Raw genomic sequence first — 288358 nt, forward strand, 5'->3', positions numbered from 1 at the left:
CGCCGCGCCCGCGCCTGGGGGAGGGGCCCTGGCATGCGCCCCCTCCCCCAAAAGCCACTAAGCCCCAAGCCCCCCCAGGAGGGGGCCCGGATGGAGCTATTTATAGAACACCCCCCCCCCATACCGGCGGTTCCCATCCATTTCCAGCAGCAACCCCGGCCTCTCCCCGCGGGGTGGCGGGAGGCGGGATGGGCCAGGGGGTCACCCTGGGGTTCTATGGGCAACCTCCAGGCAGGCGAACGCTCAATGGCAGTATATGAAAATGCAGCCTGTCGTGGGCTTGCTGCTGCTGCTGCTGCTGCTGCTGTGTCTGTGAGTACGTCCTGGTAATTTAGAAATAAATGAGGCTTTAGTAAATAAACCCAGGGTGATGCATTTTCCAGGTGCTGATGATAGACCCCACCCCAGTGCTGAGAGACAGTGACAGGGAGGGAGGAGAATGGGGGGGGGGGAGAGAGAGGGGTCTACAGCTGAGCCACCAGCTGCCCCATAGCCACACATACACACACACACACACACACACACACACACACACACACACACACACACACGGAGGAGCTCACTTTGCTGTTTAAGTGTAAAAATGTGTTTCTAAATAATGATGAGCCTGGCAACTGCTGACTGTGAGTACAGAGAGACTTAGGGTTAAGTCCTGTTCAGCCAGATCCTCACTCCTAATTCTGGACAAGCCTGGCTGAAGCTCAGCCTCCTAAGGGGGTGAGGGCCTTGGCAGACCAATGACTGGGCGATTTCAGGATAGAGGTGCCACAAGTTGGGAGCATAATGCATTCATTCACCCGTATCCTGCAGCCCCAGACTGCTTTTCTGCAGTGCACCTTGCTTGCTTCCACTATCAGCCACTATGCACCAGATGCAGGGGTCCGTCGACAGCCTTCTGTGCTGGTGGCTCTGCAGGCCAGTGTCTGCCTCCATGTGGTCTTCTATCTAAGTGCTGGCTCTGAACATGCCAGCAGCCGGTAGTAGGGAACACCAGGACGGGAGAGGAGCTGCTCCCCTCCCATCCCTGGTCACTGCTCCTGTGTTCTCCCTTCTGCAAGGCCAGAGAGGAAAGGGCCGAGCCTGTGTTCCTCCCTTCCTGCAGCCTGTGTCAGGAGCTGATGCCTCCGTGGCTCCTCAGGCCTGAGGGAGGGAACTATATTCAGTCACTACCTTCCTCGTTCCTGTCTCATACCTCCAAGGTTCTGCTCTGCCTTTCAGTTCTATGCACAACTAATTTCTGCATTAAAAATGATCCCTGTCGAGATCATGGGTAGAGCCGCTGTGACTTGATTCTATCTGATCAGCTACACCCTAAGGTAAGCATTATATCCCAATTGTTGTAGGTTAGACCATGGACTGTTAAGGGTATACCCAAGAAAAGGCCTGTAGGTTGACAATGTAAAGCTTGCTTACTTTCTCCACAACTCTGAAAAAAACAAAACACCTTTGTTGTCTTCCTACTTGGCCATCTGTGGGAATTGTCATCATTCCCCATGCTTGTCACTTCATGGTAGCAATATGGCTGCTGCTCCAGACATCATGGCTTCATTCAAAGGCAGAAGGTAGACATAGTCCTTACATAGTTTTTGTTTGTGGTGCTAAGGATCAAGCAGGCCTCCTCTAAGCTAAGAAAATGCTGTACTACTGAGCTGTAACCCCCACACAAACCCTGTAAGGGTGCCACAGTTTAGATCTTGAATGATACCTCCACCCTCCACAAAGGCCTGTATGTTAAAAGCTAGAATGCTATTAGGAGACAATGAAACTTGTGAGAGGTGGTCTTATCGGAAGTCCTCAAGTCACAGGAAATATGCTCTTGAAGGACATTGCAGGGGCTCTGGCTCCTACCTCTTTTTCTTGTTTCCTGGCCCTTAGGTGAGCAGATGTACTCTTCTACTGTTCACTACCATGTGCTTCCTGCCCCTGGCCACAGCCTTTTCTGAGAATTTCCCCCAGTGGACTTCTCCCTTCAGCTGAGTGTCCTAAACTGTGGCCATAGTCACCCCTAGCTGCAAGAGAGTCTGGTAGATTTCCTATACAGCTGACAAAATGGGATTCCAGGATAGGAAGAGGTCATTCCCAGGCTCCAGCAGCTCCTTGAGAAATTCAGAGCTCTCTCTCTCTCTCTCTCAATCTGTATCAATCTATTTTCTTGGTAGACAGGAATTGGAAGGCTGCTGAGACACAGACCTGCATTCAGACCCTGGCCTTGACCATCTGGCCTCTCCAGCCATCCTTTAATTCCACACTCCTAGCTGAATGCTCTCCTCCTGAACAATACAGAGAATACACATCTTCCAAAGCTCCAGGCTTTTAGGAAATGCAGTCTAACCAGGGGCCTACCTTCCCCATCTCCTGTTTCTCCCTGTTTTATGGCCTGTTTGGTTCAATGGAGACATGAAAGATTTTAGAAAAGCATTTTCTTTCTTCCCTCTTTACAGTGCCTAGTTTTTCCAGCCTGATCTCTTTCTGAGGAAACCAGAGGAGCCAACCTAGGAACCTAGAAAATTAACATCTCGGGCTGGTCCGTCTCCCTTACCGCTCTATCCATGGACATCTGTGCAGTGCTGTTGGGGTTCCCAGTGTGCATTTGTGGGTGCCTTCCTCCCCAGGGCCACAGGCCACTCGGTTGGGAAGACTCCAGCAGCGTCTATCACCCCTACCTGCGCCCTCTCCCAAACAAGGGCAGGCCACTGTGCTCATAGCTAGGAAGGGAAGTGTGTCTTCACCCCTAGGGCTCCTGGACAGGCTGTGGGGATCTCCTCTAAGTGGCCAAAGAAACCTCCCACATTGTCATGGCCATCTTAGCCATACAGAGGCTTCCCTTGTGGTGTGCTTGGCTGTGGGAAGGACACAGCAAGCTCAGCCAGTTCTCCAAATCCCTCAGGAACTCAGGGAGAGGCTCAGGTGTGAGGGGAGGAGCCCCGCCCTGGTGGGCAACCTGTCATCAGAACAATGGGTTGATGGCAATGAGCGGAGGTAAAGGAGGAGTCAGTCCAGCTGGTTATTTGTTCTCCTGTAAACCCTTAATCCTCTCCCTCTACTTCACAGCCAGGGGGTGAGCCAAGCCCCTGGGTGAGCGAAGGAAATTCTGCTGATGCTGTCAGGACCTGGCTAATCTCAGAGGCTCTCGTTTGGTTGCTTTGAGGTGAAGCCAACACTGCATTTTTTAAAAGATCATAAGAATGTGTTCATTGTACAAGCAGGGAGGCGGGGTGGGGGGGAAAGGGTTCATTACATTTCCATCCATACAATGCTCACCATCAAACTCAACCCCTCCATCTCTCTTCCATCCTCCCTCCCCCTTCTTAAAACAGCTTCAACAAGTTTCAGGATTCTACTTCATACGTTCCATGTACAGAACTTTAACCACACTCACCTCATCACCCTCTCCATTTCCCCTGCCCCTTCCCACTGGCACCAGTCTGCCACTGTAGCCTGTCTATGCAAGGCTCTCTTGTAAGTGATTCACAGCTGAAGCTTAAGAGATGTAGCCACTGATTCCTTTCCTCCTTCCTTGAATCTCTCCCTGAGGGCTATGGCTGGATGCCAACAGCAAGATGTAGTGATGCTGTCCCTTCATTATGACAGGACTTCTGCTTTCTGCCCCAGACATCATGGCGGCTCCTGCGATGCATCCTCTGTAACCTCCTGGGAAGACCCTCAGCCTCCTATCTCCTCCCTCCCACATCACTTGCATCTCTCCCTCCATGGGCTAGAACTTTGTGGATTGAGTCACCCATGGCCCCAGGTGGGCAGTTGCATGCTCCTGAGTGTCCTGGAGGGCCTGGCCAGGGGACAGGCTTTGTAAGTGTTATGGTATAACTGCATTGCATACTCAATATTTCCTTTGCTTCAGACCCCCGGGCTAATGGCTGCTGAAGAGAAGAAAGAAGGTAGATGAATAATATGAACCCCAATGGATCCATGGAGCTCGAAATGTGAATCAGCAGACCTATTAGACTGACAAAAGAAAATGGTAAAGGGGAGGAGAACCAGCATGTCCAGGACTGTAAACTGGTAAGACCATTCTAGAAGGCAAGCTGGCAATATGTGACCAACATCACACCTTGTTTCCTGGGACCTTAAATTCAAGTTCCTGGGACTTTTCCTAAGGAGATAACACAGGTGCTCATCGCACCAGGGCATGGTGCTGGGAACCACACTGAGAGGAAATCAGATAGGAGGGCAGATTCTAGAACCTGGATGGACCTGAGGAAGATCGCCACAGAAGACTAACTCAGCTCATTCTACAGAGCAAGATGGCAGAATATTTGGAAGCCATGTGTCTAGTCACAGGGGTGAGGGAAGCTCTCTCTGACATTGTAAAATAAAACAATTGCCCCTCAGGAAACAAAACTCTTGATTATGTAGAACTGCACATAAAGATCTACCTGAATATCTACCTGGAGAAGGCCATTCCAGATGTGGCTGTGGAGAATTTTACCTCTCCCAACCTCTCCGGATTGTGATTTTCTATGAGAGAATAAGCAGAGTGTGAGCATCTTTGCATGCAGAATGAGAGAATGAATGTCAGCCTAGCAAAGAAACAGGAGGGTAGCAAAACCCAGTCTGCCACGTGGGAAGGCACAAGGGCCTCGGCAGAGGCCAGGGATGCCCTCATGCTGGCTGCCTGTAGGACTAGGCCCCAGGAGGATGCGAGCTCACAGGGAAGGGGGCCTGGGGCTCATGCATGACCATTTTGTGGCTGCTGTGCCCTGAGGCCTAAATGCTCTAGAAAACCTTTGGGGCCTCATCTGCCACTTCCTGCAGGGCTTCATGACCTTGCTGGGCTCCTTCTGTTCTGAAATGCTGCCCTCTGGACCTGCACCAGCAACAAGTATAAGGAACCCAGCCTTACTATCAGGCTGGCCTGGGCCGGCCTGGGCTGTTGCTTCCTATCACGACTCTGCTGATCTGGCTGACAGCAAGCAAGGCACAGCTGAAGCGGTTGGATGGTTTCCGGGCAGTGCCTGTGGCTGTCAGAATTATTTGCCGTAGTTCAAGTTCTCTGCCCAAGACCCCTTTTTCCCCAAAGGTACCTTTCCAAGCCTGACTCCTGACTAATAAACCCCAACCCAAACCCATCCTACAGCTGTTCCTCAAATGTGGTGCCAGCTCTCCAATCAGAGCCAAGCTGTTTGGACTTGCAATAAATCGGGGCAATTTCTCCTCTGGGGCTTGGCCCTGGCTGGGAAACTGTTCTCACTCAGCAAAGCCTCTCAGGGCAGACACCAACTAACATGTGCTGGCAACGTTGTGGGCTGGCAGAACTGGCTTTCTTCCTATACCAGGACTCCTCTGACCTAATGCCATTCTAGTCTGCAATGGCTGCCCAGTCGCTCGGTGGACACCCTCCTCTTTTCCCTCTGCCCTGTGCTTCCTTCCATTAAGTGAGGCTCAACTTCCAATCATGCAGCTCAGAGGAGGAAGAGAGCCTGGGAATTAAACACCAGGAAATCACCTTTGGATAGAGCTCAGGGAAGGATGTGGGGACAGGTGGGGACAGGGAGCTGTTTGGAATCAAGTATTTATGTTTCATGAGAGGGCAATTGCTGATGGCCACCAAAAGGCCAACAGTGCCATAAGCCCTTGAACCAGCAGCCTTGGTGGTAGTGGTGGCAGAAACAGAGTTCTAACCCAGGTGTAGTGATTGTAGCCGGAAACATATGCAGAGCTTTCTGCTTCACAAAGCAAGTTTCTATGAACCCTCCCATTACTGCAGTTGGCAGAACTGGTTGTCCATCAAGCACAGGACCCAATGGCTGAATTCACTCATTCACAAACAGCTCCAATTCTTTGTTTTTCTTTGTATTAGCCTAGGTTTTCTGGGAAAATGGAACCAATGGGTTACTTGTATGTAAGGGGAGAGGTGTAGTTTAAAGAATTTACTTAATTGTATAGGACAGCAAGTCTCAAATCTATACAAGCAAGCTGAATTCCCAGCAAGAGACCAAAGGCCAGCTGCTGGCACAATTCTTGCTTGGGAAAATTGGTCTTGACTGTTACTGTTGTCATTGTTTTATTCAGGCCTTCAACCCATTGGAAGAGACCCACCCACATTGTTGAGGGCAAATTGCATGATTCAAAATTGACTTATTTAAATGCTAATATCATTCTCAGAATGCCATCACAGAAACACTCAAATGTTGTTTGACCAAATAACTGGGCAGAATAGCCAAGCCAAGTTGACACACAGAATAAATCACCACTGATTTATTCTAATGAAGAGCTGAAGTTAAATAAGGGCAGCCATTGAGAAAATTAGAAGCAATAATGTATGTTAGAATAATTCTAGCAGATAGGAAAGGAGGTAGACTATAAAGGAGACACAGGAGCCATGCAAGTGATCTGCATGTGTTTCCTTCAGCCATGAGAGGTAATTAAGAGGCTCACCAAAGGCTTTCTGGAGGAGTTGAGGCAGGATCTTGAAGGGTGGATAGTGCTTGAATGGATGCACAGGAGTGCTATGACACTAGGTAGATGGGAAAGCATGAGGAAAAAGAGATTCTAGTTTGCCCAAGGGGCATGGAGGACATTATTGTAATTGTGGACAGGGGAAATAGTGAAGAAAATCACAAGCAATACGGTGGCCTCCAGAGAAGAACCAAGCACCCTATTGTTGCCTAGCAGTGAGAAGGCTTGGGAAAATCAGTCTTGGCTGGTATTGTTCTGCAGTACAGAACTTGAATTTCCCTCATTTCCCAGCCTGTCCAATCATTTCTTCACACAATTACAGCTGATGGCATTTGTTTGCCCAGTACTCACCAAACCCCACTTCTAATCTGGTTTCCAGTCCATTCTCACTTGGATTTCACCTCTGGTTCTAAATGGACCACATGATCAGCCCTAGACCAACCATAGTCTCTCCCTGACAACCCTGGAGCCAACTGTCCCCAATAACCACATACCCATCTCCTACTCTGAATATGAGAGGTGACAGGGACAGAGAGTCTAAGAGTGGAGCCAGCACATTCATGGGTCAAGCAGAGAAGGAAAGAGAGAAGTCCTACTAATCAAAATCTCAGTCCCTTGTACTCAAAGGAGGCTGTGATGTGGTGTGAGCCCCAGACATCAAGCATCTGACACAAATCAACAACCCCGATCCTAGTATCAACAAGCCTGCACTGCGTTCTTGCTGGGCTTCTGTTCCATGTCTACTCACATTGGCAATTACTTCATCCTCTCCTCCTGCATCACATGGGTTCCTGGCTTGTCCCAGCACCATTCACGCTCTTCCTCTCCACTCACAAGAATGAACTGTCCTGTGATACGCAGGGTAATGTATACAGAGCTGATCCTTACCGGGCTCTCTGTCTGGCCAGAGCCAGGAGCAGGCCTGACCGAGTGTGAGCCAGGGCTGTGGTTGTGGTTTAGTGGGTAGGGGAGTGGAGAGGGTTTTAGGTTTGGGGTTTTTTGTTGTTGTAGTTGTTTTGTTTGTTTTTTTGTTTTCCCCAGAGGTTGGCCAAAAATGCTTTTTCAGAAGTTCCATGTGGAACATTCTAAGTTTTTTTTTTGTTTTGTTTTGTTTTTTTTTTTTTTGGTTGTGCGGCCTGAACTCTGGGCCTGGGCACTGTGGCTCTTCAGCTCAAGGCTAGCACTCTACCACTAGAGTCACAGCTCCACTTCCGGCTTTTTCTGCTTATGTGGTGCTGAAGAATCGAACCCAGGGCCTCATGCATGCAAGGCAAGCACTCTACCACTGAGCCACCTTCCCAGCCCCTGTTTTTTGTTTTTTTAAAGAAGTCCATACGGCAATTTTGCTTCTATGGCTGCTCCCAGGAGATCAGCTTTTATTTCAAAAGTAAAACTCCAGCACAAAGAGTAAGAAAACTTGCAATCCTTTTGACTATAGCCATTTGGCAAGAATTTATATTAAAATGCCCTCAGCAACTCTTATGCTATCAGGGAAATGCGTCTCATACTTCTTCACACAGATTCAAGTTCTGGCTAGGCGCTGATGGTTCATGCCTGTAATCCTAGCTACTCAGGAGTCTGAGATTTGAGGACCAAGGTTTGAAGCCAGCCCTGGCAGAAAAGTCCATGAGATGCTTATCTCCAATTAGCCACCAAAAAGCAGGAAATGGAGTTGTGATGCAAGTGGTAGAAAACCAGCCTTGAGTGAGAAAGCCAAGCAAGTATGTGAGACCCATACTGGCCCCTACACACACACACACACACACACACACACACACACACACACACACACACATTCAGTTCCTTCCAGTTTTATAATGATGGGTTTTCTGTGTCTAGAACAGGGCCTGCCACAGAATAGGTTATTAGGAAAACATATTCGAGTAATAGCAAAAGCAGAAAAAATGCCTGTCAGCCACCATGCTACCTTCTTCATCAGTAAAACTCCATAGGGCCTCGGTATTACACGAAGCATGAAATGATTTTCAAATTGCAAATTTTGATGAAATGTTGAGGGAAAATTTAAGGGAAAAAAAAGTACAAATACAAAACGATCTGAAATTTGTCCTTAGTATTTCAATCTGATTCTACACCCAGAAAAACTTTAACACTACATTTTAAAAAGGAAAATAACCTTCACTCTCAAAATGAATCCCAATCTCAAATGAGATGACCTGGGTTTGGCTTGACTGGTTCCTGGTGAGCCCTTGAATACAGTGATTGATTCATCTTCCTTCTCTAAGTCTAATCATCTGACAAGAGATTATTATCACACCCAGGATACATTCCTTCCTTACAGAGGAACTAGGAAAGCTCTTTCTGTTCCTGCTACTCGCCCACACTCACAGTTTCTCAAAGAATGTGAATCCTGCTCCAAGTTAAGAGCTTGTACTCGAACCTCCAGACTTATGCCACTTGTAATCCTTAGGCCACTTTGTGGTGCTTTGTTACACATCCCTGTGACCAGAAAACACTGCATGTCAAATAGTAAGATGCGAAGAAGGAAGCCCTGAGTAGGGAGCGCTTGCTGTCCGACCCTGCCTCTCAGGAAGGCTGTAGAACACAGGAAGCCCAAAAGCCTATGTGGTCCCAGTCAGGCCGGAGCTCCTCAAACTGGAGGTATGCAGAGGTTTGGAACTCAGGGGACTTCATAGAGTGACTCTGTACTTGGCTACTGAGCAAAGCCAGGCAGAGATGAATTCTGATTGCCCTTCTTACTTCCGGCTAGGAAGCCACTAGGGCAGAGAGCCTGTCCCTTGGCTTATGTCCTCAGTCATCTCCAGGCTCAGTGTGGTGAAAAAGCACTGTTCTCATCACAGCAAGTGAACAAAAATCATATCCTTCTTTTTAGTTCCATGCTCTCCTCCCAACATGCTTCCCCTCCCCCCCCCCCCCAGCAGCCTCTTTTCCCATCCTTCTCTATTTTCTGGGAATTCTCCCACAGTCACCCTCCCAGCTGCCCAGGGCCCAGCTGTTCCCAGCTGCAGATGCCCCCCACAGGGTCTGGCAGACACCCAGGGGCTTTAGAAACATTGAGATACTCCATCCCTCCAGGATGTGTCCTTCTTCTTGAATGACTGAGGCAGCTGCAGGGACATAACTGCTATCACCCAGGGATCCTCAACAAGAGAGGTGCGGAATCAAGCACCTATAATCCTAGCTACCCAGGAGTCTGAGATCTGAGGGTGGATGTTCAAAGCCAGCCCTGCAGACAAGTCAGAGAGATTCCTATCTCCAATTAACCAACAAGAAGCTGGAAGCAGGGCTGTGGCTCAAGTGATTTGCACTCAGTGAAAAAGCTGAGGCAGTACAAGGCCCTAAGTTCAAGCCTCCATACTGGCACAAAAAGGGGAAAGACGCTAGGACAGGGGAGAGAAAGCAGGATATCACACGTGATTTCTTTAGTTAGGGTCAAGAAAATTTCAAACCTGGAGCCCAATAGCTCAGGAATAGTGCCCAGGCCCTGAGTTCAAACCCCAGGACCAACACAAGAAGAAAGAAGAAAAGAAAGAAGAAAGTAGAAAGAAGAAGAAGAAGAGGAAGAAGAGAAAAATTTCTAGTCCTCCTATACTATACAATGAATTCAGCTTATATCTCTCATTGGACCAACCTTACCACATGGCTACACTAGCTAGGAAATTTAATCACTGGAAAACTGCTATTATTTCCAGATAAAGTTGGCATCTGAAGGGAAAGAGAGGGTACTGAAGAATCCAGCAGGCACAACAGATCTCATTAAGATAAATTGTTAATGGCCAATGCAGCTTCAGCCCTTGCCAGACTTATGCCTGGAATACCACGGCTCTATAGGTAAATCATTGCTCCCCTGAAGTCTGGGACAACTGTGCTAAAGCTACTTGAGTGAGTGGAGGGTCAAAGGCTGGCTGGAGAGAGTGTGGGACAATTCAGGAACACACACCCCTCTAGTCTTGGCATCCCCCAAAGTCACTGTGGGAAGAAGTGATCCCAGGCCCAGAGAGCCGACTGACAGAGGGGGCCATTGTCCACTGGAGGAGGGGGTGTGGCCAGAGGACAGGCTGGAACCTCACCTACTTGTCCCCATCCACCTCTGAGGAAGCAGATTGTCACTCTGTAGCCATAGCCTGCAGGAGCATCACAGTCCTCTGGGCAGGTGCGTGGATCTCAGCTGACTTTAAGCAGGAGTGAGGGGGGGAAGATGCCCATGCTGCCTTTGGGTGCCACAAGCCTTGTGCTCCCCTGGGACCTGCGTCCTCCAGGCTCCAGGGTGAAAACTTTCCTGAGAGGGCTGAGGCCTCATGGGCTCCAGAATCATACGCTTCTGCCTCTAAAGGGGGAGCAAGAGTGGGGAGCCAGGGACAGGCCAGGACAGGTCCGTACCCACGTGCTGAGTGGACAGACAAGGGCGGGGAGGAGGCTTCCCCATCGGGCTGCCAGCAGCTTCCTGACACACATGTCCCTCCCACCTCCCATTCTCCTCCTCTCTTGCCAGTGTCCCAGATCCCAAAATGACCATAACCTGGGTCTCAGCCCCTGGGTGCTGATGGTAGAGGTTTTCACTGGTCAGTCTCTTTAGACCTCAGGAATAAAGGACATGGCTGTGGCTAACAGATGACCTACATGACCGCCACCACCACAAACCCACCCAGCCTACCAGCTTTCTCCCCAGAGCAGAGTACCGGTGGCTCTGAGCATTTTTCCTGCTATGTAAGTTTACTTGTCATACCCAGCATCCCAAGTCTCCTTCCCCCTCCCCAACTGTAGAGGTCATGTGACTATCCCTCACTCACACAAGAGAAAACAGAGACTTGCCCCAGGCCTGCAGGACGCCATGAAGAGGTGAGGAAACACTTGGCCTCCCTGCGTCTGTGGCCTGGCAGGGTCTGTGACCTCTCTGTGTTGGTGGCTCTGCTGGCCCAGGACAGTACTAGATGTAACCTTGCTGACACAAAGGATGAGAGCTGGTTCACCCAAGGACAAGACTGCGCCTCAAATCCTCCTCTCACTGATGGGGAAACTGAGGAAGAACCCTAATGGCATCACATCAGCAGGCAGGTCCAACACATTAGCTATGCGATTTAGTATGGCCTCTCTGTTCCCGCTGCAGGCTTATACTCTGGCTAAACAATAAAGTATTTGCTAGGCACCAGTGGCGAACACCTATAATCCTAGCTACTCAGGAGGTAGAGATCTAACAATCACGGTTCAAACCCAAGCCTTAAGATTTTTTTTTTTAATTTAATTTTATTTTATTTGAGAACATACTGTACAGAGGGGTTACAATTACATGGGCAGGATAATGCATACATTTCTTACCAAGCATTGCAGCCTCCTCCTTTGTTTACCCTTCACCTCCCTTCCCAGCCTCCCCCCTCCCCCCCACCCAGTCATACCCCCCCTCCCCACCCACACCGACATTGTAAAGCTGGTTTTGACATGACATTTTGTACTTCTCATTGTTGCAACAGGTCCACCTGAATCCTTAAACGACTTGTTTGTCCCCATCTCCTCCACATGTTATACTGACATCAATATGGTGAAAGCGGGGGTTACACTGTGGGGGAGGGACATACTAAGCAACAAAGAAATAATCTTATAAACCAAGCCTTAAGATTTTTATCTCAATCACCAAAAAGCCAAATTGTGGCTCAAGTGGCAAAGTACCAGCTTTGAGCAAAAAAGCTAAGGGTAACCAGGTGCAGGTAGTTCATGCGTGTAATCCTAGCAATTAAGGAAGCTGGGAGCTGAGGATCGCAGGTTCAACGCCAGCTAGGGCAGCAAAGTCTGTGAGCCTCTTATAAGCTGGAAGTAGAGCTGTGGCCCAAGTGGTAGAGCACTAGACTTGAGCAAAAAAGCTCAGGGACAGTGCTCAGGCCCTGAGTTCAAGTCCCAGAACTGGCAAAAAAAAAAAAAAAAGGCATAGCACCGCCCTGAATTCAAGCCTTGAGCAAAAAACTAAGGGAAAGCATCTAGGCCCTGAGTTAAATAAATAGTATTTCTGTCCTGTGGATATGTTTGCATTTCTCCCACTTGAATCCCTCATCTGTGTATTCTGGAAGATAGACAAGCTCTAGGATGTGGCATCATCCAATCACAACCTGCTCCATCTCTGGAGAATGCTTCCCAGAATCCCCAGTGCTTTCATCCCATAGCTGGGGACACAGGCCTTTCCAAACACCCCAAGATGACCCACTGGACACACAGAACCAGGTTGATAGGAGAGTCAGCAAACCACAGCCCACCAGCAAGATCCAACCAGCAGCCTGGTTTTGAACAGCCTCAGTTAAGAATAATTTGATGGAAAAGGAAAGTCAAAAGAACAAAAGCATCTTGTGACTTGTAAGAACTGTATGCGATTCAAATTTCAATGCTTATAAACGAAGTTTTATTAGAACACTGTAGTTGTAAACACCTTTCGAGGGATTGGGACAAACTCAGGCCAGCAAGCCTCAAACCTACAGTCTAGTCCTTCACAAAATAAGGTTCACTCACAACTCAGCTCTAAAAACTCAACCCAAGACCTGGAGTTTCTGACAACTATGGCATGAGGTGGGTTTGTCCCCTTTAAAATGCATGCTGATGAAGTTGCCAAGCTTCTGCATGGCAAAGGACATAGCTAGCACGATCAATAGAAACCCCACGGATCGAGAGAAGATCTTCACTAGCCATACAACAGACAAGGGTCTCATATCTAAAATATACTTGGAACTCAAAAAATTAAATCCCCCAACAACAAATCCTCAAAGAAACAAATGCCCAATAAATAAGTGGGCTAAAGACTTACAGAGAAACTTCTCTGAAAAGGAAATAAGAATGGCCAATAGACATATGAAGAAATGCTCAACTTCCCTAGCCATAAAAGAAATGCAAATCAAAACAACATTGAGATACCACCTCACCCCGGTTAGAATGGCTATAATCAAGAACTCTAATAACAACAGATGCTGGAGAGGATGTGGCCAGAAGGGAACTCTACTGCATTGTTGGTGGGAGTGTAAACTTGTTCAACCACTTTGGAGTAGTATGGAGGTACCTCAAAAGACTCCACATAGAGCTCCCCTATGACCCAGCAATCCCACTTTTGGGAATTTACCCAAATGATCACAAACAAGACCATACTAAAGCTACCAGCACAACAATGTTTATTGCAGCATTATTTACCATAGCTATAATATGGAAGCAACCCAGATGCCCCTCAGTAGATGAATGGATCAAGAAAATGTGGCATATATACACAATGGAATTCTATGCCTCCATCAGAAAGAATGACATTGCCCCATTTTTAGGAAATGGAAAGACTTGAAATAAGTTATATTAAGTGAAGTAAACCAGGCGCAAAGAAAACATAGGTCCTATGGTTTCCCTTATATATCTGAGACAAGCAGAAAAGGTCAGATAAGATGATGTTAAGCGAAATGAAACCCAAGATAAGGACACAAGTGTTTTTTTTTTTTTCTTGCTTGCTATTGTTTCTAACGTATTTATAAGGTGATTTTTTTTGTTTCTTTGTATGGCCCTCCCCCACTGTATAACCTGTTTTCACTGTATTTGATATTGGTATAATCTGGGGAGCAGAAGGGAAAAAACAAATTGTTTAAATAGGGATACAGGTGGACCCCTTGCAACAATGAGATGTACAAGACTCTATGTCGAAAAAACGAACTTTACAATTTAGGCGAGGGAAGGTGCGGGGTGGGGGGTGGCGGGGGCGGGGGCGGGGGGGGGGGGCAGAATGTAGTCGTGGAGATGGGAGGGAAGGTAGGGGGAAAACAAAGGAGGAGGCAACAATGCTTGATAAGAAATGTACTCATTACTTTGCTCATGTGATTATAACCCCTCTGTACGGTATTTTCACAATAAAAAACTTAAAAAAAAAATAAAAAGAAAAACGCATGGTGAAATTCCACAACCATGGTAGCAGAACTGGGAGGTGGGTAAAGAGGTGACTACTGTCTGTCTCCTGGTACTGGATTCTTGCTGTCTTGGGCTTAGTTATCGCAAACCAGTGGGTTTGGCCTCTTTGGCAAGCACTCACTTCCATTTCCCACCAGGAGGCAAAACAGCACAAAACCCTGATCAGAAGCCAAACAGATACCTGCCACCCCTATTCCCACTCCAGAGCTGTGAGCCAAGTTTTCTTCATAAATTACTCAGTCTCGGGTATTCTGTTACAGCCACAGAAAAAGGAGCAAGACATGGAATGTACTCCTGGAAGACTGCCAGACAGCCATCTACCCCACCCTAAGGCTTAGCTACAAACACAGATCATTGCCACACCCTGCCTGGTTCTCAAGAGTGTCAGAAAATAAAGACAAGATTCCATGTTTGAAAGCATGTTTGACCTGGGAAATGCTCTGTAGAAATAAGCCTATTACTTGATCCCTAGGAAAGAGGTTGGTCAAAGGGAGAGAAGCTGGTTGGAGGAGCTTGCTTGACTTCCACAGTGATTCATTAGTAAAACATACCAATGCTGCTAGACTTGGCCTTTCTCAAAGCTTTGGCTTTCTTCTAAGATGTAGGCTTCCTACTTGTAGCATTCTTGGAACTCTACAGAGACATCCCTGTCCCCACATTCACCCTGTTCATTGCCCCTCACAGATGTGCAAAATCTCACCAAGATTCATTTCTATTATTTCCATCCTGGTAAAACAAATATTTCTGAACTAGGCTGACATTAACCCTATTGGTTATTTCAACAGCATGAACAAATTAGTTGATCATTTGTTCAACAAATATTTACTAAGGCCTCACAAAATAGAGTAGGGCACTGGGCCCCAGGAAGATAGATAGTGACTCAAGGGGCAGGCAGGGAGGCTAGAAGAAGATCAAAGTCTAATCTAGTGCGGTCAGCATGATACTAAACCAACACCATCTTTCAAGATGTCTGTCAACATGAAAGGCTACCAGGTGTGGCAGTGCACACCTGTATCCCAGCACTCGAGAGAATGAAGCAGTAAGAACGTGAGTTCTTGGCCAGCCTGACAACAAGACTCTGACTCAAAACAAACAGAAGTATAAAAGGTCAAAGTAATGCCAAAGTTCCAGGGGATGGTTAGGTTTGGGACGGTTTTACTGGAGAAGATGTAGAAGAAATGAGTTTGCAGGAGGAGATAGAGGATAGTTTGACAGTGGATACGGGTGAGAGGCAGCAGGGCCTACATGCCAAGTGTCACGGAGATATATCTGATTGTGTGAAGGGGTGTTTGAGCCGCAGCCCGTAACTCCGGGGCAGAGTCCTACCTCTGACACAACCTCTCTCCTACTTACAGGGGAAGGAAGCCTGCTGTCCTCAGCTCTCAGCACAGAAGCCAGTCTGGAAGCACCAGCAGCAGCGCACTCTCCCACCCCCCTTCCTCTGCCCTGCTGGCAGCACGGATGCCTGACATTCAGCTGATCCTTTAAAAGTGAGGCAAACAAAACTGTGCAGTTTTGGATGTTTACTTCCACCATCTGTGGAGCAATACAAGTTCAAGTTAGAATGGCATCCGCTCTCCATCAGTATTAGGAAACCATTTAAACATCCACAGCCATTTACTGATTATAAACACTCAGAAAAAAAAAAAAAAAGGCAGCAAGTGGCATGTGAACTGTCTTATTTCATGCCCCAGGAAGCAATGGGCTCAGTGGGGATGGTGCTCTCTCCATAAGCAGTTTCGTTATGGTGGGTTGTACTTTTCCTGGAGAATAGCATAAACCATATTGGCCCCAAAATACACTAATGCAAAATAGATGGGAAATAGACAGTGATCATAAATGTAAATCCCCCCAAAATGTTGAATTTACCACTGTTAAAGGTCCATTTGCTTTTAGCTAGTGGATAAAAACTGATGATTTTTTTTAAAAAACTGGCCTTCAAAGTTAGCAGGAGGCACTGTTAAAAAGGTTCCTGCCACCTCTCCGTCCCTCTTCCCACTCCCAGAAGGGCTCAGACAGCAGACCATCCACCAAAGCAGGGATCCTGTCAGTTGGCTAGGACAGCAGACCATCCACCAAGGCAGGGACCCTGTCAGCTGAGTGTGGTAGGAATGGACTCAGGAAATGGAAGGCATGGGAAGAAATGGAACCCACCGCCAGTCCATCGGCAAGCTGTGAGAAGTGTCCTAGGCCAACTTTGTGTCTTGTGAAGGGTCTTGCTGCCTCCTTCAGACTTGTCATCTGCTCATGGGTGGCTGTCCCCCAGGACCTGCTTTCTCTCCAGTCACCCTCAGTACGGTTTTCTGACTAGGAAAGCTTCTAATGGGAGCGTCCAGCCAACTCTGGGTTCCAAGAACCCACAATCTCATAGGTGAACTTCTGTCATGATGACATAAAGTACCTCTGGTCAAGTTTTGCAGAGGGAAGGGTATAGAAAAGGTCTCTCAGCATGGTGCCTGGTGTTAAGCTCCTCCTGAACTTAGCTCCTTTGTCTCCAGTGTGATCCAAGGCCCCACCAGGCAGAATACTCCCCAGTAGTGTCCTCTGATCTCCCCCAGGCTGCCTGCCACCCCCCCCCCCCCCACACACACACCTCTGTCCCTTTTCCTCTGGGTGGGAGACTATCACAGCTCCATCTGTTTTGGAATAAACACTACCTCTAGCTACCAAACTCAGTTTGCCCTCAAGCTTTCCTAGTATAAGGCTCTGAGTTAGAGTTAGCACATTGGAATGTGAGCTTTCTCAAGGCCTCCCCCTAACCATGGCTGAGACTGGCTTTTAAAACAGAGAAAGGCTGGCCATGAGGCAGGTAAGACAAAATTTGGCCTGTGAAATGCAATACTGAGTGCTGGATGCTTGGTGTCATTTGAGGGATATGTTTGAAAGTTTCTGTGACAAAAGAATTCTTAAAGCTCATCCTTTTCCCCCCCTCTCCCCTTCTCTCTCTCTCTCTCTCTCTCTCTCTCTCTCTCTCTCTCTCTCTCTCCTTTCTCTCTCTGTGCCAGTCCTGGGGTTTGAAATCAGGGCCTGGATGCTGTCCTTGAGCCTTTTTGCTCAGGGTTGGTGCTCTACCACTTCTGGCTTTTTGGTGGTTAATTGGAGATAAAGAGTCTTAGGAACCCAGGCTGGCTTCAAACCATGATCCTCAGATCTTAGCCTGAGTAGCTAGGATTATGAGCACAAGCCACTGGCAACCAGCTTTAAGGTCTTTTCTTAAAGAAATATCTGCTACATTTATACCAACTGAGAAGTCACTGATAGATAAGGATAAATTAAAGTCAACCACCTCCAAAGGCATCTTCATTTGAACAGAATCAAAAAGTCTTAGGGCATGGGGCTGGGAAGGTAGCTCAGTGGTAGAGCACTTGCCTTGCATGCTCGAGGCCCTGGGTTCAATTCCTCAGCACCACATAAGGAAAAAGCCGGAAGTGGCGCTGTGGCTCAAGTGGTAGAGTGCTAGCCTTGAGCTGAAGAGCTGAGGGACAGCGCCCAGGCCCAGAGTTCAGGCCCCACGACTGGACCAAAAAAAAGTCTTAGGGCAATGAAATGAATACAACAGAGGCAAGTCAGGCAAGAGCCAAAGTGGAGGCTGGAGAAGAAAGGGAGAGGGAGGCTGGCCTCCACAAGGTTACTATGCCTTGAGTTCCAAAGACTGACATTCTCAATTTTCTTCTTTATCTAGACAAAGAGATTTAATAAATGCCAGGCCAACACACTACTAATAAGGCCTATTTCCGGTGCTATTCTTCTAAAGATCTTTTCCTCTGTTATATTGTTGTTAACTACCATGTACTAATAGCTATAGATGCGCTCACTATGTATCAGGCTCCCTACATCAAATATGTAATTACTTCATTTAGTGTTTATCTCAATCAAGTGAGTCTTTACAGGTGAGTCAAAGGTCACTAGTACAGGTCACTCAGCCACTCAGGGGCAGAGCCAACATCTGCTTACTTCGCAGTCACAATTGGGCCTTGAAGGAAACTTTCTGAAGATTGGATGTGTCTTTCATTATCTTCTGGATTACCTATCAAAGGTACACTAAATCATGAAGTCTTATCCCATATCTAAAAACAGCAATTAGTATTTAGTTACAAAATAACTAAAGCAATGTCAGACTAAAGCAGTGCCACAATCTGTTGATGGCTGAAATGACAGATTCGTCAGGCTAGTGAATTATGCTTGAGATTAGCATTATTGGGGCAGGTGTGGGGTGGGGTTTGGCAAGTTGGTTTAAAGCAAGGGGAGAAAAGTTGAGAAGAAAGGCAGCAGCGGGGTATAGACCACAGGTATGGACTGGGCCCTCTGGGAAGCAGTGATGGGGCAAATGTAAGAGAACAAAAGATTTCTTCTTTTGTGCTGGTACTGGGGCTTGAATTCAGAGCATTCTGCCACTTAAGCCACAGCTCCACGTCCAGCTTTTTGGTGGTAAACTGGAGATAAGTCTCATGGATTTATCTGCCTGGGCTGGCTTCAAACCATGATCTTCAGATCTCAGCCTCCTGAATAGCTAGGATTATAGGTATGAGCCACCAGGGTTTGCCTTTTTTGTGCTGGTACTGGACTTGAAGACAAGGCCTTGTGCTCTTGCTTGGCTTTTTTTTTTTTTCCTCAAAGCTGGTGCCCTACCACTTGAGCCACACTTCTACTTTCACATCCCAATTTTTAGTTATTTATGTGTGCTGGTACTGTGGGGCTTGAACTCAGGGCCTCACATTTCCACTTACTTCCCCTTTTTGCTCAAGGCTGGTAGTCTACCACTTGAGACATACCTTCACTTCCAAAAGGTTTCTTGAAAACACTTGTCCAAGAACACAGGGGAGGAGATGGGGAGCTGTCATACCATAAGTGATGCAGACATTATTTGCCAGCCCAATGGAGCTCACACTTGACTAGCTGTCAGGACACTGGCTGGCTAAGTTGGGCTTGAGAGAACCTGGAAGGAGGCAAGGAATGGGAGGCCGTGGGCTGTGGGCTGTGGGCGTCACTCTAACAGCCAGGGAACAAATCTCTTCCTACAGAAGACTTGGGAAACTCCTTCCTGTCTGTCACCTCAAGCAAAGTTTGGGGCTCTGTACTGGGAGAGACAAACTACTGAACTCCTTCAATGCAACACAATGGGATTTCACACACACAATTCCATAAATATTTAATAATACCCACTGCATCATTCATACAACAAACAGTTGAGTGTATACTGTGTGGCAGGTGCCATGTAGGCGCCTAGGGTCTGTGAGTGAACAGAACGGTTTTGGTGGTACTTATGGTAAGCAAAATGACACAATATTCAAGTTACAGAGTATGCTGGACCTCTGTCTCTCACAGCATGGGCCACAGGCCAGTAGTAGAGGTATCATCTATAGACATGTAGCTTTCTAGAAACACCTGCTCCAGATCTACTCGAATCCAACCTGCATTTAAACAAGGACTCCAGGTGATCTGAACACTTGCTGTTCGTGGCCAGTTTTTTCCCCCCCTCAAAGCTAGGTGTTGAATCCAGGCCTCATGCACACTAGGTTGAACCATGCCCCCAGTCCTTTTGTGTGTTTGTGCTCTGCTTTTGAGATAGGAAGCTGCTGCCCTTACCTCCGCAAGAGCTGAGATTACAAATGAGCACCACCACACCTGGCTCGGACCTTGCATTTTAAGACAGTGTTTACATATGTAATGTTAAGGGAGTGGAGACAGCTACCGGTCAGCCGGGCATCTGGGTTGAGATGGTCCCAGGCCAAGAGCAGCCAGTGCCAAGGCAATGTGTACCAGGCTGGAGGAGAAAAGCATGGAAATCAAAAGGATGAAGGAGGTGGGGGTGGGGGGGAGGGTTCTGATTAGGTGCTGTAGGCCACTGAGGCCCAAACAAGGACTTTGGCTTACACTCTGAGTAGCATGGGGAACAATGCAATAGCTTGGGGCTGGTAAGTGATGAGACGTTTCAGAATGGTTACTTTGGTTGTGGCACTGAGAAATTGTGAAAGGGGCGTGGGTAGAAGCAGGGAGACCCTTTATGGGGAGTGGGAAGGAGCTCTATAATACAAGAAACACAGGCAGTTCAAACGTGGTTAGTCACAGGGAAGGTAGACAATGGCTTGATTCAGAGTAAGAGTTCAGGGTAGATGCAAAATGACGTCTTTATTAGATGGAGGAGGTAAAGGAGTTGAGAATAATTCCCAGACTTGTAGAAATGACAGAGTAGGGACAGGGAGATGATAAGTAGGTTGGGGTTGAGCACAATCTTGGGGCAAAGATCAAGGAATTATCTTTGGCAGGTCTATTGGACATCCAAGGGATGGTTAGGCAGTGAGGTGGGTATGAGTATAGACAGCATTCAGGAAAAACATCAGCTAAAGATACATATTAAGGAGCCAGAGTCAACTAACCTATGTGAGAATGAGGATAAATATACTGAACTGCTGTGCTTGTAATTCTGCTGACTGTACCAAACTCTTTGGTCAGACAGGAGAATCCATGAGGAGGTCACTGTGACATGAACTTTTAATCTCAGTATCTCTTAGGTTATGATCTGCAATTTCAGGTGCATAAAACAGTTAATGCACTTTGAATATTTCTGCAGTTCTCAAATGTCAATGCAAACCCAGGGGGAATGAATAAAAAGCCAACTAGGAAAACCCTGGGGAGGGGGGAATATAAAATCAACTATATAAATTTCCACCGGAGAATAGACAAAATACATTAATGACTCTCCTGGAATTCATTTCAATTTCAATCTAGCACAGCCTAGATTAGTAGAGAGAGTATCATGGCACTAGTCATAGTTAATGCTGTTTTATTCAGGCTTAATTAAACACACCTGTCTTATTCTCTCATTTAATCTCCAATCCTAGAAGGCTGTACCAGTTCCACAACCTTAATGGAATAAGGAGGATGAGAATGAGATCCACAGAGGGTAAATGTGTGAACTCACATGGAGAACAAGTCCCAGGGTAATAATCTACCTCTAGTCAAAGACCGACGACTGCCTGAGCTATTCAAACAGCATAAAAATGGAATCTGAAGAAATTAAACTATTTTATTCTCAAACAAAAGCAAACTGTTTTAGAGAAGATTAAATACTGTTGAGCATCCAACAATGGCTCTTGAAATGTCATTGCTTTCCTTTTTTTGGTAATAATTTAGTCCTAACCATGACTCATGGTTCTCATTTTAGATTTGACTTTTCTTGTTAGCTTCTAGGCAAATTTACTGATGACTGAACCAGAAAAATGGGTAAGTAATTTAGTGTCTGTTATTTGTACTTTGACTTTATCTGTAGTAATGATTAAGTACAATAAGATAATGCACTGCCAGTGATTTATTAAAATTTTATTGCATGTAATAAATTATAAATTTATTTTCAAAGTCTATACCAAAAATATTTCTGGAAAACATTTTTTCCTTTGTTTGGTAAGTTACAGGTGAGCAGGCTGACATTACATCATATTCTCATGGTGAAAATTCCCAGCCACAGTTAAACCCAGCCTTCCATGTTGATACTGCTTGATAAAAACAGAACAGCATAAACGCTTGCAGAGTTTGCTGAAGGCCTCTCCCTGAAGGGGGAAAATTACAGATACATCCTCAGTAGCCTTAAACCCATCATCTGTTGTACACACCTGATGGACCAAATGAAAGTAAGAAGTAAGGCACAAAGAATGCAGTAAGTTAAAGACTATGTAGATTAGAACCAACAGTGTGACAGACAAGGCATGCACTTTTCTACTTTTAACAGCATATTCAACTGGTTCTTACCAAATTATACAGATTATGAAATTTCTGAAATGACCCAAATTCTTGCATATCAAATTCTAGAAATCAGCACATCTTAAGACAGTAGGAAAAACAAACTCAGAGCCTCACACTTGCTAGGCAAATGGTCTACCACTGAGCTATGGAAACATAACTTTTACATGAACCAAATGTGTGTGTGTGTGTGTGTGTGTGTGTGTGTGTGTGTGTGTGTGTGTGTGTGTACTTCAAAATTTTGTCTTAGTAGAATATGAATGAGATTCATCTGTTTTTTGTTTCTGTTGTTTTGTTTCTGTTGTTGGTTATATAGCTGTATGAAAGGCTATAGTAATTAACTCTCAACTCAAGGCTGAGTTCAAATGCTAGTATTAGAGGAAAAAAATAACTCTCAAGATGGGGTACTAATTCACATTGAAATAATAACCAGCAGGAAAAAATTGCAGCTGTATAAACACATAAATTTTACTAAAACCTATGGAAACCATAGGCAGAGTCTAAAATTAAAAGCTCATTCTGTAGGTCAGGCTTCAGTGACAGTTCTTATTGTGGGGTGGTTAAAGACCCAGAACTCCAGCAGAATTACGTGCTGGGTCAAACTATTAGGAAAAAAATTAAGTTATATTTGAACTTACCATTCTGTACATCAAGTGCCTATTGGCTGAACTGAACTGTATTCAATAATTCATATTCTACAACTTAATTCAACCACTACAAAAAGCTAAGTGGAAAGATTTATAGTTGAACACTGGGTTTCAAAGGCTGGTATCACATATCATTTCATGATATAGTGAGAATTCATCAGCAGAAGACTTAAGAACCAAATTGAGAGTTTGATTTAAAATACTTCTCTTTGCCATATGAATAGTAGTAACACATTACATAGCAATCAAAAGAATATTTGTATTATTCAATTTTCTGTTCTAGGCAGACTACTTTGGCCCAGTGAACTCTCAAACTCTAACTACAAAATTCTACATTACAGCCGCATTGAGGCTAACCAATCAGCATTAGCAAGTCTTAGCAAGGAATTTTATGTGCATACTTTTAAATACTCTTATGTGGAAATGACAGTATATGGACAGAAAGAGCTGACTGTGCAAAACTACAATGTCCCTTCAAAATCTGAATTCTGTGACCTTAAGGTCACAATGGAAGCAGCAGAAAGAGAGCAGGAATGTCAAAACTGCTAGAAAGAGGAAGAGTTAATCATAATAAGTGCAGTTGATTTTATGCATCAGGAGTAAGATGTTATAACATATCTATCATTTACAGTGGGTTCATGTAATTTATCTTCAATTAGAATTATTATCTATTCAGCAGCTGAAGCCTAAGAATTGCTGATATGCTGCAGATGAGGAAACATTTGCTAGTCACTCGACTCTGGCCTTTCTGCAGTGAAATAATGATCACACAGTATAGATCTCTCATTCTGTAAAGCAGTTTGGCTTGACATAAACTGAGCTGCACTGTCAGCACTGACATCACACTATCACCCTCCTTTGCTGGACTTTAGGGGTCCATGCACCCCTTCAGCTTTCCTGAGTTTACATTTCAGTGTCAGATTCACACAGAAAATAGCACACACATCTTTGACATCCAAAATTTAGACCTCTAAAACAAGTTACTATAGCTACCTAAGAAATGTTTAGCCAGGCACTGGTGGCTCACGCCCGTAATCCTCCTACCAGGAGGAAGATCAAGCTTTGATACCAGCCTGGGCAGAAATAAACAAGAGGCTCTGATCTCCAAATAACTAGTAAAAAAACAAAAAAGAAGTGGAGTTGTAGTGCAAGTGGTAGACCAACCAGCCTTGACTAGAAAAGCTAAGGGACAGTGCCCAAGCTCTAGGCTCAAGCCTTAGTACCAGCACATAAAGAAAAAAGAAGTGTTCAAATATCTGAACCGCAGAAATATAATGCATTAAAAAAAATCACCTTTTCATGTTTGTAAATGTCTTATCTCAATCTAGTCTTGATTTGAATGGTCATCAAGCCAGTGTCTGAGGCATTCTAACTTATTCATTAAAATGAGTGGAGCCTATCTGCATTCATGTTTACAGTCTCAGGCCATACACAATGTTATCAACATACCAGAAGACCCTTTCCCATACAGAGTTTACACTGCTAAGTCAATAAGGAAAATGCAATCCACAAGTCAACACAGCAATTGCTACTATGATGTTTTTTAAAATATGTTCAAGGAAATGTTAGCAAGTACTTCCTCTAGCCAGATGCTAGGGGCTTATGCCTGTCATCTCAACCACAGAGAAGCTGAGATCTCAATGGAAGAAGCTAGGTGTGGTGGTGCATACCTGATGCATAAAATAGGCAGGCTGGGCTCAATTACACACCGAGGCAAGAAGTAGGCCCTATGCAGTGGAGGGAGGGAGGGAGAAAAGGGAGGGAGGGAGAAAAGGGAGGGAGGGAGAGACAGAGAAAGACAGAGAGAGACAGAGAGAGGGGAGGGGGAGGGGGGGAGAGAGAGAGAGAGAGAACGCAAGCTGGCAGTATATCTCAGTGATATAGTGCCTGCCTTGCAAGTACAATGAACTTCAGTTCAAATCTAAGTACTTCCAAAACAAGGTCTCTTCTTTGAGTATTTTCAATGTGGGTTAGTCTTTACTGAAGGAGTTTCCTTGGAGTATTTGATACACATTAAGTAGGTTAAAGATGCTCCTCAAAATCATTTGTCACACAATATTTGCCCCTGATAACCCCTCAGGCTAAGCAATGCCCCACTCAGAGAGCTGGTTTGGCACCAGCTTTGGCATAGTGGTGTATTCAGAAGTTTCATTAACTCATCAGGCTATTGGATCTCAGTTTATTTCTTAAAATTAACAAAACCTTCCAGGCACTGGTAGCTTATGCCTGTAATCTTCACTACTCATGAGGCCAAGATCTGAGGATCACAGTTTGAAGCCAGCTCAGGCAGGAAAGTCCATGAGACTCTTATCTCAAGTGATGCTGTGGCTCAAGTGGCTCAAGTGTGAGCCTTGAGCACAAAAGCTCAGAGAGTACCCATGCCGAGTTTAAACCCCCGGACTGGCACAAAAAAAAAAAAATCAACAAAAATTATTGCTAAAGCAGTAAGTCTGTGAATTTCAGATTCAAAAATGAGCATTCAGGCAGAGAGTGACGAATACACTTGCTTATCATCCTATACCACATTCACTTCCTCAGCAAAAATAGGTCCCAAAATGCCCATATACCCAATTGAACCAATCCTGAGCAGAAGAGTCAATACAGAAAGGTTGCATAAAACAAAATCAGTTCCTCCATAAAGTTTCACTTACTCAAATAGGACAATGTACCAGTGCCATAGAAAACAAGGTATAATGACAGGTTTAGAATGGTGATCCTGGTTATCACCAAAGCTTCTCCAGACAGCATAGTTCATAATGTTTAATGTAATTATCACCTTTGGAGAATAGTCACAGTTGTTTAATTATAGATATGTTCTAGGATGCACAATTAGTTCATCTGTAGTTTTGAGAACACCATGTCATGTGCTTATACCAATGAGATGACCAACATGTCCCTTGGAGAAGTGAATCTACTATTGGCTGAACCTTGTCATGCAGCACATAACTCTGATGCCAAGTAACTACAGTCATATAGTTACTCAGCAGCAACTACTTCAGTTTACTTCACAGCCGTTTTAACCTCAGCACTGGTGCTGTGGGCTTCTATTATGGAAACTTGCCTTGCCCAATGGAGGATGCTGGGCAGTGTTACTGGCCTCCACCCACCCACTGTCAAGGGCATCCCACCATTGTGATAACCAAACATAGCCCTAGATGTTGCCTGAAATAAGCAAATCTTCCCCTGTGGAGAGCTGTCGCTTTTTGGTCTCAACTGAAGTTTGCAGCATCTCTCTGCTTCTTTAGGCACATGGAGATATCAGAACAAAGATCCAGTAATAAGCAGCATTAGAGATCTCAAGTCTGTGTGATGAGAAACATGAGTGGCTTTAGGAGGTTAGGAAGAAGCCCTCAACATTTCAGAGAGAATGACAGGGAACTTTACAATCTTTCTTAGTCAGAATGACCTATAATATAATGTCTAATTGGCAAATACCCTAGCAATTATAAAAATGCTTGCTGTATATTACAACCTCTTAAGGGTTATAAGGATTGAGGTGATCTAAGAATAAAAACCAGAGCAATTATCAAAGGTCTATAAATTGGCTGAATATTCTCTGTAAGTTCTCAATTCAAACATCTCTAGTCTGGTCTGTTGATGGCCTGCCTGTTCTGCAGCCTCATCATTTCTTTCAAATTAGCAAAGAAAAAAAGAAAAAAACTAGAAAACCAGATCCATCATGTCAGAAAGAAGTACCCTGTTACATATCAAGAAGTACATTATCTAGCTTGAAAGCCACCTCTGCAGTCTCCACATCTTTTGTTTTGTCACAGTTGTCAATTCCAGATACATCGTTCTCCTGAAGTTGCTCTTTTCTTACTGCCTTTAAACATTTGTCAAGTCTCTTTATGAACAGGTCCACATCCTGTGTCTTCATCCCGATGGCTGCTGCAGCATTGAGGTAAGCACAGGGGTAACTATCTGCGTGGGACATAAAGCCATGGAAAGTGTAGCCACTCACAGTTTGCACAGACCCGAGCGGCACAGCCCTGAAAGGGAGAAAAGATTGATCAATATAAGTGTCTGCTGCTGTGAGCAGAATGCTACCCAGAAACAAAAGGTATCTGTGTTTCTAAGCCATATATTTGCTGAAGTCCAGTCAGGGCAGTGGATCAAGCTTAAAAGCCAAGCAACTTAGGAGACATGGATAAGAAGTGTGAAGTGGGAGGCAATCCAGACAAAAAGTTAGCAAGACCTAAACTCAAAAAATAAGCTCCTTATGGTGGTTCACACTGTAATCCCAGCTAGATAGGAGGCATAGGTAGGAGGATCTCAGTCAGGTCAGCCCCGGGCAAAAATATAAGATCCTACCTGAAAAATAACTACGGCAAAAGTCAATAAATAAAAGAAAGAAAGAATAGAAAACAAGAGCAACAACAGGGAAAGAAGGAAGGAAGGGAAGGAGGGAGGGAGGGAGGGAAAAAAAGCATGGAGCATGACTCAAGTGCTAGAGTATCTGCCTAGCAAGTATAAAGCCCTGAGTTCAAACCCTAGTACCACACACCCAAAAATAAAAGAAGTTGGGGGGATGGAGGGAGGATGGAAAGGGATGGGAAGGGGAAACAAAGGAGGAGGCTACAATGCTTGATAAGAAATGTACTCATTATCTTGCCCATGTAATTGTAACCCCTCTGTATGGTATTTTCACAATAAAAATAAATAAATAAAAATTAAAAAAAAGAAGTTGAAAAACAGGCATAAATCATGGCCTATGCAAACAAACCATGAAATTATATAGTACACTGTTAGTTTACATTAACAAGTCCTGTATAATGACAACCATTTACTGATTATCTTCTAGGAAAGAACAAGAAACTCTAGAATCTCAAACACTTTTATTGGTTTTTCAAAGAAGTAACAAGACTGTGCTAAATCGGGAATCTGGTGTCACAGATGTAAGTCAAGTCACTTTGACCCATGTGGTCAGTGCTATGCAGTAGAAGTTTGAAACGTTTTAAAAGGGAAGATAGGAATACTAGGCATGACAGCACAGGCCTGTAATCCCAGCTACAAGGGAAGCAATAGATAGGATGATCACAGTCCACAGCTGGCCCTGGGCAAAAAGCATGAGACTCCAGCCAAAAAAAGAACATACAGCAAAAAAGGACTGAGGGCATGGCTCAGCAGACTGCCTGCATAATTCAAGAGTGAGGGACAGGGAAAGGGGACTGAGTTTAAAATCTAATACTACTAATTAAAGACAAAACAATCCTTTGACGTAAAATTTCTACCCTCTAATAGAATGAAATTCTTCAACAAAAGTATGTAAAATTTTGGATAAAAAACTTTGTTATTTTTCTCTTATCGCATCAAATATATAAGATTCATTGGATGCCATGCATTTATAAAAGGAAACACAGTAAGTACTTCTAAGGCAGTACTTGGTCAAGAATTACATAACCCTTTAGAAAGCAGCATTTTCTTAACCTTTTTACTTAAATTCAGATTGAAGATGATTTGGTTCTGATATCATGAGACACCACTGAAAATCATTTAATAAAGGAAATGAAATTAAAATTAAATGAAAATCTGTATCAAGATAATCTGTCTCCTACAACGAATAATATTCTTTTTTTTTTTTTTTTTTTTTTTGGGTCCCATCGTGGGGCCTGAACTCTGGGCCTGGGTGCTATCCCTCAGCTCTTCAGCTCAAGGCTAGCACTCTACCACTTGAGTCACAGCGCCACTTCCAGGTTTTTTCTTTTTGCTTATGTGGTGTTGAGGAATCAAACCCAGGGCCTCATGCATGCAAGGCAAGCACTCTACCACTGAGCCACCTTCCCAGCCCCCGAATAATATTCTTATCTTTCTGTGACTGTCATAAAACACCCATAAGTGGGTAGATAATAGTCTTATAAGTCCTCTGTCTTGACATCCTTTATCCCACAATGAATTCCTGGTAGACATCAGTATGTACTTAGGGACCCTTGTTGAAGAAAGTGCTTCATTAGTTAACTCTGAAAGGCAAATAAACCAAAGTCTCTTTTAAACATCCTTACCTGGCTCCAGAAACCTGCCTGGTAAAAAGCATTGAGCCAAGCTGAGTGACAGCCTTGTCATGGTGCTCATCTAGTGTCTTTAGTGTCACAGCTAGAAAGGAAAAAAGTGCCCCAATAAGCTTTGGTTCACCAGCACAAACATTACTCAAAGCATGTTAACAACAGAGCTTACTCTTTATCCACTGTTAAGAAGCCCAGTATCAGATTAATGTACTTAATAATTATAGCCATGATTTGTTTTCATATCAGGCAAAACACATACTTGTATACATTAATATGTTCAGAATGAACAGAATTTTCATATCACCTAGAAATGTAATCTCTCCAGTTAAACTGAGCAATGACGTGACCAATATGGTTATTTACTCAAATTCAACCAAACCACATTTTAAGTACATGGGATATGTATATTTTTATGTGTATACATATATCTATATATATCTATGTACATATGTATGTATATATGACTGAATCAGATCAACATCTGCATCTGGAAATGGAAATTACCATTGGGAGACTGAGTGGTAAACTGCAACCTGTATACCACCAATATTTTGGCTATCCTTTACTGAGGACTAACATCCCCTGCTACTGACTTTCCATTTTATAAACATAATCTTCACCTACCTTCTAATAATTCTGTATATGATGGATTATTACTGCTATTTTAGAGATAGCAAAAAGGGGGTTAGAGGCTAAGACATGGCAGAATTAATAATCTTACTACTATCACACTGTACACTAGTAAATAGTGGAATGGCTTTTATTATATAAGAAGCCCATTTCAGCCATGGTGATTCACTTTTCTCAGATATATAGAAAATAGAAAACATATACTTCATATATCTAAATTAAGAGGTAATGATATTGATTTTTAAGCTGTTTAAGGGTGTAAAAAGTTAATGTTCATATTATCATTTTAATAGCTCTTGAATTATATGTCAAAATATACAGTCCTTATACAAAAAAAGTCATATTATAATAAACACGGAGTTCTCTTAACATGTGCAGCTAAAGCAAATAATAATAGTAGTACTACCCTCAGCTCCAAGATAATTACTTAAAGAGTTCTTGCTGGTAACCTAGGCATTTGAGCTAGAAACATGACTTATTTTTTGCATATTCATTCCATTTAATATTGACTCTGAGTCTCTCCATGGATACATTTTTCCTTAGAAAAAACACTAAAATATTTCTAAAGGTTAGCTTTCTCAATTTACAAATCAACACTGGGATGAATTTATAAATAAATATATAAATAGCCAGGTGCCAGTGGCTCATGCCTATAATCCTAGCTACTTGGGAGGCTGAGATGTGAGAACATGGTTCAAAGCTACGTTGGGCAAAAAAGCCAAAAGTGGAGCTGGGCTCAAGTGGTAGAGCACCAGCTTGGACCAAAAAAAGTTCAGGAACAGTTTAAGCCCCAAAATGGGCACACACACAAAAAAACGTATTATGAAAGAGTTCTCTTTTTTCTTTTCTTTCTTTCTTTCTTTTTTTTTTTTGGGGGGGTCCAGTCATGGGGCCTGAACTCTGGGCCTGGGCGCTGTCCCTCAGCTCTTCAGCTCAAGGCTAGCGCTCTACCACTTGAGCCACAGCACCACTTCTGGCTTTTTTCTTTTTGCTTATGTGGTGCTGAGGAATCGAACCCAGGGCCTCTGGCATGCAAGGCATGCGCTCTACCACTGAGCCACCTTCCCAGCCCCAGTTCTCTTTTTTTCTATAAATACCAACAGAAGTTGGTCCTCTTGTCCCTAAAGCAGGATGATAAGTATTGTTTTTCTTTCATTAAGCAAAGAAGGTACCTAATGATATGGGGTTATGGGGTGTCTGCAGCAGTCTTTCACTGTGGGCTTCTGACAACTTCTTCAGCTGGTTGGACAAATAGGAAAACATTTCCTGCAAGAACAAAATGTCATAACCAAATAAACACTGTAAATCCTTTGGAATTTTTCTTTATTTTTTAGACGAAGTCTTATTATATTGAGCATGCTGAGAATTTTTGATCCTCTAGTCCCCATTCCCAAGTAGATGGGATTAGAGGTATGTACCACGATACCAGTCAAGAGTTCTCACTCTAACCCAAGCAGCCATCAATCTTACCTGTGGACATAGTAATGGCACAGCAAATGATTTATCTGCTTATTCCTCTATCTCTGTACAGGCTACTCTTACACAGATGCCAGTGTAGTTTTTCAAAAGCAAAAGCTAGATCCTGCCCATTCTGTCAAGACTTTCTCTTGTTACTTCAAAAAATGCTCTTTAGCTCTAAAGGCCCCCACATGTGACTCAACCAACAAGCCCAGCTCCATGACTTGTGTCATTCCCTCATCTGCCTACTACCCCAGCCTCACTTCCAACCATTTTCTCTATGCTTCTCCCAGCGACTAGAAGAAATCTTATCCCCTGACAGAGTCATAGTTACGGACAGCTTCAGTAAGCCTGTGTATCTTCACTTTTTGAATGCAAAAAGAACCAATTTATTTAATGATCATCAACGACATTGCATAATTGTGGCATTCTAAGGATCGATTTTACAAAAATCCTAAAACTTAAATAAACAGAGAAATATTTAAAGAGGCAACTGTCATCATTTTCAGAAATGGAAAAAAAGCATCATTTAGAAGCATCATTTCTTAATACAAAAGATTTACTGGCTGAGACCAATATTCCAATACTCCTTCAGAAAATGGAACATTAAATAAACAAATGGAATTTTTTAAAACAACAATTTTTCATAGCAATTAGAGCAAATCATTAATAAAGGATAGAATTTACAGTTGCAGGATAAATTCTTTTTTTTTTTTTTTTTTGGTCAGCCGTGGGGCTTGAACTCTGGGCCTGGGTGCTGTCCCTCAGCTCTTCAGCTCAAGGCAAGCACTCTACCACTTGAGCTACAGCGCCACTTCCGGTTTTCTGGTGGTTTATTGGAGATAGGAGTCTCACGGTCTCTCCTGCCCGGGCTGGCTTTGAACCGCGATCCTCAGATCTCAGCCTCCTGAGTAGCTAGGATTACAGGCATGAGCCACCAGCGCCCGGCTTAAATTCTTATAATAAAGTATCTAGTTTGCTACCTTAAATGCTTATTACTTTCTTTTAAAAGTAGCCATATATCTCATTTAGATAATAAATGTTGTTTTTCTTCATCTATACTAGCCTTAATGTCCTAAGTGGCATCTGTCTATCTAATGCTCCCTTATATTCAAATTCATCAAGCTCTCATTAGCAGAAATAAGTCTGATAACCTGGAAGCAGGCAATCAATGTCTTTTATAGACACTTAGTGTTCATATCTAATAACAAAACCATCCCTACCCTTCATTTACCCTTAAGCATCTCTTAAGCATATATTGTTGAAGTTTTATGCATTTCAGTGATGAAGACCAATTTAAAATAATTTTCTTCCAGTTTGGCTGAAACATTAAACAGAAATGTGGCCAGAAACCCGTGAGTACTTAATTTGTACTTGAGTTAGCTATTCTGAAAAAAAAGAGGAAATGTTTCCTTAGCAACAACCCTAAAGGGTGCTTTTAAAGTTAGTGATGCACGCATAGCTATTAGAAAACTGAATCTGTCCAATGTTCAGTTTCTAATACTTTAATAAGCTAGTTTTAACTAGCTCTCTGAATCACTTGCTAATGCCACCAGAATTCCGGATGTTGTTTTGCTTGTTTTTTGAGACAGAGTCTCTACATAGCCCAGGCTGCCCTTGAACTACAGATCCTCCTGCCTCAGCCTTGTGAATAACAGAGTTACAATCATAAACTACCGCAACCAACTGGAATTCAGTAACTGCAGCTCGTATTAGAACAGAAGTCTTTATGAAGAGAATAGTAAGATAACTAAATCTCACATACCTCTAGTTGGGTATAATTAGGTACAAGAAAAATGTTTGAGTCAAGCTCATATTTAATAGTAAATATATATAGTATCTCTTACTCTGTGTAAAGGGTTATGTTATGTAAACCAATAAGCAATGAAGCTTTAAGTATCTCAAAGTACAATACACTAAATTCTATAATATTCCATTTATTAATGTTCTAAATATCCTCCTATTAATATCACTACACTTTAGAAATATCTTTTAGGAGATTGTACTGCATTATATACTAATACTTAGCTAAGCAACTTTTTTACCTGATATATTAAAGGTATTACAGAACTTGCACTATTTTTTGCTACAGTTAAAATCTATAACTGACATTTATTATAAAATACTTCTGTGAAGAAAGAAATTTATAAGCAACCCAAGCAAATGTATATAGAAAGATCTTACTTAAATGAAATATTATTGATTTTCTATGTCCTTTGTGCTGTATTTAACTTAATTTTTAAAAATTTCACTAGAGATAAACTGAACTATATACCCGAATGCTAATGTCAGCTATATTTTTAAGAAAATACAAAACTTTACACCATAGTTCAAGATGTTAATGGAAAAGAAGTTGAATTATATCAAGCATTATCTTTCATATGGCCTTTTGTAAGCTGTTAGCAGTCAAGAAACTCAACATCTAGACTCTCTCTCCAGAATCTGAAAATGTGCATAATTTTAAAAGAAAAGGGTCTTAACATGTGGTCCTGAGTTCAAGTCCCAGTACTGCCTAAAAAAAATTAACAAATGAAAAAAGGTAGAGTTTCTACTGAGTATGCAGAAAAATTGTAAGTTGAAGTATGTAAGTCAGGGAGTTTCTGGAGATCTATTTTGACATGTTAACATTTATAAAGACATCAGAAATTACATCTTTTTTTAAAAAGTCATCAGTTTCTTATTACAGGTTAAGATGAAAATAATACTCCATATATTATTATAATATGTCCTGTGAGGTGGGTAATAAAGCAAAGGCAACCATAAAAAGCAAGCTGTTTCAATGATAGCCTGAATGGATGGATGAATGACACTGAAGGTACATATGCATACACAGAAGCCCACATTTGAGGAAAACAGAACCAAATGTCCCTGACTATGGCCAGTACCAAGGATCCATGTACATTCAGCAGGCCTTGACTAGAGGTAAAAGCACTACACTCAAGCTGTTGAGGCCTCGTCTCCCGGCCTGATAGTCAACATTTTCAGGGGATTCAATGACTCTAGTTTTAGAGCTATAAATCTTCTAGTGTCTCCAAACTTAGCTGTGTTATAGGACACTGAAGTTACAAGTCTGGTGTACTTTAAGAACTTCATTTGTCCTCTAAGCTTCGGTTCACAAATTCTAGCTGCTGGAGCAGCCATTCGGCTGTGATTCCTCTTGTGCACTTGTCCAATTCAGCAGATATTTGCAACAATAAATGATTACCTGCCGCCTTGTTCAGGAAAGCACTCTTCTAAAAAGAAAGCTGAGCAGAATAATGGTCTTCTCCAGCTACAAAACAGAAGTGAGGCTCAACTTCTACGACTGTTCTTTTTGCATAGGGAAACGCAAAGGAACAACCTCTTGTATTTTAACCTCCTTTCTTAAAGGACTCTTCCGTTAAACCCCTGGTCATTTCTCCTCCCTATGAAGCAGATGGGCTGATCAGGAAGGGGCTAAGGGCAAAGAGGCTCAATTCACACACAAAGTTCTACTCTCTCTGATCCTTTCACCCTTCCAAAAGGAAGGCTTCAGAAGGAATGGCTTCAAGCTGAGTCCTTGTCTGCCTCTACTGAGAAACAGATAAAGCCTTTTCTGAAAAGATAGAGCTAGATGAAATAACCTCTAAAAATATCATTGTGGTGAATAAGGGCACAGAATCAAAAGGAATCTAAGTTTTTTTCCTTTAACACTCTTTTTTTAGTATACATAGCACCAAATATAAAAAGCAGCTCTCGGTGATGGTATATAAATAGCTCTGGCTGGAGCAAAATAGCTTTGCCTCAGCTTCTCCAGAGCTGAACCAATAAACTATCACTATTAAATTTTCACAGTTCAAAAGCAAGTCCATCTAAACAAAAAAGGCTTCTGCAACAAATCCAATAAAAAAACAATATTTATGCTACAGATATGCAATTATGGTTTATGGAGGACATCCACATCTTTCAACAGAAGATCTATTGAATGAAGTTGTTAGAAACAAAGATGAATTTACTTACAATGATGGAATTCTCAAAGTATCACTTTAATATTTTTGAAATTTATTCCCATAGATGGTCTCAGATCTAAGTAACTTCTCTATGTACAATTTTGAGTAAAACCAATTAGCACTTTGAGAGCCTCCGGGGTTTTAAATATCTCTACTAGGGAGGGTAGGTCACAAGAGCAAAAATTTTCTATGGCTCCTGGATCATCCTGATGGCAGTAAGACACAAGCACACAGGCTTCAGCCTCACACAGACCTGGGTTAAAGCAATTCTGGTACCAGATGCAAAATGATCTTGCTGAGTACTACATGAAGGAATGAATATCACGAACCTGGCACAGATCCTGGCATACAGCAGACACTCAGAAAAATGTCAGTCCCCACCCACTGACTTTGATGTTCCCTCCAAGAATTTTCGGGATGAAAATAAACAAACAAAACACCCAGGGCTGGGGATGTAGCTAAGTAGTAAAACATATGTGCACTTTCACAGGGACTTGGGTTCAATCCCTAGCACAAATGTAGACAACACACACAGGACTTCAATTGACATGTACTAATCTACTGCAGCCATGATGTAATTATCTTGCTCCTATTTACCCCTCCCCTTCTACAACCAGCCAAATAAAAGGAAAAGAACAAAGTTCTGGATGTTACAGAGGTACCTTTTGACATGGTGATGGATCCATCTAACTCATGAACACCAGTGAATATAAAATTTCTCTCATGTGTTTCCTCAATGATAATAAAGTACCTATGAAAAGCTCAGCTGTGTTGCCTGCTGGTCCATTCACTGGTTAAGCTACATATTCCTGCAGGAGACTCTCAAAGAGAATGGGTTTTCATTCAAGCAAAATAAATATATACATTTATGTACATTTGGAATCACCTACAAGCAACTGAAAAGTTTAAAGGCAAACACTGAATACCAAAAAACAAAATAATGAAGATAGAGAAGCACACTGGCTTATGCCTGGAATCCTAGCTACTTGGCTGAGCTCAGGAAGACTGCAGTTCAAGGCCAGCCTAGGCAGAAAAGTTTGCAAGATGCCTTCTCAACCCATAGCTGGGTATAGTGGCGCATGCCTATCACCCCAACTTTGTGGGGAGCTAAGACTGAGAAGACTGTAATTCTAAGCCAGTCGGGGGCAGAAAAATCTGAGAGACTCCACCATGGTGATGCTGGAGGTAATATTGCATGCCTTTCATCCCAGCTATGACATGAAACCTAAAATAGGCAAATGGTGGTCTGGGTGCATGTCTAGAAGTAAGCAAGAACTTAACCAGCCCAATAACAGCACTGAAGGCATAGCTCACTGGTAGAGAAACACTTGGCTCCTAGTCCACCCCCCCCCCCCCCCGCAAAAAAAAAAACCAAAAGATAGCACTAGTATCAACAATTCCAAAATCTTTTTTTTTTTTTTTGCCAGTCCTGGGGCTTGAACTAAGGGTCTGGGCACTGTCCTTAAGAATCTTTTGCTCAAAGATAGCACTCTACCACCTGAGCCACAGCACCACTTCCAGCCTTTTCTATGTATTTGGTACTAAGGAATCGAGCCCAGAACTTCATGTATGCCAGGTAAGCACACTATCAACTAAGCCACATTCTCAGCCTCAATTCCAAAATCTTAACGTAAGAAAATTAGGCAGGAAGTATTCTCAAAAGCACAATAACTGCTCTTTAATTAACATTTTTAACTCATTTGTTTCTACAAATCCTCAACTATATCTATGTATATATCTTAGGTCTTCAAAAGAACATTAAATTCATGATGGAAGCCAGTGGCTCATACCTATAATCCCAGCTTCTCAGGAGGCTGAGACCTGATGATAGTGATTAGAATTCTGCAAACTTACATCTCCAATTAACTAGCAAAATGACAGACTAGAGACATGACTCAAATGTGTCAGCCATGACCAAGAAAGCCAAGCCAGAGCACAGGTCCTGAGTTTAAGTCCCAGTACTATTCTTTCTTATTTCCACAGAACTTTTCACCTTCATGCAAATGTTACAATTTATGGATTATGTTGTTTCTTTACTGCTGGTATCCCCAGTATGTGAAGTAACCATGCCTACCCCCAGTAACCAAGCATACCCCCCCCCCATACACACATACACACACAATATGTGTTCAATGAATACCTAGAAAATTAAATATGCATGTCATTACACTCAACTTCTATACTCAACTTCACTGACTTTCAGTTTAAAGAAAAACAAACTGGTTCTTACTTTAGGCCATTCTATGTTAAGTAGGCTTGTCATTCTTCAGGGCCAAGACAGACTGATAGAGATATGAGGGTTTATGAAACTGAAGAGACCATTGACTTGGAAGAAAAATTTCCAACTTGGAAGATAGCTGATTTTTTTTGTGCTGGTCCAGGAGCTTGAACTAAGGGCCTGGGTGTTGTCCCTGAACTTCTTTTTGCTCAAGGCTAAGCATTTTACACTTGAGTCACAACTCCATTTCTGGCTTTTTGGTAGGTTATTGGAAATAAGACTTTCATAACGGGCACTGGTGGCTCAAATCTGTAATCCCAGCTACTTAAGAGGCTGAGATCTGAGGACAGTTCTAAGCCTGCTGGGCAGAAAAGTCCATGCAATGTTTATCTTCAATAAACTACTCAGAAAAAGCCAGAAGTGGTGCTGAGGCTCAATTGGTAGAGCGCTAGCCTTGAGTACAAAGAAGCTCAGGGACTGGCAAAAAAAAAAAAAAAAAAAAAAAAGACTTTTATAAACTTTCCTGCTCAGGCTGGCCTCAAACCATGATCTTAAGATGTCAGCCTCCTAAAAAGCTAGGATTGTAAGTGTGAGCTACCTACCAGTGCCCAGCAAAAATATCTAATTTCTAAACTGCTGCCAACATGCTTTACAAAGGCCAGAAAGCAGCTTCTATTTTAATAAATATTTTACAGTCTTAAGTAAGGAAATAAGGAAATAAAATCTGCAGATTCAAGGAAGACAACTAGCTATAGGAAAGCTAAGATCCACTGGCACCTGAAGTACCAAACTTTCAGGTAAACACGACAGGTTTTCTGTGTATAGAAATCATCATCTCATGCCTCTGAACATATACAGTGTCAACAAAGATCTGTCTTCTCTTGGCTAAAACATCTATGACTATGATGATTACTTCTAGAAATTTCTAAAAATAATTTTAACCTTATTGTATAAACCTCTGTTGCCAGGTTGACTGAGATATAATTTACATATAGTAAAATTTCAAATGTCCACTTCTATGAATTTTAACAAACTTAACAGCCATGAAACCATTTCCACTGTTGAGATATAAAACAGCTCACCACCCCCAAAAGGCCCCCTCCTCCACACCTAGTCTCTCTTTTCCTATCCCTATTTTCTGTCTTTTCCAGGACTGCAGCATATAGGTAAAGCCATGTAATATGGAGTCTTTCAGTTGGGCTCATTTCATTTATCATAATGCATGTGAGAGTCATTATTTTGTTGCATATGTCAGTGGTTTGTTCCTCTTTATTGCTGAGTATGGATATACCAGTTTGTTTATCTACTCATCAGATGATGGGTTTTTGGGTTATTTCCAGGTTTAGGCAATTATGAGCAGAATCATTATAAACATTCATATATATAGATTTTTATAGACTTAAGCTTTCATTCTCAAGCAAAACAGCTAGAAGTAGGATGGCTGCTTTATATGGTAAGTATATGTTTAACTTTGTAAGAAACTGCCAGAGAGTATTCCAGAATGGCTGCACCACTTTATATTCCTATCAGTAGTATCAGTGAGTTCAACCTGAAAGAGACCTAGCTAGTAGCACTGTCAGGGTACTTTTAAAGTTTTGTTTCTTTTTAAACATTAGCACTTCCAATAGGTATGTAGTGGTATCTCATTGTTTTAATTTGCATATCCCTAATGACTACTGAACATCATTTTCTCTATCATACAAACCTTAAGGAATATCCTCCCAATAAAAATAAACTGGTTCCCCATAGAAATATTTAACAGGGGGAAGAGGACTGAGGCACAAAAAATTTTAATTTCTATTATGTATTCATCATAAAGTTGTTAGAGGATCTATACGATAATATATTTGAAAATATTTCAAAATATGTAAAGTAGATCTTAGGGATTGCTAATAAGTACCATAACATTATATACCTATCAAAACTGCATCAGGAGCCCTGGCTCATCCAGATAGTGGTGAGTAAAACACCAATCTAACTTTCCCTGCCAACACTGTCTCCATCTACTATTCTGGAATTACTCTGATTTAAACTAGTTTTCATGTGTTAGAGATGAAGTCCAGTTTGTTTAGGGCTTTTTGTTATTGGTTTGTTTATTTTTGTTTTTTTGGGTTTGTTTTTGGTTTTGTTTTTTTTGCCAGTCCTGAGGCTTGAACTCTGGGCTGGGGCAAAATCCTTGAGCTTCTCTTTTTGCTCAAGGCTAGCACTCTGCCACTTGAGCCACAGAAGCACTCCCAGCTTTTTTCTGTGTTATGTGGTACTGAGGAATCAAACCCAGGGCTTCATATATGTGACACAAACACTCTACCACTAAACTACATTTCCATCCTGAGTTTGTCGTGTTGCTCTGGCTGGCCTCAAACTGCTGGGCTCAAGCAATCCTAATGTTCCAGCATCCCAAGAGGCAGGACTACAAGCACATATCAGCATGCCCTTTCTCCTCATAGCCAATATAATCAATGCGTTCAGCATTCTAACAATAACAAGGAAGAAAAATTATTTTAGTAGGATCATCTAATCAACTTCTACCTAGTTATTCCTCCTGTGATGGGCATCTCACAACTTAATTTTTGTTGTTATTGTTTTGTTTGTTCGTTTTGGCTAGGCAGGTGCTCTGCCACTTAAGCCACAGCAACAACCCTTTCTTGATTCAATTATTTTTCAGATAAGATCTTGCATTTGTACTGCAGGCCAGCTTTGGACCTCAATCCTCCACTTACCCCTCCCATACATTTAGGATTCTGTTTTTTTAGATGGGGTTCTTACTAAATTTTTGTCCACAATCCTTCTGATCTGTTCCTCTCAAAATGATAGGATTATCAACATAAGACACCACACCTGGCCCAAAATAAACCTTTAGCCTTCCAAAAACTAAACAGAAAATCTATCTATTCTCTTTAAGAACCTCTATCTTTATATGATAATTTTAATGAATAAGAATACCTGGCCTGGGTGCTGATGGCTCATGCCTGTAATCCTAGCTACTCAGGAGGCTGAGATCTAAGGAATGGTTCAACCACCATCCCAGGCAGAAAAGCCCTCGAGACTGTTATCTCTAATAAACAACTCAGGAAAAGCCACAAGTGGCACTGTAGCCAAGTGGTAGACCACTAGCTTTAAGCACAAAGAGGCTCAGAGATAGCACCCAGGTCCTGAGTTCAAGCCAAGACTCGTTTAAAAAACAAAAAAAGAATTTCTGATGCAGGAGATTCTCAAAGAAATCAATCAACCAGTCAATCAACAGTCCTCAGATATTCTTCAGAATATCTGAAAAGACAAAATGACTAAATGAAAACCAGATTTGGGTAAATCCCCTAGGACCACATAAGGATGGACATTTGAAGCACTGTGCTAGTCAAGAGCATTATTATTTTACACCTAAAGGAGAACTTACCTTTCTTTCCTTTAACAGCTTCTTATAGCCATTTGATCCAAGTGATAACAGAGTAATAAGGACATCTAAAGAAGGAGAAGCTGAAGCTCTTCCTGAAATAAAGATGGACACGTTACATTAAGAGGATGGGTGGGGGAGACTTTTTAGACATTAAATTTTGGGTGTGTGTGCTGGTCCTGGGGCTTAAACTTAGAGCCCATATGCTGTCCTTGAGTGGTAAACCCTTAAGCCACAGCTCCACTTCCAGCTATCTCTTTTTTGTGGTTATTTGGAGATAAGAGTCTCAAGGACTTCCCAGCCCATGTCCGCTTCAAACAACAATCTAAGATCTCAACCTCCTGAGTAGCTAAAATTGCAGGCATGAGCCACCAGGACCTGGCAACGTTAAGGTTTTTTTTTCTGTTGTTTTTAATAAAAGCCTATGTATGAATAGATTTTTGTTTGTTAGCTACTTTTTCTGAGGAACACTTTATTTATTTACCTGGATACATCTTGCTGATTTCCTGAATGAAGGACTCATTAAAGCCAGCAATTATAGCGCCACCTACTGGAACCATAAAATTTTTGTCCAAACTCTGAACGAAAGCATCTATTCTACCAACCCGAGCTCCCTAGAATCAAATGACATGTAATATTTCATATTAGTTGCCAGGGTAGAAAACAACTGCTATTAACAAATAAGCATCACAATAAAAAAGATAAATACTTTAGGTGAAGGCTATGTTAGTTAGTCTGAACTGTTTCACAACACACATTTTTCAAAACATCCTAACATGTACTATAGATACAACAGCTTAATTTACCAGTAAAACAATGTATAGAAGCTGAGCACTGGTGGCACATGCCTGTAATTTTAGCTACTCAGGAGGCTGAGATCTAGAGGATGGAGGTTCCATACTAACACTGGGCAGAAAAGTATGACAGACTCCAGCTGTAGCTATCAAAAAGCTGGACTGGAGGTGTGGCTCAAGTGGCAGAATACCAGCAATGAGCAACAAATCTGAGTGAACTCAAGACCCTGAGTATCAGCCTACTATCAGCAAAAACTAAAAAAAAAAAAAAAAAAAACAGATTAAAGATTGTTATTTTCTTTGTATGTATGCATTGTTTTTCAGTATTAAACCATGCTTTGAAATGATGTTCCTTATAAGCAGAACTGTGTAGTACACAATGCTTTCACACATTAACTGTTAGTCCTCACAACAACCTTGTAAAGTGGGCAGGTTTTCATTGTCAGTTCAACTGGCAATTTTACTGAAACAGAGGTTCCTACTTTATATCTGGACTAAGAAAGAATGGATTCCCCAGGCCTCTGTGACCTTTTATTTGAAAATACATGTCCACAGTGACTCCTCCAAGTATTAAGCAGTGAGTTCAAGAGTGGCTACTATAGAGCTGGGAAGGTGGCTCAGTGGTAGAGTGCATGCCTTGCATGCGCTGAGGCCCTAGGTTCGATTCCTCAGCACCACATAAGCAAAAAGAAAAAAGCTGGAAGTGGCACTGTGGCTCAAGTGGTAGGAGCGCTAGCCTTGAGCTGAAGAGCTGAGGGACAGCACCCAGGCCCAGAGTTCAGGCCCCATGACCGGACCAAAAAAAAAAGAGTGGCTACTATAGACCATACGCCAACTAAGTTACCAAATAGATACTTAAGTGCTATCATTTGATGGTTGGACAACCTATTGTCTTTTCTTTTTTTCAGTTTTATTTTTGCAGGGCTGGTGGCAGATCCTAAGGTCTCCTGCATGTTAGGCAGAGACTCTACCTTGAGCGACTCCCAGACCCTCAACCTACTACATATATGACACCGTGAACAAGCTCTCCCACCACTACATATATGACACTGTGAACAAGCCCTCCCACCACTACACACATGACACTGTGAACAAGCTCTCCCATGACTGCATATATGACACTGTGAACAAGCCCTCCCACCACTGCTCAGATAACAAAAGCAAAATCTTATTTTTAACATCAACTAATGGAAGTTTTATTTGTGTACTCTTGGCAATTCCAAAGCAATGTTTCAACATAACTCATACTCCTTAATGCAACTATCTTCGATGATCTCATTCCACTGCAAATGAACTTCAAATGAAGATCTTATATTCTGGCAAAAAAATCCTGAACACTTACCTACTGGAAATGTAAAACTAAATTCTGGTCTCCAGCCAATGTAGTCTATGACCTTCTATCTAATGTGCTTCAATTTTCTCCTCTTAAAAATAGAGATACTATCTAAATTTCAACTAAGATAGGTTTTTGCTTTATCTATAGCCACAGATTTTCAATCTGTATTCACAATCTACATTCCTATTAATATTATAACCACATTTGACCTTCATTTTCACATTCTCTTTCTACCTCAGGGGGAATGGAAGGTGCAGAGAGCTGGCCTAATCTGAGAGACCAGATCCAGGCAACAAGTAGAGCAGCAGCAAAAGCAGGGAAGGAGAGAAGACTACACAGAGGCTATCACGTGGCTATTTAAAGCTTAACTTACCTTTGCTACTCTTACTTCCTAATAAACTACTATCAGAAAATTCCACCCTATCTCAGGAAAACAGAAAGAAGCATAGGTGACTAATAGACTAGGTAAGTAACTAAAAAAAAAAAATGTACCAAGTAGAAGCAATGAAAATTAGTAGCATCTGGGGTTGCCTTTACTATAAAAAGCTTCCCGAGAGAAACATAAACTAAAAACATGAACTTTAAGTACAACAGACTGTGATAGGACCCTTTAATAACTAAAACTGGACACAAAAAGCAGCCGGGAAGGTGGCTCAGTGGTAGAGCGCTTGCCTTGCATGCTTGAGGCCCTAGGTTCAATTCCTCAGCACCACATAAACAAAAAAGAAAAAAGCCGGAAGTGGCGCTGTGACTCAAGTGGTAAAGCACTAGCCTTGAGCTGAAGAGGGACAGCGCCCAAGCCCAGAGTTCAGGCACCATGACCGGACCGCCCCCCCCCCCAAAAAAAAAAAAAACAAAAACAAAAAAACAACCAAAAAACCACAAAAAGCAGCACACTCTGGCAAGGAACAAGCAGGCCAGAATCTCTTGTGTACATTAACAAAGGTTACCACTAAGGAGGAAGAAAGAATAGGAGGAACTGAGGTGGAATAGGAAACAGGCCATTGTCTTCATATGAGGTAGAGTTGCCATTTTACTCGCAGAGCACACATGTGAGCACTTACCACACACCACCACACTGTGTCCTAGGTTGTAGAGATAGCAGCAGTGAACAAAGCACATAAATGTCCATATAATTATTATTTCCAGGAACCTGTGCCTGGTACATGCCTGCAATCCTAGCAACCTGGGAGGCTGAGGCAGGAAGATAACAAATTTGAAGCCAGACTGGACATAGTAAGACTTTGTTTCAAAATAAAAATTAAGGGCCAGTGATGTAGCTCAGTGGTAAACATTTGGCTAGCACGCAAGAGGTTCTGGATTTGCTCCCTAGTAACACACACACACACACACACACACACACACACACACACACACACTGCGGGAATGTACTGCTTATTGTGTGTCAGGCACTGTTCTAAACATTTTACATTTAACAGTCACAGTAACTACATGAGGTAGATGCCACTACAACACCTGTTTTACAGATGACAAATTAGACACAATGAAATTAAAGTGACATGCCCAAGATCAGCTAAGATTAAAACCCAGGCAATTAAAGGGCCTGACTGAAGTTAACCAAGCAATCCATAACACAGCAGGGACTACAATCTAGATGAAGAAGCCATGCTGTTTGGGTTTTTTTTAACTGTATTTTTTTGTCTTTTCTTTTTTGGTACTGGGGATCGAACCCAGGACGTTGCACTTGCTAGGCAAGCGCTTTGCCACTGAGCTACATCCCAGCCCAGAAGCCATGCTTAAAAGATAAAAAGTATTACTCCTCTGGCACTTCCTCTATTTCTATCTATTCAGGCCAAAACCTTTATTGTCCCTGAATTCTCATACCCTACAGCACAATCTTAATAAAAAAACAAAAACAAAACCTAAGCTCTCAGAAAGTATATGATCTCAGTATTTCTTTTTTTTAAATTTTTTTTTATTGTGAGAATACCGTACAGAGGAGTTACAATTACATGGGCAAGATAACAAGTACATTTCTTTTATTTTTATTTTTTTTTATTGTGAAAATGCTGTACAGAAGGGTTACAATTACATGGGCAAGATAATGAGTACATTTCTTATCAAGCATTGTAGCCTCCTCCTTTGTTTCCCCTTCCCATCTCTTCCCATCCTCCCCCTACCCCCACCCAATCCTCCCGCTCCCCCCCCCCCCCACCCCAAACTCAGTATTTCTTACAACCTCCACAGCTGTTGCTCTGGCCCCAGAAAGCCAACATACCTCATATGGACTGTGACAACAGCCACGCGTGCAGCATCAAATAAAATCCCAAATCCTATCACACCTCAAATTTCCACCACCACAGTTCCCTCGTTTCTCACAGCCCAGCCACACAGGCCTCTTACTAGTTCTCACACGCTAGAGCATACTCCTGTCCTGGTGTCTGGACACGTGTTTACCCTGGAGTTGGTTTCTCTCACTTTTTCACTTCATTCAGGACTCTGGCAGATTGATCACTACTCCATGTAATCTGGTTATCTTTCCCTCTCCCTCAAACACAAGAGAACTGAGCCAGGCCTGCCATACTTAGTATTGACCATGTGCTTCCAAAGCTACAGTACTCCTGGATGGATTCACAGCTGTGTCCCCAGCTCATGCCTGAGTGCCTGTACACAGTGAGAATCCAGTAACTACTTGTAAAACAAACTCACAGTCAGGTCTGTAAATAGTAATGTCTATCTTGCTCAAAGTCTTCAAAAGTAAAGTTGCTGCTACCCACACTTTTGAAGTTTCGTATAAAAATACACAGGTGGGTTTTTTTTGTTTGTTTTTTAATAATACTACCATGTCTCTCTCTATTAATCTGTCTCAACATCCTCTGAATCTCCAAAATTAGTCAGAAGTCAACTTTTCCAGTCTGAATATACATACCAGAATACCCTATCTACTCAGATTCAGTCAGCTGGGACATCCTCTAAAAAACTGCAAAAATTCTTAACTGGGCACCTATGGCTCATGCCTGTAATCCTAGTTACTCAAGAGGCAGAGATCTGAGGATTGTGGTTGGAAGCCAGCCCAGGCAGAAATGTCCTTGAGATTCTTATCTCCAATTAACCACCAAAAAGTTGGAAGTGGAGCTATGGCTCAAGTGATAAGAGTGCTAGCCTTGAAAAAAAAAATCATCAGGAACAGCACTTGGGTCCTAGGACTGGCACACACAAAAAAATGTTTTAGTTACAGTTCTTTCTACACTGACTAACTGGTTATTGCAACACTTTTACCTCAAGAAAAAAGACTTGCAGTTTTAGTACTTTGTTCATAAATGAGAGATACAGATTCTGGAGTTACACTGAACTAGATGGCCTCTTGGGTAGTTATGGTTCCCAGGCAAGTCACTTGACCCCACTGAGTTTGATTCTTCATATATAGATGGGAACAGGAAGTAGAACTGTGGCTCAAGTTGTAGAGCCCTAGCCTTTAGCTAAAAAGCTCAGGGACCCGGGCTTGGAAGGTGGCTCAGTGGTAGAGCGCTTGCCTTGCATGCATGAGGCTCTGGGTTCGATTCCTCATCACCACATAAGCAGGAAAAAAAAAAGCCAGAAGTGGAGCTGTGGCTCAAGTGGTAGAGCGCTAGCCTTGAGCTGAAGAGCTGAGGGACAGTAACCAGGCCCAGAGTTCAGGCTCACGACCGAGCCCCCCTCAAAAAAATAAAAACAAACAAACAAACAAAAAAAACAAGCTGTATGTAGTTGTTCACACCTATAATACCAAGCCTACTGGAGGTAAAGGTAGGGTGATTATGGTGTATGAGCTGGTTTCTAGCCCCAAAGGCTAAAAAGTCCTTATCTGAAAGCCAGGAGTAGAGAGAGCACTTGCCTAGCAAGTACAAGACCCTGAGTTCAAATGTCAGTGTTGCCAAAAGGAGAAAAACCAGTGGTATCATCATTTAACCTATTACTAGGTTAGAAAGAATAATAGTAACTATTGCTATTAAGACTGTAAAACATTGGGGCTGGGATGGTGGCTCAGTGGTAGAGTGCTTGCCTTGCATGCATGAGGCCCTGGGTTCGATTCCCCAGCACCACATAAGCAAAAAGAAAAAAGCTGGAAGTGGCGCTGTGAGCACTAGCCTTGAGCTGAAGAGCTGAGGGACAGCACCCAGCCCCAGAGTTCAAGCCCAATGACCAGACCCCCCCCCCAAAAAAAAGACTGTAAAACATTGCTGATCATAATCATTTCAATTTAAGACTTCATAATGTAGAAGACTCTGTCTTAAAACTAATGAACATGGTAAAACAGGAAACGAGGAAAGAAAATGCAAGCAAGTAGGAGGAAAGTACAGTCCCCGGAGGTGTGGTTCAAGTGCTAGAACAACTGATTAGCAAGTCTAAGTTCAAACTACAGTACCATGAAAAAAGAGAGGAGTGTGATTTTTAGATAAGGGGTCCGCGAAAGTCTAGGTGACTTAAAGCAAACAAGATAAGAAGCCAAGTATACACTCAAAGAGCAATCCAGGTAGTGAGGGACAGACAGGCTGAGCAGGTATGCACAGGAAACATGGTGAAGGGCAGCTAGAGCAGGGCAGCTGAGTGGGCAGGCAAGCCGCAGAGGCCTGCACACAAAGCCACAGCTCTGTCATTCTGATTGGGTTGGTAAATGTGGGCATACTTTCAAAGTTAAAACTAAAACGGATGTCTATGTCTAGCTGCTAATAATATTAAAAACACAGAAGAGCCACCTACTCCATAGCTATATGCTAGAATGTTGACAAACTAGGTACTTTTCAGTCTAGGATAATAAGGTAAAATGATTGCTTAAATACAGAATATAATGATCCTATAATTCAATGTATTAGAAAATTAAAAACATAAATGTAATATTTCTATGTTGATTATGGGCTGCCAAAGTCATTGTCTAATTACCACCACACTACCAAGGAATAATGACTTACTTAGAAAATAATACAAGTTTTTAATGCTCCCTTAAAAGATAATGCTAAGAAAACTGCCTTAACTAGATTAGTTTGTGAGAAAATAACAATCCTGAACTATGGTAAAATCTCCACTTTCTGACACAGCTTTAGACTGTCTTACCTGCTGAATGAGATGCATGCACTTGGAAGACTGCACTCCATAAGCATTGTTGACTATATGTGGAATGCCATAATTAGCACAAATCACAGCCAGTTCTTCTAATCTATAAACATAAATATTCAATAGAAAGACATACTCACACTGTGTTTTATAAATTATGTGGAGACTCTTTTTTTAATTTAATAGTCAATCTTAATGTATTCCAAAGGGAAGAAAATAATGAACTGAAATTTTTTCTGTAGTAACTCAGCATACCTCAGCAGCTTGGAGAGGTGCAACAATCACTTTAAGACAACCATAAACACTGCTTACATTAATAGTACAGATAAATGAGGAAAAGTATATTTATAAAAATGTACCTTTCTTGGGGCCAGGGGGAGGGGGGGGAGTGGCTCAGTGGTAGAGTGCTTGCCTTGCATGCTTGAGGCCCTGGGTTCGATTCCTCAGCACCACATAAGCAGAAAAAAAAAAGCCGGAAGTGGCACTGTGGCTCAAGTGGTAGAGTGCTGGCCTTAGGCTGAAGAACTGAGGGACAGCGCCCAGGCCCAGAGTTCAGGCCCCATGACCAGACATACACACACACAAAAAAAATGTACCTTTCTTTACCTTCCTCATGTAATTGTAACCCCTCTGTACGGTATTTTCACAATAAAAAAAAGTACCTTTCTTACATGCAAAGCAAGATTGGTGGGAGGGCAATATTGGAGGTGGAACTTAGGGCCCTGTACTTGCTAGACAACTACTCATTTGAGCCACATCTCCAGCCCAAGAAGATGATGTAAAAGGACCTTTCATAAAGCAGCATGCTCTCTAATGCTTTTGGTTATTTACCATATTGTAGCTAGTAGCTGCACAATAATTAAAAACATGCAGAAATCTTAAGTAACCTCATATGATTCATGCATATAATCCTAGTTACTCAAGAGGTAGAGATCTGGAGGATGTCAGTTCAAGGCCAGCCTTCAGCAAGTCCCCATCTCCAATTAACTAGCAAAAGTAAGGGCTGGAGGAGTGGCTCAAGTGATAAAACACCAACTAAACAAGTGCAAGGGCCTGAGTTCAAACCTCAGTTCAGTACCAAAAAAAAAAAAACTTTTCTTTCACAAAATAAAAGAAATTGGAAGTACAGCATTTTAATATAAGTTCTTTCAAAATAATATATTTTAAATGTACATGATGGTCTTATAACCAAGTCATATTACATTTTAGCAGACGTAAACTAATGTTTTAAAACTACAAATAGGAATAAGATTATTATATTCATCGGAGTTTTCAATTTTCTTCTGGTGAAAGTGTATGAATTAAATACTCATTTTATTTTCATAAACCTCACAAATTATTATGGAATTCCTTTTGCTACTGAATCAGATGATGCCTTTCTATCAGATGACGGAAAACATACATGTACTTTCTTCATAGGATAAAAGATTTCCTCAATATATGTGATCTAGTAAAAACATTCCTTAGCAAAGAACTTCCTTGAAATAAGGCACCATAATAATATGAAGGTTCTGTTTTAAAAAGGAAAAAATATCACATATACTTTCAAATCATCTGTGCTAATCTGAAGTGCTAATAATTAGAAGGTGTAAAAGGCATAAAATGGAAGGAATTTCAAGAGAATCACACCACACTTCATTAGAAGCTAATTTTAGGTGTTTATCACTGGGAAGAAATACCACCCTACATTGAGCATTTCTTTCAAGTAGATTTCCTTTACTCCCCATTCAAATAATAAAGACAAAATACATATTATACTCATTAAAATTAAGACTACAAAGGAGTTTCACTTAATGTAAAGAAATAAAAGCATAGTTTTAAAATTCAATAAAATCAGAAATTCAAACATCCTGCTAACTCTTAACTGTGCATCACCATTTTTGATAATGTGATTTATTTCTATCACATTAAAATCTCCAAAGACAAAAGATGTTTATTTAATATTCCAATGTGAGGGGCTGGAAAGGTGGCTCAGTGCTTGCCTCGCATGCATGAGGCCCTGGGTTCGATCCTTCAGCACCATATAAACAGAAAAGGCTAGAAGTAGCAGGGTGGTTCAAATGGTAGAGCACTAGCCTTAAGCTGAAGAGGTGAGGGACAGTGCCCAGGCTTAGGGTTCAAACCCCACAACCAAAAAAACAAAAAAAATTTCAACGTAAATTTAAAAAGACTGGTAAGTAATGAATAAATCACTCAAGCATACGTGACATGATCTTAAAACAGAGTTCACAGGTTCATGAATATAGCAAGGTAAGTTTTCAAGAGATGGCTTTTAAATTCTCTCTTAAAATCTGCCTATCAGATAATAAAAACTAACATGCATTCATTTCTTTTTTTGGTCGGTCGTGGGGTCTGAACTCTGGGCCTGGGTGCTATCTCTCAGCTCTTCAGCTCAAGCTCTACCACTTGAGCCACAGTGCCACTTCCGGCTTTTTCTGCTTATGTGGTACTGAGGAATCGAAGCCAGGGCCTCATGCATGCAAGGCAAGCACTCTACCACTGAGCCACCTTCCCAGCCCACATGCCTTCATTTCTACCAAATAATAAAATTCATTGAGAACCAAAGCACACTTTGATGTAATAAGAAAAGCCCAAAATCGGTGTCTTACAAATTATTTGCACTTCTATTCAAGATGTTAAAAGTAAAACAAAAACAGAGCTACTGTCAGAAACAGAAACCTGTATTAATAGACTTAATTAATAGAGTCTTTTAGGAAGAAAAATGTGTGACTACAATTTATTTAGAAAAATTTACTTAGAAAAGTAAATTTTTTTCCCTGCTCTTGCTTTTATTTTCTTAAATATTTATATGATTAAAAAATGCAGAAAACCACTGTATACACCTACTACACATAAGTTAATCTTCCAAGTTAATCCTAAAATTTTCCATTTAGAATCTGTTAATACTGATAATTCCTAAATATGAAGATTTTAAGATCAAAGCAGTGGAAATAGAAAAGGAAAAAAACCCCACCAAATCCAGGATATGGCTTGAAAAGAAACTTCTATTAAACAACAAGAGATGCTAAGAGACTAGAGACAGGCTCAAGAGCAAGCAGACCGACAGACTGCATCTACTGGAGAGAGTTCTCCATCTCCCATACTAGTTTTACCTTCTATATCAGATATTTCTTGCCAAAGTCAACATATTTTCTTAGGACAGTCAGTTCACTATTTACTATTGAAGCTAGTTAAGCAAAGTTGAGAATTATTATGCAGCATTTTATTTTAAAAACTGAAGAAGATCAAAAGGTCAATATTCATAAATCATTTACCTATCAGGCACCCTGGGAGCAAAACAGGATGTAGTGGAATGAATACACAAAATGTAATCAGGCCCCAGTTCCTGGACTTTAGCCTCTACCGCTTTCAGGTCGGTGCGTAGCTCATCACCTTCCAAAAGATTTTCTATTACCACAGGCTCAAAACCTAAGCAAGCCAACCAGAAATCTACATGTTAGTATGAACTGGAGTACAGGAAGCTCCTAGAGCTCTAGCAAACAGTATTAGTCCACACAGAACTCTATTTGTTTTGACCACTAATAAAAACCTGGCTACATACCGACATTAGTCAAAAGCCAGTCAAAATAATGTGAAAAACCACTAGATAATTAAGACTACAAAACTTTTCTAATGCAATAAGATGACAAAAAATACAAGTTCTGGAAAGTAAGAAAAACAAATGTTAAATGGATGTCTACAGACATAAAAACATAGACATCAGTATCAGAAAAATCAGTAGTTCCATTCATTTTGTCCCAGAAAAGTAAATCTGTTCATTCTCTGACAATATTTCAACTTTACTTTAGAGTTCACTTTATTTCAAAGGTGGACATAAAAATAATATAATCCAGTATGAATACCTTAATGAAAACTGTAATTTCAGTAGCCAGAGGATGAGGCTCACAAAGCCTTCTATAATTTAAATGCATATAAATATAAAAAGTTTCTTAAATATTCAGTTGCAGTAGCACCTTGACTAGCATATAATTAAAAGTCCCCCATAAATAATAATTATGTAAACTTTTAATGGTAAAGTATCCAGGTATCCATAAATTTAAAAGTTATATAAGGCAAAATATACTCTAAATTTTGTCATGAATAGTTTAGCACAACTTCTATGAAAGGGCATATGGAAGAGATCTAGATCAGCTACTCACTCACTCACACACCCATCTTTCCATAAAGAATGTGAGCTTTCCCACAGAGGCATACCAAATATTACATGTACCACTTCTCTTCCTTTACCTGCAGTGATCATGGATTTAAAACAAGATTTCTGGTCTATCCGTGGCCAAATGATGTACTTTGCCTTTGGTCTTTTGTGTCGCAATGTTAAGAAACACAGTGTTAGACTCATACCAGTTGCCATAGGAACTACAAAGCAATTGGCCACTGTATGAACACCTGTAAATAAAAGAAGTAAAACAGAATTAGGTATCCCACCAAAGAACCAGTATCCATCTTTTTTGTATTTTGTTTTTGTTTGTTTTGGGGGCTTGCTTGAGCCTAGTGCCTGGGTACTTTTCCTCAGCGTTTTTTTTTTTTTTTTTTTCACAAGAATGGTGCTTTAGCTACCTCTTGAGCCACACTGCCACTTCCAGCTTTTTTGATGACTAATTGGAGATAAAGAAGTCTCATAGACTTTCTTATCCAGACTGACTTAAAAACTGATCCTCAAGGGCTGGGAAGGTGGCTCAGTGGTAGACAGCTTACCTTGTATGCATGAGGCCCTGGGTTGGATTCCTCAGCACCACATAAGCAGAAAAAGCCAGAAGTGGTGCTGTGGTTCAAGTGGTAGAGCACTAGCCTTGAGCTGAAGAGCTGAGGGACAGCGCCCAGGTCCAGAGTTCAAGCCCCACAACCAACAACAAAAACAACTGGCCCTCAGATCTCAGCCTTCTGAGTAGCTAGGATTACAGGTATAAACCAGTGCCACAGGCTCTTGAAGAAATGATGCATCTCTTTTGTCAAATAGTAACAGTAATGTTTTTTCTGTATTTGCTCTCTGGAAGCTCATCCTCTGGGATTATGATTCTGACTTTCTTACCCTTAAGCAATTTCTATATGTGTGACCTTGCAAAGGTCACAAATATTCTTTCTTGGGAAAAGGCATTAATTAAAAATAAATAGGCAAAGCGTGTTGTCTAGCTACCAAATGTAATATGATTAAGATGGTATATACCAGCCAACTTTATGATATCCAAGACCAAAGAATTGGTAATTTTGTTCAAAAGACTAGAACCTGCAGCTTTTGGTTGCACAGCGGAAATATCACCAGATCGTCCAATTCCATGAATGAACCTAAATAAAAAAAATAGGCCAAAAGTTAGACAAATGCATTCAATATTCTAAGTAAGCCAATATATAAATATATAAGCACAATAAGCCAAAAAACAAGGCAGGCATGGTGACTCATATCTGCAATTCCAGCTACCTAAGAGGCAAAGGGAGAAGGACCACAGTTTGGGGCCAATTTGGGTAAGAAAGTTTGCAAGACCCTATCTCAACAAACTAGCCAGGCAAGGGTTCATGTCAATAATTCCAGATATGCAGAGGTACAGGTAGGAGGATCATGGACCAAGATCAGACTAGGCAAAAAGAGTGATACCCTATCTGAAAAAGAACTAAAAGCAAAAAGGGCTGGATGTGGGCTGGGAAGGTGGCTCAGTGGTAGAGCGCTTGCCTTGCATGCATGAGGCCCTGGGTTCAATTCCTCAGCACCACATAAGCAAAAAGAAAAAAGCCGGAAGTGGCGCTGTGGCTCAAGTAGTAGAGTGCTAGCCTTGAGCTGAAGAGCTGAGGGACAGTGCACAGGCCCAGAATTCAGGCCCCACAACTGGACCCAAAAAAAATAAATAAATAAACAAAAAGGGCTGGATGTATGGCCTGAATGGAAGAATGCTAATTAACTAACTGGAAGGCCCTAAGTTCAAAATCTCAGTACTGCCAAAAACAAATACCAGAGCCAATATTTGGTTATATTTCAAGAACTAATATGTGGAAAAATTTATTTAAATTGAAATAACTTCATCAACTGTGTTACAGTACCTAGTCTCTAAAGATGTCCAACATTAATAACATTAATTCCTTTTCTCCCTAGACCCATACCAAGAGACATGGTCTCACTCCATCTGGGTTGGCCATAGTTACTTGCGTGACCAGGAAGAGCTTACAGGAGTGACTATCTGGAACCAGTAGGCTAAGTCAGAAGCCCCGAGAGCTTTGGGCTTCACAAAGCACTTGTTCTTGGGGATTGCTCCATTATATGCCATGTTAGGAAGAGACTAACTCACAGAAGAAGGCATCTAAGCACCCAGACATATGAGGGGATCCCTTGAACCCTAAAGTGACTAAACTCTCAGCCAACATCTGACAACTGCACCAGAGACCCAAAACAACACTCACCCCTCTACGCCCGGTTAGCACAGAGAAATGTAAGAAATACTAACATTTTAAGCCATTAAACTGTTATGCAAGAATCGAAAACCAGAATATAGGCAACATTAGATTCCTTTTCTTTCCTTTGCCCCTAACCATATTATCAGTAGATTCAGTTTCAATGATATAACTGATGTTTCAAAATTTGTCCTAATCTTAAAGGTTAGATGCTTCCTGAAGAATACCATACAAATCCACGCACTCTAAATTAGGTGGTATTACACAATACCTAATGATACTTTTAAGATGGGTACCAGTAGCTCACACCTATAACCCTTGCTCCTCAGAAGTATGAGATCTGCAGGATCATAGTTTAAGAGGCCAGGTCAGGCTGAAAAGTCCATTGAGACTCTATCTCCAAAATAACCAGAAATAACCAGGTTGGAAGTGTGCCTCAAATAGTACAGTACCAGATACGTGAGCAAGCCAAACAAGTGTAAGGCCCTGAGTTCCAACTGCAATACAGCAAACAAACAAAAAAAAAGGTATTTTAGAATACTTAACATAAAAAAAAATCCTTGCTACCTGAAATAATTTATAATTTATAGCCAAATAGATCAGAAATTGTGTATGAGAGTATCACAGAACACTGCTGATATACCTCATTACCATCAAAACTCACATGTACAAAGCATTATTATCAGCTATGTTACAGCCCATTGTTAGAGAGTCTTTATAGTTGGTTTTCACTTCAGTGTTATTTTCACTTTAACAGTTTTGATTAAAATAAAAGTCTGTTATGATTTAAAATCATGGAAGATACGAGTTTTTGAGTTTCCACACATCTCAAAGAAAGGCTAGAAGACATAGAAATAAATGATCAGATTCACAATCAAAAATAGTAATTAAATGTTTAACAGAATTTATAGAAAACTTTTTGAAATAAGGAAAAAGTGACTTGAAAATTTAATATTGCAGCCAGGCACCAGTGGCTCACACCTATAATCCTAGCTACTCAAGAGGCTGAGATATGAGGATTGCAGTTCAAAGCCAGCCTGGGCAGGAAAGTCCATGACACTCTTATTTCCAATTAACCACTAAAAAAATGGGCTCAAGTGGTAGAGTGCTTGCCTTAAGCTGAGGAGCTGAGGGACAACGCCCAGGCCCAGAGTTCAAGCCTCATGTCTCTCAAAATTATAATAATAATATTGCAAAAAAAAGAGATTCTTATCAAATGGGACTCAACTCACATACTGATTGAGCAATGTTTTTAAAGTTCTAACTATAAACAAAACTGTGATGTTAAAAAAGAAATATGGAAACCTGTAAACAACTTTAATGTATATCAAACTCTTTTAAAAAATATATTTTTCTTTAAGTAACTGTACAAAGGGGTTACCATTCAACTTGTTTTCACTACTGGGATTTGAACTCAGGGCCTTGTGCTTGCTTGGCTTCCTTGCCTGGCTAGACCCGCTTCTCCAGCATATGTCAAGTTCTTATAAGATAAAAAAGGGGCTGGGAAGGTGGTTCAGTGGTAGAGCACTTGCCTTGCATGCCTGAGGCCCTGGGTTCGATTCCTCAGCACCACATAAGCAAAAAAAGAAAAAAGTCGGAAGTGGCGCTGTGGCTCAAGTGGTAGAGTGCTAGCCTTGAGCTGAAGAGCTTAGGGATGGTGCCCAGGCCCAGAGTTCAGGCCCCACGACTGGACCCCCCCCCCCCAAAAAAGAAAAAAAGTTCATTAGGTTAAAAGAATTTGGAACCTGTGCTGATGGCCATCTACAAAGGGTAACAATAACATACCAAATCTGGAGGTCTACTGTCTGGAGAAGAAGTTGTCCAGAGAAATTGTTTCCATCTTCCTGTGGAAACTGTATTTCCACATCCATTTGAATAGGGAAGAAGGGGCTGGTCCATGGACAACTTTATAATTTAGTGAGATGGATACCTCCACCACCCCTCTCCCCCACCCCGCAAAGACTCAAAAGTAAATGTTTTCAAATTTACTTCTTTTTAAAAAATAACATACCTGTAATGACGACGAGCAACTAATCCAGATGCCACTCTCCCTTCTCGTTCTCCCACACCACAATTGCCCAAGAAATTGTTGCTGTCCATGATAGCAAGTTCATGCAAAAAGAGTTCAAGTGTACTTTCATCCCAACCATCCTCTGGACATTTGCCCTAAAAAGAAAAGAGGAGAGAGGTGGAAGGAGGGAGGAGGGGAGGAAAGGAGGGTGGCAGGCAGGCAGGCAGGCAGGCCCGGGAGGGAGGTAGGCAGGGAGGAAGGGATGGAGGCAGGGAGGGAGGGATAGAGGCAGGGAGGCAGGCAAGGAGGAAATAGAGGAGGTGGAAGGCCGTATACTCAAGAAAAACAGGCTCCTCAAATCTTGCACCAATGTTACTTTACAACTCTGCTCAACAAGCAGGCTCAGACCCAAGTTGAGCCCTTGGAGGAAGCGCCAAGTGTCAGGGCCTGGCTCTGACCAGTGGTTAGCCTACCTGGACGAGGACGGCTCTCCCGGGCTCAAGCCCCGGGGTCCCCTCCACGAAGACCTCAACCCCGGTGTCCTAACCCGAGGCTGCCAAGCTCCAGAGCAAGGAAGACGCAGGGGCGCCAGCAGGCCTGGGGGTGCTCCCCCCGCCCCCCCCACCGGGGTCAGAGGGCTGCGGGCCGCACTGACCCCTGACCCTGTGACCCCTGACCTGGGAGCAGCTCTTTCTGGAAACTAGCTGGAGATCCAGCTGGAACTTTCCTTCCCGAGCGCCCCGGGGAGCGAGGCGAGGGGGCGCCCCACCGCACCCGCACCCTTCCCGGAGCGCACTCCTCCGGGGTACCTTCTCCAGGAGCAGCCGGACCAGGTGCTCGTGCGAGCGGCGGGCCTCGCAGCCCTGCCGCACGTACGCGGGCGACACCAGCCGCTCGCCCGCCGCGAAGCTGTCCCGGTTCATGACGGCGGCGGCGCCCGGCGCCCCGGGCGGGAGGACCGGAGACCCTCCCCTCACACCTCACACCGGACAGGCGGAAGCAGCAGGCCACTTGTCGCCCGGGAGGTACGGCAGGACCCGAGGGCCAAAAATCATACACAATCGCGGCTTTCCTGTGCACATGCGCAGAACACTGAACAGGCGCCCCCTGGGAAGCCGCTGGAACTTTGGAGCCTGCGCGAAAGCGTCCGCGCCTCGGGCTGGCCCTTGGGAGGGAGGGGAAGGCCTTAGAGAAGTTAGCCCCGCCTAGCTGCTTGGGATGGGCCTGGAACTTCCAGAAGGGATTTGTTACGTTGGTACTAGGGGAAAGAAGATTAAGGTGCCATTTGCCTGGGCTTCTCAAGAAAGAAAATTTCCTGATTCAGATTCCAGAACCCGCTCTTCATTATCACCTTCATCCATTTCAGCCTGGCAACTCTACGAGGTGATGATAGTGTCTCATTCCTTTCCTCCTTTGCTCTACAGAATTCTCAGCCATTACCTGACATGACTGGCATTTGTTCACACACACACACATTCACATGTCAGTGAATGTAAACTCTGTACCTGCGAAGCCTTGGATTTTGAAGTGGTATTCCAGAAACATCTGAAACACTGTTCTGAGTATAGTGGTAGTTAAAAAATATACAATTACATATCGAATTATTTTGATCATCCGACAACCTAGCTGTAAGTGATGGAGACAGTAAAAAGGTAGCACCCCGGTCTTCCGTTTCCTTTTAGTTTTCACCTCCGGTGAGTAACTCAGGGCATTGCTCTTACCCAGGTATGTACTAGAGGCCACTGGCACTGTTTCATATTTGGTTACAAGAGCTGTTACAATGCTTGTTACAATGCTAATTTTTTGGCTAGTTTTAAAATACAGTCTTTAAATATATAATCCTACAGTTAATGATATTTACTTCCCAGTTTACATTTTACCTCTACCTATATTCTTTAGGTTCTTTACACTCACTATATCTGTATAGTGTACATAAAATATAATGGTGGCCAAGTGCTGGTGGCTCATGCCTTTAATCCTAGCTGTTCAGGAGGCTAAAATCTGAAGATTACAATTTGAAGCCAGCCCAAGCAGACAAATCCCAGATACCCTTATCTTCAATTAAGTAGCAAAATGTCAGACATGGAGGTGTGACTCAAGTGGTAAAGCATCCACCTTGAGTGGAAAGTTAGGCAAGAGCATGGGCCCTGAGTCCAAGCCCCAGCGCGTGTGCGTGTACACACACACACACACACACACACACACACACATGCATATAATAGGAAAGGAAGAAAAGGCTAAAAGTAATAAACTAAGACATAATCTCAAAAAAAAAAAAAAGAAGAAAAGTGGCTGGGAAGGTGGCTCAGTGGTAGAGTGCTTGCCTTGCATTCATGAGGCCCTGGGTTCAATTCCCCAGCACCACATAAGCAGATAAAGGCCAGAAGTGGCACTGTGGCTCAAGTGGTAAAGTGCTCGCCTTGAGCTGAAGAGCTGAGGGACAGCGCCCAGGCCCAGAGTTCAAGCCCCACGACTGACAAGAAAAAAAAAAAGAAGAAGAAGAAAAGAAATACAAAAGAAATAGAAGAAAAAGAATTACTACAGATAAGACAAAAACTCAGGGAAATTGAAATTTTCTCAATCCATATGGGCACCTATAACGACATACCATAAACTGAGTGGCTTATAAACAGCAGATGTCTTATTTCTAATCAGTTTGGAGACTGAGAAGTCTAAAATCCAGGTACTTCTGTTGCGGGCTTGCCAGATGGCCATCTTTTCTCTTCTGTCTTGGCCCTCACTTGTGGAGAGGGTGATCAATGTTTCTGAGGTCTGCCCTCATGACCTCCTCCCCTCCCAAGGAACCTTCCTCCCGTACCATCACCTCAAGGATTAGGATCTCAGTGTGTGGATTTTAGGGAAACTCTGCTGAGCATGTAGCACATGTAGTACAGTTAAGAATTTACAAGTAGCAGAGTTAAGAATTTACAAGTAGGGCTGGGAAGGTGGCTCAGTGGTAGAGTGCTTGCCTTGCATGCATGAGGCCCTGGGTTCGATTCCTCAGCACCACATAAGCAAAAAGAAAAAAGCCAGAAGTGACGCTGTGGCTCAACTGGTAGAGCGCAAGCCTTGAGCTGAAGAGCTGTGGGACAGTGCCCAGGCCCAGAGTTCAAGCCCACTACCAGACCCCCCCCCCAAAAAAAAGAATTTACAAGTATTTCCGAATGAATAAATTATAAGACTCGGTTACAGTGGTTTCTTATCATTTGGTAGTTGCTGAATTAACACAGATGTGGAGTAAGGAAAGCAAGCAGGGACCTGGGAACAGGCAACATCACATATTACAAAGGTGCTTTACCTTGAGATGTTTTCCAGTGGCAGATATAGATGAGCAAATAAGGACCACACTCTTCACCATTCCATTCACGCGTGATTTAAAATGTTTGGAGTAGAATAAATAACAGGTCTCTTAAGAGGCAGACCTCACTAATGAGGTCTCTTAACCTCATTAAAGAAGTCTGGTAAGCAATTTGAAGCAAAGTAGCCTCCACACCAAAGCCAAGCTTCAAAGAGCAATAGAAAAAGAGAATAAGAGAGTAGAAGAATCCGTTATTAGCTGGGCACTGTTGACTCATGCTTGCAATTCTGGTTACTCAAAAGGCTGAAATCCTGAAAGTCACGGTTCAGAACCAACCAAGGCAGAAAAGTCCACAATATTCCATCTCAAAAAATAACTATCAAAAAGCCAGCCTGAAGAGGTGAATGGATTCAAATGATAGAATGCCAGCTGAGCAAGTAAGCTGAGTTCAAGCAAGACCCTGAGTTCAAGTCCCAGTAACACTGCCACCCCCCAAAAATATAACTAAGTTGTAAGAGAATTCAGAAAGCAAGGTCCTGCCTTTGTCTTCTCTATCTCTGATGGAAATAGAGACATTAAAGTGGATGGAGTCATAGCAGAAGACCACTGAAGACTTTTCCTGGGATGAGTGGAGCAATTCTGTCTCCAGAGAGAAGAGACTTACATTTCCCAGGAAAAGCAAGCACAAGAGAAAGGCTGCAGGAGGATCTGTGCAGCCTGTGAACAGGCTTGGCGTTTGATGACATGGGAAACATGACTGATTACCCAGTATGATGGCAGGTGGTAAGGAAGGGATGGGGAACAGAGGTAGTAGCCAAGAAATACAGAGCATGTCTCTGCCATAGGCAGATGGAGAGTTCAGTGAAAGTCTGAGCAAATTACCTGGTCGCTTCAAGATTCAGCTACTCTTTTGAGCAAGGGATGATAATGAGGAAAATAATGTTCCACTCACAGTAGTAGTAAATCCATCCCTTGATCCTAGGTGTACAGTGTGGCGTGGCTGCCTCTTTCTTCTTACTGAAGGCTTGAAAACAACTAGGTAGATTCTCCAAAGACCTTCCCAATGAGCATTCTAGAAGAAAATTGAGTTTCGCCAATCAGATTGTATAATCAGCCCTCCATATCAGCAGGTTCCATATCTGAAATCCACCCAACTGTGATCATAAATAATTCAGAAAAATTGCATCTGTACTGAACATGTACATTGTGTCTTGTCATTATTCCCTAAACAATATAGAGTTTACATAGAGTTTATATTGTATTAGATTTATAAGTAAACTAGCCATAACTTAAAGTATGAGTGTGCAGGCTATATGCATACTAAGCTATTCTATATAAATGAGTCCAAGGATTTCGGTATATACAGGAGCCCTGGAGCCAATCCCTCATGGATACCAAGAGACAAATGTATGCACCTAAGATTTGGAAAGCAATCCAGTGGAGACCATCTTCCCCAGCCATTCAATCATTTGCTGCCAACTGGCCAACAAGGTAGAAAGAAGCCGTTTAGTATCTGTTCCCTCGCCTTCTGGGTCCATGTGGGCACTATGGCTTCCTAATGGCAAGAAACAGTCTCAACAGTGGGTTCTTGAAATCAGCCGCTAGCAATAGCCTCCAAGGTGCTAGATACCCTGATGAGTCAGGTCAACGGTATTCTAGGAGCCATTTCTAGAAACCCAGACTACAGCCCACACTCAAGATCCTCCAGTGCTTGTTTTTGATACTTTATCCCTTTCAAGTCACAATTAATGATACCTACAAGTATTTTGGTTTCCTGTACTCAATCGCAAGTCTTCAATTAGGTGTTAGCAACTATTTTCACTCACCATGATAACTTTGTACCACATTTCATAAAAGGAAAAGTTTTCCTTCATTGCTTCCTTCTTTTCTTCCTTCCTTCCTTCCTTCCTTCCTTCCTTCTTGCCTTCCTTCCTGCCTTCATCCTTCCCTCCCTTCCTCCCTTCATTCTTTCCTTCTTTCCTTCCTTTCTTCCTTTAGTAAAAGCCTCATTTATTTCTCTTGCTCATCTTACTTTTTTGAGTTTCATCCACAACAATATGAACTAGTCACTCCATCCTATGTCACTGGACGATAAATGTGATGCCCTCAGTTTCCCAATTTCCATGCAATTACACAGGTCCTTGAGATCCACTTGTGAAAAGCACTTCATTCAGTGTCTCACACACACAAACCAGAGTTTTGGCTGAGTGTTGGTGGCTCATGACTATAATCTTAGTGTTAGCCCAATGAGCTCCCTTCCCATAGCTTAGTCCACTCCTTCCCCTCCCCACAGTTTAGCATGCTCCCTTCCTAGGCAACACTAGGCCCATGTAGTAAATGCAGTAATCAACTTCCAAACCCCTTTACCTTGGGATGGCACTTCTCTGGGGCAGCTACCACCATAGAAGGCAACAGGAGCCCCTTAGAGTGACCTTCAGGTCGGGGCAATTGCAGGGCCTCTTCTCTACTACTATTTAGACAGCAGCCATAAATCCTAGTCTGCCATGATGAAATCCCTGGCCCTCACATCTACACCAGGGTCTCTTCCTCCTAGCCCCTTTTAGCCCCTCCTAAAACTCCTAGGTTATATAGGTCACCTCAGACAATAGCTGGTGGTGCTTCTCACTTTTCTCTTGTGAGAAGGGGTCTTGCCAGCCCCTTTCTAGGCTTTCTTTGTTCTCTGTACATAGATGTCTACATGGTTCTCTGGCAAAGTCTAATTTACTCTAACACCTAGCTATTCAGAAAGCAGAGATCTGAGGATTGTGGTTTAAAGCCAACCCAAGCAGGAAAGTTCCATGAAATTCCTATCTCCAATAAACTACCAAAAAGCTAGAAGTGGAGCTGTGGCTCAGGTGGTAGAAGGTCTGTGTCCCTCTCTGGCAATAAACAGTCTTTGTTTATTGATATGGAGTTTGGCCTGTTCCTTCCTTTCTTTGTCATTTTCCCAACTCTAGTCTTGAGCAAAAGAAGCTCAAGGACAGTGCCTAGGCTCTGAGTTCAAGTCCAGGATACTAGCTCTCATTTAATTGGAGCAGGAAATGAAAGTGCCAGGTTCTTGAGTTCAAGAGATGGCTGTTCTGGCTTTATAGCTTCCTAGTTCTGTGATCTTAAGCAAGTGACTTCCTTTCTCTGCAACTTTACTTTCTTGTTCTGTAAAAAGGAGTCAATAAGAACACTTTAAATTGGATTAACATATAGAAAGTAACTGGCATCAATAAGTAGTAGCTATTGATTTTTTGCTGGCTGTTAAAGGAATACAAAAATGAGCAATGCCCTTGAGCAATAGCTGGTGTCATAGAGGACCCAAACACCACATAACTATCACTGAATACGAATGAGAATAACTCCTCATGTGACTAAATCTTTCATTCAATTTACATATCAAGTTTCAGAAGGAGATCAGTTTTCAAAGTAGACTTGGTTATTCAAAGATAGGGAGAAAGAAAGGTCCAGGAAGATGGTAATGAAAGAGCAACTGTGTGTGATTTAAAAAAAAACAAAACAAAAAACCAACAAACCTGATAGCTTTCTCAAGCACCTTGAAGGCCAAATTTCAAAAGCAGCCACAAATGCTTCCTGCTTCCACACCCTTAGGCCACTGTGTCCCACCTTGACTCTGAACTTGACCATACCACTTTCTGTGACCAATGGGATGGAAGGTAGCAAATGTAATTCAGATAGAGTTGTACAAAGGGCTTACTCTTTGGGGGCAAACCCTAAGATTGTTCTTGGCACCTTTCTGCCACCACAGAAAGAAGCCTGCTCTAGCCAGTGGATGATGGGAACAGGTGACCCAGTCTTCTGCAGTGCCCTAGTCAATCGCCCTAACGGCCAGCGACAGCAATCCTGACCCCTGTAGAGGTGCACTGGTGAGCCCAGTTAAGAACAATAAAATGGTCCGGTTGAGGCTGACTCAATTGTGATCAAAAAACAAATACTGATTGTTTTAAGCCACTGCATTTTTGAATGACTTGTGAAAGAGTCCAAAACTTGCTGCTAACCAGGAGCTATTGAAAGGTTGGGGCAGGTGAGCAACATGTGCAAGTCTGAAATGCTATCCAGATGGGTATGTTCTCAGGAAATTGGAGGCACATCATAAATATTAGGTTAATCAAAATAATTATTAGCATAAATTTGCTCCAAAATAAACAAGTTGACAAGTGATTATTGAGAGTAGAAGGGAATAATTCGTGGATCTTTTACAGCCTGGCCCCTGAGGATAGTGTGTGTAGACCCGAATAATCTCATCATTGGAAGATTATGGAAACGTGGAAACGGGATCCCAACAGCATCCTCGGGTATTTCTTTGGTATTAGAACAGTTTGCAAAGCTCCTTCCCATCCAAAATACAAACTGTATCACACTGAGCACTTGCCTCATCTTTCCTATCCTGACCAGATTGACTTCTCTATGTGCTTTAGAGTCCCTTCTCCCTGTTCCATACCACAATTTTAGTTTAACAAAAGTGCCACCTTGGGGCTGACAATGCTCGATAGGAAATGTACTCATTACCTTACTCATGTAACTGTAACCCTCTGTCCAGTACCTTGACAATAAAAAATGTAGATTAAAAAAGTGCCACCTTTATCCTTTGATACATTGTCAAAAAAGTCTGTGAGTTGCATGTGTGTATATGCATGTGTACATGTGTATGTGCATGTGTGTGTGTTCTTAGGAATGTTGATTGGGAAAACAATAGATAAAATTACTTTCCCCGTGCAGTTTTGAGCCAAATAAGAAGAGCCATGCGGCTGGGAAGGTGGCTCAGTGGTAGAGCACTTGCCTTGCATGCATGAGGCCCTGGGTTCAATTCCTCAGCACCACATAAGCAAAAAGAAAAGAGTGGCCCTGTGGCTCAAGTGGTAGAGTGCTAGCCTTGAGCTGAAGAGCTGAGGGACAGTGCCCAGGCCCAGAGTTCAGGCCCCACGACCGGACCCCCCCCCCCCAAAAAAAAAGAAGAAGAAGAGCCATGCGACGCTTGACTCATACTTATAATCCTAACAATTCAGGAGGCTGAGGTCTGAAAATTGTGGTTCAAAGCCTGCCCAGGCAGAAACATCCAAGAGACTCTTATCTCCAATTAACCAGGGGAAAAAAGCCAGAAGTAGAGCTGTGGTTCCAGTGGTGGAATACTAGTCTTGAGCACAAAAGCTTAGGGATAGCACCTAGCCATTAGTTCAGCCATAGGACCAGGAAAGGAAGAAAGAAAGAAACAAAGAAAGAAAAAAGAAAGAGAAAAAAAAGAAAGAGAAAGCAAGCAAGCACGGGAGGGAGGGAAGGGAAGAGGAAGGGCAGGAAGGAAGGAAGGAAGAAAGGAAGAAGGGAGGGAGGAAAGGAGGGAGAAAGATAAAGTAGAGAGAAAGAGAAAGAGGAGGGAGGGAAGGTTGGAAGGAGGGATGGAAGAAAGGAATGAAGGAAAAGAGAGAGAAGAAAGAAAGATTTAAAATAACATACATGAGCGCATATAGTGTTATATTCATGTATACACAAACAAATTGACTAAAGGATGGTAATCACTACAGAACCATCTAACAAAATCAATACAAGGAAGCTGAACCACTTTTTCTTTTTTTTTTCTTTTTTTTTTTTGCCGGGCAGGGTGGGGAGGGAACAGAAGGGGGGGACACAAAAATGGAGGGAAGAAGGAAGAGCAAATGTACTCACTATATTCAATGTACATTATGTAAAAACTGAATTTTGTAATTTGAGAGTATGGATAGGATGGGGGGAAATGGGTGAGAAAGGGTGACATTCATGAAGATCCACTGTGCTTAGAACTTGACTCGTGGAATTCAAACCCCTTTATACAACTACTTAATAAAATAATTTTTTAAACACAGAAATTAGACAGGGACAGGTCTACTGGCTTACACCTATTATCCCAGCTACATATGAGTTAGAGATCATAGGATTACAGCTTAAGGCAAATTTGGGCAAGAATACATCTTTTAACAAACAAACTAGATGAAGGGAGTCATACCTATAATCCCAGGCAGAGGTAGGAGGCTAGAGGTCTGATTATCTCCCTGGGAAAAGTATTACTGTTAGATTATTTGGACTTGGCCAGAAAACCACACAGACATCCAGACACAGAGAAAAAGGGAAGTTTATTGCCTGGAAAGTGGCCAGCAAGACCCCTTCTCACAAGGGAGAAGTGAGAAGTACTGACTATTGTCTGAAGTGACCTATATAACCTAGGGGGCTTAGGAGGAGCTAGAAGGGGTTAGGAAGCAGAGACCCTGGTGTGGATATGAGGGCCAGGGATTTCATCATGGCAGACTAGGATTTATGGCTGTTGTCCAAATAGTAGATAAGGGTCCTGCAGCTGCCCAGACCTGAAGGTCACTCTAAGGGGCTCTTGTTGCCTTCTATGGTGGTAGCTGCCCCAGAGAAGTGCCATCCCAAGGTAAAGTGGGTGGGAGTCTGATTATTTTCTGCCTTTACAAAATGGGCTTAGTGTTGCCTAGGAAGGGAGCATGCTAAGCTGTGGAGAGGGGAAGGAGTGGACTAAGCTATGGGAAGGGAGCTCATTGGGCTTACAATGACTATCTGAAAAACAGATTGAAGCATGAAGGGCTGAGGTGTAGTTCAAGTGGTAGCACAGTGCAAGGCCCTAAGTTTAAACCCCAGTACTATCAAAGGAAGTGGAAAGAAGAAAATGCTGAAATAAGGATACAGGATGACCCATTATAATAATGAGATGTACAAGACACTATGTTGAAAAGGAGCTTTACAACTTTGGCGAGGGGGGAGTTGGGGAGGTGGGGAAGGGAGGGATGGTAGGAGAAAAACAAAGGAGGGTGTAATAATGCTTAATAGGAAATGGGCTCATTATCTTGCTCATGTAACTGTAACCTCTCTGTACAGTATCTTTACAATAAAACATATATATTAAGAACAACAACAACAAAAAAGAAAGTGGGAAGAAGGAAGGAAATAAGGAGGGTGAGAGGGAAGACCATACTTGTTACTCCAGCAAGTACTCAGGAGGCTTAGGCAAGAGTTCAAGGCCATCCTAGGCTACATATAGGTAACGTCTCCAAATAAAAACATCAACAAAGCAAAGGATGCCTTGGACCGAAGTCAAGAGACCATCTTTATCCCTGATAAAATCTGTTAGGAATACTGTCAGGTGGACTTCCAATGCAGTACCAAAAACAGCCAGACTTTTCCATGATCAGTTCTGGTCCTGGACAAGCTCTCTTCTTTCTGGCTCTCTTCTTTCTTGCTCTCTTCTTTCTTTCCCCTTCTCCACCGAAGAGCAGTTGCCTTCCCCCAAAGAGATAGGAGAAGGGCCTAGATGCAAGAGGGAGAAACAGGACATAAAAAAGGAAAACAATGAGCAGAGCCTGTGGCTCAGTGGTTCCCATTCTTAGCACATTCCAGGCCTAGTTTCAATCCCTAGCACCATCAACCACCAGAATGGAGAAGTTGGGAGTGATGTGGGTGGCAGTGACGGGAGAGATGAGTTCTATAAAATATGATCATCAGAGATGCTTAGAAGCTTAAGAGCCAAATTGTTTAGAAATATTCGTTAATGATGGCAGATTATCGATATGACCTTCTGGTAAAATGGGTGAAAAAAATGCTGCAGATTGTAATCTGTGACTTTTTAAAGTGAGATTCGCATTTAGGTTCAAAGTTCATGATAACCTTTATGGCTTGAGGTCCCCATCAAAGCCTGTGTTTAAATCTAATCCCCATTGTGAGGCATTAAGTGGTGGGACTATTAACTGATGATTAGGTCGGGAGTATTCTGCCCTCACCAATGGATTAATCTATTCGAGGATTAATGGATTACTGGGTTAATGGGTTATCTACAGAGCAGGTCTGTTAGAAAACCAATTTGGTTCTCTCTCATTTTATCCCTCGGCCCATGCACTACCTTATGCCTTCTGTTGGCCTTGCAGCCAGTCCCTGCTACAAGTAGTTTCTCAGCCTTGCACTCCCAGCCACTCAAAATATATGCCAAAATAAACCACTTTTCTTTATAAAGTATTCAGTCTCTGATAGTCTGTTCTAGTAACAAAAAAAAGGGATTACAACACCAGCAAAAACAAGTTTGAAAGTTGAATGTGTGTGAACAATAATAATAATAATTTAAGAAAATGCTTGCCACACTGAACCTCCTCCTCTCACTCTTCTGTGAGTAAAAATAAAACTTCTGTCACGTTTCAGTGGTTAGACAAATATTTCTCCTGTGATACTGGTTAGATATAGTTGAAAACCACACACTCAGCAAACTTCTCCATTAAATGAATGCTTTTAGGACTATTAGGATTATTGTCAGACCAGTAAAAATTTACACAATTTTGTAACTAGAACCTTAACGGAAATCAGTAATTGATATCTTGAGAGATAACTTGGACGGGCCAGGCGTGAAGCTCCATGTGCGGGGAGGTTGCTTCAAGGCTATTAAAATACTATTAAAAATGATTGTGTAAAATTATAGCCACGGAATAGATCAGTTATTACTAAGGATGGGCTGGAATGGGCTGAGCCTGCCTAGGAAGGGGCCACTGTGGTTGGAACAGTGCTGTAGTTTAGCTATGGTAGCTGCCTTAATTTATACATGTATGATAAAGTTGCATGTGAGCACATGGAACATAAATATGCACACATATACATACACAGAGTGCATGGAAACTGCTGACACCTGAATAAGCTCTGAGGATCATTGCAATGGCCCTGGTCAAGTTTGGTTTGTTTTTTTGTTTCATTTTGTTTTTGTGTGCTGGTCCTGGATCTCGATTCCAGGGCCTGGGAACTGTTCCTCAGCTTTTTTTGCTCAAGGCTAGTGATCTACCACTTGTGCTACAACTTCATTTCTGACTTTTTAGAAGTTTATTGGAGATAAGAGTCTCATGGACTTTCCTACCAGGCTGGCTTTGAACTGTGATCCTCAGATCTCAGCCTCCCAAGTAGCTAGGATTACAGGTGTGAGCCAGGAGCCTGGCTAAGTTCTAGTTTTGATATTGTACTATAGTAGTGTGAATTTGCATGGATGAAACTGGACAGCATATGTAGGAACTCTCTGTACAATTATTGGAGCTGTGGGACGAGGGGGGCAGGGGAGGGGGTGAAGCAAATCTTCGGTTATCTCCTGCATATCTACAACTGTTTCAAAATCAAAAGTTGAAAAGTGAAGTAGCTGGACAGAAATGCTGACCAGAGTGTAGATTTCACATACAGCTAGAAATGTCGCTCAGAACCAGTGAGATAGTATCTAGGCAGCTACCTGCCCTGAGCAGGCCTATGAGACCACTTGTCAAGGAAGGATGTTCCAGGTAGTGAAGATTTTTATTTGCATAACACTTACCAGAAAGGGTTCTCGCTGAAATGTCAGCCAAGCTGGTGTGTGTGGGGATTCACTTGCTGTTAAAGATTAGATATAATTCAATGCTCACTATTCAAACTCCTCTTCTTTCAATTAGGTTCACATTTGAATTTGATTTGTTTTCTCTCTCAGGATCTACCTAGCCATGTAGGAATCTGGGACTGATTGCCAATGGGACATCTTCCAGATAGAAGTTGTAATGGATTTAATGTGTTTGGGGAGAAACTGAGTCACAGGAATGTGCCTCCAGGTTGTGGACAGGTTCCAGTGTGTTTCTGGGAATGAGACTCTGCAGATTGTTGACATTCCCAGGTAAAAATGAAGACAAAACCATGTCCCTTAACATGGACATCTTAGCTCGCAGTGCTTAGGAATCCACAGAAGGTATGTGTTTAAAATGAAGATGACAGAGCCTAGGTCTCTTGGCTCATGCCTGTAATTCTAACTATTCAGGAAGCTGACATTTGAGAATCACAGTTCAAAACCATCCTGGCAGAATAGCCCATGAGATTCTACTCTCCAATTAACCAGGAAAAATCTGGAAGTAGAGCTGTGGCTTAAGTGTTGGAGAGCCAGCATTAAGCAAATAAAAAGCTAACGGCCAGAAACCCAGGCCTGAGTTCAAGCCCTAGTACTGGCACAAATAAAATAAATAATAAATCCAGATGGCCTGATCGATTCCCAGAATCTCAGAATCCATTGGCTGAGGATGGGTATGGAAGTCTGCCATGGAACACGCACCCCAGGGGATTTTGATGACATCTCTCTCCCTCTGAGAACCAGTCTTTGAAAAACACAGGCTTACATCCTCAACAAGAAGACCAGCTCGCTCTCTTTCAAGTATTTAGCCAATTTCCTTCTGAAAGAGTGCAATTTGGCTCAACAGTGAGCTGCTGGAGAGATGGGTTGAGGCAATGCTTCAAAGACATGCTGAGCCAACTAAAGCAAGTTAAAGCTCTGTGACATTGCTTCCAAAGCTGCAGACTAACAGCAATGGTTGGTCATGCTGGTAGCAGTGTCACCTTTGAATACGAAGAACATTGGGTGTTTTGATTTATGTCAGCAGGGATAAAATGCTAGGGAGGAAAGTATTCTCCTAACTAGCTTCTGCCTTGAAAGCAGCAATGCAGAATAATAATGCCTTGGACTCATGTGTCAGCTTTCCAACCACCAGCTTACCCCAAGAGAGACATCTAAGTCATCTGCCCTTAGGCAAATGGCACATTTCTTGAAATTTCTTGAATGTATATTTGAAAAGTACATTCTAAATTTCTAATGGCTTAGAAATGATTCCTTCTAAAATTAGAAGAAATCCCGTTGAAGTACAAGTGAACCTAGATGAAGGCAAAAAGCTAGTTGGCAGATGATAAAGACATCAAAGAAAAACCCACACTGATAGTGTGTGTGTGTGTGTGTGTATGTGTGTGTGTGTGTGTGTGTGTGTGTGTAGTATTATTGTTGTTTGTGCCCCTACTTGGGCCCGAACTCAGGGCCTCATGGCCTCATGCTTTCACTTGGCTTTTCCACTCATAGCTGGTTCTCTACTACTTGATCCATACCTCCACCTCTGGTGGCTGGTTGTTGGACATAAGAGTTTCAAAGATTTGCTGGGAAGGTGGCTCAGTGGTAGAGCGCTTGCCTTGTAAGCCTAAGGCCCTAGGTTTGATTCCTCAGCACCACATAAGCAAAAAGAAAAAAGCCAGAAGTGATGCTGTGGCTCAAGTGGTAGAGCACTAGCCTTGAGCTGAAAAGCTGAGGGACAGCGCCCAGGCCCAGAGTTCAGGCCCCACGACCGGACCCCCCCAAAAAAAAAAGAGTTTCAAAGATTTGTCTTCTTTGTCTGACTTCAAAACTTGATCTTTAGTTCTCAGCCTCCTGAGTTGTTTGGATTATAGGTGTGAACTACTAGTGGCTAGTGAAGATTTATGGGCTACTATGTATTTAGCTACATGAAGACATTGTGTAATATCTAGATCAAGGGAAGCAATTCCATCTACTCAAGTACATTGTCCTTGGATGGAAGACATATCAGATACTAAACTGACCAGAGTACATCCTACAACTGATCATAGTCAAAAAGCCTGCAACAATTTTACTTGAACTCATAAAAGTCATGAGGCCTAGGTTTTCACAAGCACTGTCCCAAACATTCTTTGAAGAATATCTTTGTTCTTATGCAGTTGGAGACACTAGTCCATTTTTAGAATTTGGATTTGGGGTTTTCTTGGGCTCTCAAGAACTGTGGTTCATTGTTTTTCAGTATTTGACATCTGCTACATTATGTGTAAAAGATACTCAGTAGTGTCAAAAGAATGAAAGGTCTCTCCTAGAATGCACTAAGCAACCAGAATCCAGAATGGAGTGGAAAGAGGAAAGGGAAAACATATCTCCAGGTCCCTGCCTTCTTTTTGCTTTGAATTCTAGGTACCTAAGAATTTGTTTCAATCCAAAGAGTTAACCAAGCTAAAGGAGGTGATGCACAACCTTTGCCAAAATGGTAGATCTTCCAACAAATAAGACAAAAGTGCACAAGCCACTGTAACTAGATATTCAGATCAAATGAAATTTAATAACATACTGCAGTACAGTCATAAACTTTGTGTTACCTCTGATCTCTACAAGATGTGAATCTTAGCAGCCAGTAGGTGGCGACCCCATTTAATATCTATACAAAATGCTTATCAATTGCAACCCCTTCCAAATTGAGGGAATAAATATGTCTCAGGAATGTCAAAATAGTTGTTTACATTGAGGAATTACATCCCAATAGCTTTTATGAATGAATTTTATCAGGAGAGGGGTGAATTATGACTTTTCCTTAATCTCTCCCACTTATAAATGTGATCTTCTTTGGAATAAGTCATGGTTAGTGCAACTAAGCATCCCAGGATGAGTTTATCTTGATTGTCAAGATAACAACTAAATCCAATGCCCAATGTCCTTCCAAGAGCAGAAAAGGAGAAGGTACTATGAAGACAAAGCTAGAGTCTAGTTAAAGCAATCCAGTCACAGGCCAAAGGATGCCTGGAACTCCCCTGGAGTTTCAAGGGTGAAGTGCTGATGTGTTACAATACTAAGAAACCAATTCAAGTAATGGATTTGAAAACTGAGTCAAAATCAAGGCAAATTGTTTAATAAGATCACAAAGTTTCAAATTCAACCCAAATGGTCTACCTACAAAGCCTTATATTTTCTATGCCTATGTCATTTAAATATGAATGTTCATATTATTTGTGAGAGAAAAGTATACCAAAGACTTAGACTTCGATTTCCTCAGAGATAATATACCTTGTCTATTTTCTGAGATCACACTGCTCCCATATATCATTCAGGAACAATAAGGTATTCAATTGTCCATGACAATTTTTCTAAGTGCAATATTAGAAGCAGAGCAGAGATTACACAGAGATAAATGCCCATTACAGTCTTCCCTGAATAAGCCCTTCTTGTCTTATTTATTATGACCTTGTATAGGCTATTGTTCAAGTACAGTCAGCAAACAACACTTATTGTGCATCTAGCAGGTGCCAGGCATTCTATTAGGTGCTGAGTGGACAAAGAAGAATAGACATAGTTCTTGCAGTTTAGTTGAAACAATCAAAGTTGACGGAGAGAGACAAATAAGAATCAGATATGGTGGAGGTGATCGAGGAGAAAGTACAGGGGTGGTAGCTGGCAGATGGGAGGGGTTGCTCACCTGAGGTTCAGTAGGAGGGGATAAGAGTGGGATCTTGAAAGTTCAGTTGGCCAGCTTAGGAGCTGGGGTGCCCTGTAAGGTATACAGATGGTGGGAATATAGAGGTCTGGGGACCAGCCAGAGAGCAAGGATGCTTGAATATGAGAACTGCATTCTGGGAAGGCTAGAGAGGCAAACATGGCTAGTACCATGAAGGGACTTGGTAGGGGAGGTTCAGTTTTCATCCTTATAGCAAAAGAGTACTCTCTGTGTGTGTGTGTGTGTGTGTGTGTGTGTGTGTGTGTGTGTGTGTGTGTGTGTGTGCAAGTGCGCGCATGCGCTTTTCTTGGGGCTTGAACTCTTACCTGTCCCTTACCTTTTGTGGTTGTTGTTGTTGTTCAAGGCTGATACTCTACCATTTGAGCTACAGCTCTACCTCTGGCTTTTTGGTGGTTAATTAAAGATGACTCCAGATGGACTTTGTGCCAAGACCTTCAGATCTCAGCCTCCTGAAATAGCTAGGTGTGTGCCTGCACAGAGTTCCTGGGTGATAGATTTCCTCTGCTTTGGGGGAAAGTGGAGCTGCTGGTGTGTGATTCTGAATGGGGTCAGAATGGTAAAGGGCTTGTCAGGGAAGGCCCAGGATTCCATCCCCAGCACTGAACGAGAATGGGGTGGGGTGCTCAGGGAAACCAGATAAGAAGTTTTCACAGTCATCCATTCAGACATTCTGAAAGAGGCATCAGCAACTCAATGACCAGGAGGAGAAGGCCTGCAGAGAGCATTAAGGGGATAGATAGTTCTTAGGATGGATATAGGAAAGCAGGGGACAGAAAAATAGTACTCAATAATTATTCCCACTCATCTCGAACTCCTGAAAGATTAGGTAGTCTCTTTATTCATCTCTGTACCAGCCCAGCTACTTGTATAAAATAAGTCTTCAATTTATTAGTGGTTGAATCGAATTTCCCAGGTTTCTATCAGCAACTGAGGTCCCAGTACTTTCTACCATGCTCCTGGAGTACCCTTCACTCTCAAGTATATAAAGCTGCTAAGGGATAATTTACAGCTCTCAGAAGGGCTTCCTGTTTTTGTTCGTCTGCCCATTTAGTGGCTTCTTACTGGATTAATGGCCTAGTACATGAATCACAGGGACTATTGGCACAGAACTGAGTGCTGACAGGGGGTTTCGGCTCTCTCCTGTCTCCATGGCTGCCTTGAGCTCCAGGCTAGGGTCAGCCATGACCCGGGGCCCCCATCCATCCCACCTGCCCCACCCCCAGCTCTCTCCCAGGCATCCATAAAATGCATATTTATATCCAATCTGCAGAAAGGTCGCTGCTCATTTCTCTCTCACTACAACCCCTAAAGAAATCCCGACAGCTCTACTGATTGAGGCCTTTTTAAATCATTTTTTGACTGAGTGGTTCAGCAAATGAAGCATTGTGCTCATGGAGAGCTGGGTACCCATGAACAGTAGCAGACCTGTTTCCTGAAGCCCAGAAGTGCCATGTGCCTTGACAGGCAGGCTTGCACACTGAGCAGGGAGCACAGGAGTTTTGTCTACCAAGCTACAGTTGGTCCAAAGACATTGATGACCTGAGGACAGGGCAGAGAAAGCGTCATGGAGAAGTGAATTGAACTGAGTCTAAATATAGTTAGGGTATAGCTGACAATTTGGAATGGGTGCTACTGGCATTTGGGTTGGATGATTTCACTCATCCAGTGGGTCATTCATGGCACAATGCTTAGTATCCCTGAACTCTGTCCGTCAATCACCAGTAGATCCAAACTACCATGTGCAAATGCTCCCTGGAGGACTGGACTTCCCTAGGTGTGAATGGCTGTTGGACAGCTGAGCAAAATATGAGGAGAGGTATGCAAATGAAGGTGTCAAGGCTCATGGAAGACCATTGATAGACACCACATGGATCTGGATGCTTTCCAAAAGCTAAAACCGAGGCTGAGCCTTGAGTGCTTCTCACAGCTTCCAAGGACTCCAAAAGATGGTGTTACACTCTTGTGTCAGGTCTAGTTAAGAAGTCAGAGGATGGGATGGGAGCTTTGAGCTGATTTGGAACATGAGCTTCACCACATAGCAATCATTTCTTTGGACAATATATTCTTGTTCTCTCAGCCAGATTTACCTTCAGAATGAAAACCATGCTGCTGCTGAAAATTGATGGGATATGTATAGCCAAGTTCATGGTGGTATCCAAAGAGTTGTTACGAGTATTTATATTGTTAGTTGAGGATTTTACACCATAATGAGAACATGAGAAAAAATGGGCAGAAGACTATTTGTAGAGCAAAGAACCCATCCAAATCTAAGTTGATCTTGATTGGCCATACAAATGTAAGTTGATCTTTATCAAACTATACTGGTGAATACCCACTATGTCCTCAATATCTTATGTAATTTACCGATGCCCTCTGAGTGAAGCTTTCTCCACTCTGCAGATATGTGAGACTCAGAGACTCAGATTAAATTAGTTGCCTGATACAGATAAAGGCTAACCACTCTTTGGCCAGGCACCAATGACTCATGCCTATAATCTTAGATACTCAGGAGCCTGAGGTCTGAAGATTATGGTTCAAAGCCAGCCCAGGCAGGAATATCTGTGAGATTCTTTTTTATTTTGGGGGGGGTGGTCCAGTCCTGGAGCCTGAACTCTGGGCCTGGGCCTGGGCCCTGTCCCTCAGCTCTTCAGCTCAAGGCTAGCACACTACCACTTGAGCCACAGCACCACTTCCGGTTTTTTTCTTTTTGCTTATGTGGTGCTGAGGAATTGAACCAAGGGCCTCATGCATGTAAGGCAAGTACTCTACCACTGAGCCACCTTCCCAGCCCATCTGTGAGATTCTTATCTCCAATTAAGCACTCAGAAAACCAGAAGTGGTGATGTGGCTCAAGTGGTAGAGTGCTAGCCTTGAGCTGAAGAGCTGAGGAACAGCACTCAGGCCCAGAGTTCAAGCCTCGTTCAAGCCCCATGACCGACTTCAAAAAAAGAAATTATATTCAAGGCTCTATGCTTTTATGCACTAACTGACTTAAGGCAGGTAGAGAAGGAATCCAAAGGCATAACTCCTCTGAACATCTATAGTACTATTTATAAAAACGAGTACCAGGAAATGGAAACATCTTTTAAATAGAGGGCAAAGCAGAGGGAATGGAGGAAGGGTAAGCAAATGAAGTCATTATATCCAATATACAGCATATAAACAAAGTGAACTATGTAACTTGCAGGTAGGGAGGAGAGGGGGAAAATACTAAAGAAGCATTATACTTATAACCTGAATTGTAACCCTTCTGAGCAACGCCTTAATAATAATAATAATAAATGTTTGAGTCTCTGGCAATCTCCATTCTCTAAACCAATATATGTATTCTCCATTGTATTGTACTTTAAGCAAATCCAGTTACATGTTAAAAATCAGCTGGGGAAAATATTTCCTCTTTTTTGTTTCTTAATATCATGTTGATACAAAATATACTTTATATTTTGGTGGTTATATCCAATCATTTAGCCATCAACATAATCAAAGAAAGTCATTCTTCTCCCTAAAAGATTCCCTTAGGTCTGTTATATTTGCTACCCTGTGCATCTGGAAACTCTGCCAAAGGCCCTGTGATAAGTGTTTGGTTCCCAGGCAGGGCACTGGAAGATGGTGGAACCTTAAAGAGGTGAGGGCTAGTGAAACGTTGTAGATCATCAGGGATGTCCTCTGAAGGGACTGTAGAGACTGGTTAGTTCCTCTTTTTTCTCTCCCCCTCTTTAAATCTCATACCCAAAGTGAACTGCTTTGCTCCATTCTGAGCTCTGCTGCATTACCAAGGGTCCAGAGCAACAAAGCCAGTTGATCATGGACAGAAACCTCCAAAACCATGATCCAAAAGAACCCTTTTTCTCTTTTCTTTTTTTTTTTTTAGGTCCGGTCGTGGGGCCTGAACTCTGGGCCTGGGCGCTGTCCCTCAGCTCTGCAGCTCAAGGCTAGCGCTCTACCACTTGAGCCACAGTGCCACTTCCAGCTTTTTTCTTTCTGCTTATGTGGTGCTGAGGAATCGAACGCAGGGCCTCAGGCATGCAAGGCAAGCACTCTACCACTGAGCCACCTTCCCAGCCCCCTTTTTTTTCTTTATAAGTTGATTTGCTTCAGTTATTTCTGATAGCAACAGAAAGCTGAAAAGACATTGCTTAATCAGACCCCCTCTCCTGGTTCCAAACAACTATTAATCTTGTCACAATAGCTTTATACATTACAGAATTTTATATTAATATACTTGTATAGTATGAAGTATAGCATGAGATACATGCATCTGTATTGAGAGTTCATCTCCTTTTATTGCTGTGTTTTCAATGATATGAATGTACTATATTTTGTTTATCCATTCAATAGTAAACAGACATTTGGGTTATTTCTAGTTGAGACTATCACAAATAGTTCTACAAACATTTATATAGATGTTTATGTTTGGATATAATCTTTCATTTCTTTTGGGCAAATATTTGGAGGTTGAATTTCTACATTGGATGGTTATGGTTTGGATATGAGCCAAGAGGTTTGTGTGTTAGGAAGTTTTCCCTAGCTGGTAGTGCTATTTTTGGAGGTTTTGGGAACTTTAAGAGGAATTCGATCCTTGGGTGTATGTATCTTGTTCCTGGCCCCTTCTGATTTCACTCTGCTTCCTGTCTGGTATGAGAAGAACAGCTCTCCACCACTGTGACCTTCCATTGCCATGATGCCCAGGTGCATGGGGTCAAGCGATTATGGACTGGACTCTCTAAAAACCATGAGTTGAAGGATGTCCTTTCTTAGGGTTGGGATGTGGCTTAAGTGATGCTGGGCCAGCCTAACAAACAAAAGGGGCTGAGTTAAAAACCTCAATAACACTCCCTAAAAAAAAGGAAAAAAGCCACTAAAAATTTTGTGCCAGGTTACTAGTGGCTCATATCTGTAATCCTAGCTACTCAGCAGGCTGAGATCTGAGGATCATGGTTTGAAACTAGCCCAGACAGGAAAGTCTATAAGACTCTTCAAAATATTACCAAAAAAAGCCAGAAGTGGAGCTAATGGTAGAGGGCTAGCCTTCAGCAAAGGAAGCACCCAGGGGAAGCATCCAGGCCCTGAGTTCAAGCCCCAGGACTAGCAAAAAAGAAAAAAAAAAAAGTCCTTCCTCTCTTAAGTTATTTATGTCAAGAGGGGAAGATTGTAGTTAAAAAAAAAAAAAACACCTCAATGTATATTCTACAAAATTAAGAAAAGTGAGGGAAGGGGTAAATTGGGAGGGATGAATGAAAAAAGGGTAACATTGATGGAGATGTTTTATATTCATAAACTGCTTAATTGACTTGCAACTCCCTTTTACAACAACTTAAATATAATAAAAACATATTAAACATAAAAGTAACTTACTCACAAATAAAGAAGTGTAACTAACACACTAGCTTAACCAAGGAAGCATAGTATAGTTGTCTAATTACTGTACCATATCTCCAGCAACACTTAGTACTGTCAGTCTGTTTGACCAACCAATCTAGTATGTTATTACAGCTCATTGTGACTTTCAATGGGATTTTTGATGTCTAAAGAAATTGAGTGCTTTTTCATATACTTGTGAAATTTTCAATCAGGTATTTTATCAAATGAAGTTACAATATGTGTTTAATGGAAATGTAATTTGTAAACAGGGCAAGAGTATCTACGATATTTATCCTTTCCTAGGTACATGAGTACTGAACAAATTAAACAATAAGCCCTCAAATGGTATACAATATTAATGTGGCAATTCTATAATTACATTTTAGATATCTCAACTTGCAGGGTGCATCATTTGCTGAAGCACCTATTTTTAATTGGATAAATTTATGTTCTGAAATGGAATGAAATGAAATTGAGGAGGCCTGTAATTATGGGAAATCATAAACAGAGACAACTTTTTGATGAGTTTTTGCTTATGAAATGTTTCTTGAAGAAAGGTGCTCTAATGAAGGCCAAAAAAAGAGAGACAGCATCAGAAAAAAAAAAAAGTTTAGGCTCAAATGTAACTAGTTCAGCCTAAAACATTTGGGTTCAACCTAAATATGGTCTAAATGTTAGTTTCCTCTGAGGCCTTTCTTCTTAGTTTGTAGACTCCTCTTATTCCTTCTTTTTCCCACCCTCATGGCCTTTGTTCCGCATCAGAGCATCTGTGTATGCAGACTTCCCCTTTGAAAGCACTAGTCAGAGCTGGGCACCGGTGGCTCGTACCTGTAATCCTAGCTGCTCAGGAATTTAAGATCTGAAGATTGTGGTTTAAAGCCAGACCAGGTAGGAACGTTTTTGAGATTCTTATCTCCAGTTAACCAGCAAAAAGCTAGAAGTGGAAGTGTGGCTCAAGTGGTAGAGTGTCAGCTTTGAGCTTAAATCAGGGACAGTGTCCAGTCCCTGAGTTAAAAGCTCTGTACTGGCACCAAAAGAAAAAAAAAAGCACCAATCAGTTTAGAACAGGGGCCATGAAAATGGTCTCATTTCAAGTTGTGCATTTCTTGAAAGGTCTTACGTCCAACCCGAGTCACATTCTGAACCTGGCAATAGAACTTCACCATGTGCATTTGGAGGGCTCTATCCAGTCCCTAATAACCTTTCATTCAGCATGCCAGTTCCTGGCAGTCAGGAGGTCAAGCAGGGCAGGAAGTAAATACCCTCTGCTCTAGAATTCATGGTGCCCATACATGTTTCCATCATTGATTTATTAGACCCCAGTCTACTTGCTGAGACCCATTAAAATCTTCCTTATTTTCACAGTGTGGTATTTCAAAACTAATTTTATTTCTAAAATTAATTTATGCTCAATGCAGAAAGAAATCAAACACTAATGATATATATTTTTAAAAAATGAAACATTTGCTCCAAAACACACCTCCCAGTGAGTACTCTTATTGTTACTTCTCTGAATGTACATCAATCCAAATATTTGTTCTATGCAAATACTTGTATTATTTTACTCTAAACAATACAAATCACATGAGTCTCCTTGCAGTTCTTTTCTATGTATGTTTAAGGAGTACAACATGATGTTTTGTTACACATATCTATAGTGAAATGCTTGCTACAGTCTAGTAAATGCATATGTCCATCTCCTAACACAGCCTTCACTTTCCTATTTAACATATTATGGAGGTTTTTTTCCTTTATAAATAGGTTGACTTAGTGTGTTTGATGGTGCTGTGACAAACTACCTGAGGCTGGGTAATTTATAATGATAAGAAGTTGATTTCTCTCACTGTTTTCTCTCTCCAGTTTATTTCTCCCCCGCATTTTCTTGGCTCTAGTGAGGGTCTTAAGGCAAATGGCATTTCAATGTCTTAAGGGGCATATGGAGAAGAAGAGTTCAGAGGAAGTACCAGGCTAGCTTGTATCAATTCATTCTCTCAGTAACAAAGCCAGACCTACAAATTCAGAGCTGACCCATTCCCCTGAAACAGCATTCTACCATTCATGAAGGTAAAGCTCCCTAACTTACTTTCCACTGGAACCCAGAAGTGACTATTTTACTACACTGCCACCCTGTGAAAGAATCTTCCAGCACCAGAGCCCTTGGGGACAAGCCATGCCCAAGCTGTTGCACAGGTATATTATCATGCTATACAGTTCAAGCTAGCCACCCTCATACCCACCCTAAGGCTAGTTTTTACTTAGACTTGTTGAAACATGGAAAAAAATTTTAAGCCAAAAATATGTAACTACCACTCAATTTCTAAATCTCTGCTTCATACGTAGATTGCCAACTGGTGTTGCGCTCTAAGTTAAGGGCCTTTAAAGGCTGGCCTTTTCCATGTAGAGCTGTCTGTCCCTGTGTTTTTGACTTTCCTCCACACTAAAATGAAGAACCTTGGTCTTTCTGATCACAATTCTCTTCTCTCACTTATTAGGGAGGAGCATCTCTCTTTCACAAGTTCTCAAACAGAAACAGAGAAGCAACTCTGCATAGCCTCCAACAGAGATGGACTGTCTAGTAAGAATTTGCAAACATTTCAAATTCCCCTTTGTTGTTTGAAATACGCTGCTCATCTTCCGGGAATTAGGCCTAGAGGATGGAAAGAGACAGATGTTTGTCTGGTCTGTTCATTGTATCCTCAAAGAAAGGGGGAAAAAAATGGAAGGCAAAAAAGGGGCCGTAATCCAGCAACATAAGATCCTTTTAAATAAAAGCTGAGTGTTCCTAATAGAAATTGTATCATAATTTAGTTCCTACTGATACGTATTTTAAGTAGTTTCTAAGTTTCCTATATGACATCTCAATGAACTGTGTTGTGTGCGTTGTATTTTTCTTTGCCTTACATTTCATCAGAGAATGTGAATTTAAAGTCAACGTAAATACTTTTAGTTTGATCTCCAGGAATATTGCACCACTTCAATTATCTTGGGTGTATAATACACGTAGGAGAAAAATAGGTGCCTCACTTGATAAGTGTATGCTTAACCTGTGAAATAACTTTCCAGAGCAGCTGTACCATTTTATATCCCAGCAACAATGCTTGAGAGTTCTGGTTTCTTCACCTATTGACCAACACTTGTTTATTATCGGCCTTTTAGATCATAACCATTCTAGATTAACATTTCTCTGATGCCTAATGCTATTGAACATTGTTCCATGTGCTTATTGCCCATCTGCTTATTTTCTTTCAGGAAAGGTCTATTCCAGAAGAAGTCACCGTGGTCTCATTGGAAGGGCACCCAGGGCACCGCTGCCTACAGTCTCTGTCTCTTCTCTCACTGGCTTCTTCCGCTGTGACAAGCTATTTCACCCTCTGATCACCACCTTGCCCTGAATGTGGGGAACTTCTTTCTCATTCCTTTTCCCTCCACATAAGTGGAGGCAAATGTTCCATAAAAATTCTTTGTTCCTGAATATTCTGGATAAAGAGTTTAACAACTGAGAAAAATTAGCCCTGCCAGGTGAGAGTCTGGGGCAAAAATAATCATTTGCAGAGAGCCCAACTGTAGCTAAACTACATCATTGAACAACAGGTCACATTTGTGACCTGACCATGAACCACAAGCTTAGCATTCCTTAAACTATCCTTATCTTCGAGAACTCACTAGAAAGACCACAGAGTTCTGTGAAAGCTTTTACAGCCATAGTACCCAGGAAAGAGCATAGAGCATAGAGCAAAACCAGCTAAAGGAAGAGAAGTATGGTTAGATACTGAGAAAGTTCGAATATGAAGCTGCTTTATCCTCAGTGCACCTCTCCCTCCCTGTCTCCAGGGGTCACGGTTTACCCAGAGCAAGGCTAGCTGAGGCAGCTTACCTGAGCTTGCATGGCCTGAGTTTTTATTGGGACTTCATTAGAGAGGCCTGCTTGGTGCATGATTGCCCACAGAGTAGAATTCGGTCTCCATGTGGCCAGTAGCCCCTGCCCTACCCTAAACTGCATGAATGACTTTCAGGTGTGGCTGAGGGCAAAGGCCTTTGTTTAGCTAAGGCCAGATTCTCTACCACACAGCATGTGTGCCAACACACACAGGCTTTTCAAGTTCCCATTCGAAGTGACATGTGTTGCTTTCTCTCGTATTTCATTGACTAAAGCAAGTCCCAGGCCAAACCTCACTTCAAAGGGCATGAGAAGGTACGTTCTTCCCATAGCTGATGAGAAATCCAGTCTAGCATAAGATTCTTTCATAATAATTATATGTATTGATCCATTTATTCTCTAAGTGCTCTGTCATTATGTCCGTTTAGTATATATAGACAGCAGCCATGGACTGGGTAAGGAACAAGTTGAAAGTCATACAGCTTGTACAGGCAGCATTGAGATGCCTAGATTTAAGCCTAGTATCTGGATATAGATAGATCCATGGTAAATGATTTTTCCTTTCCCCTCCTCACCCAAACCCCAGTACTGGGGCTTAAACTCAGGTCCTCACACTCTTACTTGGCTTTCTTTTTTGCTTCCACTTCCAGCTTCTTGCTGGTTATTTGGAGATAAGCATCTTGTAGCATGCTCTGCCTGGGCTCAGTCTCCTGAGTAGCTAGGATTACAGGTGTGACATACCAGCACCTGGCTAGCCTATGCTCTTTAAGACAAATAAAGAAGAAATACCCTACAGCTTCTTCAAACATTTACATAGTACATGACAAATACTTGTGAGGGCTGGGGATGAGGCTGTCATGCGCTAGGAATGAATGGTAAGAAAGACACCAGGTACTCACCCTACTGATGCTAAAGTTTTCTTACTTTGTTGGATGAGGGGATTTACTCAGGATGGATTAACTAGACCCCACCCCAACCCCTACCCAAACACAGTCACCTCCAATGCATTTCTGTCATCCTCTGGAGTCCTGTCACCTAAATTATCCTCAGCCAGGACCAAACTACATCCACCCACCTCTCAAGACTTTGCAGAGATAGAGAAAGAAGAAGAAAATGAAAAGGAAGAGGAATAAATGAATGGTTCGAGAGGAACCTATAGGAGATGAGCACTGGTGGGTCATATCCCTAGTCCTAGCTACTCAGGAGGCTGCCATCTGAGGATCAAGGTTTGAAGCCAGCCTGGGAGGAAGGTCTGTGAAACTCCAATTAACTAGCAAAGAGCTGGTAATAGAGCTGTGGCTCCAGTAGTAGAGTGCCAGCTTTGAGAAGAAAAAGCTAAGAGATAGTGTCCTAGGCTCTGAGTTCAAGCCCTGGTGTCAGCACACAATTTTTTTTTTTTAAGGAACTAATAGGATAAATCATTTCTCATTCTCCTTCCCTAGGAGTGGATAACAAAAAACAAAACCATGTTGTTTACTGGTTGACTAAAAAGTAACATATTAACATGTATCCTCTCTCTACTAGGGATTGACCTGGGAATGAAGCCACTGTAGAGGAAAGCAGGCAAGACCGGAGACGTACCAACCAGTCCTGTGACAATATCTGAGCTGCTGGATACAGCCATGCCTGAAGTCAATAAGACCTACACCTTTCAGTGTGTGAGCCAATCAATTATGCTTTTTTAATGCTTTTTTTATTGTAAAAATACTGTACAGATGTCAGGAGCCCTAACGGGAGTCTCTCTGCATGATAAGCTTGACTATCTCGCTGGAACATCTCGAGGCTGTTTACAGAATCTGGTCCTTTCATCCTGCCCCAAACAAACAGCAGGTAGCTGCTAAGGACCACCTTTTCACACTGCCCTAAGCAAACATCCTACAGCTGCTATGGCCAATGAAAAAGCTTCCTTATTCTAAGCATATAAATACCCCTGTGTGAAAAATAAAAATCGGCAGCTTGATCAGAATCCTTGTCTTGCTGTCATTCTTCGTGTCTCTTGTCCCTTCATTCCTTCTCGCTTAGGTTCATTGCCCTCGTTGAAGTCCTGCGGGTCGGGACATACAGAGGGGTTACAGTTACATGAGCAAGGTCATGAGTACATTTCCTATCAAGCATTGTTACCTCCTCCTTTGTTTTTCCCCTACCCTCCCTTCCCTCTCACCTCCTCAACTACACTCTCTCCCTCACTCCCACCCCCACCTAAATTGTAAAGTTCATTTTTCAAAATAGTGTCTGTACATCTCTCAATTATCTTTTTATGTTTAACCAGTTACGTGGAGTTTCTGCTATTGACTCTAAGAGTCCTATTCACAAATTCTTCCACTTTTGAATGTTCCAAAGCCAAAGAAGCCACCATGCTCCCTACACAGGAAAGAAAAAGAGATTTGTATTTAAGAAATGGGACGCACTCCCAAGGAAGGCAAAAGAAGCTCATGAAGGATGAGACCAATTCCCCAGTCCCCGGTTCTGAAAATTATCACCCCTCCTACCCAGACTCACAACGTGAGGCATACACAGCCTCAGGCGGAGAACTTGGCCACCAGAACGCATGGAGAGACGCCAGCATACTAAGTCTCTTATCTCTCCACTAAAAAGATTTAGCACCAGAAAGCTGCAATGAAGTCTTGTCTTCCTAAAATTCATTACAGCCATAAAAAGCACCACCATATTTTCATGAGCTATTAAAACAAACAGTTAAAAATAAAGCCCATTTGGTATCCAATATCCTTCCCATGATCGTATTTTTTCCATGTATTTGTGAAGCAATACAATTTGGCTAACTGCAATCCATCGCCCGGTAACGGATTCCGATTTCCACATTCACTTTTGCATCCTGAAATAATAAACTACAATCTCTCTGGCCATATAATTTATAAATCACATAGAGTTGTATCATCACATGAAATGCATTCCCTGTTTCTTCTGCTTTCCTCAACTGGTCTTTCATTTAAATGGTCCTTGGTGAAATCTCCACAAAAGCTGAGTGCCCTGAGGATAAAACAATATAAAGGAAGGACATCAGCTTTTGTTGACACCTTTTCCTGTCCACTTCTCATGTGCTATTTTAGTTCAATGAACAGTGATGCTCATGTTCAAAGCAAAGTGTCATCATCCCATTTTTCTGATGGGTAGGATTCAGTGAGAGTATCTATGGCAGACACTGCTGGATGCTTGTTTGCAGCCATTTGCCTTTTTCTTTGTTGGCTGAACATGCTTTTCAGTGTAGTAGTTTTCAAATCCTGGATACTCTTTGTCTCAGACTTTTTTTTTTCCCAACCTAACCAGTGGAGCTGGGGGAGAGACTAAAGGGAGTTTCCTGAAAGTTCTCTCCCTGATTAAACAACTAAATAAGACATAAGCATACAGTCACAACCCTTTCCAATACCCTAGTTGGTTTTGATGAGGTCTTGTAATGATTTCCATCTGGATATAAGCCTGGAGGTGAAACACAGGGATCCAAAGTACTGCAGACAGTTGCACAAAAGAAGATATGTGTGTGTGTGTGTGTGTGTGTGTGTGAGAGAGAGAGAGAGAGACAGAGAGACAGAGAGACAGAGAGAGACAGAGACAGAGACAGAGACAGAGACAGAGACAGAGAGAAATCACACCTACATGACAAGACAGGAAGCCAGAGGGATTCAGAACTAAAGTTTTCTCTTTTTATGACTCACCCTCTCAGCAACTCACAGCAGAGAGCTACTTTCATCTCTTGCTAGGGTCCTGGCACCTAACAAGTCCCCTAACCCCCACCTCTTAAAAGGTCCACCACCTTTCACCACTACCACATTGGGATCAAGCTTCCAGCACATGACCCACACAATAACCTTAACCTTTAAAAGGCTTGTCTTCCTGCAAGATAAGGGAAATATCTATCAAAGCTAAATATTCACCTACCCCACGAGCTAACAGTTTCACTCATAGCTATAATGCAAAAGAAATAATGTTTTGCATCTACTGAAGACATGCACAAAAATGATCTTAATAACTGCAAGACAGAAACAACTCAAAAATCTATCAATGTGTATTCCTGGAGTACAAATTTCTCTGTAGATAATGCCCAAAGTACAACAGTAAATCTGTGTATGCAAAGACAATCATTGCAGAATATAGAAAGGAGAGTGGAGAGTGGGCAAAATCATGCCAGGATTTTCATATATTGGAATAGGACACACTATAAAGGAACAAATTACTAGTACTCATGACAACAGAGAGGAATTCTGGAAACATAATCACTGAGCACAAGGCATCATAAATACAAGCGTACACACTGTTCTCTTCATGTAAATCATACTATTTGATTCCTTCCAATGAGTTTAAAATAGAGAAATTGAATCCAGTGTTGATGGAAGTCATTAGTGACACCAGGGATGGGAGTGACTACTGACAAGTAAGGGACATTAAGGAATCTTCTAGAGTGATAGAAATGCTCTATCTTTTGACCCAAATTGGGGCTACATGGTTTTATATACAGGTGAAAAACAACCATTTACCAGCAAGCTTAAAATACACATGCTTTCGATGTAGAAGTCACCCCTTAATTTATGACTCAAAGCCCCTGATGGCAAGCATGAGGTCCTGGGTTTAAACCTCAGTACCACCTCCCTCCAAAAATGTTTTTGGAAGGAAATTCATAAAACATTAACAGTAATAGGACTTGGGAGGTTTATTAATACTACTTTTTGGAGGTACTGGGGGTCTTGTACTTGTTAGGAGAGCTCCACCACTTGAGCCACACACCTAATCCTTTTTATTTTTATTTTTTGTCCTGTCTAGTTTTTGGTACTGGGATTGAACCCTGGACCTTATTTATCCTTGCTGGACAAGCACTTTCCCACTGAACTACATCCCAGCCTCTTTTTGCTCTTTGAGTTTGTTTTTCAGATAGGGTCTTGTGCTTTTGCCAGGGCCCGCCTTGCTTCTTGCTCCAGATTTATAAACATATACCACCATGCCTGGCATCATTATATTATTATTTTTACACAGAGGGATTTTGCTATCTATATCATCCATTCTAGCCTCAAACTCCTCAGTTCAAGCGATCACCCCTTTCCCCTTCTCAGCCTCCTGAGTAGCTAGGACTATAGGCACATACCACTGTACTTGACTTGGGAGATATTTTTGAAATGTCTTCTTTCAGGTTTCCTACGATGACGCATAAGTGTCTTTGAATCCAATTTTTTTATTTTTTATTTAAGTCGCTGTACAAAGGAGTTGCAGTGTATGAACACAATATATCTTGATCAATTTTAAGAGACAACTTATTTCAAGGAGATGAAGGCACTCTACCCTCCATGAAGCTCACAAAAACAAAAGCAAAAGCAATTTTACTACAAGAGTAAAACACCAGAAGGCTGGCAATGTGGTTCTACAGAGGGCAGGTCCTCTCTCTACTTGCCAGGGCACTCCATTTGAAAGCAGCCCCACCTTTCAGAAAGTGAGAGGGAGGCTGGTAAACTCCAGTGCCCACCTCAGCATCCTTTCCCACAGCACAGCGTATTGTGCTGCTTTCCTGCCAGATCTTCTGGTGTTAGGGTAGAAGAGCATTTTGGTGGGGGGGCGGGAGTAGGCTGTGCCTCTCAGTCCTGGCTGAACCTCTGAGATTCACCTGGGGAGTTTTTATACCTCATTCCTAGAGGTTACAATTCTGTTGCCTCAGGAGAGGCCCAAACCTGCGTATTTTTAAATACTTCCCAGTGAATGCTCCTAAGCAGGAGGGAAAGGAAGGCCTTCCGGGGGTACTGTGGGCAAGTCATCTAGTCCAGGTGCTCAGAAGAGTTCTCAGACTCAGGGAGGGTTTACCTCTAGCCTAAAAACAGCATTTTTCCCATTGCTGTGCTGAAACCCTCCTGAATTAAAATTTAAAAAATGGAGTCGAGTGCCAGTGGTTCACCTCTATAATCCGACCTACTCAGGAGGCTGAAATCTGTGGATCATGCTGTGAAACTAGCCTGGGCAGGGAAGTTGGTGAGACTCTTATTTACAATTAATCACCAAAAGCTTCAAGTAGAGCTGTGACTCAAGTGGTAGAGCTCCCAGCCTTGAGGGGAAAAACTAAGGAACAGTGCCCAGGGCCCAAATTCAAGCCCCAGTACTGGCATGCACACAGGTATGCACGCACGCGCGCGCGCACACACACACACACACACACACACACACACACACAGGATTTTTAACAATTATATGTTTACAGTTTATAAAATGTCCTTGTGAGACAATTTTGTCTGATGATTGCACTAATGAAGGTAATGAATGTAAACTGCCCACAGGTGTAACTGCCTGTGTAAAGACAGGAACCATTACAGTCATGTATGGCATAATGACATTTTGGTCACAGGGACTGTATGTATAACAATGGTCCTATAAGATTGTACTAACTACTTTACTTAAGTAACTGTAACCCTTCTGTACTTCACCTTGACAATGTTTTTTTTTTTAAAAGATTGCAATGGCATTAAAAAAATCTCTGTTGCCTAAGGATACGGGAAGTAATCATAAATTCATACACAATCCATTACTTGCATTTGTGATATGCTCTGCACAGCAACCTGGCTGCCAGTCTTGTAGCGTACAATATGTAATGCTAGATAATGAAAACTAATAACCCTGTTGCTATTTCACGTATTTAAGTATACAATGATATATATGTATATATGTAATTGGGGCATTACTGGAGCTTAAACTCAATGACTCCCTTTTGCTATGCAGGTGCTTTGCTACTTGAGTCATGACTCCAGACCCACTTTTCTTGGGCTAGTACTGATTCTTGAATTCAGGATCTTGCACTTCTGTTCAGCTTTTCCACTAACACCTGGCTCACCATCACTTGAGCCAGGCCACTACCTATGTTCTTTCGCTGATTAAGTAGAGTTAAGAATCTGGTGGATATATCCACCCAGGCTGGTTTCAAACCAATGCTCTCAGATCTCAGTCTCCTAAGGAGCTAGCATTACAGGCACGAGCCACCAGCACCCAGCATATCCCCATCCTTAGTGGACATGAGACTGCATTTGTATTTTCCTCAGGAGACAATTAGAAGGGAAGAGTTCAGAATTTCCTAAGACCAGATGATTGCTAATTTAAATCCAAATTCTCCTTCCTCCAACTGCGACATCCCAGTATCATGAAGTCGCCTAGGTCTTTGAGTCACCAATGATGTCGTGGTGACAGGAGATTCACTCTAGAAAGCCTTCTCTGCCTCTTTGTACACTGCAACCCAGGAACCCCCTAAGTGACAGGAGTTGTCTGTGCATGCAGCTGTATTATCCAATAGCACTGCCTAAAATAAGAGTGGACACGTAAGTGCATGTTGAATGAGACAATGAGTGACCATCTACTAGAGGCTTACATTATCCCCACTTTACAGAGTAGTAATAAGACCTCAGCAGGGAATATGATGCATCTGATATCCCAATACTTGTGGGAGACGGAACTAGAAACAAAGAGAATTCATGATGGCTGGCTCTATATTCCTACTGTCTAGCCTACACCACCAGCTGTAGTTTTTAAAGACCAAGCTATGAGGTCAACAGCTTTTGAGAGAATTTATGTGGCACCTCCTCTCTTGAATATATACAGATTATATGATAGGAATATTGAATAGGAGTTGGCAAGTGATTTGCTATCATAGTATTTTATTGGAAACAATTTATTTTACCAAGATTTACTTCCAAAATCCTTTGTCTGACTAATGACAACCTTTTGAAATGATTTTTTAAGAGAAAAACTATTTTGCGCCCTGAAAAGTTCATATAACATAGTGTGTGACAGATCACTGTTGTCATATATTTAGATCCACAATTACTAGACATAAATAAAAGATAACTGGAAGAGAAGATATCATACATGCTTTTAATCAGGAAAGAGAAAGACTCTCTCTAATCAATGTCTTGCAAAACCATTAACTGAAGTCCTAAAGTGAAGCTCAAATAATTGAAAAATGAAAGTGATTCATCCACTTGTGACAGGGAGATTGTGGTTTGATAGAAGAGTTGAGTGAACAGAGGAGTGAAGGATCTGCACAACATTTGGTTATTGGCTAAACAGCAGTTGTAGACACATGGAAGGAAGAACTGAGAGCAGAAGTCAAAATTGTCTCTTTTATTGTCAGAATTTTGATGCTTAACTGTAATTCATCCTCCATTTTCATCTATCCCTCCACTAGTTTAAAATACAAGAAACTACCCAGTATTTTATCTTTTTTTTTACATCCAAAAAGGTACCTCCATTTAGTTTAACATCAAATGTCCAATTAATTGACTTGTGGGATTGAAACAATTAATAAAGATTAATAACCCTGTTTCACGCCTGTAATCCTAGCTGTTCAGGAGGCTGAGATCTGAGGATCATGGGTTAAAGCCATCCTTGGAGACAAATTCACATGACTCTTTTTTTTGTGTGTGCAGTCCTGGTGCTTGAACTCGGGGCCTGGGTGCTGCCCCTGAGCTGCTTTTGCTCAAGGCTAGCACTCTACCACTTGGGCCATAGTGCCGCTTCCAGATTTTTCTGTGTATGTGGTGCTGAGGAACCGAACCCAAGACTTCAGGCGTGTGAGGCAAGCACTCTATCACTGAGCCACTCTTATCTCCAATTAACCAGCAAAAAGCCAAAAGCCGAGGTACAGCTCAAGTGATAGAGCATCAGCCAGAGCAAAAAAGTGTTGAGTGAGAGCTAGAGGCCTTGAGTTCAAGCCCCAGTTCCAGCACACACACACACACACACACACACACACACACACACACACACACACATACACACTGATTAAACAAGCACCATACTCAACATACCATGTGAGACTTAGAGAGTAAGGATGTAAAAAAAAAAAAAAAAAAAAAGCTTCCCATTTCTTCAAACTCTCCATGAAAAAAACATACTCCAGCAATTATCTGTGAGAGTGTTGAACATACAAAGTGCTATAAGATTATATTGACATGCATAGTTTAAAAAAAAGAACTTAGAGCATTTTGTTAGCAAGGACACAGTTGGTAGGAGTTTATAAAATTATTTATCCTTTTGCTCACCTCCTTTTTTTTTTTTTAAACTTTCTATTTAATGAATGTGCATTATTTTGTGGTTAGGGGAGTTTTATTTGAAAATATACTAAGAAAGTTGCTGAATTGATGATTCTCAATAGTTACGTATAAGAAAGGATTAAAAATGAAAATGTATGAAGCAACTTAGGTTAAAAAAAAAGAAGTGAGAGACTAAAAATACAGACTATGGCCAGACCACATAAAAAAATAGAACTCTAACCCATAACCAATAGCTACCAGTCCATTATCTCAAGCAAACAGCCTACAAAGCCAAACAATAACCCTTATAGGAGAATAGCCAGGACTTGATTAAAAACTGACAGCTTCCCTAAGTTTTTGTCCTGGCTTCCAACTCACCACCAATCAGAGAAAGCCCACTATGTTCTCTAAACCAATCACACAGGACATCCTGTTTCTAGTTTGCCTCTTCCCACTGCATCCCCAGGCAACAGCCTCCACTCAGGGTACAGCTGCTGTTTCTCTTCCTTCACCATAAGGCTTCTCCTCCTGAACTACCTTGGAGTCTCTGACAACCCTGAGTGACAATGACTGAGCTGCTGTGAGTATGCAGCCTTTGCTTATGCTTTGCTTGGTCTTGTTTCCATGGAAGAGAGAGATATAAGCTCAGGGATGGGCTTACCATATAAGATGCAAATGACAAGGTCATCTACATTTGTGGGAAATGAGAATGACAGCAACTCTCCACAACCTACTACCCACAGGGATTGGTTGGCTTCTGATTAGTCCCCAGAAAGGCAGAAGTTGGATCATGTGTCTGTGCTCCTAGCTATTCAGGATATCTGAGGATCAAGGTTCGAAGCCAGCCTAAGCCAGCAAATCCAAGAGACGCGTTAGTGCAATTAACCAATAAAAAGCTGAAAGTGATGTCAAGCAGTAGAGTGCTAGACCTGAGAGAAAACAGTTAAGTGACAGCACCAAGGCCTTGAGTTTAATTCCCAGTACTGGTACAAGGAAAGGGAAAGAGAAGGAAGGAAGGAAAGAAAGGAAAGGAAGGAAAGAAGGAACGAAGGAAGGAAAGAAGGAAGGAAGGAAGGAGGGAGGGAGGGAAGGAGGGAAGGAAAGAAAAGAAGCAAGAAAGGAAGGAAAGGGAGAGAGGAAGGGAAGGAAAGAAAAGAAGCAAGAAAGGAAGGAAAGGGAGAGCGGAAGGGATAACTTATTTTACTTCTTTCTTAGTTCCTTCTTCATACTTTCTTCTAACATGCTTTGCTCTCAATCCCTTAACCTAAAAAGAAAAATCTAGAGCCACTACCTGCCTTTGTTTTGGATTAATCTTTGGAGCTCACTCAGAATTAGGAATGTATAAGAACCAGATAATATCATAAACTCCAAGAAGGAAAGGAACACTGCTACTCAGTTCCTCACCCTGGGTCCAGTGAGTTAATTGAAATGAACACATGACTGCACCCAACTCACGAGCAGGTCACAGTACCTTCAAGAAGATAACTCATGACTGGGTCATATTCAAAATCCTGTCTTCCTTCTCTGAGTCTCTGAGCCAACATATAGGGAGACAGCCTATAGCACAACCCACCAAATATGGCCTGATGGATTCGCCATGCAGAAGTGAAAGACCCGGTCATCACTCCCTAATTTGTCCTGTGATGCTTTGCGCTTAGTTAGATACAGCTGCATTTCTCAACTCCATCTTTCTCCCGTGCTCACTGGGTAGTAAACATGAATTGCTATTAATAATAATTTTCCACTGCACGTCCAGAACAATCCATCCCGAGAAAATTGGAACTTCTTCTTTACTGAGGTCCAGTCCCATCAATTTGATGCTCATTTTATAGAAAAGCCATTGAGCAAAATTAATGTACCTAAACAAATAGAGTTTGTCCTTGTAACTGATTCAGAGGATGACAGGAAACAAAAGGGCTGCCTTAATGGCCTCCTTGGGGAAATTTATTTTCAGAACATTGAGTTATTTGCTTCTACCCTACCAGATTAGATTAAAATCTTTTTTTAAAGAGAAAGAAAGAAAAATGAAACTTAGTTGTCTGTTTTTATATAAATCATTTTGGGGATCTAGCTTCATTTACATTCGCTTACTATCCCAGTCAAATTGTGCTATGATCTCAGGGTTATTTGACTTCTTGCCATTTTCAGCTCTTTCTGTTTTCTGCACCTCGCCGCCATATGGTTTATGCTCAGCCGCTTAACACGAAGAAAATTGAGTCACAGTATATCAGAAGTCAGGGACCTTGAGCATTTACAACAAATGTGCCATAACTTACTCCTGTACACACATTTGAATGTGTCCTTCAAAAATACATGTGTTAGAAACTTCATATTTAAATTCATATTTGGAGGTTGAGCCTTTATGAGGTAGTAAGGATTAGATGATTTCGTCTAGTGGGGTCATCTAGTGGGACCCTTATATTGGTATTAGTGATTTTATAAGAAGAGTAAGAGCAGGGTGCTCCTGTAATCCTAGCTACTCAGAAGGCTGAGATCTGAGGACCATGGCTCAAAGACAGCCTGGGAAGGAAAGTAACCACCAAAAAATTGGAAGTGGAGGTGTGGCTCATGTGGTAGAGTGCCAAAGGAGCAACTAAGATTTCTTAGGGAATAAATTCTGCCTTAAGACTGCAATGTGTACTCCTGTCTGAGTTTCCTGGCCTATGAAGTTTGAACTTGACCTACCCACAATTGTATAAGCCAATATCTTAAAATAAATTGCACATATCTTTTTCTTTGTCCGTCCTGGGGCTTGAACTCTGGGCCTAGGTGCTGACCCTGAGCTCTTCAGCTCAAGGTGAGAACCCTACCACTTAAGCCACAGTGCCACTTCCAATTTTCTGGTTGTTTATTGAAGATAAGAGTCTCATGGACTTTCCTGCCTGGGCTGGCTTTGACTGATGGTCCTCAGATCTCAGCCTCCTGAGTAGTTAGTATTACAGGCGTGAGCCATCGGCGCCCAGCTAAATTGTGCATATCTTGGTCTGTGTTCTTGGAGAACCTTAACTGACTCAGTTCAAGTGTGGGTATACATTTACGTCCTAAGATGAAGAGAAAGCCAGGGGACTGGCTTATGCTAATAAAGGCCAATGTCCAGAGCCCAGAGGGATGTTTAGTTTCTCTCTGAAAGTCTGTAAATTGAGTCTGCTAAAACAAACCAGTAATAGCTGACTAAGGGAAGAAAAGGCACAAATTAAAGTGCAAATATACACGGGAGGCATATAAGATAGCAAACTCAAAAGAGCAAGAATGGAAGTAGAGATATGACTCAAGTGGTATAGCATCAGCCTTGAGTGAAAAGGTTAAGGAACAGTAATCAAATATTGCCCCATTCAAGACACACACACACACACACACACACACACACACACACACACACACACACACACAGAGAGAGAGAGAGGGAGGAGAGAGAGAGAGAGAGAGGAGGGAAGGAGGGTGGAAGGGTGGGAGGGAGGGAGGGAGAGAGTGCCACATGCTGGAAGCTTAAATGCCTCTTTTCATAGGTGATAGGGAAGTAGAAGTAGAGGAGAGTCTATAGACACTTTTTTTTGTAGCCCTGTAGCTAGACTTAAATTCATGCCCTAACCTCTTAAGGGCTGGGATTAAAGGAAAGCACCACCATGCCCAGAATCTATAGGCATTTTTGGAAGTGATGTTTTTTTTTTTAAGGAAAGTGATATCTGGACTTTGGTAGTGATGTTGGAGAGGAAGAAAAGTGACTGACTCAAGAACGGTTCCATTGAATCATTGGGAACATTCTAGACACGTTGACAAATAGTTAATGGTTTACCATGTCATTTGAAAATTTCCCATCAAGCAGAAATGATTGTGACTGTACTTCTGATGTTCTCTTGTATCTAACTCATTGCCCAACAATACCAACTCTGAGATTACAAGTTGAAAATAGTACCAGCAGAGTCCAAAAGTACAATTAGGGACAAGAAACCACTGTGAAATCACTGTCAAGAGTCTCCTCAAAGCCATAAGTGACAATTTCCAATAGCCAGAGTTTACTAGGAATAATGAAGTTTTCCTTTATTCTAAGGACAGCTTGAGAAAGCCCAAGCAGAAAGGGAGCCTCCTGATGAGAGTTGTAAAGGTCATTTCAGTGTAACCTGGGAATCTGCGGGTAGCCCATACAGGTATGGAGACATGGGTAAATTTAAGCATTCTACTCTTTAACCAACCCTCTTGTGGATATGATTGTCATACAGCCAGTAAGGAAGGGGCTAGGCTCATGAAGTTCAAAGCATTTTCAAGACATCTTAAATGAAGAAGCCAGGCGCTGGTGGTTCATGCCTGTAATCATATGTTCTACGGAGGCAGAGATCTAACAATTGAGGTTCAATGGGCAGAAAAGTCCATGAGACTATCCAATTAACCACTACAAAGGTGGAAGTCGGTCTGTGGCTCAAGTTATATAGCACTGGTCTTGAGTTCAAGCCACCACCCAAGAGTTAATGGAACACATTCAGCATGAGATAGTTTAAATTTTGAATGTGGATTTTCAACCAAGAGTTTTTGTTGTCAGAAATTTGGAATCATGGTCTTTTTCTGCATGCAGTGGCATCAGTTTGATCACCTGCATGAAGCCATTGTCTTTATATCCTCTTTGTTGTGAAGTCTTAGGCTTGTTTTGCAGTTAGGGAACCTCTGCTACCTTGAGGCTTGGTGGGGGACATCTCATCTGAGAATAAGATGCCATCTTCCTGCCTTCACCTCCTGAGTGCTGGAATTACAGAAGTGTGCTACCACAGCCAAGTGGAATGGACTCTTGGGAGCTGGCTCTTCGATTCCTCCATTTTTTGCCTCAGTGACTTTCCTCTTTGCTGAATTACTTTGAATCTTGCACTACAGTAATAAGTCATAGGTTTGAATAGACTATACGCTGAGCATGGTGAGCCTTCCTGTTGGTTCATCAATATTGTGGGTAGTCTCAAAACTTCCAACACAGGTTGTCTTGTTAATATTTGAGGAGTGAATATCAATATTACCAAAGGAAAATTGTAGGGTAATAGTTTCCCCATAGTATTTCTTTATGAAACTCTTTTGATACACTTTTACTTGCTGATTTATGTGTTTATAAAACTTTTGGCAAGCATACACTTACTCCCCCAACAGGCAAAAGGGATCTGCTAGGGTGGTAAGCATCTGAAGCGGGGATGGTCTGGCAGGAAGTCTCCACCTTTAACTTGTGAGCCTATGATAATTCTGGATGACTAATGCCAGGACTGAACGGCAATACAAGAGAACACCCATCTTGAATCTACCAATGGTTCTTTCTTCAGACATGTGTGCAAACAAATGTTGAATTAGAAACAGATATCGACAGGAACTGGTGGTTCACACCTAGAACCCTTACTACTCAGAAGACTAAGATCCAGAAAAGCTAGAAGCAGTCTGGGTAGAAAAGTCTTTCATCTCCAAGTAAGCAGCAAAATGTCAGGTTGGAGGCAAAGTTCAAGTGGTAGAGCACCAGTCATAAACAAGCAGAACAAGAAAACTGAGCAAATGTGCAGTTTAGTTCAAATCCTGGTATAGGCAAAAAAGAAAACATAAAGAAATAAGAGAAAAGGAAAGGAAAAGAGAAATAAATAAAAGAAAAAAAGTATAGATGTTGGAAAAGCCTTCTACAGTAACAACAGTATTTCTTGTATTTTCTTGTTAAAGGAGAATTCTTTGAGGTGTAATGATAAAGTTGGATACAGTATATTGAGGCCTGTGTTGGAGTGTTCAGAATTCATATGCATTGTAGGATGAGGTTGTAGGATTAATGACAACTTCAGTCAAGGGCTTCTAAACCTGACCTCTATTTAAAAATGTGCTTCTATGTACTTCTAAAGTATCAAGAATTACTGAAGGTAGGAACTTAGAATTCAAAATTGTGACACTGACAGTATATGTATATGTGTGTGTATATATGTATCTACTGACAGTATATGTATTTGTGAATGTATATGTATTCATTTCTGTGCCAAGAATCAAATTCAGGGCCTTACATGTGGTAAGTGGTAAAGCACAAGTGCTTTACTACATCCCTACCTGTGAGGTATTGTAAATGTTTATGTGAACTATAAGAAGTCTGCTTGGATTGATTAGTTTGATAATGAAGTTTGGCATTGCCCATTAACTTATAAATACTCACACCCTGAATAAGACAAATTTGCTATTCCAAGTTTTGACAAAAATATACACTGGAAGCTCATGATAGAAACATTTTTGAAAATAAAAAACATGATTATCAGCAAAAGGTCTATAAAAATGTTAATATTTCTATTTTCTCAGCTCCAAGTTAAAAATAAGGTGCTTTGAAAAAGAAGAGCTGTGGTATAATTCTTAATAGTTTGGTAAGTCTTTTGTTGTTATTGTTTTTGATATGTCATTTTAAAGCCATTTTAGTAAACACCCTAGAAAACAAGAAAGCAAATGAGTCAAACAAGAGAAGGCCCCAAACGAGGTGTCTGAACATAAAAAATAATTTTCGATGCTAAAGCACTGTGAATTTTTTTAGCATGTATTTTGGAAGAAGATAAAAGATTTGAGAATTGTTGCCTTTACTAAATGTTTCCATTATCCATCTATTTATTTGGATAGATTTTCTCAGTATTTGTCTATAAAAAAACAAAACTGTGAATAGAATTGATGTTGAATTCTGTCTCATCTTGATATAAGTGATATTTTTCTACTAACTCACGAACTGAGAAAACAGGGCACTATTCATTTTACTAAGAGATGCATTTGTAATAAAACATGTCTTAGGACATTATGTTGTACTAACCCCTTATGGATAAAAATCATAAATGTTGAATAAAATATAAAAACAGTTACTTGAAGACACCAGGAAACAATCAAAATCAGGCCGGCAGAAATGGGAGGGATGATTACTCTGCAAAGGATGTAAAAATGTGAGTGAAATTTCTGTATACACATTTTGCCTCTGGCACTTCCTAGTCTGCACTGTGGAAGGTAGCTGGAACCCAATCAGAAAGCTACTCTCACTTGCTTAAGGTATCAGAAGATAGAGCCCAGGTATCTCATCGCAGCTGAAAAATCAGAAGAGAAGTCCTGAAAAGGACAAATTCAGGAATGTAAAGAGCCTCCTGATGTGCATTTACCCTCTACCTAAATCCTTGCTTGACTTCTGAGCTGCTGCTACATGGAGGAAATGGCAGAGTCCAGGAAAAGCAGCAGTTGGAAATTGTTGGAAATTTGAGGTGTGATTTGACTCTCTCTACTCAAGTAAACTACCTGTTAGAACAAATCAAAGCTCAGGAGAAAATGATAAGAGAATTTAGTGGCTCTAGAATATGACACCATGATATTCAGGATACAATAGAAAACTCATAGAAAAGCCAAATAAGTTTAATACATAGTCAAGAGAAAAAGCAATAGATAGAAACTGACTCAAATATAACTGAGATGTGAGACATTTATAGTCATTATACATATATTCAGGGAGTGAAGGAGGAAGTATATCAACATAACAAATTAACAGATGGCAGTTTTAAGCATAGAAACAGCAATTTAAAAAATATAACTTTATTGTTATTATTGAGGTATTGTAGAGAGAGGTTACAATTTCATAAATCAGGTAATGAGTACACTTCTTTTTTAGACAATGTCACCCCTTCTGTTACTTTCTCCCAGTTTCCCTTCTAGAGCTAAAAAGTACATGCTTTGAAATGAAAAGTTCACTGAGTGAATTTAAGAGCAGGTTGGAAGTAATCAAGAGATCAATGACCATAAAGTAGACTAGGACAAATTACAGAATCTGAAGAACAGAAACTAAAAATAATTGAGAAAGTATATAGGTAGGTATAGACCTAATGACCATAGGAATAACATATAAGAATCTAGTAAGCCAGGCACTGGTGGCTCACATGTGTAATCCTAACTACTCTGAAGTTTGAGATTGAGGATCACAATTTGAAGCCAGCATCAGCAGAAAAGTCCATGAGACTCATCTCCAATTAATCATCAGAAAACTGGACATGGAGCTGTGGCTCAAAGTGGTAGGGTGCTAACCTTGAGCGAAAAAGCTCAGAGACAGTTGTCAAGTCCTGAGTTCAAGTCTTACAACCAACAACAATGAAAAAAGAGAATCTAGCATACATATAATAGGAATTCCAAAAAGAATGGGAGAGAAAAAAACATTTGAGAGAAATATTAAAATAGTCCCTCAATTTTTTGGGAAAAAAATCTACAGATCAAGAAGCTCAAGGAAAAACCCATGGAAGTAGAAACCAGAAATATTTGCTTAACATTAAAGAATACAGAAAAGAAGCAGAGAAAAAAGGATTTTAAGTACATGGAAGAAAAATTGCAAACTCGAATCACATCATTACATTAAATGTAAATGGTCTAACAATTCCAGTTAAAAGCTAGAGATTATCATGTTGGACTCTCCCCCCCTCCCACCTTTCCTCTTCCCACTCATCTGCCCCTCCCGCCTCTACTCAGGGGAAAAAAAAAACATGTTTCAGCTTCCTGGTATTCATTTTGTTAAACTATAAGTTTGTTCAAAGAAGTTGGGGCTGGGAAGGTGGCTCAGTGGTAGAGAGCTTGCCTTGCATGCCTGAAGCCCTGGGTTCGATTCCTCAGCACCACATAAGCAAAAAGAAAAAAGCCAGAAGTGGCGCTGTGGCTCAAGTGGTAGAGCGCTAGCCTTGAGCTGAAGAGCTGATGGACAGCGCCCAGGCCTAGAATTCAGGCCCCACAACCGGACCTCCCCCCCCCCAAAAAGAAGTTATAGCACTGGAATCCTCTCATGTACATATCATACATTATAAATGATTTTATAAATTAGTACATAAATACATTTAGAGCTATGGATATACACAAATATCAATATATCTATATATAAATCATTACATATAAAGACACAAATTGGTTTCAAAGGGTGAAAAACAACTTGTCTAAAACAAACAGCAAGCCAAAGAAGAGTAAAATGATTAAGTACTAGACAAAATAAACTCCAAGACAAGGGTATTAAAAAAGCCAAGGAATAGCAGTTAATACATTTTAAGAAGGTAAAATTATAAGGAATTATAAGACCATTAAGGACATAAAAAACTCTGTTTATGTACCTATTGACACAACTTTGAAATACATGAAGCAAAGAATCATTAAAGAATAGATAAATCCACACTAACAAGTACAATTATAATAGTCTTATCTTCGTAATAAATTGCACAAAAAATCCATAAGGATACAGATAATCCAAATAACATAGTAATACTTAACTGGATTGATGTTTATAGAATGAATTACTAGGTATCAACACATAACTGAAAATACATGTTCTTTCAAAGTGCACATGAAATACCGAGTTATATAACATGCTGGGCTATCAAATAAGGCTTAATACATTTTATAAGAAGTATCTTTGTATGCAACAAAAAAAGCAGAAGTAGGCTAGAAAGGTGGCTCAGTTGTAGAGGGTTTGCCTCACATGCATGAGGCCCTGGGTTCGATTCCTAAAAGCCGGAAGTGGCGCTGTGGCTCAAGTGGTAGAGCGCTAGCCTTGAGCTGAAGAGCTGAAGGATACAGCCCAGGCCCAGAGTTCAGGCCCCACAACTGACAAAAAAAATTTTTTTAATTAAAAAAAAAGCAGAAGTAACATTCACTAGAAGTTTCTAAATATTTGGAAATTAACAAGACATTAAAAAACAAGGGTCACAAGAATCATAACAGAAATTAAAATTTCTTTTCAGGTGAGTGAAAATGAAAGCACAATTTATCAAAAACAGAAGGCAGCTAAAGCAGTGCAGAGAGGGCAACTCATAGCTTTACATGTATTTATAAATACATAAATATAGAAAGGTCCTCAATCTTCTCCAAGCTATCAAAAAAAGAAAAAGAACTCAAACCCCAAATAATGAAGAGCAAAAAAGCAGTGAATTAAGGAACAGGAAATGGATGCAAAAGGTGGCTCAGTAAAAAGATTTTAAACAGTAATAAAACCTCTAGGTAGGTGAGTTAGGAAAAAAAGGAAATACAAACTACCACTCTTAATAATGTCTGAAGCAGGACACTGGTGGCTCATGGCTGAGATCTGAGGATCACAGTTCAAAGCTAGCCCAAGGAGGAAAAACTGTGAGACTCATCTCCTCCAGAAAACTGGAAGTGTCGCTGTGGCTCAAAGTGGTAGAGCTCTAGCCTTGAGCAAAAGAGCTCAGAGACAATGCCCTGAGTTCAAATTAGAAGACTTAGGTCGAGGCACCAATGAGGAACCCTGAGAAAAGCGTCCACCCTAGCAGGGCTTCTACCTGCTCAGGGAGCAGATGGCTGCCCCGCCCCTTGTGACTCCGCCCCGCCCAACCCGGAGCCCCGCCCAACCCAAAGCCCCGCCCCTGGGTCTCCATTTCCCCCTCCCCCCGGCGTCTGAACTCTTATGCGCATGCGCGAGTCCAGCACCAGGTCGACCGAGGGGCGGGGCACAGCCGGCCGCGGGTGTGGCAAGCGCGCGGGGCGGGCGACTGGCCGGCCTGTGAGCGTGGTGAGGTGGCGTCCGGGCGGCCCGGCTGCTCCTCTTCCTCCGAGATGCGGAGTCCGGAACGGTCTACCTGGCCGCTCTGATCCGGCCTGAGCGCGGGCGGCGTAGGGGGGAGTCTCCATGGCGGAGTTCTGCGAGCCGGGCCGGCGGACGTCGGCGGGCGGCCGGGAGGAGGAGGACGACGAGGAACGGGAGCCGCTGCTGCCGCGCATCGCCTGGGCCGGGCCGCGGAGGGGCGCCCCGGGGAGCGCCGTGCGGCTGCTGGAGGCCGCGGGGGACGAGGGCGCGGCCGCCCTCCGCGATGGGGACTCGCCGGCCCCGCCCGGGGACGCGTCCAGCCGCCTGTCCCGGGACTTGGGGGCGTCGGGGAACTCGACCTCCGACTGGGAGCGGAGCCGCCTCGCGTCCTCAGGTGCGATCGGCCGCCCGCCTCGCGCGTGCGCGTGCGCGGCTCGGCGGCGCGCTCCGACTGAGCGCTCGCCTGGCGGGAAAGGAGTCCCCTCCCCGGGCGTGCCCCCCCCCCGGGGGGGACCCCAACACTGCCCTGGGCCTGCGGGCTCCTTTCCAGCAGCTCCAGGCTGCTCCCCCTGAAGGCGGCGATTGTCACTGAACTCCGATCTTTTGGCATGCCTCCCTTCTTCCCCCCCTCCGAAAGAGTCCAAACTGAATCAAACACGGGGGAGGGGGACGGGGGCTTAAAACAGCACCGGGACATAAGTAGTCTGCTCAAGTTTGGACTTGAGTTCTGAATGAGGAGCTCTGCAATTATATAGTTGCCCACTAAGGAATTTGCTAGATGGATGACAGCAGGAAAAAAAAAAATATATATATATATACACACACATATATTTATATATATTTACAGGACGAAGTCTCCATTTGCCCCCGGGACACATTTCAAAGCCCTTTTCTACTAAATGTTATTGTGACGTTTGCCTCCAGGGACCGAGGCCGTCGCAGTCTTGCTGGTGTCACTCTTGTGTCTTCTTTCTTGAGCTGCTTCTGTATGCTTTTTTTTTAAAGAGAAAAACAAAACTTTCCCTCTAAAGTGGACTGATTGATTGCCTGTGCAAGAGAAACTTACTGGAACGTCGTTGAAAGTTGGTGGAATGTAGGCACGGTAGTGGCAAGTTTGATAAACAGTGCTAGGCGTTGGGGAGTGAAGTTAGGTTCATTTGGTGCAAACTGAGTAGACAGATTTCTGGGAGTCCCAGCTAGAGATGAGATCAGCTAGTTTGTAAAAATGTTGACGATCACCTATTTCTTGTTATTAGAATGGATTCAGTGATGTCGTCCTTGGACTGACTGGCTCATGTGGTAGAGCAACAGCTGTGAGCAAAGAGATGGCGTGTGGACGCTGTTCGTGAAGGGTGGCTACATGTGACAGTTAAGAAAAAAATCGCAGAAAAGGGTAGATTTTATTAATATTTATCCTGGAGTGGTTAATTAGCTCTTTCCCTTCTCCCCATCACTCCCTCTCTCACATGGTCCTGATACTAGTATGCTGATACAGTGGGTCATTTTAGTTCTAAGCAAACTTCTAGTCAAACGTAAATACTGTAATGCAGAGACCTCCTCCCCCACTTCCCAAGCAGTCTGTAGAGAAGGTGTGTAGTGTGACTATCTGTGCCCATTAGGTGAGCAAATGGATGCCATACACTGCTACACTTCAGAAAGCAAACCAACTTGGAACCCGGGTACCAAAAGGCCATATTCAATTCACTTCATTGGCGTTTTGGACATAGATTATTACATAGAAGCTAGTCTTAGGAAACAAAGATCCATATGGCTGTCTTGCTGTTTTCTACCCCAAAGTGACCCTGTGTGACTAGATTTTTAATAGAGTTTAAATTGCATTTATTGTTTGAAAGTGAGATTTTTTTATTGATAGGCAAATAATATTAAGGCCAGAAGATAAAATGAGGATAGAGTATACTGTAGTTATAATGCAAATGGTTTATTAGAGTTCTTACCTTCTTTATGATAATATTTGTTAGTTTATAAAGATTTTTTTTACATTTCTTTGATTTTTCCTAACTGCAGGGTATGCTAGTTGCCTTTGATCCTAATTTTTGTTGTAAGAATTGAAAATTAACAAAACTGTAATGAATGAAACTCACTGTAATGACTTCATAGAACTTAAGGGTAAGTGGTTTGCCCAGAGTCAATACCCAGGAAGTGGTAAAGCCAGAACTGAGCCTTGCTCTTCTTTTTCCATATCTTGATCTTTTTCTTTTTTGTTGTACGTCTTTGTTATGACTGTTATTTCTTGGCTGTTGTGGAAGCTTTATTTTTAAAAGGATTTTAAAATTAAATATAAAAACTGCTTGGAACATTTAAAATAGATACCTGAAAATTTTACGAGTAAAACTTTTAGTAGATTTTTAAATGTAGTTTTTAAAAATTTCTTTTTTGTCCTTTGTCGTCCAATTTTCATGAAGCCACCTTTAATTCTAAGATATCTTTGAGATTGGATTCATTTATGATGCCTGTTTTGTTTATATAAACAGGCACTTTACGTTCTTTAGCCAGTAGAAGAATGTTATCCTTATTTATTTTACAATAATTTTATTGTTATTAAGGTGTTATACAGAGGAGTTACTATTCTATAAGTCCGGTAATGAGTACATTTCTTCCTTTGATCAGTGTTACCTCTTTCACTTTTCCCATTTTCCCCTCCCATCCCTGCTCACAAGTTACATAGGTCATTTTCAACAGTGTATGCTGCATACCATGATTTCATTTGTTCACCCTTCTTCCTGTTATCCTTATTTTTAATAAGTCAGTTGGCAGATTCTAGAAATAGAGTAAACCATAGCATTAGTTGTTAGGTCTATGTCAAAGATGAAAGGTTGAAGCATTTCTTTTACTAGTTATTTTGATCAGTGAGTCAGTAATAACGATGATAATAGCTATTGCTTAGCAGCCGGGTGTCTGGGCATAGTTCTGTGCATGTCACAATATTCATAACTAACCTGATGAAATTGGTACTGTTTCATTCTCCTTTAAGAAAGCAAGGAGATGGGCTGGGAAGGTGGCTCAGTGGTAGAGCACTTGCTTTGCATGCATGAGGCCCTGGGTTCGATTCCTCAGCACCACATAAGAAAAAAGCTGGAAGTGGTGCTGTGGCTCAAGTGGTAGAGCGCTAGCCTGAGCTGAAGAGCTGAGGGACAGCACCCAGGCCCAGAGTTCAGGCCCCGCAATCAGACCCCCACCCCCCAAAAAAAGAAAGCAAAGAGACTAAAGGGGTTTCTCCAAGGTCCCAGTTCCTTGAACAAATAGGAGTACCTAACAGAGAACAGTAAGAATTCACAAAGATCAATCACAGTCAAAAAGAAGGTGTATTTATAAGTCACAATCATGATAGATGTACAAACAAGATTATTTAAAAAATAAGGAGCAAAGGTGAACAGGAGAAGTAATGAACTGAGTAAGGTGGAGACTGGAATATTAGTAGACAAAAGTGCACATCAGACTTGATATAGGCAGCTCACAATTTTAAGATTACTGAGTAGAACTAGGCGTGGTGACACATGCAATCCCAGTACTCAGAAGGCTGCGAGGCAGAGCCAGGCACTGTGACACGTATGTGTTATCTCAACACTCAGGAAGCTGAGAGGCTGAAGACTTGTGAGTTCTAGGCAGCCTGAGCTGAGCAAGGACCAAGCCAGCCTGGACAACATACTGAGGTTTAATCTCAAAAAATAAAACAATACAAGATTACTGAATAACTAACAGGAGAGGAAACAATTACTGTGCTCATGAAATTAAAACAAATTATTTGAACCAAAATAGAACCGAGAAAGGATAACCTGTCACACATTCTCTTAGAGAAGTGACTATGTGCTGAACATTAACTTTGTAATAAAAGTGATTGATTCCTTAGGGCTAGGGCTTACAACTTCCCTGAAGCATATTTCAGTAGAGTAAATTCTAATCGCTGATGTTAGCAGTATTGCTTAATGTAGGTTCAAGACCTTGCCAGTCTGATTTAATTTAGAGGAAGGTTTAGAAGAATAGATAATTTTCTCTTGATAATCCACTATAACTGAGCTTCTGAAAGTAAGCAACTAGTTGTTGATCATTCCTGAAACAGTGCTTATAATACAGCTTTGTTTTCCCATTTATTAAATAAACCCATCATTAAATAATTGAGTAACTGCCAGTAGAAATTAAGACTTGGAAGAAGCAGTGGGGGCCTGTGGTTGCCAGCCCTATAGTTTAAAACAAACAATTTCACATCTAGGTAGGAAAGACACATAAGTATAGGAGCATTGGGGTTGAGGCTAGCCCCAATTTTAAGGGCAAGCCATGATCTGAAAAATAACTAATTCTAAAAGAGGACTTCAGGTGTGGCTCAAATGGGACCTGAATTCAAATGCTCCTACCACTTCTAAAAAGTAAACAGTGCTAGCAGACTGTTGTATGTGTGCTCTGAAGGCAAAGCTGAGCCCAAGGATGTCTAGAGCACTGTGCCGTAAATGTAGAAGCTGGGGAGGTTTAGCAGGGAAGTGGCCTGAAGGCCACCTGAAAGCTGAATAGCATCAGTGCCCCTCAGGCAAGGATCAGTTCACTCCACTTGTCCACTTACTCTTTTTTCTAGAAAATATTCTAATTAGTAGGTGAGATGCAGTTTTATTCTTAAGGGAGGAAGGATTCATTTACTTTCTTGAAAATGAAAACTTGGTAAGTTTCCATGTATACCTATACTCATTTAAATATAAAAGGTAATACAGTGGCTCTTACCTGTTCAATTTCTGCTTTCCAGAGAAGTAGGAAGAACACTTAATGTGTGGTCCAGGGAGTAGTTTGTTGATTCTTTTCTTTCTTCTCTCCTTTTTTTTAGGACAGAATTCTGGTATGTTGCCTGGGCTGGCCTTGCACTTAAGATCTTCCTGTCTCTGCCTTCCAGGTGCTGGGATCACAGGCATAGCACCACTCCTGGCAGTTTACAAACATCAGAAACGAAACAAAAAGAACTCTGCCCGCCTGGAACTTAGATCATTCTGTTGTAGAATTGTAACTGTGAATGAGTAAGAATTAGCTTGAAATGGCAAGGGAAGATTCAGAGCTTGGCCAGCTTATGAAAAGTAGGGAACCTGAATATGCTGGAACTTGGCTAGAATGGCATTATCTCTTGTCAAAGGTGACTCAAAGGAAATGTACCAAGGGAAAATTGAGGTTCTCCTTAGAAAAGAATTTTGAGGATTTTCTGACACCGACAAATCAAAACACTATAATTTATTCCTTAAAAGTGAGACCATAATACCAATAGGAAAAAACATTAAAGCAGGCTAGAGGAGAGTAGCTCAGAGGCACAGTGCTTGTTTAGCATGTGCAAGTCTCTGGGTTCGACTCCCAGTACTGCAAAAACAAAATGTAACTCACTATATCCTCAGCTATTAAAAACCAGATGACAGCTACAAGCCATCAGACCATCCATAGCACATCTCACCCAGTGTAATATCTGGGGGTCCTCCCACCAAGTTAAACTCATCACCCAAGTACATTCTTACAAACAGAATGCAGAACTATAGTATGTAATAGTAATGGATTGTATAAGGAAATACCCACTAAAAACCCATTGCTTTGATTTTAGAATAGTTAATATGTAATTTTTCTTTTTTTGTGTACCAGAACTGGGGCTTAAACTACTCAGGGCCTCACCATCTGGCTTGGGATTTTCGCCCAAGGCAGACATTCTACCACTTGAGTTATAGCTCCACTTCCTAGCCTTTTTTTTTTCTAACAGTAATGAGATAATTGGATAATTTTTAAGTACCTTTGTAGACTGATATGGTGAACCAGACCATCTTCAAGTAAAAGAATACAAATTTTCCTATGGGGAGGATACTGTGTCACCACAGGGCTGAGGACATCCAGTATTATTTGACAGCAGTGCTCTCTTATTGGTCTGGTTTGGGTTGAAGCAGATTTACTAAGTTTTCAGAGAATGGTTATTGAAAGCAACAGAGAGCAGAGCTATATTATCCTTGAAAATAGCCTATAAAGCCAATTCAGTAATGTTAAATAGAAACAAACATAAAGGCCTACATGTAGTAGAAATCCAGTTCAGAGTAGGAGAGACCATGAGTGTTCTAAGAGCTTAGATGTTGTAATAGAAACCAGGGTTGTAAAGGTGGCTCAGTGGTAGAGTGCTTGCCTTGCATGTATGAGGCCCTGGGTTCGATTCCTCAGCACCACATAAGCTGAAAAAGCCAGAAAGTGGTGCTATGGTTCAAGTGGTAGAGTGCTACTCAGCTGAAGAGCTGAGGGACAGCACCCAGGCCTACAGTTCAGGCCCCACAATGGACCAAAAAACAAAACAAAAACCCCGGTGCTCACAGGACTCCCAATAACTAAAGCAGCCTTAGAGAGCTGTCTCTTATGGTTTGACATCAAGACTGAGGGTGCTCTGTTCTCCTAATAGGTTACGTGGCTCTACTGGGACTTTGATCTACTGAGGCATGAAGTAGACAGATAACTAGGATGCTGAAAGTCCCCCCAACCCACTTCTCTAGGACAGGAGGTGGAGAGTGGAGGACATATGGGAAACAGGAATGGTCTTTATGTGTGTAGAGGGTTGTCACTGAACAGGATATATAGATTTTGGTTTGCTCTACATGGCATGTCCAGGATAGAGGGTGAAACTGCAGGAGACTTACTTCATTCTGGAGAAGAAAGATTGTGTTTGTTTTTAAGCACACAAGAAGGAACATTAAAAAGATGTAGGGATCACTCTAAAAATATTTGCGCACTAGTCCAACGACTACTTGCTAGTAATATATTACAGAAAGTGCACTAGTACTGGGAACAAGGTTGAAATAACTTCAAATTTAAGCCGGGCGCTGGTGGCTTACACCTGTAATCCTAGCTACTGAGGATAACAATTCTAAGCCAGCTCAGGCAGTAAAGTCTGTGAGAATGTTGTCTCTAATAAACTACTCATACTCAGAAAAAGCCACAAGTGGTATGTGGCTCAAATGGTAGAACACTAGCCTTGAGTAAAAAGAGGTTCAAGCCCCAGGGCTGGCAAAAATAAAAACAAAAGCAAAACAAAAAAACCCTTCAAATTTGTTCTGTTGTTGAGAGCCTAAGAGCCTAGAGGGGTGTACAGCCCTATAATCCCAGCACTCAGGAGGATGGTGAGTTTAGGGCCAGCCTGGGCAATTAGTGAAACCCTGCTTACAATCCCTGAGCTGGAAGAATCATGGGACTGATTTGACTAATGACAGTGGTTACTGGTACTTACGTTTATTCAGATACTTTGTTAAATGCCCACTCTTCCAAGTCAACAGGAAAAAGTTTCATCCTTCTTGAGAGTTTTAAGGGATAATTTTCACTGAGCATATCAATTGAAGTAACTAAAATACTTGGATTATTTACTCTAAATATACCTAATAGCTTTTTTTTTCAGCACCAGCTTTCAAAACTAAGTATATACAAGTTTTATTTTTAGCCAGGCACCAGTGGCTCATATCTGTTGTTCAGGAGGCTGAGATCTAAGGATCGAGGTTTGAAGCCAGCCATTAGATAAATAAATCCAAGAGACTCTTTATTTCCAGCGAACCAGCAATAACCAGGAAGTGGAGGCATGACTCAAGGGGTAGAGCACCACCTTCAGTGAAAAAGCTAAAAAAGAATGTGAGACACTCAGTTCAAGTCCCAGCACCCCTTCCAAAAGTGTTTCTGTCTGATTAAGGAAAGTTGATTATGTTTTGGGTTTTCATAGTCATGCACCTTAAGTCTTGAAATACCTTCCAAATGCAAATGTAAGTAGCTTTTGGTTGGTCTCCCTACCTTTTTAATGCTTATACTTCATTCAGCAAGTGTTTATTGAGTGCTTATTTTATTCCGGGACTTGTGTAAGTTCCAGGAAGACAGCCGTGAAAGAAATCCTTGTCTATTTATCCTTCTGAAATTACCTAAGTTACACAGTACATTAGGAGATAAGGGCTAAGTAGAAAAATCAAATGGTGGCTGGCTAGTGCCAATTGGGTAAGATTTTTAGTGGATATCAAGACTTGGACTTTGAGTGATGTGGGAAAGCCTTGGGCTGTGTGGTACAAAGGCATATCGTGATATGTCATGTGTTTTAAGGGATTACCACAGCTCCCTTATTGAGTATAGAGAGGCATGGGTGAAAGGGAAACCTATAGAAAGGGGGATAGAGTCTCAAAATACTTTTAAATATCTTTCATTAAGGAGAGCCCCCACAACCTGATGGTGGTTTGAAAGGATGGTGTGTAGTGTGATGCTACTGATGAGTCTTAGATCTGGAGTTTAAGCAACTGTAAAAATTTGAGGTTCCAGCAGCAGGATTAAGGCCTTCAGGTGGGTGGTAAGGGTGAGAAATTGACTTGGGGTGGTAACATTTGAGTGTCTACTAACATCCAAGTGCAGATGTTGAATGCAGTAGGTGGAGCTCAGGGTAGAAGTCCAGGCTTGAGAAAAAGTCTGGGTGAAATTAGGGAGGAAGAGTATGAATTGGACCACAGTCAAATAATGGGTCAGTGTTGGGATCCTGGCACTGGTGGTAATTTTTTCTATTTTTCAGCTAGATCATCTGCTGAAAGAGAGTAGGAGAGGAAGTATAGAGAATTTAGAGAGAGAGAAATTGGTTTATGTTTGGCTCCCTGTGGAGTTCAGCTGCCCCCACAAGCCATAGAATGGATGGTTTGTTTAACCAGAATTGGGGTTTTCCCAGGTGATCCTGGAGAAGTGGGGAGGGACTTCACCCTGATAGGACTCAATTTAAGCTGGCAGGGGTAACATGAAGAGATGGAGTTCCAGGGCACCTTGGAGGTTCTTGGGGGGTGGATAAGCTTGGGACTGTTTGCCACAGGTGCTCCTCTGGTCACAGGAGGTGCTTCATATTGCAAGTCTGAACAGACTACAGATGCTGGTAGTCAGAGGCAAGACTGGAGTTAGAGCTGAAGTAGAATGGAGGACAGAATCTTTGGAGAAGAGTTGTCAAAGGACTGTTTTCAAAGAAATGAGGTGTTAGATATTTTCTTCAAGTAATTGTGAAGTTTCTTTCCCATGTCATTATTTGGGACTTGATGGAGAGTGGGATTGGGTCAGTCAAGAAAATCAAAGCAGCCCATATAATCCTTGATTATCTTTTTCCATACTTAAATGCCTGAAAGCCAATAATCTAATCCATACATACCGGTCTTCATCGTGTATCAAGAGCTGATCTTAATGCAGTTACTTCTCCTATTTCAGAGATGAATTCATTCTTGGACGATCCAGAATTTGCTGACATTGTACTGAGAGCAGAGCAAGCAATTGAAATTGGAGTTTTTCCAGAAAGGATCAGTCAAGGGTCAAGTGGAAGTTACTTTGTGAAGGATCCTAAGAGGGTGAGAATTTCCTAGACCTACGATATATTGCACAATTTTGGAAAACACCATTTTAAATGTAAAATCATTATGAGTGTCCCAAGGTATCTTCCTATTAAATCTACACCTTCTCTTCCAAAATAAAGAGCAGAGTTTTTTTTTTCTGTTTTGTTTTTGTTTTTTTCTAAAGCACTACATTAGAGGAATAGAGCCAACCATTTTAATATGTAGTTTGCTGTTCTGATATAATTATATTTGGTTTTAAACACTTAAGTAATACCTGTATTTACTTCTATATTTGTTAAGCATAAATTCATAAATCCTAACCACATAGGAGTACAGTGAAAATTTGATGAACATTAAAAACCTGCCTAATGTCATTTCCAAATGCTTAATATTTTTTTCAAAGATATATTTTTCCCTAGGAATATTCTCCCTCCCATTATGCCAACGGTGGGAGGCTAGGCTACTGTTTGCAGACACTGGAATGCAATAAAAGAGAAGGAAAATACAAAAGAAGGAAAATACAATTCTGGAGGAGAAAAGAGAAGTTGATGTAGCACTTTCTTCATTTAAACTAAAAATTTTTAAAACTTGATCCTTTCTTTTCTAAAAGCTTTCTCCATGATGTATAAGCAGTTCTTTTTACATCCAAATTTTTTTGAGCAAAGACTGAAATTTATTTTAAAAGTGATTTTAAAACCTACTACTTGTTTGAGGTGTATATATTTGCAGATGCCTGGGTGCACATCCCAGATTCTCAGCAGGCTGAGGCAGGAAGATCACTTGAGCTCATAAGTTGGAGACTTACCTGAGCAACGTAGTGAAGCACCATCTCAACTTTAAGAAAGGAGGGAGGGTCAGTGAAATGCCTTTAAAAAAATGTAGTAATCTAAGACAAGAAAACTATACTTAACTCTGGTTAGAGTTAAAAGGTATGGGGTCACAGGTTAAATGGCCTGAGTCTTGCCCTCACTCTATAACTTTGTCAGCAATTTGAAAAACCAATGATCAAAAAGGTTGGTTTTTTAAATTTTTTATTTGTTTTTGTTTTTTTGCCAGTCTTGGGGCTTGAACTCAGGGCCTGAGCACTGTCCCTGAGCTTCTTTTTTGCTCAAGGCTAGCATTCTATCACTTGAGCCACAACACCACTTCTGGCTTTTTCTGTGTATGTGGTACTGAGAAATTGAACCTAGGACTTCATGCATGCTAGGCAAGTACTCTAGCACTAAGCCATATTCCCAGCCCCCAGAATGGTTCTTAAAGCTGGGCACCAGTGGCTCATGCCTATAGGAAGGAGGCTGATATCTAAGGATTGAGGTTCAAAGCTAGATTGGGCAGGAAAGTCTGTGAGATTGTCATCTTTAATTGAATACCAAAAAAAAAAAAAAAAAAAAACAGAAATGGAGCTGTTGCTCAAGCAGTAAAGCATTAGCTTTGAACAAAAATCAGTGACAGCACCCAAGCCCCAGGACTGGCATTACAAAAAAAAGAAAAAAAAGATGCTTGATTTTCAATTGCTACTTAACATTAAATGTGACATGTGACTGGAAGTAAATACAAGACTTGAGGATTGTGTTGAAATGTGGAGGAGGAAGGCAATAGAAAATTATGAGAATGTATTTTGTGGCTTATTATTATTATTATATATATATATAAGCCTAATAAGATCTCTACTCTTTAAGATTTTTTTTACCTTTCATTATCTTTAAATAGTTGTACAGAGGTGTTTGTTTCAGTTGAACTTGTCAATTTTTGTACAACATATCTTGATTTTTTAAATTATATTTTTACTTAAGTAGTTGTACAAAGGAGTTACTATTCAACAAATGACTTTATAAATACAGTGCATCTTGATCTAAGTCACCCTATTAAAGACTTAGTTGTACAGGGGGGTTTCCTTCGGGCACTTCCATACATGTATACAGTACCACTCCAACCTCATCGCATCTATCACTCTTCTTATCCTCTCCTTAAAACAATTTACATAAGTTTCATTGTTTACCTGCCTCCCCAATATTGGGGCTTGAACTCAGGGTCTCACTAGCTTTTTTTGTGCGCAGCTGGCACTCTACCACTTGAGACATGCTTCTACTTCTGGCTTTTGCTGGTTGGCTGGAACTAAGAATCTCTACTCCCATCTTCCCAGGGTGGCCTTGAATTGTGATTCTCAGATCTCAACCTCCTGATGTTCTATTTCTGTACATGCATATATACCACAACCTCATTTACCCTCTCCTCACCCTCCCCACTGATAGCCATCCTCAGAAAAGCCTGTTTTATTTTCCTGTCATTCATTAAGATTTCCATTCTTCTCCTCTATAGAAAATTATTGGTGTGTTTAAGCCCAAATCAGAAGAACCTTATGGACAACTGAATCCAAAATGGACCAAGTATGTTCATAAGATCTGCTGCCCTTGCTGCTTCGGCAGAGGCTGCCTGCTTCCTAACCAGGGTTACCTTTCAGAAGCTGGTGCCTCCCTGGTAGATGAAAAGCTTCACCTGGGCATTGTCCCTAAAACAAAGGTAACAGAATATTTGTTTTCAATCTAGCACCTATAGCTACTCTGTGGATACTTGAATAACATTGACTTTGATAGAGCTTGAAGTTGTCTCTTTTGGTTACCCAACTATCATGATCAACTAGTTCCTTGTTCCTGTCTCCTATTTTTTTTTTTTGCTCAGTCAGGGGCTTGAACTCTAGGCCTAGGCTCTGTCTCTTAGTTCTTCAGCTCAAGGTGAGCACTTTACCACTTGAGCCACAGCGCCACTTCCTGTTTTCTGATGGTTTATTGGAAATAAGAATTTCAAGGACTTTCCTGCCCAGGCTGGCTTAGAACTATGATCCTCAGATCTCAGCTTCCTGAGTAGCTAGGATTACAGGTACTACTGGTGCCCGGCTCTGTCTCCTAATCTTGTGAGGTTCTATGTGGGTAACAAAAGAGGAGCAAGGACTAATATTTAGACGTCAGAAAAGTAGTGCATGGTGATACACACCTGTAGCCATCCCAACAGAAAGTGGAAGTGGGAGGATCCTGACTGTTGAGACAAGCCTAGACTATGAAGCAAGACTCTGTTAAAAACAAACAAAATTAAGAAACAAAAAATAGCAGAAAAGCCGTTGGACCTCCATGTAGAGATAACTAATGTGCCTACAGTAGTGCTATTGTTTTCTTGTATATATTTTTACCTGAAGCCTTCCTCAAAAGGTTCATTCTTAATTCTACATGACAAGGCTTTTCTTTGGTTTGGTTTGCTTTTCCCTACTGAAAAATTTTAGGCTGCTTTTATACCTCTTTCAAAAGAAATAATGTCCTTTCAACATGACCTTTCTGTTTTAAATTCTCGGGTACTTTTATCTGTGTTAAACTTTGCTTATTTATAACATGAGCGGAATTTGGTGGTACTATATACATATATTATATATATATATGTATATATATACATATATATATATAATGCAAGTTGTAATCACTTTTTTCTAAACTGTTTCTAGGTGGTTTGGCTTGTTAGTGAGACCTTTAACTACAGCGCAATTGACCGGGCAAAATCAAGAGGCAAAAAGTATGCCTTAGAGAAAGTGCCAAAAGTAGGTAGAAAGTTCCATCGGATTGGACTCCCTCCTAAGGTAAGTGTCTTTGGTAAACTTCACTCAGAGGTAGCCAGGAAGTCTTTAGTTCTGGGGAACAGGCCTTATATCCTACTGTTGGCTGTGGGAATAACAGAAAAGGGTTACTTTTCCAAAGTTGGTGCCTCTCTGAGCATCTTACAAGAAACAAGCAGTTTCAGTACAATCTGAGAGCACTGAAATTCAGGGAACTCTCAGAGGTTAGACGAGGGGTACCTGGGCAAAGGTCAGTAGTAAAGCTCTTGTCTAACATGCCAAGGCCTTGGATTCAATCCTGGCCACTGCGGAAAGGGGCAGGAAAAAGAAGGTAGATGGAGGCTGAGTTAGTGTAAGTTGGAAAGATGTTGGTTGCTCTATTTATGAAATGATGTCTAAAAGTCTTGTCTAGAATCAGACCTAGGTTCCAGTGTCTTAGTTCCAGACTCTTAGTTCTGAGACCTCAGGTTGTGCCACATACTACATGGTAAATCTTGTTTATTCTTTACACTTCTAGAAAACCAGAAGGATTACTAGTGGCAATCTAAGCAAGGGTGGATGGGGCTAATGGGAAAAGATTAGAGAATTGTTTAATCTGACTTATGGTGGTTTTGTTGCTACAGAAGTACCTATACAAGAGAATTTGAACTTGACTGTGTTTTATTTATTTTGTTTTTAAAAATTGTACTCTAAGAAGTTTTTTTTTTTTCTCTTGAAAGTGGGAGAGGTTTTGGGACAGTGCTAGGGTTTGAATTTAAGGCTTTGTGCTTGCTAAGTAGATGCCCTCTGCTTGCCCATGTTCTCATCCCTTTTTTTTTTTTTTGGTTGGTCGTGGGGCTTGAACTCTAGGCTTGGGCGCTGTCCCTGCACTCTTCAGCTCAAGGTGAGTGCTGTACTGCTTGAGCTACAGCGCCACTTCCGGTTTTCTAGTGGTTTATTGAAGATAAGAGTCTCACTCACTTTCCTGTCAGTGCTGGCTTTGTACCACGATCCTCAGATGTCAGCCTCTTGAGTAGCTAGGATTACAGGCGTGAGCCACCAGTGCCCAGCTTCATCCCATTTTTCTTAGGTTATTTTTCAGATAATCTTGAGGCCTTTTTCCCAGGCTGGCCTCAGTTTGCAATTTTCCTACTGATACCTCCCACTTAGCTGAGATTATAGAAGTATTACCACATCTGGTTTGCTCTGTTGAAATGAAGTTGCCTTCATCATTTTATTTTTATTTTTATTTTTTTGCCCCAGTTAGGTTCCATCCAGGATCCCTACTTTCAGTGTAGCTAAGATTACAAGCTTAAACCACTGCATCTGACGTAGGGAGGAAGTTTTGGAAATTTTTCTAAGACCTGTTTTTCCTTAGATAGGCTGAAATAAGTGTGGCTGGAGGAAGCTATTCTGTACTTGCAGCTGCTAGTACTTAACTATAAATGCCTTGAAGGAAACTTTTTTTTTTTTTTTTGTCAGTCAGTGGGGCTTGAACTCTGGGCTTGGGCACTATCCCTCAGCTCTTCAGCTCAAGGCAAGTACTCTGCCACTTGAGCCACAGTGCCACTTCTGGTTTTCTAATGGTTTATTGGAGATAAGAGTTTCACAGAGTTTCCTGCCCAGGCTGGCTTTGAACTGCGATCCTCAGATCTCAGCCTCCTGAGTAGCTATGATTACAGGTATGAGCCATCAGCACCCGGCTTGGAAACTTTTAATTGTTAAAGATCTCATGGCAACAAGAACGTTAAAAGTTAGCATAACCTAGCAAATACAAAGCTCTTGAGTTTGAATCCCAGGACCACAAAAAAAAAAAAAATTGGGGCCTACAAGGAATAGATTTTCTTTGTGATAATTTGTTTGTTGCACACAGTAGATTACTCTTTACCTGTGTGTCATGTGCTTTGAGATTCCTATTTCTTCATCAATAATTTAATGTTAACTTGTAATTTTAATAATAAAATGCCTTTCAGATGGACATATATTCAAGGAAAGGACTTTTTGTAAGGTCTCCATAAAAGTTATGATAGGGGTGAGGAGTGAGGAAGGTGGGAGAGGGAAGAGGTAGGAGAAAAGGAGGGGGTAATGATGCTTGACAGGAAATGTACTCATTACCTTACTCATATAACTGTAACTTCTCTGTACAGCATCTTTACAATAAAATAAAATTTAAAAAAAGTTATGATCAACTGCTTAGTTCTTAAAAAAAAACCTATGATAGCTCTTTTAAAAGTTACTTAGTCTTTTTTTGTGTGTGTGTGTATATGCCTGGACTGGGGCTTGAACTCATGGCCTGGGTGCTATCCCTTAGCTTTTTTGTGCAAGTCTGGCTCTTTACCACTTGAGCCATAGCTCCACTTCCCATTCTGTTTTTTTTTTTTAATAAAATTGATGCTGCAAAAGAAGCATGAAATGTTGCTTCAGGAAGATTTAAAAAAAGCCAGGACAGTTATATAGCTATACAATTTGGCCTTCACAATTCATTTTAACAAATATTTTTGAAAGCAGCATTCTTGCCAAGAGTGTCACCTTGAGGTCACATGCTTCTCTTCTTTAATTATGCTAAAGTACTGCAGTGCTCCTTCAGAATCTGGAGAGCATTTTATATTTGCTATGTGTTCTTGTGATTATTTTAAAATTAGTGTATAAAAATAGTTTTGTTGGTAAATGTGGCTTATCTGTATTAGTGTTAATTTACTGTGTTGATGTAAAATATTATGTCAGTACTGCTGAGAAAGTTTTAAATATTTTAACCCCTTTGTTCTTATACTTTCTTTTCTAACTGTAGTTCTTAAAATTATAGATTGGTTCCTTTCAGTTATTTGTTGAAGGTTACAAGGAGGCTGAATATTGGCTTAGGAAGTTTGAAGCTGATCCTTTGCCTGAGAATATTAGAAAACAATTTCAGTCACAATTTGAAAGATTAGTTATTTTGGATTACATCATCAGAAATACAGGTATTGAAGTTCTCTCATTTGTTCATCCACTCTTATTAGCTTTCAAACTGAATTCTTGTTATTGAAATCAAAGTCATACAATGTTGATACACAAGTCGTCTTCTTCTCCCTGTCTTGGAAAACATCTGTGGTACTGATTCTTTAAGGCTGAATTAATCCTATACTGGGAGCTTGTGTCATCACAGCAGGCCCTGCCCAAGCCAGACAGATCAGTTCTGTCCCCTGAGGGTAGGGGACCCCAGAAGCAAATATTGGAAATGAAATGTTGAAGCTGGGTGCTGCTAACTCATGCCTGTAATCCTAGCTACTCGGGAGGCTAAGATCTGAGTGTCACAGTTCAAAGCCGGCCCTAGGAGAGACATCAGTATGACTCTTATCTCTAATCAACCAGCAAAAAAAAAGATGTGAAGGCATAGCTCAAGTGATAGAGGTCCAGCTCTAAGCAAAAGCCCACTATTGCACAAAAGAAAAATGAAATGAAATGTTGAAACTTGATTGGGTAAATTGTTTAATCTTTTTTGGGGCATTATGTATCTGAAAGTGTTATTTATAAGACATTAGACTTCGTTTGCTCTGTGCTATAAGTAACAGTGATGTAGACAGTCCAGAGCTTAGTTTATTAGACTCTCCAGAAGCATTGCATGGGAACTTTTAAAACCACATCTTTTCAGACCAGACTTAGGTTCAAGAGGTTCAGGAGCCTCCAGACAGTTCCAATGTACTCTAAAGCTTGAGAAGCTGCCAACTAAAATTTCCTTATTATTCATATTAGCTTTGGTTAACATGGTTAACCAAATATTAACATGGTTAATATTAAAAATTAAAATTTAGGTTAATATTATGATTGGTATATAGTTTGGAGTGCTCTGTGCTGACATTAGGTTAACCTGTTTGGCCGTTGGCCTGGCAAGATGAGCAGTTGGTAACCTGCTGTCACAGTTACACCCCTACAGGGAGCCAATGAGGATTAAATGAATTAACACATGTGAAGCACTTAGAGTATCTGCCCAGAGAGAACAATAAATGCTAGCTAAAATTGGCACTTTTAAAATATGTCATAAATCAGAATCAATATAGGAAACCCAAGTACAGAAAATAATGATTCTTAAAAATAAGGAGGTAAGTGAAATATGCTGATAGCTCACACCTGTATTTCTAGAGAATTCCTAGCTGCACAGAAGACTGAGAACTGAGAATTCTGGCTCAAAGCCAGCCCAAGCTGGAAAGTTCAATTAACCACCAAAACTAGAAGTGTAGTTATGGCACAAAGGGTAGAATGCCAGCCTTTAGCAAAAAAAAAAAAAAAAAGCTCAGGGACAGTGCCCATCCTCCTAGTAAAAGCTCCAGACTGGCACCAAAAATAAAAAGTAATAATAAAGATGACTAGATGTTTCCCTTTGATAGCATACTATAGTATCAAGAAATATAATTCATAAATTTTTTTTGTCTCTTTTAAAAGACAGGGGAAATGACAACTGGTTAGTCAGATATGAAAAGGAAAAATGTGGAAAGGAAATCGATGGGCAGGTAAGGAAATTCTCATTAACCAAGTAAAACTGAATATTGAATTTGTATAAAAGATTTTTTTTTTGTATAAAAGATTTCTGGGGGATGGGGGTTTAGCCCAGCGGAAGGGCGCCCGCCTGGCGTGCCCAAGGCCGTGGGTTCGGCTCTCAGCCCTAGTTTAAAAAAAAAAAAAAAAAGATTTCTGTAGGTGAAGTTTTTCTTCATCATGCCTTCCTCCATGTAGATGTTGGTCTTACTCTCATTGTCTTCCTCAGTGTCCTTCTTTTTTTTTTCTCAGTATCCTTCCTGCTGTTACCTTTTTATACTGTATGTCTACCTTCTATTTCACTGTCTCTGGCAGCTTTCTTCTTGTTTTTTTTTTTTTGCCAGTCGTAGGGCCTGAACTCTGGGCCTGGGTACTGTCCCTCAGCTCTTCAGCTCAAGGCTAGTGCTCTACGACACTTGAGCCACAGCGCCACTTCTGGCTTTTTTTGCTTATATGGTACTGAGGAATCGAACCCAGGGCCTCATGCATGCAAGGCAAGCACTCTACCACTGAGCCACCTTCCCAGCCCTCTTCTTAGTTTTTATTAGGCAGTTCTCTCAGAGTTTGGCAAACTGAGGTACCACCATCTTTATCTTGCTTTTATATGAAAAAGTCTCCTGGCACTTTGGGTGACATATTTGTATTTTATTAATTCAGCTCCTTCTGAGTATTTTCAGTATTAGGTAAATCAACATTACCTAATACAGTGAAACATGTTTGTTTCCCTTGTGAGTTAGATCTACTACACAATCAAAAAACAACAAAAAAGTACTTCTATTCCTTTTAAGAAACTGGTTTAAATAGTCTGAGGAGACCATGAACACTATCAGAATTTTAGATTTTAAATTCATTGTTATCAACTTTGAATAACCCAGATCAAATTTTAAGTACATATATTTTTGAGTGGTTTAAATTTTTTTAAACAGTCCATAGATTGGAGAAAAAAAATTTAAGCCAGGTACAGTGGCTCACACCTATAATTTTAGCTACTCAGGAGGCTAAGATCTGAGGATCGAGGTTTGAAGCCAGCCTAGGCAGAAAACTCTGTGAGACTATTATCTCCAAGTTAACCATCAGATAGCCAGAAGTAAAGCTGTGACTCAAGTGGTAGAGTGCCAGCCTTGGGGAAAAAGCTAAGGATAACACTCAGGACCTGAGTTTCAAGCCTCCAGTACTAGCACATATACACACACAAACACATAAAAACACACACACACACACACACAAAACAAAACAAAAACAACAACAACCAAGGAAATCTTAAGATTCCTTCCATTATACCTTAATATATTTAAGTCTTCAGGGAGTTTTATTTAGAACCTCTGGTGTTTGACCTAATTGTTTGTATGGTATTCTAAGAAAGAGTACATCTCAATAACTTAGTTTATCAAGTGATCTTAAAAATTAATAATGGGGAAGGGATGGGAAGGGGAACAAAAGGAGGAGGCTACAATGCTTAATAAGAAATGTACTCATTATCTTGCCCATGTAATTGTAACCCCTCTGTACAGTATTTTCACAATTAAAAAAAAGTAATAATGATAGGAAAACATAAATGGTGAGTATAGTAATAAATAAGATAATACTTTTTAAAATCTTAATATTTTCAAGCTCTCTACAGAGGAGGAAATGAAAACATTACTGAGCAAAAGTCAATTTTATTTATTTATTTTTTCGGTTGTTCATGGGGTTTGAACACAGTGCCAGAGTACTGTCCCTGAGTTGTTTTGCTCAAAGCTAGTGCTCTACCACTTTGAGCCACAGCACCACTTTCAGATTAATTGTGATGAATTGGCAATAAGAGTCTCACGAAGTTTCCTGCCAGGGCTAGCTTTGAACTATGATCCTTAAATCTCAGCCTCCTGAGTAGCTAGGATTACAGGTGTGAGTCACTAGCACTCAGTCATAAGTCAAATTTTTCTTTACAGAGTTTGTTAAGTTCTGTTTGTTAAAATGGCCTCTTCCCTTCCTGTGTAAAAACTTTAATTTTCGTGGGCTTTGGAGAGAGAATGTCCTTAAACCTCAATTATTACCAAAAATAATTTGTTCTTGAAGGTATTTATCTAGGTTCTTTTATCAACAGTTAGTTTTCTTCTCTTTAGGAAGCAAATTGGATCGATGATAAAGAACTGCTTATTAAAATAGCTGCAATTGATAATGGCCTTGCATTTCCTTTTAAGCATCCTGATGAATGGAGGGCATGTGAGTATTTAGAACTTTCTGTAATTCTGTAATTACCCCTATTCCCAAATGGAAAGGCAACAGAAGTTACAGACACCAAAATAGAGGAGAGCTAATTGAGCACCATCTATCATTCAGTATTGCTCAATTCTAGGCATGTGGACATAAGGAATCACTGTGTATTGTTTGCTTAATTTTGAATTATTGTGTTTGGTTTGATTTTTGCCTTTCTATCAGCCTTGCCCAATGCACGTGGTAGCTGAAGGGTTTTGAGGGTTTTATTTGGTTTGTTTCTTGGTGTGGCACTGGGGAATGAACTTGGCCTACACACTCTCCCTTAGCTTTTTTGCTCAAGGCCAGCTCTCTACCACTTGAACCATACCTTCACTTCTAGCTTTTTGTGGGGAAAGGTGTGGTTAATTGAAGATAAGAGTCTAATAGACTTTCATGCCTAGGTTTGGCTTCCAACTGCAGCCCTCAGATCTCAGGCTCCTGAGTAATTAGGATTACAGATATGAGCCACCGGAGCCAGCTTTATAGCTTCGTAATTTTTAAAGTATATGTGATGTAAGAATTATCTATGTTAATATTTTGTGGAGCTGAATGCTCATGTTTAAGGTTATATTCACTTACAAAGCAGTGTTTTGCAGTGGCTAATGATAGGTATGAAATTGGCTCAAGTTAGAGAAAATACACAGCAAGCCCTAAGAAGTTAACTTAATAAAGGAAAAGGGTTATTTTTGTTTACAATGTCAGAGATTTCCATTTATGTTACCTGATGTTGTTGGTTTGGACTTATGGCAGCACAGTATGGCATGGTAGGAATGCATGGGAAGCTGATCAGCTAGTACAACTAGGAAGTGAAAGAAAAAGACAGTAAAGTACCAAGGCCCAGTGTCCCCTTCAAGTGCATGCCCCCATTGATAGAACTTCCTTCCAGTAGGTCTCACCTTCTAAAAGCCCTGGGGAAGCTAAGTCTTTAATGCATATCTCTGTGGGAGTAGAAGTCATTGAAGAGCCACACTATAATACTGAATTCTAGGCACATAATTTCCTCTGAGCATTACTCTGGCTATACCACAAAATGATACCATTCTCTTGTTCTACTTTTCATATCCATACTTTCTCCTTTTCTTTATAGTTCCTTACCTCCCCCCACCCCCACCTCAGCACTAGGGACTAAACTTGGGGCCTCATGTTTGAAAGTTGGGTGTTCTACCACTTGAACATGCCCTAAGCTACTCTGATTTTCTCTCAGATAGGAGTAATTTAGGAGTGTTTTATTTGATTTTAAAATTTCTAAGTTAAGCACAGGTAAATCATGCCTATAATTCTAGCTACTTAGGAGGTTGAGATGTGAGAATGATGATTGGAAGCCAACCTGGACAGGAAAGCCCATGAGATTTATTTCTTATTAACACCCCCCAAACACACAAAAGGAAGTGTGGCTCAGGAATAATGCCTAGGCCTTGAATTCCAGGCCCACTATTGCCTTCCCCATCCCCCCAAAAATCTAAATTAGTTTGATGTATTTTTAAACTATACTTGTTGGCATTAAGTGTCCATTATTCCTATTTCCCAGTATTATTGCACTGTAGTCTGTGAATATGGCCTGTGTACATTGTTTTATGTAGTTTGTTAGAAATTTTTTGTGGTTTTATATATAGCAAATTTGTAGACCTATATTTGGAAAAAATGTATTGGACATAAGAATTTTTTGTGAAAATACTGTACAGAGGGGTTACAATTACATGGGCAAGATAATGAGTAAAGGCACAAGAATTTCTATCTACTTGCCAACTAAAGTTTGTTCTTTGTTAGCCTTATCTTCAACTTGTTCTTTGACCACTTGTTCTATTTATTTTGAGAGGGAATTAAGGATCACTGATATATATATATATATTTTTTTTCTTTTGGATAATATTGGTGGGCTTGAACTCAGAGCTTGCCAGGCTGGCACTGAGCCACACTGCTAGCCCTATTTTTCGCTGGTTATTTTTACAACAGGGTGTCACATCCCACTCTAAGCTTTAATCCACCTACTTTAGAACTCCACTGGTACACACCACCACATCCAAAAAGTCTAAGGACTTTTCTGCCTGGGCTGGACTTACCTGTACTCTGATCCTCCCAATCTCTTTTATGTAGTGGAGGATGACAGGTGTGTCTCTGTTCCCAGCTATGGATTGAGAATGGGTCTTGAGAACTGTGCTACCCAGGCTGGCCTTCAACTATGATCTTCTATGATACTCTTTGTACTCTTGTTCACAGCTTCCCTAATAGTGATTGATTTTTGTCAGTTGCTTCTTGCTTTTTTGGGGGGCAGAGGAGAGGGTGGTGCATGTTATTTTCATGTATAGATCTAACATTTTTACCTGCCTGGTAGTTTTTGTTTTTAATCTGTACACCTTATCTCTCTGGATATTTCTTGCTTTTCTTATTTGTCTGTTATACTATTGCAATACCTCTTTGCCTTTTGTTTCCTGATACTATTCTATACTTTTATTTTTAACCCCGTCTTTTTTATTTTTATTTTTATTTGCCAGTCTTGGGGTTTGACTTGGGACCTGGGCATTGTCCCTGAGTTTCTTTAGCTCAAGGCTAGCACTCTTATCACTTGAGCCACAGTGCTACTTCTGGCCTTTTCTGTGTATGTGGTACTGAGGAATCCAACCCAGGGCTTCATGCATGTTAGGCAAGCACTCTATCACTAAGCCACATTCCCAGTCCCATCATTTTCTTTTCTTTCTTTTTGCTTTCTTTTTCTTTTTCTCTTTTTTGGTTGGTCATGGAGCTTAAACTCTGGGCCTGGGCACTGTCCCTCAGCTCTCCAGCTCAAGGAGAGCGCTCTACTACTGAGCCGCAGTGCCACTTCTGGTTTTCTGGTAGCTAATTGGAGATAAGAATAGACTTTGTTGCTTGGGCTGGCTTTGAACCTTGATCCTCAGAGCTCAGCCTCCTGAGTAGCTGGACTCGTGCCTGTAATCATTTTCTTTTAAACAACATTTAGCTGAATTTTTTAAAGCCAAATCTGAGGCTTTTAAAAGGTGTCTTTATAGTTTAAAGTCTCAATAAAGTATAGAAATGTTTGAACTTATTCTGCTATTTTAGTTTATTCCATTTACTGTGAATTCTAAATGTGTTCTTTTTTTTCTTCCTGTCTTTGTGGAAGTGATGAGACATCTTGCTTCCGCTTTACATTTTCCTAAAATCATTTGGAGCTTGTATGCAAATTGCATTTAAAAAATGCTAAATCCAAGGTGCCCATAAGATAACTGGGAAATTTTACCAAACATACAGTTGGAAATTAAGGATCTGGAGCTTAAAGAGAATCTGGTATTTACATGGTTGTCTTGGAAGCAGAAGCCATGGTGCTGTTCTCTATCACCCAGGAAACTCAAGGAGAATAAACACGGTAGCCTAGTATCATGCCAGGAACACAAGTACTCAGTAAACATACCATGAATGCTTAATGAAGGAAAGAAAGAATGCAGGGAACAATGACATTGAAAGAGGGAAGGAAAAAGCAACAGAAGAGAGGAGCAGCTTATAGGACAGAAGGTGAACTTTGGAGAGAGTTGTTGCCAAGCCACAGTGGAGGGAATTATACAAGAAATAAAAGACACTGCTCACTGCAGTGAGGTTGAATAGTGTGGGGAGTACAAATGGGCCATGGGAGGCTCTGGGGAGCTCAGGGAAAAAGATGGATGGGGGAAGTAGAAGTTGAAGGGCTAGGGATTCAAAGTGGAGGTGAACAAGGAATAACAACTTTCCTTTATGAAATTGTTCAAGGAAGGCAGAAAGGAAATGAGCAGGGCTGGGGATTGTATGGCCTGCAGGCTGTTATGTAAGGCCCTCAAAATCATTTGGAACATGACAGAACAGACACACATGCTTCTTGTAGACTCTACATGCCCAAGTCCCTGTATTGATAATTTGGGATGACCTACAATGATGTTCTAAATATCTAGTAGTCCTGGGCAGAAATAAGGTTTCTCAACTCTTCAAGAAGATGTGAGCCAGGGGCTGGGAAGGTGGCTCAGTGGTAGAGCTCTTGCCTTGCATGCCTGAGGCCCTGGGTTCGATTCCTCAGCACCACATAAGCAAAAAGAAAAAAAGCCGGAACTGACACTGTGGCTCAGGTGGTAGAGCGCTAGCCTTGAGCTGAAGAGCTGAGGGATAGTGCCTAGGCCCAGAGTTCAGGCCCCATGACCGGACCCAAAAAAAACAAAAACAAAAACAAAAAAAGATGTGAGCCAGAAGAAAAGCTTTGTTTTAGGGTGTATGGTGTAGCTCCCACTGCATGCAAAGGTATAAATAGAAGAGAAATGACAAGGAATTATTCCTAGGACACATTTCTTCCTCAGTGCTTTCTGATGATAGAATTCACTCAAATGGGATTCTGGAATCTGCCTATGTACCATCTCTAGAAGATTTCACTATTGTACAACCCTTTCTCATCTCAGTGAATTTTTATGGCTTCTCTGTGGGGAGAACAAGAATTAGCTCAGCCATGAAGTTTTCTTTTTTTTTTTTCCACCCTTTGGTTTTAAGATTTGAACCCAGGGCCTCACACATGCTAGAAAAGTACTTTACCTCTAGGCTACATCCTTAGTCCACAGCTATGATTTTTTTTTTTTATTGGTTGTAAGGCTTGAACTCAGGCCCTGGGTGCTGTCCCTGAGCTCCTTTGCTCAAGGCTAGCACTCTATCACTTTGAGCCACAGTTCCACTTCTAGTTTTGGAGTGAGTAATTGGAGATAAGAGTTTCACAGGGACTTTTCTGCCCTAGTTGGCTTCAAACTGTGATCCTTAGATCTCAGCCTCTAGAGTACCTAGGATTATAGGCGTGAGCCACTGGGACCCAGCAGCCATGATCTGTTATCTCTTACAGCCTACTTAGTTTGTAATAATTAAAAATTCTAGAACATCTTCATTTCCTGAGGATGTGTTGCTGTGGAGGCAGGGAGCCCAGCATTCAGCCTGGGACTTGAAGAAGTGACCAACCTCTAAACTCAAAACCAAAGAAACTAAAATAAAGTTTTCGAGAAAGGACTATTTGACATGGATTTATTGTTAAATCATTATCCTTTACTAGCCAAAACTCAGAAACAACCAGTTTCTGTGCTTCACCAATCTGAATTAGGTATCTGAACTTGGAATCTGAGTTGTAAAGGATAGTTGTCTTCAGATAACTTCTCTCTCCTTTTAGGGGGACCGCCCAAGAACTTATAGGAAAAAAAAAAACAACAACAGGATGAATGTGAGTCTGAAGATACCATTTTCTGCCTTTGATTAACAGAATGAGTTTTGGTTTATTTGTTCTTTTTTATTAGATCCATTTTATTGGGCTTGGCTTCCTCAAGCCAAAGTTCCTTTTTCTGAAGAAATAAGAAACTTGATTCTACCATATATTTCTGACATGAACTTTGTGCAAGATTTGTGTGAAGATCTTTATGAACTTTTTAAGGTAAATATCTCACTTGGGAGGGTCATTTGTTTATTATTTTGTGGTGCAAAGGATTAAACTGAGGGCTTTGTGCTTACTAGGCAAGTGCTTGGCCCCTAAGCTACACCAACTCCCAACATTAAATTTTGAATGAGCCTAAAGTATGGTAGATCAGACTACCACCTGCTTACATGCAAACAATAGGCATTTCTCACACTTCTGGAGGCTAGCAGTCCAGGATCTCTGCCTTCTTTGTATAAAGGCATTAATCCCATTATGAGAGGTCTATCTTCTTGACATTACTTCCTAAAGACCTCATGTTTAAATACCATAACATTGACAATGAGATTTCAACACATGAATTTCGGGTGCTCAAGTATTTAGTTCTTAAAAGGCACCAGGCCAACCTAAAACTTACAATCCCACAGCACTATTTTTAACCTTTTTTTGGGGGGATGGGTGAGGGGCTTGGTCATGAGGCTTGAACTCAGGTCCTGGGTACTCTTTTGTTCAGGAGCTAGCACTCTACCACTTTAAGCCATAGCACCACTTCCAGTTTTCTGGAGGTTAATTGGAGATGAGTCTCATGAGGACTTTCCTGCCTGTATTGGCTTTGAACTTCCATCCTCAGATCTCAGCTTCCTGAGTAGGTAGGATTACAGGCCTGAGCCACCAGTGCCCTGCTTGTTTTTATCATTTTAGTTTGATGAAATTATGCTAACAAATGTCAACTTCATTGCCCAAATGTAAAAGGTACTTGTCTGTCTTATAGCAACATTATTTTAATTTAATCCTGATAGCCTACTCTTCTGCATTCAGAGAAAAAGAAAATAAAAATAAAGCACTTTATACTGTCTGCATACTACTTTTTAAAGTGTTTGTAAAGGGTAGGTTTCATTAGGTAACCCATGAAGAGAACACCACACTGTATTCAGGCAGGAAAAGTTTATATACCGAACTGCTGCTCCCAACCTGCAAGGTGGAGAGGCATGGCTGAAAGGATACCCACTCCCTGGCCAGTACTTATCTAGGCCAGGGACAGGAAGAGGTGTGGCTAGGTAGGGGGAAAGTGTGGCCACTGGATCTGGATGTGACCTCCGGGTCTGGGGCTTTCCTGTGGTCAGATGGGAGGGATAACAGAGGAGGCCCAGGATGTGACCTAGCAGGAGGGGGAGGTGACTGCTTCCAGGTGTGCCAGTTACCTAGGTACTACAGATACTGGGCGGAAACTTAGCCAGGAGGTAGGGAAGGTGTCTGCACTGGGTCTGTGTGGCCTCGGACACACCTTACAATGTTTAGTTGTGATTATCAGAAAAAATGAAATCATTTTTTTTTTTTTTTTTTGTGGCCCAGGGGCTTGAACTCAGAGCCTGGGCACTATCTCTCTCGGCTTCTTTCGCTTAAGGCTAGCACTCTACCACTTGCTACAGTGCCACTTCCAGCTTATTCTGTTCATGTAGTACTGAGGAATGGAACCCAAGGCTTCATGCATGCTAGGCAAGCACTCTGCTACCAAGCCACATTCCCAGCCCTCTAACATGAAATCATTAAGAACAGCTTTATAGCTTACTAAGAGTATTCTTTCAAATGAGACTACATCAAAATTGAGGGGTTGTTTTTGAATTTTTATAAAATTACCCTTTAAATTACAGTATATGTTTGGTGACCTAACATGATTTAATTCTAAAAAGCCCAAACTCATCAACTAGAAAATCATCTTAAGTCCTTCCTGGTGCCGTAGGCATGGCTCAGTAGAAGAAGTCCCTGATTTCAAACACCATTACAACCATTCCCTACCTCTAGAAATTTTCCTTTCTAAAGCAAATTTCTAATGGTTTTACTGGCTATGTGAAAATTAACTTGATTTTAAATTCTTTATTTGTTTCAAATATATTTATTTGGGCACTATATTAACCTTTCTTCCTTTTCCATAATAGACTGACAGAGGATTTGACAAAGCCACATTTGAAAGCCAAATGTCTGTGATGCGGGGCCAGGTAGGTCTGTTTTTGATGATGTTGTTTATATACTAAAGTCTCATGAGACAGCATCAACTTTCCACTGTGTTAGGTGGAAGACGTGACACTGCCATTGTGCTGATCTGGAGTGGTTCTGATTATTAGAAATGAAGTTGAGTTAAATATTACTTTGCCTCCTCTTTTTGACCTTATTATATAACTAGTTGTTTCCTCCCTCAGCATACTGGAGATGGAACTGGAGGTAGAGTGCTAGGTAAGAAGCCTTATCACCCAGCCATATACCTAGTGTCTTTTCCCCCATTGTGATGACTATTTTACTACCTTTTTCTTCCCCAAATCCACTTCCTTGGACACTTCAAATTCTGCTGTCAGTAGATTTTCTTTTCAGAACATGTTTGGTTTGCTAGAGCACTTAGTAAATAACCATGTCACCAGGGTTGAGCACCAAATTGAATATGGTGGAACTATGTAATTATAACTTGGTCCTCTTACCTTCCTCACCTCCTCTAATTAGAAATACAATGAATTTAAGTGGAGTACTGTGGACTTCCAGGCCAAGCTGACTCATGGATGACATCTGCTTTTTCAACTGTATTCCAAAAGGAAAGCTTGAAATAAAAATAGGTTACATTGGCTTTCAGTCACTTACAAATTAATGTTGCTGATTGCTGCCTAATAATAAGGCAGCTATTAGTTGCTGTTTGTTGCAATACCTGTGGCAAGAAGATACTGATTTGTTGTATTTTATAATTTCAACAAGCAAATGTAATTCATTGTAATTCAGATATTCATTAATCACATATATTTATGTACAACTAGTAGGATACAGCTATAGATTCCACATGGAAGGAACTAGAGAAGTTCAAGAATTTAGCGTTAAAAAGGGGTTGTAGCTGGAGGGCTGGGAAGGTGGTTTAGTGGTAGAGTGCTTGCCTAGCATTCGTGAAGCTCTGGGTTTGACTCCTCAGTACCACATACACAGAAAGATCCAGAAGTGGTGCTGTGGCTCAAGTGGTAGAGCACTAGCCTTGAGCAAAAGAAGCTCATGAACAGTGCCCAGACCCTGAGTTTAAGCAAAAAAAAAAAAAAAGAGTTGTAGATGGAGACATGGCTCAAATTGTAGAGCACAGGCCCTGAGTTCTAATCCCAGGACTACCAGAAATAAAAGAAGGGTTGCAAAAAAATATTTAGAGAGGAAACCATGTCCTGGTTTTTTTTTTCTGTGTGTTACCTGAAATTATTTATTTTGGATATGAGGGAGGTAAAAATCTGTATCTCAGCAAAGAGATCCCTAATCCAAGAGATGAAGAACTCCTAAAGAAAGGGAAACTGACAGTAGTGTAGATTAGCTTCTCAGGTGAGGAGGCCCAAGCCAGGGATCCCAGCTAGGAACCTGTTTGGGGACTGGAAGTGGTTAAATGGTCAGCGGTTATAATTATGCTGCATTATTGCCTTCCCAAAATGAGTTGAGCTAAGTCCCAGTTTGACCTTTTTGCTTCAGAACTTTCCTTGCCCCTAAAGGTCCATCATAGTTTGTTGTTCTTTGCGGGTATTAGTGGATTCCTGGAACTTCATGTAGCCCAAATCCTGCATGTGCTGTGTTTTTCCCTAAAAAGAAATACCTATGACAAAATTTGATTAACAGTAATAGAACACTTAACAATAAACATGCTAAAAATAATCTTAAAATTACAAATTGCTTATGCCTGCGTTTTTCCATTTGCACTATTTTCAGACTAATGTTACTGTAGGAAACTAGAACTGTGAGTATGGGCATAAGTCTCTGGGAATTCTTATATTATTTTATTTATTTATTTTGTTGGTTGTGGGGCTTGAATTCTGGGCCTGGGTCCTGTCCCTCAGCTCTTCAGCTCAAGGCTAGTGTTCTACCACTTGAGCCATAGCACCACTTCCAGCTTTTTCTATTTATGTGGTGCTAAGAAATCCAACCTAGGACTTCATGCATGTGAGGCAAGCACTCTACCACTGAGCCATCTTCCCAGCCCCTGGAATCTTATTTTATTTTATCTTATTTTTTTTTTTTTTCCCTCAGCTCTTCAGCTCAAGGCTAGCGCTCTACCACTTGAGCCACAGCGCCACTTCTGGCTTTTTTCTTTTTGCTTATGTGGTGCTGAGGAATCGAACCAAGGGCCTCATGCATGCAAAGCAAACGCTTTACCACTGAGCCACCTTCCCAGCCCCTGGAATCTTATTTTAAATAAATGCTATAGATATTTTGTGAATTAAAGTTCGTGCATGAGGAATTAAAGTTAAATTAAAACCACCTGCATGAAGGCTGGGAATGTGGCTTAGTGGTAGAGTGTTTGCCTAGCATCCATGAAGCCCTGGGTTTGATTCCTTAGTACATGAACAGAAAAGGCCAGATGTGGCACTGTGGCTCAAGTGTATAGCTCAGGAACAGAACCCAGGCCCTGAGTTTAAGGCCCAGGACTGGCCAAAAAAACCCCACAACAACAACAACAACAAAAAACTACCTGTGTGAGAAGGTGGGAGGCCCTCCACTCTTAGGTTAGATGCAGAAGTGCAGGTGGGTTTCTTTTGTGCATTTATTTGTAACTGTCTCATTTACAGAGGAGTTAGATATTATGAAAATGCATATAATAAAATAAAAAATGACAAGATCAAGATCTGGGGAGAAAGAAAGAAAATTATAGTGTCTTAGCTATAGCTTTTAAGTTAACATTGTTTTATCTTGTTTTCAATTTTTAATTTGATTTTGAGCATCCTGATAACTAAAATGAAAAATGCACCCTGACCATATATATTTGATTGCATAATTCTCTGGTTTTAGCTGGACTTTTTTTTAAAGCTGGCCTTAAAAGAGACTATCATTATTCTAAAGTACATTAGCACTTAGGAAACAAAGGTTTAACAAGAAAAACAGGAAAAGTGTATTTTGGGTTTTTTTTTGTTTTTTGGTCGTGGGGCCTGAACTCTGGGTCTGGGCACTGTCCCTGAGCTCTTCAACTCAAGGCTAGTGCTCTACCACTTGAGCCACGAGCCACAGCGCCACTTGTAGCTTTTTCTGCTTATGTGGTGATGAGGAATCAAACCCAGGGCCACATGTATGTTAGACAAGTACTCTACCACTGAATTACCTTCCCAGCCCAAGAAGTGTATTGTTTGTCTATATCCAGACAACTGAATCATTTCAGCCAGTTTCTGTGTGTGTTTGTGTGTGTGTGTGTGTGTGTGTGTGTGTGCGTGCGCGTGCACGTGCATGCACATATGCCAGCCCTTGGCTTGAACTCAGGGCCTGGGCATTGTTCTACAGCTCTACTTCTGGTTTTTAATTATTAGTCTTTCTTCTTTTTTTTTTTTGCTGGTCATGGAGCCTGAACTCTGGCCTGGGTGCTGTCCTTCAGCTCTTCAGCTCAAGGCTAGCACTCTACCACTGGAGCCACAGCTCCACTTCCGGCTTTTTCTGTTTATGTGGCGCTGAGGAATCCAACCCAGGGCTTCATGCATGCGAGGCAAGCATTCTACCACTGAGCCACCTTCCCAGCCCTACTTCTGGTTTTTTTAATGGTTAATTGGAAATAAGAGTTTCACAGACTTTCTTGCCCTTGCTGACTTTGAACAATGATCCTCAGATCTCAGCCTCCTGAGAAGCTAGTGTTTACAGATGTGAGCCGCTGGCATCCCACAGAACTTGGTTTTTTTTAATCAGCATATTGAGTAGAAATAGTATAAACTGAATACAAAGGAGAATATGTGGTTTTATGTATTCAGTACAATAATTCAGCCAACTGAAAGTTGAGGTTGAGGCTTAGTAAACTAAAGAAATACAGTGTATATAGAAGTCCATGGTTTTAAGTCATCTATCGGCTTTTGCCATAACTAAGGCATTCCTGTCAAGCTATCTAGTGTGGCATCTGTGGAGAATTTTGTTATTTCATCTTGCCTGCACTGTTTGTTTCATCTTGTTTTATTTTTTGGTTGGTTGTGGGGCTTGAACTGTGGGCCTGGGCACTGTCCCTGAGCTCTAGCGTTCTACCACTTGAGCCACTTCCAGTATTCATTCTGGTGATTAGAGATAAGAGTGTCATGGACTTTCCTGCCCCAGCTAGCTTTGAACCGTGATCAGGATTACAGGCATGAGCTGCCTGGCTTCATCCTGTTTTTTAAAATAATACTTTTCTAGATTAAGCATATGCTAAGAAATTTGTATATCCATTTGTAAATTTGTAAATCAATATGAGGGTTGTTGGGAGAAGAGGTGTAATTGTTGTTGGGGGAAGGGGTCAAATTACTGCATTATGGGTACTTGCTCCTGTGACTGTTGTTTCTAGCTGAGTTTGTTTTTTTTTTTCAGAGCTCACGTGGGTTTTCAGCTTCTTTTCTCACCAGTACAGTGCCTGCTCACTCCACCAATGTTTCTTTCTTTTTTTTTTTTTTTTGGGTCCAGTCGTGGGGCCTGAACTCTGGGCTTGAGCGCTGTCCCTTAGCTCTTCAGCTCAAGGCTAGCGCTCTACCACTTGAGCCACAGCGCCACTTCCGGCTTTTTTCTTTTTGCTTATGTGGTGCTGAGGAATCGAACCCAGGGCCTCAGGCATGCAAGGCAAGCACTCTACCACTGAGCCAACTACCCAGCCCCCACCAATGTTTCTTTACATGAATGCTAGATTATTGGGTGCCTTCAAAGTCCAGGGAAATGTTTACAATCAGGCTAAATTGTTATTTTATAACTATTTGAAATTGATAGTCTAATAGACGGATTCACTTTCTTGTACCTTTCTGTCTTTGGAATTCTGTGTAAACAACCATGTATTGTTTTTGTTGTTTTATTGTCAGTCATGAGGTTTGAACTCTGGACCTGGGCACTCTCTCTCTCAGCTCTTCAGCTTAAGGCTAGTGCTCTACCACTTGAACCACAGTGCCACTTCTGGTTTTCTTGCAGCAGTTGGGGGAGACTACCAGGGGGGCAGGTGATTGGAGATGAGTGTCTTTCCTGCCCAGACTTTCCTACCCAGGCTGGCTTTGAACTGTTTTCCTTAGATCTCAGCCTCCTGAGTAGCTAGCACTACAGGTGTGAGCCACCAGTACCTGGCAATGTATTAGTTTTTAGACTCAGGAAAATATTATAAACTGTTATTCAGATATATTTAGACTAACAACTTTAGAATCAAATTATTTTAACTGAAGGAGGAAACTAACCAGAACATTTCATTCCTTAGCCATACTGGTCCATATTTTATGTTCATAGTATAAAAAAATTAAATGTCATTTTTTTTCTTGTTACTCAGATGTAGTCATCCCAAAGAATTTTTAGGAAAACTTATCATAAACCATAAACAATATCTAATTACTGTTGCTTGAAATGGCTTGATAATGTTGAATGTTTGAAATCTAGGATATAATTTATCAAATTTCTGCTATTCAGAGTATTATAACTCTTACCTGTTACTCTGGCTTTATGTGAAAACTTTTGCTGCTTAGCACTATTAATCTGTCAGAACCAATAAAATCCACAGCATGTATATACTAGATCATTTTCAAATACTTAACTGAGATATTCATATGTTTAAAATGTATAATAAAGAGAATTTTTCCCACTATGCAAGAAAAAAGATAAATGAATTATAAACTCTGTCTGAACAGAGTAGAATGTGTTTCATAACCTTACTTGTATGCTCAAAAGCAGAAATTTAAAGTGTCTTTGAATGTGAAATATAATGTACTATCTTAGTTTTGTTTTTCTAATTTAAGAATAAGCTTTCTGGGGCTGGGATGTGGCTTAGTTATAGAGTGCTTGCCTAGCATGCATGAAGCCCTGTGTTTGATTCCTTAGTACCACGTAAACAAAAAAATTGGAGATGGTGCTGTGGCTCAAATTGTGGAGTTATAGCCTTGAGCAAAAGAAGCTCAGGGACAGTGTCCATGCCCTGAGTTCAAGCCCCAGGACTGGCAAAAGAGAGAGAGACAGAGAGACAAAGAAATAAAAGAATAAGCTCTAGCTGGGTGCCAGTGGCTCATGCCCTGTAATTCAAAGGTTGAGTTCTGATCATCTGATTCAAAGGCATCCTGGGAGATGATCTGTGAGGCATTTGTCTTCATCTAGCCAGCAAATGTTGGCCTGGTTCAAATGACAAGAGATCAGAGTATGAAGCCCCGAGTTAAAGCATTGGTTCTGCCATAAAAAGAATCACTGAATTTGTTTGTCAATGTCACATCTCTAGCACTTAGAAATAAGCAGAGGCTGTAGTAGGTATGTAATACTTTTGATTGTTAAATGAGGAGCCTGGGCAAATATTTAAGTTCTACATCAAATGAAACGCGTAGAATCTTTCACTTTCCATTTAGTCTCTAAATTCATTGCTTTTGATCATAGGTGCATTCTAGTATATTTTATAGTTATCAATTATTTTATTCCATTTGTGCATGTACATACTCATATATAGTACATATTTATACTACTTACTCCCTACCACAACCTCTATTGTGTATAAATGAATAAAGTAAAAACTTTATTAATAAATGGTTAAAATATCATTGAAGTGAGGGTTTTGTTTTGTTTTCTTTAAATTGAGGAAAATTTCTCTTCTCCTCAGATCTTAAATCTTACTCAGGCGTTGCGAGATGGGAAGAGTCCTGTCCAGCTTGTCCAGATGCCTTGTGTGATCGTGGAACGCAGCCAAGGTGGAGGTCAAGGTCGGATTGTCCACCTGAGCAGCTCCTTCACACAGACTGTCCATTGCAGGAAGCCCTTTTTTTCCTCCTGGTAGTGGATGTAAGAGGACAACTGTAGGCATCATTGTGATGTAAAAGCATCACAGTAATGTAAACCTGCTGGTAAAACCACCAGTTGCCAGAAACCTCAAAAAAGTCCAAATCTTTCAAAGGTTATATATTTTTAATATAATCAAGTTTACAGTTTTTGTCCAAATATTAAATTTCTATTTCAGGGAAGAAGTGACATGTAATTGTATTTTTATAGAAAATTTGTATCATATGTTGTTGTTTGTTTGAAAGGTAATTCCATGGTTTATACATGTGAGCCTGACTGTAATTATTCTAGAATTCCAAGGAGAAAAACATATCTGTTGACCTTGAATACTTTTTAAACATGGAGAAGAACATTCATGTGAGCTGGTTGAATGTGGAAAATAATGTGTCCTGCAGGATGGTGAGAAGAGCCAAACCTGAGCCTTCTAGGAAAACATAGAAGCCAGTAGCTAAACAGAACAAAGGAATGCTGCCTTCATCCTAATGCTGCTATTTTAGAACTGGAATTAGTGTCCTTGACATAGTTATATAGAGGCTTATTTTGGATAAATGATAGACCATTTTCTTCTTTTGAATTTTAGAATGCTTTTAGTGAATTAGTAAGGAGAAGAAAAAGATATTCCCCTTCTTTAGAAACAACAACATTCAACAGAGTCTTGAGGGGAGTAATATAAATTAAGGTAGCAGATCTCCAATATTTGAGATTTTGAAATATCCTTAAAATTTCTTTTTTTTTTTTGTGACTGTATCTTCAATAAGATCAAGTCATTGATCGATTAGTATTTCAGAGTGTTGTTCAGTTTAGTACTTCAGTTAGTATAAACTTCACTGAAAAGTAAACTATACCCAAAAGTATATGTTGAGTTTCATTCTGGGGTTAATAGGTCATGAATTGTTTCAAAATAATACTACTTGAAATTATAGGTGATGCTATAATTAGACTCAGTTTTAGATTATTATTTCCAATTAAAGGAGAACCTGACAGCAGTAGCCACCGAATCATTTGTATTTTATATTGAAACCTTTTAGTATAATTTGAATATGAGTTTGCCTTGCATTCTGGGAATTGGGACTAACACTGTTTAATACCCAGTGATTGAAATGGATAGGAGCTTGGAAAGAAGAAAAGCTTTGATCTCTTCTTCAGACTTAGATCCACCTAACTGGGCCATGGGTAGTCTTGGCCTTTTGTGTTTTAAGCTTAGTGTCAGATGATTCATTATTTTAATGAGTTACTTTTGTATGAAAGTATCGGCAGGGTGGGTAAGTTATGTGTGGGAATGAGCTGGCATTTCTTCCTCCTGGGCAGGTGACCCAGGACACTGCCATCCAGAGGGGAGTCAGGAGTAACTACTTATACTTCCTCTCACTGTTCATTAGCTCTATTTTGAGATAATGGACAATGGTCTGGAAAATCAAAACTCAAACTACTATCCTTAGGTAAATACTAGTAATTAAACTGTGCCTTTTGAAGATCTATTCGAAAAGATGAGTTGCTATGATGTGGGTCTGACTTTCATTTTAAAAAATTTCAGTATTTTGAGAATTACAATAACTTTTTATAATAGAAAACCTAGTAAATTGCCATTTTCTATGCTAAAATTAAAATTGTGTGAAAATATTTTTAAATGTCTGACCATATTAGAATGGTACTGTTGACATTTTTTAAGATAAGATTATAAGTCAGAGTACATTAGGTATGTTTTGTAAATTTCTATGAACTTAATTCTTATTTAAATATTGTGGCTTCTTCAATGAGTATATTTATATTGTCAAACATGGTAGACAAAAAGGTAATAAAAATCATTGTTTTGAGGCTAGATTTCTTCTGCATATGTGTACTTAACATTTAAAATACTTGTTTATTAAGTGTATAAATGATGGCAGACCACGTTTTCTCATGTCAATAGAATAGTTTAACTCTTTGTAATTCCAAAAGGTATATTTAACTAGTACTTTTTCAATTGGAGACATTTTAATTTTATTTAATTACATGCTGCCTTAAACACCCCAAATTTGCCAGCAATGGACATCTTTGGAGAAATGGATTTTTAGATTTGAAAAAGATTGATTTACAATATGTGTGTGAGTGTGTGTGTTACTAGAGATTGCAGGCAGAGCCTTGTACCTGCTAGGTAGGAGCTCCATCACTAAACCACACATACCTCAACCCAATTAAAAAACATTTTAACTAACTGGCTCACGCCTATAATCCTAGCTACTTAGGAAGCTGAGATCTGAGGATTGCAGTTCAAAGTCAGCCTAGGCAGGAAAATCTGTGAGATTCTTAACTCCAATTAACCACCAGAAAACTGCAAGTGGTGCTATGGCTTTCCTTGAACTGAAGAACTCAGGGACAGCACCCAGGCCCAGAGTTCAAACCCCACAACTGACAAAAAATAAAAATACAAAAAAAAACTTATTAAAGAAAAACAATGGTGACGTGTTACTTGGTTTAATTATATCGTAAATCCCTTTACAGCTATGTAAAGACAAAGGCCGCTCATAGGGGTTACTGTCTGCCTGCTGTTACCAGGTTGCTTAGTAGCTCTGCAGAGTTGAGGCAGAGATTCACAGTGCTCTTCTGCCCTGAGCCTCACTTACAGTTAGCATGGGGCCACATGGCTGGTTTCTTGCAAAACAGACCTAGAGACAAGTGATACATGGCATTTCCAAGACTGGCAGTAAAACTCTTGGCTATGATTGACCGCACTCTTGTCCTTATGTAGCTATAAACAGACATATGGTGGAAGCAGCCAGGGTCCAGGAGTCACTGCTGGAAGAGAGCCACCAGAAGACCTTCTGACCACATGGTGATATGACCTCAGCAAGAAAGACAGGCTAGCCAGCCGCTGGTGGCTCACTGGTGGGACCTATAATCCCAACTACTCAGGAGGCTGAGATGTGATGATCCACGGTTCAAAGTCAGCCCAGGCAGGAAAAGCCAGGAGACTCTTCTTTCCAATTAACCACCAGAAAACTGGAAGTGGCACTGTGACTTAAAATGGTAGCACAAAAGAAATCAGGGACAGTGCCCACGTCTTGAGTTCAAGCCCCACAAACAACAAGAAGAAAGAAATGCTTATGGGCAGGAGGCCTTGCTCCTGTTTAGCAAGGCACCAGTAGCTTACACCTATTCTGGAGGCTGAGATCTGAGGATTGTACTTTGAAGCCATCCTGGGCAGGAAAGTCTGTGTGAGACTTATCCAATTAATCACATGAAAAGCCAGAAGTAGAGCTATGGTTTAAGTGGTAGAGCACTAGCCTTGAGCAAAAGGAAGGAGCTCAGGGGACAGCACCCAGGCCAACTTCAAGCCCTAGGACAAGCAAAATAACAACAAAGCTACCTGTATTCAGTCATTAAAATTTTGAATGTAGTTGTTACCAAAGAGTAGATATACTGTCTTGAGAATTACAATGAAAATAGAAACTATAATGAAAATTTTAAAATTAAAAAGAAATCCACAGCCGAAGAGGCAGAGGGGTGGAGTTGTGGGTAGTTCTTAATCTAATTAAATCCACAGAGGAAAGAAAGTATTACAGAATAAAACTATTCACCAAAAACGGTGACCCATTATCTGAATCTAGAACTTGAATACTGGGTTAAAAGCATTAGCTGCCCTGAGAAGCACTCACTTTAGGGGAGTGAGTGAGCAGAGAGAAGGTGGGAGCCTGTAATTTGCCACCATGAGCTCAGCCAGAAGGAGGGAGGCATGGAGATCCACTATCACAATTGGGAGAGGCAACTGGCGGGTAGTAGTGGGGTCCTGTAGGAAGTATGAGGGTGCCGGGGTAGGCTTTTGTTCACATTGTGTTCTGAGAAATGGCCAGTGAGAAGACCTAGATCTGTAATGACAAGGTTGGAAACAGTACCTGGGCAAGGGAAGGCCAAAATATAAGGAGACATCAAAGGAGACAGATGTGCAAGTTAGTGACAGTCAAGTGGCCTAACACTAGTGTCTTGGAAGGAGGGAGCTCTAGAACCACAAAGTTAGAGAACCTGTGGCCTACCCTTCTTACCTATAAGAAATCTGGAGCTGGCACTAATGACATGCTTGTCTGCTTTGGAGGCTGAGACCTAGAGTATCATGGATTGAAGCCAGCCTAGGCAAGAAAAGTCCACGAAACTCTAACCAGCAAAGTACCAAACTGGAAGTGTGGCTCAAGTAGGAGAGTGCTAGCCCTGGTACTTGTGTACACACACACACACACACACACACACACACACACACACACACACACACACACAGAGAACTTGGGAAAATGGCAGGCTAATCCACACACACACACACACACACACACAGAACTTGGGAAAATGGCAGGCTAATCCATCTCAGTTAAACATTACATTTTATAGTCTCTGAAAAGATGGCAACAATATAATGGGGTGGGGGAAAAGAGGGGTTGTTCTAGGGCCTGAACTCAGGACTTCGGCACTGAGCTTTTTTTTTCTTTCTTAAGACTAGCACAGCTCCATGTCTGGCTTTTTGGTGATTAGTTGGAGATAAGAGTCTCACAGACTTGCCCAGATTGGCTTCAAAACAATGATCCTCAGAGCTCAGCCTCCTGAGTAGCTAGATTAGCCTCAGTCTAATTTTTAAAATATACTGAAGGAACTTAAGAAGTGGTAGAGCTGGGTGCCAGTGGCTCATGTCTGTAATCCTAGCTACTCAGAAGGCTGAGATCTGAGGGTCACAGTTTAAAGCCAGCCCTGGCAGGAAAGTTCATGAAACTCCAATTAATTAATCTCCAATTAACCACCAGAAAACCAGAAGTGGCGCTGTGGCTCAAGTGGTAGAGCACTGGCCTTGAGCTGAAGAGCACAGGGACAGTGCTCAAGCCCAGAGTTCAAGCCCCACAACTGACCAAAAAAAAAAAAAAAGTGGTAGAAGCTAAGAAAGAACAGTATTAGTCTCTAAATGAGATGGGCAAGCAACAGAAAGAAATAAAATAGCTGCCAGAGCTCAGGAAATACTAGAGTTAAAAACATGTTTCAGAAGTAACACAAGAGCAAATAATATACCACAAAAATCTGACAGCAAAAACATCACACCCAGCGTTGAAAAACAAAAGGTTTCCATTATTAGTGTTTTATTGCAGCTATAATAAATTGTCACAAACTTAGTGGCCTGAAGCAACACAAATTTACTCACTTGTAACTCCACAGCTTAGAAATCTTGACAGGTCTCAGTGAGTTACAGTCTGTCAGCAAGGTTGTGCTCTTTTCTGGAAGGCTCCTGGGAGAATCCATTTCCTTGCCCTATAGCCCTTTCCTCCTCCTACCTACCCGAACCACTTACTTTTAAAGATCCAGTGATTACATTGGGCCCACACAGATATTCTAGGATAATGTTCCTCTTCTTCCTCCTCCTCCTCCTCCTTCCTTTGAGATCAGTCTAAAGGACTTCCCTGACCAAGCTAGCTGTTTGGGAATCCCAGATGTCTCCTGGAAAAGAAGAAGCAGGGAGAATGGAGCGGTGATAAAGAGGAATATACTAGCAAAGCACAAGCAATGGCTTAGACTTGATGTGGGCAGGCTGGATAAGGCCAGCAGCCTAAAAGATACTGTTTGCTGTCACTTCAGAAGTTTGTTCAGAGGAGGAAGTGGGGTTGGTTTTGTGAAAAAGGCGATATTAGTCTTTTTGGTGGTGTATTCACTTTGCACCCAAGCATTTGGGAGTGCGAATTATTTTTACACAAATATGTATTTCTACACTTGGTGTCATCCTTGGAGCACAGTAACAAATTTGGAATCATGAAACAGCATATACTTTTCTCTTCCTTCATACATGGTATTTCATCTGGAAGAGACAGAAGGCCCTTGAGGTCCCTGGGAGGGACCTCAAAGGTAGTGTTCTGGCTCCCACATCCAGCTGATGCAATGCTGGCCCTGGTGGTCATTGTCTGATGTTTCTGGAAATCTTGTGCCTTTTTTGAAGATCTGGAAATTGAAAGTAGATGATTTCAAAAGCAGTTGCTAATCTCTATAAAGCAAGAGATGTGTTTATTTTTCCTTTGACTCCAGCCCTGCTGCAGAGTGGTTTAAGTTTTACAATTCCCTCCTGACAATCAAGAGCCATCTGAGAAGGGAAGCCTGGGCCCCAGGGTAAGACCTGTACTAACATACTAGCTGATTCCTGGCTTGGAAACCGGTCTAACCAAGGGTGGGACTTGGATACCATCCCTGAGAACAACACACTCTTTATATCTGTGTGGTTTGGGGAACTTTCCAGAAAGCTATTCTGCCCTTCAAGTATTACTTTAAATTGCAATAGTTCAAGGGAATTGGGAATTGTGTTTCAACTACAGTTCTGATTTGGGCTAGGGTGGCTACTGCCCTGTCCTCAGTCTGGGCAGTGCTTCCAGTGTTGTTTCTTTTGCCAGGTGCTGGATTCAAGAGTTTCCCATAGCTGGACACTGGTAGCCCACACCTGCAATCCTAGCTATCAAGAGGCTAAGATCTGGAGGAGTGAAGCTGGGCCCGGCAATAAAGTCCTAGAGCCTCATCTCCAAAATAACTAGCAAAAAGCCAGAAGTGGAGGTATGATTCAAGAGATAGATCAGCAGCCATTCAGGCACAAGACCCTGAGTTCAAATCCCAGTACTGCCTAGCCCTGGATCCCTGGTATCCCAAGTCAGTGTGTCATCTGTTTTTTTCCAAGGTTCTGAATGTCACACTAGTGAACCCCTTCAACTCTTGCTGTTACCCAAAAAGGGTCATTACCTCCACAGTACACAGGAGGAGGCTCAGAGATGCATCCTGCTTGCCTAAAGATAATTTGTACTAGGAGGGAGAGTACAAAAGGCAGGGGGCAGGCAGTATCTCTGACTCAGTCCCCTGTCCCGCCTGGTGCTTGATGACATCTGGTTACCCCCAGGTTCCTAGTCGTGAGGAAATTGGAGGAAAGATTTCTTCCTGCCCCCCCCCTCCTTTTTTTGGTCAGTCATAGGGCTTGAATTCTGTGCCTGGGCACTGTTCCTTAGCTCTTCAGCTCAAGGTGAGTGCTCTACCACTTGAGCCACAACACCACTTCCAGTTTTCTGGTAGCTAATTGGAGATCAGAGTCTCTTGGACTTTCCTACCTGGCCTCCCTTTGAACCGTGATCCTCATATCTCCTCCTCCTGAGTAGCTAGGATTATAGGTGTGAGCCACAGGTGTCTGGCTACAAGATGTCTTAAAAGTACTTTGCAGCTAGACACTGGTGACTCATGCCTGTAATCCTAGTCACTCAGGAGTCTGAGACCTAGAGATCTCAGTTCAAAGCCAGCTGGGGTAGGGAAGTCTGTGAGAGACTGATAAGTCTCTCAAAAAAACCAGAAGTGGATCAATGGCTCAAGTGGTAGAGCACTGGCCTGGAGCAAAAAATGTTCAGGGATAGCTTCCTGGCTCTGAGTTCAAGTTCTAGAACTGGCAAAAAAAAAAAGAAAAGGTACTTTGCAAATCTCTGTTGAAATGAAATTAATAGTTTACAAGCTCTAACCACCTGTTTGTCAATACTAAAAAATAGAAACATAGTTACTTGCAATGAAATACCTATTTCATGTATAAATAATCGAGCATGACCATATGATTAAGTTACAGTGACATCGTTAGAAGCAGGGACATTTTGTGTGTGTGTGTGTGTGTGTGTGTGTGTGTGTGTGTGTGCGAGCGGTAGGCCTTGAACTCAGGGCTTCATACCCTTGGCTTTTTCTTTCATAATTGGCACTCTATAACTTGAACCACATTACCAATTCCAGCTTTTTGTTGGTTAATTGGAGATAAGAGTATGTCAAGGATTTGTCTACCCGGACTGGCTTTGAACCTGGATCCTCAGATCTCAGGCCTTCTGAGTAGCTAGGATTACAGGCATGAGCCACCAGTACTCAACTAGGAACATTCATATAATGAGCCCTTGGAGTTTAGAATGCCAAGAGGAAGTTTTTGTTCATGATTGGAAACCAGGGCTACTATGCTAGAGTTTTCAGGAAAGAGCACCATTGGGGAAATAGTTTCTCTATCCCCTCTACCTCCAGCTCCCACAGCCTCAGGTATGGCTCTCCAGGCAGAAATGAAGTTGGAGATGCACTCAGCAGAGGGACTGCTTTCTTGTGTCTCTGCTGTTATTACAAGGAGATCTAGGTTCCTGCTGTCCCTTCAGCTTGGACCTCCACAGTGACACACATGGCCCAACCATGCCAATGATCCAGAAAGAAGCTACTGCGCCATATGTATCACCTTTGTGTGCATTCTCCCCCTGCTCCCACCATTTTTGCCAGCATCAGCGCTTGAACCCACAAGCATCATACTCAACTTGGTTTTCTTGTTCATGGCTGGTGTTCTACCACTTGACCCATGCATCTAGCCTTGCTTTTTGTTAGTTATTTTTGAGATGGAGTCTCATAGACTTTTCTGCCTGGACTGATTTCAAACTGCCACCCTCCAGATCTCAGCTTCCTGAGTAGCTGAGATCACAGGCTTGAGCCACTCATGTCTGGCATCCTAAACATGTAGTGTGAGTGTGTGTGTGTGTGTGTTTGTGTGTGTGTGTTTGGAGTGGCCAATGTCAGTGTCCTCAGCCTCAGAATACAGAGTTGGGGAGCAGAGAGCACCAGGGGAAGGTTCTCGGTCTCTTTTCTTTCTCCTTTCTTCTTCTCTCCTTCCCTCCCTTCTGTACTGGGGCTTGAACTGAGGGCCTCTTCCTCTCCTGCTCACGGATAGCACTCTTCCACTTGCGTTACAGCTTTACTTCCAGTTTTTTGCTGGTTAACTGGAAATAAGAATCTCATTGATTTTTCTACCGAGCTGGCTGGGAACTGCAACCCTCAGATCTCAGCCTCCTAAGTAGCTAGGATTACAGGCATTTGCCACAAGTGCCTGGCAGTGTTTTCTTGTTGCTGGTCAGTCCTGACAACATTTCCCCTTAAAAAAAAGAAGTGGCCTGTATACTTAGGTCCATAATCTACCTGGATTATAGCAGAAGATCAAGGCTGCTAATCTGGGCTGAAAATGTGCATCAAGCCACGTCGATGGATACGCCTCCTGCCCCCAACGTTGTGACTGCAGCTATAGAACATTAGTCAGCATTTCTGGCTGTGACAGGACCAACCCCATCTCAAACTGGTTTAAAGAGAGGAAGGAATTTGTGACTCAAGTAACAAAAACTTCAGGCATAGCTGGATCTAGGACTTCATATGGTATTTTCACACATTCCTGTCTCTTCTGTTTTCTTTTTATTGACTGCATGGAAAGTCATGTCCTTAAGTGGCCGGAAAAAGTGCCACTGGCCCCTTGCTTACCCCAGTGAAGAGTGCCTCTATGGTACATTGTGTCCTACACCCCTCCACTCCCCTTCTTGATCACATCCTTCACTGTGGAACTTTGCCATGTTTGGCCATTTGACTTTGCCCAAAAGAGTATGGGGGAAGCAACGCCAGGCCTAAGCCTTAAAAAGTTTATCCTGGAGGTGGGAATATGGCTTAGTGGTAGAGTGCTTGGCTAGCATGCATGAAGTCCTGGGTTTGATTCTTTTGTGCCATTTAAACAAAAAAAGCCAGAAGTTTCACTGTGGCTCAAGTGGTAGCCTTGGGCAAAAGAAGCTCAGGGACAGTGCCCAGGCCCTGAATTTAAGCCCCAAGACTAGTTAAAAAAAAGTTTTCCCTGACCAGACACCATTGGTTCACACCTGTAATCCTAGCTATTCAGGAGACTGAGAACTGAGAATCATGATTCAAGACAGCCCAGACAGAAAAAGTCCATGAAACTTGTTTGTGACAGAGTACCAGCCTTGGGCTAAAAAGCAAAAAGCTAAGCTACAGTCTCAAGGCCCTGAGTTCAAGCCTTGGTACAGCCCTCTCCTCCTCCCCCCCCCCCCCAACCCACTCCCACCACAATAAAGAAAATCCGAAACACTAAAGTCATGAAAGAAAACCCTCATAACTTAGAATCTGGACCCCCTCAGCAAATATCAGTCTTTTGGGGGGGGGGCAAAGTCTTTTTTTTTTACCTTCAGTTATCACATATGTCATAATGACATTTGGGTCACACACATAATAGTGGTCCCATGAAATTATGTCACCTGGCTGGGTGACATTGACTCATGCCTGTAATCCTAGCTACTCAGGAGGCTGAGATCTGAGGATCATGGTTCAAAGCCAGCCCAGGCAGGAAAGTCTAGGACAATCACCTCCAATTAACCACCAGAAAACCAGAAGTGGTACTGTGGCTCAAGTGTTAAGACTAGCCTTTGGCTGAAGAGCTGAAGGACAGTGCCCAGGCCCAGAGTTCAAGCCCCATGACTGACCAAAAAAAAAAAAAAAAAGTTCCCTGCTGTCATTGTAGCCTTCTCAATTTGTGTCTATAATGCTCACCAACAAAATCACCCTGTGATACATTGCTTTGAACATGTCCTTGTTGGGTGACACATGATAGTGTAAACATAAGGTTGATAATTATCTCCACTTACTCCTTCAGGAAAAGAGGGAATGTTTTTGAGACCTTCATAGTTCCCTCATTCTGAGGTACTTTCTCACTTGTGTTATCTGGATCAACCTTTGTTGTGCTCTTTTGTTGTCTATGTGTGTGCATACGTGCATGTGTGCATGCATGCATGTGTGTGTGTGTGTGTGTGTGTGTGTGTGTGTGTGTGATTACTGTGGGTATATCTTGATCTTGGATAGATAGAAGACATCTACCCTCTTTATTTTAAGTGCTTTTTGGATTTTTATATAAGCTTCAGAATAATATTATCTCTGCCATAAGTCTATATGCACTAAAGCTGGGCAGAGTCAGCCTCATTCTCATGTTGAGGCTTCCAAATAATGAACACAATATTTTTTGTTTACTTAGATCTTCCTTGACTCCCCACCAACATTTAGTAGTTTTCTATGCATGAGTCCTCTACATAGTCTGCTAGATTTCTACATACTTCATTTCTTTGACCAGTTCTAAATGGTATTCTACTTTTAATTTTGTTCTTGTCATCAGTAGTGCATGATAATAAAACTGATTTTTGTACATTTATGTCTTGTAAATGAAACCTTGTCAAACGGTTCAAACTGGAACCGCCCTTCTTCTCTCCCTCCCTTTCTCCTTCTCTTTAGGACCTACAGTCTGACCATGTTCCCCCCCCCCCCCCCCCAAAGATTGACTTAACTCTTGGATACACATACACATGCACATTTATATAAATATACTTTTTAAATGTTAGTCCTGGGACTTTAACTCAGGACCTGGGTGTTGTCCCTGAGCTTTTTTGCTCAAGGCTAGCTTCTACCACTTTGAGCCACAGCTCCACTTCTGGTTTTCTGGTAGTTAATTGAAAGGAAGAGGGGCATGGACTTTCTTTCCCCGGCTGCCTTTGAACAGGGATCCTCAGATCTCAGCCTCCTGAGTAGCTAGGATGTCAGGCGTGAGCCATCAGCACCGGACTTTGGCTATGTTTGTATAAAAGAGGGCTGCTTACAGGTGCTTAGGGTAAAATGGATACAGGTGAGCTCTTAGCACAGGTCCAACAAACATCCTGTCCCTAGAGACTACTTAGGAAAAAAAACCAAACCCAAACACCTTCCAGGTGGGCGGGGACTAGTTTTCGGGGCGTGGCCTCCATCGCGGCGGCCCCCTCCCTAGATCCTCCCAGACGCGAGGAGGCGCTGTGCGACGCAGCGGGTCACAGCGGCGCGCTTTTTCCGCCTCCTCGGTTCCGGCAGAGGCTTTCGGGACGGCGGCGGAAAGATGGCGGCCTCCAGGGGTGGCCTGGAAGCTGGGGCAGCTGACGGGAGCACGGGGTGCTCGGGCAGCTCAGGCGTGGAGGTGGTGTTTCCTTCGGGTCCTGCCGCCCCTGCCCCGCTATGCCCTCACGGTGGGTCGGAGTCTGGCTCAGCCTGGCTGGCTGGGGCCCGGGCCTGGGTTGGCCTGGATGTGCTGGTGGCTCTCAGGTCTTTTCTCTGGCAGAAAAGCCATCTTTTCCTCTGCTCCCCGCTCAGGGGGGCTCAGAAAACGCCCCCTTTTCTAAAGTTGGGCTCTCAGCCTATTGAGAAACCCTCATAGGAGTCCTTCCTTCCTTTGCTTTGACTCCAGGGCTGTTCCATCTGTTTGGGGACTGGGCCTTGGTAGGCCAAAGGAATGGACGCTGTGGAGTAATCCCCATGGAAGATAAAAGACTTTTTGCCTGGAGACCAACTTAAGTTTTTTCTTTAACTTGCAGTAAAGGCCCAGGTAACCGCTTGTACCCGCTCCAGAGATGGCAGCGCTCCCTGTTCTCTGGGGAGATACGTTTTTAGAAAATGATTTCTAAGTAGTCAGTGCCTGAGTGTTGTGACTGAGAAGGAGGGGGGTGGGGAGAGACAGAGAGAGAGAAGAGAAAACATCAGACGTGACTCAGTTGACTAGAATTGCCAGCCAATGAACTGTGAGGTACCAAGTTCGAGTCCCAGTCTCGGAACAGCAACAAAAGTAGAGAGGTAGATTTCATTATGATCAGTTGTGTACAAAACCTAAACAAATTTTAGTTAGGCAGTGAAAATTAAGAACTAGCTATAAATGGCTAGCGTTTGACATTTTTTTCCCCTGTTCTGGAACTAGGACCCACTCTTCTGTTTGTAAAGGTGAACCAAGGGAAGGAAGAAACACGGAGGTTTTATGCCTGCTCAGCCTGTAGAGATAGAAGAGACTGTAGTTTTTTCCAGTGGGAAGATGAAAAGGTATGACAATTTTTTAAAAAAGACTTCAGAAACTTTTCAACTTTTCAGAATTTCCAGACCACTTAAAAGACATGCAATGTGAACATTATATGAAGAGAAATGAAGGTACCATGTGCTTGGATTTGGGAGACTGGAGTTAATACTTTGAGCTTACTCTGATGCTTTATGTCTCAAAGACTTAGTTCCCCTGTGATGTTAATATTGAGTAGTGGATTCTCTGTGTCTTCGCTCTAACTTCTGTCATAGGAACACAATATAGGCAGGTAGTTCAAACAGCAAACCTTTATTAATCACAGTTCTGGAGCTTGGGAAGTCCAGGTAAATCCATTGCCTGGCTTGTGGCTTTCTTACTGGTTTGCAGATGGCTGTCTTCTCACTGTGCATCTTCAGGGGGAGAAAGAGAGGACAGGGAGAAAAGAGGAAGGAAGAGTATCATTCTTTCAAGGATAGTAATTCCATTTATAAGGGTTCCACTCTTCTAACTTGCTTAGGCTTCAAAAATAGGAATTTTGGGGGGATACTTTCTGTGTTTGATTTTTTTTTTTTTTTTTTTTTTGGTCACTGTGACAAATGTAGCTTTTTATTATGGCAGATAGGAAGCAGAGAAGAAGGATGTGATGGTGGAAATCAGAACCTTTAAAGATTTTCCCAATGACCTACTTTCTCCAGCCAAGCCTCACTTCCTGAAGTGTCTCCATCTAAAATAAATGTGATACCTCTTTTTTGAGATCAGTAGCAAATATGATAGTTCATCAAATGAGTTTTGTTTGCCTAGAATGCTTGAGGCTTTGGGTTTGATCCTTAATCCCACAGAGAGAAAGAAAAGAGAAAGAAGAGAAAAGGAAAGGAAGAAGGGAGGTAAAGGAAACAGGGAATGAGAGGAAAGGGGAGAGAAGAGAAAAGGATTGTGGTAATACACATCTATAATCCCAATACTTTGGAAATCAAGACAGGAGTTTGAGGCCAGCTTTGAGCATCTGGTGAACCCTCTCCCCCACCTTTTTTTTTTTTTTTTTGCCAGTCCTAGGTCTTGAACTCAGGGCCTGGGCACTGTCCCTGAGCTTCTTTTTGTTCAAGGCTAGCACTCTACCACTTGAGCCACAGTGCCAGTTCTGACCTTTCCTGTTTATGTGGTGCTGAGGAATTGAGCCCAGGGCTTCATGCATGCTAGCAAGCACTCTACCACTAAGCCATACTCCCAGCCCTGTGAAACCCTTTCTCAAAACAAGCTGATAGGGCTGGGAAGGTGGCTTAGTGGTAGAGCACTTGGCTTGCATGCCTGAGGCCCTGGGTTTGATTCCTCAGCACCACATAAGCAAAAAGAAAAAAGCTGGAAGTGGCGCTGTGGCTCAAGTGGTAGAGCGCTAGCCTTGAGCTAAAGAGCTGAGGGACAGTGCCCAGGCCCAGAGTTCAGGCCCATGACCGGACCCCAAAAACAACAACAACAACAACAAAAAAACGAGCTAATAACTGAATAAAAATATGTTTTCTACTTTCTTCCAGTTGTCAGAAGCTAGACTTGCTGCCCGAGAAGCTTATAACCAAAGCTGTCAGCCACCACTCTCCCGGATACAGTGTGTGGAAAGGTACTGAAGTGGTGCTTTTTTTTTTTTTTTTCAGTGTTAGGTATAATGTTTTTTTCTCCCTGTTCTTTTAAATTTATTTCTATTACACACTCACACACACAATCATAAAACTTGTCATTTATGTATTCGTTATTTTCTAAGTAGGGTCTCTTTATGCATGAGCTAGCCTGAACTGTGTTTCTTTTACTTGTTTCCCTTATCCCTGGAGATGACAGGCACATATTACTGTTCGTAACCATTGCACTTCCCTTGTAGCTGGGATATTAGGTGTGTGCCTCTGCACACAGCTGTTGATTGAGATGGATTCACATGGACTTTTATGCCTAGGCTGGTCTCAAATAGATCTGTTGATCTCTGCCTTTCAAGGAGCAAGGATCATAGGCTTAAGCCACTGTGCTGGGTCAGACATTTAATTTTGATGAAGTTATCAAATTCCTTTTTTTGTTGCTTTTGGGATAACGTAGCTAGGAGTCCATTGCCAAATCCAATGTCATTAAGATTTATTAATGTTTCTTTTTTGAAATTAAAAAAATGTTGAAGCTGTAAAAAGCTGAAAGTATCTGTTCTTGAAAATTGACATTGACATTGACATTATTCTAATGTTTTATTGGGTAGATTGGAATAGCTTTATAGATTTTTGTCGGTCATGGGCCTGGGTTCTGTCTCTGAGCTCTTCAGCTTGAGTCTAATGCTCTTCTACTTGAGCCATAGTGCCACTTCCAGTTTTCTGGTGGTTTATTGGAGATCAGAGTGTCATGGACTTTCCTGCTTGGGCTTGCTTTGAACCATGATCCTCAGATCTCAACCTCCTGAGTAGCTAGAATTACAGACATGAGCCACCAGCACCCAGCTAGATTCAATTCTTCAGCAAGCCCCAAGTGTCTGTATCACAGGCATGGTGCTTTACATGCTGGAGGACAGCCCTGAAAAGCCCCAGGTCTGGGTTGCTGTGACAGACAGGTGCACTTTCACAGCTGGTGGATTCAGGATCCTGAGACATCATCCTGCTAAGTGCCAAGGAGTGCTTTGATCTGTGTAAAGAATCTTTTCTGGGTTGCTTAGATTTTAGAGCCCATTGATGGGTGAGGCTTTCCTTAAGGCACTGTGTTTGCTCTTTAACTCCCTTTACCAGTGCTGTTTACTTCCTGTATGGGAATCCATTCAACAAGGAAAGTGTAAACTGAGCACTACTGTGAGGTGGGCACCATGTTGCATGGGTCACATGAGATGATATTTAATCCCACCAGGGTGTGACTTACTTAGATGAGAAAATATGAGGCTTGCTGAAGTTAGGTACCTCAAAGTTCATACTGCAAGGATAACTGAGCTGTAACTCAAACTTTCACTTGATGAATTCTTTTCTTTTTTTTGGGGGGGGGCAGTTATGGGGCCAGAACTCCAGGCCTGGGTGCTGTCCCTCAGCTCTTCAGCTCAAGGCTAGCGCTCTACCACTTGAGCCACAGCCACTTCTGGCTTTTTCTGCTTTTCTACCACTTGAGCCACAGCCACTTCTGACTTTTTCTGCTTATGTGGTGCTGAGGAATGGAACCCAGGGCTTTATACATGCAAGGCTAGCATTCTACCACTGAGCCACCTTCCCTTGACTGATTCTTAATGCAAACTTTTTTAAACATCTAGGCAGATAGTAACTAGTAAATGATGTCTAATGTTTTAATATGAGATGAAAGGTAAGGAGTTATATAGACATACATCATGGTGATGTTATAAGTTAAGAAAACAGAAATAGAATCTTGAAGGTGCAGGAAGTAGAAGAACATTGCCTATGGTTTCTCCCATGACCCACCCTCTTGCTCTTTATTTTTTGGTGCCAGCTCTGGAGCTTGAACTTAAAAAGCCTAGGCACTTTTCCTGAGCTAATTTTTGCTCAAGGCTAGAGTTCTACCATTTGACTCACACAACTCCATTTCAAGCTTTTTGGTGGTTAATTGGAGATAAGAGACTTATAGACTTGGCTGCTTGTGGTTGGTTTTGAACTGTGATCCTAGATCTCAGCCTCCTGAGTAGCTAGGATTACAGGTATGAGCCACCAGCACTCTTGCTTTTTTTTTTTTTCCTTTTCTTTTGGTAGTATTTGTTTTAGAATTACAGTTGTAATGTATAATGACATTTTTACTTACTTTCTAGTTCTTCATTAAACTACCTAAAGATATTGATGATTCAGTTAAACACTCCCAAAAAAGTGCAAATGACGTTATTTCTCTGCATGATTAGTCTAGAACTAACCACGATTCACTGTTCTTAACTTTGTACTGCCAGAATACAATGTAACATTTTTTTTTCCATGAATAAGGATGGAACTCAGAGCCTCATGAATGTGAGGCAAGTGTTGTACAAACTGAGCTGTGTTTCCGGTACTGATGAGGAATATTTGAGGGTTGGGAATGTGGCTTAGTGGTAGAGTGCTTGCCTTAGCATGCTTGAAGCCCTGGGTTTGATTCCTTATTACCATATAAACAGAAAAAGCCAGAAGTGATGCTGTGGCTCAAGTGGTAGAGTGCTAGCCTTGAGCAAAAAGAAGCTCAGGGACAGTGCCCAAGCCCTGAGTTTAAGACCCAGGACTAGCAAAAAAAAAGAATATTTTAGATACATATTTCATGGTCAAACAAAACACTGGCTAAAATAAAAATTACTAATGGGTTTCCAAAAAGTTGTTTTGGGGGAGCTATAAATTCATGTATCTAGAGCTGATCCTTGAGTATTTTTTTTTTGTTGTTGTTGTCAGTTGTGGGGCCTGAACTCTGGGCCTGGGTGCTGTCCCTGAGCTCTTCAGCTCAAGGCTAGTGTTCTACCACTTGAGCCACAGCACCACTTCTGGCTTTTTCTGCTTATGTGGTCCTGAGGAATTGAACCCAGGGTCTCATACATGCAAGGCAAGCACTCTACCACTGAGCACCTTCCCAACCTCGAGAGCATGTTTTAATAAAATTGTTTTCAACATCTTAAACCATTAGTGACCTGTAACCTTGGGTCTTGTTGCCTGAAGCCTTCAACCAACATCCATCAGGTATTTGTTGAGGGTTCAGAAAGAACTTAAAATTCTAGAGGAGGAGTTCAGATGATAGAAAGATTACTCAGTGCGAAGAAGAATGTATTAGATGTGAACAGTATTCATAGGAAAGGTAAGTACTAACTTGTGCATTAGCTGATCCATACGGTTTGAGACTGTAGCACTCAGATTTTAGAAGACAGATAGGTAGAAGATGGAGTTTTTTCAGTGTAATGTCATTGATTTCACTATATCACTTTCTAATCAATGTTCTTGTGCTTTCTTAAATCCTTTGTATGCGTTAAGGTTTCAAACCTGTTACCCTCTAAAACTTTTCAGTAGTATCTTAAATCTTACTGAAATTTTGGCTTTAAAAAAAATTCAATTTGGGGGGATAGAAGGGAAAAAAATGCAGAGAAAGCAAGGGAAGGGGTGACATTGTCCAAAGAGAAATATACTCATTATCTGACTTATGTAGCTATAACCCCTCTGTACATTACCTTTATAATAATAATAAAATTTTGAAAACAAAAAATATAATTTTATTGTTATAATTAAGGTATTGTTCAGAGGGGTTACCATTTCATAAGTCAGGGAATGGAGTGCATTTATTGTGTTGGACAGTGTTGCCCCTTCTTTTGCCCCCCACTCCCCTTTTCCTTCTCTTGTCCCTGACCACAAGTTACACAGTTCATTTTCCACATAGTGTATACTGTATAGCACAATTGCATTTGTTAGTCAAAGCTAAACAAATTATTCTCATACTACGCCTTCACCTTGTGACTAGTGACTCATTCCTGTGTGTGGATGGATCTCGAGTTGATGTACTCAGAGTTCACAGTTGTCTTCTCATGTATTTTAATTATATAAACTCATTTATAAGATAGCTTTTTAGAGAACTGTATTTGTGCTAAATGTGGAGCATTTCCCTATAATCCCAGCAGTTGGAGGATGAAGCAAGATTGTGGTCAGACTGTGCTGTGTAGTGTAATCCTGCCTTAAAGAAAAGTAAGACATGGTGACTCACTCCTGTAATCCCAGCTACTTGAGAAGCATAGACGGGAAGATGGTGGTTGGCAACCATACCACCCAGAAAGTTAGCAGGACCCTACTCACTAAGCTAGAGGTGGTGGGGTACGCTTGTGGTCCCAGCTATACAGGAGGACAAAGTATGAGGAAGAGTCCGAGATTGCCCAAAATGGAGGACTCTACCTGAGATAACTAAAGAAAAAAGGGGGGAGGGCGCTTCACTCAGATGGCAGGGCACTTGAGGCTTAGTTAAAGAAAAGAATCACAGACTTTCCTACCCAGGCTGGCTTTGAACTGTAATTCTCAGATCTCAGCCTCATGGGTAGCTAGGATTATAGGTGTTAGCCACCATTACCCAGCTTAGTATTCAGTACTTCACTAAACCATAATCGAATCCTTTCTTTGTCTTTATCTGTCTTTAAATGAGAAACGATGGGCTAGTATGTTTCTGCCTGTCTTTGCTTCTCATAACCACGTTTTAGTGGATTATTTCTTTTCAGAGTTAACTTTTCTGCCTCAGCATGTTGTTCATTGCTTTTCCAATTGTCTTTTCAGGGTTTGGCTCTCTGGCTCATTGCTGTCAGTATGAGAGACAACTGTGCTTGTACTGGCTCCCACCTTCTCCCTTTCCTTCACCTTAAATTCACCAAAAATTTGGGTCTATCACACAGTGTAAGTCACACTGTGATAATTATCTCCTCTGCCCTGTCTCTGGGCCCTTTCCTGTGTTGCTAAGCAATTTCTTCTTGTCTTCATCTCTTTTCCCTTTTCTATCAAGTCATGGATGAAGCTGTTAGAGCACTTACCACAGATGGGGGAGCATTGACACTATTGGCACACTGTTAACTTCTTGCTGTTGGTTGCAGCATTCCTGTTGCTGCTATGGGGGCTTTGAAGAGAGGCTGAGCTTAGGTGAAACACCCCTTAGTAGTCACTCCATTCAGTGTACAGTTAGTTCCACTGAAACTCAGCCATCAAGCCAGGAGTCCTTTGCCCACTCATTGAATGCTTGGTTTAGACATTTCTCAGCCTCAGTTGTCCTCAGTGGCCTAACTGCTTTCTCTTGTGTGCTCTTTCTGCAATTTTTATAGCTGGTATCACTACTACACAATCAGCTTTTAAGACATACTGACCACAGGAAGTAGGGCTGTGGCTCAAGTGGTAGAGTGCTAGCTAGCCTTGAGCACAAAGAAGCTCAGGGACAGCGCCCAGGCTCTGAGTTCAAGCCCTAGGACTGGCAAAAACAAAAATCATACTGACTGCAGTTATTTTTTTCTCCATTTATCTCTAGTCAAATGAAAAAAAGAAAAGCTGTCATTTGAAACAAACAAACAAGTGGAATTTCCAGTATAATCTGTTTCTCTTTTTCATTTATATATTTATTTTTGTGCTGGTTCTGTGGCTTGTACTTAGAACCTGGGTGCTGTCCCTTAGCTTTTTTACTCAAACCACTTTACCACCTCTAGCTTTGTATGTGTGTGTGGAATGTGTGCCTATGTGTGCCTGCGTGCGTGCGTGTATGTGTGTAGCTGGAGATAAGATTCTTATAAACTTTCCTGCCTGGGCTGACTTTGAATCACAGTCCTTAGATCTCAGCTTCCTGAGTAGCTAGAATTTCATTTTGTGACATGGAATCTCAATGGGAAGCCCAGACTGGACTTGCGCTGCCAATCAGTGTAGTCTTTGTTAAGGCTTTGAATGTTGTCTGTCTGTGTTGGGGTAAGCTTCTGTCAGCCCTCATCAGTATTGCTAAGAGCAGGGGAGCTCAGTGGGAACATCTTTCCTTTTAGGATTTATTTTTTTCTTGCAAAGTATGCCACAAGACCTTGAAGAACAATCTTAATTTCCCATTTTAAAATGACTGTCAGCTGAATCAAACTGTTTAACACATCAGAGTTAGAACACATGCATTTGTCAATAAATTCAAACATTCTAGTAGTTGCCAGTACTTCTTAGTTGCTTGGGTAGTACATTACATTCCCATTTTTAAATGGATATTGATCTTCATTCACGACTGAGTTGGAGCATCTCAGTTCTTAGGAAATTGCTGATTCTTCCCCACTTTGTGGACACACAACCAGACATCAATTCTAGCCTGTGTTCTGCAGATTTCTCTTACTTTTGCTTCTTTTTGCAATACTCTTCTGGAAGTCAGAATACTCTTTGCTAAAGTTAGAAAAACATTGTCTCTAAAACAACCAATTTAAAATCTGTGTTTCCTGTGTCTACAAGGCTGCTGAGGTTTGTTCAACTGCCCTTGCCTCAGAGGAAGTTCTGCAGAAGATGTCAGCAGTTGCTGCTCCCTGATGACTGGGGAGAGCATGGCAAGCATGAGCTACTGGGTGAAGTCTCCATGGCCCAACTCCAAAGGCCCAGTCAGCTTCTTCACCCACTGGAAAACAAGAAGACCAATGCGCAGTATCTGTTTGCAGACAGGACCTGTCACTTCCTGGTACACCTCCTTTCTACCCTTGGATTCAGAAGAGTACTGTGTGTTGGAACACCAAGGTATTTTGCTTTTTAGATTTTGGACTACCACAGTTTAAACCCAAGGAAAATTTTCTTAAGTAGTTATTGACTTGTGTGGGTACAGTGCTGAGACCTCTGGAGTCTCCAGAGCAAGCGGGAAGCATGGGTCCTCTCCTGGAGCCTCTGCTCCAGAGCTTGCTTTCTGTCATAGGAGATACCTTCTGAGTTGATACTTTGTTTGTTTGTTTCTTTTTTTTTTTTGACAGTAGTGGAATTTGAACTCAGGGCCTTACACTTTGTAAATAAGTGATCTAACAATTGAGCCATGCCCTTAGTACTTTGCTTTAGTTATTTTTTCAGTTAGAGTCTTGCAGTTGTGTGTATGGGTGTGAGTGTGTGTGTGTGTATATATATACATGTGTGCATGCACCAGTACTAGGTCTTGAACTCAGGCTCTGAGCTTTTTTTGCTCAAGGCTGGTACTTTACCACATTTCTACTTCTGGCCTTTTCCTGGTTAATTGGCTTAGAGCTATGATCCTCAGATCTCAGCCTCCTGAATAGCTATGAGTAAAGCTATGTAGGAATACTAGGAATACAGTTACCAGCACCCAACTTGGTCTTGCATTTTGTTTAGTCTTGCCTAGACTGAAATCACCCTACCTGTGCTTTACACTTAGCTACAATTACATGCCTGTACAACCATGTCTGGCTTTTCGGTTGACATGGGATCTCACTAACTTTTGTGTAGACTGGTAAGTCTCCTGTGTCAGGAAACTGTCCACAATAAAGGGGAGAAGAGAAAGGGGAGCAATTGGAATCTGGTGGAGGGGTGAATTTGTTTAAAGTACACTGTACACATATTTGGAAATATCACAATGAAAACTCTCCTACTACAAATGTATGTTAACTCAAAAAAAAGGAAAGAAAAGGGGTTGGAGGTGTGGCTCCTTTGGTAGAGTACCAGCCAATGAACAAAAGCATCAGGTATCAAGTTCAAGTCCCAGTCTTGGACCTAGGAAGAAAGAAAAGAAAAAAAGCCAGCTGGGTAGCAGTGGGTCATACTAGTCCAGGAGGCTGAAATCTGAGAACTGGTTCTAAGCCAGTCTGAGCAGTTACATCCAATTAACCGGGAAAGCCAGAAGTGGAGCTATGAGTGCCAGCCTTGATTGAAAAAGCCAAATGAGACTCACAGTCCTGAGTTCAAACCCCAGTACTGGTGCCAGAAAGAAAAGAAAAAAGAAAAGCCAAAAAATAAATTTGAAAACTGAAACTCCAGTTATATCTTCTAGTTCTTTTCAACATTTGGTTGAGGTACCAGAAACATCTTAAGAACATGGATGGCTTTTGTTGCCTGTTTGCTTATGGTCTGTGACATTGGTGACTTTTTACTGTTTGTTTCACTGATTGCAATAGGTTGCATGAGCTGATCAGGTTGACAGCAGCAGATGACAAGAAGTATGACATTAAAAGCCTTTTATTGGATATTGACTCTCGGTAGGTTTACAAAATATCTTATTGTCCTTATCGTGTACTGTTTCTTTTTATGTGTATTTTCTTGTTAATTACTTACAGTGGCTGTCACAAGTCCGTTGTTGACATTTAGAAGTAGGCATTGGTGGCAAGCCCTTTTTCAGTCCTGTACACTGAGCATGCAGTCTGTATTTTAGATGGAGAGGTGGTTGATTTGTTTGCCAATGACCACATTTAGTTGTCTGTGACTTAGAATGCTGAGGCATGTTCCCATTGAATCAAGATTTTCTCAAGAATTGCCTCATGCTGAATCTGATTTCTGGAACCTTGTTTCCTCCTCTGATACTGCAGTTTTCTTTTTCTTTTTCTTTTCCTGCCTGTCCAGGGGCTTGTCCCTGAGTTTCTTTTGCTCAAGGCTAACACTCCTACCACTTGAACCACAGTGCCATTTCTGGCTTTTTCTGTGTATGTGGTACTGAGGAATGGAACCCAAGGCTTCATGCATGCTAGCAAGCACTCTACCACTAAGCCAAATTCCCAGCCCGATACTGCACTTGAGAAGACATTTTAAAAATAAGTTTTATGCATGGCGCCAGTGTCTCAGACTGTAATCCTAGCTACTCAGGAGACTTGAGATCTAAGGCTCATGATTTGAAGCTGGCCCAAGCAGGAAAGTCTGTGAGACTTTTTTTTTGTCAGTCATGGGGCTTGAACTCTGGGGTTGGGCACTGTTCTTCACCTCTTCAGCTCAAGGCTAGAGCTCTACCACTTGGGCCACAGTGCCCCTTCCAGTTTTCTGATGGTTAATCGGAGAAAAGAGTTTCAAGGCTTTTCCTGCTTGGGGTGGCTTTGAACCGCAATCCTCAGATCTCAGCCTCCCGAGTAGCTAGAATTACAGGTTTGAGCCACTGGCGCCCAGCTCTGTGAGACTCTTCTCTCCAGTTAACCACTAAAAAGCTATTAGTGGAGCTATGGCTCAAAGTGGCAGGGGGCTAACCTTGGGCAGAACAAGCTCAGGGATAGTGCATAGGCCCTGAGTTTAAGTGCCAGGACTGGTGCACACAAACACACACACAAAAGTAAATAAATAAAATAAGAGGAAATTTTAGCAGATGATGTGTGTACTGCCTCCCTGGACCTAGCAGGAGTGAAGAGGATGCTAATGAGGGATGGACAGGGCCCAGAAGGAGGGTGGGGATGAGCAGACACATGAGCTTGTATTATGTGGGGTTAGCTGGCATCTGAGTGGTTGGACAGACAGACGGGACAGAGAGAAACACAGCTTCCATCTCCCTGGGATGGTACTACACTTTCAATCTTATACCTTCGATGTAGCACAGATGGCATATCTGCTCCTCCGCTCCATAAGTCTAGAGAGTGGAAATACTCTTCCTAATTTCTATAATTGCTTCAATTCCAGGAGCTCTTGGTGACTGTATAAGGCAGTATATGGTTTATAGGTTCTTTTGCATGTTCTTCAGTGTACTAAAGTATCACATTAAGGAGGATAGCTAGCCAGGCACCAGTGGCTCACATATGTAATCCAAATCCTCAGGAATCTGAGACCTGGAAGTTTGTGGTTTGAAAAAAGAAAAGCTAGCTGGGCGCCGGTGGCTCAAGCCTGAAATCCTAGCTACTTCAGGAGGCTGAGATCTGAGGATCGCGGTTCAAAGCCAGCCTGGACAGGAAAGACTGTGAGACTCCTATCTCCAATAAACTACTAGAAAACCGGAAGTGGCGCTATAGCTCAAGTGGTAGAGTGCTTGCCTTGAGCTGAAGAGCTGAGGGACAGCGCCCAGGCCCAGAGTTCAAGTCCCAGGACCGACAATAAAAAAGAGAAAAGCTGGGCTGGAGGCATAACTTACATGGGAGAGCACCAGCCATGAGCAAGTAAGCTGAATGAGAGCTGGAGTTCCTGAGTTCAAGGCCCAAGGTTAACACAAAGAAGAAAGATAAATATAGCTTTTGTGGTTTATTTTTCTTTCAATTTTTCAAGTCAACTTTATGTGATTATGACTAAACAACTACCTTTCTCAATGGGCACCTCCATTCTCTTTCCTTGTCTGTTAACTATTCATTCCCCGTTACCAGGTTTGGATTTCTCACAGACATCACAATTAAATTGGGGAAACTCAGTATAAAGGGACTTTCACTTTGATTTCTTGTTACCCTGTGAAAAGTCTCCATGGCTCAGAGCTTGCTCCTTCCATGGCTTCCTGGAGATGTACAGGACATGTCCTTTTCAGGGGTAGGATGTGTAGCTAACATTTGCTAAGATGAACTTCTGTGGGCTTTCATTTTAGCACAAAAGATGTGAAATTCTATTTGGTAACTATCATCCAAATAAAGTTATATCAAAAACTGAGTTTCTTAGGTCTCTTATGAACTAATTTTATTCAGCGCTTGATTACATTTCCTGTGGAGAGAGCTTGTTTCATACTTGGTAACTGACTCTCATCTAAGAGAATGAATGGCCAAATTAAATGACTGTCCTTGTGAGCAGTTTTCCAGTGCACGCTTTTCTGATTGGTTTTGTTTGCCTTATTCAATGGAGAGAATAATTCCTTATGGCTAGTTTCATTTTAATGGGCAATATTGAGTTATATTATTTAATAATTTTAAATATGAAATAATTATGCTACCTTGTTTGTATTTGGTGGAAACTTAGGACTGAAATTCTCCTCCCCTCCTTTTTTCTTATTGCTGTCTCTACACACTGCTTCCAGAATGTTTTGGACAGGTATGCTGTGCTAGCTTTTGTGTATATCAAATTTTCTTCCTTTTTTTTCTTTTTTCTTTTTTCATTTTCAAAGATCACTCTTGTGTCTTATGAAGCAAGGTAACAATGGAGATTCAGTGAAAAGGGTATTATGTTTTCCTTTGCCCTTTCTCATCAAGCCTTGCAAGAGAGAATACCCTCAAAGTTAGCACATCACAGCTGTACTGGTGTGGATAGTTTTTTAAAAATAAGTTATTCAGCTAGATGCCAAAGGCTCATGCCTCTAATCTTAGCTGCTTGGGAAGCTGAGAGTTTAAGAGTCATGGTTTGAAGCCAGCTCAGGCAGAAAAGTTTGTGAGATCCTTTGTCCAAAATAATCAGCAAAAAGCTGGGCTGGAAACAAGTAATAAAAGTGCCGACCTAAGGAACGCAAGCTTCTGAGTTCAAATCCAGTGCCCCTCTTTCCCCAAACCAGTTATTTCAAAGTTAGTTAAGTCAAGACGCTGTCTCAAAAAAAAAAAAAAGTTCAATAGGAAGAAGACATATTTGTTTACTAATGGTAATTGACATTTCTTCATAGCTTTTGGAAAGTTCAGTAAGCTAAAATGTATACTTCAAATATTTTTAAGGTTTCCAAGCCTTTTATTTCTTAAGTGTCAATGAGTCTTTTATGAAATGAACAGATAAACTTAACAGTATCTAAAACAATCAAAGGATAAGGTACTGAGAATGTTGAACCACTGTTCTTCCATCTCTACACAACAAGAAGTATCTGAGATTATGTTTCGGTGAAGAGAAACAAAAGTCTTTAATATTTTTTAAAGCCATTATATTTGTGGCTGATATTAAAATAATGGCAGTTAACATCTTAGTGTATGCTGTGTGGCTGGTGTCGAGAGACACTTTCCACACATAACTCCTTTATTCTAAGAAGGCTTGTGAGGTAGAAATTGGTGTTTTCCCCTCTTTGTAGATGAAGAAATGGAGATTAGAAGGGCTAAATAATTTCCTTACTAAGGCAGCACAGTGCTGGAGTTTGGAAGCCGACCACGTGGCTTGTGAGCCTGTGCTGCTCAGCATTGTGGTGGGCAGGGCTGCGGTGGGCAAACACCATGGATGGCCACTCAGTTCCTGACAGCCAGGAGCAGCTGGGAACATCAGACCAAGCAAAGGGGAGCCACCAGGACTCACTCTATGAAGCCATAGAGGGAGGGGCATGACTCTAGGTTCTTCCATCTTTCCAAACAGGATGCTATAGCTCGGTGTGAATAATTTATAATAAGGGAGACAAAATTCAATTCCTGTTGGGGTAATATGTTTCTGCTCTGTACAAAAAAGTCAGAAGTCAGCAACAGACATTTAAAGACCAATCTACATAATTGGGACAGTTAAATAGTACAGACATAACTGAGAAATATAGAAAAGTTAGGCATGTGAGCGATTGCCTAAGTGCAAATTTAAGCCATAATATAGCACTTTTGCCTAGTAAATTAGTAGAAATTTATAAAATGTTAATAGCTAAAGCTGGCCTCACATTCATATTGATGATGTTTTCTAATAGTCTACTAAAAGAGTAAGTTAGTTCATTCTGTAAACAAATACCCTTTTCCTGGCACAAATTCAGGAACTATAAAATGCCCTTATTTCTTCCTCTTAGATTGAGAAGCATATTTTGTTAAACTAATACATTAAAGAGTATTCTTTTTAAGCTGGGCACTGGTGGCTCATGTGTGTAATCCTAGCTACACAGGAGACTGAGATCTGAGGATCATGGTTCAAAGCCAGCCAGGGCAGAAAAGTCCCCGTGATACTCTTTATCTCCAATTAACCACTTAAAAAACCAGAAGTAGAGCTGTGGCTCAAAGTGGTAGAGTCCTAACCTTGAGCAAAAGATCTTAGAAACAGTACCCAGGCCGTGAATTCAAGCCCATGACCAACAACAACAAATGACTCTTATTTGTTAACCAGGGAACAAAATACTTAATAGCTAGTAAGTAGAAATGTTGATTTTTGTATCTAAATATAAGAATTCTGTGGTTTTGCCAATGGTTTACTAAACTAAGGAAAATAATTGAAGTTCATTGTTTCAATTTCCTGAAACTTTTAGAAAATATTTCTTATTTCAAAAAACTGAAGAGGGCCAGTGCCGATAGCTCACACCTGTAATCCTAGCTACTCAGGAGGCTGAGATCTGAGGATCACGGTTCAAAGCCAGCCTGGGTAGCAAAGTCTGTGAGACTCTTAATCTCCAATTAACCACCAGAAAACCAGAAGTGGCACTGTGTCTCAAGTGGTAGAGCGCTTGTTTTGAGCTGAAAAGTTGAGGGACAGCGCCCAGGCCCAGATTTCAAGCCCCATGACCACCACCACCACGACTAACAAAAAACAAGAAAACTTGAAGGATACTGAATTTTTTTTAATGAAAATGCTTTTATAATTCATATTTTAGTATATAATTGTTTATGGATGTGACTGTCAAGTAATTCTAGAAATGAATTATTTTACAGGTATTCACAGTTTTATATGGAAGATAGCTTTTGCCACTATAACATGTTTAACCATCATTTCTTTGATGGCAAGGTAAGAATTATAACTATTCATTCTTCTTATTGTAAACTTACAACTTCAAGAGTACCTCTTTTGTTATTTTCTACCATTTGTTGGCATATTTAATTTTGTTCATTTACTGGAGGCTTATTGAGCAGCCAGAAGTGATTCTGTCATTCTCTTTTCATTGCAGTTAGGATAGAGACCCACTCTGTTAGCAAGCTCCATGGACTAGGTGTAGTCTGACTTCTGTTATTCCTGCTGCTCTTCTCCCTTTTGTCTGCTTTGCTGTTTGTGCTCAGGATCTGTGGCCTGCTACTGGTGGAAGCTCCTGGCAGAAAGGCTCTGGGGCTTGAGAACTGAGTAGAGGAGCATGATGGAAAGTAGATGAAAACAGTGGCACTGGGATAGGGGCTTTGGGGAAAAGAGAGGCTAGAAGTAGATTCTGGACTATTGCCTCTGGAGCAGGGGGACTGTGATGAGTATACTGAGAGGGAAACCCAGGCTGAGTGTTCCAGGGGCCTGGCTTGCACTTTGTCCTACCAAATGGAAGGCAGGCAGGTTTGACAGTGATGTGTGAGAGCGGTGAGTTCTGGGCTGGTGAGACATGGATTTGTGAAACGATGGGCCTCCTGTTTGTTTTGCCACTGCTAGCTGCTACAGTAGGTAATTAGGGTTTGCTCTGTTTTTGCTTGTTCTTTGTGTTGGTCCTGGGGCTTGAACCTAGGACTTAGGTTTGCTTAAGACTAGTACTCTACCACAGCTTCACTTCTGGATTTTTGGTGGTTAATTGATTGGAGATAAGAGTCTCATAGACTTTCCTGCTGGGGCTGGTTTCAAACTGCAATCTTCAGATCTCAGGCTTCTGAGTAGCCAGGATTATAGGTGAGAGCCACTGATGCCTGGTCTTTGTTTTTAATGTACTATGATTTTGTTTTTGTTTTTGTTTTTTTGCCAGTCCTGGGGCTTGAACTTAGTGTCTGGGCACTTCCCTGAGCTTCTTCCGCTTAAGACTAGCACTCTACCAGTTGAGCCACAGAGCCACTTCCGTCTTTTTATGTATATGTGGTACTGAGGAATCGAACCTAGGGTTTCATGCATGCTAGGTAAGCACTCTCCCAATAAGCTACATAAGCCTTATGATTTTGCTTTTTATTTTATCAATAAAGACAAAATAAAGGTAACATTACATTTAAATACCTATTAGCTAAAAATTTTATATATTTTTAAAAACCAGTGTGCAGTGGTTTTGTAGGAAATTTGATGTGGGTTCCTCTCCAGAGTTAATAGGATACTTGACAAGAAAGTTTCTGACATAATGGTGAGATAACTGCCAAGACTGAACACCCCCTTGGTGTGCCTGAAGAAAAACAGCAGTCCAGGCAGATTTCCCTGACTTACCCGTGGCCCTTCTGTAACCCAGCTACAGAAGCTTGTAGTGATCTTGCCACCCATCTGCCCTTTCTTGGTCCATTGCTGGAATCAGGTTCTCCAGTGGGGTTATACTTTTTCTAGTTGACTTCTCAGCATCTCCTGCCTACCTGGTGTCCATGGAGCTGTACAGGTGCTTTGGAGAATTCCAGCTTCTGCCTCTGGAGCTCAACACTGAGAGGGAGCTGGGGGTGGGGGGGTAGGGAGGGAGGGAGCCAAGGGGGTGGGACACGGTGTCTCCTGGATTATAAGTAGAAGTTCCCCACACAGGGTTTCTTGTAACCTCTTCAGCAGTCATGAAGGGAATAAAAATGTTATAAGCCTGGTGATAAAGGGTTCAAGTATTTGCTAAGGGTAGCTAACTTGGATGGCAAGCACTGTTTCAGTGAGAGGTTCGATGTCAAGTCAGGTTACTGCTGGCATTGGTGTCCTCCACCAGCTTGTGTTTCCCATAGGTGACATTGCTAGGGCCCTGGGCACCTCCTGATGCCACCATGCCAGTAAGTCCTAGCTGGAAAAATAGACTTCATGTGTTCTCTTTGTGTCTAAGCATTTTTAGCTAGTCTGTTATCCTTCCCCCCCCCACCCCCCCCACTCCCTGTTAAACTCTGAGGAACTCCAAGCCTTTCCAGATCAACCATGTGCACTCATAGTCTTTGTCCTGGGAAGCAGAGTGAGGAGGACGAGGCAGAGGTGAACACTGAGTGAACTCGGTATGCATGCCCTGTCACACAAGTTCAGTGGAAGTTAGTGAGGACTGTCCAGGGGAAATGATGGGAGGTTGTTCTTTCCCCTTTCATCAGTTGGGTCTCCAAAATTGATTTAGTACCTAGAATAAAATATATTTTATTATAAAGTACACATAAGCTTATTAAAATTTAAAGTTTTATTAAACTTTAAAATCGAGTACATTTTCTATGTTGTAGGTGTTGATTTGCTTTTATAGTTGAAAACTTAAAGACTGCTTCCCAGTCAGTGGATGGGAGATCCTGTGCAAGGTATCTCCTGTGAACCTTGCTCAAAAGAAAAGCGATACATAGGTGATACTAACTTCACAATCACTAAAACTGCAGTTTACTAAACATGTATCAGCCTTTTGGCAAAGCGTGCTAGTAGCCTGATTTCATGGTCTGGAAAAACTTTACTATTTGTGAACTTTTATTTTCTTACTATGCATGTTCAATTATGTCTGACATTTACCTCATACTTAAAAACATGTATATCAAGGTAATCCAGCCCTCAGGAGGGTCAAGAGTTTGAGACTAACAATGTGGGGAGTTTTAGGAAGGCCTGAGTTATATAGTAAAACCTCCATCTCAACATAAAAACAAAAGAAAAGCATGGGCATATTTATCTAGTGATTTGTGGTTGTTACTGAACTGAATTTATGGTGATTGGACAAGCCAGTTAGGAAACAGTATATCTTATTTTCCCCTTTGTGTCTCCAAGGTTTAGAATTGCCCTTACTCAGGGTCATGGAGTTGAATAACAGTTAAGGTTGTTTGCATGGATAACTAGTGGCTTTCTTTTAGATGACTAAATTTGGTTTTAACTTAACCATGTGAAATGTGTAGTTTTCTGAGAGTGATCGTATTTGAATTTGCAGTTTGAAAAGGCTGCTCATCATGGACCCCAAAGATAAAAAACTCTGACAAGAGTGACTAAGAGGATCTGGGACGTCAGCATAGGACTGGGGATAGGATGACTTGGTGAAGAGTGAGAACAAATCTGATGCATTTTCCCCCAGCTAGGACAAAGTGCCTGTCTCCTCCCAAGTTAGAGTTTTTGTTTGTTCCAGGCTGCCCTTGATGTGTGCAGAGCATTCTTACAGGAAGATGAAGGTGATGGAGTCATTATGGTCACAGACCCTCCTTTTGGTGGCTTAGTTGAGCCTCTGGCTATCACATTCAAGAAGTTAATTGCTATATGGAAGGAAGGTCAAAGCCAAGGTGTGTATTTTTTTTACTTCCTACAAGATAAGTGTTTATATGGTAACCTACTGATCTATTGTCTGTCACATCTTAGCCAGGCTCAGAAACTCCACACTGGAGAATATACATGTATCAGGTTCTTCTCTTTAAAAACAGGCTTGTTGCAGGATGGGCAAACTTCACTGTCATTGAACACTTTGTATGGTCATAGGTTTGTAGAACGGCTTGTAGGTGACACACGTTTTTGGTGGGAATTATGGAACAATATGAAGAACAGCAGAAAAATATTATTTGTTCAACAAATCTTGACTGAGTGGGTACCATATGCCAGGTATTGCTTATGTACTAGGAATAGATAGATGAATTAATGACACAGTCACCTCTCTCTGCCCTCTAGACCTTATATTCTCTGCTCCTAGTGTTTTACCCAGAATTCCAAGAGGTCACCTAGCTCTAGGCCCAGAGTTTGGAACTCTGCCAAGGTTTAGGTGGAGGTCCTACATTCAGGAGGCTCCTAGTGATTAAACCACATGGATTCTCAGCCCTAAACTTCCAGCTTGTGAGTTGATAAATTCCAAGAGTGTCCAGAGTTATGTGAACAAGCGTCTCTATTAATTGTGCTATCTAGGTTGTATGCTTTGGGGACAGGGTGCAGGCAAATCCTAAAAGAAAATATTACTCTCGTTAGGCATTTCATTTATTTGCTGTTCTCAAGAACACTAATCAGAGCAGATTAAGTCAGTGTTTTGTTTTACATATACAGTATTTCCATTGACCTTTGGAAAGGGCAGGTTGAAGTGACACTGTAATAAACCTCTTTTTGTATGAAAGATAGATGAACAACTGAACTCTATACTGGAAATGTCTACAGAAGTTTTTCAGGTAAAGCTGTTTCATGTTTTTAATATCAAATCTTCCTTTTCCTTTTCTTTTTTTGTGTGTGATGCATTAGATAACAGCCACAAAGAATTGCCTATTTTCTGGATTTTCCCCTATTTTTTTGAGTCCCGAATTTGTCAGTTTTTTCCAAGCTTTGCCATGCTGGATTATCAGGTATAGTAATATTCTGTTTTCTGACATTGTTGAAGAATGGACATTAAATGAACATTAAATTATTCTGATAAGTCTATCCTTTGATTTTAGTAAACTAAAATACTTTGAGTGTATTAAACACTAAAACTGTCCCATACATAGTTTAGTTCCATGGTATTTAACTGTAATCTTTTAAAAAATGTTTTTATTGTTATTATAAAGGTGATAGACAGGTTATAGCTGTATAAGTCAGATAAAGAGTACTTCTTTTGGGTAAGAGTCATTTCTTTTTGGACAGTGTCACCTCTTCCCTCACTCTCTCCCAGTTTTCCTTCCCATCCCCACCCACAAGTTGTATGGTTCATTTTCCACATAGTGTCTAGTGAGTTCCAATGCTGCATTTTTCACCCTTTGTCCCTCCATTTCCGTCTCTCTCCTCCATCCATACTCTCCTTTTTCTCCCAAAGACAGATAAGGCAAAAATAAACAAAAACAGAAACAATAGCAAAGAAAGAACTTCTTGTTTCATTTTCTGGAGTTTATGTTGATAAATATTATTATTATTTTATTTTTTTGTCAGTTGTGGGGCTTAAACTCTGGGCCTGGGTGCTGTTTCTCAGCTCTTCAGCTCAAGGTTAGTGTTCTACCATTTGAGCCACAGTGCCACTTCTGGTTTTCTGGTAGTTTATTGGAGATAAGAGTCTCATGGACTTTCCTTCCTCGGCTGGCTTTGAACTGTGATCCTCAGATCTCAGCTTCTTGAGTATTTAGGTTTACAGGTGTGAGCCACCAGCACCTGGCTCCATTGGAGAATTGACAGCTCCTAGTTAAGGTTTTCAGCCTTAGAGTTGTAAATGCCTTTAGTAGTTGTTGACAGATAGCACCTGATTCTCATCTGTTTCCTCTTAAAGGCATATGCCATTATGAAAATGATTTCCAAGTTCTGAAAGCAATAGTGCTGCCAGACTGAGGGGAGATGCAACCTGTGATTCCACCCAGAAAAGCAGATAGTACAATTTCCAAGTATTTACTTCCACACACTTTTTTCTCTCCCTGTCTATATAGTACATTTTAAGGTAGCTATATAATCTTTATGCTTTTAATAACTTCAAATTATTTCATTAACAGGCTATGTTATTAATTCCCTTTTTGACTCTATAATGCTTTTACTTTAAAGTACTATAAATGATACTGCCATAAACATTTTTTATGCGTATAATTTCCCCATATTTTACATAATTAGATTGCCAAAGCTGAGATTACTTCTCAAATTTAAAGGACATTTTTGTAGGTATTGAGCCATATTAACAGGTTTCTTTCCAAAAATGTGTTGCTTAAATCATTTTAACCTTGACTCTGTGTGTGTGTGTGGGTGGGTGGGTGGGTGGGTGGGTGGGTGGGGAGGTGTTAACTGGGGAATGAACTCAAGGCCTCACTCCTTGCTGGCTTTTTTTGCTCAAGGCTGGTGCTTTATTACTCCTCCATTTCTTTTTTTTTTTTTTTGGGTCCAGTTGTGGGGCCTGAACTCTGGGCCTGAGCGCTGTCTCTCAGCTCTTCAGCTCAAGGCCAGCACTCTACCACTTGAGCCACAGTACCACTTCTGGCCTTTTTTTCCTGCTTATTTGGTGCTGAGGAATCGAACCCAGGGTTTCATGCATTCAGGGCAAGTGCTCTACCACTGAGCCACCTTCCCAGCCCTACTCCTCCATTTCTGACTTAAAAAAAATAATTGGAGATAAGAGTTTCTTAGATGTGTTTGTCTAAGTAGCTAGGATTACAGGCATGATTCACTGGCCCCAGACTTAACCTTGATTTCTTGAGCCCCAGTTCCAGCAAACTGTACATTAAATACCCTCATACTCTCTAGGGTTTCCGGATTTTTGTTTCTTGTCTGAGGGATACATCGAGAATTGATATTTGCAATGCAGTGATAGCTGACATATCCTAGAAGTTTTAACTAAGTGTCCAGCAGTACTTGTAGCCTTTGGTAGTGAATAATTTTCTACTCTAATGCCAGTAGATAGCCAGTGCCCCATATATGTCACAGAGTAATTGTATGAAAGAGAATGTGAGCTCTAGAGTTAAAAGAATTTTGGTTCAACTGTTTGTCCTTTCTGAAGCTTATCTTGCCAGTTTAACAACAATAACGATGACATGTCTGTCTCATGAGACAGAGCATGAGAAGACTACCCCAGTCCTTCACACACAGCAAGTGCAGAGCAAAGGCAATTGATGTCAGCATTATCATCAGATAGTCTTGTGATGCCCACAGAACTTTTCCTTGGGCCCTTTCGTACAATATCTAAGAAAAGAATATCCTTTTTTTTGGTTGTTGTTGTTTTGTTTTGTTTTTAAAGGATAGCCCAAGTCCACATTGAGAGAAGTGTTCTCTTGATGGGCAAAGGAAGGGAGATTTTTGTACAATGGATGAAAGAGGTTAAAGTGTAGGGAGGCCACCTCCATACTGCCTTGCAGTCCATGATATTAAAGAACTTGAAAATATTCTAGTTCTAGTTTTAGGGACTGGTTTCTGGCTCTACCCTATTGAGAGTAATTGTAAAACTCAATATATTGATGAAAGTAGCTTATACCTATCTATAATCCTAGCTACTCAGGAGGCTGAGATCTAAGGATCACGGTTCTAAGCCAGCCCAGGCTGGAAAGTCAGTGAGACTCTTATCTCCAGTAAACTACTCAGAGAAAGCTGGAAGTGGTTCTGTGGCTCAACTGGTAGTCCCCTAGCCTTGAGCAAAAGAAGCACAGGGACAATACCAAGGCCCAGAGTTCAAGCCCCAGGACTGGCAAAAAAGGGGGTGGGGAATCTGAGTAGGTCATGTATATCCAACAGAGTGAAAAAGTAGAGACAAAGCCAACCTTTGAAAGAAAATGAGGCCAGCCATGGTGGCACATTTCTATAATCCTAGCACTTGGAAATTGGAGGCCAAAGGATTCTGAGATTACCAATAGCTACATATATAGTGAGTTCCAGGCCAGTCTAGACTACATAGCAAGACTTTACCTGAACTAAAACAGCAAAAAATCCAAAACAAAATAAAAAATTAGAAAAGAAAAATGAGAATAAAATCTATAAAATCCACCTTAAGTTTTTCAGGATTCCTACTGAAGGTGAGAATAGGTCTGCTTATTATGTGCTTATGTTAGACACTGATTTCCTCATGTCTCATTCATCTAATTTTATTTATTGTACTTCCCCTTGAGGATTTTTCTGGCTTTAATTTTTTTTTCTTCTATTAAAAAAAAGTCTCTGGATCTGTTACTTTATGCCTCTTTTGAGCCTTTGCTTTCTTTCTTTTTCTTTTTTTTTCCTTTTGTTAATTTGACTTCATTTTTCTGGTACTTTCCTTCCTCCTCCCCTCTGCCCCCTTTTAACCTTTTTTATTAAGTGAAAGATGTGCAAGTCTCCCCTCTTCCTTCACAGACCTTGATTAATCCCCCCAACTCTATCACCAGAGGTGGTTCTAAACCTCCAAGCCAGAAGGCAAGGATGAAATCCCCAAGTCACTAAATTTATTTCTTAGAAATACTTTTTCGGAAAGAGAAAAGCAGAGATGCTGTAAATCTTTATAAAATATAAATGATGTAGACTCTTCAGTAGCTGATAAAACACTTGATAAGCAGAGAATAAAGTAGTTATCAAAGACCTAGAAAAGCATGAGTTTTATTGAGGGCAGATTAGAAAGGAAAGATGTAATAATGAAAAGAAATTCTCATTTAGAGTCTGAAGAAGTTTGAGTTCTCACACTGTCTTTTAGAAGCTAGTTAATCTTGAGGAAAGGCACTTGATCTTTTCAGGTCTCTGTTTCTTTACCTAGAAAATAAAATGATTGAAGCTAGGCTTGGTGATGCACACCTGTAATCCCACTACTTAGGAGTTGAGAGCAGCCTGTGCTACATAAGTTCTAGATAAGCAGGGCTACACAAGAAGACCCTGGTTCAAAAAATTAAAACAAGCCAGGTAGGTGCTGGTGGCGGATGCCTGCCTGCAATACTAGCTACTCAGAAGGCTGAGATCTAAGGACAGAGGTTCAAAGCCAGCCCTCGCTGAAAAGTCCCTGTGATACTCCTACCTCCATTTAACCACTCCCCCCACCTCCAAACAAAACAAAACAAAACAAACATGGAAGTGTTGCTATGGCTCTAAGCTGTAGAGGGCTAGTCTTGAGAAAAAGCTTGGGGACAGCTCCCAGTCCCTGAGTTCAAGCCCCATAACTGACAAAAAACAAAACAGAGAGAGAGAGAAAGTGCAATTAAAAGATTGAACCAGACATGGAATGGCACAGGGAAGCATAAGTTGGAAGATCTCAGGACAGGTTGGCCAGAAGCCCTACCTTGAAAATAGCCTATAGAAAAAGGGTATGGAGGCCTGGCTCACTTGGTAGGCCCTGAGTTCAAACCCTAGTAACACACAAAAAAAGTGTCTACTCATTTTGTATTAAACATTTTTTTGTGTGTGGAGTGATAAGGAGTACGAGATGTCGCTGAGAATTTCAGATCAGGTTACATGGCGAGTGGGGGTGAGGCAGGTGGTTAGGGGCATTAGTAAAAGATTGAGGGTTGGTTGGCAGAGCTGGAGAAGTGTGCTGGGATCTTTGTGAAATTAAGCTAGAGTTAAATAGGACCCTGGAGGAGCTGTGGAAGCCCTGGTACTCTTGTCTTATTTTATCTTTGCATCCTGGCCTGATGCCTGGAACATAGTAGGTACAAAACAAGTGCTGTTGTCTTGAAAGTCTTGGTTCTCAATATAACTAGCTTCAGTCTCATGGTACAGAAGAGACATTTGCGTATGGATCAAATTAAAAGTTAGAAATTGCAGAGATTTTTGTGCTTTCCCTCATTTCTATACAGTACTTCATCACATTAATCAGTTCTGTGGGAGAAATTTTCTATTTGAGAATGCCTCTCATCATCATTGTGAGCGAAATGTCAGGGATAATGATGGGAAAATGGTGTATCAGCTCTACCACTAGTGATAGGCAATTTGCAAAATTGTGTTTGCTTTACCGCACTTCCACAGGAGGTTTATTTGTGTGGATGAAGCTATGAAATATGGATGTATGTTAGAGGTACATTAATTTACTCTAGCAGCATGCATTTTACATACCATATGTTTATAGTTAATTAGCACAACAAACCCGCGTTTAAAAATAATAATAATCCCAATTAGGTTATGCAAAATCAAGCAATCAGCCACCTTTCTGACACATACATCCTCTGACTCCTTGGGTAGCCATAAAGAAATTGTTCTTTTTTTGCCCCCTCTTCCATCTGTTATCTGCTATATTACATAGGATATTCCACGTACTTGAAGTCTTTTTACAATATTATTTTACAACATTTGAAAAGCTCACTGAGATTCTCTTGGGGAAGAGCTTTTTCTTATGATCCTTGTCAGTTTCTGTTGAAAATATCTTTGTTGAACTTAATAAGGTACCATATATTTATTCACCCACACAAAGGAGTGCATTAGGGAGAAATTATGAATTTAAATCATTTTAAAAGAAAACTCTTCAAGGAACTATTTTAAGGTGATTTTGAAGTAAAATCTATTTTTGTCTCTTAGCTTCTAATAGGTAACTTATATTCATAGGACTTTGAGAGCTGGAAAGAAACATAGCCGTAACCTGGGCTGACTTCCCAAAATAATAATCCTCCCACTAAATTCACGACAAGCAGTCATCCAGCTGCACTCGAACGCTTTCACTGAGCAGAGTCCTACAGCCTTACAAGGCAACTCAATTTATTTAATAGCTCTAATCGTTAGAAATTTTTCTCATATTGAGATAAAATATGCTCCCCATTAACTTCTAACCATTGGTCCTAGTTCTGTTCTCTGAGGCAATAAAGGGCAAGTCTTAATTTCTGTTCCATGTGACACCCCTTCCATTATAAAATAGCTGTCCGTTCCTCCCTGCCTTCTCCTTTCTGAATAAACACCCCCAATTTGTTAAACTATAAATCCTATTCATTGCCATTATTTCCAGTAGAAATGAGCTAGTTTTACCAATGTCTGTCTGAAGATGCATTGGCTGAATGCAGGGCTGCAATTGAGATCTTCCTTGGGACTTCCTTGGTAGATACTGCCTATCTCAGAGGCAACCTGGGTCTGCACTCACTTCAGCATAGTCAGCTAGACTAGATGAAGCCTGTTGGCAGCCAGCCAGAAACCTCTGGGTGGGAGGTTCACGCTGCTTTGGGCATCTTCCTTCTGTACTTACTTTCTTCCTGCTGTTCAAGCAGGAAGCAGTGAAGCTTCCTGTAGGTGTTGGCATTAAGGTAGACAGGGCCTCTGAAGTATGGAGGAATCTGCCATTAGAGGCCTCTCTTCTCATCAGTTTCACATTTTTTGTAATTTGTTTATTGAATACCTGACTTGCAGAACAGTTTGCTTTTAAGTTCCTAATTCAGTTCCTTGTTCAGAATTGGGACAATTCATTATACCTTGCTTGAAAATTGGGATCCACTTATATTGAACTCATAAAACTCTCATGGTAATCTTGAGGATAGTCTGAGGCAGAGCTTCTCAAACTTGAGTGTGCCAAGAGGCTTGTTAACACAGACTGCTGGCCTCACTCCCAAGGTTTCTTACTTATTAGGTCCTCATGGGGGCACAGATTTGCACTTCTAACAAGATCCTCAGTGACACTGATGTCACCAACCTACTTTGAGAATTCCTGATGTACAGAAAGATGGACTTAGTGCCAGGCACCAGTGGCTCACTCCTGTAATCCTAGCTACTCAGGAGGCTGAGATCTGAGGACCGTGGTTCAAAGCCAGCGTGGACAGGAAAGTCTGTGAGACTCTTATCTCCAGTTAACCACCAGAAAAACAGGAAGTGGCGCTGTGGCTCAAAGTGATAGAGCACTAGCCTTAAGCTGAAGAGCTCAGGGATAGTGCCTACGCCCAAAGTTCAAGACCCATGCCCATCAAAAAAAAAAAAAAAAAAAAAGAAAGATGGATTTAGTGATCTGGTAAATACATAGCAGACCTAAAACCAAATTGAGAATGTGTATGAATAATTGGTTAGAGGAAAAGATAGAATCCACAAGGTAATTGGCTGTGGCCTAGTGTGATAGTACATGCTTGTAATCCCAGCACCTAGGAGGCAGAGGCAAGAAGATTGTGAGTTTGAGGCCTGACTCCTTCTCAAAATCAGAAAAATCATACTTGTTAGCATCAGTTGCTTTTCAAGATAATCTGATGACATGAGAAGTTGACTTAGGTATATTGAGGAAAGAGGTCAATGATTTAAATAGCTGTAGGGAGAGCAAGCATGGATATGGACCCCAGTATCCATCTCCATCTTTCTGCCTTTGACAGGCCCTGGACTAAGTGTTTTACTTCACTAAGCTCTTTTAACCTTCATAGCAACTTTAAGGTCAGAATTAGTAACCTCTTTAACAGACAGAAGGTAACCTTGGCTAAGGTCAGGTAACAGCAGTGGCAAAGCCAGTGTTGGACCCAGAATCCTGTTCTTTGTCCAAGTGTGAGGACAGCTGAGGCTGCACCTGCGCCTGGTGAGCTGAACAGACATGCAGCAACCTCACATCCCAGAGTGGAAGGTTTCAACCATGCTCACACATGTCTTCAAAGACATTAGTTCTTAATATGTCTTTCTTATAATGTCCCTTAATAGTATATAACATATATGTGCACACAACACATCTTTTTATGTTCTCAAATTCCTCTGTCAAAGGGCCTCTCCGAAATGTCCATAAATGTATGCTTGCATTTAAGAATTTATTACCTAAAAAAAAAAAAAAATTACTACTGGGTACCGGTTGCTCACACCTGCAGTCCTAGCTATTCAAGAGGCTGAGATCTGAGGATCACCATTCAAAGCCAGGAAAGCCCATGAAACTCTTATCTCCAATTAACCAGGTAAAAGCCAAAAGTGGAACTGTGGCTCAAGGGGTAGAGCACTAGCCTTGAGCAAAGAAAGCCTAAGGACAATGCCCAAGACCCTAGCTTCAAGCCCTAGGACTGGCACCAAATTACTTTAGTCTGTCCTATGTGTTTTGGCATCAGCTTATTTCTTTATTGGTTCGAGAAGCTGAGTGAATGTTGACTCATTTGAGTAAATTTTCCCTTTACTTTCTAGGTAGATTATGATAATCATGCACTTTATAAACATGGAAAGACAGGTCGGAAACAGTCGCCTGTGCGTATTTTTACCAACATTCCACTCCATAAGGTAATCCTTCCCACGGAAGAAGGTTACAGGTAAGATCACTGTAGAACTTTGAATTTCCAAGGCTGCTGAAAAGGCAGTTTTGGGCATCTCACTGCAAAGTGCCTTCACTAGTGAATCCTTTACTTCTTTTGCTTTTAAATGTGCTCCACAGGGTCATATTGAATTGAATTCTGATTGCCTCCAGTTTTGAGAGCAAGTGCTATGTACACTTGTGTGTATTGTGTGAGTCTCAGTGAACATGTGCGGTGATTTTCCTGTTTTGTTCCTTGTCAGATTTTGCCCTCTGTGTCAGCGGTACGTTTCTCTTGAGAATCAACACTGTGAACACTGTAATTCTTGCACATCCAAGGTATAGTTTTCTTCTGCAGTGCAGTCTTAATCAAATATGTTTACTAGCTCTATTACTTTTCTAAATGTTATTTGGTTAATATTCCAGTTTGTATGAATGTGTATTTTCTATTAGGTGTATTTTAATACGGTAGTACTTTATTTCTAACTATATGTGTAACATTGCCCTCCTGCTTACTTGAATTTACTTTCATATGGTAATGAATGACTGCTAAAAATTGGAGGGTTTCATGTAAAGCCTTAAGGGATGCTACACAGATCTGTCTGTTGAGGGCAAATGTATGACATTTGTTTCACATGTTGTGAAATTAACAACGGCCTCAGGAAGTAGGTGGTTACTCCCCACTTTTTTACAGCAAAGAAAGGACTCCAAGGGACATACTTCATATTTACGTATTTAGCTATTGTATTTTTCTTAATAGCCTTAAAAAAAAACACAACCAGCTTTAGATTCACAGCAAGATTACGCTAGGTTAATTGTCCAATAATCCCTGCTTCCTCCCCAGCCAGTCTCCCCCACTGTCAACACTACCCATTAGATTCAACATTTGTTACAGTAGATGCACTTGCCTGGGCATGTCATCAACACCGAGTGCACATTTCAGGTGCACTCTTGGGGCTGTACCCCAGCCCTCCAAGTGTGTTTGGGTTTGGATGAATGGGTAATGACCTGAATTTGACATTGTAGTGTCACACCAAGTGACTTCATGTTCTCTCTAAAGCCTTGTTTCCCGCCTTACTGATGGCTGGTACCACTGCTATATTCATAGTCTTTCCCACACTGTCACAGTTTGCAGTCCTACAGGATGAATGACACCTCTGTAGAGGGCCTTCTTCCACTGAATCATAGTTTTGTGTGTGTATGCGTACACACACATGCATGCACGTCCATGTGTCAGTCCTAGGGCTTGAACTCAGGGCCTGAGCACTGTCCCTGGGCTTTTTTGTTGCTCAAGGCTAGTGCTGTACTACTTGAACCACAGCTCCACTTTGATCTTTTGGAGATAATGATCTCATGGATATTCCCACTCAGGTTGGCTTTTAACTGAGATCCTCAGATCTCAGCCTCCCGAGTAACTAGGATGACAGTTGTGAGCCACCAGTGCCTACCTTGAGTAATCAGTTTTTAACATTTCTCTATCTTTCCATGGCTTCTTGTGAAAGGAATCCTATTGTCTGGATAAGTCAGTTTATTTAACTCTTCTTTTACTGAAGAGCATTTGGTTTTGCCACTTAGTAATAAATCTATTTTTAGAAGGACCATAGGATGACTCTAAAGTTTTCTTTGTTTATTTTAACTAACTCCAGTCAGAAAGAAGATAGTAAGATAGTAAGCACAAACTCTTCTCCAAAGAAATGCTGTATTTATGTAAATATTAGTAAGCATATTTTTCATAATAACATCATTTTATTTCTGACTATACTATGGTAGCATGCATCTAAGTATATTTTCAATTAGTTTAGAAATCATCTGTATTTTGCATATGGAGTTTAAAATTGAAGAATGAGATGCACATGTAGGTAGTGCAGAGAAATGACTAGCACACATACCAGAGCAGCAAAGGGAAGGAGGGCTGGTGGGGTCTACCCCTGACCTGAATGGTTAATCAATATTTTCTAATGATCCTTATCAAGTTGGACATATGTGTCTTATGCATTTGTAGGTATGTTTCATCAGAGTTTTAAAATCCTCAAATAGAAACATAAAACCTATCTTTCTAAATTACATAAAGCTATCAAATAGGAATTTCATGAAGGATTGTGTAGTATAGACCTATAAAATTACTAATCATTATTTCTCTTGAAATTTCATGTGAGTCCCTCTTTGGGAAGATTGGTTGCTTGAACTGGAGTGGATTTTGAAGATCATTTGGATAAATCTCCTAGTTACATAGTTAAGGAAATTGAGGCCCATCAAGGAGGCATTTGAGTTAAGTAGAGAAATGCATAAATTAAAATCAAAGTATTTAATTGTGAAGCCCAGAAAAGGGAGAAATAGAGATGAATAATTTACACCAATTTTAGTAAGACATTTTAATTTTTAATTGTAGAACTTGGTTGTTAATAACAAATTACATGGAGTTTGAAATTGTTTTTGCAGGATGGCAGGAAGTGGAAGCATTGCTTTCTCTGCAGGAAGTGTGTAAAGCCTTGTAAGTATGGGGTGTGGGGTGTGAGGAGGGCCTGGCGAAGCGATTTGGGTTTTTGTTCTCCCTCCATAGGATTTTTATAAAAGGCAAATAATGATGAGACCTTGCATTAACTTACTTGCTTAGTCAGAGCCAGTGGCTCATACCTGTTATCCTACCTACTCAGGTGTGACAGCCTGGGCAGCCGGATCTGTGTGGTTCAAGTAAGAGAGCGCAAGCCTTAAGTGAAAAAGCTAACAGGCAAGATTGAAAGGCCCAGAGTTCAAGCCCTGGGACTAGTATTTAAGAAAGCAAAGCAAAGAATTAAAAAAAAAAAGACAGAGAAGTGATTTATTGTGGGATTCTAACCTCTTCACTTTGGGTCTCTTTAGCCAAGCTAAAACTATCTCTGCAAATCAACTACAATATTTGAAGAAAACATTATCTCTACATCTTACTTAGAAGTTAATGAAGTGAAGAAATATATTCATGGAAGTTCCTCTAAAGCTTACTTTTTATTTTACAGCCTGGATCCACTGTAGCATTTGCGGTCACTGTGCTGTCGCAGATCATTCCTGTGCGGGCCCCAGAGCTGGCTGCTTCATTTGTGGCAACTCAGATCATAAACGCAGCACTTGTCCTAATACCTGCCTCTCCAGGGGAGCTAACAAGTCAGTTGGATTCTTTTTTTTTTTCTCACTAAAAATGTCCTTATGTACTTCATACAGAGCAGTCTGCCCAACTCTGCAGCATTCAGAGGAGGCAGAAGCCCTGTGTATTAGTTGTCTGGACCGGGAAGGATGGATGAGTGGAAGAGCTTGCTTCACAGAGTCATAGGTTTAGACAGCAAAATAACCAAAGTGTAAGGTTAAAGTGATTAACTTTACATGTTCTGTGGTCCATGTGACATTAGAGCTTTGGGATAAGAGGTTAGGTTTTCCTGAGGAGCAAGACAGTGAAGTGAGACTTGGACCACCTGAGAGTTGATGGCCAGAAGGGTGGAGAACGCATTTCAGATTGACTGCAGTGTGTGTTACACAGCAGACAAGTGGTGTTACTTCTTTACAAATCTTATCAGATTTCTAGAAAATACTTAGAATATATTTAGATAAGCTTAATACTTTTTTTTTTTTTTTTTGCCAGGCCTGGGGCTTGAACTCAGGGCCTGGGCACTGTCCCGAGCTTCTTTAGCTTGAGGCTAGCACTCTACCCTTTGAGTCACAGCACCACTTCTGGCATTTTCTGTTTATGTGCTACTTAGGAATCGAATCTGGGGCTTCATGCATGCTAGGCAAGCACTCTACCACAAAACCACATTCCCAGCCCTTAATGCTTAAATATTAAAAAAAAATTTTTTCACTCTTTCCTGCCAATCTCAAACTTTTATTGTCTTTTATTTTTCATGATTAGTTTAACTTCTTCCACCAATGTTTGGTATTGATTATAACTCACATTAAATTCCAACAATGATAATGTCATATTTAGAAAAACGATTGCTGTTTCTCAACTAGGGTCATTTGAATGATTATACTGTTCCTTGAACATAGCCTGTGCACAGTGGCACACACCTGTAATCCCAGCCTCGCAGGAGGCATAGGCTTGTGTCTGAAGCCAACCCTCGAAAGAAAACAAGAGACTCTTGCCTGAAAAATAACTAAAGCAAAAAGGGCTGGGTGTGGTTCAAACAGTAGAGGACCTTCCCAGCAAGTTCATGGACCTGAGTTCAAACCCTTGTACCGCCAACATAAAAACACCTTAACATCCCATAGTTAAATCAGCCAGGTTTAACATTAGAAGAAAATTGAGATTATGAATAATGTTTTGGACTATCATATGCCTTGTGATGAAAAACATTACTAATAGAGGTATTTAATGTTTTAATAACTTTATGCTTATAATTCTTTTAAAAATTAAATGAAATTGGGAGCAATGAAAAACTTTTTTCTACTAAAGTCTAGACACTTATTCTGCCTATTATTTAAATAAACTAATTCATATATTTACCTTTTTTTTTGGTTGCTTATAGGGCTTGAACTCAGCCTGAGCACTGTCTCTGTGCTCTTTTACTCAAGGCTTAGTACTGTACCACTTTGAGCCACAGCTTCACTTCCAGTTTTCAGGTGGTTAATTGGAGATAATAGGCTCATAGACTTTCCTGCCTGGCTGGCTTTGAACTGTGATCCTCAGATCTCAGCCTCCCGAGTAGCTAGGATTACAGATGAGTGCCCAGATATTTACTTTGTTTTGTTCATTTTCAAAAGTAGTCCAAGGTAAAAGTAGAACTATTAAAAAATAAATAGGTTGCACCCAGAATCTTCCAAACTTGTTACCTTAGAAATCCTCAGGACTTGACCACCCTGTTGCATGTACTGGATCGGGAACATTGTGTCACTTGCAGTGTAATTTTGAGTGAAAACAAGTAGGCGCCATGCTCAGCCTTTAATTGTAGGCTCTTCATTGCTTCTTAAACAGCTGTGATAGTAACATTGTTTTCATGGGTGAGATTATATATCATCCCTCAGTATTAGACTTGATCAATTTTCATTCTAAGAACAAATCCCTTGAGATGTGGTCTACCTGATAACTCTTACCTGGTATTACTTGTTTCTGAGAGGACTTCTAAACTCCTGTTTACAGTTACCACTCTCAAAACATTTTCATAATGAAATTGATAAGCCAAGATTTCCTTCTTTATAATAATAAAAAGAATTTAAATTTCATAGCCTTTGTAGCATACATGGCATGAAGGGTCCTTTCAACTTATGCTTTGTACAGCTTTGTCTGCTATTTTTGCTTAGTGTTAATTTTTCTTCAGCTGTGAGCTGGAATGCTAGCTCCATCTCGTGGTGAACACTCCTTCTAGCAGTTATGTAAATCCTATAATTTAGAGGACAAAGACTAGGTCAATGTAATTTTAAGACAAAATGAAACAATTGATTTATACTGAATCAGAGTTCAAAGACTTATCTCTAGAAGGTTTTGTTTATTCACATTATAAAAGAATAGTTTAAAATATTTTCCTTCTACATTTACTGTATCCCCAAATGAATCAGTTTTATTTTTAGACCTGCTTATGAGTGGATGAACTGAATTGGAATTTAAAGTTTGTATACTGGGACCCATGGCTTCATTGACTTTACTATTACAGATTATACTTCATTGAATTTGCTAAATTATTGCCAATCAGGACTTATCCTACTTTAATAGTAGGGGAAAGAAGAGATTTATATCACATGCACAAAGCAGTAAGACAATGAGTTTTATTTTGCTTTGTTTCGGTTGAGTCTAAACCTAATCTCAGTTAACAAAAACTGAAGAATGCCTTATAATCATCAGACAAAACATGAACATTGTTGACATGCCAAATGGTACCTTAATACCATGTTAAGATCTCTTAACTGTATTTTTGTAGCATGTTGATTCTATTTTTTAATTAAAAAATTATTATAAAGTTGATGTACAGAGGGGCTACAGGAGTACAGTTATTTACCTTTATGTAAAGGGTACATTACTTTTTGGACAACATCATCTCTTCCTCGCTGTCTCTGTTGGTTCTAATTTTATTTTGTCACTTGAACCACAGCTCCACTTCTGGCTTTTTCAGTACTTAATTGAAGAAAAGAGTCTCATGGAGGAAGTGGTGCTGTGGCTCAAGCAGTAGAGCACTCGCCTTGAGCTGAAGAGCACAGGGACAGCACCCAAGCCCAGAGTTCAAGCCCCACAGCCGACCAAAAAAAAAAAGTCTCATGGATTTTCCTCTGTCTGGGCTGGCTTTAAACTGCAATCCATGGGGCTGGGAAGGTGGCTTAGTGGTAGAGTGCTTGCCTTGCATGCGTGAGGCCCTGGTTCGATTCCTCAGCACCACGTAAACAAAAGGCCAGAAGTAGCAATGTGGCTCAAGTGGTAGAGTGCTAGCCTTGAGCTGAAGAGCTCAGGGACAGCGCCCAGGCCTAGAGTTCAAGCCCCATGACTGACAAAAAAAAAAAAAAAAAATTAAACTGCAATCCTCAGATCTCAGCTTCCTTGATAGTATTATTATAGGCATTAGTCATTGGCATCCAGCTAAAAATTTTATTTTAAACTTAGTATGCATTGTAGTATATGAGGGAGTTTCACTGTAATATATCCATGCATTCTCACTGTGCAGACTGAGTAAATTCATTGCTTCCACCATATTCCTATTCCTTCCTCCCTCTTTCCCATGGTATCCTAGTTCATGATGCCAAAAAAGTATAGAAAAATGTGAAGTCAAGTTAAAATTCTACACGGTGGTCATGTGAAACTCTCATTGATAGAAGTACTTACTGATCGATTCCTGTGTGGCTAGCTTCTTCCGTATCTGATTAATGTGTGGTGGAGTGATCACTGTGAAGATGATTAAGAGCACACAGGTCCTAGAATTAGGCTGTTCCTGCCACTTCCTCCCTATGTGCTCATAGGACATCAGAGCCCCTGTCTCTTATAAAAAATGACACGGGGGTGGGCTGCCTTGCTCAGTTTCCCAGCTCCTTGGAGTCAAAGGTTATACACATTCACTTTTGTATCTCCAGTACTAATACATACAGTATTGAATGAGCCAATAGTGGGGCCCAAGTCTCACCCACTCAGGGATTCCATATTGTAAATGAAGCCCTTTTTTGAGGTTTTTGTCCTGGGAATCCAGCTCATGGTTACTTACAAGATGGGGCTCATTTCCAGGTGTGTTAGTGCTATTATATTAGTACCAGCTCCTGCCTGTTCTTTGGTACTTGCTAGTATAATGGCATCTTTCTGCTATAATGGAGGAGTAAACGAATGGCCAATAATCTTTCCCAGCCCAAACTACCTGAGAACATGAGAAACAGAGAATATGTTCAGATATGGTGTTGTTAGAAGGAAAATTCCAGCCTGTTCAGTTTGAACTTAGTCTTCACGAAGTTGAGGACATCAGCGGTGACCAACGAGCCCCTTGTCAGGATTTTCAGGCCTATGTAGAGAAGAAGTTAGTGCCAGGCAGAAAAAAGGGCCCTCAAGCATGGCCAGATTTTTGTTGTGTATTTTGTATCCCTGTAAACTGTATCATGTGTGAACCTCCCTGTCCTCAAAAATACAATTTGAGGGGCTGGGTCGAGCAGTGTAAGGGGGTACCCTAATCCCCAAAGCTGCAAGTAGCCTCACTGACATGGTTGCCTTCCCTGTGGTGCAGTTGTTCTCAATAGCTTGCTCTAACTCTGTAGTAACCATGTTTTAAAGAAATGTGTTTTCTCAAACATTTTGCTTGATCAGGCCTCTGGCTATTGTTACGGTTTAGGATACTGGAGATTTATGCTTACAATACAGTAAATTCTTTCCCTTCTTCTATTTTCTTATTTGGCTAGCTGGTTAATTGAACTTCCACATAATTACATAATTCACTGTGTTCATTTTACAAAATAATTTAGCACCTTGTTTTTCAGGGCTGTCAGAAAGCAGAAGCAAAGAAAAAGTAATAAGATGAAAATGGAGGCCACTAAAGGACAGTCCATGAATCAAACGTCTGTTATCAGGAGAAAGAAGAGGAGGGAAAGAGTCCATCAATATCTTTGCTCTTAAATGTCCAGTGACTCGAGAATAAGAAAGATTTATAGTCCAACCTTTGATGCCATTTTCTGCAAGTGCCACGCTGGCGTTAAATTCAGTCGCTTTCAAAGGTATGTACCTTCCTGAGCTCTGTAACAGGCAGGTGGCATTTGCTGTTCCCAGTCCCCTCCTCTGCCTCCTGGGAGACCTGGGGAGTTTTCCATCGTTCGGCTGATTTCCTGGCACTCTCTACATGCTTTCTCCCTCTTTAAGTCTCTCCCAGTCTTAATTATTTTGGCCTCTGTCTTAAAAAAAAGAAAAAAAAAGGCATTCGAAGTTCTTTGCAGACAATGTCAGAAGAAAATGGAAGTAAAAACCTGTGACCTTTTATGTTAAGATGTGAATATTTTTTGTGTGTGTGTTAAATACTTGGCAATGGTTTAAACTCCTCTCAAAGTAAAGATGGATATACAAATTTTTTAGGTTGTATCTAAAGATGATGGGGAAGAATTTTTACAAAGCACTGTAGGCTATAAAGATTATGACTGTAATTATATTACTATTAAATATTTATTTTTCTTGTACCTTTTGCCCTTGTCCTTTGATGAATCACTTAGATGTTGGGTGAATGAGATATTCAGAATCAAGACTGGCTCTGTCACTGCATTTCTTCTGTGCCCTAGGTTTTATCTTGTTTTTGGTTTTTGTTTGTTTGTTTTTCTGAGATAAGTAACTGGGGCTGGCCACAAACTCATGATCTTCCTGTCTCAGACTCCTGAGTGCTGGGATTACTGGTGTGAACCACCACTCCTGGCTCAGTTCATCTCTTTGTGGAAGTAGTTGGTAGCAGAATGCAGGAGAGTGATCAAACTTCTCATTCTTGTCCTGAAACATATTTCCTAGTCTTGGCCAAGTCACTCTTACATGTAAGTCCCAGTGTTTTCATTGATGACAATGGATCGTAATGTCTGTCTATTAGGATTAGGCTATAACTGTGAGGTTTGCTTTGTGGTTATGTGAGCCATGTGCCTGGCTGATAGTTCTCTCCTATTGGAGGCAAGAGTTCTGTTCAGATGATCGCTACTGAGGCCTATGGCAATCATCTTGTGTTCCAGTGCTGCAGCTCTGGAGAGAGTCATTTGATCTCCCAGAACAAACAATTCTTCGCTCCATTTCTCTGCCAGGTATCTGAACATTATTTCCTTAAAATGGAATCATTTTGAATGACTTGAAATTTGCAAAGTGACTTTTCTCTTGTTCCCAAATAACTGCTGTGGAGCTGATTTGGAGGCCTCCATGTGGGATTTAGCTTGAGCTCTGACAGCACAAGACCATCTGGCACTTACATTTCAGGTAACCATGGCTGTTAGCATGGCCCACACCAACAGGGTAGTGGTGTACACAGGCTACATCAAAGATGAGTTAAGTTCTGGGATTTAATAAGCATTAGAAAATGCTTCTCCTGTCTCCCTGGTTTATTTTGTGTTGCCATTGTTTTTCCTTTTTTTTTGCTTTGCCTGTTGGATGAACCCAGAGTCTTGTGCCTGCTGGATAAATGCTCTACCACTGATATACATCTCCAGCTCTATCTTTCCCATTTGTCCTGGGGACTGCTGTGATGATAGGAGAGACAGAGTGGAGATGACAGGATGAAATATGAACTCTAAATCATTTTGAGTTTCCTTCTCTGATGCCAGCCTGGGTAGGGACATTGCCTGATTTTATGGTGTCCACTATATCATAGTAAAATCTGTTGTATTTGCCACTGAAACTCACCCACCTGTGGGACCACGACTGCCAGATAATTGGGTCCTGATGGCCAGTACTTATTCTCGTCTTCATATTCCTTAATTGTAAGGTTACATCAGTTGTAAAATACACCATTGAAGCCTTGCACAATGGCATGCACCTGCAATCCCCATTACTCTGGAGGCTGAGATGAGAGGCTGCAGCAGGAGGATTGCTTGAGCCCAGTTGTTAAGGACCATCTCATTCAATAGAAATGTGACCCTGTCTTTTTTTTTTTTTAAAGCACTACTGATTTTTTTTCATAGCATCCCTATAGAAAACAAATGTTTTATTGTACATAATTTTTATTAGGGCTGGGAGGTAGCTCAGTGGCAAAGTGCTTGCCTAGCAAGTGCAACATCCTGGGTTTGATCCTTACTACCAAAAAAGAAAAAAGAAAAAAGAAAGCAGTTAACTATCCTCCTCCCACCTCCCACCCCCAAAAAATCTTAGTTATAGTAAAAATTAATATACCAGGGCTGGAAATGTGGCTTAGTGGTAGAGTGCTTGCCTAACATGCATGAAGCCCTGGGTTCGATTCTTCAGTACCACATAAACAGAAAAAGACAGAAGTGGCACTGTGGCTCAAGTGGTAGAGTGCTAGCCTTGAGCAAAAGAAGCTCAGGGACAGTGCCCAGGCCCTGAGTTCAAGCCCCAGCACTGGCAAAAGAAAAAGAAAAAGCCAAATCTTTGAGTTTGTGTCTATTCTTTTCAAATATTTAGTATGAGGGGGGCGGGGGAAGGGGTGAACTACTTTTGAAATACAAAACCACAGTCTTAAAAGGGTTGGTGGTGTGCTGCCCCCTCTTGTATTATTTTCTTGGTGCTCTCTTCAGTGGAGTGGTGCATCTTTGGTCGTCACAGATGCTTTATACATGTAACTTCTGCCCTATTAGAATGGCAGTGCACTTATTTTAGTTCTGTATAGGATAGAAGCTCATTGACAGCAGAGGTTGGTTGCTGTCATTGAGTTTGCCATTGGAGTTTCGAGAACAGTGCCTTGTTATACAGTGATACCTGAGATTCCTCCATTGCATGTGGCTTTGGTGACTGGGGAACAGTGGCCAGAATAACATGTTCTCCTGGTATCCCATGCTCACAAGTACCCACTCATTGAATGGAAGCACCATTCAGCAGACCACTTTTTGCCTCAGAGCTCTGACTATATAGAAGATGCTAACACCCTTAGTGCTACTTGGGTAAGGAAAGCTTCCGCCAAAGGAAAATCCAATTTCACTTATTTAATGTGATTTTAATTGGGGAACATTAGGACATGGGATAAATTACTGGAGGGTTAACTAAAAAGGTCATTGCAATAAAGTAACGATAAGATCACTGCTGTTTGGTTTGGGGCATTTTAGTATAAATGTTAACTCAGCAAGATTGGGGAAAATAACACCAGAAGTCAGCAAGAAGATCTCAGAGCTATAAGAGGTGAATTTTATTCCATGAACAATCTCTAGACTGTGAAAGTGTTTATATAGTCTAGACTAACAGAGGGATGGTAATGGGTGAGTGCTAAGAAACTAAACCTGTAATGTAGTTGTAATCCCAGTTGTTAGGGAGGATTATGAGTTTGAGACCAATCTGGACTACACAGTGAGACTAAGTAGATGGGCCAGCTTCATCACCAAATGGGAAGCCAGGAATGGGAGACAACTGGAGGAAGTCAGCTGCTGACTAATTACTTTTTAGTTACTGCTGGAGCCAGATAAAGCAAAAATATCCCTAGAAAAATCGGCTTCAACTTCTGCATCCATCCAATCAGTCACATGCTAAAATCCCCCTTCCTCCCCCAAAGGAATAGTACCTTTTTGTGACCTACAAGTTTTCACAAATATGTTGTGAACATCAACTTTATAAAAAGTTTTATTCTTCAGGGTGGATATGCCACATCTTTTAAAAGAGAAAGCACATTTATTTATTTGTTTATTGCCAGTCCTGGGGCTTGAACTCAGGGCCTGGGCACTTTCCCTGAGCTTCCTTTGCTCAAGGCCAGCACTCTACCACTTGACCCACAGTGCCACTTCTGGCTTTTTATGTTTATGTGGTACTGAGGAATCGAACCTAGGGCTTCATGCATGCTAGGCAAGCACTCTACCACTAAGCCACATTCCCAGCCCCCAAAATGGTTCTTAAAGTTGGGCACAGGTAGGTGGCTCATGCCTATAATACTAACTACTTAGGAAGGAGGCTGATATCCAGGTCAAGAGGCTGACCTGGAAATCCAAGTCTTTGCTCAGGCCCTCGCTTAAGCCTGCCTTTCCCACTGTTGGCCATCATGGACAGATATTCATGCCACCTTGACTTCAACTGTCCTTACCAAACTCCTTTGCTTTGGTCTACTTTGGTCTCCTCATTCCCAACTACCTTAAACCTAGCCTCTGAGTTGGCTCTGAGTCTGTACCCAAATATTCCAGACTTGGAGTCTCAACGATTCCTTTCCTTCACCAGTACCCCTAGGAATGTTTTTAGAATCAACCCTCCTATCATCTTTTTACTGACAGTCCTTTCCTTTCTAACTCATCACCCTTGACATGAGAATTAAAGCCCTAAATAGCCAGAGAACTTGTGTGGAACTGTACACTCTCCTCCCCACCCTCTCAATCTTAGGCAGCTACTCATACTATAGTGTGAAAACACACCACAGGTATGAGCTAGCCTAGTGACTTATTTTGTCCCTTTTTCCCCTCCCGTCTGGTATCATTAAAAAGCATGGCTAGCGAGGTGCCAGCTGTAATATCAGATACTCTGCTGGAGATCTTAAGATAATGGTTTGAAACCAGTCTAGGCAGGAAAATCCATGAGACTCTTTTTTTTTGGGGGGGGGGGGCGGTCTGGTTGTGGGGCCTGAACTCTGGGCCTGGGTGCTGTCCCTCAGCTCTTCAGCTCAAAGCTAGCGCTCTACCACTTGAGCCACAGCGCCACTTCCAGCTTTTTTTCCTTTTGCTTATGTGGTGCTGAGGAACTGAACCCAGGGCCTCACGCATGCAAGGCAAGCGCTCTACCACTGAGCCACCTTCCCAGCCCATCCATGAGACGCATCTCCAGTTAACCACCAGAAAGGCCAGAAGTGGAGCTGTGGCTCAAGTGGTAGAATGCTAGCCTTGACCAAAAAAACTAAAGGAGACAAGCCCCAGTACCGACACACACACACATACATACACACACACACTACCACCACCACCACCACCACCAACAAACAAATGCTGCTTCCCTGAGCCTTTCTTTTCTGCTTGATTCTCTGCCACAAAATCAGAAATGAGCATGTTTGATAAAGCAATATTCCCACAAGGAGGAAAACAAACCATGGGTGAAGGTAAAAGCCTCCTTTTGAGGGCAGAGAGAAAAAGGAAAAGCTGGCAATACCATAGCAAAATCTTGTCCTATGATTGCTTTGATCATGTTCAGTAACAGCCCTTGCCCTGCTCCCTAACACTTGCAGCCAGACTGCAGTTTCCTGCCCACATCTTGCCTGCCACATCTGTGCCGTTTCCTGTCTTGTACTGCCCCTCTAACATTAATGTTGCACACTCTCACCCTTGATAGCACTGTGTTAACTGATAGCTCCATGAAGTCATTTTCCTGAGTTGTATGGAGCTAACTATTCAGGCTAACGTCATGGAAAATGGTACGTTTATAACAAGGCCACGTGTGGTGATGAGCAGTTGTTAGTTAGCCCAGCACTCAGGAGACTGAGGCAGAAACATCGAGAGTTCCAGGCTAGGCAAGGCTACAAACTGAGACTGTCACAAGGTAGCCTGAGAAAAGATGGAATGTGTTCTCTGTAAAGAAGCATCAGGTCGCCGGACGCTGGTGGCTCACACCTGTAATCCAGGAGGCTGGATTACAGATCTCAGGAGGCTGAGATCTGAGGATCGCGGTTCAAAGCCAGCCCTGGCAGGAGAGACCGTGAGACTCCTATCTCCAATAAACCACCAGAAAACCGGAAGTGGCGCTGTAGCTCAAGTGGTAGAGCGCTTGCCTTAAGCTGAAGAGCTGAGGGACAGCGCCCAGGCCCAGAGTTCAAGCCCCATGGCCGACCAAAAAAAAAAAAAAAAAAAGAAGCATCAGGTCGATTCTGGTTTACAGGTCATCTGGGAGGCTGGAAGCCTTGGTTGTACAAACCACATCCTTTCACACAGCCATAGGATTGTGGCTGTGAGGCACACGTTTGAAGGATGAGGAGTCCAAGAATGTCAGGGAGCTTGGAAGCAACCCGTCTCACCCTCTAGCTTTGACTTAAGAACTGGAATTATTTGAATACTGAGTCCCATCCGGTGTTAATTTTCTCTTAAGCTGGGTTTTCAAAAAGTTCCATGCAACCAGGGCTGTTGACGGCTGAAAGTTTACACTGTTTCTGAAGCCCTCACCTTTGACGGTCTCCTTCCCACAGCAGTGAAAATTCCAGAGAAACGATAAAGACCTGCAAGTGCAGCCACAAGCACGCACAGACTTATACCTTCCCTAAAGACTGGTGGGCTGCCCTGCCCACCCTGGTCCCTCCATCCGCTAGGTCTAGGCTTTGCCCCGCCCACTCAGACCCCGACCCCGCCCCGCAGGCCCCAGGCCCCGCCCATCCACATCAGCGCGCGCCACGCCCACATGGCCGCCACGCCCTCCCAGACCTAGCTTTGCCCACGCGCTGTCCATTGCTCTCGCGAGGACACGGGGCGCAGGCGCCGGAAGTTCCCGGAGCGCGCGGTGAGGTGCGGCGCGGCGGGGCGGGGCCGGGCCGAGGAGGGTGGGGCTGGGCACGGCCTCCCCGAACGCGTCGCCTGCCGAGCGGAGCTCCTCACCCCCGGCCCCGCCGCGGCCAGGGCTTTCCGTGGAAGGCCCGTGGCCTGGAACTCCGCCCGCCTCCGGCAGTGTCTCTGCAGGGCCGCCCCCATGTTGCGATTCCCGACCTGCTTCCCGTCCTTCCGGGTGGTGGGCGAGAAGCAGCTCCCGCAGGAGATCATCTTCTTGGTCTGGTCGCCCAAGCGGGACCTCATTGCGTTGGCCAACACCGCGGGCGAGGTAAGTGAGCCTCGCGGCGGGGCCCGGCGCCGCCCGCCCGCCGCGGGGCCTCGGCCGCCCGGGCCTGGGTCTCCCCGCGTGCAGGCCCGGCGGACCTCCCACCGCGGCCTCTCGGGGCGGCCGGCCACTTCAAGTGAGGATTGCGAAGGCCCACATCTGCAGAGGCCCACATCTCCGGGACCCGCTGGAACACGGTGCAGCAGGCAGGCATCCTGGCAGGGCTGTGGGCCGGATCCGAGGCCGCAAAAACAAAGATGAGTTCTTGCCCAGCCTTGCAGTGAATGTGCAGGGCCAAAGCTGCTCAGGGGTAGGCCTGAGGATTTCTGTGCGGTTATCCACGTCTCTTTACCTAGGTTTAAGTTAGCCAGCCCCCATTAGTACAATGACATTTCCCTAGAAAGAAAGAGAGGATGTTTCTCTTGATTCCTGAGATCATTTCTGTGGACGTTGTCAATTAGCATTGTTAATTTTACATGAGAAATGTGGAGATGCTTCAAGTTGGAGCTGATAGTATTCAACTTTCCGCCCAGAGGTATGACTACCTCACAGATATCTTAAGGAAACCTTCATCAGTGTGCAGGTTTTCTGTTTAAGCCTTCGGGGAAGTTTTCCCAATAGTGACCAGGTAAAGTCTTGCTCTGGGAGCAAAGTGGGGAAAAGAAGGTTGATAAGGAAAGCTTAGCAGCCTGCAATACTTCATCACCATGTTGATCCAGCCACTAAGGTTTTGACGTCTACTTTCTCTGGGCCCTATAGGAATCTTCCCTTTTCCATCTCCCAGGATGCTTTGGAAATTTGTCATGGCTCTTAAGAGTAGTGTCAGTGGTAGTACAGCCATGGCAGTAAGAGGGAAGGTAGACAGTATAGGCATCAGTATAACCATGTTGAGTGTGAGTGAACACTGTTGCTTTTATTTCTCTAAGCAAGGAGGGAATTGACCTTGAGTAACTATGCAAAAGATAACTTTGGGAGTTAGAGGAAGACAAAGATGTGAGAAAGCTGACAAGGCAGGTATCCAATCCCAGCAGAATTACTGGTTTCTTAATTGCTCTATGAAGCTAATGATTCCATAATTTTAGAGAAATCAGCAAGTGTACACATTTATTCATTCCATTTGGCAGTGTTGGTGCAGGCACCATTGGGTTTAACCAGGATTATTTTGCTCATGTGCAAAGGAGTTCATGTTATGTGCAAGGAGTGGAGTAACAGGAATGACCTTTTTAATATTTTCATTTATTATAATTGCATAATGGTTCATGTGCTTTGATGTTCTTCTGTACAATGCTAAGAATTGGAGAAAATACTGAAAGGAAATTCTTTTGAATTCTTTTTTTGAAATTTAATGAAATTTTTATCTTGACAATACTAAAATATTTTAGGTTGGATTATAAATTTACTACATGAGCATATTCCATATTAGATCTAGAAAATGTAATCACTGAAAAGATATCGTTTACAGTAGTAAACACTTTTTAATAATCATACCAAACTTCTGACTAAATCACGCAATGTAAAAATGAAGGTATGGGGCTGGGAGGGTGGCTCAGTGGTAGAGTGCTTGCCTCACATGCATGAGTCCCTGGGTTCACTTCCTCAGTATCACATAAGCAGAAAAAGCCAGAAGTGGAGCTGTGGCTCAAGTGGTAGAGGGACAGCGCCCAGGCCCAGAGTTCAGGCCCCATGACAGACCCAAAAAAATAAAATTAAATTAAAAAATGAAGGTATAAATTATGTCCCTCCCCAAAATACATAGACAAACAAAAAGAACACAGAAAAGATATACACTTACAAATAAATAATGCAAAATTATCTCTTCAAGATATTTTTAAATAAAAAGGAATTGTACATAATATTAGGAAATCTGCATTTTTATATGAAGAATATTGAGTCTATTTTTCTAAGTCAAAGAATGATGAACTTTTGATTCTCACCTGATCAAGGTGGAGAATTGAAGGTACGTGTGGAGTAAAGAACAAATCAGTGCTGGATTTAATGGATTATATATCCTGGTTAGGTGGTATCAGATAGGAGCTGAAAGAGAAGCACTGGATGGAAAGTGGGAATGGAAGTTTGAAATAGATTTTAATAGCATTGTAGTGATCAGACCAAGGGTGTGATTTTAGCTGTGGCTGAGGTAAGGTACAAACTGTGATCATTGAAGACATAATTGAGAACTGTCACTTTGATGACAGTTGAGTTGAGAAGTATGAGTGTGCCAAGAGTCCACGTCTTCAAGGAGGAGGGGAATGACCTAGGATTCTGTAGATACTAGAATCAAGAGAGGGTAGGAAGTGATCACAGTTGTATTTAATCAGTTATGGGATTTTTGGAGAAGAGAAGTCATCCAGAAATGCCAGGGGACATTAAAGAGGACATCTGCCTTTCTCAGTAGTAATAGTGCAGGGGACTGCAGTTTGCAACATGGCCTTCTCCTGAAAATATTACAGGGAAGTAGTGTGAGAAGCACCTTTCAGAGGAAAAAATAAAGAATTGGGGCATTATGATGATTAACTGACTGTGATTAGAAGAAGGGTTTCAGAAGTAATGAGTGGTAGAGATGCTTCATCAGTGGGTCATGCCCAGGAGGCAGCAGTTCCTGTGAGTCCTGGGTTCCTTCTGGTGACTGATATCACCAGGGATGTAGGATGCTTTGCACTGTGAAGTAAGACACAGGGTGATAAGGCTGTTTTTAGGATCTAAGTTGGGTAAGTAGGGTGAGAAGTCTTTTCAGGAGCTTTTGCACTTCTGAGACTTTTTTCTTCCTTAACTGGTTGCATAGAGGCTGGAAGTCAGGGCCGTTTTAGTTTTGGAGCATTAAGAGCCTAGGGCATCATCTTGACCTTCCAGTTTGGGCATTTACTACTGTAAAATGGAATGGAAGTTTGTGACTTGTGTAAGATCCTAGGAACTCAGGTTAAATTAAATGCTAAGATGTCTCATTGCAAATGATTTGCACTTACTTGACTATCTTTTTTTTCTCTCTCTTTGCCTTGTCAATAAATTGCATGAGCCTGGGACTTAACCAAAAAAGAATTATTTATTTTGGGGGGGCAGTCCTGGGGCTTGAACTCTGGGTCTGGGCGCTGTCCTTCAGCCCTTCAGTCCTTCAACTCAAGGCGAGTGCTCTACCACTTGAGCCTCAGCACTACTTCTGGTTTTCTGGTGTTTAATTGGAGATAAGAGTGTCACGGATGTTCTTGCCTGGGCTGGCTTTGAACCGTGATCCTCAGATCTCAGCCTCCTGAGTAGCTAGGATCACAGGCATGAGACTGGCACCCAGCCAATAAAAAGGTTTCTTTTGGCTTAATGATTTCCTTTGCTTGGAAACACGAAGCCCTCCTTTCACTGAGCTTTCCTGGCTCCTTTCTCTCCTTCCATTTCTTTCATCTTGGGGAGGTGAGTATGGTCCAGCTTGTGCAGAAAGGAAAGCTGTTACCAGGTAGAGGTGGCCTAAGACTCAAGGATCACTTAGGCAAAATGAAAAATAGAGCCTCTTACTGTAACCCCTTTGTACATCATTTTAATTTAAAAAATAAAAATAGGCCTTATGCCCTCAGGACCCAGAGTCCGAAAGGAATACACTTTTTTGGGGGCCAGTCATGAGGCTTGAAGTCAGGGCCTGGGTGCTGTCCCTGAGGGCTTTCACTCAAGGCTAGTGTTCTACCACTTTGAGCCACAGTGCCACTTCTGGCTTTTTCTGTTTATGTGGTGCTGAGGAATTGAATCCAGGGCTTCATGTATGCTAGGTGAACACTCTGCCACTAAGCCACATTCCCATCCTTATTATTTTAGTACTAGGGCTTGAACTCGGCATTGTGCTCTCAGCTTTTTTTTGTTTTTGGTCATGGATGGTGTTCTACCACTTGAGCCATGCCTTCAATTCAAACTCTTCGCACAGCTATGCTTTTAATATTGTATGTGTTCTGTCTTTATTGTCTCCTTCCTTTCTGAAAGGTAAGTCTCTTGTCCAAAGAAAAGATAGGAAAATATTTAGAATATGGAGTAAAAGTAGACCTTTTCATTTCACCTATTTCTTTGAAAATACCCATGTTCATTCCTCTTCTGCTAGGTAAATATTATATCTAAGAGATTATTTAAGTAGTCAGAGATCTAGGTTTATTTTATTCTGAAGATGTATTTTTAATATTCTGCCATTGTTATCTGTTTTATCCTAGGTTTTGCTTCATAGACTTGCAAGTTTTCATCGAGTTTGGAGTTTTCCACCAAATGAAAATACAGGAAAGGAAGTGACCTCTCTGGCTTGGAGACCAGATGGCAAACGTAATAAAAATAATAATATAAAAAAGATTTTCATTTTCATAAAGAGTATGCTGAATATAAAGTCTGTTTTCAGAAAGAAGTAATTATTCTTAGTAAAAACTAGAATTACGAATGACAGTTTGGAATTTTAAAAAATAATTTTATTATTATATTGCTGTACATAGGGGTTACCATTTCATTTCAGATAATTAGTACACTTCTTTTATTGGACTGTGTCAGTCTTTCCTTTGGATTTTTTTTTTTTTTTTTTGTCCAGTCGTGGGGCCTGAACTCTGAGCCTGGGTGCTGTCCCTCAGCTCTTCAGCTCAAGACTAGCGCCCTACCACTTGAGCCACAGCACCACTTCCTGATTTTTCTGCTTATGTGGTGCTGAGGAATCAAACCCAGGGCCTCATGCATGCAAGGCAAGCGCTCTACCACTGAGCCACCTTCCCAGCTCTAAATTTGTATGTTTATAATTAAAGAGACATTTAATTATCAAGATTCCCAAAAAAACCCAAAAAAACAAAGATTATCAGTATATATTCTGGTTGTAAACAAGTGTCACATAATCCAATATTGGGCAAAATTAGATTTCTTTTTTTTTTTTTTTTTTTTGGAGGGGGGGTGGTCCGGTCGTGAGGCCTGAACTCTGGGCCTGGGTGCTGTCCCTCAACTCTTCAGCTCAAGGCTAGCACTCTACCACTTGAGCCACGGTGCCACTTCCGGCTTTTTTTCTTTTTTGCTTATGTGGTGCTGAGGAATCGAACCTAGGGCCTCATGCATGCAAGGCAAGTGCTCTACCACCTTCCCAGCCCTGTCCGTTGGAATTTTTTTTAATGGTTTAACATTTTTATAGCTCGAATTCTGTCTGTTGGAGATACCTCTTTGGAAAAATCTGGCTTCTTGGCAATGATAACTGCAGTAAACTCTAACTTTGTTCTTTCTATACTCCTGTCCTCTACCCTTTAGTCAAACACCAGCTGCCGTTTGCCAGTCTAATCAGTGCCATCATGGCCTTTTACCTAGAAAATATTTTAGTGGTAATTGTACAGGCTGGTAAGCATTCTTATGAATATGTGTGAATAAGTGTGAGTATGATATGCATAATGTAAATAAGTAGGTCACACATGAGGACCCTCTGCTCTGACTCAAGTTCTTTCATTTCTGTGTGGTCTTTTGCCTCTTGCTACCTCTTCTATCGTGGCTGGTAGGGCTATGATGACTGAACTTCTCTGCCAGGTGTTTCACGGTGACAGTCCTTTTCTGAGCTGTGGTACACATACAGTCAGCACTGTAAACTACTAAATCCTAGTGTCAGCTTTGTCTGCATCATTAGTACTCTAAGAAAAAAGCGAATTGCTTTTGTAAAGTGAGTATATATTCTCCATTGCTTAATTTTTTTCTAGGTAAATGTAAGGACTTAAAATTCTTTGAAAGCTTATCACTGAAAAGTAACAACTGCTTTTATTTTGGTGAACACTTTTCCACGTTGCTTGATAAGATACGTGCAAATAGAGATCTATGTGTGCACTTTTATTAAGTCAGTGAGCTGTAACCCCTCTGTACATCACCTTTATAATAACAATACAATTTTTTTTAAGTTAGTGATGCTTCCTATTTTCCTACATAATTTTTTTCTTTTTGGCTCAATAGAGATAGATTTATCACATTAATGTTAAATGACTGCATAGCAGTTCACTACTTTCATATATTATAATTTACCAAATATGACTAAATATGGTGGTTTTAGATAATTGTCAGTTTTGGGCTTTTATAATCAATGTTGTATAAACATTCTGAGTACTTGGAATAACTGTATAATACTCCTTAGATTAATTACTAGAAGTAAAATTTCCAAAAATGCTTTCAAAATAGTATAGTCATTCTGTACTCCTTTTACTCAGAATATGAGTAGAAGGTGTATAAAGCTAGAGGGCTTTTGAAACTTTTTTCTTTCTTCCTATGTTTGTGGATTGAACTCAGGTCTTTCTGCATGGTAGACATGTTCTCTACTGATAAATCTATAGCCTTAAAAACCTATGTCTCATATTTTTTGACAGCATATTTTTTGTTAGGTAATGATTATTTTAAAATTATTTTCCCCTCTTAAGAAAGGAGCTAGAGTCCCACATCCAGCAAAGTTGATTATAGTTGTATGCAATGAAACTCATTTCTCCTATATTGAAATCCTTAAGTTGAGGGTATGTTAAAAAGATATTTGTGCTGGGCTCTGATGGCTCACACCTGAAATCCTACCTGCTCAGGAGGCTGAGATTTAAGGATCTGAAGCCAGCCTGGGCATAAAAGTCCATGAAACCCTTATCTCCAATAAACTACTCATAATAAGACAGAAATGGAGCCAGGTGCTGGTGGCTCACGCCTCTAATCCTAGCTACTCAGGAGGCTGAGATCTGAGGATCGCGGTTCAAAGCCAGCCCGGGCAGGAGAGACTGTGAGACTCTTATCTCCAATAAACCACCAGAAAACCGGAAGTGGCGCTGTAGTTCAAGTGGTAGAGCGCTCGCCTTGAGCTGAAGAGCTGAGGGACAGCGCCCAGGCCCAGAGTTCAAGCCCCACGACCGACAAACAAACAAAAAAAAGACAGAAATGGCTCTCTGGCTCAAGTGATATAGCACTAGCCTTGAGTATATACTCAGGGATAACACACAGCACCTGAGTTAAAGCCCCAGGACTGGCAAAAACAAGAATACATTCGTGACTGAAGTAGAGAAAAACTACTAAGTATTTCATCCCCAGTCAGATGAAGAGGATGCATGAGTGTTTGCTAGTCTGATTTTTCCACTGTGGGATAGAAACAATAAAAACCTTCCAAAAACCTTCCAGTTTTTGTTGTTGTTGTTTAAACTAATGTTTATGGAACCAGTTTGATGATACAGTAAATTGTTTGAGTCCTGGACTGTATTTTCTACTTGACAACAGAGCTCCAATCTAGAGACTTTGATATTTAAGATATTTGATACATGAGAAAATAGTAGACTGCTTATATAGTTCTGAGCACTTAAAAATAAGCTTATGTGATAACATAACTGTTTGCAGAGATCTCTTTAGTTTATGAAATAGGAAGGATCTTTTTTTTTTAACTGTGAAAATACTGTACAGAGGTTACAATTACATGGGCAAGATAATGAGTACATTTCTTATCAAGCATTGTTGCCTCCTCCTTTGTTTCCCCTAGGAAGGATCTTTAGGTCAAGTAATTTCTATGACTGTTTTTCTCAAATAGTACACTAATTTATTCTGATTATCTGCTTATCTTGTTTTAGTTTTGGCCTTTGCTCTTGCTGACACCAAGAAAATTATTTTGTGTGATGTGGAAAAACCTGAAAGCTTGCACTCTTTTTCTGTGGAGGCTCCAGTTTCCTGTATGCATTGGATGGAAGTGACTGTGGAAAGCAGGTAGAGAGACCAGAGATACTCACTCATGAAATTGTTAGGACCTTGTTTGTGGGTGGGTGTGACAGGTCAAAGCTAACTTTGATTTGTGATTCTCCTGCCTCTGCTGGAATTTCTATTTATTAGGATGGAAATGAGTGTCTTAAATATTATGAGCATGTATACATTGTGTTTAAATTTTGTTCAGTTTATCAAGATAAAATTTGTTTTTAAATATGATTTTACTTTGTTATATAGAGGGGTTACCATTTCACAGTTCAGGTAATGCATACATTTCTCTTTTGGACAATGCCATTCCTTTACTTCCTTCTCCCCTCCGTTTTCCCTTCCTGAAGATAAAATATTTTCTTCATTTTCTTTTTTCTGAAAACATTGTTAGTACAGTAATGATGCCTGAAAGATTAAGATTTTTCTCCTCTTTGGAATTATTTTTATTAGTTGATTTCATTGATGTATACATTAAATAAAATTACTAGTTGGGTGTGGTGGTAATCTCACCTCTTAGGAGATTGGTGCAGGAGAGTTGTCAGTCCTAGGCCATGTAATGAGTGAGTGAGCGTGTAAGACTGTCTCAAGAGCAGACAAAAGCAACAACAAATTTACTGACTGGGAAATTGAGGCCCCCTCTCCTGTTCTGTCAAGTTATTTTGTGAAGAGTTTGGTCTTCTGTGTCTTAGTAAATATTCTTAGAGTACGGAAAGCACTAAGTTGAGCATTCTGTTCTGATGCTGCATGGGTTATTTTTCTTGTATCCAGGATCCTGGTCTTTTCCTTGTCTAATGAAAACCCTTTGCCTTACTCTGTGTAGCCAAGTAAAGCTTACAGTAAAGGTAGACTGAGGGGCTAGTGAATCTGTGGGAGGATTAAAAAATTTACTTTTCTGCAGGGAGCCTGTGGCTCATGCCTGTAATCCTAGGTATTCAAGAGGCTGAGATCTGAGCATCACCGCTCAAAGCCAGCCTGAGCAGGAAAGCCCATGAGACTCTTATCTCCAATTCACTACCACAAAACCGGAATTGGCACTGTGGCTCAAGTGGTAGAGCACTCGCCTTGAGCTGAAGAGCTGAGGAACAGCACCCAGGCTAGAGTTCAAGACCCAGAGTTCAAGCCCCGCTACCACCCCCCCCCCCAATACTTTTTTTCCCCTCACCTTCTCCTTATTGATTAAATTTTACTAACTTAATATCAAATAAATTTGTAAGTTCTGAATGTTAACTGACAACTTGATGAAGGACCTGAAAGAAATAGGTAACAAGGAGGTAGCCTGGCATTTGAAATATACATGAACCCACAGTGATTAATCCATCATCAGGTAATCAGTGAATCTTCTAGAAAGTGAGAGAAGCAGACCATATGTGTACTTCCTATCCCGGCTCACTTACTTGCTAACTGTGTTCTCAATACTTGGTACTCATGGTTTAGAATTGTTTCCTGTTAAGTCTAGAAATTCAGGACAGCTACTTTGTGTAAAAGTTCCCATTCTTTCATTTGCTAGCTTATCTGTTTCCAGTCTTATTTGAGAATGACAAGGGGAAATAAACCTATTTATAAGCCAAGTGCAGTAGCACATGCCTATAATCCCACATGCTGTTATCCCAGCTACTGAGACTGTTGCAAAAGTTTATGATATAGTCTCTTGTACCTGCTGTCTTGTCAGATGGCAAATGTATGTAAGCCATAGAACCAGTAATTAAATGATAAATTAATTGCACTGTTCTCTAAAGTTACTTTTAGTAGTAAAATTTCTCAGATTTGAGTTAAAAAATCATCTATTTTCAGTATCCCAATACTGAGTATATATGAAAGGTGGATTTTTTTGTGTGTTTTTGTTTTTGTTTTTATCTGTTATAAGAGCTTGAACTCAGGGCCTAGGCGCTGTTCCTAAGCTTTCATGCTGAAGGCTAGTGCTCTGTTACTTTGAGGCACAGCTCCACTTCCTGTTTCCTGGTGGTTAATGGGAGATAAGAGTCGCACAGACTTTCCTGCCCAGGCTGGCTTTGAACCATGGTCCTCAGACCTCAGCCTCTTGTTGCAGCTAGGATTACAGGCACCTGGCTGAAGGTATTTTATGCTAAGAAAACGGTTTTTTTTTTTTTTTTTTGGGGGGGGGGGGGGGAAGGGTCTGGTCGTGGGGCCTGAACTCTGGGCCTGGGTGCTGTCCCTTGGCTCTTCAGCTCAAGGCGAATGCTCTACCACTTGAGCCACAGCACCACTTCTGGCTTTTTTTTTTTTCTGCTTATGTGGTGCTGAGGAATCGAACCCAGGGCCTCATGTGTGCAAGGCAAGCGCTCTACCACTGAGCCACCTTCCCAGCCCAAGAAAACTGTTGAATAACAGTAGGTCCATTTGTTTTTACAAACAAAAGCAATTTCTGTTTTTATCATTTCTTATTTGTGATTATTAGACAGGTAAACTATTTGTGCCATATCTTTACTTTTTGTTGTTGTTGTTGGTTGTGGAGCTTCAACTCTGGGCCTGGGCTCTCTGTTCCTGAGCTCTTTAGCTCAAGGATAGCCCTCTACTACTTGAGCCACAGCACCACTTCTGGTTTTCTGGTGGTTTATTGGAGATAAGAGTCTCACTGACTTTTCTGCCCAGGCTGGCTTTGTTTTTTGTTTTTTGGGTTTCTTTTGGGGTCCGGTCGTGGGGCCTGAACTCAGAGCCTGGGCGTTGTCCCTCAGCTCTTCAGCTCAAGGCTAGCGCTCTACCACTTGAGCCACAGTGCCACTTCTGGCTTTTTTCTTTTTGCTTATGTGGTGCTGAGGAATTGAAGCCAGGGCCTCATGCATGCAAGGCAAGCGTTCTACCACTGAGCCACCTTCCCCCGGACTGGCTTTGAATGGTGATCCTCATATGTCAGCCTCCTGAGTAGCTAGGATTAATAGGCATGAGCCATGAGCCAGGGTGTCTGGCATATGTTTACTTCTTAATGTTATGGAATGAGTCTTTAAAAAATAGATATTTTTAATAGAAAGAGAAGTAACTTATTACTGTTTGTGTAATGCCTGGTTCCCCTTTCTTTTAGTGTTCTAACATCCTTCTATAATGCTGAAGATGAGTCAAACCTTCTCTTACCTAAGCTGCCCACATTACCAAAAAAGTAAGTATCAGAGTTGTATTTCTTTGGACTTAATCTTGCAAGTTAATCTGCTTTAAATACTGGTACATACTTCTCTCATGAGTATCATTTTCCCTTTGTCTCTCTTTTTTCTCAGTTATAGCAGCACCTCAAAAATATTTAGGTAAGATATACTTTTTTGTTGTTTTCAAATAAAATAATGTTTTTTTTTTTAGTTGAAAGAACATGGTTGAAAGATGATCCAATTTATTTTTATATTGTAGTGAGGAGAATTCTGATGAAATTATTAAACTCTTGGGAGATGTCAGGTAAATCTAATTTAAATAAGTCTGATTTCTTTAAGTCACTTTTCATATTGGAGGAACATTTCCAAAGTTTCAGGAGCAAATCTTTTGTTATGTTATCTCATTGTAGACACTCAGTGTCTTCAAATAATAGATGTCACCGTCTTGCTGTTTTTACTGTGTGCTCGTTCTTTGTTTCATGTGTTAGCAGTAATGCAGTGTACTTGGTTTTAATAAGTAAAAGGGGATAGTACTAGACTTTTTAAAATTTCAATTTTAATTATCCAAGTTCTTCATTGTGTCATATCCATGATAAAACTGTTTTGTTATTGGCTGTATGTGAATACAATTATTAGTATGTTATGTTACTATAAATGCTTAATGTTAGCTATAAGAAATATATATTGTTCTTCGGAAACAAAAGAAATGGCCTGCTGTGATTGAATATTGAGAGTTGCTGTGTTTGCTTAGTGTATCAGTTTTCCCTGAAGAGGAATTTTAGCACTCAGATTAGATGAAAGCAGTAACAATTGATATTTTGGCTAAAAAAACCACAGTCATCTAAAAGAGAGAAGAGGAACCAGCAGGAGGGAGAAAGGACAAAGAGATGGTGAGGGAAGGTGAATATATATGTATGACAACACCATCATGAAGCCCTCCAGAAACTTAGGAAGGAACAGATAGGGAGGGAGGATAGTTAAGAAAGAGTAATAGAGATTAGGAGTAAATTTGATCAAAGTATATTATATTCATGTTGTAAATATCACAGTGTAACACTTTTTACTATAAGTTCATGCTAATTATTTTTTAAAGATAGTGTAGAAATAAAATCAACAAGTATAAAAATACCCACAATCATCTGTGTTGTTCACTGGTTCTCTGCTTGTTACATTTTTTTATTAGATTAAATATTCTTGTCCTTGGAGGAAGCTCTGGATATATTGAGCTTTATGCTTATGGGATGTTCAAAATTGCTCGAGTCACAGGGGTGAGTTTTTCTTTTAGGTTTCCTGTATTATTTCTCTTAAAATATAGTGGCTAGTTTACTTATGGAATAAGAATAACATAGTAAGTTTTTTTATTTTTTCAGTTTCAATTTGTTTTTAAATAATTAGAGGATTTTTTTTTTTTTGTCGGTCGTGGGGCTTGAACTCTTGGCCTGGGCGCTGTCCCTCAGCTCTTCAGCTCAAGGCGAGCGCTCTACCACTTGAGCTACAGCGCCACTTCCGCTCTTCTGGTGGTTTATTGGAGATAGGAGTCTCACGGTCTCTCCTGCCCGGGCTGGCTTTGAACCGCGATTCTCAGATCTCAGCCTCCTGAGTAGCTAGGATTACAGGCATGAGCCACCAGCGCCCAGCTATAGAGGATTTTTTTAAGCTAAATTAATGATGATATTACTATAGAGATGAGAAACTTTTGGTGGAATTAGTCAAGCTTTTTCCTTTAATGGAAAGATTGATCTGATCCACTTGACTGTGATTTAACTGGAGCCTAATGAAAGCTATTGGAAGCCACTCTTTGTTGAGTACTGAGTCTCCTACTTCTGCTAAATCAGTCTTCTCCGTAGCCTTTTTCATCTCGCTCTCACAATTCCCCAAGGTGTAGACAATATCATAACCTTCAGGGAATTTGTTTGTTCATCAGCCTTTGATGTGCAACTGTTGATGGGATTGGGATCAGAAATTTTGATGTTTATAGGTCTTTATGACTAGGAGGAGCCCTTTACCTGCTTTACCTACCTTTACCTGCTACATGAGTATCGTTGAAACCAGAAGTGTGTATCACAGCTTTCTAAAATTGTGTATAAATTGTTGCTTCCGGTATTACAAACAGATGCACCCTAGCAGTGATACCACATGTATGAGGGTGTGTGATTATTTTGCAGATCGCTGGCACTTGTCTTGCATTGTGTCTATCAAGTGATTTGAAGTCATTATCAGTGGTCACAGAGGTTTCCACTGGTGGCGCTTCAGAGGTTTCATACTTTCAGGTATGTACTGGAATTTCATAATTGTAGAGATTAAGAATATGCTTTAGTTTTTCTGTTGTTTTTTAGGGGTGGTTGGTGCTGAGGGTTGACAGGACGTACTAGCATGCTGTCCACCATGAGCTGGGTCCCCACCCCTGTGGGTTTGTATCCATGTCTCACTGTATTCTAATGGGCAGCAAAATAAAACATCTTCTTGGAGTTTCTAAATTGTACATATTGAATGCTGTTGTAGTACTATTATTTTCCACATAAAAACAATGTTTTGATGATCATGGCCCTACACATTGGTTCCTATAACAGAATTTCTTGGTTTTGAGCATTTTCTTGGGACTCAGTTATTAGTAATAATAAGGGCTGATATTCACCATTTATTATATGCCAAGTCCTTAGTGCCTTAAACACAACATATGGATAGGCACTGTTATTATACCTGAAGAAAGTACTGGGCACATACAAAAGCGGCAGAATCTGCTTGATGTCACATAATTGGAAAGTGATGCTAGGCAGTCTGCCTTCAGGTTCTGTGCCTTTTTTCTCCTTCTAATAAGAGTAAGGCTTGTTCTGTAATCCAGACTGGCCTAGAACTTCAGGTTCTCCTGTTTTAGCCTCCCAAGTGTTGGGATTACAGGTGTGCACCATTAGGCTCTGCTCTTAACACATGCTTTTTGTGTAAAACATTTAAGTATTGGTGAGGACTCTTTTATTGTGTGTAGCATACATAACAAGATTAGGAAACTGTTTGGGCTCCTGTTATTTAGATTGTGCCTTTGCTTTGCCAAGAAAACTTCCCCAGTGTTTCCTCTGAAAATCCTATATGTTTATCCTAAGTATGAGTGAATTTTCAAACAAAGTAGAACAAAAGGATAGAAGATGTGAGGACTGCTTAGTGTCTTCAATAGCATGCTGTTCAGTGTTCCAGAGCACTCTAGACATAGAATTCACAACAATGGTAGTACACATTTGTGTCTTAAGGCTGAGAAACTGTGATCGCCAGGCTGTATTTGTGCTATAATAGAGCAACTCTTTTTTTTTTTTTTCTGTGAAATTTGTAAAAGTTTTTTTTTTTTTTTTGTCCTGGGGCTTGAACTCAGAGTTTGGGCACTGTCCCTGAGCTTCTTTTGCTCAAGGCTGACACTCTACTACTTAAGCTGCAGTGCCACTTCTGGCTTTTTCTGTTTATGTGGTACTGAGGAATCAAATCTAGGGCTTCATGCATGCTAGGCAAGCACTCTACCACTAAGCCACATTCCCAGCTATTAATAGATTTTTTTTTTAAATGACAACTTCTGTGTGATATAACTGGTAAGGGGTATTTTCTTTGTTTTTACCAGTAGTATTTTAATGCCTTTTGATGCCTTCCCTTGGTTCTGATGCCTCCAACTTGGTTATGTTTAAAAGGGGGCAGAATTCTGATTTGGTCTTCCTGATAGTTAGATCTTTGCTCCTCTTTAAGTTAGAGGATGCACACGTGTGCGCGTGCACGTGTGTGTGTGTGTGCGCGTGCACGTGTGTGTGTGTGTGTGTGTGTGTGTGTGTGTGTGTGTGTGTGTGTGTGTGTGTTTTACAGGAACAATTTATCTTTAAAAAAGTAAGTACATCTGATTATGACTCAACTTATTCTTGTTTTTCAGCTTGAAACCAATCTGCTCTACTCCTTCTTACCTGAAGTAACTCGGATGGCCAGGAAGTTTACTCACATTTCAGCTCTGTTGCAGGTATTTATTCATCACTTGCTTTCTAGAAGTATTTATTTACTATAACCTTTGTAATTTTAGTTTTTAAAACTAAAGGCAGTTGGATATCTATTCTGCTAATCTTAAAATATTTATTAAAGCAAGAAAAAGTAATTTAATTAATCTACTCATCCAATCCTGTTTATCACCTCCAAATGAAAGGGAAAAAATAGTCAATCTTTTTAAATGTTTCTATTAATAAAATGTTACTTATACTTTATTGCAAATAAAATAGTCTTTTTATGATTTTAGCTTTTGCTCATAAGATACCCCAAATTAGTACATAATTTTGTAGGTTAGCAGTTTGGACTAAACTCAGCCAGAAAGTTGTGATCTGTACCTGGTGTGGCTCACATCACCCAGCCTGATCATGCAAGCTGATATGTGTCCCTGGATGAAGTGGCTTTGTCTCTGCCCTGCATCCCTCATCTTCTAGCCAGCTAGTCCTGGGTTGTTTCTAGGGTAGTGGCAGCAAAGGTTTCAAGAGTACACATTGAGGGCTTGGAATGTGTCTCAGTGGTAGAATGCTTGCCTCGCATGCATGAAGCCCTGGGTTCGATTCCTCAGTACCATGTACACAAAAAAAGCTAGAACTGGAGCAGGGCTTAAATGGCAGAGTGATAGCCTTGAACAAAAGAAGCTCAGGGACAGTGCCCAGGCCAAGTTCAAGCCCAGGACTGACAAAAAATTAAATAAATAAGAGTGTAAGTTGAACTGTGGTTGGTGGGATACTTCTATAATCCAGCAATAGGGAGGCTCAAGCAAGAGTATTATAATATCAACTTGAGCTATAGCAAGTGTGAAGCCAGCCTGGGCTATATAACAAGATCCTGTCTCCCTCTCCCTCCCCTCAAAAAAAAGTGCAAGTCAAGATGTATAAACATCTTGAAGGCCCTGCTGAGGCAGGGCAGCCAGGTGCAAGGTGAGGAGAATAAGTCAGGATGGAAGAACTGTAAAGAATTGAGGCCATTTTTTTTTTTTTTTTTTTTTTGCCAGTCATGGTGCCTGAACTCTGGGCCTGGGCACTGTCCCTCAGCTCTTCAGCTCAAGGCTAGTGCTCTACCACTTGAGCCACAGCACCACTTCCGGCTTTTTTCTTTTTGCTTATGTGGTGCTGAGGAATCAAACCCAGGGCCTCAGGCATGCAAGGCAAGCACTCTACCACTGAGCCACCTTCTCAGTCCAGTTGAGGCCATTTTTATCATTATTGTTCTACCACAGCCATTAATTTCCTTGACGGCAAACGTTGCTAGGGGTCGGAATCTTGGTCCTCTGACAGTTTAATAGTTGAACAAACCAACATTTTGACAGTGTATTAAAACACAGCTTAAATAATAAAATGTAAAAGATGTTTGCTTTACTAGGTACAGAAATGTTCTTTTGATTGCAGTCAAGTCAAATTCAACTCCCATCCTGCCATGGTGGGGGCTGGCCCAGGTGACTGCCACAGCAAGCTTGTAGCCCATGGGCCCCAGATCCCTTGCTTTGGGGCCTGGGGATAAATTTGGCTGCAGACATTGTAAAAAAAAAAAAATGTTCTTTTGAAATGAAGGAAGGGGTAACACTGTGCAAAAAGAAATGTACTCATTACCTTTCTTATGTAACTGTAACCCCTCTGTGTATCACCTTTACAATAAAATTTAAGTATAAAAAAAGTTCCTTTGTAAAGTTCTAAGAATCATTGATTCTTTGGTAAAAAATAGTTGTTACCAAACAGTTAGACCCTGGTGGCTTACACCTGTAATCCTAGCTACTTAAGAGGCTGAGATCTTCGGATCATGGTTCAAGCCCAACTCAGGCAGTAAAGTCTATGAGACTCTTAGCTCCAATTAACCACCAGAAAATAGGAGGTAGCACTGTGGTTCAAGGTGGTAGGGAGCTAGCCTTGAGCAAAAGAGCTCAGGGACAGTCCCCAGACCACAAGTTCAAGCCCCACAATTGGAAAAAAAAGAAGTTACCAAAGGTTAGCTATGGTCTTCTTTTTTCCTTTGGCTTAACTAAGTTAATTAGGGTGATTGAAAGTAAGTTCTGAATTTCTTTGTGACCTTAAGAAGCACATATTAGGTAGAATGTGGGTTTAAAATATTTTCTTCTTTTTGCTAATAGTATATAAATTTGTCACTGACATGTATGTGTGAAGCATGGGAAGAAATACTGATGCAGATGGATTCTCGTCTCACTAAGTTTGTGCAGGTACTGTAACTGACATTTCCCGTGGAAAGAGTTTAAAAGTCTATTTGCTTCATATGCTATATGAGAAAAGTCAGTTTAATTTGTGAAAAGTTAAGACCATAGTTTCTTCAGACAGCTTGGCCTAACGACTATTTTCACCGAAAATATTTGCAAAAAGGACTCTATATTAGGTTTTGTTACTGTAACAAAGTACCTGAACTTGGGTAATGTATACAGAAAAGAGGTTTATGTAACTTCCAGTTTTGTAGACTAGAAGTCCAAGATTGTGTGGCTGTGTTATTTTCTTCCTCTGGGAGATGGCATCTTGGCAGAGGGATCACTTTGTGACCCAGGAACCAGAAAGTGGAGAAGGGTGGTCTTGCTCTTTTAGAACAACTCACTCTGCAGGATCTAACCAGGTTCCTATGAGAACTACATTTTCTTCACATAGCAGCACCCCCAGTGACCTAACCACCTCCCAGTATGCCTTACCTCTTAAGGATTCCACTACCTCAGCAGCATCATAATACATGAACCGTTGGGGGACAAACCATATCAGATCCATAGCTGACTCTTCCACCATTGGAACAACTTAATGCAGTGGGTGGGCTTTGGGAATGAGGAAGTTATTGAAATAGCTGACTGGTTGTCTATTTTATCTAGGAAAAGAACACAACCACATCAGTACAGGATGAATTTATGCACTTGCTGTTGTGGGGGAAGGCAAGGTAATAAACTCCTCCTTTTCCTCCCCTCTCCCCCGATTGGTTGTGGGGCTTGAACTCAGGACCTATGTGCTGTCCATAAGATCTTTTCGCTCTACCACTTTGAGCCACATCCCTGCTTCCAGTTTTTTGAGTCGTTAACTGGAAATAAGACTCTCACAGGAACTTCTCTGTTTGGGCTGTCTTTTTTTTTCTGTCCTGGAGCCTGAACTCTGGGCATAAGCTCTTTCCCTGAGCTTTTCAGCTCAAGGCTAGCACTCTACCACTTGAGCCACAGCACCACTTCAGGCTTTTTGCTTATGTAGTGCTGAGGAATCGAACCCAGGGCCTCATGCATGCAAGGCAAGCACTCTACCACTGAGCTACCTTCTCAGCCCTGTCTGGGCTGTCTTTAAATCACAATCCTTAGATATCAGCCTCCTGAGTAGCTAGCTAGGATTACAGGCATGAGCCACTGATGCCCTGCTTCACCCCTCTCCCCCCTTTTTAAATCAATTTATTTTAGAAGTAAATAAAAATGAATAATTCATTTGTCCAAATGAAATAGAAAATTCTGGTATATAAGAGTATTAGAAGTATACATCTCTATACCCTTTTGGGTTAATGTGATCATTTTGTACAGAAGTTTTAGTTTTTATGTAGCCAAACTAAACTTTTTCTTTTTGGTATCTTAGAACTTTCCCCATCTTAAGAACATGAAAAGGTTAATCTGTATTTACTTCTGGAGTTATTTTTTATGGTTTTCATTTATTCCCTCCCGTGTTTCAGATGTGATTTCCATGGTGCTTTGTGGAAACCTCTGCCATCTTTTTCCTAAATGCTTAGATTGGTACAATATGGCTTAGTGAGCATTGCCCTTTGCCTTACTAAGCCAAGTCCTTTTTAATATGCAGTGTGTCCTCATGTGTACTGAAGTGTGTTTGGGTTATGTTTTTGTTTCTTTCTGTATACAAAAGAAAGTTGTATTTTTTTAAGAAAGTTGTATTTTTGTTGGGGGTAGTTTTATTTTGTTCCAAATTCTTGTGTTTTTTTTTTTTTTTGAAATCTATGATTTTAAGCAATGTGTACAGATTGTGGATGGAGAAATGACTAAAACATCCTTTTTCATTGTAGTGCTGAACTTCAGACCCTTTTGATGAACCAGCTAACTGTAAAGGTGCTGTTAAAATATTTGTGTTCTTAAGTAGCTGTGAATGCAGTCTTAACTTTTTTTCTTTTCTTTTTTCTTTTGGAATGGCATATATTCTCCTAGTTGAGTGTTAATATATTTTCTTCTCTTAATTAGGGCTTAAAAAAGCTTGGCCAGTCTATAGAGTCATCATATTCCAGTATTCAGAAGTTGGTTATAAGTCATTTGCAGAGGTATGAAGATGATGGGCATTGCTGTGGTCTTTCTGAAAACTTACCTTTATTGTCTGGCATTTTCTTCTGGAATCTTTCCTATCTGAAATTTTTTTTTTTTTTTTGTCAGTTGTGGGGCTTGAACTTTGGGCCTGGGCGCTGTCCCTTAACTCTTCAGCTCAGGGCGAGCGCTCTACCTCTTGAGCTACAGTGCCACTTCTCTGAAATTTTTTTTTTTTTTGGGGTCCAGTCGTGGGGGCCTGAACTCTGGGCCTGGGCGCTGTCCCTCAGCTCTTCAGCTGAAGGCTAGCGCTCTACCACTTGAGCCACAGCGCCACTTCTGGCTTTTTTTTCTTTTTGCTTATGTGGTGCTGAGGAATCGAACCCAGGGCCTCGAGCATGCAAGGCAAGCGCTCTACCACTGAGCCATCTTCCCAGCCCCTCTGAAATTTTTTTAATAATAATTTTTTTTTAGATTAAGTGATTATATAGATTTCACAAATTTCATAGTACTGTAGGATAGCGATACCTAAAGTCACAAACACTTTAACCTTCGCAAGGCAAATTGTCTTTATCTTGGTCTATAAAGTTTGTGAATTCTATGGGCTTTGACAATATTTCTTCTGCTTTGGGTGATAATATATTTCTTTCCTTTTGCTTAGTGTTAGCTGTTCCCTCTTTCCCTCTCATTCCCTCCCTCCCTTGAGTTCTTTAGTTCATTTTCATCAATGTCCAGTGTAGCTGATGGGCCCCTCTGTTGTATTTTTCACCTGCTTCCCTCTGATTCCGTGCCCTCCTCCTAGCTTCCCTCAGATGTGTGCACATATGTACCATACATGAGGTCAAGAACATGGAATCATTTAGAAATTATATGGCAGATTAAGTAGATGTCCTTGGTTTCTTGAGTCCTGTTTACTTTGTCGTATCTCCTTGCATTTTGGATTTAACATCCTCATATCAGGAAGAACATGTGCTATTTGTCTCTCTGCTCTTGTCTTACCTCACTCAAACTGATTCGTTTTAGTTCCATCCGTTTCTCTGCAAATACCATTATTTTATCCTTTCTAATGGCTGCATAAGCTATTTATTGTGAATAGTGCCTAGCTGAAATTTTTGCATTGGCATTTGAAGGGGAATCTTGGCACACCCAAGTGTAAAGATTAATTCTGCGTCATGAAATAATTTTTCACTATCTTTTCACCAAGCAAGTCTCCCATCTGGATCCCCTCCCCACACACTAAACTATAAGGTATATTTTGAAATAGGGCGTATATTCCTTTTTTTGTTCCACAGAGAAAATTGAGTATGTTGTATATTTTATCTTGTAAAACATATTGTGTATTTTTCATTCAACACCCTAGAATTTTGTTCTGAGTCTCATTTTACCAGGATGAAACTGAATTAGTTATATGGCTGGCCCAAAGTTAGTACATGGCAGAGCCACGATTCCTTTTAGTGTTCCAGGTCTCATGTTGTTCCTATCCATGGCTGCTTGAGTGACAGTTTTACAAGCGGATGCTGAATGTTCAGTTTAAATTTGGATACAGCCCGTTATGTAGTGCCTTCTGCACTGGTCTTTGTATACTTTGTTCCACAAATGTCTGGTTTTTTTACTCTTCTTTTTCCTTTTCTTGCAATGCTCTGGGTCAAAACCAGGGTCTTATATATGCTGGGCAAGCACTCTTCTAGTGAGCTATATCCCCATCCCTGTAGAATGTGTATTCCTCAGTAAATTCAATGGAATACCTCTCACAGACGCTCCTGGTCCCTTCTTTTTGATCTTAGAACCAAGATTTTTTTTTTTGGGTCCAGTCATGGGGGCTGAACTCTCGGCCTGGGCGCTGTCCCTCAGCTCTTCAGCTCAAAGCTAGCGCTCTACCACTTGAGCCATAGCGCCACTTCCGGCTTTTTTCTTTTTGCTTATGTGGTGCTGGGGAATCGAACCCAGGGCCTCAGGCATGCAAGGCAAGCACTCTACCATTGAGCCACCTTCCCAGCCCCAGAACCAAGATGTTTTATAGCATTGCCTATTGCTCTTATAATTATGAGACCTTCTGCTTTCCACACTTGACATCTCCCACTCAGGGATTTTGGGGCCTCCTTCTTGCTTTATGAACACCCGCCCTGCTCTTGAATCTTCAGCTCTCAGCTCAGTTCACTCCCTCAGAGCAGTTTTCACCAGTCCCCATATTAACTCAGATTACACTTATACACTTGTCTTATGCATTCCCCTCTAGGCATTTATGGCCATTGGGAAGATTACACTGTATGATTGTGTGGTTGTGACCTGTCTCCCCCGTTACGCTATAATTTCCGTGCTCACAAGGACCTGATTCTTGTCACCTTTCTGTCCCTAGCATCTAGCACAATGTCTGACAGAAAGTTGGATCTCAAAAACTATTTGTTTAGTATTGGGTAGATATGGGTAAACAAGATTGCCTACTGGCTGTCTTTAAAGTGCCAAGATTGGGGCTAAGGGATAGCTTAGTGTTGAGTACTTGCTAGCTTATACAAGGCCCTAGCTTCATCCCTAGCATTGCCCCTCCCTCCAAATAGTGCCAGGACTGTGAAATATAATTTGATCATATAAAATTTAATATTATTGTCATGTATATTCATTTCAGTAGATGATAGCCAGATGATTGTGTTTACAGAACTAGAGATACAATTTTTTAATGGAAAGAAAAATAGTTACCTTAAGTTTTTATTTCTGAAAAATTAGAACTGTTAGGAAAGGTAGTTACTGCCTACCACCCTAAGTAATGATACTATGTCTCCTGTTGTGCTAGTGGCTCAGAGTCTTTATTGTATCATTTGAGTGAACTGAAAGGAATGGCTTCATGGAAGCAAAAATACAAACCCCTTGGACTGGATGCTACGGGAATTGAAGGTAGTGATTTAATTTCTCAACAGAATATGTTAGATATAGTTTACTTATTTAACAAGGACTATTTATTTATATATTTTTTATTTCCTTTTAGATGCTATTACTGCTGTGGGTTCTTTTATACTCAAGGCAAATGAACTTCTTCAGTAAGTAATGGGTTACCTAGAATCATTGATTGTGAATATTTATATTTGAAATTAATAAGAACCTTACACACATACCTGTAATCCCAGTGATTGGGATGCTAAGGCAAAAGGATTGTAAGTTTATTTAGTCATACAAAGAGTTTCAAGTCTAGCAAACTTAACTTTGATTCAGTTTTTAATCTATTTATAGTTGGCTAGTATGTCCAGTACAGTAAGATACAGTTTAGGAATACGTTTTAATTGCTCTCTCTGTTGAGCTGTTTCTCAGATTTTTTTTTTTTTTTTTGGGTGCCAGTCTCAGAACTTGAACCCAAGGCCTGAGTGCTGTCCCTGAGCTTTTTTCACAAGGCTAGCATTCTACCATTTGCTCCATTTCTGGCTTTTGGTGGTTAGTTGGAGTTTATGAATCTCCTGGATTTTCCTGCCTGGGCTGTCTTTGAAGTGCAGGCCTCAGATCTCAGCCACCTGAGTATCTAGGATGAGGCGTGAACCGCCAGCACCAAGCTTCTCAGACTCTTGTTATTCCTGGCTGTTTGCTCTTTGAGCTGTCTGCACTTGGCCTCTCCTGGGGAGCTTTGTCACTCACCAGTATTCAGCACTTCTGAAACTAGTTTTAATATGTTTTTTACTCCTTATTTTCCCAAGTTTATAATACATATGCTTCCTCCTTTTCACTGTCATTATAATTGGGCTCTAGAAAGTGAAAGCTCCAGCACTTGCTCAGAAGACAAAGTGAGAGGAGAAATGACATTGCTCTTCCTGTGTTTTGGAATATTTTTGGAATTTATCACATTTGCTGAGAGCAAATATGAAATACTAAGTTTTCTAGGATTACCGCTCACTATGAATAGAAAGTATTTAACTTCTTGATCCTCTACGAAGGGTTACAGATGGAGGAACAGGAGCAGTGAGGAGGGCTTTAGTATGGTCTGGTTGTGTTAGGTAGGGGTGAAGGTATTAGAGAGAACACAGAGAAACTTTGTTTTTCACTGGTGCTGCAAGAGAATTTTAGTTACCTTGCTTGGTATCATATGAGTGCAGCAGTCTTTGATTTCCTAGTAGGGTGAATGGTAGTGATCCACCTCTCAGTGATATTATGAAGCATAAAAAAATACTCGTACTGCTGGGAACATAGCTCACTGGCACACTGTGGTCTAGTATGCACAGGCCCTCGGTTCAGGTCTTAGGACCACAAGGAAAATCAGTACAGGTATTATTTGCTTACTGAAATTATGACATTTAAGTAATCTTAAAGAGATTGTAAAAATTGAACTCAACTCTGTATTCAGAAAGTTCACCAAAATGAAGATGAGTTTGATTTATAATACTTAACTTTTTTTCATTTGTGTCAAATCCAAGAGAATTCTATTTTTGAGACCTCATTTATTTGTTGGACTAAAAAATCAGCTTTATAAAATGATGTCCAGTGGTATCAGACATTGTGACATAACATAAGTTTATAGTAGTAACTTCCTCTTGAAGTCAGTGTTTTTTTTTTTTTACTGACTAGTAATTTTTTAACAAAAAATAATGTGGGAAAATTTTTTCCTCACTTACTTGCAGAGTTAGGAAAATAATTCATATGTCACAGAATGCTGGGAAAGATTCAGTTTTTTGGAAAGACAGTTACAACCAGATAATATCATTTATTTGCTTAATTTTTTGAAAGAATCAAGATGTGTTTTGTTTTTGTTGCCTTAATTTTAGGAATGTAATAATGTTTGATTTGTAAAATCTGCTCTTCTAAGACAAAGTAGAACAGTAAGGTTTATTTTACTCTGTGACAGTTGAACAGTACTACATGAACTGCACATGACCTTTTTTTTCTGATTTGTTTATCTTTTTAGAGTTATAGACAGTAGTATGAAAAATTTCAAGGCATTTTTCCGGTGGCTTTATGTGGGTAAGTTAACTTTAACATTGCTGTTTTAACACTTTTGAAAACTGGAAATACATCTTAGATTTGAATTAGTCTGTTAAAATTTCAAATACTTATAAAATAGTATAATGAGCCTCCTTGTTTCCTTCTTTCACCTAGCTTCAACTGTTGTCCATCTATGGCAGTCCTATTTCACCTACCCCAGGCTTCCCCCATAGAAGTATTAAAGCTCATTTGTAACACCTGTGTCCCTTCCACTCACTAGTACAGTGATCCGCCCCCATCTTGGGAGTTAAGTTCCAGAGACCCCCGTGATAGGTGAAAATCCCATGCTCTATTGTGGTTCACTTATTACTCTGGAAAGTAACTACATGATAGGTGAGGGATCACTATTTCTGGTTTGTTTTGTTTTGTTTTTTAACCTGGGATGCAATGAAGCTACAATACAGCGAGGGACAACTGTATTTCCTTAGGTTAAAATTGAATGTTTGAGCCCTTGCTATATATTGGGCACGGGTGTAAGATTTTCAAAAAGCCCTTCAGTAGCTTGTGTTACATTTTACACTCTGTTCTTCATTCTCTGGAGCTGTGTGGTCCATGGTGGTAACCACTAACTAGCCTGTGGCTGTTGAATTGATTGAAATCATCTAAAATTACATATTCAGTTATGTAGTCAGGCTGGCCTCTTTGAAGTTCCTAGGAGTCACAGATGATCAGTGGCAGCACAGAACTGGGACCTTGCTATTACATTCTCATGGGCAGTGGTGCCCTTGCTAAGTGGTACACAGACTACTTTAGGACTTGCTTTGTAATGCCACTATGTCTTTGCCATCGGGTAGGCAGTAATTAACAAATACCTGTTGACTTCACATGAGATGGTTTGATCACCACTCTGAGGTACTTGCATCTTTTTTAGGCCCATTTATACTGCTATTTTTTTTAGGGGGGGTGGGGGGGTCCTATCGTGGGGCCTGTACTCTGGGCCTGGGTGCTGTCCCTCAGCTCTTCAGCTCAAGGCTAGCACTCTACCACTTGAGCCACAGCGCCACTTCCGGCTTTTTCTTTTTGCTTATGTGGTACTGAGGAATCGAACCCAGGGCCTCAAGCATGCAAGGGAAGCACTCTACCACTGAGCCACCTTCCCAGCCCTATACTGCTATTTTTGTGAGGTATATTCTTTTTTTTTTTTTTTTTTTTTTGGGTCCGGTCGTGGAGTCTGAACTCTGGGCCTGGGCACTGTCCCTCAGCTCTTCAGCTCAAGGCTAGCGCTCTACCACTTGAGCCACAGCGCCACTTCCGGCTTTTTTCTTTTTGCTTATGTGGTGCTGAGGAATCGAACCCAGGGCCTCATGCATGCAAGGCAAGCACTCTACCACTGAGCCATATTCCCAGCCCATGACGTATATTCTTTAAATAATGAAACACACATTTCTCTCCAGCATATGCAACATTTAGATGTATGTCTCATATTTGTTAAAATTTAGAGTGAAATACAAGATAAATTCCTTTTGATATGCTAATACCGCTAAGTGTCCAGATGTTCAGTTCTAATATTACAAAAGCAGACTTTATGCTTGTCACTCTACTATAGTTACTTTTGTTTAAAACCTGAATGTGATCTTAAGTTACTTGAATTCTTGGTTGGGTATTTTTGTTTGTTTCCTTTTTTTCAACAGTATGATAGTTGGAATAGAGAACTGGAGTTTTTTCAGGCTAGCTTGTTGCAGGTCTGAGTTTTAATTAAATAAATTGCAATATTAAAAGTAGGACTTTAGAAATCCTTTTTTCTGATGGGATTAGTGGTTTAGTTTTACTTATAATTATTGCGTGCTCTAACTAAGCATCAGCAGTAGAAGAGCAGTGTGTAACTGCTCAGGTCTTATCTCCAAAATGTGACACTGTTGTCACCCTGGCTTTGTCACTGATACGAGGTTATAACTTTGTTGTCTTTTTTTTTGTAAAATGTAATTTTCATGAAGGCATTTTTACTGCTCTGTCCCCAGCAGCATAATCAATAAGGTTTTGTTTGGGGTGAAGATCAACAATCCTGAATATATTTCAGATCATGATTGTCAGATTTTAGTTCTTCTTTAGAGAGTTTAATTGTTCAAAGAGAAAGTTTTTTGTAGTAAAAAGAAACTGTTCAAATGGAAATTTTAGTTCAGTAAAACTCATTTGGTCTTTGAGGTATATCTGTAATAAAAAATTACATTTCTAGTTTCCTTTAAAGATAATTTTTAATTTTGTATTTCCAGCTATGTTGAGAATGACTGAAGACCATGTGCTTCCTGAGCTGAATAAGGTATGCACAGAAGTACGTATGGCCAGCCCTGCATGTCAGCAGGTTCCATCTCAGTAGATTCAACCAACCACCGATGAAAAAATATTCTGAAAATAATACATCTGTTCCAAACATATGTACTTGTTTTTCTCTTTACTATTTCTTACACAATACAACAATAGTTATTTACATTGTATTAGGTGTTACAAGCACTCTAAAGGGATTTAAAGTGTACAGGAGGATGTGTTTTCTTATATAAAGATCTTGAGCACCTGTGGATTGTGTTATCCGTGGGGGGTCTTAGACCCAATCTCTCAGATAACAGGGGACACCTGTGTAATTTCCTTATGTATTGTCCTGATTGAGCTCAGCCTTGCTCATGGTTTTGTTACTCTTACAGAGTTAGATAACAGGACATTAGGCTTTTTATCTAAAGAAATTTGAGTGTTTGCATAATATTTTCATCTTGCAGAATACTGTTATGGATATTTGAATTTACAATTTTCATGTTTGAATGAGGTTTTATAATTCTTTTTTTTTTTTTTGTCGGTCGTGGGGCTTGAACTCTGGGCCTGGGCGCTGTCCCTCAGCTCTTCAGCTCAAGGCGAGCGCTCTACCACTTGAGCTACAGCGCCACTTCCGTGGTTTTATAATTCTTAAACATAGCATCCTTATACTCTTTAACTGCCTTGTCTTTTTTTTAAAATTGTGAAAATATTGTTCAGAGGGGTTACAATTACATGGGCAAGATAATGAGTACATTTCTTATCAAGCATTGTAGCCTCCTCCTTTAGTTCCCCTTCCCATCCCATCCTCTGCCCGCCCTCCCACCCAACCCTCCTCCCCACCCACCAAAGTTGTAAAGTTAGTTTTCGACATATGACTTGTACATCTCATTGTTGCAATGGGTCCACCTGTATCCCTATTTAAATGATTTGTTTTTTCCCTTCCCCTCCACAAATTATAACAACATCAAATACAGTGAAAGCAGAGGTTATACTGTGGGGGAGGGACATACAAAGCAACAAAGAAATAATCTTATAAATGTGTTAGAAACAATCGCATGAAAGAAAAAAACATTTGAATACATATCTTAGGGTTCATTTTCCTAACATCACCTTATCTGACCTTTTCTGCTTGACTCAGACATATACAAGTTATTGCAAATAAGGGAAACCATGGGATCTATGTTTCTTTGGGCCTGGTTTACTTCACTTAGTATAATTTTTTCCAAGTCTTTCCATTTCCTAACAAATGGGGCAATGTCATTCTTTCTGATGGAGGCATAGAATTCCATTGTGTATATATACCACATTTTCTTGATCCACTCATCTACTGAGGGCCATCTGGGGTGGTTCCATATCTTATGCCTTAAGTCTTAAATGCATTTTTATTTTCCTTGAAATATAAGTACTTAAATGTTGTACCTAAGTTGAAGCCTGGAAATGAGCAGTTTCTTTCTGTGAGGATGTGGAAAGAAGCATTCCCTGAAGAGCGAGCTCAGAGAACGGCCAGCCTCCTCCTTGCTCCCCACAGCCCACTCACCTGCACCCAGGCCCAAACCGTGGGTTCAGGCAAATTATTGGGAAGCTTACTTTTTACCTTGATTTGTTTTCAATTTTTGCCCCTTTTTGTTAATAGATGACTCAGAAAGATATCACATTTGTTGCTGAATTTCTTACTGAACATTTCAATGAGGTAAGAAATCGCTATTTTTACAATTTAGCCACTTTGAAAATAATCACAGCAAACATAGTTCATGGTAAGAAGTAATTAGCAATTAAAAAAGACTAATTTTAAAAAGACTAAGCATAAAGTCTATAAGTAGACTTCTGTTTGTATGTATCTTACAGTCTACAAAGACTAAATGCAATGGATAGCTGTTTTATAAAATATATATATTGAGTTTGTTAAATTTAAGATTATTTTCTTAACATTTTGAGCTTTTAGAAATAAACTATGTTTGTTCTTTCTAGGCTCCCGACCTTTATAATCGAAAAGGAAAATACTTTAATGTTGAAAAAGTTGGTCAGGTATGGGCTTTCTATTGAACTTGGTTTGATTTTTAAGAACGAATTTTAAGACTTTGTACTGTTAATTCATATTATCTAAAGTTTATGGAAAATAATATAATGCCAGTATAACTGGCATTGTTGTGTATTTTCTCAGCTGTCTTTGATGTCCAGCTTAATAGAAGACAACTAATTTTAATGTCTACCTATGTGTTTATTCTGTTTTAATATGCTAATTTGCTTAATGTATATAAGGAAAATCTAACTTCAAGCAGGTGTGTGTCCTTGGAAAGGAGAAAGTACTGAACTAGTTTTGTCCTTTAACTGAGGATATTCTTTAATATTACACAAAATCCTTCCAAGTGTTGGTCTCTTGGAAGTTTTTTTTTGGGTCCAGTAGTGGGGCCTGAACTCTGGGTCTGGGCGCTGTCCATGAGCTCTTCAGCTCAAGGCTAATGCTCTACCACTTGAGCCACAGCACCACTTCCGGCTTTTTTTTTTCTGCTTATGTGGTGCTGAGGAATCGAACCCAGGGCCTCATGCATGCAAGGCAAGCGCTCTACCACTGAGCCACCTTCCCAGCCCCTCTTGGAAGTTTTAATGTGGAATCTAAAATTGGGTTAGTAGACACTTCATACTCAGTTTCATTAAAAATCTCTCCATCTTCCTTGCACTTTGAAAGGGACTTTTACTCATGCTTGTTTTCATAGCATCATAACTTGGTCTTTTTAGAAATATTGGTTCTCTGGGTTATACAGATCTTTTTAAGTACTGATGCCTTGCATTATACATTATCTAAATATCGGGTGACTTCAGTCTACTCTAATCAGAGTCTTTAGTTACTGTGAAGCTGTCAGGCTCTCAGTAGCAGATGCAGGTGCCAACATTTTGCTTAGGAGTTGCTTTTTTTTTTTTTTTTTGAGACAGGGTCTTGGTATATGGGCCTTAAACTTGTGATATTCCTGCCTCTTCCTCTTCTAAGTGCTAGAATGACAGGCCTTTACAACCATGTTTAGCTGAAATGTTATTTGCAATAAATATTTCAGGTTGTTTTGTTCAAAGTCACTTTATTTTCAAGAAAATACCTGCCAAAAGTAAGAGTTTGAGGGGGTAGAGGGATGGATGATTATGCATGTTCAAAGGGGTAACATTGACCAAGACATATTTGTCCATAAGCCGAACAATGGCAACTCCTTTGTGCATCTACTTAATAAAATAAATAAAAATTTTAAAATTAGAAAATACCTCACAAACATCTAAGTATGAAGAATCAGTTTGTCCCCTAGTCTTTTGTTTCCAAGTAAAAATGGAATGTCATTTTTTTACAAAATGTCTGCCTTTACAGCTGAAACAAGACAGTTTCTGTCTTTCTTCAAGACAACTTTGTATGCTTTGATGTGTTGTAAAATCACCCCTGTGTGCCTCCCAACTCTGTCTCAAAAAAGTTAAAAGATCTGCCCTCAAGAGTTGAGAATTAACAATTTAATAGCTCTATCAGGATAAATGAAACTGAATATGTGACGAAGAACACAAGACTACCAGTAGAATTTGGCCCACTAGGTGAGGGGTGCAGGTACTGGCTGTTCTTTCTTCCACACCTTCAGTGCAAATGCTGACACCGTGAAAGGGCAAGTGACACCTTGGCACTAAAGCTGGCATTAACCTTGTAGTCAATGGAAGCATGCTGGGCACTCTCAGGGATGGGCTACACTGTGAGAACTGCCATTGAAGAGCATACTGTCAGTTGGTACTTGTAAAACTAAAATATAGCCCTGATAGGTAAGGGTAAAATATATCTTGAAAATGAACCACAAAATGTAAACTCTGGTTTCTACACTTACTGTAATCTGACCAGTTAAGTCATTTGCATTTTGTCTAGAATTTGTCACCTCATTTAGAAGAATAATGTACCTTCAGAGAATCTGGCAGTACAACAAGATAACTTACTAATTAGAATAGCGTTAAATACAGGTTAGAGCCTGACTCATTGCTTAACTGAAAAAATTTTAACTGTATTTTTAGTATTTGAAAGATGAAGATGATGACCTTGTGTCACCCCCTAACACGGAAGGAAACCAGTGGTATGACTTCCTCCAAAACAGCACCCATCTTAAAGGTACTTTATGAACCAAGGAGATTTTGGCCATGTTTATACGTATTTGAGATTAAAGAGTAGCCTCAACATTTGTCTAATTTCCTCAGGTTTACTTGACATGTCCATTTTATTTGATTAGAGAACAGCATTTTAACAAGTAGAGTATGATGTCACCATGAAATTAACTGTGCTGTGGCACATTAACTATGCTGACACCGAAATTATTTTTTCCCTCCTGACACCAGCCAGTTATGATACCAGCTGAAGGTCCTGTAATGCAATTCATTGCAGTTATGAGCACCCACAGTGAGCATTAGCCTTAGAGGAAGGAAGGCTCAGTCCGCTAGACTCTTCACATCACATCAGTCCCAAGAGCTAGGTTCCCTTACCCACACCTCTGTGGGACCTGACTATGGAGCATGTGTCCACAACTTTCCCCCTTAAGTTGGCATAGCTTTCAGAATGGTGTACAATGCTCAGGAACACATTCAGCTTTCCTTTCCAGACTTGTTTGTTATAAAAATTTAACTTGGGCATAGCCTAGTGGAAAACGTCATTCAGGGTTTGGTATGGAGGGAGAGGCCACAGCTTTTAGATCCTCCCAGCACTCAACATGTTCATCAACCAGGGAGCCATCCAAACCTCCCCAGTGTCTTTTTTAAGAAGGGTTATGGTGGGCTGGGAAGTTGGCTCAGTGGTAGAGCGCTTGCCTTGCATGCATGAGGCCCTGGGTTCAATTCCTCAGCACCACATAAGCAGAAAAAGCCAGAAGTGGCTCTGTGGCTCAAGTGGTAGGGCGCTAGCCTTGAGCTGAAGAGCTGAGGGACAGTGCCCAGGCCCAGAGTTCAGGCCCTATGACCACCAAAAAAAAAAAAAAAAGAAGGGTTATGGTTACATAAGGCAGGTAAAGATTACATTTCTTTTTTGACAATGTCACCCTTTCCCTTACTCTCTCCCAGTTTGTCTTGGGTTTTTGATGGAGGCTTCATTATAATGATTAAGTCACTGGGGTAGAATTCAACCCAAGCCCCTATTCCTTTCCTGCAGTCTGGCAGTTGGAGCTGAAAGTTATAAGCTTCTGGTTAAGGCATAGTCTTTTCAAACCCCACCCAACCCTGAGGCTTTGCAGGAACCTGCCAGAGTGACCACATTAAAATTGGCCATCACATTTACTACTCAGGAAATCTCCTGGGTTTCAGGAGCTGAGTTTTGGGAACTGGGGACAAAGGCAACATGTTTTTCTGTAATTACCCAATGTGTCACCTCTTGAACCTTAAAGTGCTGAAATGATGAAGATTTTTTTTACCTAACACAGTTGGGAAGGGAAGTGCTGAGTGTGGGAGAGACAGTCTCAGAGCCATTTGAGCTGGTGGGCCTGAGTCACAGCTTGATTCACAGCTCTCTTCATCCCAGGCAGTTCCAGAGGCCCAGTAGGCCTCTTTGTATTTTTACTTTTAAGTTGGAGAATACGATGAATTCTTATGGCTATTGTAATAATGTATAAAAAGAACATTTTAAAATAAAAAGCATACTGAATACAACAGCAGAAAAGAAACAAAGCTAGCAGTGCAGAGTAGCCTGGACTGCTGCTGCTGTCACATTGTGGCAGAGTTGAGAAGAAAGAACAGGTTTCAGTACACAGCTTACGGTTTCCAAGCCTTCCATTTTTCTAATAGCCAATAGTGTTTTACTGTTGGGCTTTGGTGTAGGACTAAGCTTGAGTAGGACCAAGCAAATGTAGTTGTATTAAGTGGGCTGGATTGAAGAGAGATTCTGGTCATTGTTTTTTAACAAAGTAAAAAGTATAATGAGAATTCCACCATGAAAAACTATGGGCTGCCTCTGACACTGGATTATTTTCTCCTAATCATTGGTTTGCTATGGTTTTTGTTTTGTTTCTGTTTTTGTCTGAAACCAGAAAGCCCTTTGCTGTTTCCTTATTATCCTCGAAAATCATTGCATTTTGTGAAAAGGCGGATGGAGACCATTATTGATCAGTGTTTGCAAATGCCAGCAGTAAGTTGGAAAGAAATGCATGTCTTTGTGTGGGAACAAGAGTATAGTATGTCTCATCTATGTAAATGAACATAGATATTAGGATAAATTGTAAAAATGCTGATATTCAACTGGTTTTGATTGTCAAAATTGGCAGTTTCTTATGGCTTGGTTATATCCATAGTTAATTCCTTATATAAATTTATTTTACTTTATGTATTTTTAAAATTATTATAAGGTGGGCACTTAGGGCTCATGCCTGTAATCCTTGCTACTCAGGAGACTGAGATCTGAGGATCGAGTTCAAAGCCAGCCAGGGCAGGAAAGGCCATGAGACTTATCTCCAATAAACCACTTAGAAAACCAGAAGTGGCACTGTGGCTCAAGTGGTAGAGCACTAGTCTTGAGCTGAAGAGTTGAGGGACAGAGTGCCCAGTCTTGAGCTGAAGAGCTGAGGAACAGAGTGCCCAGGCCCAGAGTTCAAGCCCCACCACCGACCAAAAAAAAAAAAATATTGTAAAAATGATGTACAGAGAGGTTACAGTTACATAGGTCAGGTACTGAATACTGTACATTTCTTTTTGAACAGTGTAACCCCCTCCCTCATTTTCTGCTCACATAAATTTAAAAATTATCATCTTTAGTAAAGTATCTTTAATGTTTTATTTGCCCCCCACATCAGTCTCATTACAGTCTTAGTCCCAGACCTGGTGTGTCTTGTCAGTGACTGATGTCATGAGACCAGAGGGAGGGAGTGGTCCTTTAGCACAGGCCAGGCAGGCTCCTTACCACTAGCTGATGTTTTCAAATCTTGTTTTTCTGTAGGATGTAATTGGAAAATCAATGAATCAAGCCATCTGTATTCCGTTATATAGAGATGCTAGAAGGTAATCTTCTTTACCTGTTAGGTAGTATAATTTAGCAGCCAGTTTGAATTTTTCTCATGTTTTTTGTTTTTTGTTTTTGCTTTTGTTTTAGTGAGGACTCTGCACGCAGATTGCTCAAATTTCCTTTTCTGTAAGTGTGTGTCTCCTCATCTTGTATAAACAGTAGTTTTTGTTCTAAACTTAAATAGCTAAATACATTACTTTTCTTTCCTTAGGTGGAATAATAAAAGTTCAAATCTACAGTATCTCCTTTTTACTATTTTAGAAGACTCGCTGTATAAAATGTGTATCTTAAGAAGGCATACTGATATTTCCCAGTGAGTATTCCTTTGAAGTTTGAACCAAAGAGATGAGAGCTTAATATTTGTAATAATAATAAGCATTCAGCTTCCCTTCCAGCATTTCGGGTTTCAGCAAAGCTGCCTCATGACTTTAGGTTTGCATTCAGTATTCTCAGTTCTCACATCTGGGAGATGGTAATGCTGAGTTGAGAAGCTATTTGATCCCTTCTTGTTCTGGAGTTTTAACCTTTATATTAGTATATAGCCTCGTATATAAGTTTTTTTTTTAATAGGTTTAGGAAAATGACAGCAGACCTGGGTTATATCTAAGGAACACTTAGCAATTCAAAACTGTGTTAGTAAGTGCTTTATAGAAAGGCTTTTTTTTTAAATTTTAGGTTAATTATCTTTCATCAAATAAGAGATGTTGCCCACAGAGACTTTTTGAGATTCCAAAGTAAACATTCTGAAAATCAAATGTATTCAGGGTTCCATTAGCATTTTAAATGGTTTTAAGTCTCACTATGAAGGTACTGTTTTATTTGTGTGTGCCAGTCTGGGGCATGAACTTAGGCTCTGGGCATTGTCCCTTAGCTTTTGTGCTCAAGGCTATTGCTTTCCCACTTGAACCACAGTTCCATTTTTGACTTTTTGGTAGTTAATTGAAGATAGGAGTCTCCTGGATCCCTGCCCAGGCTGGCTTCAAATGATGATCCTCAGATCTCAGCGCTGAGTAGCTGGGATTACTGGCATGAGCCCACCAGCACATGGCTAAAGGGATTTTTTTTTCATTGTCAAGGTGATGTACAGAGGGGTTACAGTTAATAAGTAAGATAATAGGTACATTTCTTGTCTAACTTGTTACCCCCTCCCTCATTTTTCTTCTTTCCCTTTCCTCCCCAATCCTCCCCCTTGCCAAATTGTACAGATCATTTCCAACATATTGACTTGTGAATATGGCTGTTGCATTGGATCCCCCTTGTCCTTTGTCTCATGATTCTGTTCTTCTTTCCCTTCCCTAATTCAGATAAATGTATGTACAATACCAGAGTACCAAAATCAAATACAGTGACAATAGGGGATAAACCATAGGGGGAAGAACACACCAAAGAAACAAAAAGCACATAGTACATTAAAAATAACAACAGCCGGGCACTGGTGGCTCACGCCTATAATCCTAGCTACTCAGGAGGCTGAGATCTGAGGATTGCAGTTCAAAGCCAGCCCGGGCAGGAGAGACCGTGAGACTCCTATCTCCAATAAACCACCAGAAAACCGGAAGTGGCGCTGTAGCTAGTGGTAGAGCACTCTCCTTGAGCTGAAGAGCTGAGGGACAACGCCTAGGCCCAGAGTTCAAGCCCCACGACCGACAAAAATAAATAAATAAATAAAAATAACAACAAAGAAAAACCTCATGTTTCCATGTCTTGGAGTTCATTTCGCTTAGCATCATCTTATATGGTCATATGTACATAGCTCTTGAGCTATTTTTCTCATCTGTTAAGATTATCCTAGATGTATACTAATTATTGCAAATAAGGGAAACCATGGGACCTATTTTTTTTGGTGGGGGGGTCTGGCTTCACTTGATAGGATTTTTTTCCAAGTCTTTCCATTTCCTTACTAATGGGGCAGTGTCATTCTTTCTGATGGAAGATTATAATTCCATACATACATATATATGTGTGTGTGTATATATATATATATATATATATATGTGTGTGTGTGTGTGTGTGTGTGTGTGTGTGTGTGTGTGTATACATATGTGTGTGTATCACATTTTCTTTTTTGTTGGTCATGGGACTTGAACTCTGTGCCTGGGCACTGTCCCTCAGCTCTTTAGCTCAAGGCAAGTGCTCTACCACTTGAGCCACAGTGCCACTTGCAGTTTTCTGGTTTAGTCAGGATAAGAGTCTCACGGACTTTCCTGTCTGGACTGCCTTTGAACCGCGTTCCTCAGATCTCAACCTCCTGAGTAGCTAGGGTTACGGGTGTGAGCCACTGGCACCCAGCTTTACCACATTTTCTTGATCCATTGATGTACTGAAGGGCATCTGGGTTGGTTCCATATGTTAGCTATAGTGAATAATGCTGCGATAAACCTGGTTGTGCTGGTAGCTTTAGTATGGCCTTGTTTGTGGTCATTTGGGTAAATGCTCAGCAGGTGATTGCTGGGTCATAGGGGAGCTCTATGTGTCTTTTGAGGAACCTCCACTAAAGGGAATTTTTGAATTCAAGATGTTAGTTGTCCTTAGTTATGGCATTTAGCTACTTAGTGATTAAGATTTTAAACCAAGCTGGTTTGCCTGACTAAAGTGTTTAAGTTATAGTATTCTGGAGTGGAAGTGGTAGTGTTGGTCTGGGATTTGGGAATTAGATATGTGTGCTAACATTGCCAGTCATGTTTGTTAAGGCATTTAGACTTATTGGCTATGTAGTTGTTCCATAGGGTCTCATTCCCCTCTCTCCTTTCTTTCTTCAAGATCTGTGAGTAATGGACTAATTGCTGTGAAATTTGGGAGCTTCACCTATGCTACAACTGAAAAAGTCAGAAGAAGGTAACGCCCAAGCCTGATTTGGGACAGAAGCATGTGGGATGTATGTGTAGTCAGTGCTATGTCAGATGTGCTGTTAACAAAGGGCCTCTGTCACTTATAGGGGGCAGATTGTCTTTTACTTTGATTCTTGTTAGCTCTGTTCACTCAGTTATATATAAGGTATCACTCATGAAATTTTCACAGGCTTAAGGCCTAGCCATTTATGTCCAGAGTTTTCTAGAACTGTGATAAAATGTCACAGATCATTTTGTTTGATCTCATGATTACTTACTTTATGTTATAACTAGTTATATTTGTGAAAATTGATATAAAAGTATAAACTGATAAGGTGTTTTGTCATTGCAGGGAATTTCACCTACGGCTTTAAATTATTTTGTTTTTGCTTAGTGTCAGCATAATGTTACGCATACTGTATTTCAGTGGTTATGATCATCTCTGATATAACAAAACGCATCTCACTTCCAGCAACTACAGCTGTTTAGATGCCCAGTTTTATGATGATGAAACTGTAACAGTCATTCTTAAAGACACCATGGGACGTGAAGGAAGAGACAGACTCTTGGTCCAGTTGCCATTGTCGTTTGTGTATAACAGTGAAGATGCTGCAGAGTATCAATTCACTGGAACTTATGCCACAAGGTAACTAACTACCTTAGTGGTAGAGGGTCTGTGTGGTGAAAAACAGTTAGCTTTATTTTTTTAAAGATAGGATCTCAAAAAGAGCTGGAAGTGTGGCTCAAGCAGTAGGGTACCAGGTGCTGAGTTCAAACCCTAGAACCACCAAAAAATTTAAAAAAAAAAAAAAAAGTGTCCCATTGTGTATCTCAGGTTGCCTCGCCTCGCCTTGAAATAGCCAGGCTTGGCTCAAATTCATGAGGTTCTTGCCTTGGTCTCCAAGGTGTTGAGTTGTCAGTCATATGCTACCAGGCTTAGCTGATAATTAGCTATATTTACCATATGCCAAGAATTCCAGTTTCTTAGATATGCTAGGCAATGGTTTCTAGTTATATACAGACAGTTGAGCAGAAAACCTCCTGCTTTTTTTTTTTTTTTCCTCTTTGTCTGTCATGGGGTTTGAACTCTGGGCCTGAGTGCTGTCCCTCAGTTCTTCAGCTCAAGGCTAGCACTCTGCCACTTGAGCCACAGTGCCACTTCGGGTTTTCTGGTGGTTTATTGGAGATAAGAGTTTCACAGTCTTTCCTGCATGGACTGGCTTTGAACCATGATCCTCCTGAGTAGCTAGGATTACAGGCATGAGCTACAAGTGCCTGCCTGGCTTCCTACTTTGTATTTTTCAAATCCTAACTTTCTACAACACACTAAAACCCACCAAACACTGTTAGGAAAAGGTGAGGAGGAGACTAATTGCTTATTAAATTTAGGAGGATCGGGGCTGGGAAGGTGGCTCAGTGGTAGAGCGCATGCCTTGCATGCCAGAGGCCCTGGATTCGATTCCTCAGCACCACATAAGCAAAAAGAAAAAAAAAAGCCGGAAGTGGCACTGTGGCTCAAGTGGTAGAGCGCTAGCCTTGAGCTGAAGAGCTGAGGGACAGCGCCCAGAGTTCAGGCCCCATGACCAGACCCAAAAACAAAACAAAACAAAACAAAAACAAACAAATAAATTTAGGAGGATCATCTACACCAGAATTGAAAAAAATCAGAAGAAGGTAAGTCTTCCTTCATGCTATAAAGTCTTCCAAAATGTTACAAATTTCCTAATGTTACAATTGTATGTTACCTCAAAAATTAAAAAACGGAAAAAAATGTGCCGACTTTAATCATTGTCAATTTTTGCTAGAATAAGATGAGGAATTATTTGGAATGGAGAAGAGGACTTCATTTGAATTATGTTTTAAAGGATAGCATTAACTTTAGTTTGTTGTCACTAATAGTTGTAAACTTGCCTTTAGTATTTTCCAGAATTGGGACCCCAGTTCCATTGCAGTCTAAAGTCAGTTCTAGGAGATAGTTTTAGTTGCTTGAGGATTTAAAGTAATGAGATCCCTTCTCTAATTAAAAAACGTGGGCATCTGCTCTCCTTGAAAGGGAATTGAGGACTGGGTGCGTAGCTCAGTTGTGCAAGGCCTGAATTTAATCTCTAGTACTGTGTCCTCCCTCCCCATCACCCAAAAAACGAAGGGCAAGAACTTACTAAAGTGAAGCCAAGGCTCTGTGGAATGTAGTATTTTTACAGACTGTCTTGTCATCTGGGAATGGAGTGTGGCTGGGAGTAGGACCCCAGTTGCCCCAAATCCCTCCTCTAGTGAATGTGGGAGGTGGAGGTCCTGTTTGATTTCTCGGCTGGTTTTTCCTCCAGGCTAGATGAACAAAGCAGTGTTATTCCCACACGCACCCTGCACTTTGAGAAGCACTGGAGGTTACTGGAGAGCATGAAAGCTCAGTACGTTGCTGGGAATGGTTTTCGCAAAGTGTCCTGTGTGGTGAGTATGGCTTTGTTTCTATGCAGCATCCTGCGAGTCCTCAAGCATGTCATCTCCAAGGCTCATTCTCTGCTTGTCATTCTGGCCCTTGGTTTCAGTTAACTGAGCAAGCAGCAGGCTAGCTATTTTGTTTTCTTGTTTGGAGAAACTTTGAGTAATTAAGAGCAATTTCAGAGCCAGGTGCTGGTGGCTTACTCCTGTAATCCTAGTTACTCAGGACTAAGGATCTTAGTTTGAAGCCAGCCCAGGCAGGAAAGTTCATGAGGCTCTTATCTCCAATTAATTACAGAAAAAGCCAGAAGTGGCTCTGTGGCTCAAGTGGTAGAGTGCTCACGTTGAACAAAAGGATAGCACCCAGGCCCAGAATTCAAGCCCCAGGACTGGCAAAAATAGTTTGGGTTCTAAGTTCCATAAATTCACCACTGTGGTGTGTGGAGATCCTTTTATGTAAAATGAAGGTGGAGTTGGGTGATTTTATAGTAAATTGTTAAAAATATAACTTTCCTATAAAACTATTCTTTGCTTAAAGCTTTTGATTTCTGCTTCATTTTATAAAATTTGTTTGTAAAGCCATTAGTTAGAAAATTGTTAATGTGACTCCTGACACCAGTGGCTCATACCTATAATTCTAGCTGCTCAGGAGCTGTGGCTCCACTAGAAGCTAGCCATGAGCAAAAGATGCTCGGGCCCCATGTTCAAGTCCCAGTTCCAGGTGCATGTGCACTTTGACACACAGAGACACACATTAATGTGCCTTTTCTTCTTTAGTTAAGTTCAAATCTCCGTCATGTGAGAGTATTTGAAATGGACATCGATGACGAATGGGAGCTGGATGAGTCTTCAGATGAAGAGGAGGAAGCCAGTGGTAAGCCTGTGAAGATCAAGGAGGAAGTGCTGTCTGAGTCAGAGACAGAGGCCCACCATGCCTCTGCTGATGCTCCAGCCCCAGAGATAGTCGTCAAAGTGGAGAAGCTTGACCCTGAACTGGACTCATAATCCAACTTGCCATTGTTATTACATGTTACTGTGGCAGAAAGGACTTAGAAGATGGACTGAGATGTCTTGGGCTGTGCTTAATTTTCTTTGTATAACAAAGAAATAAACAGTAACTTTTTTCATATTTTGTATCACCTTCTCTGAGTAGGATGGCCATTGTAATACTTTCTCTTTGTTAGAAGTCTTTAATAATGTGTAAAGAAAACACAAATGAAGAGGCCAGGTGTGATGGCTCATCCTGGTAATCCTACCTACTCAGGAGGTAGAAATTTGGAAGATCCTGGTTCAAGGTCAGCCTGGGCAAAGTTTTCAAGACCACATCTCATTCAGTAAAGCTGGGCATGGTGATGCTGACCTGGGCATACACCTAAGACTCTATTTGAAAAGTGATGCCAAAAGTGCTAGGGTTGTGGCTCACGTGGTACATCACCAGTCTAGAAAGTATAAGGCCCTGAGCTCAAACCCCAGTACTGCTACAGCAACAACAAAAATTCCCACAAATTTGATGAGATGAAAAATTGGTCAATCTCCTCGCTCAAAAAGTTACTCAGAATTCCTATCTGAGAAATTCAGTATCACTGAAAATCTTGTATATTTAGTATTTTTTAAACATTCTATTGGAGGGCTAGGAAGGTAGCTCAGCGGTAGAGTGCATGCCTTGCAAGCATGAGGCCCTGGGTTCGATTCCTCAGCACCACATAAACAGAAAAAGCCGGAAGTGGCGCTGTGGCTCCAGTGGTAGAGCACTAGCCTTGAGCTGAAGAGCTGAAGGACAGCGCCCAGACCCAGAGTTCAGGCCCCATGACCGGAAAAAAAAAAAAAAAAAAACCATTCTATTGGAAAATAATTATTCTAGGTTTTTAATCTAAATCATGTTTGATCTCTAGAATACTTTTAATGCTGTCCTTTAAAATGAATCAGCTGATAACCAAAAAAATGAATCTTGCCTCAAAAACTTTAAATACACTGTACCCACATGATTAGTTTTCTTGTTGTGTTTCTGTATGCATATCAGAGTTGCTGTGAATCAGCCGTGTTTAGATGTATTTCCCCCCTGAGAACACTTGGTCAAGGACCTGCAATAGCTGTTTGGGTGATTGGCTAGCTTGGGAATCTGAGAAGAATGGCTGAACTAAATACAACCACGAGTTAGTACAGGTGCGCTCCTTGTCCTCCTAATGCTTAGGAGCCATTCCAGAAGCTTCCAGTGTGCATGAATTCTACTATCAGTTCACTGATAAATGAAAGGACCAGTCCTTAAACATGTAAATATCCTTGAGCAGGAAGTCTTACGCTAACCATGTGAGTGGGTATCTACAGGGTAGGTGATCTACAGGGTAGGTGAGTAGTTTGTCAGCTTAATAGGTTGGTAGATAACACTTGGGTTTGGGTCTGCTAGTAAAAATCAGAGGAGGCCATTGTTTTTCTTGAGGCACCCTTACTGGGTCCTAGAACACTACACTAAAAAAGTGAAGTTAGGGGCTGGGATGGTGGCTCGTGGTAGAGCGCTTGCCTTGCATGCATGAGGCCCTGGGTTTGATTCCTCAGCACCACATCAGCAGAAAAAGCCAGAAGTGGCGCTGTGGCTCAAGTGGTAGAGTGCTAGCCTTGAGCTGAAGAGCTGAGGGACAGCACCCAGGCCCTGAGTTCAGGCCCCATGAACAGCCAAAAAAAAAAAAAAAGTGAAGTTACTCATGTCACCAGAAGGAAACGAGTTCTTATCTGACTTCCTAAGAAATAAGAGACCTAACAGCTAAAATTCCCAGGCACCAGTGGCTCGCTCCTGTAAATACTAGCTAACTCAGGAGGCTGAGATCTTAAGATTCTGGTTCAAAACCAGCTCGGACAGGGAAGTCTTACCTCCAGTTAACCACCCAAAAAAGGAGTGGAGCTATTGTTCAAGTGGTAGAGCACCACCAGCCTTACGCAAAAAGCTATAGGACAGTGTCCAAGCCTTGAGTTCAAGCCCCAGTACTGGAAAATTAAATAAAATTTCCAAATGGACCAGCTTGAGTTGGCAGAGCAATGCAGTTCTCTCTGCTTTAATCTTAGAATAAAATAACCTGAGATGAACAAATCAAGTGCTTTTCTATTCGATCTCCCTGTACATTTGAAATGATAGGTCTACTTTTTGCTCTTTGTTTTTGCATCTTTTAGTGTGCACTGTAGAAAACTAGTATCTTCTATCAGTCCATCAGAACATTCCTCTGTTTTATAGAAGGAAATGTCCAAATTTAGAATCTCAAAGCCAGTTGTCTTGGAACTAAATTTGTTGTCATTTTTTTTTTTTTCCTTTGACAGGACTTTTTCAGGTGCTCAGGATACCTAACATGGCCTGATCTTTGTAAATTTTGAAGGACTAGAAGCCACTGCAGGTGGCTTGTGCTGTTCAAAATATGAGTTCATAATAGAATTGATCTTGATCAATATGTTATTTTCATTTTGTAATTTATAAAATGACCAGTGCTCATGGTAGAGAGTAGAATGTCTTAGATTAGCTTTTGTGAGCAGGAAAGATCAACTGTCAGACTCCGTGGAGAAATGATAGGTTGTAGGAATATAGGACACTTTAAAATAATGTATTGCAGGTTCACCACACCAATCTTCAGTGGTTTCGGAGACAAATAATCTCAGCTTGTACTTAGAGTGAATTATGACATCACGATAAGTAGCCAGTTCTTTATTAGTCTGGTAATCTGCCTTGTGGGGCTTCAATATTGTGTCTATTAAAGTGCTTTTGATAAATGCATATTTGCTTCCTGTGGTTTTAGCACAGGCATAAATTGAAACAGAAATGTCCAGCCTCTTACCTTAAGTGACGGGTCAGTCATACTCTTATTGATGTGCCAGCTATCACCTAAAATTAAAATTTTAATTTCAGTCATTTCTAATTATGGGTAGTAGGGTTTTTTCCTATTAATGCTTTGGAAATATATAAAAAAGTAGGAACTAATTTTTTTATTAAATCTAAATGAAAAATTTTATACTCTTAACTAAAGCTCTTTAACTTTTAATGCATAGAACAAATGACTTCCTATTTATCATTGAGTGGTTCAATATACGCTACAACTTTTTTACCTCATTGGTTACTTTGCTTTTAACGTTTAGAACCAATTTGGTCATTCTACACTGCCATGTTAGTATATATAGCTGTGGGTGCTGTTCTTGCATTACTTTTGTGAATGGCAAGGGAAGTGCAGGATGAGGAAGCTGGAAAGTAGCACCTCACGGTTCCAGCTGTGTAGAGGGAGCAATGGATGCCTTGCCTCCCATAGTAGGGCCTTGAATGCCCATCTCTGGGCTGGAGGCATTACTGAGAGCATGATCTTTGGCCACGTGTGCAATACCCAGCAAGATGAGTACTGACTACATATTGTGTGTTGTCCTTTTCCTGTCTGTGTGGAATTGTTCCTTTTAAAAATACTCCTTGCCCCCCACCCTGCTTTTTTTAAACACTAAACTTAATAGAAATATGATAAGCCTGATTTTCTGGCTTTATAGTTTTTGTTGTGGTGGTTGTTGGGTTTTTTATCTTTTTCCAAAATAAAAATTTTACATTTAGCAAAATGCTAAAACTGATGCCTTTTTTTGTTGTTGTGGGGTTTGAACTCAGGGCCTGGGTGCTGTCCCTAAGCTATTTTGCTAAAGGCTAAAGCTCTATCACTTCGAGCCACAGCTCTACTTCTGGTTTTTGAGAGGTTAATTGGAGATAAGAGAGGGACTTTCCTGCCCAGGCCGGCTTCAAATCCTTAGATCTCAGCCTCCTGGTAGCTAGGATTATAGGCATGATTCACCGGGGCCCAGCTCATTCTGCCTTCTTAATTAAGAACATTTTAATGTAAACATGACAAAACGTTGCTATAGCCTTTATTTATGGCAACATAACTAGAGAGTTTATATGCATCTTAGTTTATCTGAATATTTCTGCCTTTTTTTTTTTTTTGTCGGTCATGGGGCTTGAACTCTGGGCCTGGGTTCTGGCCCTCAGCTCTTCAGCTCAAAGCTAGTGCTCTACCACTTGAGCCACAGCTCCACTTCCAGTTTTCTAAGAGGCTTTTATTGGAGCTAAGAGTCTCATGGAATTCCCTGCCCGGGCTGGCTTTGAACCATAATCCTCAGATCTTAGCCTCCTGAGTAGCTAGGATACAGGCATGAGCCACCAGTACCCAACTATTTCTGCATTTTAAGGAAAGTCTGCAAGTAGACATGGACATCTGAAGGATGCTACTGAAATCAGGCAGGCTGATTGCATAGGAGCTGGTCAGTTTCTTTGGCACCATTTGAAGTTGTGATTATCTACTTAAAGATAATTTATACCAACATTTACTCTTGCCTGTCCATCATAGTTTTAGTTCTCATAGACCAAAGGGAGCTAGGACTTAGGATTATACAGTCAAGGTTATCCAAACCTAAATAACATGAGAGCAGAAATGATCATTATGAGGAATATTCCATTCACAAACATACATTTGTCTGTTTACAGATGGGAACTCATGGTGTAACCCAGTTAGAACCCAAATTTGTGATCCTCTTGCCTCAGCCTCCCTGGTGCGTAATGATTGGTGTGTGCCACCACTCCTAGCCGGGAGTGGCAACTTAAGTGGCAAGTTCTAGGAAATAAATTGTTGATATATTAATTGATGTCTGAGCAAGCTAGAATATTGAAAACAGGAATTCCCATGAAACACACTTCTTAGGCCAGATTTGTCCAGACCAGTGAGTAAAATACCCACTCTCTTAGGACATGAAGCTAGCACCGAGGGTAGCATTTTTTTAAGCGTATATTCTGTGGCTAGGGTTCATTGTGACATTTCCAACTCATGTACACAATATATTCTAGTCAGCCTTACCCCTCTGTTATTCTGCCCCACTTTCTAAAACAATTTCAATGGGCTTCATTGTTGTATTTACATACATGCAAAGGATGTACTTTCACCATATTCTTCCCCCTACACCCTTCTTGTTAGCCCAACCCCCTCTGCTAGTTCACCACCCACCCACCCCAAGAAAGCCTTTCCTAAACTGCATTTTTAACCAGCTTTAATCCTGGTAAATCAGAAACTAGCTATTTTTAGAAATTACATTTATATATTTTTTTAGTTGTAAGATCACTAACTTCCCATATATATGTTGAAAATTATTATTTTCCTTGAAAAATGATCTTTACTGGTGGTTAATTATACTTGCAAGATGCTCACACTCGTATAAATCTGCTTAAATGATAGCAGGCATAATTGTACCCCAACTTTCTTTATGCACTGCAGCATGTGGAAATGAGTCCCTCCGGGCCACGTTTCAGCCCTGACAAGATTATGTTCTGCTGAGTTGATGCTTAGTTGGGTATGTATGGGCCATGCTGTAATAACCATTACTATTCATAAATGTCACCTGTTCCCTGTGCCCCAGGACATGAAATGTAAGGTGTAGTTACCGCTGTATAGATGATGGATCTGTCCTGCATCAGAACTGTAAATGAAAACTATGTCTACTAGTGTGTAATGTTTTAAATGTTAAAAATGAGGAAACAGGCTTGTTCCTACCATTAAATTTGCAATGCTCTCATCCTCCAACAAGGCTGAAAATTTCTGCATTTGAGGTTCCTGTTACTGAGTGAACATTATTGTTATTTTAAATTACATTTCCACAGTTTGGGTTCACATTAGATGAGTGGCCAGCTATTAGAAGCTATGCTCATCAGGGTCGACATTTGGGTAATGTTGCACAACTTATAACTGAAATGTACTTCCTCTCTCTGTACTAGGGCTTGAACTCAGAGCCTTGTGTTTGCTTGGCTTACTTACTTACTTGGAGTTTTGCCACTTGAACCATGCATCTAACCTGATTTTTTGCTGATAAATTAGAGGGAGAGTCTTGAGGATTTCCTGTCCAGGGTGGCTTTGAATCGCTGACCTCCAGGTCTCAGCCTCTTGAGTAGCTAGGAATATGGCTCCTCTTCTCGCCTTTTGTCCTGCATATTTCTTGCAGAAAGAGCTGTGAAATTACAGTAAAATAGGTCATATGAGGTGGCTTCTTTTGGGTATAAAGTCAGGTTTCCTGTGGTCAGTGTGGGTAGTGACCGTTGTTCCGTGGCCCTGCAAAGTGTGGGAGCACTTCCTCCTCTTCCTGAGTGGGAGGAACCATCAAACAGAGCCAGATGACTGATTAATGGAGGCCTGCCAGGCACAAGCATGACACAATTGGTTTTTATTAGGAAAGCTGCCTATCAGGGACACCAATAGAAGTTCTGCAGGAATTGTGAGCTGTGGATTAGGTGTGAATTGAGGGAGTGAAGGCCAAGCACAGGCAACTCTTGGTGTAGGAGGCAGAGAACTGAAGTGGTGGCTATAGAAAGACACGGAGTTAGGGATCTTTTTTTCTTTTTTTTCCCTTTTTTTTTGGGGGGGGGGGTCTGGTTGTGGGGCCTGAACTCTGTGCCTGGGCGCTGTCCCTCAGCTCTTCAGCTCAAGGCTAGCGCTCTACCACTTGAGCCACAGCGCCACTTCCGGCTTTTTTCTTTTTGTTTATGTGGTGCTGAGGAATCGAACCCAGGGCCTCATGCATGCAAGGCAAGCGCTCTACCACTGAGCCACCTTCCCAGCCCCGGATCTTTTTTTCTTAAAAGGTGGATGATACACAGAAATGGAGGGACAAAGGGTGAGCAAATGAAACAGTGGTACTCACTAGACACTATGCTGAAAATGAACTATACAGCTTGTGGATGGGAACAGGGAAAAACCGGGAGGGAAGGAGTGATATTGTCCAAATAGAAATGTATTCTTTACCTGACTTATGTAACTGTAACCCTTCTGTACACCACCTTTATAATAACAAAAAGGTGGATAGTATGCATACTTACGTATCAGTTGAAGTGATTCACAAAAGGGAGAAAAATGGATGATTCTAGGGGAAAGAGGGAAACATGAGTGGTACCTTACCTCTTGTCAGAAAGGGTAAGAGTGTGACATAGAGGGGCCAGGGTAGGGTAGGACGTGAGATCTCCTAGTAGTAATAAATGGGAATGGATGCTGGCTGGTTCTGGATGTGCTGATAGATGCAGTTTCCCTATGAAATAGTATGAAGATATCCCAGAGGACTACAGAGCAAAGTGTGAAATGGTTTCATGGCGTGGCGAGGCTAGTTCACTGAGGCGGTATTAATGTTGGAATAGTTTCTCCAGCTGCTGAGGTGTGGAGCTGGCTGGGGCAACACAGTACAGGTTTTATGTTTTGTTTTTTGTTTTTGGCAAACTGGTATAAAACAACCACCAGCAAGGGACATTTGCAAGCCAGCAGGGGAGGAGAGTAGAGGTAATAGGACTAATGGATTAGAAGACAGAACATGGTGGTATAGAATCAGAGGAATGGACAGGCTGAGGCTCTGGTCAAGCAGTGGGACAATGACAGGACTACAGTGGTAAACTGGATGACAAGTATAACTAAGGCCTAGGTGGCTTCCATTTGGGTGAAGGACAGAACAAAAGCTAAGTAGGTTCTGAGTGTCCCCTGAAGGCTCGCAGTACTGTTGGGAGGGGATAAAAACTTCAGGAGACCTGGCCTAGTGGGAGCAAGTGAGGTCATTGAGGGTCTTCACGAGGGCACTTGGACTTCAACCCTGTCCTATGCCTTGCTTGCTGGGCACCATGAGGTGAACTAGCCACCGTGATGTACTGCATCACCAGAGCCACAAAGCCACAAGGCCAGAAGATCATGGATTGAAATCTCCCAACTGTGAGCCCAAACCAAAATCTTGCCTTCATTATCTCAGGCATTTTGTCACAATACAGGAAATCTGACTACCACCAAGTCAAGAACTGAATGGTGCTGTTTTGGATAGCTAGTCCATGTGATTGTTAGAAGAGATGCTGTGAGCTGGGTGCTGAGGGCACTGAAGAATGGGAACTGACCGGGACAAGCTGTGTGTACTTCCAAGGCTCCTAGGCTTTGCAAGGGCAACAGAAATTCAAGTAACCTAAGATCATTCAGTAGGTAAAAAGGCTGAGCTCTAAGCCTAGGAAGCAGTGGTGGAGGAGGGAGGAAAGTGCTGCTGACATTGGCAAGCTAGGATGAAAGCCAGCAATAGAGGGTGAACTGGTTAGGATTTGGTTCTAACCCCAGAAGCAGCCAGTGTTCATAGTGGCATCTTGTCTTCAGTGCACCACTGATCACAAGAACAATTCTGCATGGCCCGGGGAGGAGGAAGTCTGAGCTGACTTCTGGGAGACAGGAATCTCATCTACTTTAAGGTTCCTAAACCTATGACCAACTGAACAGGTAGAAAGAGCAATACGTGGTGCATATCCTGTAGCCCATTTCCTCATTGTCCTGGCCATTTTGCTTTCTGTGGTGTGTAGACTCCCAGTGGGTGAGAGTCTCCAGGGTAGGCTAGGAACCCGGGACGAGGAGGAGGAGGAGGAGGAGGACGACGACGACGACGACGACGAAGACGAGGACGACGACGAGGAGTGGTCTTCAGGATAAAGTAAAGCAGAAGGCAGGCTTGCAGTTTGCAACAGGGAATCATTTACAACTCACTGAGCACCAAGTGCTGAGCACTGCAAGGAAGCCCGTGCACCTTGGTGGAACAGAGCAGAAAGGTGCTGCTCCGTTGAGGACTAGGACGTTTGTTATATAAGTAGCATGTAAAACTGGACAAATTCTGAGAAAGAAACAGATAAGCAGCTGATGAAATAAAAACGGTACAGGATATAGAAGAAGAAAGTCAATAAAGCCAGTGCCGGTGGCTCACACCTGTAATCCTAGCTACTTAGGAGGCTGAGAGCTGAGGATCATGGTTCAAAGTCAGCCCAGACAGGAAAGTCTGAGACTTTTTTGGGGGGTGGGGCTCAGTCATGGGACTTGAACTCTGGGCCTGGGTGCTGTCCCTGAGCTCTTCAGCTCAAAGCTAGCACCCTACCACTTGAGCCACAGCACCACTTGCGGCTTTCTGGTGGTTAATTAGAGATAAGAGTCTTATGGACTTTCCTGCCCATGCTGGCTTTTAATTGCAATCCTCAGATCTCAGCCTCCTGAGTAGCTAGGATTATAGGCATGAGCCACCGGCGCCCAGCCATGAGACTCTTATCATGGGCATGGAAGGAGAAAGATGCAAGCTAAGTGGATAGAAAACATATTCAGTTAAAAAGAAGAAAAATTCCTAAGTCATGAGAAAGAGCCGGCCAGTCAGGTACACCTAATGTATAAGAACAGAAAAGAACAACTTCAAGACAAATTGTAGGTAAAAAATGAAATATGTGGAACTTCTTTTGCTGCAGGAGAAGTATCAAGTCAAAGAGAATGGCAAACCCACTAGAAGGACAGCAGATTTTTCAACAGAAAATGGTTTCTCAACAGAAGCTGAAAGCTGAGAGTGCTTGGGCAGAAAACTTACTTCAAGCCTTGAAATAAGTTACCTACACTAACCAAAAAGAAGGAAAATGAAAGAGGAAGAAGGTCCAAATTAACAAAATTACTGATGAGAAACAACAAATATCAACAAAAGTCAGATGATCATAAGGGAATACTTTAAAAACATAGATTCTAATAAACTGAAACATAAAATAAATGGATACATTTCTGGACTCAAGATGTGCCTGAATTAACCCAGGAGGATATCAACCACATGAACAGACACAGAATGAGCAATGAGATTGGAACAGCTAATAAAGAGTTCCTCACCAAAGAAGAGTCCAGGACTAGATGGATTCACTCTACCAGGCTTTTAAAGAAGAACTAACACCAGTGGCTCTCAAATTATTTCACAAAATGGAAAAGAAAGAAATTCTACTATATTCATTCAATGAAGCCAGTATTACCCTGATTCCCAAACTAGATAAGGATGGAACAACAACAACAAAAAAGATATAGACCAATTTTCTTAGTAAATATACATGCAAAAACTTCTCAGTGAAAATGCTGGCAAACCACATTCAGTAACACACTAGGAAGATAATATACTGTGAGGAAGGTGGGTTCATTCCAAACATGAAAGATGGTTCAACACATGAAAATCAGTAAATATAATGTGACATATGCTCAGAATAAAGGACACATGAGCTTCCCGTTACATGCAGAAAAAAAGCCTTTGATAAAATTCAACATGCTTTTATGTTAAAGCCACGAAGAAACTAAAAACAGAAGGCTTCTACTTCAACATAATGAAAGATATATGAGACAATATCACATGTGGATCTGTAGCCAACATCATCATAAATGGAAGAAAACCTGAAACCATTTCCTCTGAAATGAGGAAGAAGACAAATATAACCACCTTACCTACCCTTACTCAAAACAGTGCTGGAATCCCTAGCCACAGCAATGAGGCAAGAGAAAGCATAAACAAGGTACATAGAGGAAAGGCAGAAGTCAAAGTATCTACTTGCAGCTGATATGATAGTATATTTAAAAAACTCTGGATACTTCTCCAAGAAACACATCACAAAGTAGCATGATGCAAAATCAACCTATGAAAATCAGTAGCCTTTCTATATTCCAACAATGAAAATGCAGAAAAAGAAATTGGGAAAACAAAACAATTAGTAATAGCTTCAACAATATCTAGAAATATACTTAACTAGGAGATGAATGTGTGTGTGTGTGTGTGTGTGTGTGTGTGTGTGTGTGTGTGTGTGTGTGTGTGTCTGTCTGTCTGTCTGAGTCTGTGTCTGTCTTTTTTTTTTTTTTAGGTCCGGTCGTGGGGTCTGAACTCTGGCCTGAGTGCTGTCCTTCAGCTCTTCAGCTCAAGGCTAGCGCTCTACCACTTGAGCCACAGCGCCACTTCCGGCTTTTTTCTTTTTGCTTATGTGGTGCTGAGGAATTGAACCCAGGGCCTCAGGCATGCAAGGCAAGCACTCTACCACTGAGCCACCTTCCCAGCCCTGTGTCTGTGTCTTGACTGTGACTGTGTGTGTGTGTTGTTAGATGTCCAAGATGTAAATTGAGGCAAGTGTTCTGCCACTGAGATAGTACGTTATCTCTTCTGTTTTTTAATGTAGCATTGACTGTACAATCTTACCTCTTAGTATTGCTTTTGCTGTATTGAAATTAAATGTTTCTTGATTTTTTTTCTAGTCTTCATTTTTTCTGTTTTCTTCTGGTGTTTATATAAATGGATTTTCCTATATTTTGTCCTTTTACTCCTATTTATTTATTTACTTGTTGGGTCCGGTCGTGGGACCTGAACTCTGGGCCTGGGTACTGTCCCTCAGCTTTTCAGCTCAAGGCTAGCACTCTACCACTTGAGCCACAGTGCCATTTCCGGCTTTTTTTTTTCTGCTTATGTGGTGCTGAGGAATCGAACCCAGGGCCTCATGCATGCAAGGCAAGCACTCTACCACTGAGCCACCTTCCCAGCCCCACTCCTATTTTTTAATCTGTATTTTTTTTTGCTGTATTCTCTAAAAGTTTTTTTAATCTTTGTCTTCCAAGTTATAGCTGGGCATTGATTTGTTTCCAGTTCAAGGTTATTAGGGATAAAATGGCTATAACATCCTGATAGCTTTCTGTTGGCTATCATATATAAGCATTTCTCTTGGGCATGTACTTCGAAGCAAATTTCTAGTAGTTTTTCAAAATATTGTACCAACTTGCACTCCACCAAGACAGAAAGAACTTTGGAAGCTCACCATTTTAAAGAAGAGAAAACTTTTAGTACTCAAAAGACTTTTGTGTCACTGGTAAGTTATTCTGAGATGTCCATAACTACAGCATTCCTTTGTATGACGTGCTATCTGATAGGAAGCTGTCTGTCTCTCCAGCCAGACAAAAGGAGTCCATTAGGGAATGTGTCCCAGCATGGCAAACAGGAAGAGTGCTGTGTGTCCTAGACCATTTTAATTATGCTCTCTCACTAAGCGTCTAGCACAGCCTCACTTTATAATAGTCTCTCATAGTATATTATACTGAGTCTCATTTAAATCCATTTCTTCCCTGTGTGGTGTATTAAAAGGAAGCCAAAATTTAACACCTGTTTTCACTTGTCTGTATTTCTTATTAGCATATAACCTCCACGTTTCAGTGTCTGTGGCAGTGTGAATGGAAGCACTCAAGACATGTTTGAGATAAACATTTGAAGTCTCAGTGCTATATTTAGCTGTGTGGTTTCTAGTAATTTTACCCTTTTGAAATTCAGTCTGCTTGCCTATAGGTCTACCTACTTTGCAAGGGGTGGGTCAGATAATTATGGGAAAACAAATACCTTAGACTACTATGCAAACCGGAATTATCATCTATATTAAAGTTCAGACTTGATATAGTTGGTTATAAAAATAAAAAAGCAACTGTGGGAGAAAACCGTGGTGAAGTGGGAGTTAGAAGCCAGGGAAGATAAGGACTGAGGTCACAGTGAGGAAAAGTAGATTCCAGAAGCCCAGTGAAATCTTCATTCCTGGTTGTCTTACAACAAAAGCAAGATCTGAGCCTCCTTTAGTGAAGTGGCCAGTGCAGAAATTCACCTGACCACCAGAGGGAGCCATTAACTAGGTTGGAAATCAGAAGAGCGGCCCATCCTGTTTGTTTATAGTAAAGCCTCTCAAGATGCTTGGAGATTTAATTTAATATTTATAGGTCTGGGGGAAAAAAATCCCACTAATCCTGACATTACTTCTTTTGCTTTAAAAATCATCTTTTAAATCAACATAAGCATCTTTCTCCTAATATTTTTTTCCTTTTTTTTCATCCACTTTTTTTTCCTCTTCTTATCCGCCTTCCTTCTTTCCTCTTTCCTTCTTCCCTCCTTCCTTTTCCTCCTTCCTCTCCTTTCATTCCCTCCCTTGTTCTCTGCCTCTCTTGCCATCCTGAGTTTCCAGTTCTTTGAGTCTCCAGCACCCTTCTTTCCTTGGTAGGTGCTCTACCATTTGAGTCAAAGTACTAGCCCTCATTGCTTAAAGAACAAATTGCCTTTAAAAAATCACAATTTCCACAGAGAAAGATCATTTCCTTTTATTTTATCACTCCTCCTATGACTCTTTCTTACACCCCTTTAATATCTTTGTGCTTTACAATTTTAAGGGATTTCACTATTTGGTTTTCATGCATGCATATATGTATTTCAATCCAACTCACCACCACCGCTACCACCTCATCATTCTCTCCAAGAAAAATAATTTCCTAAAATTTAAAGCCTGTGTCAACCTGTGTCAACCTGCCAGCCAGGGCATCATTTCTCGGTAGTGAAATTAGACAAGCTATCAATTTTTAAACCACAAGTTGTCTAGTTTACTCATGTCTCTTGGCAAGACAGCTCTGCCTTAGACTGAGCTCCTGGCAGGGGCTTCCATTGGAGCAGTGGTTTTTACAGATGCACAGAACACCAAGGTCACAGGGAGGGCTGAAGAGGAAGGCCTGGCTGGAGAAATAATCTTTTTTTTGTTTTGTTTCTGATAAAGCCAAAAATAAGAGGCTGAACAGTCAACAAATTCATTTTCTGATAATAACATTACTCACTTCTCTGGGAAAAATCTAGCTTAGGCAACATTACAGTGATTTAAAAAAAAAAAAAGTAGTGCTGTGGCTCAAGTGGTAGAGCTCTCTCCTTGAGCTGAAGAGCTGAGAGACAGTCCCCAGAGTTCAAGCCCCACAACCAACAACAACAACAACAAAAGCAGGTGACTGGGAATGTGGCTCAGTGGTAGAGTGCTTGCCTAGCACACATGAAGCCCTGGGTTCAATTCCTCAGTACCACAAAAGTGGTACTGTGGCTCAGGTGGTAGAGTACTAGCCCTTGAGCAAACAAAGAAGCTCAGGGGCAGTGGCCAGGCCTGGAGTTCAAGCCCCAGGACTAGCACAAAAAAGAAAGAAAGAAAGAAAAGAAAGAAAGAAAGAAAGAAAGAAAGAAAGAAAGAAAGAAAGAAAGAAAGAAAGAAAGAAAGAAAGAAAGAAAAAGAAAGGAAGAAAGAAAGAAAGGAAGGAAGGAAGGAAGGAAGGAAGGAAGGTAGGAAAGTAGGAAGGAAGGAAGAAAGAAAGAGAAAAGGAAAAAAAGAATAGCTTCAGAAAGTCCTGCAAAAATGCAGGAAGTTCCATTTTCCTTTACCTCTATTTAAAATTACTGACATGCATTACATGTGGCATTAACAGGAATAAAACATGTTCACTTCTTCTGTTCAGTGACTCTTCCGGACCGTGTTCTGAGCCCCGGGTTTTAGGCTGATTTCCCCAGATGTCGGGTGCAGACCTTGGCCTTGCCGTTGAGTGGCTCTAGGACGGGTGGACGGGTATGTAATGACACAAAATGAGAAGGGGCCAGCATGGAGGCATTCAGACGGAGGAGCCTGGGGACAGGTCTGCCTGTCTACTTGTCTTCCAGGAGCCTGGAAGGGCTTAATAGGGGTTGGCATTCCAGTTGAACTTGGAAATATGGGTAGGTCCCCTACGAAGTGAGGAAGAACATTCCAGATAAGCAACACAGTGTGTGCAAAGTCTCGTGTTGTGTCACTTCCTCCAACCTGCAGATAGAATGTGACTTTTCTCAGGGAGAGGGGCAAGAAAAAGCCTGGAGAACTGGACAGAAATCAGCCTAGGGGGCTGGGAAGGTGGCTCAGTGGTAGAGCGCTTGCCTTGCATGCATGAGGCCCTGGGTTCGATTCCTCAGCACCACATAAGCAAAAAGAAAAAAGCCGGAAGTGGCGCTGTGGCTCAAGTGATAGAGGGCTAGCCTTGAGCTGAAGAGCTGAGGGACAGCAACCAGGCCAAGAGTTCAGGCCCCACTACCGGATCCCCCCCCCCCCAAAAAATGAAAGGAATCAGCTTCTAGAGATGCCATGTGGCATACCTCCAAGTTATGATGGCACTGTTCATTCAACAACTGTTTAGTGAGCACCAGCTATACTCTTATCATCATGGGAGCTCATCGCCAATCATTGCCCTCATCACCTGCCGTTCCACTAGCCTGGGAAGGATCGACAACAATCAAGTAAGAAATGCATGAATAAGCTAAGTGTAGATAATGTACTGGATATGAAGAGAAGGAGCTAGGAAAGCTCTTCTGCCTAGCACAGGTAATAATGGGAGAGAGAGATTATGTGCTTGCACATAATCTTGTAAAATTGCATGCACACACACACACACACACACTGACAGAAGTCTGTGCCTACTTTCTGTGTCAAGTTGAACTGTGAAGTAATGCCTGTTGGTAACTGTGTTGGTGGCACAGTGAAGTGATACCCTGGTAGTACCCTGGTGGAGGGGGGAAGGGAGTCCTGCCAAAGGACAACAAAACCAGAACAGACATGCCATATGCCTGCCTCCTGCCTCCTGCCTACTGTCCATCCTTCCTTGAATTCCTTGAATCTTAGTTCTGGAAGGGATTGGAGGAGGCAGGGCCCAGTTGCCCGTATGGGTTCCCATGTACAAAAGTGTAAGATGGTTTCGGTTCTGGATGTCAGGATCCAAGGCCATATTTTCTCAGGTGTTTTTTAGGGTGGATTCGGGGCCCTCACTTTGAGGAAACATTTGCTTTCTGCCCCCATGGTACATGGAGTCCTGGGCTTGACTTTTACTGTTGGCAAGGCTGCCATCACCTGAGACTGGGAGAAGTGGGGGCCCGGGCAGGAAGGCTGAGCCCTCTAAAGGCAGCAGCTCTGGGACAGTTCCCAGTATTGCTTTGATTCCGGACAAGGGTCCTGTGGCTTCCTGGTAGCTGTCATTGAGGAGAGTCAGCTGATGAGGAAACAATGTTTTCTCAGGTCCTTCTGAGGCATTTGAGGGCCCTACTTGTGTTCTTGGGTGCAGACAAGAGACGGAAGCAAGAGTTGAGCCAAAGTGAGGAAATGCCATAGGTGTGTGTGGTGGGCTGTGGACCAAGTGCATGTTCTTCAGGGCTGAAAGGGCGAGGTTAGGGGGGTTGGGGAGCAGCAGGCAGGCAGGGCAAGGGAACTTTGTTATAAGGTAATTGAAGACGTTGAGCCCTAGGTCCTCACAGTGAAACTCATGAAATATTAGAGACCTTGAAAACTTTCACCTGATTTTAGCAAGCAGAAAATCATAGCATGTTGTATATAATGTATCTCAGATCTGTGTGTGTGTGTGTGTGTGTTCTGTACTGGGGTTTGAACTCTGGACCTCAAGCTCTTACTTAGCATTTTCTGCCATACCAGTTTTTTGTTGGTTAATCGGTACTAACAATCTATCAGATTTGTCTGCCTCGGCTGGCTTCAAATCAAGGGTCTCAGATCGCAGCCTGCTGAGTGGCAAGGATTCTAGGCATGATCCCTGGCCATAGCAAGTAATAGAAGGAGCAGCCATCTGCCTCTGCACCAGGCTTAGGATTGGTTTTTTTCCCCCCAGCATTTAAAAACGTTAGTTTACATTAGTTATGGGGGAAGTTTCATTGTTAAATTTTCACATGTTTACAACATATTCCAACCAATCCCACCCACCTAGGCTTAGGACATTTTAATGCTTTGCTGTATTTTCTTCAGATTTTTTTTCTTCTTCTGTCGGTTGTGGGGCCTGAACTCTGGACCTGGGCGCAGTCCCTGAGCTCTTCAGCTCAAGGCTAGTGCTCTACCACTTGACCCATGGTGCCATTTCCGGCTTTTTCTGCTTATGTGGTGCTGAGGAATCCAACCCAGGGCCTCATGCATGCAAGGCAAGCACTCTACCACTGGGCCACCTTCCCAGCCCCTTCTTCAGCTTTTGGAAGAAGAAACAAAGCACTATAAACACAGTTGAAGTTTCCTATATAGCCTTCCTCAGCCCTACGGTGAAAATGCCTCAGACTTTACTTTTTAATTAGTTTTTGACAGTTTTGAGGCATACTTGCCAAATATTTTATAGAACAGCTTGTCTGATATTTTCCTTGCGATTAGCCTTGGTTTGTTTAGGGGTTTTGGTAAGGATCACGACAGAGGAAATGTTCCCTTCTTGTTTCACCATATTTTGTGAACCCGCTGATTCGGCTGTTTTATCGTTCCAGACGTTAGTAGTGAGGTGATGTTGTCAGGTCTGTTCACTGTAAGTCTCTGCCTCCCTCCCTCATTTCCATACTGTAACTTTTGGAGGGAAGTCACAGTGCTAGGGCGCTAGTCAGCTTCCTGTCACTACAGAAAATACCTGGAGGTAACCAAGTGATAAGCAGAAAAGGGTTCTGAGCGTGAGGCCGGCAGTTGGAAGTTGCTTTGGGGCTTATGATGAGGCAGCGAATCATGGCTGAGAGCCTAGGCTGAGCAGAACTGCTAATGTCATGGCCACAAAGGGGAAGTAAGGAAGGAAGAAAAGGCTGGGGTCCTATCATTCTCTTCAACACAGTACCCCAATGACCTAAGGCCTCCCGCTAGGCCTTGCCTCTGGAAGTCTGTCATCATCACCCAAGGGACTTCAATGCAGATCTTGCTCTTACCTATTCATGCCCACCTCCTTCCTCTAGATGGCACTCAAGTCAACTTCCGCCCTCTCTTTCCCTATCTTGCTGGTGCCTCCACCTCCTTTGTCCTCTTCCCATTCTCTCCTCCCTCCCCTTATCTCTCTTTCCTCCCTCCCTTTCATTCCTCTTCTCCGCTAACAGCCTATGAGGCACAATGCTAGGCTGGATCCTAGATGAAGGTGGACAAAGCTCCAGGTCATCACAGGCAGAGCAGCCCGTATCCAGAGGAGAAGCAACTATCGGGACTGCTGGTCTCCCTGTGACCTTCGCCCTCCTGTGGGGAAATAACCACTTGTCCCCTAATGTTACCTTCCAGTCCCTCTGCAAGGCATCTTCATTGGAAGATGTTTGGTGAAAGAGGAAGAATAGAGAAGAGGTGAGGATAGCACCCTCCAATCCACAAGACTCCCCAAAAGTTGAGAGAAAGGGTCAGGGCTGGGAGGACAGGGGAACCTCCTAGGTCTAACCCATCAGACTCTCCCTAGTTGGCCAACTGGTTTACCTCAGTAGGCCTCCAGAGAGAGGTAAAGTCCTTGACCTTATGCACTAAACATGAACCTGTGTGATCAAACAGATGGCTTGGCTTCTTGGTTAGCACTCTCTCAGGAGGAGTAGGGGTCTGTGATTTGGTGAAGAACAAAGATGATTTTCATAAGCAGCTTTGTGAGAGGCAAGTGGCTCCCTCTCTCGGTCATCCTTGTAAGAGCAGGAATCCCAACTCTAGCTCTGAAAGGAGTTAAGAGACAGCAGAGACAACTTCAGGGATTCCTGTATGCATGCGCTTCCTTCTCTTCTCAGAAGTCTGATCATCTCCCACCATGACTTCCTGGACAAACAGCCCCCTCCCCCCACTCAGGGTCTTCTGCCCCTTAGTGTATTTTAGTACTGGCCATTCGTTAGATTGTAAGTCCACTAACACTATGAATCCACTTGACTCACACAACCACCCTATGAAAGAGGAGCTGTGGTTACCCTCATTTTGCAGAAGAAGAAACAAGGTCATGGAGAGGACTAAGAAATGTGCTGGGACACCTGTGGCACAACATGAGCCTAGCGTGTGCATGGCTCTGGGTTCTAATCCAACGCAGCAAAAGCAAACTAAGAAAGTTGTCCAAGTGTTCAAAACCTGTAGGCAGAGAAGCCCTGTACAGCTGGCCACCGTCCCAGGCCTCGTTCCTGTGTGGTTGGCAGTGGTGCTCCATCATCTTCCCCATCATCCCTAGAGTCTTAGCAGTTGAAGCTCTTTGTCATTTCATGTCCTTCATCTTGGCTGGCACTCTGCCCCCTGGCGGCAGAGAGAGGGATACCTAGGCTCAGCCAGGGTTCCACCCAGTGTGACACCACTAGCCAATGAAGAGCTGGAACTGAACACAGACATCCCTTGCTCCACCCAGTCACCCTCTACTCCATTAACCTCTGCCCCGTCCCTTTCTGCCCCGGCCCTTTATTCCCACTTGTCCTCTGTGTGTCCCCTGGCTGTGTCCTCCCAGCGCTCTCTGCACACGTGTTGACATCTCCCCTCTCCCTGCCTGACTCACACCGATGTTCTTCAGAGCCACAACAGGTTTGGAGAGGGAAAGAGGCACCTTCAGGGAATGTGTCTTAGCCCATCCTTTCCCAAACTTCTCTACACAGATACAGGATCCTAGTGCTAACTGAGAACTGCTGGTTTGAATTTGAACACAGTGCTAGAGCTGGGAGCCCTGGGCTACCCCCAGGGCCAGAGCCCTGAAGAGTTCCATCAGATTGGGTGGCCAGAGGGGGCTGGGAGGAACTGAAGAGGCGGTGGCTGCAGGTGGAGGGAGTGTCGGCCTGCCAGTTACACACATACTCAGGGGCTGGTCCCGGCCTTACTTCCTCTACTCACATGAAGTGTTTTCAGCTCAAGGGTTTATGGTTCTGAGGCTTCCAAGACCCAGTTCTCAGGTAATGTTGAGAAATAGTAAGTTAACAATCAAAAGGTGACCTAAGGCTGGGGCAGAGTCAGGGGGTAGCATGCTCACCCAGTGCAGGTGAAGCTGGGGTTCAATCTCTGAAGACTGATCTAACATAAGCCTGATTTGTGAGTGAGCTCTGGGCAGGGGTGGGGGGTGGGGGGTGGGGGGAAGGGCAGGATGTACCCACTTGCCTTTCGGCCTCTCTGTTCTTTGTGAAGCTTTCCCTGAATCACTGGGAACAAATTTCATCCCAGTGATTGCATTCGATACCATGGTTCTTTCTGAAGTCAGTGTTGTAGAACCAGCTCCATTTGTAAAACCACGTGATGCTTTGGAATCTAACAACTTCAGTGTAGGACAGTCATGGAATCTGTCTTAAAATGAGGATGTAAGCACTCTGTAAGAGATGGGATCGTCCATCCAACACCCCTTTGCTAGAGACTTTGCTTGCCATGGAGATCGGCAACTAGAGCAGAGAGTCTACAATCCTGGAAGAGGGACATGATGCTGAGTCCACCGTGGCCTGAGATGTGTGTGACCTCAGCTGCAGGTTGAGCAGTAACTATCTAAATGTGAATGGCCAGGAATCTGGGTACCTTCAAGTTTTACTTAAGTTGCATCCACCCATCCAATGAGCAAGTATGGAATATCTCCTGTGCTCTTGGCCCTGGCCAGTGGAGGACAAAGACAACAGGGGGCCAGTCCTGCAGCCATGTGGGCTGTCTTGGGTCTTTTTCTTTTTGCCAGTCCTTGGGCTTGAACTCAGGGCCTGGGCACTGTCCTTGAGCTCCTTTTGCTCAAGACCAGCACTCTACCCCTTGAGCCACAGCGCCACTTCTGGCCTTTTCTGTTTGTGTGATACTGAAGAATGGAAACCAGGGCTTCATGCGTGCTAGGCAAGCACTCTACCACTAAGCCACACTCCCAGACCCTTGGATCTTTTTCTACTTGCATGCTTTAGTCTGTGTTCATCATCCTTCCTATTCTGCCCTTGGTCCTAGGTTTTAGAACTTGTTGACTCTGTGCTCCATTGGGCAGTCGGCTCTTTCTACCGGGCATAGGACTGGTGTTTTTCCGTGTGTGTGTGTGTGTGTGTGTGTGTGTGTGTGTGTGTGTGTGTTCCTATCCCCAGCCTTCACCTCACTCCTTCTTGTGGCTTGAGCCAGTTACTTTTGCGCAGAGCTGGGGATGGACGGGGCAAGAGCCCACAGCAGTGAGAACAGCAGCGACTCTAGGCTCTAGGGCGACCTGGATTCTTTCTACTCCAAACCGCATTCCTGCGCAAACTCTGGAGGGGAGGAGTTCTGAAGACACTGAACCAACGAACCTTGCATGGACAGCCCCAGGTCTGGGCCTGCCCTTGATTTCCAATTGGTCAACTTCTTAATTCATCAAGAGAGAAAACATTAGTTTAAAAAAATGCATGGGGGGCTAGGAAGGTGGCTCAGTGGTGGAGCGCTTGCCTTGCATGCTTGAAGCCCTGAGTTCCATTCCTCAGCACCACGTAAGCAGAAAAAAGCAGGAAGTGGCGCTGTGACTCAAGTGGTAGAGCACTCGCCTTGATCTAAAGAGCTGAGGGACAGCGCCCAGGCCCAGAGTTCAGGCCTCCCAACCAACAAACAAAATGCATGGGGCTGGGCACCAGTGACTCATGCCTGTAATCCTAGCTACTCAGGAGGCTGAACTCTGAGGGTCATAGTTCAAAGCTAGCCTGGGCAGGGAAGTTAGTGAGAGTCTTCTCTCCAATTAACTACTGAAAAGTGGAAGTGGAGCTGTGGCTCAAAGTGGTAGAACGCTAACCTTGAGAGAAAAGGCTGAGGGATAGCACAGAGGCTCTGAGTTCAAGCCCTAGGACTGACAAACAAACAAAAATAGAACGTGGGCCACTTGGTTCAGAATTATATAGTCCTTCTTGTCCTCTCATGAGGACACCTCAAACAGGAAACTGGACAATCAGAAGCCATGTCATTCCAACAGTTTTGTCCACTGAGGCTTTCTGTGCGCCAGGCTCAAGGCCTGGCCACCACTTTCAGGGAGAAAAGATGAAAAGTCATGTGTCAAACTAACTTCAGTGTATGGCTGCCTGGGCATTCCAGGCTAGGTAGAAATCCTGGACTCTAGGAGGCTGGTTCTGTGTGGGGACACATGGATGCATCCACGCGTGCACCCAATCATTGAAGGAGCAGGTCCTGGGCCCTCAAGGCGCTAGGTGCTGGCGGAGGAGGATGGGGAGACTGAGCAAGGCGGAGAAGGCAGCCTCTGGGCGTCTCCATGGGGATATAAGCAGGAGAGGACCGGAGGGAAGCGGGCAGGAGGACAAGAACCAGGAGGGAGCCTGCAGACTCCGCTCAGCACAGGCAGGAAGAACAGGATGGAGAGAGTACCATAGAGAGGCAGGTTTGAGAGCGGAGAGCCTGAGTGTGGGAATGAGGCCGCCCAGTGCGTGGCTGGGGCTTCCGTGGAAGTGGTCAGACGTAGATGTGGACCTGCTACACACAGCCAAAGCCTGAGCAAGAGGCAGAGGGGAGAAGACCTGGGGTCCATTCAGGAAATAGCAAGTTATTTGGAGAGCCCGGTGGCAGCCATGGGAAAGAGAGTCACAGAAGATGACTGGAGCTTGGGTAATATCTGTGGGTATTTATTAAGTGCATTTTTAGAAACAAAATATTAACTCACCAAAACGTCTCACATTTGGGGAGGGGGAGCGGGGGGCTGAAGAAAAGGAGAAAATAATTGTATTGGTAAAGACATAGAGAAATAGAAGCTGTGCACTATAGGTAGAAGGTAAAATTACTGTGGAAAATAACATGGTAGATACTCAAAAAATTAAAGATGGAATCACCATATGATCTAGCCATTCCACTCCTGGGATACACACACACAAACACACACACACACACACACACACACACACACACACACACAAGAATTACAAACACATTTCTACATCGCATTCATTGTAACATTAATCAGAATGTGCTGGCTTTGCAAAAAGCGCACACTCAATACATGGTAAACAAATGAATCACTCATGCGCTGGGTACACTGTGTGCATCAGACACTGGGCCAGGCAAAAGCCAGTCCCTTGGCTCCTGGGATCTTGATCTGGCATGGAGATGAGTTTAGGATTTCCTTTTTCACCTTATGCTTGGAAATGCTATGATGATTGACATTTACATGGTAATTTTGTATTCTGTATTCTGAGTACTTGGTGAAAACTGTTCTTCAGTTGAGAACTATTTTGTTTTTTTATTATTTTAATTTTATTATCAGGGTTACAGAGGGGTTTTATGTACAGAGGGGTTACAATTACATAAGTAAGGTAGATTTCTTGTTGAACCTGGTACCCACTCTTCTATTTTCTCCCTCTTTCCCTCCTCTCCCAGCACCCCCCCCCCCCGTTGTACAGTACATTTCCAACATATTGTCTTGTGAGTATTGTGTTGCATTGGTCCACCCTTTGTCCATTGTCTTACCATTTTGTTGTTCCCCTTCCTTTCTCTAATTCAGATAAACATGTATACAATAACCAGGTACCAAAATCAAATACAGTGACAACAGGGGATAAACCATATGGAGAATACACAAAAGAAAAAAGAAATCATGTAGTACATTAAAAACAACAAAGAAAAACCTTTTGTATCCATGTCTTGGAGTTTATTTTGCTTAGCATCATTTTATATGGTTATACATACATAGCTATTGAGCTATTCTGCTCATCTGCTAAGATTGTCCGAGACATATACTAATTATTACAAATAATGAAAACAATGGGCCTGGGTGCTGTCCCTGAGCAAGGTGAGTGCTCTTCCACTTGGGCCACAGCGCCACTTCCAGCTTTTTTTGCTTATGTAGTGCTGAGGAATCAAACCCAGGGCCTCATGCATGCAAGGCAAGCACTCTACCACTGAGCCACCTTCCCAGCCCCAACTATTTTCTTATATTATATCTTGAATATTTTTCTCCTATCCATTTCTCTGCAGTCTCTTCTATTGATTTTTTAAACCTTAGTAACTGTAATATTTGGTTCTAACAGCTTTTTCTGCATTCCGTGTGTTCCTTTTTTACGCATACTTTCCTTGGTTATGAGTATGATTTACTCTTTTAATTTCTGGGATTGATGATGGGTTTTCAAAAGTTTTCTTCTGCCCCTTAATATTGTTTTCGCTTCATGTGAGTTCCTTTGTGGGATTTAAGTTGATCTCCTTTCCTTTTCCCCTCCCTCCCATCTCCTCTCCTCCTCTTCCACTTCCTCCTCCTTCCTCTGCCTTCCCTTGAACCAGTCTTGTTATGTAGGCCCTGGCTAGCCTCCTGCCTCTGTCTCCCAAGTGCTACCCAGCATCCCTATAGAATAATTGGACAGCAGCCAGGGATTTTATCACTGAAACCACCAAATCCCATGTCTCTAGTCTTTTCTCCTGGTCTGGTCTCTCAGTTTGGTCTCTCCCACCCAGCAAAGGCTCCTCCAGGGGTCAGCCTGGCAGTCATAAGTTTACCTACCAGTTAGGCTAGCATTTGTCCTGGAAGGGATGTAGGATGAAGACTTCAGCCCTGGGTTGTTTCACTTACAAAGACCTTTGGAGCTTAACCATGGCTCTACTCCCAATTCCTAGAGCCCCAGCGTGGGGTCCATAGGGCTTGTCCAGGGCCACAGAGCTAGTTTGACAGTCAACCCGGGCTTCTTGTCCTCTGCTCTCCTCTTGCAGCTGATTTTAAATCTCTCTTTTCCCAGTCCCATCAACATGAAAGCTGTAACCGTGGTGCCACTGCCTGCCCAGTCCCTGCTGCGTGCTTCGCATTGTGCCGTCATTTGTATTCACAGCCTTGCGCACCATTTTGGCAGACTATTTTCAGAACAGAGAGCGGGAACTCTTGCCTATGAGTTACAAACCAAGTTTTCTGACTCAACACTTTTTAAAAAAATCTGTAATTGAGAAACTGAATTGAGAATAACGATTCCACTTCTGTTTATCAAGCTGTAACTATGCTTCCCAGCTGTGGGCTGGTACTGCCCGGATCCATAGAAAAGGCCAGAGTCAGGTTTCCACCCCAGAGCCAAGCCTGAGACAGAGCTGACCAAGAGAGAGAGCTGTGTGGAGCATTACCCAGAGGGCTCAAGAGATGACTTTAGCCAGACTGGAGAGGGCTGGGAGAAGGCAGTTATGACAGTGAACAGTCCAGAAACAAACAAAACTAAAGCAAAACCAGTGACCGATGCCATCTTTGGAACCTATGCCAGCACCACCCTTCTTGCTCCTGTGAGAAGTGGTTGAATGGATGCACAATCAAATACACATTTGAGTTGGGTGCTGGTGGCTCACACCTATAATCCAAGCTACTCAGGAGGCTGAGATGTGAGGATAGAGTGAGGTTTGAAGCCAGTTCTGGGAAGACAAATCTGTCAGACTCTTACTGCCAATTAACCAGCAGATAGCTGGAAGTAAATATGTGGCTTCAAGTGGTAGAGTGCCAGTTTTCAGTGGAAAAACGAATCAAGAGCACAAGGCCCTGAGTTCGAGCCCCAATACTGGCAACAAGAACAACAAAAAATACAAATTTGAGGGAATAGGAAGACATCCCCCCAACTCCCGACTCCTCCCCGCCCCCATCTTCCCTGCTCCTTTTGGAGTTGTGCAGTTGGCTGTAGAGGGATGGATCGCGAGACCTTGGCTGCCCCAGCAAACTTGATGCTGGCTGTGCTCTGTCAGACCTGGAACAGGAAGGGCTTGGTCCTGCTTCTTCATCTGAACATTAATATTAATTGCCATCTTAATGTCGGAGGTAAATTCCTGCAGAACCAGTCTCAGGTGTTTTGAGGAAGCCTGGGCTGGGTGGAGCAGGTTGCTAACTTTGACTGGTGTCAGGCTGTGGGGGGGACATGGGTGTAGGTCACATTCCATCAGTGTTGGGTTGACCCTTTCCGGAACCTCTGAACTGCTTGCTTCCTTCCACCTCACCTTGGGGCCTTGCCTACTTCCCTAGGGTCTTTCCCTTGCTCTGCCTCTACCCACCCCACCCCACTCCACCCAACCACTCTGCCCATCTCATCCCATCCCATCACCATAGCAACCCATGACAGGAGGACCACAGGGTCCTGGAGGGCCGACGTGACTACACAAGGCTGCTCAGCTGGTAGATGGCAGACGTAGGCTGGAATCTTGGCTAAGTTCTCTCTTGCATTGGTTCTCTTAGCAATTCTGTCCACTCGGGTTGCTGCAGTTTAAGTCCTTCAGAGATAAGGTTGAAAACAGCAGAAGTTTGTTTCTCAGCTGTGCACCCTGGGAAAGCCCGGGTCAAGGCAGCAGGCTCCGTGTCTGGCTCACAGATGGCTGTGGCTTCGCTGCGTTCTCGCATGGACAGAGAGGCGGAGGAGCCTTCTGGGGCTCTTTGATAAAGAGACAAATACTATTTTTTTAGGGTTCCACTCCCTTCCTTCCTTCCTTCCTTCCTTCCTTCCTTCCTTCCTTCCTTCCTTCCTTCCTTCCTTCCTTCCTTCCTTCCTTCTTCCCATCCTCTCCCTTTCTCCCCTTCCTTCCTTCCTTCCTTCCTTCCTTCCTTCCTTCCTTCCTTCCTTCCTTCCTTCCTTCCTTCCTTCCTTCTTCCCATCCTCTCCCTTTCTCCCCTTCCTTCCTTCCTTTCTTCCTTTTTGCCAGTCCTGGGGCTTGAACTCAGGGTCTGGGTGCTGTCTTTGAGCCTTTTTGTGCTCAAGGCTATTGATTTACCACTTGAACCACAGAGCCACTTACTTCTTTTTCTGAATAGTTTGTTGGAGAAAATTGTCTCAGGGACTTTTCTTCCCTGGGCTGGCTTCGAGCCACGGCCCTCAGATCTCACCCTTCTGAGTAGCTAGGATTACAGGTCTGAGCTGCCAGCGCCTGGCTTCCAGCCTTAATTCCGATCCCCTCCCACGCACCTTACCTCTAAATACTGTGAGTTGGGGATGAGGCATTGATATGAATTTGGGGACACACATACCTATAGCAGCACCCCGTGCCACCAGCCTGGCCCTGTTATGCCCTGAGCTTATGGCTGCCATGGTCTTGGATTATTTCTCTCATCCTTTGGAATACAGTGCTGCTGAGGTTTGGGACCTCTCTGCCTTGTCTATTTTCACGCCTCAGGGCCTACCATAGGCCCCGAATAAATTAATAATAAATGGAAGGCACAAATATTGGCCTTTGTTCCAGGGTGAATAGGCAGTGTTTACCTGGGCTCCACAATGTAAGTGCTAAGATATTGATGGATGCTTTTCTGGAAGCTTAGAAAGTGGCCAGGAGCAAAGCAGATAGGCCCCAGTCTGCCGACATGCCATTGTGGTGAGATGCAGGGCCCCAAAGACTCCATGCAGTGTCTGAGAAAGAGAGGAACCCTGGTACACAGCACTGTTAGCTTTATATTTGTTGTCCTTACTTTCTGTCCATTAGTGAGGAGACTGAGATGCTAGCCCTGTTGAGTTCCAGGGTACCAATTTCCATTGAAGAACTACTGTAGTGTACACAGCATCCTACCTACCCCCTACCCCCACTCCCACGGGTGGCCCTAGGAGATGGAGTTTTCATTCCCATATGACACAGGAAATCTGTCTTCAGAGAAGGTGAACTGACTTAATCAATGCCATAGTGTTAGACAGGGGAAAGGAAGACTTTGAACCTAGATGCTGAAGCTGTTCTCTTGTCTGACCCATTGGATTCATAGCTTGACTTCCAGCCATCCAGGACCAGCCCAGGCTATAGCATGACAAAGGATGTGAGACCACTGGATGACAGGAAAGGAACTCGAATCTAGGAGTCTTTGATTATGACCGTTGTCATATAAGCTGGGACATTTCTTTTCTTCTCCTAGAAATTATGTAAAAGCAATAAAGCCAAGAAATACTTCCCATCACCAATCCTTCCCAGAATTTGCATTTTCAGACAGACTTGGAAACACAAATAATCTCTAGAATACACCAAAATACTACCAGAAGAGCCCGAAATATTGGAGGTGAGCAGCTGACATGTGAATATACCCATACGTCTCAATTTCTTTTGCAATGAAAGCTCAGAGATCTTGTCAGAGGCTGTCACAGAGCAGAAGAGCTGGGTCCAGATTCATTCACCATCTTCATCCATCATCTTGTCACTGGGTAACAGTTCAGTGTCTGAGCTCTGGAAGCTGGCTGTCTTTGCAATTTTTTTTTTAAAAAAATATACCACTAACTATTTATAAGCTAATAAGGCTAATTTTTTAGGGGTCTCATGGGGCTTGAACTCAGGATCTGGGTGCTGTCCTTGAGCTCTTTCGCTCAAGGCTAGTGTTCTACCACTTTGAGACATACCTCTACTTTCGGTTTTCTAGTGGTTAATTGGAGATGAGTCACATGGACTTTCCTGCCTGAGCTAGCTTTAAGCCGTGATCCTCAGATCTCAGCATCCTGTAGCTAGGATTATAGACATAAGCCACAAGTATTCAGCAAGCTAATTTTTTTAAATCTGTTGTGGGGCTTGAACTCTGGACCTGGGCCATGTCCCTCAACTCTTCAGCTCAAGACTAGTGCTCTACCACTTGAGCCACAGCTCCATTTCTGGGTTTCTGGTGGTTAATTGAGGATAAGTGTCTCTCAGACTTTCTTGCCCGGGCTGGCTTTGAACTTCGATCCTCAGATCTCAGCCTCCTGAGTAGATAGGATTACAGGTGTGAGCCACCAGCACCTGGCTAAAGCAAGCTAAGTTTTTACTCTAATAATCAAGTATTCCAGAGACAGGCATTCAAATGAATGATCCATTCACCAAAGTCACTTTGGCATTACTGAGGCTGTTCACAACACTCAAGAACAGCTTTTTGGAATTGCCTTTAAAATGTATTAGTGAATATTAATAGGTCAGGGGGTTTCACCATGGTGTTTTGTGCATGCAGATACTGTACAGTGACTGTATCTAGCACTAGTATTGCACTGTGGGGATTTCTTCTTGACACATTCAGATACTCTTGTTGGAGAGAGCTCTTTTTCCTATGAAAGCAAACGAGTCTTTGAAAAGAGGTGGAATTTGTTCGGATTTCATTGAGATCATGTCACTTTTGCTTTAAAAAAAAGAAAAAGCCGGGCGCGCTGGTGGCTCACGCCTGTAATCCTAGCTACTCAGGAGGCTGAGATCTGAGGATCGCGGTTCAAAGCCAGCCCGGACAGGAGAGACCGTGAGACTCCTATCTCCAATAAACCACCAGAAAACTGGAAGTGGCGCTGTAGCTCAAGTGGTAGAGCGCTCGCCTTGAGCTGAAGAGCTGAGGGACAGCGCCCAGGCCCAGAGTTCAAGCCCCACGGCCGACAAAAAAAAAAAAAAAAAACAAAAAAAAGAAAAAGTCACTGAAACAACAAGGCTAGTGTTCTTGCCTGGATCATGAAGTCCCTCGGAGGGAGGCAGGGAAGGAGGCCTGGGACTTCACCAGTTTTATCAATGAGAGTACCACGTCCTGTGCCCTCTGCTAGCCTGAGAAAACTCAGACAGTGTGTCCTCCCATCCCCAAGCAGACATGTCCTCCAGTTGGATGCAAGAGGTCCTCTCCTGCTTACTCTCCAGGGATTCAGACTTCTCCATCACTACTGAAAGGTAAGACTCAACTCAGTAGGCTCGTTGGTTGTATGTTGGCGATATGAAGACTTGATCTCAGGGTCTTGTTCTTGCTAAGCAGATGCTCTGTCACTTGAGACACACCTCTAAACCCTTTCTTGCTTTAGTTACTTCTCAGGTGGGGTCTCTTGTTTTTGCTTGGGACTGGCCTTGGACTGTGATCCCACTACCAATGGCCTTCCATGTAGCTGGCACCACAGATACAAAGTGCTATACCCTGCTTGTTGATTGAGATGAGGGGCTTTTTTTTTTTGCTACTTTTTTTTTTCTTAAATTGCCTTTGAACTAAAATCCTCATGATGGCTGTCTTCTCAATAGCTGAGGTTACAGAATGAGGCACCATGCCAGGTGGTAAATTCAACTTTAAGAACAATTTGGTTGAGCCATTTAAGTTCCTTGGAACTTTTTTTTTTTTTAATGTTATTTGGAGCAATGCTTGGAATTCCTCTGTGCTTTGTAGTTTCTGCCTCTTTGGTCTGTTTGTTGATTAAGTCGAGCTGTGTAAGAACAAATAATTAGGGCTTTGAGTGTGTGAGCTCTGCTATTTGTTTTTCAGGAATCTCATGGTCCATGTGACCCTCCGTTCCTAACCTGAAGAGTAGGGCAAGTAAGTTCCTTTACTGATCTACACACAAGCTGCAAAGTTATTGTTAACTTTAACGATTCATTCACATAGTCACAAGTTATCAAACATTTGTTACCGCCAAGATTTCCAGAAAGTAGTCATCCTAGAGGGAAAGCAGACATACTACAATGGTTGTGGGCATGAAGTTCTGGAACTTCAAAGGCAAGCCTTGTTAGTTCCACCTGGGGCGCTCTGAAAGGCTCCCTGGCAGAGGTGAGATGTTTGACAGAGATGGGGAGGAGGGCAGAGGGAGTGGCAGCCCCCCACACACACCATGGAGTTGAAAGGACTATTTGGGGTTAGGCACAGTGAGTCTCAGGGTCCGCGTGCACTTGGAAAGAGCGGGATGGGAGCCGACCATGAAGGGATAAGTGCCTATCTAGGAATCTGTGCGCCTTGTCAGGGGCTGGAGCCTGTCAGTCCCTCTCTGTGCAGGGTGGATGTGAGAGCGTTGGGAAAGCAGGACTTGGGGTTTGTGCTCAGCAGGGGAAGCAGATGGTACGAATGAGGAGACATAACGAAAGGAGAGAGGCTGAACGCCTGCGCACGCATGCGCACATCACCCCCCTCCCCACGTCCTCCTCAGCGTTGTTGACAGCCTTGTCCATCACCTGCATCCTTCACGCAGCCACTGTCAACTGCCCTCCACCCGATCGGACGCAGCCATGAGGACAGGGCTCTAGGCCTATTCCTTGCTATATCCCTAACTAGATGCTTCATCAGAATCTACTGACTTCAAGCTAAATCAAAGGACGTTTGAACTCCTTCGCACTGACTGTGTCAGCCAACTGGTTAATGTGGTTGTTTAGCTCCTGTTTTCTTTTCTTTTTTCTTTCTTTTTTATTCTTTGTCAGTTGTGGGGCTCAAACTCAGGGCCTGGGTGCTGTCCTTGAGCTTTTTTGGTCAAGGAAAGCACTCAATCATGTTGAGCCATAGCACCACTTCCAATTTTTTGGTGGTTAATTGGAGATAAGAATCTCATGGATTTTCCTGCCCAGGCTGGGTTTCAACTTGAATCCTCAGATCTCAGCTTCCAGAGTAGCTAGGGTTACAGGCATGGGCCACTGATTCCCAGCTTCTGTTTTTCTTTATGGACAAAATTTATTGCATTCTAAAAAGCATTTGAACTTCAGAAACTCCAGAAATACAAGCACTTTAAAACAATTATCTATCTATCTATCTATCTATCTATCTATCTATCTATCTATCTATCTATCTATCTATCTATCTATCTATCTGTTTATGGATCCAGCTATCTATCTGTCCATCACCTATTGTTAGTCCATCCATCTATCCATCTGTTTATTTATTTATATATGACGCTGGTGGATGGTACTAAGCCTTTACTCCACCATTGTGGTACACTTCAAGCTACAGAATTATTATTATTTTTTGCCGTTCCTGGGGCTTGAACTCAGGGCCTGGGCACTGTCCTTGAGCTTCTTTTGCTCAAGCCAGGGCACTACTTTCAACCTTTTCTATTTATGTGATACTGAGGAATCGCACCCAGAGCCTCATGCATGCTAGGCAAGCACTCTACCGCTAAGCCACCTTTCCAGCCTGAGAATGATTTTTAAAAGAATAAAGAACAAACTAGGTTGAAGGGACAAAGAAAACTGACTAGGAGACAAAGCCCAGAGAATTGGCATGCAGAAGTAGGTGTATAAGGGCAGCACTTCAAATAACAAATTCTTGTCTGAGCTTCCTGCTGGCCAAGGCAGAAAGAGCAAATGGCCAGTTATGACACATGCAGTCTGCATTAGACAAAGACATAACACCTTTTTTTTTTGTCAGTTGTGGGGCCTGAACTCTGGGCTTGGGCATTGTCCCTGTGCTCTTCAGCACAAGGCAAGCGCTCTACTACTTGAGCCACAGCGCCACTTCTGTTTTTCTGGTGGTTTGGAGATAAGAGTGTCACACACTTTCCTGCCCAGGCTGGCTTTGAACCATGATCCTCAGATCTCAGCCTCCTGAGTAGCTAGGATTATAGGCGTGAGCCATGGGTGCCCGGCCTATTTTTTTGTTTTGTTTTTTTAAAGCAGCGCCTCCTTTTTCATGGGAAAAGATGTCACTGGAGCCACATGCATTCGTGTTCACATTGTGTGGATACAGAGCCATCTGGCAGCCTTGTGGTGAGCCTCTCTCTTCTGGTATAAGAGGTAACCAGAAATGTATTCGAGCCAGGGCTGGCTAGAGAATGTGAAGCCTGTAGCTCAAGTGACACTCATCTAAGGGCAGGCTGGAGCAGGGAGAGGGGGGAAGCAGTCATTTCCTGTCCTTCTGTCCTCTCCTGAGCCTTTATCAACCTAGAAGAGACTTGGGCAGTGATAAGGAGGAAGGTTACACGGAAATCTGGAGGAGGTCATGGGAATCTCGGTCACTGTTTGTCTCTCGTTCTTTGGTTTACTCAGGTTCCTTTGAAGCCCAATTTAAGTGAGAGGCTAGGCTTGCTGAATTTTTAAGATTGAAGCAGTGGGAAGGGAAGAGGAAACAGATTTGCCAAATAGCTAATATTCCCTTTGTTTGTTTGGCAGTACTGGGGTTTGAACCTAGGACCTCACCCTTGCCGGGCTGGTGTGATACTGCTGAGTGACACCCCAGAAATCTGCAGAGAAAGTAGAATAAAGAACCTGCTGCAGTTATGATATGGTTAAGGTGGAGAATACAAAAGAACAAGACCGAGTGCTATTTGCTGAATCCTTTTTTTTTTTTTTTTGCCAGTCCTGGGGCTTGAACTCAAGGCCCGGGCACTGCCCTTGAGCTTCTTTTGCTCAAGGCTAGCATTCCACAGCGCTACTTCTGGCTTTTTCTGTGTATGTGGTGCTGAGGAATCGAACCTGGGGCTTCATGCATGCTAGGCAAGCACTCTACCACTAAACCGCATTCCCAACCCTGAATCCTTATTCTTTACCAGGTGATAAACTTATGTCCCATTTTGATTTGTTGAGACAGGGTCACATGTAGTCCAAGATAGCCTGGAACTCCAGAGCTTCTTGTCTTATTCCCTGTGTGCTGTGATTACAGGTATGTGCTACTATTCCCAGTCTATATTCTTTTTTTTTCTTTTCTGTATTTTTTACATAAATTTTTCATTTCGTTTATATACCAAGCCTGGGATTTAAATAGCAATATCTTCATATTATGCTTGGGACAAATGTCTCAGAGCGGTATGTTCATGGTCTGTTGTAGGGTGAGAATGACTTTGAACTTGTTTCTGTGTGAGTCTATGTTCTGTGTTGTAACAAGGTTGTGTATGTTCATGATCTGGGCTTGACATTAGGTCTTGGACAAGTTGCTTATATTTCTTTTTTATGTTTTTATTGTAAAGATACTGTACAGTGGGGTTACAGTTACATGAATGAAGTAATGAATACATTTTCTATCAAGCACTGTTACCTCCTTTGTTTTTCCCCTACCATCCCTTCCCTCCCCGCCTCCCCAAGTCCTCCCTCCTCCCTGCCAAGTTGTAAAGTTTGTTTCCAACATAGTATCTCGTACATCTCATTGTTATAATGGGCCAACCTGTATCCTTATTAGTTGCTTGTATTTCTGTGTCTCTGTTTCCATATCTGTAAAGGACAATGATGATGATGATGAGTGTGTTTGAAGGAAGTTTCCAGGGTTGTAGAAATCTCCCCATGTCCACAGGACTTGGGCCTCTTCTCATCCCTCCCTGGAGTGCACACAGGTCATCATGGATGACAGGAGCCAGAGCTGGAGTGTTTGGGGCAGGGTCATGAGCAACCTGTGATTCTCTCTTCCCTTGTCCAGTCGTCAGCCTGGGCTTGAGCCCAGCATCCCAGGGCCCAGGGCATTTCCTTGAAAGTCAAGCCACAAACAAGACCTTCCCTGTTTCTCAGGAATGACCCCCGGGCCATCCTACCAGGGGACAGGTCTGCATCCAGGTCATGGCTATGCCAACAATGGCTTTTCTCACCAGCAAGTGTCAGATACCTATGGGTCTTTGTGGCACAGGGAAAGAAGAGTTCAATTCTCTGTTTATTTATTTGTTCATTTATTCAACACATGTCAGTTTAGCAGCTAACACTAAATGGGGAGGGTTTGTGATGCATGACTAGACCCAACTCATTTCACCCAGCCGATGGCCTCTCAGAGGAGAAAGACAAATGCTTTAGAATAAATTAACTTCCGGGAGCTGGTGGCTCATGCCTGTCATCCTAGCTATTCAGGAGGCTGAGATCTGAGGATCGTGGTTCAAAGCCAGCCTGGGCAGTAAAGTCTGAGAAACTCTTATCTCTAATAAGCCACTAGAAAACCAGAAGTGGAGCTGTGGCTCAAGTGGTAGAGTGCTAGCCTTAAGCTAAAGATCTGAGGGACAGCGCCCAGGCCCAGAGTTCAAGCCTACAACTGGCAAAAAAAAAAAAAAAAAGAAAAGAAAAGAAAAAAGAATAAATTAACTGAAGGACATGAACCAGGACAGCAGGTCCAGACCAGAAAGCTGACTTTATACAGTCTCTGAGAAATCAGGAGGTTTCCTGGTGGAAGGATGAAGGGTGAGGAGCTGGAAGAGATTTTTCCTCTTTTCTTTTTGTTTTAGGTCCAAGATCAAGACTGGAACTCAGTACCTGCCTCTGCTCATTACCAACTGAACCATGCTTTCAATCCTGGGAAGATTTCTTTGAAGTTGTTTCTGGGTAGCTGTTTGCACTTGGCTGGAGTTTGGAAGACACATGGGGCTGCTGTGTTTCCACAGCCGCCGGTTCTTAGATGCCACAGTTGTGGCTCTCAGTGGCATATTGAAGCTGTCCCGGTGGAAGCAATGTCCCTAGAGCCAGCCCTCCTGTGTGGCTTTCTCAGCCCTGCTGGCTGGACAGTAGCAGATCCCCGCGGGGCTGGCTCTGCATCCAGACTCTGGAGCCCGTGGCTCCAGGCCTCCCAGGGGTTTCTGTAAATTCTTAATTCTCTGGATGAAATCTCTTTCTCCGTAAAATGGTTAGAGTGGCTTCTCTTTCCTGCTGGTGTACCGTTCTGATAAAGCTAGCAGTCACTCACAATTATGAAAATGGTGGTAGGCCATTTTCTCATGGTGTGAACAGCCTAGTGTGCTCACACAAACCAACATGGCCTCCTTGCTAGTGTGTGTGATGGGAGATTGAACCCGTGGCCTTACGCATGCAGAGGATGTACTCTACCAATGAGTTAGATGCCCAGCCCTAGGCCATATGATCTTATGGGACCACTATTGTCTATCTGGTCTGTAATTGGCCAAAATCCTGTTGTGTGGCATGCTCCTATGCTACTAAGGTACATATAAGTTTGTTTATTTAGTCAATATATCCAAAACCCAGATATGCTTGGTTCTAGGCTCTGGGAATATAGAACTCTTCTGGCTTAGAGATAACTGGCAAAGAATAAAAGACCATGAAATCCAGCACATTCTGTTCTTCCAACTGTTCTATAAAATGAAGATGATTCACAACTATATCTGTGATGCTTTTCCTAAAGTCTGCTGCAGACATCTTCCAAGTGTGCCATGTGTTAGAATAAGAAATAAAGGAACTCTTGTTGTGAAATTTTAATAAGTCTGAAGTTTTGACCAGCAGAGCAAACTAACAAATTCAGATAGATAGATGATAGATGATAGATAGATAGGTAGATAGATCCTTAAACTTCATCTGTGATGAAAAAACTAAACTATTTCTTTGTTACCTGGCTGGATTTCTTCTTTGCCAGATTTAAGAAAAGAGTTTTAAAATTACCTATGCCATATGTTAGATTTTTTAAGGCAATTAATTGACACTTTTTAAATTAGAAGTCCTTGAGACAAAATGTACCCAAAGGATTAATTGGACAGTGTCTGTTATATTGCTTGGCATACTTAATGCAAAGAAAAAGTACTTGTAATTTTTCAAGTCTATTGATTGGCCTTTGCTATTGTTAGAAGATTTCTTTGTATTTTATGAGCAGTTATTTGCTGGCTGAATTGAAGAACTTGCACTTTTTGTGAACTATCTGTTTGGATTGCTTCTGCCGAATTTCCTAACAAAGTTTCTATTACTGAAAAAATAGCTACTTATATTAAGACATCTATCCTCTCAAAGTGTTTTGCTTTTGTGAAAGAATCCATCAAACTCTTTAAAACTGGTCAAAATTATAACTGTAGATCTGATTTAAATTGATTAAAAATTAAAAATTAAGGCTGGAGGTGTGGCTCGAGTGTTAGATTACCTGTCTAGCAAGCACAAACAACTCAGTTAAAAAAAACAACCCTGGTATAGTACAACAAAAACATATAAAAATTAAATTAAAAAAATTAGGTCTGGGAATGTGGCTTAGTTGTAGAGTGCTTGCCTAGTATTCATGAAGCCCTGGGTCTGATTCCTCAGTACTACATAAACAGAAAAAGCCGGAAGTGGTGCTGTGGCTCAACTGGTAGAGTGCTAGTATTGAGCAAAAGAAGCTTAGGGACAGCGCGCAGGCCCTGAGTTCAAGCCCCAGGACTGGCAAAAAAATTAAATTAATTAAATTTAAATAATTTGATTTTTAATCTAAAAATTTAAATTTTAAATTTTAATCAATAACATTAAAATTATACACATATACATATACATAAACACATACACTATGTAGCTCAAGCTGGGCTTAAACATGTGATGTCTGTGCTGGGAAGGTGGCTTAGTGTAAGAGTGCTTGCCTTACATGCATGAGGCTCTGGGTTCAATTCCTCAGCACCACATTAAGCAGAAAAAAGCTGAAGTGGTGCTGTGGCTCAAGTGGTAGAGTACTACCCTTGAGCTGAAGAGCTGAGGGGCAGCGCCCAGGCCCAGAGTTGAGGCCCCATGACTGACAAAAAAAAAAAAAAACAAAAAACAAATGAACAAACAAAAAACATGTGATCTCCTATCTCAGCCTTCTGAGTCCTAAGATTATAGATCTTGTCACTTTGTGATTTTTTTACTATAAAAATGGATACATTTTCTCTTTTTTGGGTTGTTTTTGTTTTTTGCTTTATTCAATGACAAGGAAGTTATAAAGGTAGACACGCATGAACAAGTGTGGTGACTGAGACAAGAAGAAAGCATTGTTTTCATGAGCAGATCCCTACCACCAGATTGTGTAGAGTGCATCTCTGATCTCCAGATGGCTTCCTTCCATCCCTTCCAGTCAACATCCTTACAGAAGCCTCTCCTGGCCCTCATTATAACAAAACCTGCTGGTTGCTGTGTTTTGTAGAGGTGGCATGATTCAAAGCTGAGTGTGGCGGTACGTCGAGTCCCAGCACTCAGAAGGCTGAAGCAGGAAGATATTTTTTGTTTATTTATTTATTTTTATTTTTTTATTGTGAAAATACTGTGCAGAGGGGTTACAATTACATGGGCAAGATAGTGAGTACATTTCTTATCAAGCATTGTAGCCTCCTCCTTTGTTTACCCTTCCCATCCCTTCCCATCCTCCCTCCCCCCCCCCCCCACCCAAAGCAGGAAGCTCTTGAGTTAACAGCAGCCTGGGCTGTATACATAGTGAGGTCTTGATTAAACACACACACAGACACACACAGAACTTACGCAATGTGTGTTTCTGTATGTCTGGTTTCTTTCAACCTGTGCCTGTTACTGTTGTTCCTGTTGCTTCTCTCCTGTCATCTGACATTCGCCGGCATTGCCGTAGTAGCAGCAGCTAGTTTCCACTGCAGCAGAGTGGACCACTGTGCAATCAGGTCACATGTACAAAGCTATTCTACTGCTGATGGCATTTGGGGCCAGTATGACCCTATGATGTGATAGTAGGAAAGTCACACATGCCTCCTAGTGAGTAGACGCACTTGTTTCTATGGATTATTTATCTGAGAAAGGAGCTTCTGGCTCATCGAACAGGCAGAGATTTAACTTTGGGAAACACTGGCAACAAGCTTTCCAAATAGATGGAACCAATTGGTACCCATCACAGTACATCCTCAGCCATGCTTCAGATCCTCTCATTTCCCCCTACTTTGCAAAGCAGGAAAATGGAGGGCGGGGTAGACTAAACATCCACCCAAGATAACATAGCTACTGGGAAGTGGACCTTCTTTGGAATCCTTGTGGTACTGCAGATCTGGCGCTGTCCAGCATACTCTCGGGCGTGTGAGGATATCATATGTAAATAGCCTGGATCACACGTCTCCGTGGAATTCTGAGAAAGACCACATCAGTGCTGGCTCCTGAGCGGTGAACTTGAACTTGGTTTTAGGATTGTTGTGTAGCATTCAATCAGGGCGGAGTGGAAAAAGGCTCAGAGCATTTCTGGACAGGTTGAAGCCTTGGCTCCAGGCCGGGAGGAGAGGATGTGTGTGGGAGGGGTGACGTGAGGCTGGTTCTCTCACCTGAGCTACTGATCGCACTAGTGTCCCTGTCTCAGCTACATCGTCCTTGGGCGCCCAGATGGCCGCCATCATCCTCTAGTCTCCGTGTCTTGCTCAATCCTGAAACTTCTTATTGGATGAGGGAGCCTAAACCACACAGTACTGAGGGCCGGGAAGTCCCCATCCAGGTTCTAGCTGCTCTGGTTTCGGGGCACGGCTCCCTTCCTGGTGTGTGGGTGCTGTCTGTGGAAAGCTGGCTGTGCCCTGCACTGGTGTGCCTCTCTATTGTACAGAACAGCAGCTCTGAGGCTGGGCCTGGCCCCGGGTGACTGCATTGGCTGTAACAGTACTTCGCTTCATTTCAAATGCAGATGCTGAGGCAGAAACACTGTACAGGATGTGTGTACGTGTAATTAACAATCCACCCAACACGAGTCATGGGACAGATGGATCAATAACTTCATGACCATATCAAATGAAATCGGAAGCATATGGTGACGTGGGTGTATAAAACCTGTATCAGAAAAAAAAACTGGACTGTGCCAGTTATCAAACACAGCACAATTGAAATGATGCCCCTCCCTCACCTGATAATGTGCAAGGAGACACACCTAGAGCTGGGTATGGTGGCACTCCCAGACTTGTCCTTGGGCCACTGAGGGCATAGGTCAAGGATGGACAGGAGATGAACCTGTGACTCTGCCCCTGAGGCTTCAGCTCATCTTGATTCTCCTGCTTCTTAAAACCCATTGGGATTCAGACCTGCTTGGCCCTCAGCCAGGCCTCTTAGCTTCCTGTAGCCTCATATTATTGTGAAGTATAGTATGTGACCTGAGAGTACATATGCCTAGTCAAGATTGGAGTTAAAAATCAAAAAATGACCATGTTAACCAGGTGTCTTTAATCCTAGCTATTCAAGAGGCTGAGATCTGAGGATTGTGATTTGAAGACAGCCTGGGCAGGAAAGTCCATGAGACTCTTACCTCTAACAACCTACCAAAAATCTGCAAGTGGTGCTGTGGCTCACAAGTAGAATGTTAGCCTTGAACAAAGGAAGCTCAGGGACAGTATCCAGAGCCTAAGTTTAAGCCCCAAAACCAGTATAAACAAGTAAACAAAAAGCCAAACCTATTGCTGGCAACAGCTCAAAGCTCTCAAGTGAAATCAGTCATACTTGGCATGTGAATGCCAACAAAATGGATGCAACTTGTGTATTTATTGTTATTCATTAACTCCTGACATTGTGGAGAGATACAAGTTATGTTTCTGACACAGGTCATTCGTTGATAATGCTTCTTTCTGTGTCTCTGCATGATGGGATGGGGGGGGGCATGACATCATCTAGCCCTAATTACCCCCAAGTATTATATTGAGGAGTAGAACTGGAACTGGTGAATTATGTATGGAAATAGTCCACAATATTCACTACCCTATTCATCTTTATTGTCTTTTTTTAAAATTTCAGGACAGCAAGTCTAGTCTTTCCAGTATAATTGTAATCTCCCTGAGGGCAAGACAGGGAAGTGTCGGGCCACACCTTTATGCATTTCTGGATGTATCCTTGGTAATGGAAGCTCAGTGCTTACCCAAGGGGTCATGGGCTGATGACGTCGCGTTGTTTTCCCACCCCCAGAAGGTTTGACTCCCTTCTATTATTGCAAGCACGTGGCTCTTAACATCCCTTCAAAGAGAAACTTGGCAGCTGTTTTGACTCCTGTGATGAATTCATCTCAGTATAATAAAATGTTCCTGTCCCTCATGATTATTTCTCGTAGGTCAATATAGCTGGGAAAACTCATAAAACGAATGCTAATTAGCTGTAAGCTGGAAATGGGGTCTGGGAGAAGGGCACTAAACATCCCATGTCATTCCCCCCTCCCCACCCCCAACTCTTAATTCCTCAGTTCTTCTTGGCATGTTGATCACTACTCTCCCTCCTTGCTGGTGCTGAGCTTCCCTTCATAATGGATCAGAGCTTGGCTTCTTATCCTTCCCCGCTTCCCACAGCCAGGCTGTGTAATTCAGGATGAAAGTCTGGTTGAAATTTGTTGTGAGTGACTTCTCTGAGCTCCGGGCACACTTCTCTGCCATGTTGCTTGTTCCTCTTGCTTGTTCCTCCTGCTCCTGCTGTGTGGACTTGCCTTCTATGGCCACGTGGTTCATTTCTCCCATTCAGGCTAGCACCAGGCATACCCACAGCCTTTCCAACATTCTTCTTGCAAACTTTTTAATTCCAAACTTAGAAGGGGGCACCCTCTTTCTTTTCTCTGTATTTTAGACCATCGCTTTTTTAAAAAATAGACTTGGTTTAGTACAGTTTTTGATTTACAGAATACCTAAGCAATAGTATATGAGTCATCTCCTCATTGCTTCTGCTAATGGTTCTCATGTTATTAACCTCTTCTTGCATTTATGGTGGTAGTTTGTAACAATGAATGAATCAATATTGTTAATTAACTCTAGTCTCTAGTGTGCCTTAGAGTTCATTCATCTATCTTGTGCATTTCTGTGGGTTTTGACAAGTACATGATGACATATATCAAACTGAGTGTCAAACTGAGTAGGTTCATCTCTTTGGAAGTCCTCTTGGGCTGGGCTCAAGTGGTAGAGCACTTGCCAAGCATGCAGAAGTCCCTGGATTCAATCCCCAGTGCTTCAAAGCAAATCCTCCCAGTCCATAGCACTTTTTACTCATCTTTCTTATTTTTTATTGTTATTATAAAGGTGATGTACAGAGGGGTTACAGTTATATAAGTCAGGTATGAGTATATTTCTTTTTGGACAATGTCACCCCTTCCCTTGCTCCAGACCACAACTTTTATAAGGCTTTATTGTTTGTATAGAGTTTATCTTTCCTGTATCTCAGTCTTCTCTAGGTTACAATCCTGATAAAGGGGGAATTTAGTTTTAGTTGATCTTGGGGCTTGAACTCTGGGCCTGGGTACTGTCCTTGAGCTCTTTTGCTCAAGGCTAGCACTTTACCACTTTGAGCCACAGTGCCACTTCTGGTTTTTGAGTGGTTAATTGGAGATAAGTTGCACAGTGACTTTTTCTACCCAGGGCTGACTTTGAACCATGATCCTCAGATCTCAGGCTGCTGAGTAGCTAGGATTACAGGTGTGAGCCACCAGCGTCTGGCCTAAAGGAGGAAATTTTTAAAATTGATTTTGTTCATAATAGTATTCCTTGCTCAGTACTATCTTGGTCCATTTTCTGTTGCTCAGATTAAAAAATAATTACAAGGGGCTGGGAAGGTGGCTCAGTAGTAGAGCGCTTGCTTTGCATGCTCAAGGCCCTGGGTTCGATTCCTCAGCACCACATAAGCAAAAAAGAAAAAAGCCGGAAGTGGTGCTGTGGCTCAAGTGGTAGAGCGCTAGCCTTGAGCTGAAGAGCTGAGGGACAGTGCCCAGGCCCAGAGTTCAGGCCCCACGATCTGACCCAAAAAAAAAAATTACAATTAAAAAACCTAAGACTCACTGGGCACTGGTGGCTCATATCTGTAATCCTAGCTACTCAGGAGGTTGAGATCTGAAGACTGAGGTTCAAAGCCAGCCAAGACAGGAAAGTCTGTGAGATTCTTGTCTCCAATTAACCACCAGAAAACCAGAAGTGGAGCTGTGGCTCAAGTGGTAGAGTGCTCACCTTGAGCTGAAGAGCACAAGGACAGCGCCCAAGCCTCTGACTGACAAAAAATAAACAAAATTAAGACTATGCTGGACAGCAGTGTCTCATTCTATAACACGGGATAGTCGAGAGGCTGAGGTTTGGAGAATTGAGGTTCAAGGCTAGACCAGGTGGAAACTTTCATGAGATGCCTTCTCAACTGAGAGCTGGGTGTAGTGGTATGCACCTGTTATCCTAGCTATTCTGCAGGCCTGACACAGATGGATCGCGCCTGGATACGTGCCCCTCAGGCAGGAAATGAAAGCCTATTTCAAAAATAAGAACCAAGAAACAAGACCGGAGGCCTGGCTCAGAGGTTAGAATGTGTGCGTAACAAGTGTCAGGCACTGAGTGCAAACACAAGCACTACCAGAAGCAACGTACCCAAGGCCAGGTAATTTATAAAGAATTTGGCTCGTGGTTTCGGAAGCTGGCAGTACAAGAGCATAGGCTAGGCTGCCTTACAACATGGCGGACGGCATCTCCTGGGCAGAGACGACAGGGTGATAGCTTCTGTCTCTTCCTCTTCTTATAAAAGCACCGATTTGATCATGAGGACTCCATCTTCATGGCCTCATCAAACCCTTGTTTTTTCCCCAAGGCCTCACCCCTCTCCAAATACTGTTCATTGAGTTTGAGCACTAGCTTGCCAACACATGAACTTTTAGAGGATATTCTCAAGCCACAGCAACTGCCCACCATACCCTAAGCACTCAAGAAATAATTGTGTTGATGAATGATTTAATGACTGTGCAGAGCGATAGGAAATTGTGAACCTGTGTACCCGCTTGGTCAGGGATTGAAAATATTGCTACGTGGCCTTAGAATCTCTGGAAGCATTTCTCGGTCCTGGAAATGACTGGGGACGTCAAGGTGGAAGGGCCATGTGCAGTTAGGCCACAACTTACCGAGGGTCAGCAGCTCTCATCCACTAGGTGGCCCAGACCTGTTTCTTAGTCTCCCTGCACCTCAGCTTCCTTCCCTGCAAAATGAGGCTTGTGATGCTGGAACTTGTCTCATCAGGCACATGCCTAGTGCATTAGAAGTAGCATCTCAGTGACCAGCATGCCCTTCACCCTTGCCTGTCTCCTGACTTGGACTCTATTTGCAGGACTGCATTTTCCCTGTAATGCTATAAAGATGACCAAAAAAAAAAAAGTCTGATTAAAAAGGAAGGCACTTTAAGAGTCAGGATCCATCTAGAATGAAAAAAATGCTCTTGTTAATTTTTCTCCGTGCTGAGTGTTTTGTCTTAGGTTTGCCTAGAGCCTTCTGTGGTATAATTTGCTGTTCTGGTTGGTGGTAAATCTTTAAAGGACTATTGTCTTATGTGGCTAGTTTCCAGAAGGCACGAGTAAAGAATACATGAAGTATGACAGGACTCTTTGTGCCTTTTTATTTGTGTTGCTGCTTGGGCTGAATCAGTAGGTAATAGTTAATATGATGAATGACCTGGAAGGACCAAACCACAGACTGAAAGTTATCCCACATGGTTCAAGAGGAAGGACAGAGACACAGAAATACTTTTCATGACGCAGATTGGTGGCTCACACCTGTAGTCCAAGCTACTCAGGAGGCTGAGAAGTGAGGATCTCTGTTCAAAGCCAGTCTGGAAAGTCCATAAGACTTTTATTCCAATTAATCACTGGGAGGCCAGAAGTAGAACTGTGGCTCAAGTGGTAGAGCACTAGTCCTGAGTGAAAAAGCTCAGTCAGTGCCTAGGCCCTGAGTTCAAGCCCCGGTACCAGAAAACAACGCTTTTCAGAGACTCCAGAGGAGGCAATGGTCACATCATCTTGGGACATTTATTAAAGCCATGTGTGATACCGGCATCAGAAACAACTATGGTTGTATGTTCTAGCTTTATCATCAAGGACTAGCGAGATACCATGGTTTTCCCTATATCAACTTTCCCTTCCTCTCTAAGGGAGAGTGACTTTTTTTTTAATTCTTTTTTTTTTTTTTTTTTGCTTATGTGGTGCTGAGGAATCGAACCCAGGGCCTCAGGCATGCAAGGCAAGCGCTCTACCACTGAGCCACCTTCCCAGCCATCTAAGGGAGAGTGACTTTGTGAAGGGGCAGGGGGACCGGGCAGGCCTGTGACTGAGGACTGTTTCCTGGAGGGGGGCGGAACAAGTGGCTTCTGCCCACAGGCCATGTTGAGCTATGGAATAGGTAGTAGACAGGGTAGAGAGAAGCAAGGCTGGTTTGACCCCACTGTTATTCTCTGCGCCACAGCTGGCATTCCCTTTGAGAGCTTTTTTATCCTTGCCTATAATATGGGTCATTTGGACTGCATCAACTTGGGCTGGGTTTTATCTTCTTTCTTCAAACAGACTCCTGTGCAGAACCCAGGAACAGAAAACAGATAGCAACTGGCCAGGCTTCCTCTCTTGGTTGGAGGCAGGAATTCACAACCGTTCACCACCACCTCTACTTCTGTCTTTTCTCCCTACTCCCTCCCCATGCTTTCTAGGCATCACAGAGTGCAGCTGGAAAACAACTCAAGTCTGTGGCTGGAAGGGCCCAGCCCTGGGCTTCTGTGCCCAATATTATTACCCTTGAGTTTCACCTAGCTGTTGATCTTTTCTTCCTGCATCAACCACTTTAGTATGAATTAATGCATTTTTAACCTTGTTTTGGCTTTGAAAATGTTTCTCTACAAATACTCACATGCCATCTGCCTTGCTAGACCTGGGCTTACAGTGCTGGACAGCGGTCTCCCCATCGAGGGGCACAGCTCAGAAGCAACTACGTGTGTGTTTGGGTATGTGTTCTAGAGCTTACAAGAGAGATTAGAAAGAGGTCAGTGCAGAGGCCCTGCAAGGGAGAGGGTCTCTCATGAAAGGATACCTACCTGGAAGAAAAGGACACCTTCAACAGAGATAAGCCAGGTTAAAAAAAGAGCCCTTGTAGACTGAAGAGCCATCTTATATAAAGACTTGATGATCAAGAGCTCAAAGGATTTGGGGCCAAAAGTTCTAGAACTAAAAGTCTGATCTCCCTTGCTGGGGGGGGGGGGGGGGGCAGAAGGAGGATGAGGAGGATGAAGATGATTTACTTATTGTTCTTATTGGTGAACCTAGGACATGAAAAAATATTTTATATGTAGACCAGATATGGTCTACTCAGGAAGTAGAGGTTGAAGGATCAAGGTTCCAGGTGGGCCAGGACAAAGAGAAAAACAAACAAACAAAAAACCTGCCCTGAGCGGTGGCTATAGCTATTAAAACTGAGGCACGTTGAGTGCTGGTGGCTCATGTCTGTAATCCTAGCTACTCAGGAGGCTGAGATCTGAGGATTACGATTCAAAGCCAGACCAGGCAGGAAAGTCTGTGAGACGCTTATCTCCAATAAAGCACTCAAAACTAGAAGTGGCGCTGTAGCTCTAGTAGTAGAATACTAGCCTTGAGCTGAAGAGCTGAGGGCAGTGCCCAAGCCTAGAGTTCAAGCCCCATGACTAACAAAGCAAAACAAAACAAAAACATTAAAAAGGCAAAAGAATTGAAGGTGTGGCTCAAGCAGTGAAGACCTTGCCTAGTAAATTCAATCCCCAGTACTACAACAAACAAATAAACAACAACATCTCCAAACCAAAGAATGGGTAAGGGTCTCCAGAAACTCCAGACCCACTTTTTTTTTTTTTTTTTTTTTTTTTAAGCACTACGTTGCATTGTTCTCTTGAAAGCAGAGTTAGAAGAAGCATGATCCAGCAAGATGGAAGGTGGTTGGAGAAAGGCAGAGTGGGGTGGGGACTTCACCCTGCTGGGATACTCTGGGTCTGTGACTCACTGTCCCTTGAGCTCTGGCCCAAGCTCTGGCAGCTATACTAAAGCCCTGCCCATACACCTGCAGCCCCAAGCTAGCGCTGATTGGCTTTCCCAGTGTTGCTGCCATTCAACAACTGTCCAGGCTACCACTGAGCTGTCATGGCAGGGTGGGGCTTTTATGAGGGCCATGATGATGGAGAGGCATTGCTGGGCATGCAGCAACTGGGTAGCAGACCACTACATCACCAGGATGGGTCTGGGGACCAAGTTCTCTGGCCTGCTCGTCCCTTGAGACAACCTGTTTCGGTAGGCTGGTCTCCCCTGTCAGAGCAGGGCTCTGGGCCTCCCAGGTCTGGCTGTCTGGCTCTACAGTCTACAGTCATGCTCGCCTCACTCAAAGGGAAGTGGATGTCACTGAGGTTTGTGTGTGGTGATCATCACGTGCTCAGACAGGGTGGGGCCAAGGTAATGCGAGTCACAGAGGACTTCGGTACATCTCTTGCTGAGGTTGGAAATGGATTTGGTGAGCTCAATGATAGTATGCTATTTCTGGATCTCCATTTCCCTAATGTGACAGGCGGCCTCTCTTGGTACCACCAGCCAAAGGGCAGCCTGGAGTCTCCAGGCAAGTGCATCCTGTGAGTCTCTGGCAATCAGCCTGTTTATTGCTCTCAGATTAGCTTCGCGCTGATGCACTTGCCACGCAGAGAAGGGAAGGAAAGACACAGATCAGCTGGACCTTCACCTGTAAGTTGCTTTCACAGGTACAGGGAACTTAGACCCAGAGGTATAGTGGTGTGTGTGTGTGTGTGTGTGTGTGTGTGTGTGTGTGTGTGTGTGTGTGTGTGTGTGTGTGTGTGTGTGTGTGTGCGCGTGTTATTTGGTGCCAATTACCTAACAACTTAATAGACCATTCTCATTATTTCTTGTCAGGAGGGTGTGGTGATTAATGAAGCCCCAGAAGCAGGATCATGGGGTTGAAATCTTGATTATACCACCTGATTATACAGCCACATGACCTTCACTGGCCTTATCTGAAAAATAGGGAGCATAACATCCCCTCAGGTTTTTGAGGGATTAAATGACTTACCCAGCAAAAGCATGCCACAAATAGGAGCCTTTATTATTATTATTATCATGCAAGCATCCAGGTTCTTTTCCTAGTCAGTGCCATTTGCAAATAACCAGACAGTTCTGGAAGCAGGGAGGTCATGTTATCCAATGGGCAATGGATGGAGAGGGGGAACTCTGTCTCTGAAAGCATCTTCTGGTGCCCGACTTCATGGTGCCTGTCTGAAATCCTGGTACTCGGGAGGCAGAAGTAGGACTCAAAGTTCCAGGTCAGCCTGGACTAGCGCTACAAAGTGACACCCTGTTCCTCCCACCAAAAACAACTTGCACTTAATCAATTTCCCTGCCAATCAGCACCTCTGATTTAAAAGTATCAAAATGTGGTCACTGAACTTGGATGTGCATTTGAACAGTTCTGTGCTGTTTCTTCCAAACAGGCGCAATAGATATAAGCCCGATACTATTGACTCATAGCTATAATCCTAGCTACTCAGGAGACTGAGACTTGAAGGATCAAGGTTTGGGCAGAACAGTTTGTGAGATTCTATTTCCCCAATTAGCCAGCAAAAAGCTGGATTGGCCCAAGTGGTAGAGCATTGATCTAGCAAGCAAGAGACACTGAATTGAAGACAAGGTACATGCACAAAAGAAAAGAAAAACAGATCTAATAGTAGATATAAGTAACGTTTATAATAGGTAACACAGAAATAATAGCTAAATGTAGTAAAATGATTGGAAAGTAAGGAGTCTTGCGTGTTTATTACACTGCCTTTGTTTCCCATATAATGTATTTAGTTGTAAGTTTATATAATTTAATTTTTAACTTTCTTTCGAGATAAGGTTTTGCTATGTAGACAAGACTGACCTGGATCTTGCGACTCTCCTCCCTCAGCCTCCTCAGGAGGGGATTACAGGCATGTACCACCATATTAGGCTATACTTTAATTTGTAAGAAAGCCTGTATGTAGTCATTGAATTGCAAATTTTCCCCAAAATGTAGTAGTCTGTTCTCAGTGGGGAATAGTTGTCTCAGCACACTGTCACACATGTACCCTGGGCTGCTCGTTTGTGTCAGCTTCTGTCGCTCCACACTCTCTGGAGCCATCCCTGTCATTTTGCATAGCAATTGTTTGCTCTTTGTTGTTGCTATGTAGTATTCCACTGTGTGAATCCTCTGCAAATTATTTATAATTTTCTGTTGCTGGCCATTGGATTGTTGCCTAGTTTGAGCTGCTAATCATCTTGAATCATGAAGCTCTATATCTGTTCATGTATTTGTGTTTTATGTCTATGGGCTCATTTCTGTGAGATTTATAGTAGGGGTAGATCTGTGAAACTCTTCAGCATGTGTTCTCTTTAGCAGGTGATACCAAGTGATTTTTTCCCAAGTGTTGAGATTGTTTCTCCCTTTTAGCTGCAATGAGTTAGCATTCCACTTAAGCTGGGCACTGGTGGCTCATGCCTGTAATTCTAGCTACTCAGGAGGCTGAGATCTAAAGATTGCAGTTCAAAGCCAGGCCTGGCAGGAAAGTCCATGAGACTCTTATCTCCAAATAACCACCAGAAAATCAGACGTGGTGCTGTGGTTCAAAGTGGTAGAGTGCTAACCTTGAGTGAAAAAGCTCAGAGACAGAGCCCAGGTCCTGAATTCAAGCCCCATGGCTGACAAAAAAAAAAAATCAAAACTCTTCCTCTGAAATTTTAGCCATTCTGGACAATATGTTGTGGTTATCTCCGAACAACCTGTTCTTTATTGACTCACAGTCCTGTACGGAATGGGAAGCTGGAGAGTGTTTCTGCCTGGGTTGGGGAGGGGCAGTGGAGAGTGTGTGTGTCCTTCACAATGCTAACGTCAGTCAGAAGAGAAGCAGTGAGGCGCTCCCCAGATCACGAATCAAATCGCACCATGCAGTCATGACTGTGGCACTTCTGTGACTAAACGACCTTAGCGAACAACTTCAAGGAGATTTCTTCTGGCTCCTAGCGTCGGGCAAGTGGGAAGGGTATGGTGGAGCAAAGCAGCTCACATCATGGCAGCCAGGAAGCAGGGGAAAGAGGACACAGGAAGGATGAGGCCAGGAACAGCCCGCCCCCAGGACACGCCCCCAGTGACCCACTTCCTCCTGCCTTTCATCACCTCCCAGTGAGGAATCCATTAAGGGATCCATCCATTCACAGGATGCTACTTTGTAACCCAGGCTGGCCTCAAACTCACTGTGTAGCCTGGGATTTTTTTAAAGCTTACAATCCACTCACGTCAGCCTCTTGAGTGCTGGCGTGACAGGTGGGCCACACCACACTTGGCTCCTAGACGTTTATGAATTGGGTCAGGTTGAAAATCAAGATCAAGCATCACACAGTGGGGAATGGAGATGAGCTCTGCGTACAGCACTTGCTTATATGGCAAGACCATACGAAGGGAGGAAGCAGGCAGGGGTGGGCAGAGAGGCAGAGAGGGACATTGACCTTTACCCACAGGGTGGGCTCCACTCCCTGAGAGGATTTTGTGAATTGTGGTGGGAGGCGCGGTGGGCATGGAGGCATTTAAGGTTGGGGGGCAGTGGTAGTAGGCATTCTCAATTCCTGGAACAGTTTTGCACGTGAAAAAATTCTCCCCAGGGCTGGGAAGGTGGCTCAGTGGTAGAGCGCTTGCCTTGCATGCAATGAGGCCCTGGGTTCCATTCCTCAGCACCACATAAGTAGAAAAAAAGCCGGAAGTGGTGCTGTGGCTCAAGTGGTAGAGCGCTAGCCTTGAGCTGAAGAGCAGAGGAACAGCGCGCAGGCCCAGAGTTCAGGCCCCACGACCGGCCCCCACCCTCCCCCCCAAAAAAAAGAAAAAAGAAAAAATTCTCCCCAATTCCACATGACCTTTGCATATCCCAGTGGACATGCCGTTTAGGGGAAAAGTGGTTATAAGTATCTGTATCTACCGTGGAACCCTCTTCCAAATAATACTAGTCATTTTTTTTTCTTTGTAGTAAGTGGTTCTAGGCTTTTATTTCAGAGGCTCAAAATTGCTAGGCTGGTACCGGACTACATGAACCATGCCTCTAGCCCTGTTTGTTTGCTGGGTTTATTTATTTATTGTTATTTATTTTCGAGCTGGTTATTTATAGGGTCTCATGAATTCTTCTAGCCAGGCTTGCCTCAAACTGCTATCTTTTTGCTCCTAGCCTCCTGAGTGGCTAAGATTAAGTGTGAGTCACACCAGCACCTTGCCCTGAAAGTCCTTTCATTTTTATAAAATATAATTTGATTGTTATTATTTAGGTGTTTTAAGAGGGGTTAGCATTTCACAAGTCAGGCAGTGAGTACAATGTCAGCCCTTGCCTCGTTTTTCCCATTTCCCTCTCCTGCCCCTGCCCACAAGTTCACATTCTACATAGTTCATATTCTACACAGTGTATCTGAGTACCATGACTGCGTTTCGGCATCTGTTCACCCTTTCTCCTTCCTGCCCTCTCTGTGCTTCTCTTTGTCTTCCCTACAAAGCAGAACAAAGTGGTTTAAAAAAAAAAAAAAAGGAAAAAATAGCCGGGCGCCCGTGGCTCACGCATGTAATCCTAGCTACTCAGGAGGCTGACATCTGAGGATCACGGTTCAAAGCCAGCCCGGGCAGGAAAGTTCATGAGACTCTTATCTCCAATAAACCGCTAGAAAACCGGAAGTGGTGCTGTGGCTCAAGCGGTAGAGCGCTTGCCTTGAGCTGAAGAGCACAGGGACAGCGCCCAAGCCCAGAGTTCAAGCCCCATGACCGACAAAAAAAAAAAAAAAAAGGAAAAGAAAAACACATATTAACCTGAAAAGTACTTTTGGTACAATTTTAATATACACAGTCCACTGAAGCTTCCAGAAAAGCCAATACTAAATGAATTGATTCTGAGTCTACTCTGGTAGGTTGGGAACTTATCTGAGGGCTGCTCGATATTTCAGAAAGCAATGACATTTACTGATAACTGTGGTTCCTGCAGAATTTTAATCCCCAGTCGAATCAAACATACTTGTAAGTAGATGAGCTCCATGGGTTTCTGTTGTGTTTTTATACATAGACCTTCATTCTGTTTTGGCAAACTTCTGCCTAAATATTGCTTGGATGCATGCAGTACCCTGAATGCGCCATGCTCTGTTTTCTGCTGGATTTTGTACTTCTTGTGCAAGTTTGTTTGTTTGTTTGTTTTCGGGAAAAAAATCCCTGGTACTCAGTGTGAAGTTAAAGGCCTTCTCTAGATTTCTAGAACACAGATTGTGTGCATCAGAGGTCCTACCAAACCTTAAGTTCTGCAGGGACAAAGTCACATGCTGGCATAGGTTGGACATCTTTGCCTTGGTACCCTTGGTAGGGATTTGGTGCCTATTTTTTCATTAAATAAATAGCATTCATCTGAAAAGCTGTAGGTCTCTGACCCATCAGGAAGTAAGAGGATCAATGGTGGAATTTCCCCCATCAAACCAGTCACTGGACAACCTAAGGTGAAATAAAAACTCTCAAGGAGAAGGAGAGTTCCTTGCCAATGAATGGAGGTCATGTCTTTCATTTGTTCATGTCCCTGTCAGAAAATCAATCGTTCAACTATTCATTGAGTCAGAATGGGTCATTTTGAAAGCAATCTTCCTGGTGAGCAAAGCTTTATCAAAGTTGACGTTATTCTTGACATGAGAACAGATTAACTTTGTAAGTTAATACTTAATTTATCCTTCCAGCACAATGATGGAAGATATTGTTGCTACCTGGGAACCCAAAGATGCAAAGGCTTCTGGGTCATTTGTGTTTTCTTATTACCTTATCAAGTGAGTAAATTTGAAAGGAATAAAAAGAGACATGGGAAATAATGCTCATTTGGGTTTTACAGTCCCCCATCTCTAAACCATCAGCAGCTCATCTGCCTCTCTCCTCTCTTCCCCTGACATCATATGGGAAGATAGAGGCCCTGTGGCCACCAGATGGATTGAAACTTACAAATATTCTGACTTCAACTCGTTAGTTTGTGGCCTTAGAGAGGCCTGCTCTTTAAATCCTATTTCCTCCAATGGTAAAACAGGGGGAAATACTCATTTGCATATTAGTTGGGAGAATTGAGCGATGATGGATGAAAGGCCTCAGGAAGCAAGTCAACGCTCAGTGAAGGTTTGCCCCCTCTCTGTGGAGAGTAGACCCTAGGCCTCCCTCCCAGGTCTGCCCCGTCTCTCACCATTAGGGCCTTCTGGTGGAATTAGGTTCTTCCAGGGAAGTCTAAGGTGGTGACCATATGTATCCCAACAGGCTTAGGGAGGTTTGGGTGGTTAATGAAAACCATAGGTGGTGAGCAGGGAGAGATTTTTATTTTCATGGAGACAATCAGTGACTTTGAAACTTGGGAAGGAATTTAGTTTCACCTTTCACAAAGACCAATTCCATTTACAAAGATGACGTGATTCCACAATCCACCATGCTGAAAAGCACTCTGATAGCGTTTTTAGTTGTAGGATTTATTTTTCAACGACCCTAGACCATGGGCCAGGATGGTCGCTTTATCCTGTGGAAGGATAAGCAACAGAACAGGGACTATGTCTGACTTTGTATTGCTGAATCTACACTGGTAGATCCCCAATACAGCTGGAATGCATGGATGGATGAATGAATGGATGGATATTCATGGAATACAATCCTGAAGCTGACTTGCAACTTAGGTGTGTGTGTGTGTGTGTGTGTGTGTGTGTGTGTGTGTGTGTGTGTGTGTGTGTATGTCCTTAAAGCCTCCTGTAGCCCAGAGCCTCTCCAGTGCTAATCAGATGATGGCTAGTCCAGCTGCTGTGTTTCCGTGCTACTTACACATGGAACCCACTAGTCTTACACTGCTATATTTCACAGCTCACCCTTGATTGGATGGTTAGAGGAGACTCAGAAAAAGTTGCACCAGAGAGAAAGCCAATTATAGCCCAAATGGAAGGAATTTAATGGCCTGTAGTAATTCTCTGGGCTGGGGGCAAAGTCTCAAGTCTCTCCCTTTCTGATGTCAATTCTAGTCGCCTCCCCCCCCTAGAATTCTCCCTGCTTTAGTAATTGGGTTGGTTCTTGCTTGTTAATACTGAAATTCCTAATAAAATACTGGCCAGCCAGATAACTCTTTACAACACTTACTTTAGTAAATGAGGAAATCTGAAAAATGTCTCCTGCTGTGTTAAGTTTTTTTTAACCTGATTTATACTTTGGAAGGGACAGAATGGAACTGGGATAGTCGGGGATCAAATATATAAGTGGCTAAGACAACCCTATCATTATCACTAGCTCTAAGTTATGGGGGCTGTTATCAACTGGAATATTGTAGAAAAATCTCAATTAACCAGACATCAACCTTCTAATAACTTCAAGTGATTTGACAAAAGGCAATGTAGTAACAAGTTGACCACTTTCCCAGAGCAGGCCACGTGCTCTATGCTCAGCACATAGCAGATGTATATTTTCCCTCTTGCTGTCATTAATACCTATTTACTGAACTGAAAAATGGGAAGAGGAGGTCTGGGAGGAGAGCCCAGTGATAGACAAGGTACCTAGCATGCATCCTGTTCAATCCCTAGTGGGGGGGGGGGGGGGCAGAGAAAGAGAGAGAGAGAGAGATTGAACAAAGGAAAGAAGGAAGAAAGGCAAAGACAGAGACGGAAAGTGAAGTGAACCCAGATCATATTAAAGATCTATGACTGCCTCATGGAATTTAGGTAGCACTTTGTGGGGGAATGTATACAGAGGAGCTGGATTTGATTAGCACGTGGTGTGGGCTTATGCTTAAATATGGCAATGGACCCCATTCATAAGTCCAATTTATACAATGTTAACTAAAGGAAATATGAACATTTAAACAACATTTTAAAATATAAGGTTTTTTTTTATTTGATTGATCATGGGGCTTGAACTCTGGGCCTGGACACCGTCCCTGAGTTTTCAGCTCAAGGTGAACACTCTACCACTTGACCCACAGTAGCATTTCCAGTTTTCTGATGTTATTTTGGAGATAAGAGTCTCACGGACTTTCCTGCCTAGGCTGGCTTTGAATCACGATCCTCAGATCTCAGCCTCCTGAGTAGCTAGGATTATAGGTGTGAGCCACTAGCACTCAACTAAATTTAAAAAATTTTAAAACATTAAAATTACAGATGGCTGAGTATAAGAAAGGTATGATAATATAGATGAAAGAAAGAAAAATGAAGGGAAGGGAAGGGAAGAAGGAAAAGTCATACATGTGCTTTGAAAGGAGGCTTTCAAGCTCATTCATCAGGAAGACGAACCACAGGTAGGCCACATTTTTATTTATTTTTTTTTTTGGTCAGTCGTGGGGCTTGAACTCTGGGCTTGGGTGCTGTCCCTGCACTCTTCAGCTCAAGGCGAGCACTCTCCTGCTTGAGCCACAGAGCCACTTCAGGCTTTCTGGTGGTTAATTGGAGATAAGAGTTTCACGAACTTCTCTGCCTGGGCTGGCTTTGAACCGTGATCCTCAGATGTCAGCCTCCTGAGTAGCTAGGATTACAGGCGTGAGCCACTGGCGGCCCAGCAGGAAGGCCACATTTTATTCAGTGTGGCCAAGCTGAGTGCTGATGGAGTGTGGGTGAGGGTGACTCCCCAAATATGCTTCTGGGAGCCAGGTGTGTCAGTAGGAGCAATTGGGAAACAGTTTAGTGTTCTTGGCGGCCAAAAGTGTCTACCTTTCTAGACAAAGTCCTGGGCGCATGCACCTGCAGTTGGAGACGGGCCTTACCCATGATCCCCACCCCCAAAGGGACTGACCCAATAGCAGATGAGCAGATGAAGGAACTGCCTGCCCATGTGGCCACAGAAAAGACACGACCCGCAGCGACACAAACAAGATGGACGGACCCTGCCATCAGAGTACGAAGAAGCTGCCAGGCGCAGAGAGGAAGGCCAGTGTGGGGCAGTGGCTCCACCGGTCATCAGCACAGAGTCCTTCCCACTAGCACGTGGTTTTTGTCCTTTTTGTGGTTGCAACATCTGTGCTTCAGGTCAAGGAGGAAGGAAGGAGCTCTGAGCACTCCTGTAAGTCCTGAAGGATTCTCTTACAGCACCATCCAATCCCTGTCTTTGACGCAAGGATGTGACTCAGTGGTAAGATGAATATTCACTACTACACTTCTTCTTCTTCTTATTACTGAACTCAGGGCCTGGACACTGTCCCTCAGCTTCTTTTGCTCAAGGCTAGCACTCTACCACCTGAGCCACAGCACCACTTCCAGGTTTTTCTGCTTATGTGGTACTGAGTAATCAAACCCAGAGCTTCATGCATGTTAGGCAAGCACTCCACCACTAAGCCACATTCCCAGTCTTTGCATATATTACTATAATACTTGAAAATGTTTCTAGAAAGTTTTTAAAAAAAGAAAAATTTGCATTTGCCTTGAAAGGAAGTGATGTATGGGTGCTGTGCTAAGTATTCTCAGCCATCTAGAGATGATTTAAAAGGAATGAGAGAGCCAGGTGCTGATAGATCATGCATGTAAGCCTAGCTGCTTGGGAGCCTGAGGTCTGAGGATTCTGAATTGAAGCCAGCCTGGGTAGGAAAAACCATAAGATCCATCTCAATTAACCACCAAAAAGAAAAATGCTGCAAATGGAGCTGTGGCTCACGTGGTAGAGCATTAGCATTGAACAAAAAAGCTCAGGGACAGTGCCCAGGCCCACGATCCTGGGACAGGACTATAAAGGTATGCTACCACACAGACACATTTTTTTAAAAGACTTTTTATAGAGAGTTTTTTCCAAATGGCTCTTGAGATATTAGAGATTCTTATCCAGTGTTAAACGCAAGTAATCACCGTGATGTACAGCCACCGCCACACTGGCCAGCCTCAGCATTATTCATTCAATTATTTTAACTTATTTATCTTATAAAAGTATATTTATTTATTTATCTATCTATCAAAGTAGTGTTTTCCTGTCTTAATTTCTGTTTTTGTTTTTAATTTTTTGTCAATTGTGGGGGCTGAACTCTGGGCCTGGGCGCTGTCCCTCAGCTCTTCAGCTCAAGGCTAGCACTCTACCACTTGAGCCACAGCGCCTCTTCCGGCTTTTTCTGTTTATGTGGTGCTGAGGAATCGAACCCAGGGCCTCATGCATGTGAGGCAAGTGCTCTACCACTGAGCCAACTTTGCAGCCCCTCCTGTCTTAATTTCTTTGTTAGGTTGAATACTTTTTTCCCTCATTTTGTTCATTTTTTTTTTAATTTACAGAAGGTTTATAAGATAGCTTCAGCTGGGTGCTAGTGGACCACACCTGTAATCCAAGCTCCTCAGGAGGCTGAGGTCTAAAAATTGAGGTTCAAAGCCAGCCTGGGCAGGAAAGTTCATGAGACTATCTCCAATAAACTCCTCAGAAAGAGCTGGAAGTAGTGCTGTGGCTCAAGTGGTAGAGTTTTAGCCTTGAGCAAAAAGAAGCTCAGGGACAGTGCCCAGGCCCAACTTCAAGTCCCAGGACTGGCAAAAAAAAAAGAACAACAAAACAAGATAACTTCAAAAGCCAGATGTGGTGATGTACATCCTTAATTTCACACAAGGGAGGTAGAAACAAGAGGACCGTGAGTTTGAGGCCAGTTTGGATACATAGTTAAGACCCTGTTTAAAAAAAAATGCTGAGGGCTGGGAAGGTGGCTCAGTGGTAGAGTGCTAAGTGCTGGCCTAGTATGCATGAAGCCCTGGGTTCCATTCCTCAGTACCACATAACCAGAAAAAGCCAGAAGTGGCGCTGTGGCTCAAGTGGTAGAGTGCTAGCCTTGAGGGGAAAAACAAAACAACAACAAAAAAGCTCAGGGACAGTGCCCAGGCCCTGAGTTCAAGCTCCAGGACTGGCACCAAAAATAAATAAATAGATAAATAAATAAATAAATAATTTTTAAAATGCTGGGAACTGGTGGCTCATGCCTGTCATTTTAGCTACTCAGAAGACTGAGATCTGGGAATTATGATTTGAAGCCAGCCCAGGAAAGTCTGTGAGACTCTTTTTTCCAATTAACTACCCAAAAGCCAGACGTGGAGGGAGGGCTCAAGTGGTGGACTGCTAACGTTGAGGGAAAAAGCCAAGCAAGAGCGTGAGGCCTGAGTTCAAGGCCCAGTACCAACACACACGCACACACACACACACGCACGCACGCACACACACACGCACAGCACACATACGCACACAGCACACGTACGCACGCACACAGCACACATACGCACGCACACGCACACGCACGCACGCATGCACACACACGCACACACACGCACGCATGCACACACACACAGCACACATACGCACCCACACGCGCGCGCACACGCACACACACACACACTCACACGCACACGCACGCACGCATGCACACACACGCACACACACTCGCATGCACACACACTCACATGCACGCGTGCACACACACTCACATGCACACGCACGCACGCGCACACACACACGCGCACACTCACATGCACACGCCCGCATGCACACACACGCACACACTCACATGCACACGCACGCACGCGCACACACACACACACAAACGCACACACAGCTTCAAAGACTTTTTTTTTTGCCAATCCTTGGGCTTGAACTCAGGGCCTGGGCACTGTCCCTGAGCCTTTCTGTGCTCAAGCTTGGCGCTCTACCATTTGAGCCAGAGCACCACTTCTGTTTTTTTCTGTTTATGTGGTACTGAGGAATTTCAGAGACTCTTCTTCCATCTCCAGTAAATAATCTTACTGAGGAGAGAATAAGCAGACCTTGATTCTCAGAGCTGGCTGCAAAATAACTTATCAGTACTATAATCTTTATGACCTCACATTTCTGGAGATTCCTATCTGTGGCTAACAGCCACATCATTTGAGACTTATTAACTTAGATCCTTCCCAAGAAAAATAAAATATAATGATAGTATATATAAAGACATAATGTTTCACGCTTACATAGTTTGTTCTTTGGGAGATCAAAGAGCAGTAATAATGTAATAGTCATGAAGCACCTTTACTAACCTGTCAATTACACCTTTGAATGCACACGTGACACCCATCTGTAGTTACACTGAAAACCGCTCCTGTGTTTCTGAATTCGAGTTTACCATGGAGCCCTTACTGCTCTCTAGTTATGGTTCTAACACCGCCTGTGTCAGGCCATGCGAATGAGGTGCGTGGCAGTGGTTCTGTGGTCCCTAGGTCTGAACTACAGTCTTGTCATTTTGTCCCTTTATTCTGTCTCCAGACTCCATCTGACCGGGCAGGAAGAGCTTGTCTTAGAAACTATCCTTTCTTGAGTTAGAGGTTAGGCTCTGGGAGATTTCATTTCCTTTTTCTTTTGGTTCTGGTCCTGCAGCTTGAACTCAGGTCCTGGGCTCTGTCCCTTAGCTTTTTCACTCAAGGCTGGTGTGCTACCACTTGAGCCACACCTCCACTTCCAGCTTTTTGATGGTGAATTGGAGATTCACCAGGCTGGCTTTGACCCATGATCCTCAGATCTCAGCTTCCTGAGTAGCTAGGATTCCAGGCGTGAGCCACCAGTGCCCAGCGCCCAGTTCCTCACTTGTAACCCAGGCAATAAACTCACTAGAACTCCGGAGGCTGGGAGGTGTACCAGAGATGACTCTCAAGAGTCTCAAACCTTCTAGATGGTTTTCTTCTGGGCAGCAGGGGTCATGTGGGAAAAAAAATCTGGTGATCTAGTGTAGTGCTGGGTCAGCACGGATCCAAGAAGCTACTTCCACCAGGAATCTACTCTGAGCTGGCTCCAGGACTGGAGCTTTAAAGGAAAGCAGTGTGTGGTTTTTGTGCGTGCGTGGTGACGTGGGAAGGGGGTGGACACTCCCTGAGGGCTGCATGGAGGAGGCGGTGTTCTGTGGCCCTCATGGACCCACGTGGAAGTCACAGCTGACACCCACGTGCTTTTCTCCAAAGCCTTGACCAAGGCTTTCCTGGGTGAACCAGAGCCCCGCTCTGCTCTCGAAGCCTTGTGGAAACACTCGAGTTCGCGATGGGTATCTCCCGCAGGCCCAACCAATGCAGGCAGCTCCCTTCTTCCAGGCCAGCAGCTCAGGGGCTTTGCCAATTTCCTGGAGGAGGAGTGGGGAGGAATCTTAAATGCCCAGAGCCACCGCGAGGGCTTCTGCTGCCAGGGATAGGCTGGGTCTTCTCAGGACAAGCCAAGCAGTTAGCACCTGCCTCTTGGGGGCAGAGAGACACCCTGCCCTCTTCTGAGGGCATCACCGGAACCCCAAAATGGCCAGACCTAAAAAGAACAAGCTAGTTTTTCTTTTTACTTTTTATTGTTTTGGTGGCACTGGGATTTGAACTCAGAGCCTTGCAATTATAAGGCAAGTCCCCCCCCCCATTCTCAGAGAGTGTCTTGTGCTTTGGTTTTGTTCATTGTTGGGCATGCCTTGAACCACGATTCCATGGCTCTGAGTAACTGGGATGTCAGGTGCTCGCCGCCAGGCCTGACTAATTGATTGAGATGAATCTTGAGAACTTCTTAGCTCAGGCTAGTTTAAACTGGCATCCTCTTGATTGCCATCTCCCAAAGGGGCTGGGATTACAGAGATGAGCCCCCGTGCCCAGTCAGAATTGGATAGGTTTCAGGGAGACCATGGGTTATGCCCAGTCAGTGCCTTTCTTGCGTCCCAGAGCAGCCAGGAGGGGACACTTGTAAGGGAAGAGGACAGAGAAGGCAGCCGCAGGGCAGGCCTACTTTAGGTCTAGGCTCACTGTTGTCCGGAGTCTGGGCATGGGGTTCTTTTACCTTTGTAGGTTGTGCAGAAACTCTTTA

The 288358-nt window shown here is 42.0% G+C and overlaps 4 protein-coding genes and 1 non-coding gene across 11 annotated transcripts; 4 read left to right on the plus strand and 1 right to left on the minus strand.

Annotated features, from left to right (window-relative positions):
* Positions 1 to 25335: 25335 nt before the first annotated feature.
* Sepsecs (Sep (O-phosphoserine) tRNA:Sec (selenocysteine) tRNA synthase) lies at positions 25336 to 56945 on the minus strand. Of its 2 annotated transcripts, XM_042674739.1 has the most exons (11): positions 56763 to 56945; positions 55954 to 56108; positions 52729 to 52847; positions 51792 to 51950; positions 50819 to 50972; positions 47544 to 47646; positions 40846 to 40975; positions 40365 to 40456; positions 30499 to 30592; positions 28694 to 28784; positions 25336 to 26683 (listed from the first exon to the last, which is right to left on the minus strand). In XM_042674739.1, exons 1-11 carry the CDS (start codon positions 56874 to 56876, stop codon positions 26395 to 26397), a joined length of 1500 nt encoding a protein of 499 aa, XP_042530673.1. In that variant the 5' UTR covers positions 56877 to 56945; the 3' UTR covers positions 25336 to 26394. The 2 variants fall into 2 exon arrangements, with proteins under 2 accessions (XP_042530673.1, XP_042530674.1); XM_042674740.1 differs by lacking the exon at positions 51792 to 51950.
* A 44095-nt stretch (positions 56946 to 101040) lies between these two features.
* On the plus strand, positions 101041 to 137079 carry Pi4k2b (phosphatidylinositol 4-kinase type 2 beta). Of its 3 annotated transcripts, XM_042674789.1 has the most exons (11): positions 101041 to 101483; positions 110300 to 110436; positions 112741 to 112941; positions 113912 to 114043; positions 116802 to 116955; positions 118415 to 118482; positions 120610 to 120709; positions 126025 to 126158; positions 128075 to 128134; positions 128336 to 128369; positions 128631 to 128703. In XM_042674789.1, exons 1-11 carry the CDS (start codon positions 101192 to 101194, stop codon positions 128639 to 128641), a joined length of 1323 nt encoding a protein of 440 aa, XP_042530723.1. In that variant the 5' UTR covers positions 101041 to 101191; the 3' UTR covers positions 128642 to 128703. The 3 variants fall into 3 exon arrangements, with proteins under 3 accessions (XP_042530723.1, XP_042530722.1, XP_042530724.1); XM_042674788.1 differs by lacking the exons at positions 128336 to 128369; positions 128631 to 128703 and adding an exon at positions 134689 to 137079; XM_042674790.1 differs by lacking the exons at positions 116802 to 116955; positions 118415 to 118482; positions 128336 to 128369; positions 128631 to 128703 and adding an exon at positions 134689 to 137079.
* A 9487-nt stretch (positions 137080 to 146566) lies between these two features.
* Zcchc4 (zinc finger CCHC-type containing 4) lies at positions 146567 to 183579 on the plus strand. Of its 3 annotated transcripts, XM_042674797.1 has the most exons (13): positions 146567 to 146704; positions 147427 to 147545; positions 149049 to 149131; positions 155400 to 155675; positions 157052 to 157132; positions 162335 to 162407; positions 165604 to 165754; positions 166689 to 166789; positions 174888 to 175009; positions 175254 to 175329; positions 177430 to 177481; positions 177984 to 178128; positions 182893 to 183579. In XM_042674797.1, the coding sequence occupies exons 1-13, from the start codon at positions 146578 to 146580 to the stop codon at positions 183026 to 183028; spliced, it is 1542 nt and encodes a 513-aa protein (XP_042530731.1). In that variant the 5' UTR covers positions 146567 to 146577; the 3' UTR covers positions 183029 to 183579. The 3 variants fall into 3 exon arrangements, with proteins under 3 accessions (XP_042530731.1, XP_042530732.1, XP_042530733.1); XM_042674799.1 differs by lacking the exon at positions 147427 to 147545 and having other exon boundaries at positions 146623 to 146704; XM_042674798.1 differs by lacking the exons at positions 177430 to 177481; positions 177984 to 178128; positions 182893 to 183579 and adding an exon at positions 177147 to 177422.
* A 5949-nt stretch (positions 183580 to 189528) lies between these two features.
* Anapc4 (anaphase promoting complex subunit 4) lies at positions 189529 to 229385 on the plus strand. 2 transcript variants are annotated; one of them, XM_042674758.1, is made up of 28 exons: positions 189529 to 189802; positions 193978 to 194083; positions 197350 to 197482; positions 200505 to 200579; positions 200695 to 200721; positions 200822 to 200866; positions 201746 to 201830; positions 202728 to 202832; positions 204464 to 204547; positions 206672 to 206758; positions 207401 to 207465; positions 208576 to 208618; positions 208748 to 208824; positions 211593 to 211693; positions 211785 to 211836; positions 213684 to 213739; positions 215971 to 216017; positions 217638 to 217694; positions 217973 to 218029; positions 220031 to 220124; positions 222022 to 222119; positions 222924 to 222985; positions 223077 to 223115; positions 223201 to 223302; positions 225750 to 225824; positions 226272 to 226463; positions 228142 to 228265; positions 229034 to 229385. In XM_042674758.1, the coding sequence occupies exons 1-28, from the start codon at positions 189674 to 189676 to the stop codon at positions 229259 to 229261; spliced, it is 2445 nt and encodes an 814-aa protein (XP_042530692.1). In that variant the 5' UTR covers positions 189529 to 189673; the 3' UTR covers positions 229262 to 229385. The 2 variants fall into 2 exon arrangements, with proteins under 2 accessions (XP_042530692.1, XP_042530693.1); XM_042674759.1 differs by having other exon boundaries at positions 226290 to 226463.
* LOC122104110 lies at positions 205951 to 206085 on the plus strand. The gene has a single exon (XR_006146879.1). It is a non-coding gene; the product is annotated as a small nucleolar RNA SNORA5 (small nucleolar RNA).
* Positions 229386 to 288358: the final 58973 nt, after the last annotated feature.

The sequence above is a fragment of the Dipodomys spectabilis genome, unplaced genomic scaffold (assembly GCF_019054845.1).
Source record: "Dipodomys spectabilis isolate Male_0828 unplaced genomic scaffold, ASM1905484v1 ptg000021l, whole genome shotgun sequence".
Classification (NCBI taxonomy): Eukaryota; Metazoa; Chordata; class Mammalia; order Rodentia; family Heteromyidae; genus Dipodomys; species Dipodomys spectabilis.

What these genes read in the sequence shown, in the direction of transcription:
- Sepsecs (XM_042674739.1), bottom strand. Translation starts at nt 56,876, where the DNA reads ATGAACCGGGACAGCTTCGCGGCGGGCGAGCGGCTGGTGTCGCCCGCG. An exon ending in GTTGCTCGTCGTCATTACAG is followed by an intron (nt 52,848 to 55,953) that starts GTATGTTATTTT and finishes TTTTTTATTTAG; the next exon opens with GTTCATTCATGGAATTGGAC. An exon ending in AGCTGTTAAAGGAAAGAAAG is followed by an intron (nt 30,593 to 40,364) that starts GTAAGTTCTCCT and finishes TTGTTCTTGCAG; the next exon opens with GAAATGTTTTCCTATTTGTC.
- Pi4k2b (XM_042674788.1), top strand. Translation starts at nt 101,192, where the DNA reads ATGGCGGAGTTCTGCGAGCCGGGCCGGCGGACGTCGGCGGGCGGCCGG. An exon ending in GGATTGGACTCCCTCCTAAG is followed by an intron (nt 114,044 to 116,801) that starts GTAAGTGTCTTT and finishes TTAAAATTATAG; the next exon opens with ATTGGTTCCTTTCAGTTATT. An exon ending in ATCTTTATGAACTTTTTAAG is followed by an intron (nt 126,159 to 128,074) that starts GTAAATATCTCA and finishes TTTCCATAATAG; the next exon opens with ACTGACAGAGGATTTGACAA.
- Zcchc4 (XM_042674797.1), top strand. Translation starts at nt 146,578, where the DNA reads ATGGCGGCCTCCAGGGGTGGCCTGGAAGCTGGGGCAGCTGACGGGAGC. An exon ending in CGGATACAGTGTGTGGAAAG is followed by an intron (nt 149,132 to 155,399) that starts GTACTGAAGTGG and finishes TGTGTCTACAAG; the next exon opens with GCTGCTGAGGTTTGTTCAAC. An exon ending in GAAGGAAGGTCAAAGCCAAG is followed by an intron (nt 165,755 to 166,688) that starts GTGTGTATTTTT and finishes GTGATGCATTAG; the next exon opens with ATAACAGCCACAAAGAATTG.
- Anapc4 (XM_042674758.1), top strand. Translation starts at nt 189,674, where the DNA reads ATGTTGCGATTCCCGACCTGCTTCCCGTCCTTCCGGGTGGTGGGCGAG. An exon ending in GAAGTGACTGTGGAAAGCAG is followed by an intron (nt 197,483 to 200,504) that starts GTAGAGAGACCA and finishes CCTTTCTTTTAG; the next exon opens with TGTTCTAACATCCTTCTATA. An exon ending in AAATTGCTCGAGTCACAGGG is followed by an intron (nt 201,831 to 202,727) that starts GTGAGTTTTTCT and finishes ATTATTTTGCAG; the next exon opens with ATCGCTGGCACTTGTCTTGC.